Here is a 288358-nt window from a genome sequence, read left to right as displayed (position 1 = left end):
AAACAAAAGGCCACGCAGTTAATATGTCTCTCCATCCTTAGAAAACATTTTAATCCCCACGTTGTTATTTGAGCTTGCCTTTGCAATCTTTGGCACTCAAGTGACTTATCAAAAGCTTCTTCCAAACATGCTCAATGCTCTCCACAAGAGGAACCTTCCCACCATCTGCTAAGATTACAAAATAGTCATCATATCATTTTATTGATATATGTATAACTTGATCACTTTGCTGTACTCCTGAAACTAACACAACACTGTAAATCAATTATACTTCAATTAAAAAATTAAATAAATAAAATAATTTTTTTAAAAACCTAAAAAAATAAAAGACTTGGTCTTACAATACTGGGTAGGGGAAGCATTCCTGGCCAGACGTAACATCCATTCCCACAAAACACAGAGGCAACATTGTCATAACCTCTTCACATAACATCATCTCAAACTTTCCAAAAGTTATTGTCCTATTAACCCTTGTACTTTTATGTTTTCTCAGTCTAATTGTAGCCCGTGTCAGGGTTCCACCAATGGGTTTTGGTACCACAGCTCATGGAATTCTCACATCAAGGAGTCCCAGAAACTTCTCTCCATCCCCTAGCCATTTTACCCATTCCTGTGTAAGATTTCTTGGGTCTCCGGTGAGGGGTTGAGCCAAGGGGATCCAGGCCCTTTTGTCAATTGGGCAGAAAATCTGCATTTCTAACAAGGTTCCAGAGCATGCTGATGCTGGTTTGGAGATTGCTCTGGAGCAGCAAGGATTGAAGAACTTTGTCAAATTCTTAGACCAGCCCTCAAGGTCCTTTGAAATCTAGACTTATTTTCCCTTGACCTATATGAACACTCCAATCTAGTTCATACTTACTGAATACCTTTTGAGTGTTTTAACTTCAGTCTCTTTATTCATTCCCTCTGCCCCTCTTTGCTTCTTTGCAATTAAATGTCTACTTTTTTTTTTTTTTCAATAACAAACTTAAATCTCGACTTCTCCATGCAGACTTTCTTGTGATCAAATATAAAATGATTGTTCTTTCCTCTGATCATCTCTATAACTCCTTGGGAGCTAATTAAGTCTATGTAAAAACTGTTTATTGGACAGAAGAACAAAACAAATGTATGAGTAAACAACATAGCAGCAGAGAGAATGAGGTACAATAAGTTACAGAAGGAAATAGAAACAAATTTCTGTGGAAAATCTCAGAATTAATAGGAGATTTTCATCCTTTTCTTTTACTACATCTAATGATGACAATATGTCTAGGCCCATTGCAGAAAACAAAGACTGGAAAGTTGTGGATTGTCATGGGTCAAGGGTCATCAAATTTTTTCTTAAAGTTCCAAATAGTAAGTAATTTAGACTTTGTGGTCTCTATGACAACTACTCAATTCTGCCACTGTAGCAGGAAAGCAGGCATTGACAACATACAAATAAATGGACATGGTAGTGTTCAATGATACTTTATTTATAAAAAAAAAAGGCACCAGAGGGCTTCCCTGGTGGCGCAGTCATTAAGAATCCGCCTGCCAATGTAGGGGACACGGGTTCGAGCCCTGGTCCGAGAAGATCCCACATGCTGCGGAGCAAATAAGCCCGTGTGCCACAACTACTGAGCCTGTGCTCTGGAGCCCATAAGCCACAACTACTGAAGCCCGCTCACCTAGATCCCGTGGTCCGCAGCAAGAGAAGCCACCGCAATGAGAAGCCCACGGACCGCAATGAAGAGTAGCCCCTGCTCTCTGCAACTAAAGAAAGCCCTAGAACAGCAACGAAGACCCAACACAGCCAAAAATAAATAAATTAAATAAATAAATTTAAAAAAAAAGGTCCCAGACAAATTTGGCATGCCTATAGTAGTTTTCCAATCCTTATCATAGATGGTAATGAGAAGCCCGCGCACCGCAATGAAGAGTAGCCCCTGCTCTCCGCAACTAAAGAAAGCCCTAGAACAGCAACGAAGACCCAACACAGCCAAAAATAAAATTAAATAAATAAAATTTTTAAAAAAAAGGTCCCAGACAAATTTGGCATGCCTATAGTAGTTTTCCAATCCTTATCATAGATGGTGCCCAAATATTATATTCTTTTTATTTATTTATTTATTTTAACATCTTTATTGGAGTATAATTGCTTTACAATGGTGTGCTAGTTTCTGCTTTATAACAAAGTGAATCAGTTATACATATACATATGTTCCCATATCTCTTCCCTCTTGCATCTCCCTCTCTCCCACCCTCCCTATCCCACCCCTCTAGGTGGTCACAAAGCACAGAGCTGATCTCCCTGTGCTATGCGGTTGCTTCCCACTAGCTATCTATTTTACGTTTGGTAGTGTATATATGTCCATGCCACTCTCTCACTTTGTCACATCTTACCCTTCCCCCTCCCCATATCCTCAAGTCCATTCTCTAGTAGGTCTGTGTCTTTATTCCCATCTTGCCACTAAGTTCTTCATGACCTTTTTTTTTTTTCCCTTAGATTCCATATATATGTGTTAGCATGCTGTATTTGTTTTTCTCTTTCTGACTTACTTCACTCTGCATGACAGACTCTAACTCCACCCACCTCACTACAAATAACTCCATTTCGTTTCTTTTTATGGCTGAGTAATATTCCATTGTATATATGTGCCACATCTTCTTTATCCATTCATCTGTTGATGGACACTTAGGTTGCTTCCAGGTCCTGGCTATTGTAAATAGAGCTGCAATGAACATTGTGGTATATGACTCTTTTTGAATTATGGTTTTCTCAGGGTATATGCCTAGTAGTGGGATTGCTGGGTCATATGGTAGTTCTATTTTTAGTTTTTTAAGGAACCTCCATACCGTTCTCCATAGTGGCTCTATCAATTTACATTCCCACCAACAGTGCAAGAGGGTTCCCTTTTCTCCACACCCTATCCAGCATTTATTGTTGGTAGATATTTTGATGATGGCCATTCTGACTGGTGTCACTATAGTTTTGATTTGCATTTCTCTAATGATTAGTGATGTTGAGCATTCTTTCATGTGTTTGTTGGCAATCTATATATCTTCTGTGGAGAAATGGCTATTTAGGTCTTCTGCCCATTTTTGGATTGGGTTGTTTGCTTTTTGATATTGAGCTGCATGAGCTTCTTGTAAATTCTGGAGATTAGTCCTTTGTCAGTTGCTTCATTTTGCAAATATTTTCTCCCATTCTGAGGGTTGTCTTTTCGTCTTGTTTATGGTGTCCTTTGCTGTGCAAAAGCTTTTAAGTTTCATTAGGTCCCATTTGTTTATTCTTGTCTTTATTTCCCTTTCTCAATGAAGTGGCTTAAAAACTATCTTGCTGTGACTTATGTCATAGAATGTTCTGCCTATGTTTTCCTCTAAGAGTTTGATAGTGTCTGGACTTACATTTAGGCCTTTAATCCATTTTGAGTTTATTTTTGTGTATGGTGTTAAGGAGTGTTCTAATTTCATTCTTTTACATGTAGCTGTCCAATTTTCCCATCACCACTTATTGAAGACACTGTCTTTTCTCCATTGTACATCCTTGCCTCCTTTGTCATAGATTAGTTGACCATAGGTGTGTGGGTTTATCTCTGGGCTTTCTATCCTGTTCCATTGATCTATACTTTTGTTTTTGTGCCAGTACCATACTGTCTTGATTACTGTAGCTTTGTAGCATAGTCTGAAGTCAGGGAGCCTGATTCCTCCAGCTCCGGTTTTCTTTCTCAAGATTGCTTTGGCTCTTTGGGGTTTTTTCAGTTTCCATACGAATTGTGAAATTTTTTGTTCTACTTCTGTGAAAAATGCCATTGGTAATTTGATCAGGATTGCACTGAATCTGTACATTGCTTTGGGTAGTATAGTCATTTTCACAATGTTCATTCTTCCGATCTGAGAACATGGTATATCTCTCCATCTGTTTGTATCATCTTTAATTTCTTTCATCAGTGTCATATTGTTTTCTGCATACAGGTCTTTTGTCTCCTTAGGTAGGTTTATTCCTGGGTATTTTATTCTTGTTGTTGCAATGGTAAATGGGAGTGTTTCCTTAATTTCTATTTCAGATTTTCATCATTATTGTATAGGAATGCAAGTGATTTCTGTGCATTAATTTTGTATCTTTCTACCTTACCAAATTCATTGATTAGGTCTAGTAGTTTTCTGGTAGCATCTTTAGGATTCTCTATGTATAATATCATGTCATCTGAAAACACTGAGAGTTTTAGTTTTTCTTTTCCAATTTGGATTTCTTTTATTTCTTTTTCTTTTCTGTTTGCTGTGGCTAAAGATTCCAAAATTACGTTGAATAATAGTGGTGAGAGTGGGCAACCTTGTCTTGTTCCTGATCTTAGTGGAAATGGTTTCAGTTGTTCACCATTGAGAACGATGTTGGCTGTGGGTTTGTCATATATGGACTTTATTGTGTTGAGGCAACTTCCCTCTATGCCTACTTTCTGGAGGGTTTTTATCATAAATGGGTGTTGAATTTTGTGAAAAGCTTTTTCGGCATCTATTGAGATGATCATATGGTTTTTCTCCTTCAATTTGTTACTATGGTTTATGGCATTGATTGCTTTGCGTATATTGAAGAATCCTTGCATTCCTGGGATAAACCCCACTTGATCATGGTGTATGATCCTTTTAATGTGCTGTTGGATTCTGTTTGCTAGTATTTTGTTGAGGAATTTTTGCATCTTTGTTCATCAGTGATATTGCCCTCAAGTTTTCTTTCTTTGTGACATCTTTGTCTGGTTCTAGTATCAGCGTGATGGTGGCCTTGTAGAATGAGTTTGGGAGTGTTCCTCTCTCTGCTATATTTTGGAAGAGTTTGAGAAGGATAGGTGTTAGCTCTTCTCTAAATGTTTGATAAAATTCGGCTGTGAAACCACCTGATCCTGGGCTTTTGTTTGTTGGAAGATTTTTACTCACAGTTTCAATTTCAATGCTTGTGATTGGTCAGTTTATATTTCTATATTCTCCTGGTTCAGTCTCAGAAGGTTGTGCTTTTCTAAGAATTTGTTCATATCTTCTAGGTTGTCCATTTTATTGGCATATAGTTACTTGTAGTAATCTCTCATGATCCTTTGTATTTCTGAAGTGTCAGTTGTTACTTCTCCTTTTTCATTTCTAATTCTATTGACTTAAGTCTTCTCCCTTTTCTTCTTGATGAGTCTGGCTAATGGTTTATCAATTTTGTTTAACTTCTCAAAGAACCAGCTTTTAGTTTTATTGATCTTTGCTATCATTTCTTTCATTTCTTTTCATTTATTTCTGATCTGATCTTTATGATTTCCTTCCTTCTGCTAACTTTGGGGTATTTTTGTTCTTCTTTCTCTAATTGCTTTAGGTGTAAGGTTAGGTTGTTTATTTGAGATGTTTCTTGTTTCTTGAGGTAGGATTGTATTGCTATAAACTTCTCTCTTAGAACTGCTTCTGCTGCATCCCATAGGTTTTGAGTCATCGTGTTTTCATTGTCATTTGTTTCTAGGTATTTTTTGATTTCCTCTTTGATGTCTTCAGTGATCTCTTGGTTATTTAGTAGTGTATTGTTTAGCCTCCAGGTGTTTGTATTTTTTACAGATTTTTTTCCTGTAATTGATATCTAGTCTCATAGCATTGTGGTCAGAAAGATACTTGATATGATTTCAATTTTCTTAAATTTACCAAGGCTTGATTTGTTACCCAAAATATGATCTATCCTGGAGAATGTTCCATGAGCACTTGAGAAAAAAGTCTATTCTGTTGGTTTTGGATGCAATGTCCTATAAATATCAATTTAGGACCACAGACCTAAATGGACCAAAAGTCCATCTTGTTTAATGTATCATTTAAAGTTGGTGTTTCCTTATTTATCTTCATTTTGGATGATCTGTCCATTGGTGAAAGTGGGGTGTTAAAGTCCCCTACTATTATTGTGTTACTGTCAATTTCCCCTTTTATGGCTGCTAGTACTTGCCTTATGTATTGAGTTGCTCCTCTGTTGGGTGCATAAATATTTACAATTGTTATATCTTCTTCTTGGATTGATCCCTTGATCATTATGTAGTGTCCTTCTTTGTCTCTTGTAATAGTCTTTGTTTTAAAGTCTATTTTGTTTTATATGAGAATTGCTACTCCAACTTCTTTTGATTTCCATTTGCATGGAATATCTTTTTCCATCCCCTCACTTTCAGTCTGTAGGTGTCCCTAGGTCTGAAGTGGGTCTCTTGTAGACAGCATATATGTGGGTCTTGTTTTTGTATCCATTCAGCCAGTCTATGTCTTTTGGTTGGAGCATTTAATCCATTTACATTTAAGGTAGTTATCGATATGCATGTTCCTATTACCATTTTCTTAATCGTTTTGGATTTGTTATTGTAGGTCTTTTCCTTCTCTGTGTTTCCTGCCTAGAAAAGTTCCTTTAGCATTTGTGTTAAGGTTGGTTGGTAGTGCTGAATTCTCTTAGTTTTTGCTTGTCTGATGAATATAACTATAATTCTTATGACTTTTTGTCTGAAATATTACTGGCTTTTTAATCTTTGCTTTCCAGGTATAAGGAAAGCTTGTATCTTAAGCTAATTATGATTTACAGCAATTTCTTAAATTATATCTTTGTATCAGTATTGAACAATTTACTGTTTTCTCCCTACCTAATCACTCCAGAATTTGGAAACCCTTAGAGAGTATTCTGATTTTCATGGCAATATAGTTTTACATTAGTTCACTGAGGATCTGTTCTCCTTATAACAGGACACAATTGGAAATATCAGTTATATTACCAAGGCTTTGATTAGAATATCGTATTTGAGAAGGTGTATCAAATCAGATATGACCAGATAGCTGTAAAGATCTAAGACTGACTTTATGGAGCCATGAAGCCCCTTGGAAAAACAGACTGGTGCCTTGCTTACAGGGTTTCCAGCAGCCTTACCAGGTGAGTAAGGAAGGCCACTTCCTGGCAGGTTCAGGAACCTCAGGATATTTTGGGGCCCTCAAGAAGAGAGGTGTTCACCCAAATCTATAGATATTATAAGCAAGTCTGATGGCACTTTTTTGGCTTGGCTTCTTGGTCTCAAGAGGCATTTAAAAATTCAATCTGGAGATTCCTTATGAAAAGTTTCAGCAAAGCAGACTTAAAAGAGCTTATATAGTCAACCTCTATTCTTGTTGGACTTATGTAAATAAATAATCAAGCTAATTTTGAAACTAAACTTATTTTGTGAACAAGTTAGCCTTATTTTGGCTATTTTTGATAAAAATGAGGATGATTTTAGAGAGAAAAATTATGTTTCAATAGAAACTATTATACACAGTTGTGGATATTAGATTCTAGTTCTGTTGACTGTCTTTGAAGTTTTTTTCTCCACCTGTGAACTGGACTAGATCCTGAATTCTTATGGGTTTCTTCAAATATTTGGCTACAACTCTCCAAACTAACATTTCCAGTTTTTCTCCCACTTTTGACTTGGGATCATATGGAACTAAAGCTGCTCTTTTCCTGAAGCCCTCCAAATGGAAGCTGAACAACTTGTTATAAACTTGAGACATCACTACAATAGCCCATGTTTACAGAATCCTCATGTCTTTTGCTGTGTGAGCCACTCAGAAAGTTTACCTGATCACTTGATGACATCATCAGAGATATTCAAACTACAGACCAAGAAAATTCATCAGATTGTAACTACTTGCCCTCAGTCCATCTGAAGATGCTTTGAACCTGACACCCAGAAATATTCTTGACTGGCAGCTCTCAGGACACAGACACTGGGTTTCTAGTTTACTCCAACCATTAACCTTTGTTTTCCTTTACCTCCATAGAAATACCTCTTATCAAATACCTGATTGCTTGTACCTTATAAGCCTAACTTTGTGAGCCCACCTGCATCACTGCCTCCTGAAAAGAGTTAACTGAACTACCTGTTGTCAGGAGTAAGAGACAGACTCAATGAGACACAAAGTGATCTACTAACTCAGCTTCTGGATTGCAAAAGGCAGGATTATATGTTGGCAAAATTTGTCACCCCAGGAAGTCTTTTTTTTTTTTTTTCTTTTACTTCTCCCTTAGCTGCCTATAGAATTTGATAAAAGAACCTGTTCCCAGAATTGAGCTATCACCAGAGATATCTTCAGAGAATATGGGCTAAGTGCGGTGGAGGAAACTCGGCAGAGTCTCGAGATCAGAGTCCACTCTGTGTCCCACTCTCTCTGCATAGCCAAGCAAACATTTGTTTACCAAACATTTGCTTTTCTGTCTCCATGTGAATTGCCTTCCTCTCCTTTGAAGTCCCAAACCACTATCCCCAACATCCTCTTTTGTCTTTAGCTGAAGATGGCATTTAAGGTGAGGGCTTCAGACATTTTGGCAAGTTACTCAGTTTTCCTGTGTATCTTCTATATATACATGTTCTTAAACTTTTGTTTGATTTTCTCCTGTTAACTGGTCTCATGCCAATTAAATTCTTGGACCAGCCAGAAGAACCTAGAAGGGTAGAGGGAAATTTCTTCCTCCGTCCCCATCAGTGGTATTTTAAACCCAAAGTTACAAGAAGAATACAAAAAAAAAAACAACTTTATATGTAAAAGTATTTACCAGTAATGGATACCTTCTTAGTATTAGCATTATATTGCATTTTTCTTAATATACTTTTATTAATACGTTAAACTATAAGACAAGGTCATACCGAAAGAGAGTGACAACGAAAGAGAGAAAGATTGAAAAAAAATCTAACAAAAACCCAGTGGTAGCAAAGAAATCCAAGAAATTCCAGTGGAACTGTTAAAAAGTTGTAAAATGGATTGTTTTTTTAATTAACACTCCTTTGGGACAGCTGCTCTCTTGCTGATTAGAATATTGTAGCAAAAGTCATATGGCCTTAGAAAGAAAAGTCCTCATGCCTCACTCAAAACTAGCTATAACATCAGCATTGCTAAAGGCATGAAATTATTTTTAAAGGCATGAGCCCTGATATTTTTACTCTCAAAGAAAACTTTAATATACTATGTTGTCTAGTGACCAACTTGGGAAGTACTTATAATGTGTCATTCTTTAGTTTTCAAAACACTTTTTTATTATAAAATTTCCTCCATTCCACAGTAGGTGTCTATAGCCATTTTTTCCAGATAAATACAGAGTATCTATTTGAATTGATTGAATTCAACAGATCCACTTCATGATCTTTTATTTCTGTCTTCCCACATTTAAAATAAATAAGGTTAAGTACTGATAGAACAAGTTTGTGTGGGTCTTAAAAGGATCTATTTTTTCATCACACCTCTTTTATTCCATCTTGCTTAGCAAATCAGATGCTAGATATATTTTGATTAGTTTGTACTTTAATGGATCATGTATGGAGGGTCCACCTTTCACATTGGGGCCATTAATTTTTCTTGAGTCTGATGGAAAAAACAGGTAGAGCTTTTTGTGTGTGTGCTGATTGAAAAGTGATGGATTATTTTCATGTGGTAAGAAACACAATGTTTTCTTTAGCACAGCAGGATATAATGTTTGCAAGGTCTAACAGTGAAATATTATGCATATTTGCCGCTGGCCAGCTGCCAGAAATGGAACAGCAAAATCAGAGGAGATTTTGAATTTGAATCTTAAAACCGGTGCAGCCTACAAAGAAACTAATGAGCCATTCTAAGCAGAAAAAGCATTTGTACTAATAGATGATTCCTGCCATACATGCCAGCATGTAACAAAATGGTAAATAATTATTCATTTAAATGTTACCTTGAACTTTATTTCAAGGGAAAAAAGAAAAGATGCTTATTCTGAGTGTAATTTCGAATAGGTACCACTGCAAAGATTTTTTTTCCCCCCAATTCAGAGGCCCATGACATTTCCTTCCCTATGAAAGCAGAGTCATTTTCTATATAGTATTTTTTTCTCATGTGGCTGAAAAATTGATTCACAGAAAATTTTTCATTTCACTGTTATTTAGTATTCAAAACTGGTGTTTTCAAATCAGTACACAGCATCCTGAAAAAGCTTTGAAGTGCTATAGAAATAAAGACATAAACACGATTATAAAAGGCAGGGGAGAAGATATTTTGGGTTTGCTGAATGTCTTGAGTTCCTTTGTTTCCGAAGTCAAGGACCTGGCAATGGGCATCCTTTCTACACTTAACATCCTATATATTTTTGGTAAACTATTGGCATAAGGAAATAAAATTTGTATGTTCATTTACATCCAACTTTTCAAGATACTGTTTTCTAAGAAATATTTGACATCTTAGAAAATTGGAGGCTTCTTTTCTGGGCTTTTAAATTTTATTGTATTTGATCTCATTTTAGGGCCAGGAAATTTCATTTAGTAGGCATTAAAAGAAATTTGGGTCTAGCGGAAAACACTTGCTCAGTTTTGCATGGGGAAGCTACACAATCTCATGGAAAATACACTTCATATTACTGTCCGCCTTGTAAATAGAGAAATATAATGGGAGGAGACATTTGTTACATCTTGATGCCTTATGTATTTTATATTACTGTATTTCAATCTCCATTTTAAAGGTGGAATTATGACTTTAAATTATAGGCTTTCACTTTTAAGACCATCATAATCTCCCAGTGCTACAACACTGCAGGCAGGGGCACCAATGCTCAGTCCCCTAGAAATAGAGGATGGGAAGGCAGAGGGGAAAAGTTCGGCTGCACTGTTGTATCGCGCTCTTTAAGAATCACGATTGAGACATGCTTGTGACAGATTCAATCAGGCCATCCTCCTGCCTGAGTTACTGGCCAGGTGTTCCGTTTTGCTGGAAGCTGCATTAACCCTTCTGGGCCCCTGGGGTCCTGCAGAGTAATTTACTGCTACATCACCCCAAACGGTGCTCCTGCAGCCCAAGGCCTGGTCTATCTCCAAATCGACACAAAACCTCAAAGACCTGCTAGAGGTGGCTTATAAATTAGGAAAATATGGTTTATCTTCTAGATACTATTTTTCAAATGTCACAAATTACAGTCACTTTTGATTTGTTTAGTAAGTATAAATAATAGATTATTTTAAAGAGCTTAGAGACTGCATAGTCCATGTATTAACCTGACAAGTCCCCAAAATCTTAATTTAAAATAAAAAAAATGAAAATCTACGATGCATGCAAAATAATAAAATTATAAATTTAAATGTTTCTTTTGAAGTTGGCTACTCAGTAGTCATACATGCTAGGAAATGCACTCTTGATATTTAAAATATCATTTTTACAAGGGCTACCCAGATATTTGAATTGTTTGAATTGAATCTGCTTTGTCCAGATGGTTTAAAACTCATTAAAAATTAGGAATGAAAGAAAAGTTCAGAGAGCCTTAAAGAACATATTAGTAGAATGCTTCAGTACATATATTTCTAAGCAAAAAATAGATAGTCAATGCTTAAAATATATGAACTTTAAAGAAATTGTGAGTTGTGCTAGATTCTGTCCAACAAAACGAGTAGATGGTGTTTAGGCTACACTGAAACTAGAAGATAATATTCAGAATTTAGAAGTATAAGGGAAAAATAAACTTGTCTATGTTTTATTTTTACTGGAAAATTCTAAAAGATAGAAAAACAGGAAGGAAGGAAGGAAGGAAGGAAGGAAAGAAACTTCACTAGTACTGTTAAAATGTTAAGTGACAGTGTGATGCTTCCATCATAATTAAATTAAGATTATGGCATCTATTTGTTCAAGACAATTAAAAAACATACAATATATAATAAATATTTGTATATGTGTAATTATTGTATACATAATATATAATTAATATGACTAAACAACTATAATGTTTGTGTTTTTTACATAAGTTTATGATTTTCTTTTCCCTGATCTCCATTTTCCCCGAGTTTTGCTCATGACAGCAGTCAGGTTCCTATATTCTTGATGATGTTATTTAGTGATTAGCATGTCCTTCTGGCTCATCTCACTTAGCCTATAAATTCCAAGTGGTGCCCCATCAGTTGCACCCTGTTGAATTCTCCCTTGGCTTTCACCTTGGCCTCTGAAAACGCCTAATAGAGTCAATTTATTAAAGAAGAGTAACCAGCCTTTCATTTAATATTTAAGGGGGTAAAGATTTAACTTCAGGGCACAACAAATATACCAACTATCTAACTAGAGATATTATTATTTAAATGTTCGATTGAAATTTAACATGCACTTTAGAACTTTTCTAATCTCTCCAAGACTATAATTTTTTTATCCTAAGTAGCTAAAGACTGAGCATAAGAAAGGATTCACAAGTACAGACTTTACATTGAAAACCTCCACTGAATGTTGCTCAAGCTTGTGAAGTGAAAAGTATAGTGGTTGACTAGTCACACACATATTTTTAATAATTGAACATCAAGCATATTTTGTTGTTATATAATCAGATGCCTTAGGTAGGTCAAATGTACTTTCTTCCCAAGACTAAAAGTAAGAATTTGGAAGTAAGAAAAAAAGCAATTACAGTTCAATTACATGCCTGTGATTATAAAACACTAAAACAAGTCAGATTTCTTCTTGTAATATCAGATTTGAATTTACCATATTTTCCTTAAGAACAATTTTCTATTAGAAATCACAATTGCCCCTCCGTGAGTAAAAGTAATTGAGGATACACTCGGTAAAGTTTTCCTGAAAATGTTCTTGGCATGCTCACTTTTACTGAAACATTCTATAAGAAACAGAAGTTGAATCTGTCTTTAAGATAGTCACTTCCCTCCCGTAGATTCTAGAAACTCACAGTGTGTGCTGGATTGAAAAAATCACTTGTGCTTTTGAAACCTTAGTAGGACTAAGGGTTTTCAATCCATAAAAATGTTAACAAACAAAATCCATTCTAACCTCTTAAAACCTTTAAAGTGGTTTTATTTATTTATTTTTATTTATTTACTTGTATTTCACTGTCACAAAACAGAGCCATAGTGCAATTTTAACTGATAAATTTGAAAATGCTTTCTCTTTTAAGGATTGCAGAGTTTCAAATGCTTCGATACTAAAAACCAACTGACAGATCTTTTACGAATATTTGGAAAATCATCCTTAGCTCTTTTGTAACCCAGCAAAGATGCAAAAAGAATCATAATATGCATTTTGGAAAGCTGTGTGGTGATATAAAAGACTCCCATGCTAAGAGCAGACGGAAAATGGTAGTTATTATTAATTTAGGAAAACAAAAGAGCAGCCCAGCATTTTCAGTAATGTGGCAAGTTGTGTGCTCTTGAAGGAGAGGGGCGTTTATAATTGGATTTTAGAGTAATTTAGAAGACGAGCTAAGATGTAATGGTTGTGTATTAGAGGTTAGAACTGCAACAGAAGCCCATAATGTACGGGTTCATTGCACTGGGAGAAAACAGAACAAAGAAAAGCAGCATCAACCGAAAATGGCCTGAGCGGGAAGCAACAAGGTGAAGCCGGCTGGGGAGACCCGGGGCTGGAATGTTCTCGCTTGGAGCCAGCAGTACTGCAGGCTGCAGCTCCTTCTACGGCAGACAGTGAGGAACACGGGCTTCCTTCAAAATATTTTTTCTGTAGTGACCTTGTCACCCTCCCGCCTCCCTCCTCCTCCCTACGGGCAAGTTCAGCTTGGCGAGTCTTTCTCTCCAGCTGCCCAGCAGTTTATCACTGACTCTCGTCCACCCAGGCCACGCCTCTTGAGCAGCCGTCCCTGGCCTCACCTGCTGGACCTCAGGTTTTCTCAGGGGAGGTTATGGCGATTCTGTCCATAGGCTCCCTCCACACCACAGACACACACACGCACACACACCCAACATATGTATTCACACACTCACATACACACACCTCACATACACACACTCACATACACATACCACACACATACCCCACCTCCAACCCATGTATACACACACTCATACACACACACTCACACATACACGCATTCACATACACACACTCACATACACACACTCACATACATACACACTCACTCACATACACACTCACATACATACACACACACTCACATACACACACACACTCAGATACCACACACATATCCCACCTCCAACCCATGTATTCACACACTCATACACACACACTCACATACACACACATGCACATACACACATGCACATACATACACACACACTCACATACACACTCACATACCCCACCTCCAACCCATGTATTCACACACTCACATACACACACACTCACATACACACACTCACATACACACACGCTCACATACACACACACACTCACATACCACACACATACCCCACCTCCAACCCATGTATTCACACACTCACATACACACACACATGCACACTCACATACACACACTCACATACACACACTCACATACACACACGCTCACATACACACTCACATACACACACTCACATACCACACACATACCCCACCTCCAACCCATGTATTCACACACTCACATACACACACACATACACACTCACATACACACACTCACATACACACACGCTAACATACACACACTCGCATGCACACACACTCACACACACACACACCACACACACACACACACACACACACACACACACTCTGACCTGACTTCTTGGTCTCTCTCCATCCTTCCTCAGGGAGCTCTGGGCTTCTGCCCTCTGGGAGAGAAGGAGAAAGAGTCAAAAGGAAAAGTCAAACCTGCCTCCCCATCCACCAATTTTCATCCCAAGCCTCAGGCAGCTCAAGGCACCCTCTCACCCCTTTACTGGGATCCTGTTTGCCAGAACCTGTCGCAGAGGTCCGAGCTCTGGAGCGAAGGCCTCGGGTGAGCGGCCCCTTATGGAGTAAATAACCGAAGCCCGGGCAAGTAGCACCAGCTTCTAGACTCCCGGGGCTGCGCTGCTGGCTGACGGAAGGGTCCTGTGAGCGGAATTCCTTCCCAGTCGCCGGAGCTCGGCTACCCACTGCTGGGCGGGAAGCTCCGGCCTTGAGACTCACGCCACTCTGCTCAGGGTCAAGTCTCCTTCCAGGGCCTTAGACGGGATCCACTCCTTTCCTGTCAAATTGTTATCCCACGTTCCCCACGTGAAGCTGGCGTGTGAAGTTCCCTTCCAATCCCCAGGAGGTGTTCAAGACATTTTTTCCCCCAAGCCCTCTGGATGCCAGTTTAAGCAGAACAAATCTATTTATTTTTTGTGAAGATCGGTTTATTAAAAGCACACACATAACTCAGATTGTATAGGGAAATGACGTTAGGCTTTGTTGAGCGTGAAAAGTGAGCTTGCTCAAGCCCCATTGCCAATCCTTCAGTGCATCGTTTTCTGCCGCAGCAGAACGTGGGCTATGTTAAGAGGACATCAGCCCCGAGGCCTAAAATCTAGCCTAACTAACTTCCAAGCTCTCCCCAGCCCTCTCCTCCTCACAACCCCCTTTAGGCCCCTCTCAAGAAAACCCCAGCTCCATGACGTAGGAAACTTTGGCAAAATATAAGTGGATGGAAACCAATTTTTAACTGGATCAAGTTTTCATACACAGATTAACACATTTTAATTGTCCTACAAACTATTCTTGTAGTCACTGTTAACAAAATCCAGACTGAAGGAAATTCACTGCCGTCACTATAATGTGTATACACTACTAAGACAGTTATGAAACCTCAGACACATTTGGAAGACATGGCTTAAAAGCGCCTTTAATACAAAGTAAAATAAAGTAAAATACAAATAAAAAGAGATTAGTGTTCTGAGCTGTAACATAGCTACAGTTGTAGACAGAAACGGCGGAAACATGTAAACAGAGGGTGCTTTTAGTGACTCTGACCCAAATGTCTTTCTCAGGCTCACACAGTTCTAATTCTGACACACTTTTTCACTGCATTTAGTTTGCAGACCATGCAGAAAAGAAACGGACATTCGGATTAAGTAAACAGGGGCTTTATATACAGCCACTAGACTGCCAGAGAGACAACTTCCGTTTACATGGAATGCACAGATAAAGACACAATGTTAAAATGGCACCTCTTCCTGCATTTACTGGTGTGAAGTGAAAACCCAAATATATTCACCAGCAAACGAATAAGGGATGAATGGGCTTCTAGCCTTGCATGGTGTGTTAGAGTGTCAGAACTCTTGAAGTCCACATCATACCACAGCCTCAGACATAAACATAAACATTTCTCTCTGTCAGAAGGGGGTAAACATATTAGGATTTGGCTAAATCCTCCAGTTGTTTGGGTCCTATGTTGTGGTCTAGACGCATCTTGATGCTATTTCCGGCTGAAGTCAGTCCTGCTCGATGCCTTAAGCAAATGAGAGGAGAGATGAGGTTGACCATGAAAGGAAGGACTGACTTGAGATTTTACTTTCCTTTTCATCAGCAGAATAGCCAGAGAGTGAGAATGCAGTACACAAGTACATGAACAACTGGTTTCCCCAAATCCCACACTCTGAATCTATTTTTTTCTTGATGACCCATGTTTCAATTACTGCTCTCAGGATGCAGTCTCAGAATAGTCCTGTTCAGAGAGTTTACTGAGGTGGTAGGGATTACGGGATGGGAGGGGGGGAGGCGGTGGTGGGGGAGGGTAGACACCAAGCAAAGAGATAAGCCTATCCCAGATGTAGGAGGCTCTTACTTACTGTGAATTCAAGTAACCCTGCCCCCCTCACAGAGCTGAAGAAGCATGTCAGCCTTTCCACCAAATTCTGCCAAAAGACATTCAGTGGTCAGCAAATTGAGAAATTTCCCTTCTCCAGCCCTTGTTCTCTGGTGATTCCAACCCCTTTCTTATTTGAGCCACTTCCTCTTTCCATTTTGCTTGAACTTCAAGTCAAATCAGCCCTATTTGTTCTTAAACACTTCTTTACAATTAACTAATCAAACACCCAAGAGAGATTTGTGGGTCTTTCTTGTGTTCAGTATTGTACACTGAGCTGTGGAGGATACAAAATAAATGAAAGAGACTGCCATTAACCTAAAGTATGTTATATGATTAGAAAAACCACATTAAACTAATAATACACAATGGAATATAAGCAAAAGTTAAATAGTAAGATAAAGGTTGTCAAAAATGAAGTACTTCAAAGAAGAGAAAAATAGTGGGACAAGAAAATATTTATACAGCTTCAACAAAGAGATAAAACCTGAGTAACGAGCTATCACCTTGATTGTGGTGGTGGTATCATGGGTGTATGCATATGTCCAAACGCATCAAAATATATACATTAAATACACGTAATTTTTTGTATATCAATTTTACCTCATAAAGCTGTTAAAAAAAACTGAATGAATCTAATAATAGAAAACATTATTTGAGTGATTATTCTCTGTCAGGCAGATAAAGACTGTAATTCTAAATACTTTTATGTGTTTTATCCCCTTTGACCCTCTTAACAACCCTAAGAGGTAAACATTATTATCTCCATCTTAGAGGTGAAAAAAATTGAGGCCTGGAAAAGTTAGACTCACACAGCTTGCAAGTGGTGGGGCTAAGATTTGACCTCTAACACAGGACTTGTAAAACTATGCTACTGTAATAGAATGAGAGAATGAGTTTAAAAAAAAAAAAAATTGGAACAGCCAAGGAACATTGCAAGCCAGCCTTCTCTTTTGAACTGGGTGGGTTTCATTGTCCTACAGCTTTGGAGTCACATTTGCCAACATTGTTAACCAAAAGACTGTGACCGCTCCATATTCCAGACAGTTCAGTATTGCATAGGCCAATAAACATATTAAAAGTCTTAAAAAAAAACCCCAGGTTGCATATGAAAGAGACAAGTGTGTCTAGTGAAGAAGAGTCAAATAACACTGGAAAGAAATGTAGGCAGCAGCAAAAGAACTGTCCAAGTAAAAAGTAGTAACTGCCCTTGATCATTTTTTCATTGGAAGTTTATGCTCAGAATGATCTAGATGAGGGGTAAAGGAGGGTTACAAATGTGGGTGCCCACTGACAGGAACACTTCTAACAATTTGGGGGTCTGCAGCAAGAATACAAATAGTGGCCCACATACTGTATCTTTATGTTTAAAAATATATATAATCAAGGTAACAAACTATTACAGTAAAATGTGTTCTATTTTTTTTACATTAATTAACAACCTGGAAGGCCAGTATTGAATTTAGATTTCTTGGATTACTGGAATTCTGTGTTAGAATATGGTAATGTGTATAGAGTGGCTCACGGCCTATGATCCCAATCCCAGCGTCAATCCTGTGACTCCCCCTTCTTTTTGCACCTTGGGCTCTGTTCTTCACTTCAAGGGCCTCACATCTAAGTTGTGTTCACAGACCTGCACCCTAAGTTCCCCCATGGATCTCTCAGACCTTGGGGTGTCACACTGGCAACACAGTTTGTCTCCAGGAGGGGATACCCAGGGAAGAGGGCGAGCAGGTGTGGTGTCATTTGCTCAGGGAATTCTGGGAGCCTGGTGCCTGGAACATGATGTAGACCCTTGCTACTCACAGCACCAGGGAATTATTAGAAATGCCGACCCTCAGACCCACTCCAGGACTACTGAATTAGAACCTGCATTTTAACAACATCCCCAGGTGTTGCATAAGCACATTAAATTTAGAAAAGTGCAGGGCTACAAGGAAGGGTGACTTCTTGCAGGCAGGTCCACTTGTCCCAAGAAGTCCTTACCCTGTGGGGGAAGGGATGGCTGAACAAGGGCCCAGAGGGATCCCACTAAAGAGTAGACTAGGACAGGATCTTGCCTCGGTCTGAAGGCCAACAAAGCCCAGGCATATTATAAAAATGATTGAGTAGGCCTAGTGTAAAGGACATGTGCCGTGATCTATGAGGGGGATGTTGAGGGTATCAGCCCCGCCCAACAGAGTCATCCAGTTAAGGAACCGTTTACTGAAACCACACTCCCTGGCCAGGAATGATGGTAACCGCTTGCCTGACTTATCTCACGACAGGAGTTCCCTATAAGGAACACAGTGCTGCAGCCGAAAACTAACTGGGAGGATTCGGGAGGGGCCCAAAGAGGGAGGAGACATATGCGTTTGTATATTAAAAAACAAAACAAAACAAATCAGAAAAAGAGGTCTTTTTGATAGCCTAAAACCTCCCTACCTTCTGCCTCCACCCCCATCATGTTATAAATTGTTTCAGACAACAAAATACAGTCATTTACATTGATTGTCACGATTAGGGCCTGGGGTTGTGCTTGCAAGAGGCTGATGACCTGCTTTATCCTTTCCCTGTCATTCTCTTGTCACAGGTATACACATGAAGAAAGGTCTGCTCTCCATCCCTACTTGTCAAGTGAAACCAAACTGGACATGTGGTGGAATTACAAGAGAAGAGAGTTCCTGGACCCTTTGGTCCCTGAATGAATCTCTTCAGGAAGTGCATCTTGCCCTGCGCATCTGGGTTTTATCAAAAAGAAGCATTCTGGCTTTGAATAGTTATATTCTTCAAAGTAGGTGAAAGACAAAAAAAAAAAAAGAAAAGTTGGATAAATCAAAGGGAAGGTAATATAATTATTGAAGAATCCCAAGACAATCACTTCTGTTCCTTTATCCATATTTCTACATGTGTATTATTGCACAAACAATATCGAAGGCATAATTCAAAAATAATTTACGTTTGACATTGGAATGCAATGCTCCTTTTTCCTTTAACAAATGTTTATTGAGAACACACTCCGTACTAGGCACTTTCACATACATTATTTCATTTAATCCTTACAGTAACTCTTTGAGGGAAGCATATAAGCAATTTGAGACACAGAGAGGATAAATGACCTGCCCAGATCATTTATCAGCAAGCTAGTGGGAGAGCGTCTCCAACTCCCCCAGTGTTCTTTCCATAATGATGGGTTTTTTACTTAGTTAGCTGGCACTGCTGGGAACGTGTATCCCACAAATAGGATGTCTCATTATAGAAGCTTAGGCTATAGAGCCAACAAAGTCTAAAAATTTGAACATTTTTGAGGAAAGACCTTTCAACATACATCATCAACCCCCCTGCCTTCTAAATAAAGGTAATGAACATCAATTAAGCTTTTGTTAACTATTCAGAGCCATCATCATGAAATTTTTGATTATGTCGTGAAGTAGTACAAATAGGTTTATACTTTCCAAATTTTCTCTCCCTTTCCTTCTCATCTCTTATATGTCAAAAATAAGCATTAGGAAGGAGAGTACAAGGGGTAAAGTGCATGGAATCAGTGTAAGGGCTTTGTGACTATTTTATGGGCTGGAAGACTCTTTTGACTTCCAAATCTTGGTATAAGTTTGCTGGTGAACTGTCTTCTAAATAAGTTAGGAAGTAGCATTTGAAGTTCTGGGGTAATAGATTCACTTATCTGAATCACTCTCTCTTAAGAAATTTCTGAGCCACACAAATAATTAGACATAGCTCCTACCACGTTGAACAATAGAAAAGAGAGCAGAGTGTGAGGTGAGAGCACGGACTCTGCAGCTAGACTGAGATCTTCTGTCTATGTCATTTACTAGCAGTGTGACCTTGAGCAAGTTATATGGCTTCTCTGTACATCATTTTTCTTACCTGTTCGTAAGAGTTCTTATGAGGATAAAATAGGTAATTTATATCCATAAAGCTCTTCGAACAGTGCCTAGCATGTAAGAATTGCTTTTAGCTCATAAAACAATATAGACAGAAGCCAAATTCTGATGGGAAATAAAAGTCACAGATAATCCTGAAAATGTATAATCAAGGATCAACGACATAACTAGAATGACTCTAGATTTGAGGCTCCCCCTCCCTGCCATTCTGTATGTGATGCCTATTAAAAGGGCCCCTCAGAAGTAAGTTGGTTCTTTCTAGTGAACTCCATGGCTTGCAGTAACATGATCCATCACGAGATGCTGCAACAGGCTGACATTTTCCACATGTAAATCCTTCACTTTGTAATGTAAGAGCAATTACTTTTATGAACAAAATCTTTCCAATCCACCATTTCAAATCCTTGTCTTGCCATGTCATAGTCAAAACATCTGTCCATTAAAACCAATGTAAAATATATTAAACCAAGTGTGTTTGGTTTGGGACATCTGCTTCTTTCTACTGGAATGAGAACTATTCTAAGTTCAATGGGTTCAGTCTGTAGGGCTTTCATGAAAACTTCTCAGTCATATTCATGGGGATTATCAAATAGCCCACAGTTTTGATTACCGTTTCAGGTTCAAATAGAATTCAGAGTTCAACAAGGGACTCAATCAAAATAACGGCAATAATAACAACTATAATGCAAAGAATAAAAATCTTTGCATGAAGCTTTTACACAAAGAGTTTCATATATTGATGTTAAGTATTATATGAACATGATATAATGGCTTGTGCTATAATGAACACTCTAAAAATATCAATATTTTTCCCTCATTTTTCATTTTACATTCTTGCTGAAAATAGTCACAGTTTTAATACCAAACTTGAAGGAGGAAAAGAATGAACAGAAATTGAATTCAGGAGACCATTATAGGCACAGATATCAGATCATGCCTGACTCAGATCATATCTTTACATTTTCCCCTCTGTCTACTATGTCTGCTTCTTAGCTGAAGCTGAAACTATGTGAAAGTTTGGATATAATTCCAAGAAATCATTTACTGAAAAATATATGTCTAGAGCTCTGTTATAAAATTGCTCCAGATGTAGTTAAATTTTGGAGAAAGATACCTAAAAAACGCAGTCAAGAAAATATTCTTCTTTCATTGTTTTCCACCAACCTTTGGCTCACAAACAAAGAGGTGCAGTTTTCTAATATAGCAAAGCCAGGTAAGATTCCCTGGCCCTGGCATTTTCACTGATCACCTTCCATATTTCATTTTCTTTCCAATCTATCAGCACTTATTTATAGTAGAAAGAATAAAGAAATTGGAGTCAGAAAAACTCTGTTCAAGTCCTAAATGATTACTTATTGACTGTATGAATTTGGGCAACTAACACACCATTTCTTCTTAGTTTCTTCAACTCGCAGAGTTAATATGTGCTGCCTATCTATTAGGGTTGAATGTTGATGAAAGTTGCCACATGTAAGATGTAATACATTCATCTAGTACCCACTATGTGCCAAGCTTTATTTGAGATGTGGTTGATGGTTTAAAATGGCCTACAGTGAATCAAGCCTCCCTGGTCCATGCCAATTGCAAAGTCATTTTGCTGTTCCTCCCATAAAGCGGTGGAGTCTATTTCCCCATTCCTTGAAGCTGAGTTGCACTGGTGACTTGCTTTGACCAATAGAAAGTAGAAGAAATGGCTTTCTGGGACTTCCATGCCGAGATCAGCTTTCACTCTTGGAATCCCACTGTCATGCTAAGAAGTCCAGTCTATCCCATGGGGTAGAGAGACCATGTGGGGAGAGGAAGAGAGTACATATGGAGGATGAGAAAGCACGTGGAGGGAGAGGCCACATGTACAAGCACTGAGCCACTGGCCAACATCATGAAGAACAGAGGTGAGCAGACCCCCATGAGCCCTGCCCAAATTCCTGACCCATGTGATCATGAGAAATAACATGGTGGTTGTGTTAAGTTACTAAGGTTTGGCATGATTTGCTACATATCAGTATATAACTGACATACAAGATAATTTTCACTCTATGGTCAATCTTCAGAACAACCTTCTAAAGTAGGCATTGTCCATTTCACATGTAAGGAAACTGTGGATCAGAATACATAGATACTGAGGGTTAAGGCTACTCCACAAAGCCCTTAACTGACAAGGCAATCGTAACTGGCCACAAAACCATCCAACTCTCTCTCCTCATGAAGGAGTACGCTGAAGAGAAGCTTTCTATAAAAAGATTGTTCTACTGCCTGCAATGATTCAGAAACCCCCAAATGTTCCCAATAAATCTCTGTCATTTCCCAATTAGCCTACAAGCCTATTGCTAGGTCTCGAAGACTGCAGACTCCAGCCTAACGGAAGTTCTGGGAAGACCAAAACATTTTTGTAGTCTAACAAAATTTTCAATTTCTCACATTAATGGAAACTAGACTCAAATTTTATATTAAGCATTATACAGTGGCCTCTTGATTGAGTTGGACTATCTCATAAAATTTTTGAGCTGAAAGGAAGCTCAGAGGTCATCTGGTCAACCCCTCAAATATTTTTGACTAAAAAGGTAAGATCCAAGAAACTTGCTCATATCCACCAGTCAGCACAAAGAAGCAGGGCCAAGCCAGGTACCTAATTCCCAGTCCACTGAGCACTGCCTTTCAGATGCAGCCCCACGGTCTCTGAGCTCTTGTTGTAGGCATCTAGTGTAAGGATGCCCACTTGAGAATCTCACGAAGGATAACTAACTGCATTTCTCCTTACATCATATCCCTTTCTATTTTCCTTAAATTTCATTATGTTGCCATTTAAGACTAGCTCTAAAATCTTTCACAAAAGAGAGCACCTACTTTACTTATTTTTTAAAAACAGCAGCAGGATGACTTTTAAAGTAGCATAAAGAAAAGTGCACAAAAAGCCTGAATGGCATTTGATCTGCTGAAAGAACTATTTAATTGGGCAATAGGAGCTCGAATCTGAATTCATTACTTATGATGCTTGTTGACATTTGAAGTGAGTCACCACTATTATCTTCTTAGCATAAAATAAGTGATTTGGAGGAAACACCATGCAAGCAGCAGAACTTCTTCAGAATGGATCACATGGTAGCAGAAAAAATATATATAACATCTTATCATAAACTAGCTTTGTTTTCATTATGTTCATTTGGCTTCATTTGTGCATCTCAAAGCAGCAGAAGTTAAAAACAAAGGTTGCATTCCTAAAGCTAATTTTGTTAAAATATATTATCCTGTTCTTTGATGAAGGACTCCTGAGAAATGAAAAACATACAAACAACAACAAAAACAGCTTTGTTGGTTCAAGGACTGGGGTTGGCCCATGGAAAAAGACTGGAGTTATTTATCCGAGTGCTGTGATGCATATGTACGTACTGCCTTGGGCTATACCTTGTACAACTGAAATGGTGCTGCCTGCTTCAAATGTTTACGTCTCATCTCCTGAACTAGATCATGTTCCATGAACGTGGATGCTGTAACTTAAATATCTTCCTCCGCAAGGTCTACCAAATTCCACACTGACAGAAGGAGAAAATTTGCTCAGAGAATATAATCAATGTTTAAAGCTTGTTGTTTTCTTTCCCAAGGAAATCCTTCTATGCTGTACTAATCGAAGCCCTTCTCTCAAGAAGGAACTAAGGAAATATACACTTCAAGTCAAAGAATCTGGAATTAGAATGAAACCAGTCCCAGTGGTCTCAACATTTTAACAAGGAGCCATGTTAGATATTGAGCCATTATAATCCATAAAGGGATTTAAAGGCAAATTGTAATTTAGATACTTAAGTTTTTAACTTGGGAAGGAGGGGTATTACCTTACTGTAGCTGTGCTTTGTGATGTGAGCGCAGAAGGAGACATTTTTAGGTTGGGAGCGATGAGGGAGCATGGCAATGAATAGTCTTGAATTACAAGGTGACAGCCAATTTTACATCATGGGTACTACCAAATCTGCCATAGATCCTTGACTACCCGTACATGACCCAGGAAGGAGAAAAGAGAGAAAGAAAAGAGAGGCGTCTACATGAATTAGCTAAATCTCACACACACACACACACACACACACACACACACACACACACACAGATTCACAAATGGTCCATTCTCTCTCCCCTCAAGGGTGTGCCAGGAATGCCTCCTGTCTGCCTCTGTCTTTTTTTTTTTTTTAAGTTAGATATTTTTCCTTCTACAGAAAGCCTTTCTATTGACAAAGTACCAGGAGAGTAAATTTGAACTTGAAGTTTTTTTCCATAAAGCAGGTGTCTTTTCTTGTGAGAACTGGCAGATTTTTACCCTCAGAATGATCTCCTTTCATATGCCTGATTAAATTTTAGAGGTCCCTGCTTAAATAAAGATTTATTAGCTGTTACAGTTGTGGCGTGATTCTTCTGCCACCTCCATGCTTTCCTTGAGCATATTTACAAGAAGACTCGCTTATCCACTCTAAAAATATGGCTGCTTTAATGCTGTTATGTTATTGGTGTCAATTACCAAAATTCAGCTTTGCAGTAGAGCTTTCTGAATATCCTGTGACTTGACTTTCAGACTGTCCATGTGCTTGAAGTAAACGGGTTTGTGCATTTCAGCTATGAAGTGTTTGAAAGTAGTTAAGTTTATGCAGGTAAATCAGCAGAACTGGAACCCCAAGTGCAGGGCCCATGCAAGGTTACAAGCTGTTCCTTATACCAACACGGTCACATCGATAAAAAGTCTTCTCCACGTGGGTGAAGGCATGGATATTGACATTCACGTGTGTGTTTAGCGGACGCACAAAACTCATAGAAAGTCTGTGGTCATGTTTAGAAAAATACCTTCTGCAAACCCACAGCCTCAACACCTTCCATTTTCCTTCTGGGAGTTTTAGCTGTAACTTTGCCAACCCTAAGTTTTGGCAACGTTCCTAAAATATTCAAAATTAAATTAAATTTGGCAACATTTGCAAGCTTCGGAAGTCTTGCTCAATGAGGACATTTCTAAGCCTGGATTGCATTGTGCCTATGTCTCAGTGGAGTAAATCAATCTAATCAGACCTTCTGATTCAATGAAAGTCCCCACTGACCTCAGAGCTGAAACCTCCCTTGCAGACAAAGTCACTCTGGTCTGAGTAGGGACCATGGGTAGAAACAAAGAGTGGGTTTAGTTATTTAATAAACTGAAATACTTTGAAAGACACAACTTCCATTTTCTAATTTACAGGAAAGGAGAAACTTTTTCAAGCTTCATTTCTTAAAGCCTCAAGCTTTTGCTTCAGATGCCTCCTAGGCATGACCAAAATGTATAGATTATGTTCAGTGAAAGTTGAAGGTCAGCGGACTGGCATTCTAATAATAATTTTTAAAAAGGATGACAGAATTTGAGAGTTTTATAATTAAAATGGCCTTTTTGGATACTGTGGTACTACAATTCAAGGACTGTGAAGAAAAGTCCTTTGAAATAATTTTCATAAAAATATCTCCCCTGTATTTCCTTCCATTATAAAAGCATTCCAGTTTTTGAGTAGCAATTTTATGTTACCTTGTTACTTCACTATAGGTTTACTAAATACAACTTCTTGCACCTTTGGAGTTCATGTAAATTGGAGGTTTTGTCGCATTGTGTTTATTTAATTACAATAACACATAAAGGAAACATTTTTTTGTGTGTCTGCCTTAGCCAGTTGGGAACACAAGTGCTTTTACTTTCAGAGTGACATTAATACACCTACCACTTCCATCTTCACTGACTCATTTGGAGGTCGGAGTATTTCACAGGGTAACACATGGGTTAACAAAAATTAGCCCTAAAAAATTAAAACCATTGAGAATGAGTAAACATGACTTTCTCTTTTCTTTTTCTTGTCTTTCATGGCAACACGCAGTGACTTGACACTCCAAGTAACACACAAGTGTTGGAGTTTTCCAGACTAGAAAGGCAGGAGAGATTAACTCAGACCTCATGAAACTACTGGACAATTATGGGCTGTCCCCGCTGGGATTTAAAACCCCATTAGGATTTTAGCGTGTTTCTTCCTTTAAATATCATTTTAAGACTCTAAATAAAAAGCAGCATCTATGAAATAAACATATTTACTTGTTTACATTTCTTTGATTTTTATTGTCAACTGGTTTTTCTATTACTATGAATGGCACAGGGAAAGGGAGAGGGGAACCCAGTCTGAAACACAAGATGCGTCTTCCAATCCATCAAGAGGTGAATTGTTAATACTGCATCTCATGGACAGAAAAACAATGCACAGTGTGTGAACATGCATGTGAATGTACATAATTTTTTAAGTTTCATTTAACCATTTTATTGCAATATATTTTGAATCATAACAAATAGAGCTATTTTAAAACTCCTACTAAGCAGTAAACTCTTTATTTGGATAGTTAGTCTTTTAGACTTATAAACATCTACATGTTTGATTTGGGGAATACAGTTACCACAGAGAGTTTAATTTTATAATTTTTAACACTGGTGTACATAATAAATTACCACATTCTATTGGAACCACTTCACTAACTTAATTTGCTTGATTAATAATAGGAACAGACAATAGGAAAATAATATATTTCTATAATACTCAGGATTAAATCATCTATATTTAACAGCCTAATAATTTATTATACTCTGTATGATTATTTTAAAATATAGGGCACTGATTACATGGAATTATTTAATGTGAGCTATTAAAATGGAAGTTCATTTAGAACATGAAATATGTCTTTCCTATACTCTTGCAAGTATAACCTGGGTTTCCCTTATGAGGTTGATCTGTTAAAATTAAGTTTGAAACCATAACAAAATGTATTTTGTGGACTCTGTCCCCACTCAGCAGTGAAAGAAATCCAGGTGTATGTTAAAGTCACATTTCTCATCCACCCTCTCTCTGCCACACACACAATTTTGGGAAGGCTCCTGAGGGTGTCTCTTATGAGCGCTTGGTTTTTCATCTGGCCGCCAACATTTTCCTCCTCTTCTGTTCTGGATCTCTCTGAAAATGTCTCCTTTGGTTGCCTTCAGGTGGCGGGCCATTGCCATTAAGACTCCACCATCAGTGCCCATTGAAAGGTCTTGTGATGTTGTTGCCAAAAACAAGTTCATGTGCCTGATGCACAGTGAGACCAAACAATACCAAGACATCAGAATCTGGAGCAGAGAAAGGGCCATGCAAGGAGAACCACTGGCTCATCCTCCAAAAACCCCAAACTCCGCAAAGGGTTTCAGCAAAGCATTTTTTTTTTTCTTAATGTGTACTTTCTGCATCTGTAATTGTCCTTATTATTATTTTTTTTTAACTTTGGGGTTTTTTTTAAAATTAATTAATTAATTAATTTTATTTTTTTGGCTGTGTTGGGTCTTCGTTTCTGTGCGAGGGCTTTCTCTAGTTGCGGCGAGCAGGGGCCACTCTTCATCACGGTGCGTGGGCCTCTCACCATCGCGGCCTCTCTTGTTGCGGAGCACAGGCTCCAGACGCGCAGGCTCAGTAATTGTGGCTCACGGGCCTAGTTGCTCCGCAGCATGTGGGATCTTCCCAGACCAGGGCTCGAGCCCGTGTGCCCTGCATTGGCAGGCAGATTCTCAACCACTGCGCCACCAGGGAAGCCCCTCAGCAAAGCATTTTTAAAGGCAAGGTGACAGAGGGTCGTGGTTGGATGCTGCAATCTTCTTGGTGTTGGAATCCTTTGCTCTTGCAGCTGTCCACATAGGTCAGGTCCCAGCGCTCCTGTAAACCTCCAGCAAGACAAATGTTATTCTCTGTTCTGCAACTTTTTATCTCTGTATGAATGGAAAAGTGTTATACCCTTAAAGGTCAGAGCCTGGAGAATGGGCTATCCTGTATATTTCAGACTATAGGCAACATTCTTAATTCAAAGCAAAAGCAGTAGAACACAAAGGTTAAAGTAAAAGAAACAGATCTAATATGGAGTCAGATTTGTTTTTCCTTATTACAACGCCAGTATAATGTCACTGATGCCCTCCAAGTGAGACAGGCTGAGACCTGGGACCCTTTACTGGAGTACTTGCACCTGGAACAGAATGCAAAGAAACTAAAAGGGACTAAAAATACTACACACATGCAGTCAGGACAATTATGAACAATAAGATGCAAAAAGGCCAAAACTCAACTGCTACTTCTGAGGTGCCAGGAGCAAAAGCATGATCCCTGCACACAGCACCCCAAAGGGGTGGGCAGAGTACCTAAGCCACACCTCCGGCCCCACTGATCTGTCCCTACACTCACCCCATTTAAGGAACCAGCTCCCCCCGACCCCACCTCAGGGAGAGAGCAAGGGAAACTGTTACTTGTTTTTTTCACTCGTGCTGCCCCACTAGCCCCAATAAAGCCTTGCCTGAGTTTCTCATCTGGCCTTTTATAATTTCTATTGATTAAAGAGTCCAAGGACCCCGGTTGGTATCACAAGTAGGTCTCCGTCTTTGTTGCTGCCTGTGACACAAATGATGCATGAGGGCTGCCCCAGGTTTTTCTTTGTTTGAGCTGCAGTTTATTCTGCTCTTGCTTAGGCCCTGGTATTTGCACTTGAATGTGCTTTAACTTTGTCAGAACTTCTAGCCCTCTTGTGCTATACTCTCTTATATAAGCAGTAGCTCCTTAGATTTGCCAAAAAGCAGATCCTTCTGAATTCATTTTTATTTTGTTTCTATTTGCTCAGTCCCTTCTGCCCAGAACTTAAGTATAAATCCATGTGGGATGGTCTGGAGGCTATCTTTTCTCTCCCAAGCCTGGTGCCGTTGGATAAAACTTCTATGCCTTAACATTCAGTTTTTCCTAAGAGATGCCTCCATTCCTAATGCACAGACTCCTTTCTGTGCATCCACATGTCCTGCAAATTTGCCCAGAAAAGTTTCAAATCTTCAGTGAACATGTATGAGGTCAAGATAAGACCTCCTTTTGACATGTGTATTCTAAACAATTCTCTAGACCTTCTTCTTTTAAAAATGGAATTATATTGATGTTGAGTTATTAGAATTTCTTGCACTTAGTGAACAACAAATTATACCTCAAAATATCCTAGTCCTCTTTATAATACAATGCCAAGGCATAGCAAGAAGCACCTAGGTATGAGCTTGCATTCTCTTCAGCTTTAAGATATCTGATTTGGGGGAGTTTTTGTTTGTTTTTTAATACTTTGACATTCCTAAGAGCAGGGTGTTTCTTACAAACGATGGAGGTTTATCTTTTTTTTTCCTAAAAAGATTTGAGGATGAAAAAAATACAGCAAAATAAAACAAAACAAAAAATTGAGAATGGTCACTTCAAAGGATCACTTTGAATCAAGGAATCACAATATATCAGGTTTTGACTAATTTGGCTTGTTTTTGCTTGGAAACTATGTTTGGCCTGAGATGTATCCAAGCACACACATGTTAACAAACAGTAATACACTATGGTTCAACTGAATAATTGAGGTGGTAATTTTTGACCTAGGTTTCAATAAACATGACTAAATAAATCTAATCAACTTGGTATAAAATGTTTTAACTGCTAAAGACTGCCTGGCAGGAGGTGTGGGATGTGTAACTACAAAAGCATTGTTCAGATCCTTGATGTGTATTGTGGTATATTTCATATTTTCATGAGTCTGCACAGAACATACATTATCCTTAGAGTGAGCCAATAAATATTTTGCATGTGTGAACATGACTGTAATATATGTTGGTTGTTTAGGGGGCAGTGCTAAGTTATCAACATCACGTGTGTGATTCCAAGGTGGACCAGTCATCTTTGTCCTGTTACTTGGCTATGGGTTGTACCGACATCCATCCCCTGTCTCTCAACTTTGCACTATTATCTTTAATGGATTCCTAGTAAAAGAGTGTGGATAAATTGGTATAAACGAATCCCCAGTATGGAGAAACAAAAGATATTCTTCCAGAACATTTCATAAGCAGATTCTTCCTGATTTGGAACTGAGGATAGTAAATTGGCTCTTATGCTTCAAACTACAGAGTGATATAGACAGACTGTTCTCTCAGTTCCTCATCAGCCTCAGCACCTTTGCAACCTATTCCTTTAGTCACAGATCCCTTTTGGTCAACAGTGCTCACCTCTCCCTAACCTGGTGACCACGATGATGAAGTATGCGAATTGAACCATATCGATGGTGCTTCTGATTTGTTGATTATTGAACAGAGTATCCGACTGCACTCCAAAGGGTGTCATTGACAGAGGACACAATGAGAGTGTATTCCCTGAAGATTTAGAACGTGGTGCTGGGAATACTGAACTCATTCTGTGCCAGATGTTACCCAAAAACTCTGCTGCCCATACCACATCCAGTCTAAACTCTTCCGTCTTGACTTTTCTAGCTTAATTACAGACCTCTCCAAATTGCCAGGTCTCCTTCTAACTTGTCGTAAGTTCCCAAGAGCACCAAGTTTTCTACTTGCAACTTTTTATCTCATCAGGTCACCTTGGTCTTTGAAAAATATGTATCATTAAGTGTAATGATTACTAAATAACAGTTCCTGAAGCAGCTGCATCAAAACCAGTTGGGACACTAGTTCAAAATATAGATGCCTATTCCCACACCCAGGACCTACTCAGCCCAAATATTCAGAGGCAATGCTCATACCAAAAGCAACCCTGGTTAAGAACTACTGCTTTAGGGAGACATCCAGCAATATACTTTATAGCACTTGTTGAGTAGGTTAGCAATTTACTCATGTTCCTAACAGTAGTACATAGGAGTACAAGCTGCTTTCCTTGAGTAACCTAGACACACTCACAAGGACCCACTTCACAGTCACTATTATCCTCAACATTTGCTTCATAGGGGCAAATAAGATTCCAATACAAACAGGACCTCACAGTTAAAACTTTGCTAAAAACAGACAGATGTCAAAGACTCATCATTCAGAAGCCAGACTCATTGGAAAGAAACCATCTGATGTTTTATTACCAGCCCTTTGCTCAGCCTCTGGTTAAAAAGCTGTTCTTTGCAGCAACCCACGTTTAGCTCTCCCCAGGGCTCTGGCTCACAACAAAGTTTGACATTATTTTTTTTTTGGAAGTCAAAGGGGCACTCCTAGCATAGAAGTATCAGACAAGACTCCTGGTCAGGAGCACTGAAACCCATTTATTTTTCACTGAACAAGTTATTACCCTCTTCTTTTTCTGCCCAAATTGCTGTCCCCAGAGGCCATTCCCATGGGCAGCCTCTACCATCACAATGCTCCACTCCTGAAATCAATAGGTCCATGTGCCAAGCAGCCTGAGGAGAAACATGGTTTGATATCCTATGGAGCAATTTCTCTCCTTGGGGAAGGGCAGGCTTCCATTGCCCTGCCTTGTCTCTCATTAATGTGCCCAGCTAGGTCTCTTTACTGCTCTATTTAACTACATCCACTCCATTATTGATCCTATTGTGTGTAATGGTACATTTGTTGAGGAAAATGATGATTATGCTATGAAGAGAGGGCAATGGATGGGATCTTGTGTCTATACAGTTTAGCAATGTAATGGAGTTTGCCAGAAATAAATGAATTGGAGATGTATTCTGGATAAATATGATAGGAACAAAACAAGTTCCTGAGGTTAAGACAATCTAAAGTTTCTGTCTACATTGTAAGCCAGGACCACTCCAAAGCAGTTGCTTTATGTTTTGGCCCAAAGTGTTTAACATGAGAGGACTTTTGTAATCTCCAAGCGGATACTCTGTTATTTTGACATGGGACAACGTGCCTGCATTGTCACCTTTTTGCATTTTCAGTCTTTCTAATCACCCCTTTATTTGGTACAGGGTAAAGTTAAGGTTTTGGTACATTCTTGCTTCGTTCTTTATACTGAAAATTACGTGGGATTATAATCTTTTGTAATTCATGACTGCATCTTCTGAAAGCTGATAATTGCTTCAATTATATTTTACTATATTCTACTACTTCTACTATTGCAAATTCTTCCTTGTCCAGCACACTTTTTGCATTTAATTCAATCAGTCATGATAATAAAGGAAATCATTTACTTCTTGTATAAATTGTTGGGTTGAAGATGGGAGGATCACTGAATCACCCGGGTTCCAATCAGAAGACAGAAATCACACAATCATTTGAACAAGAAAAGCTTAATGAAAACGATGATTAACTGCAAGAGGAGATAACATACAAGGAGTAAGGTAAGATTTACAGAAATAGCAGATATAAGGAACGGTCTGCTACCTCTAGGGCAGAGACAGGGGACCCAGTGAAGTCTCTCCTCCTTCACAGGCTTAGAGTTGGTCCCCCTTGGAGAGTGCGTGATCACCTCCCACTGCCTGGTGGAGAAATCTGCTGCATTGTTGGAACTCAATGCAAAGCTGCCCTCTTGGGTGCTGGGAGAAGCTGCACAAAGGGGTAATGTTGATGAAACTTGCTGGTGCTGAACACCTTTGGTGCCCTGTGAGCTCCTGCCCATCGTACTATGCAGGAACAAGCAGAGAACACACTGGTACCAGGAAGGAAAACACTTTCTAGTGTCCCTGCAGTGCCCTCTGCTATTTTAACATTGTGCAAGCTGGCAAAGGAGAAATGTTCCATTATCAAAAGCAGGAAAAGGAAGGGTGGATTGGAAGCTGAGAGCCAATAGTCTAATAACTGACACAGTTCTTCCCCTTTGGCTACTCAGCTTCTATATGTACCCTTCTGCACACGACTGAACTTCTTTACAACAACAAAACAAGCCTATGTTTCCACCTAACATATATGGGTATCCTTTATTCAAATGAAATTCTTAACCTTTCCCCCAAATGAAGCAACACGTGGTGTCAACAGTCATTTTACCCATCACTACCTATATTAATTACTCCTCAAATCCACTCATAGTTCCTCTGAATATTCTGTTACATCAAGACCAAATGTATTGACAAGTGACACAACCATCAAGAAAATGGAACCCTAATGTGTTGTAAAGATATCCCCTCCAACCACTACGTCTTCAGCTATATAATATTTTCATGGCCATCAATCCTTTTCCTCCCAAGCCCTCACCTTTTTTTCTCTGCCCAGTCTGAGGTGACATGATCCAGTGATGTCCCCCTCCTCCTGTGTTTCTTCTGCCACTTCCTACCCTCATCACTGCTGGGGTTTAGTGGCCAATACCTCGTAGATAAGGCCTTAAGACGCCCATGTAGTAGGATATAGATACTATGGGACATGGACGGCAGAGAAAATTACGCAAGTAATTATTACATTTTATTTTGGCCAATAAGTTCCATCTCCTTTCCCAAATAGGGAAATTGGCCAATTTGTGTGTAACTCGTGTCCCTCCCATCTCTGCCCTGTTAATGAGAACTAAGCGGCCTGAAGTCAACGAGGAGAGGGATAAAGAGAAGCAGCCTCAATCATTAGCCCATGAAAAGCTAAGACTTCACTATACAACGTGCCTTTTCTTTATTCTAGTGTTTTTCTTCAATTGTTGCAAATCTGTGATTTGTTATACTTGACCGAGTGGAAGTCCAGCAAGTCACACCGACCTATTAATAGAAACTCAGCTCCTAACAACCAAAAACCAGAGCTCAGGCCTGCTTTATTTCTCTACTTGTACCTCAATAGCAGCAGTGACCTTTGTCTATCAGACACCAACAGTGTGGAGCGCATCATATTTCTACTGACATCTCTGTTTGGAGTATAAAGTTATTTCCAAAAAGCTTCATTTATTTAATCCTTCAGCTGTCTAAAAATCTTTATGGGTAACCATTTTTAGCTTGCCCTTTACCCTTTGCTTTCTGAACTCAGCCAGGTCCTTGCTGGAGGCTCCCAAAGGTCTAAGACCAGTAGGAGAAGAAAGTGGAAACCGAATGGCTAATGATAGAAGTCAGCAGGTAAAGTTCCATAAAATTACTTTGGGGAGATGCTGGTAGGAGAGATGCCACTGTGTTTTTATTTCGACTATCACAACACAAAATAATTAATGGGTAAAAAATACTTTTTGTTTAATAATTGCTGTTCTTCATTAGTGTGAACCAAGGGCACAGTCTATCTAAGACAATAACATCTGCACCCCATATTTCATTATCACCAAACTTCACATTTCACACAAAAGCATTGCTAGCACAGCATTACAGCTTTAATTAGTTTCTGCCATAGCTGTGAAGGTCAGCCAATTATTGTGTGTGAAATTTCAATACGAAGTGGCTGAATTGAAGACAACATTGCAACAGTGTGGGGACTTCTGCAGGGTTATAAATCTAGGATTTTGGAACCAGTTTTTAAAACACTAGATAATGTAAAGTCATCATCAGGTCTGTACCGTAACAAAGCTTATTGGTTAATTTAACATGTGCTTTGTGGGGAAAAAAAAAAGCACATAATTTCTGATTGCTTTTTAAATTCCCTCTTATGACATTGTCATTATTTATGACACCATTGTTAAGGCTGAATCTATGTTTTTATGGTTAACTTCTTTTAACTCACTTAGAACTCTCCTGGAACATTTGATCTAGGAATAAAATCTAGATTTACTGAATTCTACATAATGGAAAGTTAAAAATACGCACACATACCCTCTCTCTCTCTCCCTCTCTCTCTCTCACACACACAGATGCACACATCTATTTCTTGTAAATATATACATACATATGTTTAAACACCATGTTTGATCCATGAAACTATAGATGCATATTAATGAATTAGGTCAACTCAGTAATGTCATTTTACTTAAAAACCTGATAAATTAAAAAAAGTTTTATTAGGGATTCAATTTTATGAACCCCTAATATTTAGGATCATAAAAATTTGGAGTTAGAAAGAATCTTGATACTCATTCGCTCTACAGTCTTTGATTTTACAGAGGAGGAAATGTGCCCAAGAATGATACTGGATGTAGTGAGGACACAGAGCTCCTTAAACTCAAGCTCCTATGGCCTCTGCATGAGGCTTCCCACATGTCTGTTTTACCATGATGGAAAATTTTAGATAAGATATGTCACATGACATAGAAAATTTTGCTCAAGGATTTTTTCTGAGGCTTGAGGGCTGTTTGTTTTGTTTTGTTTTACACATAGACATATGTATGGTTTAATCCTAATTTAAGCAAACAAGTATTTATTGAGCCATCCTCTAAACAAGACACCCTGCAAGGTATTCCAGGTGTCTAGGATGATTAAAATGCTCTTGGTGAGTTTACAAACCAGCAGGCTAGATAAGACAAAGAGAAAGAGGAAGAGGAGACTGCAGAATTCATGGAACTAGATCAGTCAGGTTGGAGGTGGATAAAGACAAGGCAGAGCCAAGGAAAGAGGCCAAAGAATGAGAGAAAAGGCAGAGGATTATAGGATGCTTCCACCTATTAGATACCAGCAGCACCTCCCTGTCTCAATCATAACAAAAATGGTCTCTGGACATTGCCAAGTATCCCCAGGTGGGAGTTAAGGTTAGCAAGTTCCTTTGAGAGCCACTGATCTAGATTCTAGACTGCAGCCAGCCATTGATCTAGATTCTAGACTACAGTGTATTGTAGATCTTAGAAAACTTCTCAGTTCCAAATAGAGAATCTGCTTCAGCCTCATTGCGATGCCTGACCCCTTGATCCTTCCCTCATTTCCCAAGTTACGGCTGGGAAGGTAGTGATGCCGAAAACTCTGCCTCTGTACACCAGTACCGAATCAAACCTCGGAGACAGAGTTTTGGGTGAAGTAGAAAAGAATAGCTTTGTTGCTTTGCCAGGCAAAGGGGGACACAGCAGGCTCATGCCCTCAAAAACTGTGTGTTCCAACCTGGGGGGAATTTGGTGAGGAGTTTTATAACAATGGTTCAAGGGTGGGGTTGCTGATAAAGATCAGATGTGTGCAGAGCCTGCATTCCTTTAATCTGGCCTCAGATGGTCTCCTGATGAGCTGTGGTTCCTGAGGTTATCAAACTGTGATCTTCTCTCTGGAATGAAGAATGCTTCATCAAGTAGTTTATCTCCCATTTGTTGGGGGTTTTAGTTCTACAGAAGAACTCAAAGACATTGTTATGTGTTTCCCTTGAGGCACTATTATTTTTTGACTGCTCTTCCCTTGTCTCTGCATCCCCTCCCTTCCCTGATTAGCAACTGTTTGAATCTGCCCTTTGGAACTGAGGGAAGGTCATGGAGGCTGGAGCCTATTCCCTACAAACAAGAAATGGGGGACATGGAAAGGCTTCCGTGCCCAGGAGCCCCACAGGGTCCTGCTCAGTTTCAGTAACATCGCTCCAAGCAGAGAGGCTTAGGAAGCTAATGGAGGACTGAAGTCATTTGATTTGATGATTTGATGACTAATGGGAGGAAGTTAGATTGGAGTGGATTAAGGAATAAGTGCATGTGATTGAGCAGTGAGCAGGTAGAGCAGCAGATGTGCACGAATCTTCTAAGAAGCTACAAAGTAAAATAGAGAGCAGAAGTGATGTAGTATCTCTGAGAATTGTAGGGTTGCACACCATCAACCTGAGTAACTGTTGACATCTGGAACCAAATAAGTCTTTGTTTGTGGGGATAAGGGGTGCTGGAGGTGGGGGGAGATTATCCTGTGGTTTTTTAGGATGTTTTGCATCATTCTTGGTTTCTACCCACTAGATACCAGTGGCACCCATCTCCTCACCTGGGACAACCAAAAGTGTCTCAGGGTATTGTTAATGTTCACTGGGGGTTAAATCTCTCCTGATTGAGAACTACTGGATTAGGGAGAGGGATTTGTGTTTTTTAATTTAAGGTGGAGAAATCTAAGCAAGTTTTCAGAAACAGAAAATAGGCCAAGTAGAATGGGAAAAACTGAAGATGCAAGTGAGGACAAGAAAACTTGGAGAGGAGGCCAAAATATGAAGGAGTTAACAAGAAAGAAGAACAAGAGTGCCCTGAAGTGGAGGATGGATTTTCCTTCAGAGCAAATAAAGAAAGAGAAGGTCCCTAATGAGGAGACAGATGTTAAGAGCAGTCAAACCAGAGAGTCTTGATCTTTTAAATAAAGTTATAGGTGAGCTTCATGTGACTAAGTGATCTGAGAGTGGAGAATTCATTAGAAAGTTCAGAAACAAGCTGTAAGTTACTGCTTTGCTGAAACGGGGAGTGAACCTTTATAGCAGAACCAGGGAAAAGTATACCTAAGGTGCCATATTTGCATCTTATTCAATTGACTTTTACCTAATTGAAAACAGGAGCAGAGCGTGGACACTTCCTATGACTAGGAATTATCAAGAGAGAAACAGCAGAAGGACAAGTAATGAAGGGAGATGGGGATGGGGTAGGAAATCTGTGTGAGTGTACATGATGCACAGGCTAAGGTAAGAGGCAAGGGAAGTCAAGAAAAAGGCCATAGCTTGAGAAAACAGGAAAGACTCAAGGGATCATACATCCCAATGAAGCTAAAGCAGATTCTTTGTTTTAGAATTGGGAAGCCTTTCTAAGGTCCATAACACTTTATAGTCTAGAATCTAGACTCTAGATCAATGGTTCGCAAATGAACTTGCCACCCACACCCCACCCCACCCCACCTGGGGATAATTGGCAATGTCTGGAGACAATTTTTATTGTCATGATTGGGGCAAGGGGCACTAATGGCATCTCGTGGGTAGAGGCCAGGGATGCTGCTAGACATCTGACAATGCACTGTATAGCCCCCAGAATAAAGAAGTGTCTGGTCCACGATGTCAATAGTGTCTCTGTGGAGAAACCCTATTCTGGATTAAAACCAAATATCTAGTAAGTTGTTTAATGGAAACTCTTGGGAAGTTTTTAAAGAAAATTAAACTGCTGAAAGTTCTTTTTTTACAATCCTATTATATCTTAGCATCAATTTTTATAGCCTCTTGGAAAGAAAGGCCCTTCAATTGCTTTTATTCATTCATTCATTTTTAAAATTTCATCCAAAATAAGTAATTGCGTTTTATTATGGGGACCATATTAATCATTGGGAGTATAAAAATAAGGTGCACAGAGACAGCATTAAGTCAGATAAAAGTATTGCTATGGACTGAATTGTGCCCCCTCCAGATTCATATGTTGAAGCCCCAAAGTGACTGTGTTTGGAGATAGGGCCTATAAGGAGGTAATAATGATTAAATGAGGTCATAAGGATGGGGCCTTCATCCTATAGGATTAGTGTCCTTATAAGAAGAGAAACCAGGGAGCTTGCTCTATCTCTCTTTGTCTCTTTCTCTCTCTCCCTCTCTCCAATTGCACACAGTTCAGGTGAGCACGCAGAGAGGTGGCATCCACCTACAAGCCAAGAAGAGAAGCAACACCAGAAACTGATCATGGCATCACCCTGATCTTGAACTTCTAGGCTCTAGAACTGGGAGAAAATAAATGTCTGTTGTTTAAGCCACTAGTCTATGGTATTTTGTTATAGCAGCCAAAGCAGACTAAGAGAAACATATTCTTTCGTTTGTTTATTTCTGTTTTTATGCCAAGACCTGTCCTAAGCAAATGCCAGTTTTGCCTTTAGAGCTTTCCTACTCCAACCTAATCCCTTTTCTTACACTCTACCCTTCCCCTACCTGGAACAGTGTAAGAAAGAGATTGAACTTTGAAATTAGGTAAACTTGATTCTAAATTCCATTTACAGATGAATGGATAAAGAAGATGTGGCACATATATACAATGGAATATTACTCAGCCATGAAAAGAAACAAAATTGAGTTATTTGTAGTGAGGTGGATGGACATAGAGTCTGTCATACAGAGTGAAGTAAGTCAGAAAGAGAAAAACAAATACCGTATGCTAACACATATATATGGAATGTAAAAAAAAAAAAAAGTGGTCATTAAGAACCTAGGGGCAGGACGGGAATAAAGACGCAGACCTACTACAGAATGGACTTGAGGACACGGGGAGGGGGAAGGGTAAGCTGGGACAAAGTGAGAGAGTGGCATGGACATATATACACTACCAAATGTAAAATAGATAGCTAGTGGGAAGCAGCCACATAGCACAGGGAGATCAGCTCGGTGCTTTGTGACCACTTAGAGGGGTGGGATAGGGAGGGTGGGAGGCAGGGAGATGCAAGAGGGAAGAGATATGGGGATATATGTATATGTATAACTGATTCACTTTGTTATAAAGCAGAAACTAACACACCATTGTAAAGCAATTATACTCCAATAAAGATGTTAAAATAAATAAATAAATAAATTCTAGCACCTAACCATAGAATACTAAAGATTAGGACCTGAGATATCTGAGTTATAATACCCTCATTTATTAAAATATCCTCATTTATTTATTATGTTTATTAAAACATAACCACGTTTATTTGCAGGGATGCTATATGACTTAAATGAAAGATTAGGTGAGAATGCCTAACATAGTTCTTATATATGGCAGTCTCTCAGGAGAAAACAGTTTCCATTTTCCTTCTTGGATCACAGTTGTATTCAAAGTCTGTTTTCAGGAATTATGTGGTTTGTTCTTCCCAACTATTTCATTAGGTGTTCATCTGAAGAAAGATAAGAGGTTTTCCCTATCCAAAGAATATTCTGCCCCAAAATTTGAAAACAGGAAAATTTCCATTCTCTAACAATCAAATCTCCAGTGATGAATTTCTGGCTTCATGACAAGTGGAGGAAACAATGGTATTTTGAAATGTGAGTACCTGGCTAATATCATGAAATGAAATAAATATGCGGTTTCAATTTAAAACAAACAAATAGGGCTTCCCTGGTGGTGCAGTGGTTGAGAATCTGTCTGCCAATGCAGGGGACACGGGTTCGAGCCCTGGTCTGGGAAGATCCCACATGCCGCGGAGCAGCTAGGCCCGTGAGCCACAGTTACTGAGCCTGCGCGTTTGGAGCCTGTGCTCCGCAACAAGAGAGGCCGCGATAGTGAGAGGCCCGCGCACTGCGATGAAGAGTGGCCCCCGCTTGCCGCAACTAGAGAAAGCCCTCGCGCAGAAACGAAGACCTAACACAGCCATAAATAAAGAAATAAAATTTTAAAAAACTGCATTCTTAGAGCTGAAAGCCCTCACAAAAAATTGATGAGATTAAATGAGTACTTTCTAAAAATAAATAAATAAATAAATAAATAAATAAATAAAACAGATAAAATAAAGCCTATTTATTTCCAGCATATTAAATTACTCGAGCATTTTTTTTGTGGCATCAGATGATACAGGAATGTATCTACAGTCGACATATCTATCAATTCCTATGATTCACGATCTTTATGTGCCAAGTATTGTGCTAAGCTTGTACACTGCTAACTCACTTAATCCTCACAGAAGGTCTTGCTTCACTAGCATGTCTCCTGAATTATGAAATGAGGGACATGAATATCCCTATCAAATATCCACTTGATATTTATGACAATCCCTTTCTTTGTGTGACAAGCGAAGCTGTAGAATGCCAACTCTTCTCACGAGGATAAGCAGAGTTGTAATGACTCCTGGACATGCTGCATGGCATCCGAATCAAAGAATCTGGGCCAGTTTCATTTGGCAGAAGATTATCATGAGTTTCACATCGATTTTCCAGGAGATTTCTCCAAACCGTGTCTAGAACCATCTTATCCCCACCCTCTTCTGAATATCAACAAAGGAGACAAAGGCTCTTTTCATGAGGAATTTTTCATAGCTCTGCAGTTGTTTAAAAGTCTTCTCTCCGGCTCATCATCTGTTACCATGGAGAGCCCTGTGGTTAGGGGGAGTAAGGGGGGGGCGTGCAGTGCCCTCTCCTAACAAACAGGAAATGTGGCTCCAATTGCTCTGTGACCCGGTCAGAAGGACACCTGATCTCTCACTCTGCCCCTCTAACAGAGATTAGAAAAGAGATCGTGGGACCGGAGAGTTGGGTGACAGGTACCCGTTAGAGCATGCCCTACCCTTTGCCTTCCAGGCTCCAGTTTAGAAACATAAACTTTCTCCTGTTAGACAACACAAATTAGAAGCTAAAACCCTGCCTAAATTACCAGGCAGGGACCTATCTTGGCTTTTGCTAAGACAGTCTATCACCTTCAGCTTTCCAAGACAGCAGGCACCATCCTGGCAGAGACTCACAAAGTCTTCGAAGACTACTAGACACATCGTTTATTCTCTAGGTTCCATGATGAAAGCTGCATGAGGGCAGGGACCTTGTCTGTCTTTGTCACTGCCATATTACCTACCACTCATAGCAACGTTCAAGCTCATCATAGACACTCAGGAGGTTATTGTTACCAGGAGGAAGGGGGGAAAGGAAGAGGGGTGGAAGGGAGGGAGGAAGAAAGAAGTTACCCTATATCCTAAACAACATGGAGGAACCCAAACAATGTAGTACACTAGAATTGCTCTTGGTATCAACATCCAATGCTCAAGTTGGAAGGAATCTCATAAATATTACTGAGCTCAGCCCTCATTTACTGAGATTCAGAGGGTTAACTGGTTTACCCTAGTCGCACACAAGTCTGTAACAAAGGTTCCCAGGCCTTTGGTCCCTTATACCTTGTGGCCTCTCTGGTGAGTCCTTCTGGCCTCTGTGTCAACATTCTCTATGTTTTTAAAAGGCAGAGTGTACTTCATTTAGAGCCATTAAGAAATATGTGATCTACTTATTTATTTATTTATTTAATGTAGTAGTTTGACCTAATCAGTTTTAGTCACTAACGGAGCATTTCCTGTTTCCGGTGTGTGTATGCATGGATTTGCGCGTGTGTATGTGTGTGTTTTCCCTTGCCTTTTAAAGAACAGAGCAAGAGGTCATGTCTAGGGGTCTTTATTCATCAAAGGAGAGTGATTTTAAAGGAATTCAAGGATTCGATTTCTCAACAGTGTTCTCTTGTTAAAGAAAATGCTTCTAAGGTTTTGGAATTCATACAGCAGTGATATTTAATGAAATGTTCTTGAGATTGCAAATCCTGAAGTGTGCTGCATGCACACTGAATATTGTGACTTTGAAGAAATAATCTTATAATTCCCAAGTTTAATGCCAATGCCTGTAAATTAGGAAGTTAGACCAATTGGAGTTTCTGAGGAGACAGCAAGTAGGTAACTGCCAGCCTGGGAAAAGAAAGATGTGAGGCCAAAGAAGAAAAAAGACTTCAATGGTAAGGGAGATGCAGCTTCAAACATGGACCAAAAGAGCCCACAGCCAGCCCTCTACAACCTCACCTCATCCCTCAGCCAGAAGTGAGAGCTGTTTCAGGAGTAATTTCCAAAAGAGCACAACACCAAGAGTTTCAAATGTAAATGATGTCTTACATTACACAGCACTTTTAACTTCTCTAAATTACCGTCCTCTGGTTGATTAGCATAACACCCTCTGCCCCACCACAGGACTAGAATAAACTATTTTGTGTCGATTTTTTTTTAAAACATCTTTATTGGAGTATAATTGCTTTACATTGGTGTGTTTGTTTCTGCTTTATTACAAAGTGAATCAGCTATACATATACATACATCCCCATATCTCCTCCCTCTTGCTTGTGTCTGTTTTTTAGATAAGGAAACTGAGAATTGAGAAGTTAGATAATCTCCGAGCCAAGAGTAGAAGTCTGTTTCCTGGAAACCAGTTCTATAGTCTTTCTATAGTCTTTCTACCTTGCTGAGAAATTTTTGGAGGGAGAACTTTTTCATGGAAGGGAGTGTTATGTTAGAAATTGAAGGGTAAGCTGGGACAAACTGAGAGAGTGGCATGGACATATATACACTACCAAATGTAAAATAGATAACTAGTGGGAAGCAGCTGCATAGCACAGGGAGATCAGCTTGGTGCTTTGTGACCACCTAGAGGGGTGGGAGAGGGAGGGTGGGAGGGAGACGCAAGAGGGAGGAGATGTGGAGATATATGTATATGTATAGCTGGTTCACTTTGTTATAGAGCAGAAACTAACACACCACTGTAAAGCAATTATACTCCAATAAAGATGTTAAAAAAAATTAAAAGATATAAGCAAACCTAATGGGAGAAATGAAAAACTGTATTCTGGTCACCTATTCTTGATTATCTACCACTGTAAATATGGGCAAGGATAGTGGGATAAATAAAATCCACAAGTACACAAGACCACCATGTTAGAAAGATAAAGGCAGTCTCTCACAAAGCAGTTTAAAGAAGTAGCGTAGCTAATATGCTGTTAATTTTTAGCTGATTTGAGTTACATGTCTTCTGCCTTCCTCAGCAATCCTTTAGATGGTAGCCCATCTAAAGGACTGTGGTGTGGTGAAATGGACACAAGGATCAAAGAGGCACAGATCTGGAATAATTGGCCCCCAGGTAATTGAGAGCTGGCTGTCCTGTGATCTGACTAATGAGTTCCTTCCACCAAGCAATAAACTACTTTCTGGAAGTCATTTTTCCATCACTTGGAAAAACATCTTTCAAGGATCTCTCTAATACAGTGTGTTAGCCCCTGGGATTCAATATTTCAAGAAATACCTTTAAGCCAACTAAACCTCTAGAGAGTTTTCTGTTTTCACTCAACTCTTGTTTCAGTTCCAATATTTCTAGGAAAACATTGATTGATTTACTGTGGTAAATTATGAGATGTTTTTAACGTTGGATGCAATATATCTGATTTGTGATCTCCAGGCCTCAGATGTTTTATAACAGGAGCTAAAAATGTGCACCATAGCCTGGAACAAATAGGCTCACCTGTAAGCCGGTAAAAGCTTCCGCCTAATGTGTTACTTCTTTTCTCACACCTTCTGACTCCACTTTCCCTGATTCATTCATGATCCACATCAGTAACTTAGTGATGCCTAATTTCAAATGGTTGATTTCAGACTAGTCATGAAGCAATCTAAGCATCATGCTGAAAGGTACAGATGCCAATGACTTGAGGAGGCTGGTTATACATGATTGCAGGCATCATAGAGACAAAAAGGTATGCTTGATGAATCTGACAAAAGCAAAAACATCTAAGCATCAGAGTTTAATAGTTGACTCTTGTTGTCTTTCCTGCCAAACTGCAAGATCTGTGAGGTTTGTGTCTGCTCTATTCACCATTGACTATCTGGTACCCATCCCTGTGCCCAGCAGATGGGAGATATATAGCACATATTTGTGGAAGGGATGAATAAGAGGATGACCAAATGAGTCCTGAGGAGGGAGAAGCACAAATTCAATTTGAATTATCCAAGTTGAAAGCTGTATTTGTCAACTGCTTTCCTCTTTCCTGTTTAGTACTATTTGCAAATTTCCGTTAAACTCAGTGTCAGTTTTTATACAGTTGAGCTGAACTGCACCATTATCAACTGTTGCCTGTTGGCTCTGTTTCTGAAGATGACAGGTCTCAGGTTTAAAGTTCATGTGGATCAGTTATTGCCCTTCTGCTCTATGGCCAGAGACCGAAATTATAACTGGTAGGCCCTTTTGCTGGCTGTGTTAGTTTTCTAATGTCCCACCATCTGCAAAGAAAAAGTACTTTCTATCTTAACCCTCCCTGTCACAGTTTGAACCCATCTCTATTCTGCTCTGCGTGCACTTAGAAGACAACTGTTCCCTAACTTTCACACGCCATTCTTCATTCCTCTCTGAATCACTTAGCTTTTGTTATATAACAAACCACCATCCTTCCTAGCTTAAAAAACAATCATTTTATTTAGCTCATGGTTCTGTGTATTATCAATTTGTGCTGGGCTTAGCCAGGTGGTTCTTCAGAACTGATTTGGGCTCACCTGTTCTTGACTGGGCTTGTGCACATATCTGGGGGACTCAGATGGATGGCTGGTGTCTCTCTTTGCAAGGTCTCTCATTCTTCAGGGGGCTCAGCCAGCCTTGTTCATATGGTGGCAGAGGGGAACAGAAGCAGTGAAGCCTCTGAATGTTAGTTTAGAGCTCATATATCATTTCTCCACATTCTGTTGGTCAAAGCAAGTCATCAGGCCAGCCCAAATTTAAAGGGTAAGGAAATAGATTTCCCTTCCTGATAGGAAGAACTTATAACCATTTTTGCAATCTACTAAACCATTCTAGACTCATTGCCATTTCTTTAGCCTCGTTTTTTCCCAAAATAAGTCCTTTTTCTGTTTATCTTGGATCCAACCTCCAGACTCCATGTATCTCACTCATTCATTTGATAAATTGAAAAAATATATTTATTGAGCATCTACTACACATCAAGATCTATGCTAGGCTCAAGATCCACCAAAGTATGGTTCTTACATTTAAGGAGCTTAAAACTAGAATATCAAGCAAATAGTGAAGAACTAGGTGATGAAGAACAGAATAAAGTATCCTAGGAACCACAAGGGCAGGAGGCAAGGCCATTAAACTCAAGTCCTGAATGGTGAGCTGGAAAAGGTTCCTGGGAAAAAGGGCACCTGAATGAGCAAGAATCTTTTACATCAGTGCTACTCAAAGTATGGTCTCTGGATTAGGGGCAGTCTTCAAGCTTCAAACTGTTTGTTACTGCTCTGGAATGAGATAAGAATAAGAGTTTGGGAGTTTTTATAGCAATTTGGTATTGCTGTGAAGTCCAAGCATGTGATTTTGAAAAAATATTGGTGTTCAATGATATTTTGAAAAACTATTGGTATTCAACAACAAATTCAAATTTTGAATTTATTCAAAAAATAAAAGAAGACCCTCTATCAGAGGTAGTCCAAGAAGCACTGACCAGGTGACAAAGGGTGGAAGATTGTTCCAGGAGAGGGTATGGTAGACTGAATACTGGCCCCCCAAAAGAGAGCCAGGTCCTAATCCCTAGAACCTGTAAATGTTATCTTATATAGAAAAAAGGGTTTTTGCAGATGTGATTAAGTTAAGGATCTTGAGATGGGAAGATTATCCTGGATTATCTGGGACAGTGCTAAATGCTAAATGTGCTAAAGGTGCTAAATCACAAATGTCCTTTTAAAAGGGGGACCGAGGAAGATTTGACACTGATGGAAGACGAAAAGGCAATGTGATCACAGAGGCAGAGATTAGAGGGATGTGGTCACAAGCCAAGGAATGCTGGCAGCCACCAAAAACTGGAGGAGGCCTGGAACAGGTTCTCCCCAAGAGCCTCAAGAGAGAGCGTGAACCTGCTGACCCTTGATTTCAGACTTCTGGTTTCCAGAATTGTGAAAGAATACATTTCTGCTGTTTAAACCACCAAGTTTGTTGTCATTTGTTACAGCATCTATAGGAAATTAATACATGTGTGAAGGCAAAGAGGCCTGAAGCAATATAATATATTCAGGGATCTGTAAGAAGCTAGAAAAGGACTTCAGGAAATGACATATGTAGGGAGGAGTGGTAGAGATAAGGAGAAAGAGAGAGGCAAGGACTGCGAAGACCAAGGACCCCAACTTCATCCCATACTGACATTCAAAGTATTAACGAGAAAGACTTGAGAAACCACTTCCCAGTTGGCAAAGTGTGGCTGTTTTCTACGTGGACTAAAATACAGAGGAATAGTGTTTTTTGAACTTAATTCAGGAAAAAAGAGTAGACCTTGCTTGAGTCTATAAATTCAAAATTTGTTGCAGTAATTAATGTGCACCCTAAGCTTGATTTTCTCAAGAGAGGAGAGCTAGCCAAATATGGTGAGAAAAGTGAGGAATTCAGATTACCTGGTTCATAAGGAGTAGATGCTATAAACAAGCTACTGAACTAGTAAAAACAAATCTCCCAATCTGTCTAGCCAGAAACATACATGCATAAATGTACGTGTGCGTGCGCGTATACACACACACAATCAGAAAACCAGCCTACCACACTAACCCAAAGGAAAAGGGAAAATCATTAAGGAAAGAGCGGGGAGAGACTAAGGCCTGACAATTGCTAGTGATATGTTTACTAAATATGCTTTAAAACATTAAACATAACATTGGAAAGCAGAGGAGCCAAATGGTTGGAGAAGCCCACTGATTACAATTCAGGTTAAGTCTGATGTGCTTTCTCGACACTTGGCTTCGCAACTGGAGCTCAGCCAAATGAATCTGCATCTCTGGAGTCTCCAGGCAACTCCCAACTTGGCATTTCTGACACAGGAGAGCTAGCCAGGAAACCCCTCCAAAGAGGGGGAACCATTGGCCAGACTCACTCCATCAACATCCAGACATCGTAGTTAATTACAAACACGCAGGACCAACCCGACAGCCAGCTCTGCAAGTAGCAGACACCAGCCTTCCCCCGGGAACTGGCTTGGCTCCAGCGAGCACTCCCAGTGACAACAAGAACTCTTTTAAGCAAGACACTCCCAGGGCTTGCAAGATTGCAACAGGTTTTGTATTGCCATGTAAAGACATTCTTCCACCACCACCACTTCATAAGAAATTACCAGATTTCTATTCAGGGATAGTGAATGGAAATCCCTGGCAATAAGATTATCTCCAACATTAAAAAAATACAGATGAGTTCTGAATCACATCCCTTCTTTCCCTCCACCTGGCACTAAACTCTTAGACGGGAGCCTAGGAAAAATCTTAGAAAGGAAATGGGTAAAACCTTCACCCATGACTCAGGTGTGTGGAAGGAAATAGTTTGACTCAGAAGTCTATGATGTCTCCCCCTTTTTGGATACTTTTTAACAAGAATTTATTCAATAGGAAGACTGGAAATTTGGCCACAAATGTTAAGATCTAGGCAATGAAGTAGTCAAATGCTTTTATGGAGAACCCATTTGTACTTGAGAGTAATTGGGTTGTCTGCTGGAAGGCTAGACTTCTTGGAAAAATTGGGACCAGGAGAACAGAGTGCTATGCAACCAGATGCCAATTGACTAAAGCAACTTGAGAAATGTACCCTGCTTCACCTCCAACCATCGGTGTGATGTTGGCACTTGTACTTGTGACAGGAGAGTCAAAATGACTGATAAGTGGCAGAATTAATCACATTACTCCAAGAGCCCAACAACCTATGTGAAGTTTTTACATCCCTAAGACAATTCTCCATAATGTGGAGCTTGGCTCTTAGGAAGAGTTTATTAAAGCCGATTTTCCCCCCACTTAAGCACATTTGTTTTGCATCCCTTCAGCAACTTACTGTGCATTCAACTAGGTAAGCGCTTTATGCTTTGATCCTGGTGAGATGGTGGAGAACTTCTCTAAATCATTCTTCCTCAGACAGAGCCACATGTGGGCTTCTAACTTCCATTTTCAGAGGAAGAAATGTGTGTTTCTGTATAAGAGAAAGATTCTTTATCCAGAAACCATGACACCGTCACATTCCAGTAATGCTTGGTGTGTCTGACTTGGAAAGATTTCTCAAGTAACATTTTTCCATTTATATTCCATTGTCCTTTTACATGCTGCCCCTTTGAAGCTTAGATCCTTAAACTGTGTGCACATCTGTCACTCATAACCCTTCCCCTTAAGCATTCCAAAGGTCTGTGACAGAATACCAAGTCCTCCTTCCCAGGTCCAGGAGGAAATCTGTGCCCAGAAAGAGAATTGTCCTAATAGAATGACCTTTACTGAGGCTTGACATCTGCTACCTTGTAAGCTTCTTACACACTCAGCCTAATCCACCTGGAGGCTTTTCCACTTGATGGAAAGTGATAAAAAAGCTGTTAGGCTGGAAGCCTTGTCTTACATTCAAAGAATGTAGGTTGCTTGAAATTCCAAGGATTAGGGCAGAGAGAGGGGGAAATATTTCTTAGTTCAGGTGCAATTCTCAAGATGCTTATTAGGATGAACTCTAGTCTAAGAACAACTTTATTGGTATGAAAGTCAAGGCAAGGCTTGTAATAGGAAGGAGGCTCCCAGCTTCCCAACATTTCAGAGGAGTAATGTAATGGTGATCATAAAACTTGCCTCGTCGACAAGAACCATGAAGCCTAACTCCAGAAATTTACAATCCACAGAGGATCAACAGCTTGTATTCTGGATATCTGAAAGGTGAATGCTCTCAAGCACCCAACCATCTGTAGCGATGAAAACCTGGACACCCAGGGTTGTAAATAATCCAGTCTGTTTCTTACAGCAACAAAGGCTAAGGCCTAAATTCCAAATTGAGCTGGCTCCTTGATTTATACCCTTGGCCAAGAGAAGAGAGTTCAGCGACAGAGCTTCTGAGAATAACAGAGGCATGTCTCCCAGGAGAAAGGGAGACTTTGAGATAAGTTACTGACGAGAAGCTCCTCTGAGTAATAGGATCATTGCTTCTCAGAATCACAAAGTGAAATGAAAATTTGAACTATTTTGGAAGAACTTAAAAAAGGTGAAGATGTTATTGTATTAGGAAAGATTTCTTTTTCCCCAAAGCAAGAGGAAAGATTCCTAATGCTCAGCAAACTCACTCTGAAGGGGAATTATTTATAGCCTGCATGGAAAGAAAAGCTTGCTTCATTTTAATAAATTTTTGGTGTTGAAGAATTTAGTATGTTGGAAAGTATTTGTCCTTTGATAAACTATTTCCGATTTTTCTCTCTCATATATTCTTGGTTAGAGTATAGAAATATTTCATGTATATGTATACGCATACGTATACGTAAATCTCACCATTGATTTTACAGCAGGTATGAGATAAATAGGTCTTATCATTGTTGATATCACCAATTCTGTGCCCTTTGATATATACACATAAGAGAATCTTAGAACGTTAAGAAAACCCTTCTTTCAGGGAGAGGAGTGGGTAATATACATACATACATATACAGTAATAATAAAATCTCCATCAGCCGTCACAACAGATGGAGGATTATTTTAACATCATCTCATAGAAGAAGAAAATGTGAGAAGGAGACTTACACAAGGTCACACAGCTAGTAAGGCCTGGAGCTGGTACTCCAGATTCCTAATCTTGTGCTTTCTCTAGTACAATACTCTACCTTTTGTCTGAGCCCTAAACGGACTACATTTCAAAAAAAGCTAATAATATCTGTAAATGTCATTATGGGTAAGTGATTTATTTTACCCAATTTCCATTCTTCCTGAAAGAGATGTCTGTATTTGCCAGGAGCCAAAACAGTTGTTGTTCTACCCACCTAGCAGGAACAACACTCCCCTGAGTTGCTAAGTTTAGGCATATTAGATAAAGTGGAGGAAGGTAGAGTTACACTGATTTCATATCTCCCAGTTGAGATAATGCTACTGAGAACCACTCAGGGAGTTGAACAAATTTGAACAAACACAGTTTTGATTAATTTCAAAGAATAAAAATGTATATTTTTTCCTGAATCAAAAAAATAAAATCAATTGGAGCAAAATGAAGATCCTATTCTAAGATATACTCAAGTTGATATTTATCTGCTGAATTTCCATAGTCGGCATGTAAAATAATTTGAGACATCTAAGCATATGAATGATTCTTGTACTGGAAAGATTCACAGGTAAAACACCTAAGCAACTGGAACTATTTAAAACATATATGCAATGCATGTGATGTTGTGTAATTCGCATGTAATGCAAATGTATCTATTGTAATAGCTTTGGCTAACATCCTTCCAGGCTTACCATGTGCCGGGCCTTGTGAGAAGTGAGCATTACCTCATTTCATCTCCACGACAACCCTATCAGGAAAGAACTAACATCATCTCCGGTTGCAAAGAAACTGAAGTTCCCTGAAGTTCAGTGCTTGCTCGAGACCCCTAAGGTAGGAAGAAGCAGAGCTGGGAGTTGAAAGCCCCATGTTTTATCACTGCCTTCTCTTTGCATTTTGACCTAGTACTCTATCCATCCACACCAATTTGAGGAGGAAAATAAGTTGAGTTTAGTTTTTTAAAGTTATTTTTAAAACAATTGGCTAACAATGAGTTATGCAACTAGTTTTAACTTTGCAGACCACCAGTATGATCCTTACCCACAATCAGCAAGGCCAGCCCCAGCAATGGGGGTATGGGACCTTGTCTCTCTCCCCTCCTCCCCCCAGATCCTGTGTTTCAACTCTAACTCAACTTACCCCACTTTGGAACCAGACCAAAGAATGTCATGAGTGTGGCCTAGGGTGTTAGAAGCTGAGGTGGAGTGGACCCAGCAGAAAAAGAGATACTGTGAAGGGGCAGACAAGGTGCCAAACATCTACATAACTATCCCATCACCAGTGCCCAAGACAAACCTTGCTGCCTTTCCTCAAACAAGTTTTCTCCTCTCAATTGACTCTGTCTATCTGCACTTTATCCAAATGCAGATGATATTTACCTTGACCCATTCCTCTTTCAATCATTCGTTTGTGTCCATATTTGAGTTTCTGGCACCATGCTAGGTGTGAAGGATGCAAAAGTGAATGAGATGCTGTCCCCTGTTGTCAAAGGCTTCTCAGACCAGGAAGAGCGACGTATGATCTGAGAGTCCACTGCGAGGAGCAAGGAAGAAGGAACGAAGCAGAGAGGACTCTGGGAACCTGGAGAAGAGGCAGCAACCCAGCCTGGGCTGGGGGAGAGGGATGGTCGGAGAAAACCTTCTGGAGCAAGTGGTTCATGAGGTGATTAGGGTTCTACGTTAGTGGAGGAAAGGAGGTGAATGGGAAGACTAAGTTTTGGGCAGAATGGACCTCATAATCCAGAAATAGCCTGGTGTGTCTAGTGATTCACCATATGTAATCTAAGTGAAAGGTCCAACATGAGGTAGCTATTTTAATCCCCAAGACCCCTAGAAAATAAGGAGGTTAGAGGTTAAATGGGAGAAGCTTCATGCTAACTCTCCCCATTTCACTCTTGGATTTACCCAAGTCCCTCCATTGCTTTCATCCCATTCTCTAGTGTGGATATGGCCACTCAGCTGTGGCAGCACCGGATTAATAAAGCAGCGCTTTGGGTCCAAGTTCCAGACTCTATAAATGAGCACAGGTGCCAGCTGATCAGGCTTGATATGCCTCTGCTTCTCCCTCTTCCAAGTCTTTGCCTTCACGGGGAGCACATTCCTTCCTGAAAGAGCAAAGAAACCACATAAGTCCAAAAGAAGTTTACGCTTTCCGACAAACACAAGCCTGTCCTCTACCATATGGAACAGCAATAACGACAGCTCCAGCAACTGTGATGTACTGAGAGCTTCCTATGGGCCAGGCCACCAACAGCTCCCACCTGGACCACTCAGTGGCCTCCTAACCGATCTACTTGTATTCTCCCTCTGGTCCACTTTGATGCCTTCCCCATATAGCATCCAGGGTGGCCTTTGTAAAGTTGATTTACAAAATTGATTCTCTCTCTATCCTCATCCCCCTACTTCACACATGCAAGCCCTAACGTACACTGTGTTTCAATGGTTTTCCATTGCACTTAGGATGAAAAAAAACCCCTTCATTTGACCCACAGAGCCCTTTCATGGCCTGCCTCCCCTCTCTCCATTCTTTTCTCACACCACACGCCCCCAAATTCTACTCAAAACTAGGAGACCTTATTCCACTTTCTTGAGCCTACAATGCTCACTATTGTTCCCACTCTTCTCCACCTAGTTAACTTCTAAAGATCCTCCAAGTGGTAGCTCAATTATCACCTCCTCAGGGAATACTTCCTGATCACCCTGAAAAGGTCAAAGTCTCATATTATAACCTTTTCAAATAGTATGCATCTTCATTCACTAACCAAAATCATGATTTTTCATTTATTGAGTATTTTATCAGTTCCTGTCATTATCTAGTAAAGGAGATGTGACAATGGGCACATGAACATGGGAGCACAGGGTCCACTGGAGCTGCCATATATGGCATCAGTGGAAACTGCTAAACTGATACAACATTGGAATGTCCTATTAAAGTTTCCACTAGGGTGCTGGGTCAGGGTTCACAACCTACAGGGTCAGGGTGCTCTTTTCCAGGATGAAGTAAATGCAAAAAACCTACACGTGACAAATAGTGCTGTGCCCCTAGTAGCTAGAATACACAGGCCCTTGATCTCCCAGGGACCCACCTATTGGATTTGTATGTTCTATTGCCACCACTTGAGGTTCTGTTGAATTAGAGGCACTGGGTCCTAGCAGGGGTGAGGTGGGACTTTGAGGACTGTTTTCACATGGGGACACAGGAAGGAGTTGTCCAAACTTAAAGCTATGATTACTGCCTGGTCATATTGGGCTCCTCAGGCCAGTGATCCAGCAGGCAACAAAAGGTGTTACCCTAATGGCAAAGGTCATTGACCAGATTCCACATGAGGAGCTGGAGTTGCTGCTTCATAATGTGGGCAGTGAGGAGTGTGTATGGGGCTCGGAAGACTCACAGCTGCCGTCATGGCTGGGAGAAGAGTTAAAGGGCAATTGTAGCGACAATAACCTGGCAAAGGTAAGGTGACCAAGGGCTAGACCCTTCAGAGAGGAAGACGTGGCACCTCCAGCAAGCCAGCTAACCACTTGGCTGAGAGCAGGGAAAACCTAGAGTGAGCAGGGGAGGAGGGAGGTAATGAATAACATCCATGAGCTGGGACCAGCTGCAGCAGAGGGGACAGTCTTAAGTCTTCTAAAGAGTTGAGGACAGAGTGGACTTACCATGGGGTAGAGCTGTCTCTGAGTGGGGTCGACTCACCTCTGGTCTCAACTGCAGCTCTGATGAGTACTTACCTCTATGCACATGAGCAGTACCCCACCTTGAGTTCCCATCAGCATCCTCTTACTTTTCTGCCTCTAGAATTTTTTCTAAGCCAAGGTATCTCTATCGACCTGAATTTTGATGTCGAGTTTACTTATCAAGCTGCTTTGTTTAATTTACAAAATGGTATGCTTGTATATGATCCTGCATACATCAGGAGAAAACCATAATTCGAAAAGATACATGCACCCCAATGTTCATCGCAGCACTATGTACAGTAGCCAAGACATGGAAGCAACGTAAATGTCCATCAACAGATGAATGGATAAAGAAGATGTGGTATGTGCATATATATGCATACATACATATATACACACACACACAATAGAATATTACTCAGCAATAGAAAGGAATGAAATAATGTCATTTGCAGCAACATGATGGACTTAGAGATTATCATACTAAGTGAAGTAAGTCAGGCAGAGAAAGACAAATATCATATACCACTTATATATGGAATCTAAAAAAAGGATACAAATGAATTTATTTACAAAACAGAAATAGGCTCACAGACATAGAAAACAAACTTATGGTTACCAAAGGGGAGGGGGAAGTAGGATAAATTAGGAATTTGGGATTAAAATATACACACTACTATATATAAAATAGATAACCAACAAGGACCTACCGTATAGCATATGGGACTATACTAAATATCCTGCAATAACCTATAATGGAAGAGAAAGTAAAAAAGAGGACATACATATTTATATATATATATGTATAACTAAATCATTTTACTGTACACCTGAAACTAACACAACATTGTAAATCAACTATATTTCAAAAAAATTAAAAAAAAATAAAAAATGGTATACTTTTAACTGAAATAAGAAAAAGTATGTTTCACAATTGTAATTTTTTCTTCTTCTTTGGTACACATTTCTGTCATGTCATTGAAGGGAGGAATAATGGTCTAAGATTTACAGTTTCGCTATAGATTACTGAGATCCTTGTTTTAAAAAGGAGAAAAAGGTGACTAAAAAGAAATCCTGCTGGCAACCAGTTTTATACACACTTATTTTGTACCTTGATAAACTGAATGTGTTGAGATAAAATATAAAGTGTCTGCAGGCTACATTGTTTCTGAATACTCCAAAATCTTAGAGACATATATTAGTATTACAAATATACTGTGAAAACAGTTGGGGTAATCATGTTTGGTCTAGATTTGTGCTGACTAGTACAGTAGTCACTAGCTAGTCTGAATTGAGATGTATTGAACACATTGGATTTCAAAGAAATAATATGAAAAAAATGTAAAATATCTCAGTAATTTTTTGTATGATTAAATGTTGAAATTATATAATGGATGTATTGGATTAAATAAAATGTATTATTAAAATTATTTTCACTCCCTTCTTACTTTTTTAATATGGATACTAGAGAATTTTAATTTGTCTATATGGCTCATGTTACATTTCTCTTGGACAATGCTGGTCTGGAGCTTTACAAGCCAATTTCCATCTAATGAAGGAAATAAAAAACAATTTACGAAAGCAAGCCCAATCAGATAAGAAAATTCAAATACACTTGTAGAAAGCGTACTATTATCCCATACTTCTGATGATATTCAACTGACTTCATATCCTAAATACCAAGGAAAGGAATAGCCCAATAACTCAGCATCTGCCTATTAAACATTAGGACTAAAAGCCTAAATATCCACTCCTCTTCCTTTTAAAATAGTCTTAAAATAGTCCAACAGTTAGTAAATAGTCCCTCCCTGACCCCATATACTCACACCTCCAAAGGGCACATGACTTGAAAAATATCTGTTGATCTAGCAAAAATAACAAGAGACTACCTTGCAAATAGTCGAGTTCACCAAGAATTGACTTCATGTAATACCACATGACATAATTTGATCTCTTTAATCTCAGCAAGGATAAAAAGGCCAGCCACAAGGAGACATGACAAAACCCATGGAGCACGGCAGAGGAACCCGACAGCTGCCCAGGGAAGAGCATTTCATTTAGATCAACACCCCCAGCCAAGAGGAAAGGAGTGAGACTGGTCCCTGAGGTATGAACTCCTCATCCTGATGCCCTGATCTAGGTCCAAAGTACCTCTATCCAGACCTAGTCCTGAGCAGAACAACTTGGGAGACCAGTTGTCTTGTCTGTGAAATTGTCATTAAACCATGAGTAATTTGGCGCTATTTTCTGCATGATTTGTCTTCTCTGAAAATGAGCAGACTCGGGCTTGTGAAAATGGAAATTAATTAACTTTCTATTCTTCTTGAGCTTATCTATTTCAGTCTACTTCTTCTGAAGTAGATGTGCTAGGGATGGATGTGCTAGGAGACCACACTGCTTTCAAGTTGTGGAAATGTCTTTTAACAAAACAACTGAAGGAGACTTGGAATGAGAATGTGCTTGGCTGATTGGTTTCCCATCCGGTACTACATCTCTTACTAAGCAGGGAGAATCAAGCCATTGTCTACTTGGCTGGGCTGGATCTACTCTGTTCTATATATCTTGCCTGTTTAAGATAGCATATACATTTTTTAATATTTCTGTAAACAATATTAAGCAGAAATGTCACAATTAGATGCTAAATTACAATGATGATTGTTCAAAGGTGAATTGCAGAGCTTTGGCCCACTTTTAGGGAAATGTTATTAATATTGCTGTCAGCGTCTACTGGCAAGCCAGCACCACAAACTAACCATTGGATTTCATCATAAAGTGCCATTGTGATCCACCAAAGCAACACTACCCTTTTAGGTGCTGGATTAGAATCCAGGCAAGTTCACAATGTAGTCTTTACACATCATCAACTTCCACACAGGACATAAATTGCACTAATATAGTAATACACTGAAATCTCAGACCAACTTTTTGTCATCGGATTAGAATGTGATGACACAAAATAAAGATGTGAGATGGAATCTGTGCTGAGGTCCAAATTCACATTGGAAGTCTGGAAAGAAAAGACTGTTTATAAAATTATAGCCCAGGAATTGCTGCCAAAGTCAGCCTTTGGTGCAGCTGTAAGTCAGATGGAATCCACCTCCCTGACATCAGACCCACCCACTGGAATGTGGCTTCTCTGCCTGGAGCTTCCCTGAGTGGAAACTCCATGTCACATTACAAAGCAGGAGCTGTCGTGCCAGTGCTGTTGGCCTTTTTGGATCGTTATGGTGGGTTAGTTATTTACCCTTCTTCCACCCAGCAAAAAGAAGGCCATCAGAGCCGTTGTGGTTTTAGGATTCATATTTGTCATACCCAGGTTTTGAGTTTTGCTCAAAACTTCCAGATTTCATGAATCCTACCCTCTAGGACCTCCACCTTTTTTAAAATAATTAATTAATTTATTTATTTATTTTTGGCTGTGTTGGGTCTTCGTTTCTGCGCGAGGGCTTTCTCCAGTTGCGGCGAGCGGGGGCCACTCTTCATCGCGGTGCGCGGGCCTCTCACTATCGCGGCCTCTCTTATTGCGGAGCACGGGCTCCAGACGCGCAGGCTCAGTAATTGTGGCTCACGGGCCTAGCTGCTCCGTGGCACGTGGGATCCTCCCAGACCAGGGCTCAAACCCGTGTCCCCTGCATTGGCAGGCAGATTCTCAACCACTGCGCCACCAGGGAAGCCCCTATAAATTATTATAATAAAAAAATGCCACAGTGATCTTTACTTTTGTTTCTTTCCCTGGAATTAACCATGGGCTCAAGATCTTGCTCAAAATGCGATTGCCCCTTATAATTCTACTCTTCTTCTCAAGCTTCAGATGCTGGAATAAATACCCATGATTTGTGGATTTGGAAAATCCCAAACAGTTATTGCATGCCCTCTGTGTGTTTGTAACATGTGCCTTTCTAGAACTTCTCTTTAAACAAATAGCTATCCCCTCACATCACATTTTTGTCACACTTCTTTCCAATATTATTACTCAGAAATCTAAAGGGCTGCAATTTTGGTGCCTTGCCTTCACTGTTTCAGTTATCCTTTGCTATATAACAAACTACCTCCAAATTTAATGACTTTAAACTACAATCATTTTATTTGCTCATAATTCTGCGGGTCAATAGGGCAGTTCTGTTCCATATGGTGTCCATATAGCTGGGGTTAGAATGTCCAAGATGCCTACCATGTGACTGCATCCAGCTGGTAGCTGAGATGGGCTGGAGAACCCAAGAACTCTTCACTCATATGCCTGGTGTCTCAGGGCATTTCTGTATAATAATCTCTTCTCCACGTAGCTACTAGCTTGGGCATGGTGGACTGATATCTTACATGGTAGCTAGCTTCCACAGGGAGTGAACGTAGAAGATGTAGATCTCTTTAGCCCCAGCCTCTGAAGTTACACGGTGTCACTTCTGCCACATTCTATTGGTCAAAACCAGTGACAGGCTGGGACAGCCCAGATTCACGGAGGTGGAGAAATAGACTCCTCCTCCAGATGAGAAGAGGGATGAAAGGAATCCGGAGCCGTGTTTTGTGGTCAGCCATACTCACCAACCTAGAGTGTCATCGTTCATCAGAGCAACCCTATAGCACCAAGTTTAACCCCCCCCTTCTTATGTTTGCACCATCTTCTCTGACTTCCAAGATCCCTGAAACCTGAAATCCAAACAGTTTAATGATACCAAATGTTTCAAATTAGTGTCTGTCTGGTTGTTGCTGGTAGTTGGGGAGGGGATCAATATTAATGAAGAGAGAAGCAGTAAACATTGCTAATGAGGCTGAAGCAGGAGAGACCCAGCTATCACGGGGATGTGTTTCAGCACGCAGTGAGTGAAAGGACACTTGGTATGAAAGCCTGCATCTCTAATGAGCCCACAATAACAACACCACCAAAGTTAGCACTATGGATAAATCTTAATAGATGATGTCTTACAAAAAGCTCTTTGCTTGAAATGCAGCCCAAAGACTAAATTAGAGTCAAAGCCCCAGTCAGTTAACTGTGCTACAACATGTGAAGAATTGATTTTCTTATTTTCAGCTGTCAGACCTGCTGCAAAGAATGAGTTTTAATTCTGGGGATGTTATTAAACTCCTTGCTTAACTGGCAGAAAAATGGAACTGCTAGCCGAGTGACGGTGGAGCTGCTGTCGGATTGAATGACATCTGTCAGATTATGATGAATGACCCTCTCTTCCCCACAATCCCCTGTTCTGTCACTCAGGTGAGGCCCATTAATCTTCATCCTGGGCCTGTCAGGCTAGGCACCCATGACGACAAAACGTCTTGAAGCATTTACCCCCAAGATGCACGGAACAATACGATCTTCTCATTGTCAGAGCCACATCGAATTAGCATAATTTATTATGACTCCCCTCCCCCCAACTCCCTACCTCTATCACCACCCCCCCAAAAAGCAAGTGGGGGCTAGATGGGATTAGACAGATGGAGTGTAGGACCAGACTGCCAACAACCAAGCCCCCTGCAGTGCCTGATTGTGGGGTGGGGGGGAGCATCTCTACAAACCAATCAAAAAGCTGGCAGTTCAATTACAGAGTAATAAAGGGACATTCATCATTCAATTAGGCACCTGTCATGGTTTCACAAAAGGGAAAACTTCTAACCTGAGACTCCGGGGAGAAGATGCTACAACGAGGAGACAGGAAAATAAATGAAAAAGGGGACAAAGTCAATTACTGACCAACCAGACCAAAGGATATGTTAAAAAATAAGGGGAAAGTTTTCCCTAGGCAAAAATCAGGAAAGTTCGATGACCTTCCTCTGATTAAAAGGGGTTAATATTAAAAGTAGCACGGTGTCCTCTTCTATGGTACATCTCATGATTGAATTTTCCCTCTAGAAGCTGCCCAGGAAACTGAATTTTGTGAGAAAAAATATCAAGAGGGAAGAGTAACTCTGTTTCTCAAAACCAGTGTTCCTTAAATGGCTAAGACGTGAAGGCTAAGAGAAGAAAGCCTGGGCGGACATTCAACTTGATGCTTCACCATATTGAGGTAGAATGATTACAAATGGCATTTTGAGAATATGATGCTCTGCTAGCAGTTGGAAATCAGAGTTGACAAATTTGATTTCTTAGCAAGTGTATGTGCTGGTAATGGAGGCCAGAATAGAATTTTCAATGGAAATAAATTTCACATTCTTTTTCTTTGACTCACACTTGTTCTTATGATCTAATGGTTCTTTCCTACCTTCATTCATGATAAATATTCCAGAAAGGTCCTATTATGCAAGATAAGCAAATGAACCACAGAATGTTAAAGCTGAAAGAAATGACAGCAATGAGCTTAGCCCCTCCCTCTCCTCCAAACACACACACACAGTTTAGGACCCGCAGACCCAGGACTGCCCACCCTGGGCAATGGTTCTGTAAGTTACCTTATAAATCCCTGTTAGGGATTGAAAGTCACCCCCCCGCGTCTCTCCTCCCCTGTTCACTGCTCAGCCCTGCTCCCCATATGCTTTAAAGTATTTTCTCAAAGATTTTTAAAACAACAAAATATTTTTAAGAAAAAAAAATAACAAAGCTTCTCATGTTATAGAGTTGAGAAAAATAAGGTATTTCTATTTTGAATGGAAATTTGCACATAATCATTTTTTACAGAATTGGTTATTCGTTCTAATCTTTCTCTGCAGATTGTTTAGAGGAAGATTTGTTATAGATAAATGGGTAGATAAATAGATAGATAGATGCTGATTATAGTGATTATATTATAGTGATTTAGGCCATAGGTTTCCGTGCCATATCCATCATGTGTCCAGGCACCAGGCTTTCAGATGTGGTTTGGAAAGACCATTATATCATGCCCCCTCTATTTGATTCCAGTGAAGAGAGTTTCTTCTTTTTCGCTCTTTCTCGTCTTCTTTGTGTTTTTCTTCTTAAGTTCTTTTTTCCTTTCATTTTTTTATCTGAAAAAATACTTGACACTTGCCCTAGATAAACTACATAACCAAGATGAAAGTATTTTTTAGAACAACTATCCAAGGAAATGTAAGGTTCTATCTAGAGAAGGGAGATGCTTAACCCAGGCTTTGGTGGGGCTACCAGACAACGGTCTTCTTCTTAGACTTTAAGATCCCTTAAGGGGGAATAAAAATCTATGTCATGTTAAATTCATAGGTGTGTATGTCTGTGTGTACACACACATGTTATGCCACAGACACTCACAAATGTACAGGCACAGACCAAACACTGTAAATAAATTCCTTTCAATTTTCCTTATGAAGCCTCATTTGCAGTCAAACATTAAAAAAAAGAAAAAGGCAAGGTTGACCTCTATTTGTTGTGTTCTATGATATATTGACAGGCCCTCTCTGCTCTTTTTCATAAGCCCTTAAATGTCATATCCTAAAATCAGTAAGGTGGGTCATTCCATCCAGAATGTATTTATCGGGTTAATAGGCCTCCGTAAAATACATTGTCAATTGCATTGGAGGGAGTACAGCAGGGAGGGGAGGAAATGACTTTCGGTTACCTCCCCTCCTATCTCTGTTCTCTTGGTGAGAGTCATGTTGATACATTTTTAATTCCAAGAGAGATTGTAGCATTTTTCCAGGCTGACTTTTTTCATTGGAAAAATAGAAACAGGCTTAGAGGGTGAAGGGTAAAAATCACCACGTTTATAATCACTTAGAAGTAAAAACTTCTGGGACAGAAGAGTCTTCTTTTAAACCCATGATGAAGTCCCTAACCAGTGACAAATCTTAATAAATGTTCATCAGTTCTGAGAAGACAAAGATTTAGAATAATTGAATCTAATAAAGTTTTACACGTAACCAACACACACAAAAAGTTCCTCATGTTGTTTATGTGGACATTTTCCTTGCAAGACGCATGTATGTGACAGTGGCAGGACACCCAGCCAGGGCCAGGAGGCCTAATCACTGCCACGAATCAGCTGTGAGATCCCAAGTGCCCGTTTCATTTGGGCTTTAGATGACTCACTTGTAAAATGAACGAATTGAACTAAATAATTTCAAGTTCTTTTCTACATATAATTATTTGATTTTCTGATTTGCATCCGAAAGTTGTATTTTCAGAAGGACCCACTTTGTTTTGAGAAAGGGGTCAGTGGTAGTTGGAAGCCAGCGTCAAATTTTGCCTCCCCAAATAAGAAAGGTTGTATCCTTTTTAATCACATGCAGTCAGTGTGGAGTGTGTAATATATTGTAAATATCACAGAAAGGTCCCATTCCCCCCAAGTGCTTCCCACTGCCCCCAGGGGAACGACAATGCTGGATCCAGTACCCATTGCTTATGTACATGCCTGAGCTTGACGTGCTTCACGGACCCACAGTTCAACCCTATCTTTAGTATGTAAAGCTAAGCTGAAATTACATAGATGGAAGTTAATATACAACAAAGAGTAAATTAATCCCAGGTCTGCTCTTTTTAAATACAAGCAACACCTCCATTCTAATAATTTTAAAGTTTTTCAGTTGAACTGAAATTATTTCTTTAATGAGAAAGCTTGAATGAGAAAGAACTAAAAATCCAGGAGCTTAAAGCCATGTTTTCCATTTGGTTCATACCATGGCACACACAGAAAATGGTTAGAAGCTAAAGTCTAGCCACTGAAAGAGACACCATTATTTTAGACACCACTAAAAATGAAAAAAATTATTTCTCCTACCTGTAATTGTCGAGCTTGGCTTCTGATGGGCTACGTCTATTGACGAGCATCGGGTATCTTCCTTTCCTCAGACTCAGAAAGCATTGATGATTCATCTCTCCTATGACGTATTTTGCTTCATCAACATTTACATCCACTTTTCTATTTCCATGCCTTTCTGTGCACACAATAACTTTTTTACTCCACGGCTGAATCAATGTATTTTATTGAAGACCCTTTAAGGGAAACTCTACTCAGTGCAAGCGGTACAGAAATGTACATCGCTCAGTGGAAGTTAGGACCATATGAACAGCTGCAAGCAAGTTTAGTCAGACCATGACAACTACCTCATTAAGTCCGTGTGCAGACTATGGCAACCACCTTATCACAGTCATCAGGCCAAAAGCATTTGTAAAATATTGGTGTGGAAACACATTCAGATTTCAGCCATGTTAAATGAGGACGGAAAATGTCCATCACTGTATCTATGGAATAAGGAAAAATGGATAAGCCTTCTCTTATCCAGGGCAACCAGTCTGAGGGTCACAGCAACCCCAGCCCAACCAGGTCCCCCAAAGAAGAAGAAGAACAAAGCTTGAGCACATTTATAATTTATTCTCAGCCTGGCACACTGATAAGAAGAGGTCTACTGAGAGAATTTCCAGATACTATTTCTCTAAATATGACTCTGTAGTATTGTGACTAGTTGATATGTAACAAATTAACATCATTTGACTGAAGTCACTACTTGCCTTTGGCTTTACAGCCAAAGCTGAGGCAAGAAATGTCTTCTCATTCATTTTTACTCTTTCAGAGAATTTGGATCCTTGCTCTTTTATCTAGTATTTGTGTTTTTGTGTTTTGGTTTGGTTTTGCAGCAGAAAGCCATTGCAGATTCTCCAGGGAGCTGTGACACGACGAAAGTGGTGTTTGGGAAGGTTCCTTTGGTGGCAGAATGTAGACACATGGCAGAGAGTGTGGCTTAGGTAGGGAGGCAGGGTCTTAGCTGCAAGCTGGCCTGGGTATTTTGAATAGTTTTAACTGGTTGAGGCTATCGCTAGGGGGTGGAATGTCACAACATTTCCTCACACCCATCTCCGTCTTTCCTTGCTTTGTCAGTCTGCCTTTAGAGTAGTACCACCCCTTCTGTCCATCATCCTACCCATCCAGGACAAAAGGGAAGAATTTACAGTCCTCTCCCATTCTTCTCACTACGTAAGGTAATGACTTTGGTCAACATCACAGCCGCCAACCACTTCCTGAGGAATGGAAACTGGCTTCCTTGGTTTCCTGCTGACTGTGAGTGAGTGAACCAAATAACAGAATCTGGGGATAAGTCCCAGCCCTTGGCTTCTGTCCCCCTTCAAACCTCCCTCCCAACCTCATTGGTCTTTCTCCTGAAAGCTTATTGAAAGCCTCCTCCCAATTGTCTAGTCATCTAGACCTTGACAGTCCATCCTAGTGACACACAATCTGTTCCTAGAATCACGTCCAAATTTAATAAGTTATTTCTTAAAAAATAAATCAATAGGCATATGTAAAACTGAGTACCAGACAAACTTGGGCACTTTGCCTGCAGACACATCTTCACCTGCAGGACTCAGATTGTAAATGCACAATTCTGTTTTGTTTGGTTTTGTTTATTTTCCTGTGAAACATGCAGGCTGTGCTCAGGCCTCCATCTCACAGTCTGCCTGACTATAAATAGACAGGGCTGAACATTAGGCATGAGTGAGTACGCCTAATTCATCCATCCGTTCATTCGTTTACCCATTCATTCACTCATTTACTCATTTAATAAGTGTCTGTTTTGCGTCAGGCATTACGTTGGGAATGAAAATACAAAAATAAATAAAACTTAAGCTTTGTTCTCTAGGAATTCACAGTCCAGTGGGGGAAAAGTCACACACAAATAGATAATTATAACACAATGTGATGAGAACACTGTCGAAACTAGGCTCTGAGTATTAGGGAAGCAGAGTCAGGTGTGCCCTGACTTCCTGAAATTCAGAAGTTAGACTCCCCTCTAGCAGATTTCCATCATCATGTGTGAGATCCTGGCTGAGTACTGAGAAGAGATGGTGTTTGAGCAGAAGAATAGGAATATTAAGAATAATAAGAATAGGAATATAGGATAGGGAACTATAGAACAGAAGGCTTTGTGTACATTCCAGGTAAGGAAATGGAGGGTTAAAAAAAGTAATCTCACCAACGCGAAAAGAGGAGGAAGATAGCAAAGTATCAGGAATGCAGCTGGATGAATAATTGATGAGCTGGTGGCCTAACAGAGAGTCTCATTAATATGATCCTGCAGGTTCATTAAGTACCGTTCCAGGCTTGTCTAGGAGGGGGCCTCCTGAGTCTTGATTAGGAATGATGTGGCTTTCACTTTGACATCAGAATTTTGGATCTTGGGTTTTGAGGACTGCTTCCTAAGCTCCTATCCTTTTACCCCCGGCACATTTGAGAAGTTCTTCTGGATCCCCCTCTCACTAATCACGGGCCCCTAACCATGACAGTCAGTCCTAGTAAATAATATATCAAGATAAATGATAATTGTTCTGTTTTAAGTGTCTCCTAATGAGCATCATAAATTAAAAATTAATATTGCAAAGACTGTATGAATAGCATCAAATCCATAAACAAAGCAGCGGGTATCACGTTGGCAAATGAAAGCTAAACACCTCTCTTGTCCTCTTTTCCCTTCCCCACCTCTTTCTACCCTCCCCCGATTCCTTCCCCACCTCCATCCTCGTTCTATGGATCTGAGATTCAAGCTACCAAGAATCACATTGCAAATAACAATACCAGCATTTTTTTCCCACAGATCACTTCTGGCCTGCTAGTGACTTATCTGGCTTAGTGTTATTTGAAGACCTGATCCAGAGATTTTATTTCCCATGATTTCTTTTCATTAGCCAGAGATGGAGAAGGCAGAATTGAATTATGAAAAACTTTTCTGTGGGGCAGACGAACTAGGTCAGGGTCCAAACAAAGGGTGAATATAGAGTCATTTTTACTGGCATCAAATAAGTTCTGCCCTTCCATTTTAAAGAATTATATTTCAAACGGAACCACATTTTAAGGAAGATGATATACCAGAATATCAACAAAAGGTTTTTTGTCTGTGTAGATTGTACTTATTCTTTTAGCTTTTTTGCTGCATTCCTGAATTTCCCAAATTTCTATAATTTCTGCCAATTTCCACAGTCATTATTGTCACCTGTGTCATAGAAGAAAGAAAGAAAATATCATTCAAAAGGGAAGAAGAGTACTTAGACGCAAAAGCCCTGTCACAAAGGTTAAAATAACTATCATTTTATTAACGTTTTTATAATGCACCAGATGCTGTGCTAGGTGTGTATAATCTCTGTCCTTAACAGCAACGTTGAAAGATAGATGATATTCTTCCCAGCATCCAATTGCTGTTTAGAAGAAAGCAGGCTTAGCCAACAGGCGAGGAGCATTTCAATTCCTCTTTTTGAGGTGGACACACAGACTGCCTCGGCCCTATGGCATTAAATACTCCACTCATGTAAACTTGTTGGAATCCCAGCATCACCCAGCAGCCTGCTAGTTGTCATTTGGGTTCTCCTGCAGGCTGCTACTGGTGAGAGTACACACAGGTCATGGTCACATAAATATTCCAGACTATATGGTACTGTAAATAAATACATTGGCTTTATTCTCTATAAAATCGAGTTGACGAAAAACTTCAGTTCAGTTGCTTTTGGACTGAGAGGATAAAGATTTCCTCAGCCCTCTCTGACTGCTGAACTCTCTATACCAAATCCATATGAGCTCCCTAAATGCTATCTCTCTGTCGATTCCCTTATTTTACTAATCCAAGCACTCATATGTTCACAGAGCCATATATGGAGAAAACGTAAAAAGAGTTCACCTTTTTGGCAAGTGAGCTACATAACCAATAAAGGTAGCTTCACTTCAGCCCATTACCCAGATCACTCTTACTAAACTTAGCTGAAATGCCATCCCATGCCTCTGAAGAATGCATATAATATGCATCGAACATGGCATAGCTGCCACTGTCATTCCATCGCACAACTAGAGACACTGTAGCCGTACTATGACAGTAAAAATCTAGACCTCTCTCTCCCTGGGATGCCCTAAACCCAGCAATGTTTAAGCCTCCCAAAAACCAGAGTGCACATAAGTACCCAGTGCTTTCGCTAATTAAATCCACTGTAGAACCAGACGAATTCCAAGAACAGCAGTAACACATTTTTATTTTATAAAAATGCCCCCATTGAAACAACAGATCTGAATGCAAATGTAAAACTAGGCCTTCGATAATGCTCTCTTCACATCTGTCAACATTTTAGAGAAACTTCAACTGGAATGCATTTGTGGTTCTAGAAATTCTTACTTTATGCCTAGAATACATTTGAGGTGACTTTGTTTTCACTGGTATCCAGGTTTCAAATAAAAAATATCGAGGAATTACAGACCTTTGAAGCTGGAAGGGATCAGGAGAGTCATGTAGACCTACCCCCTCGTTTAACATATGTGATGAAAGTTCAGAGAGGTTGAGGCAAGGCTCAAGGTTGCTCACAGGATTAGATTTCAGGAACTCTAAACGCTAAAGAGAAATTGGGGGCAGATTTACCATTGTACCCTTAGCATTTGAATGGCAAATGACTCCATCTGAGATCAAGGGCCGAGCCAGACAAAATTCACCAGCCACCTGACCTTTTCGTACTTTTACAAGCAAAATTAAATCGGGAATTGAAACATTTGCCCAAATTGCTTTGGTTACTTTATTGAGCTTTGTTTAGCATTTTAAAAAATTTTAAAAAGAAATAGGAGAGAATAGGCTGTGTGACACATCTTGTAGTATTTAAATATTAATAAAGTCACATTTGATGTAAAATTTGTTGTTTTTATTATGTCATACAAGGGTATTATTTCAAGAAACTTTTCATGTTTCAAATATGTATATATATATATATATATGTATATACAGATACACACACATATGCTAGGCTATAATGTATTTCCTTCTGTGAGTCATACTAAAAAGATGGAAATTCACTTCAGTAGGAATTTCACTTTGGGCCCCGCTCAACCTTCTTTAAAACAAACAAAACAACACCATGAAATACAAAATAGCACCTTCTCATAAAAATTTTGGGAACTTTTCATTAAATATTCACTTTTTTAAATCACTGCAACCTAAAATGCTCTTTCTAGCCTAGGCTTAGAATAATGTTCTATAGACTACTAATATGGAAAAACTCAATGTAAGAAGCCAGGGAAAAGAACAGATACATTACAGGTGAATAAGGAAAGAGAACTTCCTTTACAGTTTTAAGATACATTTTTTTTCTTTCCTAAAATTAAAGTTTGAAGTAAATAACAAATTTAATTTACTCAGTTCCTGGTACAGAGTAAATGTTTAATAATATGTGTTGAACGAATGCTGAAGAGAGAAGGGCAGGCTTTAATTCAGCTATTAACTTGTTGTGCAAAGATAGACAAAGGTCTTAACTTCTCTGAGCTTCAACTTTCTCAACAGTAAAAAGAGACAACTGAGCGAGAGCAGTGTTTCCTTCAGGGACATCTGCAGTACCCTTTCCATGGAATGTTAATAGCTGACCCATGAAAATCATCTATAACTGACAGGTCAACGGGTGGTCCCTTTACCAGATTTCTGTGTCCTCCGTCCTCATCTATGTATCTATGATCATCCAATGAATCTTGCTTTCCTGGCTCTGAAACTCTAAAGAAGAAGAAAAAACAATTTCGAAGAAGATAAAATATCACTCCTTATTTCTTTAATAGAAAAAAAAATGTATAGCCAACTATATAGATTCCATTAAGTCCCTCCAACTAAGGAACAATAGTTTGGGCTGTGAATTTAGTGACCTCTCTTTTCATTTTCCATGCGTCCTTTATTTTCATACATCTGACTTTTCACAAAAAGAAGGCATTTTTTGGTTCAAATCAATATCTTGACCAAAAGACAGCACAGCAGCAGGCATTGTGCATGATACAATGATACATTAGCATAGACACATTCTGCTGTGATGTAAAATGCATGAGAAAGACACTGGGGAATGGATACACATTGAATTGGAAGCTTGTGCTGCCTTCATGGCCCACTATGTTCATTTTACTCTAGCAAATGGCTTGGAAGAGTTGGATAAAACCAACTGGTCACCCCTAGATGATTAGCAGGTCTTACACTTAATGGGTTAAATAGGTAGTGAGAGAATCATCCATTTTTCAGGAGACATCCTCTTGCCATAGATTTCCATTCTTTGTTTAAAATTGCAGTACACTTTGGACCACAGATCTCTGTATTTTGCAGCCCTTCTGTCATCCTGAGGCTTGTATTTGTCAACAAACACTCTTAGTTATCATTATTAAGCACTGATATTTCCCACTGTGGTCTCTTCTCATCTGTTTGTGGTCAAAGATGGCCTCCATTCCCCTGGTGGGTATTACTGCCAGTCTTTTATCTCAGGGAAGTGGAGACAGAAACGTGGAGAGAAGCAGCAGCTTGTCCAAAGGGCCCACAGTCTGCAGAAGTTACTGGACCAGTAGAGCCTTAAATGTGGCGATCAGCCAGATGGCCACGCCGGCCCTTCAACCATCCCACCCAGCAAATAAATACAAATCAGGTTCACACTCACTCATCTTCCTGAGCTACTCTAGCCGTGAGCGCAAGCCCCAATTCTTGCAGGTGTCTGTACTGCAGAAATGGTTGACAGGCTGACGCAGGGTATATTTGGGGAGGAAAATAAGAGCAAAGACTTAATTAAAGGATATTCTGAAGAAGGCAAAAGAAATTACCCAACCTATCTGCAAACCACACATGGGAAATGAATGGGTTCTTTAGTGTTTGGGACATTTTAGTGTTATAAAAATGTAGACTATAGAGCTATTATATCAAGTAATTTATGGGATGAATATTGTAATTCATTGAATGTCACGACTTATCTTTTATTCATATAGTTACTATTCCATTACCAGCGAGGGAGGTTTGTCAAAGGTTAATTATTTTAAATTGCTCCGGCAAATTTATTTTGATTTGTACAATTTTTTTTGAATAATCATAAGTCTATATATTCATACATCTTTATGAGGCTTCTTTTTAAAAAATAATGTTCTTTGATGAGGCTGTTAAAGTTAGATAAATGCTTTAGTGATGTCTTTAAAATATATTCCCTTTAACTCTGGATGTAGATCTACAAAGAATTATTATATTATTATTATTATTGATACTACCAGCCTTTGTTAGAACTTTCTACTTTTCCAAGAAAAATTCCAATAAAAAATGGCCAGGAAATTGAACTTAGACTTTCTCAAGGGGTTGGTCATGGTTCCTAGTACCTTTTAGCTCGGGGTCATTATTTGGAATGCCCTTCTGAATGGTGGATCAGGAAAGCTGTTGACATCTGTACTCTGTTGTGTACCCAACTCTGTTTCACGTGAGGCTGCCCCGTGGCCAGGGGTACACCTCCTCAGGCATGAAAACTGGTCCTTGTGGAACAAAAAATGATAGAAGGTAGGTATAAAATATCTTCCAAGTTGGAAAAATTATCTGGAATTATTAAACCTAAATCAGAAAGGAAACCAGAAGCCAAAAGAGGAATTAGGAAGGCTACAATGCATACAATATATACAATATATGCTTTAACCCAGTTCCATCTCCTTCAAAACTTATTGCCTCTCTCAGGAAGCCTTTCTGATTATGCTTATTTTCTTTATTTTTCTCAGATGCTTATTATCAAGTCTATATTTCATCAATATGGTCTTGTTACGTAGCTTTTTAATTATTCATAAATCATTTGAGAGTTAGAGAGATACAGTGGGAAAATGTTCAATTTGGAGGCAGGAGACCTAGGCTCGCATTTACGCTCTGCAGTATATGGTCTGTGTGGGTTTAGGTGGGTTGGCCTATTTCTCTGAGACTCAGTTTCTTTTATGTCAAAGAAGAATAGGAAAACCTACCTATGTGCTGGGTGGAGTTGGCAATATGTCACCTAATAACTGCACCCTACTTCAGGTTTATAAAATCTTGCATATATATCTTATTTAATCCCCAAACAGCAGTATAGATGAACACTATTACCAATCCTCTTCTATGAGAATTACACAAAAATACTGTTTTTAACACCATAAGTTATTATTATTTTCAATCTGTAGATTTTATATCATCAATTTAATATTAACAGCCCTAGGATCCAGCCCATATCTATCTTTTATTTCTTTTTTATTTTATTCTTCCCTCATATTCATTTCTTTTAAGTGACTTGATGAATAGATTCAGAAGATATATTTTTCCAGTACAGATAACAAAGTGCTTTGCAAAATAAATGCTTAGTAAGGTTGTGTCTGTATCTTGCCAGAGTAACTGATGAATTTCACTTGATGTCAAGAAGAAAATAACCATCTACCATTTGATCAATATTTTTACTTTGTAAACATTTGTACTGATCTTGTGCATATGGTAAAATGTTCTTGGAGAGCATAGCAGTTCCGGAAGCACGGAAATAGAATATACATCTGCTCTATAATACTGCTGCTAAAACAAAAGCCTCAGTACATGATTCTGGAAAGCATAAACGGTAGCTCAGGTACAGAGACTGCAAGGTATTTCGCAATTACTTACCTTACTAGAAGGCAAACTCCATCCAAGAGAGGCCCTTGTCTGTCTTATTCACACTCAGTATTTTGGGTGCCTGGTTTGTAGTTGGTGCACAATAAATATTAGCTAAGCATAAAGTCTCTCATTACAAATCAGACCCTTAGAAGACTATGAAATTTTGCAGTTAAAGAACTTGGAATTTTGAAACGGATTCAGAAAAGAGAAACATTGTTGGAGATGAGACTCATGAAAGTTAAAGAATCTTTAAAAATGATACAAATGAACATATTTACAAAACAGAAATAGACTCACAGACATAGAAAACAAACTTATGGTTACCAAAGGGGAAAGGTGGTGGAGGGAGGGATAAATCAGGAGTTTCAATTAGCAGATACACACTACTATATATAGAATAGATAATCAACCTACTGCATAGCACAGGGAACTATGTACACTTGTAATAATCTGTAATGGAAAAGAATCTGAAAAATACATGTATGTATAACTAAATCACTTTGCTGTACAGCTGAAACTAACACAACATTGTAAATCAACTATGCTTCAATTAAAAACAGAATTTACTACTCAAAAAGAAAGAAAAGGGGAGATTTTGAGCATCATATAAGGTATCTATAATGGAACAGAATATGTTGGCAAGGGGTTTCCAACCTCTGCTGTGAATAGAAGCAGGGGAAATATGTTCATCTGTGGTACAAAAGATGTGCGTTAGTAAAAGTAAATAAATATGCAGATACATACATGTGAACACACATAAAATAAATCCTCATTGAGAAGTGGTAGAAAGTGAATAGGAAAATTACAGCATTAGCTCACCATTGCTGAGTTTTGCTATGTGTCAGGACCATATGCTGTGTGCCTAAGTACTGGACTTACATTGTCTCATTAAACAAGTTCTCTGTGGTCAATGTTATCATAGATGAGGAAACAGAGTCTAGGAGTACTTCAATGACTTGTCCAAAGTCACATGCTAGTTGTCAGAAGAGCCTAGAATTAATGCACATCTGGGCCTTTTGGATCGAAGTGGTCATTTGAGACACCCACCACATTCAACCTCAACATTGACCAGCTCTACAGTTTTTCCTCCATGGAGCCTAGAGGATCCTACAACTGGCCTCCATGTTTACTTAATAGACTTCATGAGAGTGAAAGCTGATTGATGGCTGTGATCATGCAAAACCTATACTAATGCTGCTACAGAGTTATTTGTTTAAAAAAGATATAATACCTATGCCAATATTTTACTCTTACTAAATCTTCCTTACCCAGATTTCACAGTAAAATTACATCCCAGTAGGTTAGAATCACTGAATCCAGCAAACAGAGAGATTTCACTCTCAAAACAGAATCTGTGGCCCTAAACAATTTTATTTTCCTGTCATATAGCTATACAACAATAAGAGGGTCTTTTCAAGGAATTATTCTGGACTGTTGTGTAAACTCAATCAATTAGGTACATAGTCATCAAACATCCGCTTACTTTTGAATTATCAAACCTATTGTCTCAGGTAGAATTTATGGGTGAGGAGATACTGGGCCATGGTATGAGCAGTACTGGCAGCAATTTTGTGACTGCAACTGCCCAAGGTATTGCTGGAAATCATCAAGACGGCGGAGTGAAAAGCAGGCCCCAGAGAATGTCATGGCGACACTGAGCCCACCTGCTTCCCAGTTCTATCAAGCACCACCAGAGAAAAGTGTTCTGCATCCAGTGTCTTATACCAGAACAATCTGATTCCTGTGGATTGGGATATTTCTATTTTTAATTCTCCTTAACAAAGGCCTCTAAGTCCAGAAGCTTCCCGACAGGACTGTGAAACGCTATTCTGATCACCCCTTCATGTTTCCAAGCTGCTCTGGGATAATGTTGGGGAGGGAAGGCCCCCAGGGGAACAGCTGATTGGATTCTGGCAGGAAGGACCAAACATCTGCTTCAAACAAAAGACATCTGCATATTTCACATTTATTTTTCATAATTTACAGATGCGACCTGCCAAAATTCAGCAAGGGAGAATCCACTAGCACGTAATTAGCTTAAAGTTTGCTTGCTTTAGAAGTGTGAGCATGAAGCCCAGGAGCTCACCTGGGAGGACAAGGAACAGTGGAACTGCAATTTGATTTCTGGAAATTCAGTTTTAGACCTCCTATGCCAGGGCAGAAGACCCAGTCCTGCTAGGCTTGGAAGGGAGAAGTAAATGTGCCAGAGGTGATGCTAGGATGTTCTTTTGTCCTCACGTCAAATAAAAAGCGTTCCCACCAAAGGGGTGGCTTAAGGTGCTATCATTTATTAAATAAGATTTGATTAGGCAGAAGGTGTTTGCTTCTACCCCCTAACGCTGCAGGACCCAGGTTAGATATTGGTGCAATGCTCCATGACTTATAACTTAAAATGCATATAGAAAAATACACAAAATAGCATGGTGAGAAATCATGTGCGGGGTGTTACATCATTTTTCAAAGCATCTGAAAGTTGTTACTTACCAAAAAATAGTATGTTTGGAATATGTGATGAAAACATAAAGAGAACAAGATAATGGGTGATAATGATCAGTCTTAATACATCTTGGTGGAAGGGATGCAACAAATGATTTGCCTTCTATGAGCTACATCTTCCCAGTTGAATTTCAAACTTCACAAGGTTATTATTGTGTTAAATAACTAAAAATTGCTTAATAGAGAATAGAAGTGGAAGAAGGATTTTTATGAGAAAGAGAGAGAAAGAAGATTTCTTTTCCTTTCCAGCAAAAGAATTTCAACCCCATGTCAAAAACACTAGTTCTGATACCTGGGGGTATTTCCCCTGATCTTAACTCCAAGGAGAAAGCATACTTAAAGTTAAGTCTGCAAAGTATCAGGTGCTGTTGTTTTAAATATTTAAAACACAGGCCACTGGTGGGAAGAGGGAGTAGTATTTTGGTTTTGCTGACTGTCTATTATCTTCCAGTCTTAGTCATTGTTTTATAGAAGCAGTTGTGTTCCTGATTTAGTTGTAGACACAGTGCTGACCCTATACAAAGCTCTACAATAATAGCATAGCAGTTCCAAAGAATTTAGCATCTTAAGATATGTGTACATTGTAGAGGCAAGGTGTGCAATCCAGGCACAAATTCCTTGGTGACTCCTAGCTAGTTCTAAGGAGTGACTTGGTTGTGGTCATTCCAAATATCACCCAGTGTGTGGTTTTGATATCTGATTTAGCACTTTATGACATGTACATGCCAAACTGGTTTGAAACATGAAATCTCAATTCAAAGAGCAGCTCACTTGAAAACAATGATTTGTAATTGTGCACCCACCTACTGTTCGAGATTTGCTAGTTATTCTTAAATACACATTTTTTTAAAAATTTCATTGTACTTAAATTTCAAACCAGTATGTTATACACATGAATCTTTCCTGTAATTATAAATTCTCTTCTCCCCTTTGCAGTGAGCTCACCACAGAGGGATAGCTTGTTATAAATAAACAGACGCTGGTCTTGATTTGAATTAGATCTAGATTTCAGTCCTGTTTCAACCATCTATAAGCTGGGTGACCTTGGGAAAATTATTTAAACTCACTGGGTCTCAATTATCTCTCCTGTCTACTGGGGTTGGTATTTTTCCTGTACAAGTTAAATGAGGTAGCCTGTGTAATCTGCACCTAAACTGGCACTCTGATTTGCCAAAGATTTGAACTTGCTTGAACTTAGATGTCTTACCTACCATAGAGCTTGTTGAAAGGAAACTGTCATCCCAGAAGAAGAGGGAGTCAGGCAGAAGACAAATTTTGAAAACAAACCTTGAAGTTAATTGAGAGGAATAATGCTAGCATATCGGTGTTTGTCATTCTATGATCTTAAGTGAGAGCTACAAATAACTAAAAGTAAAACTCAAAGGGCTGTTTCTCTAAATTTTCTACAACATGCTGGGGCACAATTTGTACTTTTTGGAGATCTGTTTTCCTCAATTCCAGAGTGGCACTGTGGGGAAGTGTCAGTAGCAGTGGCCTCGCCTGGTGGAAGCAGTGGCTTATGATGAGAGTTGTCAGCGGTACCCGGAAGAAGCAGTGGTATAGGAGAATGGGATGTCCCCAGTGGAGGTAGGGGCCATCCTCGGAGAAAGAGCATTCCCCCAAAAATACCCAGTGGGAGAAGCGGGAACCAGCAAAAGTGCCCAGGAAACACCAACTTGTGCTGCACTGCCCAATATGGTACCGATAGCCATGTGTGGCTATTTAAATCAAAATGAATTAAAATTGAAAATTTAGTTCCTCAGTCTCAGTAACAGATCCCTCATTGTAGACAATTCTGTTGAACAACACTTGACTAGCAGATCACCAGTTTTTTTTCCAAAGCACATGTGAAAGATTTCCTAGAAATCTCCGAAGTACTTGAAGACTGAGGCAGTGGGGGAGGGGAAGGGATGAGGTCCTGAAACAGCGGTTAGCATAAGAGTGGGCAACATAGGAGTTATTCTCCTCAAGATGATCTCTTTTTACCCAAGGCAAAAGGTGGGGAAGTGCAATGTATGTACAAAAAAACACCCAGCACATTGCGTTGAACACAATAGGCTTCAGCAAGTATAAACCCCCTTCTGCTTAAGGTTCTTGTGTTGGTGTTAGTAATTTCTAATATAGCTGTCATTCTGTTGCTAGAATGATCTTCCTACCACCTATATTAGATCATTAACCTCTTCAAAAGCTGCCAAAGACTCTACATCGAATAAAGACCATGGTACAAAGTCCCAAGACTCATATCTTGCCAATGTGAGCACAGACACTGGAGCTGGAAAGCCTGAGTGTGAATCCCAGCTCTGGCACTTGCTGGCTGTGGATCTCACATCATTAGTTAACCTCTCTCTAAGCCTCGGGTTTCTCATCTGTAAAATGAGGATCATATTAGCACGGACTTCATTAAGTTGTTATGAGTGCCTGGCACATCATCAGCCCGAGGAAAGTGTTTGTTAAGTGAATTTTGTATTCTTCAACAATCTGCTCCCTAATCACATTTCAAGTTGGTTTTCCACTATGACCCCTTCCCCTCTCTACATTTCAAATGTGCCATATTCCCCCAACTTGACTTACATACCTTTCCCTCTTTTTATATACATTGAAATCCTATATATACATCCTTCGAAATGCATCTTTCTAGAAGAATTTTTCCTAGAAGATTAGTCCTATGTCAACATGTCCATACCTTATTCAATAACTTTTATTTCATTCCATTCTGCCTTGTTCTTTATAGCTTGGTCTTTACTTGTCTGGACTCACCCTGGACTGTAAATTCCCCCCCCCCAAAATTATTCATGCTTGTCGCCCCCCAAACACATGCCTAAATTAAGTGCTCAATAAACACTCATAAGAGGGTGAGAGGAGGGGAGGGTGGGTGTGCCTTTCAGACCAATTCTATGAAATACCCACTTTGAGTGCTGCATTTTAGAATCTGTGCATAAGTGGCTTTTCAAGTTGTCTAAACACAATATCAGACACAATATCCTTTGGATGATGAGTGCAAAAATTTGTAAATTTGCATTACATGTTCTACTTCATGCCAAATAGCTAGGTTTTTTAGAACATGGCAGCATGAAAGGACAACCACAACCTGAGAGGACTGAAGTCAGTGACACTAGATCCAAACACACAGTACAGCCAGTCTATTTATCTCCTTGATAATTTCCTGTGCAAATTAATTCTGAAGCACCCTCTGGATGCATCCCAAGGACTCCCCACCGAGGAGAGTTAGCCCCAAGCCCAAATGCTCCTCTGTGGATACTGCACTAGCTGGAAAATGACAGACTCAGAGTAGCTCTGCTTGTGGCCAAGTGGACCTGTTTTTGTAATAGGCTGTTGAGTTCTAAGAATTAAAATGAAAATTGACTTTATTTATACAGAAATAATGACATCACATAGGAAAATGATGAAATGCTAGATCATGAACAGATATTTTCTAAACGATCTCCCAAAGTAAATCTTTGACCAGAAAGGATGGTGTGCAATACAACAGTACATCTTGGTTGTGTCCCAGGAAATCATATCACTGAACCAAGGATGAACCAGTGAGATGCACAGAATGGGTATACCTGGACCAACCATACATTGGATATCACACCATATGCACATATCTTGGCCAGGGCTGTTGGGGTCCGTAAGGTGAAATCCCTCCTCAGAGCCCCTCACTATCCTTATATTTATATATAACTCTTAATAAGCAAAAAAGACCTCACCTCTTCTTAGCCTCCAAACTTTCCCGGATAATTTTATTTCTTTGTTAGGAATATAAAATGTAGCTTTACAAGTCTTTAAAAGTCTAAAGAAAATAGCTACTAATGTTATCTTTTTATTGCCCACAATTCATCCTGCTGAAAAAGGCAGTTATGTTCTTAGAGTTGATTATTGCTCAGTCTTAAATTTTCTAATTGTTCTAGATTTTTAACTTATTTTAGACATTTTCACTTTGCCCCCTAGAGTAAATTAAGATGAAAGGTAAATTAAAATAGAGGAATTCAACATAAAAAGAATAAATAAATAAAACACAGATTGCAAAGCAGGAATGAAAACAAGGTCTTCCAACCCAATCTGTTAAAGGAATGCTACAAATGTGAAGTGTTTACTATTTTAAACATTAATCATGTACTCACTCTGTTTATTTAGCTATCAATGTTTTTCCTGTAACTCTGACTTGAAAATGTGTAAGCTGTTTAGAATTAGGGCTCACACCGAAGCCAAATGATATTTTGATTATTTATATTGCATAGTTTGTCTTGAAACTTCAGAGTTGCAGCCTTTTCATTTCAATTCACACCTTTTTAAAAAGTCATTATTATTTTGTATAATGTGACATCTCGAATAACTTTTACTGCCACCCACTACCATACACCCAAGTCACAGCCATTAAAGAGAGGGAGCCTGAGTCCTCCATCAAAGGGCCTATTCAGAAGATCGCAGCCATCTTGCTTTTACCTAGAAACTATGCAACAACCCAAAAACACTGCATTAGAGGACTGCTTAGTAATCAGAATTAGGAGTCCCAAAGAACTGTAAGTTTCTGAAGTTTCTGGCAGTATTTTCTTGAGAGGTATTCATTATTTTAATAAAATTTAACAATTTGGATCTGATAATGAGATATAGCCACAAAAGCTACTTTATACTCATCATGAACAAGAGCTTCTCATAGAATCTCATAAAATTACAACTCCTGTGGAGGACAGATCTGATCACATTAGTTTGATTTATTATTTCTGCCCATTAAGAAGGGTAAGCTGGGACAAAGTGAGAGAGTGGCATGGACATATATACACTACCAAATGTAAAATAGATAGCTAGTGGGAAGCAGCCACATAGCACAGGGAGATCAGCTCGGTGCTTTGTGACCACCTAGAGGGGTGGGATAGGGAGGGCGGGAGGGAGACGCAAGAGGGAGGAGATATGAGGATATATGTATACGTATAGCTGATTCACTTTGTTATAAAGCAGAAACTAACATACCATTGTAAAGCAATTATACTCCAGTAGAGATGTTAAATTAATTAATTAATTATTTATTTTTTTTAAAAAAAGAAAGATAGGAAAGCATAATAGTTTTCTCCTAGAATAAAGTTATGGAAAAATCCTCCCCATTAGAACCCTTAGACAAGGGCATGAACAAGCTCCCCCAAAATATATTTTTTCTTTGAAAATTGTTGTAACTGTCATAAAATTATTCAGGTGTTCTGGAAAACTGTAACATCTTTATTTTCTACAGCTGACCTAAACTTCCTCCACTGCCCCACCCCAGTTCTTCTAATGTGAACAGTTCAACCTCCTGTGACAGCTGTTTCTTCCCACGCTCGTCCCCTTCCCTAACTGGTGTGGGAGCGTAGTGCCTCACGGGGGCTCTCCATCTGGACCTTGGTCTGTTGTCTGCTACAGGGTCTCATTCGGTGCTTGATGGGTGCTGGCTGATTCTAACATATTTCATATTCAATGTTCTAAGGATACCCATCCTCTCACGCTGGCAAGCCAGCTGGTGCCTTGCCTGACACTCTGCCCCATCCTTCTTTAGGAAACTCAGACTAGCAACCTACCAACCTCTGTCCTTCTCTCCACAGTCTCTGAGAACCAGAGGGGCTTCCCTCCTGCTCTATCTCATCATCCTTCCAAGAGTGATATTTGCCTTCCCCTTTTCTCTATGGCTATGATATCAGACTAGCTGTTGAGGGTAGGACATTCTTTACGCGAGGAAATATGAAAGCTTCATCAATTTCCTAGTTTCTAATTTGCATCCCATTAGAGTCAGGTAGAGGGCCCACTTCGGGGATGGCAGGACCTGCACACTTTCAGTTTCTCCTTTTTGTGTCCTTTACAGCCCACCATCCTTCAATGGTAATTCTACCCCTGCCCTCTAGGTGCCCGGTGCCCTCACAAGCTACTCACATCCTTCAAACTAAACATTTCTAACAAACTGGCTCACAGACACTCAATGTCTGATGTGACTTCAGATATCACCTCTCTTAGGGGAATTCCAGAGGACTAACACAAGCCAGATGAATCACCACAAATGGAATTCTGGGCATTAGCGGTTGAAGAAGACCATTAAAGGCAGAAAAGAAGTCTGCCAGATTCCACCGAAATAATACCTTGTAGATGACATGACCTCTCGGGATTTTTCTACTTATATGTTCAACCAGAGACGTACACACATGCACATATGCACACACACACACAAACACACTTCAAATTGAAATATCAAAACATGTCAACAGGAGACTGACAAATATGAAAGAACCTTTAAAACTAATAAATATATTATAAATATATGGTGCTAATGTGTGTCAACGCATTGGACACAGACCTCCTTAAATAAAGAAATAAAGCATCACAGAAAAAAGAATTACATAATGACATAAACTAGCCCAGACGAATCCCAAATAACTCAGTTGGCTCCAGAATCACCCAAAGAGCTTTTAACATAGTGTTTTTACCTAATGACAGAAATGGCCACAGGCATCTTGCTGTGACTAATCATTCACAACAATATGAACTGCCCTGTTTGGTAAAGCATGTAATTTCAGGCAAACCTAAGCACGTTTACAAATGCTGATTCTTGGGTTTTTTTTAAAATTTTGTTTTACATTCATAGGCAATAGGAGTCTGAATTAGTGGTGTTTTTAGTTACTGCAGCAAAATTAATTTCCAGTATTTTTAATACACAATGATTCTTAGAGACTATTTTCTTTTCTTTTATAATGGTTTTTTTTTTTTTTTTTTTTTTTTATCATTTTGCTATTTTCCTGGAACTTCTGGCAAGAGAAAACTGTTTGCAGCATTTGGCGATGTGCCTCACCTTGACTTGGCAGCTCTGTTTATGATAAAATTTTGAAGAATAAATCTGAATTTGCCTGGGTATCTCTTCATGATCTTTGTTTCTGGACCCATCTAAACAAACTTCAGAGATGGTTTCATTACATTTGTTGCTTCCTGGAAGGACCAATTATCTTTTCAAAATTTGGTTTGAAACTTCAGCCAAATCCCTTGTCTCCATCGCTAAAATGTTCACAAGTATCCATGAGAGAATGTGGCAACCATGTTGCTCTGAAGTGCAAAAGCTTCCAGCCTTGGGTGGTGGTTGGCTTTCCTGGGTAGATTTTCACCTTTAGGAAGGATCACTACCACATTGCTACTCAACTTTCCTTTCTTTATAGCCCAAAGTGTACGTGTTCATTATGGCACTAACGTTGCAGGAGGTTACCGCATATCAGGGATGCCTAAGGGCATGGCCAGGTTTGTAGTGCATCTGCCCCCATGCTTTCAAGGCAATAGAGCATCTACACTTCACTTAAGTCTCTGGTTGAAAAAATAATGGCAATGTAGGAACCTACCTCCCACCATGAAAAGCAGCATCTCCTCCCAAGGAAATGTGATTGTCTACTACTGCAGAAATCATTTATTATTTCCTGAGTTCAATTTGGGTAGTCGCTCAACAGCCAATACTTTAAAATTAAGTTTGTATATTATAATAATAGTTACTCCATTTGGGGTGCCTATTATCTGCTTGATTCTACTGTTTTGTCTTTTAGTTAAATTATGTCCAAACTTCAATCATCCTCAGTTTTTGAGGAAACGTAAGCTCAGAGAAGGAATTTGTCCAAGTTCACGCAGTCAGTAATGGAGCAGAGTGGGATTACAAACCCAATAATTCTGAGTCTCTGCCTGGTGTTGGATTTTATACTTAACAATTTGGGGTACCACTCTCTATGCTTTCAGCACGTCCTTTACCTCAGCCACAGTGGTGACAGCCAGTCTTACACAGGGATAAAATGCAGGGTCTCCCTCAGCTGTGTGGCATATGCCCTAGAGGTCCTCTGACACTGTGACACTAGGTTGACACACATGCAAGTATCCTCTATGGGCCTTGGAAGTGTCAGAAATGGCTACAGCCTTTCCCCTTTCATTCTTTGGGACAATTCTGGAACGTGTCTGCACAGCTCCTTGGATTGTGCCAGCAGGATCAAACTTGTTAACTACACTGGTGGCTTGCTCAATAATGCACCCTTGAATTATTTTACCCTCCCAGTCCCATTTCTTGTTCCTTGGAACCACTTCCAAAAACAAAAGTCTGTCTCAGGCTCTATTCTCCAGAGGAAACCCAGGGTAAAACAAGAACATTTTGGCACACTCTAAAAGTACCAGCAAGATATATCAAATAGGGGAATAATTTGCTTTTATCTGGGAAAACTCTTTAATGGGCTCTTTTGGTTTTCAAAGGCAAGGCTTAAGCCTAGTCTAGAAGTAAAGCCATCAGCAATGGGTCATAGCAAACAGTGTAAAGGGAAAGTAGTCCAGGCTGTGGGGAGGAGCTAAGTGTATAGACAAGAAAAGAGAGAAAAGGGGAAAGGAGATTCTGGCACGGTGAGGGCATGAGTCCCAGATACGGGACAGAAGACCTAGGTCTAAGCAGAGAACTGGCCAACAGGGGATCATCTGTGATGGAGCGTGATACGGACCAGCAGTGTTTGTTCCAGAGCTGCCTGTGTTGTGTGGCTCTTGTGATTTCCCCAAATCGTCAGCAAAGTTGCTTAACCGTGGCAACCTAATGTGACTCTTATGCAGTATGGGCACTAGATATAGAGGCTATGTCTACACTCAGGGAGGAGAGAGGAAGGACAAAGGCCATGGCCACAACTGGCGCTGTCTGGGGAGCCAGTGGCAACAACAGAGCAGTTTGGGGGTAGCAGCCCAAGACGGGGAGTGACAGACGATGAATGGGACATCTAAGCACCTACCAAGAATTAGCAAAGTAATTCAGGGGCAGGGTTTCCTACAGTTACATGGAAAATAAGTTTGAGTTATTTTATTTAGTTATTTAAGATAAAAACAGAACTTGGGAATATTTGGGCAACCTACACAAATATGGAGTTAAAGAAATATGTAGAAAGCATGTCGTTCATACGTTTCATAGAAAACCCTGAATATTCATTTGTTCCTTGAAGATTATATGCCAGGTACTGATCTAGACACAGTGGGGGAGGAAGGGGGGGTAGGTAGTGAACAAAATTTAAAAAAATAATTATATTCTACTGGAGTGGGATAGAAAAAAATAGTAAAAATATAGTCTTTTGGACAATAATAAGTTCTATAAAGAAAATTTTAAAAGAAGGGGGAATAGAAATGTTTGGAAAGGAGAGCAATAGGAAATTTTGGCACTATTTTTATGTTTCTTGCAAAAGAGCAAGTTTTGGGGAGTAAGACCACCCAAGCCATGTATCTAGGCCTAATCAAGCACTTATTTAATGAATGTCCAATGTTACTTGATTGCTTACTATGGGCAAGGTGCTGAGCTGGGAAACATGGTGAAGACAAAGATGAACAAGAAATGTTTTCAAGGATCTTTCAGGCTAACAAAGCAGCCTCTCACCATCGAGGTCCCACAAGAGAATTAAGGCCTAATGCCTTGAGGCATCCATTTTAAGTAATGAATTACCCTCTCCCCTATGCATCCAGAATGTTATTAGCTATGAACCATCCTTGGGATAATTGAGAAAATAGTTACTCAAATCATTTTCTGTTTTCTATGGTAGAGATGAGGAACCCCAGTTGAGAAAGGCAGAGGGAGGTATGGATAAAAAACAGATCCTAACTCTATTTTGCTTTGTTTTATTTTTGGTGGTAGTTGTTTACTTTTGAAGACACTCAAACCACCTATATTGGTGGCTGTTGTTATGGGATAAATATGCTAAGAAACAGCAAGACAATTTGGCCTCTACAGTTTGTTTGGTTTTAACTAAATATTTATCCTCAAAGCATTATGTGTGCAACATTCATAAAAATAAATATAGCTGTCGCCTTGTTACTTTCCTTGGCGTTTACTTGAGGTTTGAATGAGACTGAAACTACCAGGATATCAATAGAAGAAACAGCAAGAAGCGTAAAGATGAAAGCCATTCTGTACTTGAGCCTTTATTTTCATTGAGTTATTTTATTTTGAGTCTTTGGTTGATCCACCAGACTGGAGATTTTCTTATTGTTTAGCACTGGTAAATATGTTTATAAAATATACTTGAGGATGTTGAAGATATTTTACAAGCTTGTCCATTTGAATTATTTTATTCACTTGCTATGTACTGTTGTACTGTCCCTGTCTGGTACCCTTGGTTATTTCTCAGGAGTGGTGATCCACCTCACTTTCTCCTTTTAGCTGGAAAAGTCTCATTCAGAAAGATTTTTGTACTCCCTAAGGAAATAATGGATCAAGGTTTGCCAAGCAGAAATAGAGACACAGACGTAGAGAAAAATGTGTGGATACCAAGGGGGAAAAGGGTGGGGTGGGAGGAATTGGGAGATTGAGATTAACATATATACACTATTGATACTATATATAAAATAGACAACTGATGGGAACATACTGTTTGTATAGCACAGGGAACTCTACCTAATGCACTGTGGTAACCTAAATGGGAGGGAAATCCAAAAGGGAGGGGATATATGTATATGCATGGCTAATTCATTTTGCTGTGCAGTAGAAGCTAACACAACGTTGTAAAGCAACTATACTCCAATAAAAATTTAAAAAAAAACAAAAAACACGTAGCCTTCATCCATTGCTGCCAAAAGCATTAGGTAAAATGTGAATGGGAAATATTATAATGGATGGGTCAGGTTGATGTTACCTGGTAGGCACTGATTGATCAACCAGATATTATATGCTTATGGATATGATGCAATAAGAACGACACAGCAATGCCTATGAATTCTTTCTTACCACAAATTTCATTCATAATCTAATCTAATGTCTAGCTCTCATTAGTGTACAGGAAATACAGGTAATAGAGAAACCAGCTAAATGACACCATGAAGAAGCAATCAACCAAATCCATTCCTCTGAATAAAAAATAACTGGTTCCCCAGATTAAAAGTGGGGGAGGGGAGATATTATAGAATAAAAGAAAATTAAGATAAATAATAATCAAATACAATCGTGCTGTAGGTTCCACCCAAAGTGAACATTTCAGACATTGCAGTGGCCACAAATCTGTATGCCTTCCCAAGCAAAGCTTCTTAGCACATTTTCTTCACCAGGAGACATGTCTTATCTAGTTCTGTTTAGAATTCTTCTGCTTGTTCTCCTCTCTTGATTTCTCTTAACTAAAACTCTGATTGTCATTGGCTGATGACTTAATCTTTGTTATTAAAACAGCTTCTTGTGACTAATAAAATAAGCATGGACAATAGCATATTTCAATGCTTCAAACTTGGAGAAAATGCTGTAGAACTTGCCTGATAACACAGTTTCCAAGAAAACCCCAAAATGCCTCAAAGCATTTTTAAACCTTGGCAACTAGATTAGGACTTTAGATATTTTAATCACAGATCCCACATCACAACTCATTCCAGCTCCCATGTCCAGAAGCTTAGCTTGGGGTTGGCATCGGAAACTTGACTTGCCGCCTAACCATGCCAAGATCATCCATGTTAGGGATTAGTAATTAGCCACTGGACTTTGAGGGGCAGCATTTTGACTTTCTACATATGGATTTGATCATTTCCTTCCAAACCCGAGAAACTTGAAATATTAGTGGTATTTCACAAAAAATTATACTCTGGACATGGCTGCTTTCAGCCTGCAATTTGTGCTAAGTTGTCTGGGACAGAAATGTATCAGCAAAGATACATTTATGCATAGCTTAAAATGATTGATTCAAGACTAAATCAGAAACACTAATTTTTTGCAATGCTACTTACATATGGTGACATTAATATTCCCTTTTCAGAAATCCAGCTGAGAATCATTATTTAATGAAAGGCTTACAAATTGCATCCTATTTAATGGCTTTCATTGCAGATTCCTTTGTAGAAATGCAGAAAACATGTAAGTGACCATGTAAATTCTATACAACATTTGCAATGAGTTCGGAAATTTTATTTATATGCAAATGAAATATATATGTACGTATGTATGCATATAATACATAGGTAGTCATATATTATAGATATATCTATACATATATAATAGGACATGGATATATAACATAATATATATATTATATATAATATAATACATAGTATATATGTAATATAATATATGATACATATACGCAATATTTATATATAACATATAAAGTATCAAGATATAATTCTCATCTGTAATTTCTAAATTCACGAATTCCAATAATGGCTTGTGAAAGACACATTAGAATTTGAGTTTTCATATTAAACTGCCTTAGGTTTGAACACCAGGTATATCATTCATTAAGTGTACATCCTTAATCAATTTTACTCCCTAGTATTTCGTTTCCTCGTCTTTAAAATAACAATGATAATATCTACTCTCAAGAGTGTTGTTAGAAAGATGAAAGAATTCAAGCAAACACTTTACACAGTATCTCACATGCATTAGCTCTCTTTCTAATGTAAAACTAACAAAAGAAGGAATCATAGTTTATTACAGAATAAACTGCAGGGTTGGTGGATTTTTAGTTACTGAAGAGTTGAACCTAAGTAGGAAGATGAAACAAAGATAGGTGGGTAGTCCAGAGATAGACTGTAAAAGGTAAAAAGTTTGTGGAGAAATTCGTAGTTAAGCAATAATGTTTTGGAGTTTTTCTCTCAGACTAAGATAAGCCACCTAATCCTTATGTAATATGTATACATATTATAATATCATATCACATATTAGTCATACATATAGTAATATGTTTTTGCTACTTTGTTAACTAAATAAGACTAACTTTGTTAGTCTTAGTTAACTAACTAATAAGCTTTCAGGTACAGCATTGTGATTTGAATAATTCCAGATTTGTTGCACTTGAAAGATTAACAGAAAAAAATAAAGGGATTATTTAGAGCCTCACCCACCCGGCTCTGTCAACTTGGCTTTTCTCTCATTAGGAGACAGACACAAGGAATTTTGCACACGCAGGATCACATACTTAACTGTTTGGGGGTAAATATTTTTCAAAGTAATCACAGAAAGGAATAGTCCAAGACTAAACCAGTAAATACCTCTGGACAGGATATCAGGAGGCAAAGCCCCCATGCACTCAGTCCAGAATGTAATCACCCATTTCTCTGTAAGATTTCCAAATGGAACCACAGTCAGAGAAATTCCATGTAGTGGAATCCTTATTAATATGAAAATTGTGGCTGTCTTGACAGCTGGCTACTTCATTAAATATTTTGACTCAATTAAAGCAGATTTTTTTTTTTTAAGAGAAGAGAGTTGAGATGTCCCTACCCCAAAACCTCCTCTCTGTAGAATTGCTTACATGTTGTGAACATGCCTTCTTCATATGTTAGGTATTTTTCAATCACAAGTGAGACCATGGCAGGCTTTCTTTCTTCAAAAAGAAAAAAAAGAGAGTGGTTTACAATATTCTAGATCCAGGGGAAGAATGTGCCCCACAGAAATACCCCAACTGTTTCAAATACATGCTCAATGGACCCTAAATGAGCAGAATCCAGAAAAATCATCAAGCAATTGAAAAAAATTAATGAGCTCTCCATCTAAACCAAGGAGTCTAGTGTCTACCTCTGCTGTCAGAAATTTGAAGAATATTCACATTTTCCATGTGCTTTATCAATAGCTACTTCAATATTTCTAAACTATCTGTCACTATAGTGCCTAGGTAATTATGTAGTGGTGCTCAGGCAGTGTATTATTTGAACATCATTTCCATGGAACAAAAGCAGATTGTAACATTGGTCATTATTTGATGGGCTTCTTACCACTTAAATAACTAAAGGGAAAAATTACAATTTCCTCTAAATTCATTTATAGTTACTTTCACAAATAAGCTTTGGCCACAGTCATCATACTGAACATTGGCTATGTGTCAAGTAAATCCTTAGAGATTATTTTAGCGTAATTGATGACCCTAATTAATTTCCCAAAGGCTGTTCTGAGAACTTTTTTCTTTTCACCAAGTATTTCTTTTTAATGTTGGAAATCACTTCCAAATACACTTATTCTGTTGGCTCTCGTTTGCTAAGAAACCAACTGACATTGTGTTATCTTTGATTGCATTATCTCTGATGTAAATCAAGAGAAAAAGACGCTTAGGTGATCTTAAACCATTGTGATTAGGTTTTGGGATCTGGATTTTTGTATAGCCACTAGATAAGGAAATATGGAGAACAATTTTGGTGTGTTTAATCTATGGCAGGGGTTGGAAAATTACAAATCTAGGTCACCAAATGGTTTTATAAATAAAACTATTCTCAGCATGCTCATTACATATTGTCTATGACCACTTTCGCCCTATAAAGGCAGAGTCAAGTAGTTGGGACAGAGACCATATGGTTCATAAAGCTTAAATATTTAAATATTTACTAACTGGTCCTTTAAAAGAAAGTTTGCAGACTTCTGATCTAGAAGGAAATTTAGCTCCTGGCAATAGCTTAAAAAACTTAAAAATAAAAAGGCTTATTTGACATGATCTTTTTTTAGCCAGAAATCCAATATTTCCTCTCATCTCAGGACTCATGATTGATGGTCACGGTGATGTCCATGAAACACTGAAAAGCCTTGAAGTACCTTCTGAATCAGCAAAGATTAACTCTTACTCACTGTGGGTCTCTGCTGTCCAGATTCATAGTCTCAAAACTGTAAGGGAGTTTCAAGATCATCTTTCATGAAAAAGCAGAAACCTCTTCAGCTCTATGCTTTACATATGGTCTCTAGTCTCTAATTACAAGAAAGGGGGCATATGACTTCACATGACACCCATACTATTTTGTGTTGGCTCTGACTCTTACTCTTGTAAAATTAGTTCTTTCCCCCACCCTGAGTTGATCCCTATTTCCTTGCTACTTACTTGCCCTATTCTAATATTTGAACTGTGAGTAAATTATGAATGATATAGCTGTAACATTTTATTAACCAGAAAACTGATTAAACAAAGCACTACATCCTTCTACTCTGCTATATCACAGTAGATAAAGTAGGTTTATAGTAACAAGCCCAGGTTTTGAATTCAGATAGACCTGTGTTCTACTTCTGATCTCACCACTTAAAAATGGTGTGACCACAGGCAAATTAACTTCTCAGAGCATCCATTTCCTCATTTACAAAACATGAGAATTTGAAAGGAAGTATATAGAGAGTCCAGCATGGTGCCTGACACAAAAGGAGCTATTAGTAGTAGTAGAAAGTAGCAGGCATTTTATTCTTATTTATTTATCTATTTTAACATCTTTATTGGAGTATAATTGCTTTACAATGGTGTGTTACTTTCTGCTTTATAACAAAGTGAATCAGCTATACATATACATATATCCCCATACCTCCTCTCCTCTTGAGTCTCTCCTCCCTAGGTGGTCACAATGCACCTAACTGATCTCCCCGTGTGATGCAGCCGCTTCCCACGAGCTATCTATTTTACAATTGGTAGTGTGTATATGTCCATGCCACTCTCTCACTTCGTCCCAGCTTACCCTTCCCCCTCCCCGTGTCCTCAAGTCCATTCTCTACATCTGCGTCTTTATTACTGTCCTGCCCCAATGTTCTTCAGAACCTTTTTTTTTTTTTAAGATTCCATTTATATGTGTTTGCATACAGTATTCGTTTTTCTCTTTCTGACTTACTTCACTCTGTATGACAGACTCTAGGTCCATCCAACTACTACAAATAACTCAATTTAGTTTCTTTTTATGGCTGGGTAATATTCCATTGTATATATGTGCCACATCTTCTTTATCCATTCATCTGTCGATGGACACTTAGGTTGCTTCCATTACCTGGCTATTGTAAATAGAGCTGTAATGAACATTGTGGTACATGACTCTTTTTGAATTATTGTTTTCTCAGGGTATATGCCCAGTAGTGGGATTGCTGGGTCATATGGTAGTTCTATTTTTAGTTTTTTAAGGAACCTCCATACTGTTCTCCATAGTGGCTGTATCAATTTACATTCCCACCAACAGTGCAAGAGGGTTCCCTTTTCTCCACACCCTCTCCAGCATTTATTGTTTCTAGATTTTTTGATGATGGCCATTCTGACCAGCGTAAGGTGATACCTCATTGTAGTTTTGATTTGCATTTCTCTAATGATTAGTGATGTTGAGAATCCTTTCATGTGTTTGTTGGCAATCTGAATATCTTCTTTGGAGAAATGTCTATTTAGGTCTTCTGCCTGTTTTTGGATTGGGCTGTTTGTTTTTTTGATATTGAGCTGCATGAGCTGCTCGTAAATTTTGGAGATTAATCCTTTGTCAGTTGCTTCGTTTGCAAATATTTTCTCTCATTCTGAGGGTTGTCTTTTCATCTTGTTTATGGTCTCCTTTGCTGTGCAAAAGCTTTTGAGTTTCATTAGGTCCCATTTGTTTATTTTTGTTTTTATTTCCATTTCTCTAGGAGGTGGGTCAAAAAGGATCTCGCTGTGATTTATGTCATAGAGTGTTCTGCCTATGTTTTCCTCTAAGAGTATGATAGTGTCTGGCCTTACATTTAGGTCTTTAATCCATTTTGAGTTTATTTTTGTGTATGGTGTTAGGGAGTGTTCTAATTTCATTCTTTTACATGTAGCTGTCCAGTTTTCCCAGCACCACTTATTGAAGAGACTGTCTTTTCTCCACTGTATATTCTTGCCTCCTTTATCAAAAATAAGGTGACCATATGTGCATGGGTTTACCTCTGAGCTTTCTATCTTGTTCCATTGATCTATGTTTCTCTTTTTGTTCCAGTACCATACTGTCTTGATTACTGTAGCTTTGTAGTATAGTCTGAAGTCCAGGAGCCTGATTCCTCCAGCTCCATTTTTCTTTCTCAAGATTGCTTTGGCTATTCGGGTCTTTTGTGTTTCCATACAAATTGTGCAATTTTTTGTTCTAGTTCTGTGAAAAATGCCAGTGGTAGTTTGATAGGGATTGCATTGAATCTATAGATTGCTTTGGGTAGTATAGTCATTTTCACAATGTTGATTCTTCCAATCCAAGAACATGGTATATCTCTCCATCTGTTTTTATCATCTTTAATTTCTTTCATCAGTGTCTTATAGTTCTCTGCATACAGGTCTTTTGTCTCCCTAGGTAGGTTTATTCCTAGGTGTTTTATTCTTTTTCTTGAAATGGTAAATGGGAGTATTTCCTTAATTTCTCTTTCAGATTTTTCATCATTAGTGTATAGGAATGCAAGAGATTTCTGTGCATTAATTTTGTATCCTGCTACTTTACTAAATTCATTAATTAGCTCTAGTAGTTTTCTGGTAGCATCTTTAGGATTCTCTACATATAGTATCACGTCATCTGCAAACAGTGACAGCTTTACTTCTTTTCCAATTTGGATTTCTTTTATTTCTTTTTCTTCTCTGATTGCTGTGACTAAGACTTCCAAAACTATGTTGAATAATAGTGGTGAGAGTGGACAACCTTGTCTTTTTCCTGATCTTAGAGGGAATGTTTTCAGTTTTTCACCATTGAGAACGATGTTGGCTGTGAGTTTGTCATATATGGCCTTTATTATGTTGAGGTAAGTTCCCTCTATGCCTACTTTCTGGAGGGTTTTTATCGTAAACTGGTGTTGAATTTTGTCAAAAGCTTTTTCGGCATCTATTGAGATTATCATATGGTTTTTCTCCTTCGATTTGTTAATATGGTTTATCACATTGATTGATTTGTGTATATCGAAGAATCCTTGCATTCCTGGAATAAACTGCACTTGATAATGGTGTATGATCCTTTTAATGTGCTGTTGGATTCTGTTTGTTAGTATTTTGTTGAGGATTTTTGCATCTATGTTCATCAGTGATATTGGCCTGTAGTTTTCTTTCTTTGTGACATCTTTTTCTGGTTTTGGTATCAGGGTGATGGTGGCCTCGTAGAATGAGTTTGGGAGTGTTCCTCCCTCTGCTATATTTTGGAAGAGTTTGAGAAGTATAGGTGTTAGCTCTTCTTTAAATATTTGATAGAATTCGCCTGTGAAGCCATCTGGTCCTGGACTTTTGTTTGTTGGAATATTTTTAATCACAGTCTCAATTTCAATGCTTGTGATTGGTCTCTTTATATTTTCTATTTCTTCCTGGCTCAGTCTTGGAAGGTTGTGTTTTTCTAAGAATTTGTCCATTTCTTCCAGGTTGTCCATTTTATTGGCATACAGTTGCTTGTAGTAATCTCTTATGATCTTTTCTATTTCAGCAGTATCAGTTGTTACTTCTCCTTTTTCATTTCTAATTCTACTGGTTTGAGTCTTCTCCCTTTTTTTCTTGATAGGTCTGGCTAATTTAAATGTGCTATGGGCAAATGTCAAGTTCCAGAGCATTCTGAGGTCCCAAGCTGGAGGCAGCACTGGGAGCATCTCAGCAATGAAAGATCATCATATATTTAAGACTTCCATTAAAAAGGCTAACATTACCTCATGTAGTATGTCATAAATATGCCAGGACAAGCATTAATCTGTCTAATTCTTTACATGCCACTATGCAGAAATAGGGACTTAGTGCTTGATTTTAGCTCGTGAAGATCCCCAAAGAGTAAGTGGTGTAAACATCAGACATTCTAAATGTATTCAAAGGGATATTTGAAGAAGTATATTCAACTTTTCAATTCAAAAAAATAAATGATGCAAATGAAGGAAATTGCTAACCCCAAAAGGGCCAGATTATAAGAGTGCTTGTCTCTCTTACTCGGAATTATTGTGAGAGCCAACCACATGTGTAGTATCTGATTTTAATATGGCAATTCTCTCCTAGTCTTGGTTTTTCTGTTTAAGACAACATATTGAATCTCTCGTGAGAAACTCATCCTGTATCTGCTTGATGTAAAACATGAGCATGTGCATTCTGAGCCACATATGCTCAGGTGCGAGTTTCCACGGAAACAAGGGACTGCTCATCTATCTGTAAAGATGAACTGATGAATCACTCTCAGTCTGTTACAAACTTTGATTCAGAGTCAAATTCAAGTGTAGAGTCTAAAAAATGTCAATGTTTTGTCATTTCTCCCTAGCAAGCCCTGATGCTGTGGAGGCTGGCAGTTGGGCAGATATTAGCTGACTTATCTCACTGTTGTTTTCCCCTGAACTGTTAGTGAAATACTGTCAGTGACAGCCAGCTCCACACTGCACCTGTGTGTAAGTGGCCTTCCATCATTTCTGTCAGTATAACTAAAAGAGGGCCATGAGCATTTAGGATGTGCTGGGCCACCATGTGGTCCTCCCAGCTCCACCTGTGACTGCTAGCTCTCAGGTTCACACGCACACTAGATCAAGCAAAGAGTAATGGGACACCCTACCTCCAAACTTTCATTGGCATTAGAATCCTAGTGGTTGATAGCATTTCTCAAATTCTTGAATATTGAGACTTCCTGACCATCCTTTAGCATTTACTGATCAAAGTACTTTACTTGTATTGCTTTGTTTAATAATCACAACAAACCTTGAGGTAGGTACCAGTATAACCTTCATTCTCTAGAAAGTGAGACACAGAGAGATTAAGTAGTTTTCCCCAAGGCCACACATTTGTAACTGATAAAGCTGGGATTTGAACCCAAGATGTGTCCTATCAAATTCATATCCTTAACATGTTATCCATCTTCTGTAAGACAAGCCATTCTGTTTTTTCTGCGTTTCAAATGAGCATGCCTGTTCATTTGTTCATTCACCCCCGTATTCAGTAAATATGTCCCAGGCACTTATGCTAGGCCCTGTGGATGTAGTAGCAGACAAGAGAGATAAAGTTCCTCATGAAGCTCACATTTTGTGGAGAAGACAGACAATAAATAAGTAGGCAAACAAACAAGATAGAGATGGTAATAGAATGGCAACACAGGAAATCAACACTGAGGTTTGAGAAGGTGAATTGGAAAAGACCATGGTGTACTCAAGGTACAGAAAGGAGACAAGATAAAGCAGAGGTAGAGAAAAGCCAGATCATCCTGGACCTCAGAGAGCAAACTGGATTTTATTATAAGTGAAGTGATAAGTCATTGAAGAGTTTTCATCATATTTGAGGTAGAACTGTCCTTTGCTTCTATTGTGAAGGAACTACATAGAGAGCTGTGAAATACACCTGTATATCAGAAAGAGAAAAATGCATCCATCTCCCAGCCCCAATTATATTTTTTTAGAGTGGCTTTAATTACATACATTTATAGCATTTCAATTATCTTAAAAGACTAAAATTAGCTTATTTATTTATTTATTGTTAAGGAGAAAGTACACTGAGTAAGAAAATACGGTAATATGCAGGAACGGTACTGCACAAAAGGGGGGAAAAATTTAAAAGGACCTGTCAAATAGGTGAGTACCCATGAGTGGACTAAGTATGACCCTTCAGCCTATCATCACACTCAGAACTCCTCCAAGGAAACTGACCCACCTCTATGGAAAATCCCTGGTGCCCAGACTCCATGGGAGTGGGTCTTGCTTTGTTTCCCTTCTGTATGTACTTGGCACAATATCTTGTTTAGCGTAGGACCGCCATGATATTTGTAGAAGATGGGACATAAGGAAGAAAGGAAGAAGACAGGGAAAAAGAGAGGGAGAGAAGAAAGGAGGAAGGGAAGATGGAAACAGCACTCTTGGTGTGTGGCTGATATTTTTACCTCTTGGTTTTGCATCTTCTTGGCTGTTTCTTTATTCTCAGCCTTCCCTAACCCATCTTCCTGGGATAAAGAAAACCCATCCAACAAGACACTTCCAAAAGATTAATATTTTCATTTCAACATTTCTGAAAGTATTTCAATGAAATTGCTTTCAAATGGTTTATTTTATATTAGATCATTGAGAGATAGATTAATGTCATAAACGTAGGTACTAGCAAGCAATATTTTTGTCTCCTATGTGCACATACTGTATATTTCATAACCTCTGATAACTTAAAGTCACTAATTTAAGTCAAATTAGGGAAAGGGCAGTATAATAATTGCTATATTTCTGCTCCTTCTTGATAACAAATGAGGCTTTTTTTCCTTCCACCAGTGTATAATAGTGTGCTTTTTCTTTGGCTAAGATATAATAGCACTGCTCTACACGAACAAAAATATTTTTACTGGCTATGTTATTACTGAGAAATGCATTGGGAAAATGTAAAAATATTTCACCTTTATGTTGAAGAAAATAAACACAGTGGATTAAATAAAATTTTCACAGCTCTTGACACATGCCATATGTAACGCTTGGTGAACGTCAAAGAGGCTTTGCTTCTTCTGAGAATCATTGACTAAAACTGGAGGAGACCTTGAGTATTTATTGATCCACTACCCCCATCCTCAGCACATTGGACAAATGAGACCTGAAAATGTTGAAGGACAATCCAACAGGACTTCCAGGACTGAAAACCTTGTTATCCATGATCCAACCCCGCATTAATCCCACTACAAAGTTCTGCCTTCCTAATGCTTCATTGCATAGAATTGAAAATCAGCGTTAGTAACAAGGAGCTGGGGCTCTGGAATCAGGCTGACTGGACTTCAGGTCCTGACTTGGACTCCGACTACCCCTGTGAGTCTGGACAACATATTCTCTCCTAGGCAAGCCTCAGGTTTTCCTATAAAAAGGAGATTTAATCGTGCCAACCTCAAACATGTGTTTGAATATCAAACAAAATAAAGTACTGGCACATCATAAGTGCTACATCAACGTCACCTATTACAACTATTATTATTAGCTTTATTATTATTACTATTATTATTCAAACATGTATCACACACGAAACTCAATTTTGCTAACTTTTGAATACACGTATTAGCTAAAACGGAACTTCTAAGTTCTTATATACATACATATAAAACTCTGCTCAGAAAGCTTTTAAATGAATTGTCTGACTCTAATGATCTAAATATTAAGTATGCTTTTTGACAATTTTGCAAACCTAAATAATTCAAAAAGATGTTACCAAGGCAATCAATACACTGTAAAGGATGAACAGGAGTTGGCCCCTGCCTTCAGAGACCTTAACATCTAATGGGGAAAGACATGAATAGCCATGAAGCTTATAAAAGACAGAATGTGGTGTATATGCTATAAGAGAAGTGACAAAGAGGGGCTTTGGGAGCAGAGCAGGAGGAAGAAATTCAGGTTAAGAAAAGCAAGAAAGGCTACATGGAAGAAATAGCATTTGAGCTGAGCCTTGAAGTGATGTGGAGATTAAAGGAAATGACATGGACAGAGACCCAAGCTTCAGATCCACTCTGTTCTGGGAATCTCCAAGCTGTGTGTCCCAGGATTGTACAAAAGCCCATATTCCTCAGAAATATGGGGGATATTGGCAAATGCTGAAGAGCACCAAGTGGCTGAGTCACAGTGTGTGTCTGGGAGATAGAAAGACTGGAGGTGAGTGAAAGATGAGGCTGGAAAGGTAGGTGTGAGCCAGGAGAACATCACAGTGAGACTTGTACTCTGGAATTGTGGGACCACATGAATCCCAGATCTACCTCTTTAGGGACATGTGGGCTTGGTAAATTACTTAATCTCTCAGTGCTTCAGTTTCCTCATTTATAACATGGGAATAATAGTAGTGCCTACCTGATAGGGTGGTTGTGAGAATTTAATGAGTTACTACCTGTAAAGCACCTAAACAAGCATCTGGGATACAGTTAGAGTTCAGTCATTGTTAACTATCATCATCATCATCATCATGACCATTGGGGATATTTAGATACCATATTAGAGACTGAAGATCTACAGAGAAACAGTCATCTAAAGATGCCTATTGGCCAAAGCACTACTTTACGAAGATGACTTTGGCTACATACACTTAATGATTTGACATCAGAAATGTATATGACTCTTAATTGTTATTAGAAGTATGGGAGATCTAGGTTACAGAAAAAGAACGATCATTTTTCCTGGTAAATTAAAGACCTACGTTACAGTCCAGTACAAATTTTGTTTGTATTTTTAAATTTTTAACCATATAAGCAGTAGATAAATGCATTTGGGTTGTAAAAGTACAGCCATTACTGAAACAAAGAAAGTAAAAAGTTAAAGTTCCTCATAAACCCATTGTCTCCTAGCTCCCAGGATCACCCTTATCTCATTCATTAAGGATTTAGACTAATGTTCCAAGATTACTTCTATACATTTATAATTACAAATATGTATAACTTTTAAGCTTTTTAAAACTATACACTTTTTTGTAGCGAGCTTCAACATCTGTAATTTTTAAAAATTTTTGAATAGTTCTTGAATAGCTAGAAGAGTAGAATTTATGTTTCTAATTCGAACAAAAGAATTATTAGGATGTGCCTGAATTTAGTGCAGCCAACATTATTATATGAGATCACATATATTACAAGTTTTGTGTGTGTATATATATATATATATATATATATATACTCATATACATAAAATTGTAGAATATATTTCATTATTTAAATTAGCCTTGTCCAAATAAAGGATTTTTGTCACTTTTACATTTTAATTCTACATTTTTATCTCTGACTCTTTTGTAGCTTTTCTTTCTTCTTCTACTTTCAACCTCTTGAACCTACAATGATTCCCTATCTCTCCATCTGCAACCCTTTATAACATTTTTCTAACTGACCCCTAAGGTCTCCAAATAACCTAACACAACTTCATTTCCAAACCGATTTTCCATTGTTCCCAGCATATCACAGTTAAGGCTATCTTATCCATCCTTCTCAGCCTTCCAGCCCCTTTAGCACATAGGAGTTTTCTCTTGTCAACTCCCATTTCCCATTGATTCCCACTCACACAGTTAGCTAATTGCTTCATAGGCTTTCATTTTCTTGTTTGTTTTGCTTTTTTTGAGATTCACATAATTCATCCTTTTAAAGTGTGCTACTTAGTGCTTTTTACTCTATTCACAAAGTTGTGCAACCATCATCACTATTTAATTCCAGAACATTTCCATCATTCCAAAAAGAAACCTCATACCTATTAGCAGTCACTCCCCATTCCTCCCTCCTTCTAGCCCCTGAAAACCACTAAACTACTTTCTGCTTCTAGGGATTTGCCTATTCGGGACATTTCATATGAAAGGAACGGTCCCCTCTTGTGTCTGCCTTCCTTTACTTGGCAGAATGGTTTCAAGGTTCATCTTTGTTATAATATGAATCAGTACTTCATTCCTTTTTATGGCTGAATAATAGTCCATTGTATAGAAATACCATATTTTGTTTATCCATTCATCAGTGGGTTGTTTCCACTTTTTGTCTAATATGAATAATGCTGCTATGAACATTCACATACAAGATTTTGTATGAACATATTTCAATTACTTTTGGCATTTACCTAGGGGTGGAATTGATGGATTATATGGTAACTCCATGTTTAAGCTTCTCAGGAACTACCAAAACTGTTTTCCAAAGAGGTTGCACCATTTTACATTCCCACCAGCAATGTATGAAGATTCCAGTTTCTTCACATACTGCCAACACATATTCATGTCTTTCTTCTTAAAGCTGTTTTAGTGGGTATGAAGTAGTATTTCATTGTGGTTTTGATTTTCATTTCCTTAATGACTAATCCTGTTGAGCATCTTTCAATATGCTTATTTGGACATTTGCATCACACCTTGGAGAAATGTTTACTCAAATCCTTTGCCCATTTTTAAATTGGGTTAAATTTTTTTATTGTTCAGCTGTAAGGGTTCTTTATGTATTCGGTATACTAAACCCTTATCAGATATATGATTTACAAATATTTTCTCCAATTCTGTGGGTTGTATTTTCAATTTCTTGATAGTGTACTTTGAAAAGTTTTTAATTTGAGAAGTGCCATTTATCCATTTTTTCTTTGGTTGCTTATGCTTTTAGTGTTTTGTCTAAGAAACAATGGCTTAATCCAGGGTCACAAATATTTATACCTATATTTTTTTAAGAGTTTCATAGTTTTAGCTGTTACATTTAGGTCTCGATTTATTTTGAACTAATTATTATATATGGTGTGAGGTTGGGGTCCAGCTTCATTTTTTTGCTTGTGGATACAGTTGTCCCAGTACCATTTGTTAAAAAGACTATTTTTCTCACATTAAACTGTTTTGTCATCCTTGGATCTATATGTTTGATTGATCTATATGTTTATTCTTATACCACACAGTCTTTATTATTGTAAGCTTTGCACTAAGTTTTTCAATTGCAAGTGTGAGTCCTCCAACTTTGTATTTTTCAAGATTTTTTTGGCTATCCTGGGTTTCTTATATTTCCATATGAATTTTAAGGTCAGTCCATCAATTTCTTCAAAAAAGCCAACTGGGATTTTGATAGGAATTGAATCTGTAGATCAATTTGGGGAGTATTGCTGTGTTATTAATGTCTCATAATCCATATACATGGATGCCTTCCCATTTACTCAGGTCCTCTTTAATTTCTTTCAACAATGTTTCATAGTTTTCAATATACAAGTCTTACACTTCTTTATTTTTTTAATTGCTATGGGCTTTAGTTTTGAACCTGTAATTCAAATTTAAGCTTCTCCATGGAGAGTACCATGTCTTATATCCCTTCTAAACCCACTGTGAAAACATTAGTTCCTACAATGATTTTTTAAAATTCAGAATAAATACATTCCATCAAAATTAACTCTTCTTTCTAAAATATAGTTTCCCATGAACATCTTATTCATACCCTGTTTCCATGTATTTGCACACTTTTCTATTTAAAATGACTTGTCTCCTCAGCTCTGCTGGCAGAATCCTTCAGATTTCTAACATCTAGTTAATAAAATACTTCCAACATTTCCTCTCCCTCTCAATATTTTTTTCATTCTTCAAATACAGCTAATTGCATTAGACCTGTGATAGTTACTTGGGTGTGTCTACCATTGCTACTCCCAGATTATGAGCAAATTTTAGGGCTGTTTTTAGTCACCTTTTTAGTCCCATATATCTCAGTCTATTACTTACAAGTTAAAAGTGTTCAACTTGTGTCTATTGCATAAATCTGAATATGATCTTAGTGTCTGCATCGCTGAAATCAGTAAATCTGTTAAAAGAAAAGTCTTAACTTTCATTTTAATTTATGCAAGTTATTTAAAAAATAGATTGAAAGCCTGTTAACTATAATTTTAAACTTGCTTTTTTTTTTGCCCAGAACAAGTCTATGTACAGGATAGTTTATACCAGAGGTTGGCAAATTTTTTCTGTAAATGGCCAGATAGTAAATCTTTTAGCCTTTGTGGGCTATGCGATCGTTTTTGTATCTACACAACTCTGTCATAGTTGTACAAAAGTAGACCTAGGCAGTATGTAAGTGAATGTTTGTACCTATGTTTCAACAAAACTTTATTTACAAAAGCAGGCAATAAGCCATATTTGGGACTGTAGTTTGTCAACCTCTGGGTTAGACCATGAAGAACTGTGCCCCAGCACATTTACTGACTTGTATTATGACTTACATATAACTGTGTTATTAATGCATTATTTCCTCCTGTAGAGTGATGAGAATAATTATAAATCCTGCCATGGAAAAAATATTCAAGTCAAATTTCATGTAATTATTTTTATTTAAAAAAAACAGGACAGAGACGTTATAGAACATAACAGCAAATTAAAATGCTTAAATTGCTTATTAGACCAAATGTGTTCCATTTGGGATATAAACCAGGAACATAGAAAGGAAGAATGAGAGCTCTAAGCTCTGTTTCCATTTGGCAAAACAATACAAATTCTTCAGCCAGTATGTCAGCAGTGTTGTAGCTTGCTTTACTAAGGTCTTCCCCCTTCTTTGGAAAGAAAAATTAATACCAAGAGTTCATTTTCATATCAATTTTTATAAATTGATATCAAAAATTATTCTAAGGTGTTGTGATGTTTTATTGCTTTGTTTTGTGTTTTTTAAGAGTGTGGGTTTTTTTGATTTGAGGGGAGGGTTTGTTTTTTTTTTTTTCAAAATGGCACTTGCCAAGTCCCCAAATGATGAATGCCAGATAAGTTTTCACCAGTTCACAGGATTAGGTGGCTAAGGGTGAGACAAACAAGCTGATTCCAGCAGACATAGGACACTGGAGAGGAAATCTGTGAAATGATTGGCAGCCCCTAAACCAATGATTCTGATAGGTAAATGCTTCACAGCAAACTCAACAAGACTACATCCCTCAAGGGTGGGGCCCACAGCTAAGTCATTCGTGTCCCCATGACTAGCACAGCTCCTGTTACATAAGAAGCACCCATATCTGTTTGGTAAACTGGACCAAACCCCAGCTTTTTACATTTAGCATGTTAACACAAATTAAAGTTCTCCTGCATGAAAAGCTCTATTCAAGACAAGGTGAAAAAATTAAAAAGGAAATGTCCCCAGTCAAAGGAAATTACAATCCAACGGTACCGAAAAGAACAACACAGGAGAATCCTTCTCACTGCTAGATAAATGTGTTGGTTTTCCTAATAACAATCAAAAACAGTGACTGATTGGACTTTCCTGGCAGTCCAGTGGTTAAGACTTCACCTTGCAATGCAGGGGATGTGGGTTTGATCCCTGGTCCGAGAGCTAAGATACCACATGTCTCGTGGCCAAAAAACCAAAACATAAAATGGAAGTAATATTGTAACAAATTCAATAAAGACTTTAGAAAAAAAAGAAACTGAGTGATTCTTCTGTAGATTTTAAGGCACTGGTGCATACAGTTCTTGTCTATGTTTCCAAGAAACAATAAAGAAGGTCTGATATTATTGAATCCATGGGACACATTAATTCCAGAACTAGGATAAGAATTTGCATGCTTTTTTTTTCTTTCTATGTCGTTACTTCTTTTATGGTGGCTGATCTTTGGTTAACTACTGCAAGTTCTGCTCATTTGAAATAGTCAAGACTTAAACTTTATCCACATGAACAAATGCTCTCTAATGTTGCCTGTGTTCTAGTTGAAATAATTATTCTATTCTTTGACACATCGTCTAGATCTAGGAGTAGGGGGTATACAGGAGAGATTGCAGGAATGTCTTCAGACTATCTTCTAGATGGTGTACCAGACTCCTTGCTCAGAAAGCCCTCCATTCTCCATCAAATTAAGTCACCTCACATTTACCTACTATCACAAATTCATCTAGACTAAAAGATAGACCTTGTTTTTGCATAGAATACATTTGAACCCTGGATCCTAATCAATAATAATAAATCATCAAATCCATTGTCTCCTATTCTGCTTGCCTTCAAATTGTTATTTTGATAATATACATCTTGGATAATTTTTGATGCAACTGAAAGATGCTCATTAACTCCAAGATGTAATACAGCATAACAGTTATAAACATGAATTCAGGAGCCAGACCAGCTGAGTTTGAATCCTGGTGCCAGCACTTACTAGCTATGTGACTGGTCAAGTTTCTTGAACTCTTGGCTTCAGATTCTTCATCTGTAAAATGAAGATAACAATAATACCAACCTCGCAGAAGTATGGTGAGCATTAAACAAGTTACTGTATGTAAAGTGCTTAAAATAATACATGGCATAGAATCAATTTGTTCTATATTTTTATTATTATTGGTAATTCTATATTTACTTGCCAGTCATGTTTTATGAGACCTCATCAAATTTTTGAGATGAATCAGTAACAAGTTCATCCTCACTACCTGTACCAAGAACCACAAGTAAGTTTAAGTTCTCACTAAGGAAATAACATATTCAAAATTTCATGCAAGGATTGAAATTCTAATATACAACTTTTGCTCTTAAATATAAACATTCACAACATATATAATTTTCCATTTCCCCTTCAGGTTCACAAATCTGTCACATATATTTTAAGATTTAATTTTAAGTTCCTTAAAATACAATCATCGGGAATACAATTGGAGAAGTGTGTTGAGCTATGATGCTTCCACAATCGTCCTTCCCTAATTTTTTTACTTTTGCCTTTTTTTCTTTTTGCTCCTGGGAAGACCTTACATGAATATAGATTTGGGGAAATTAACCGAGTCCATCTCTATTTGCAATTCTTTTTCATTTCTGTTAGCTGAATTTATACAGCAATTTTTGTTAGTAAATATCTTCTTTCTTAATTTTTCCATTTACGCTCACTGTGTACTGGGAGCATTAGCAATATTTTTCTTTAGAATCTTTTTCTTTTTTCAGGATAGAGCTGAATCACATGATGAAGGGAATGGGATAATGCCACAGAAAATACAGATGGCTTGCACCAGTTTGGCAGTATTTTAATTAGTACCTCTCCAATTACAAGACAATCTTTCATTTTCTTGTGAAGATGTTACTAGTTTAAAGGAACGTTGGAGAAAAATCTCGGTTCCTTTATTAAAATTTTCATCCCACCCCTTTAGATGTGCATGGTAAAATTTTATATTATTTATAATAAAACACATGATATACTTTCTTTTCTAGACATGTTACTCAATCTGGTGTCAGCCAGCTTCAGCATGACTTAATTTTTGATGTCAAAGCTTATGGGAAATACTAGCAATTTTCAGTGACCTGATAATACCAAAGAAAACAGTATAAATGCATGTCTCAGAGATAAGTGGATGCTGGTATAGGCCTTGTAAGTTAAAAGCAACATTTTATAATCTCAGTAAGATGTAATGGGTAGTCAAAGTAATGAAGCCAACCCAGGCGTAATGATTAATCTCTGTGTGAGTCACGACCCCGGCAGCTGCATTCTAAATGACCTGCAATCTATATAATGCATTCTCAGGAAGACCAGACAACAAGATGTTGCATTAGTCCACAGTGCAGATGGTCAGACTGCATGTAGAAACATACTCAGCTCTGGCCTAAAAGACCAGAGGGCTGGTTTCAGCAATATTCATAAAAGGATGCTGAGATACCATGGATATTTATCAAAACAGAGTGTAACATTAACCCTTACCTGCTTCGACTAACTAGCTGTGAGCTGGGATACTTAATAAAGGCCCTATGGGGGAGGTAAAACTGAGCAGGACCTGGTGAGTTGGCTGGGTAGGAGCAGAAAGGCCATTCCAGGTAAGAGACGCAACATGAACAAAGCTATCGCGGTGGAAATAACAAGGTGCGTTTGAGGTCAAGTGACTATCCCTGACAAGTGGAAGAATAGAATTGATGTTGAGAATGATGGATGATAAACATGTGAGGTGTGGCCCATGAGCAACACATTTTAACAGTCCTCTTTGAGAAAGGCCGGCAAGGCCTGTTGTAACTAACCAGTGGTATGATGATTGGCATTATCTCTTGGAGGGGGCTGGTGTTGGCAAATGAACGCTACCATTTTGGCAGACAGTTTTCAGGATACACAGATGAATAATCTAGAGAATGGTTCAGGAGACTTAAAAGAGGGGATATTTTTCAGATGGAAAATCGTAAGAAGGGCCTCCTAATAATGGCTCGATTGAATCTGTTTTGTAATAAAGACTGAAAGTTAGCATGGTGTCACGGAATGCGCATGGCACAGGATGACAAGGGATGTGAAAGTTAGTCCTGGCGCTACCAATACTTGGCTACAGGGCTCACTTTGCTGGGCTACAGTTGTCTATAAAAGGAAAACATTGGGCCAGGTGATCCCTCAGAATCCACCTTTGAGGACTATTTCTACACGATACTTTACTAAAAGGACTTAAATGATTGTGTGTGTTGTTGGCCAGGTCTTCACCGTGGTCAGGGACAATTATTCCAATAAACACACAGGTGAAAAATGCTCTCATTGTCTCTCTACGTTCATACACTTTCATTTTCTAACTACCTATGACTGCAAAAATAACAAGCAGTCTCAGCATGAAGTCTCACAGCCTACTAGAGAAGGTGCATATGGTGGTCGTAACCAAGGACTTTATCCTTCCCATCTTACAGATGAAGAAGTAGAGGCACAGAGAGGTTCTATAATTTGCCTAAAGTTGCACAGCTAATTAATGACAGAGCTGGGATTTGAAGGTAGGCAGTGGGTTCTGGGGCCTGCCCTCTTATACCCCTCTGCGTGGATGGCCTCTCCAAAGAGAAGTCCATCACTGTCACCTGATGTGGATGGCACACACGGTGGAGCTGTGCCTGGACAAGCATGAGAGCCCAGAGGGAAGGTCTTGGATGAGCCACTCTCTTCAAGGGAACTGGTGATAAGAGGCTATGGTCCCATGAGGTATCATCTAGAAGTTGTTCAAGGCCATGTAGAAATGTGTTTTTCTATAAACTGCCTCATTTTCATTTAGAACCATATTATCGCCAGACCCACTAGTCTCTTTATATTTTCCCTTTTGGCCCCTCCAGGTATGAATGGCCCATATCGACAGACGCATCTATCTCTTTATTTCCCACCTTCACCCCCTCCCTTAATATCTGCCCCGGCTCAGCTTGGGAAGGGAAGGGAATAAGTATATGCAGCTAGGCTGCCTGCTAAAATCAAACCTGACACATCTGGGTTTTGCTTTCACTGAAAAGCCAAGAACTCCTTGATGCCTTTCACCTTGAAGATCCAAGAAAGAAGAATCAAGAATGACTCATCAGGGATCATAATCTCAACCAAGGGCCCATCCCCCAAATATTAACTCATTCTCTCTAATGTTTACATGACAATCTAAATTCACTCCTAAAACACGTAGTTGCTCCTCAAGCTGATTGAGGTCTGCGTCTTCAGAGACTCTGGTTAAAAGCCCCAAGTACTTCTCACTCCGACCAGCGTGTCAACGGTAAAAAGTCCTTGAGGGTTTTCTCTGCTGATACATCTAAGCCCCTCCACACCCAACACACCCTCCAGATGGCAGGTTGTCTGCCTTTAAGTCACCGTTAAAAGATGTTCGAATGCTTATTGCAAAGACGACACACTTTCCTTGCAGCTCATTTTACCAAATTAAAAACATTAAACATATGTGTCTCTTGAGGTGCTTTTTCCCCCTCAAAAATTATTTCCCTGAATTAAAATGTGTTTATAAAATTTCAGATCAGAATGAAACAATCCCTTCTTTTTTCACCTGCCAGTGGATGTGTGAGTACACAGAGCCTTTCTGAGAGCAGGAGGTCCCCAGGGTTACTAGTGTAATTCTTTTTACTCTGGGGTGCTCAAGCACAGAATTGCCTACAATCAATTTGCTTTCACATCCTGGCATTAAACTCACTGTATGTAAAAGTATCACAAGTATTTTCAATATAATTCTAAGTAGCAGTGATTTAAAAGGCTTTTTATTGTAATGAAAAAAATTACAAGGCATAGTAAAAGCTGCACAGCCTATTTAACTGAATCCAATCAAATACATGTAAAATTCCCCATAACCTCAAAATGGGTAAAAATGGCTTAAAAATTAAGGAGGACAATTGATAAGAATCATTTTGATGTCTGAAAGATGAAGCAATATACCTGAACAATATTTTGACCTTCTGATTCTAAAAATATAGGATGAATCATGATTTAACTCAGTGCTATGGGAAAACAGTTTCTTTTCAAAGATGTGGCTATAAATATAAAAATATAGGTATTGATATAACATAATCTTCTAAGTATACAGCTATCTTTAAAGGTGAAATGAAAAGACTTCCAATAAAATATGCATCATTAGTTATCACAAGTACTCTTGATGTCTATTATCGATGTTTGATTAGACGGAAAGAAGCATGATTTAGGCATCTACAGCCATTGCTATTCAAAATGATCACCATTAAAATCCAGGTACACACAGTACCCTTGGACCTGAACATAAGTATAATATAAATATAGAAATATTCTTAAACTGTCACGCAGTTTCCGACACATAGTAGGCCTTCAATAAATATTTGTCAAATGAATGAAACAATAAATAATGAATAAATGAATAACATATCCAAAGGTAGTCTGCTTTCCTATACTATTTTAATGAAGTCATTTTCACTTTTGCCTTTACACAGAATGAGTAAAGCAAATCAGAAAATTTAATTACAATCTGTGGCTTCATAGCCTAATATCCTTAGCCTTTCCAGATTATCAAAACCATCTCTTCCGACTTAGTTCTCAATCTCTGGTTCAAAGGTCTCCCAGTGTTTATGCAAAAGCAAACCACCCTTCCACCACCACCAAATGGCATAGTATTGAGTCCCAGAAGAGTTAATGGAAGGCGCGCTGAGTTTACTTTATTCACTAATAAGGTGGAAGAAATAGAGTTGTCAGATGAAATACAGGAAGTCCAATTAAATTGAATTTTGATACACCATGAATAATCTTGTAGTATAAGTATGTCCCAAATATTGCACGAGACATACTTATCCTAAAAATTATTCATGGTTTATCTGAAGAAACTCTAATTTAACTGGGTGCCATGTATTTTTCTTTGCAACCTCAGAAGGAAAGCAGATGTTCTGACTAAATACCAAGTGTTTCTATGTAGGCAGACTCTGGGAGAGCAGACAAACCTTTGGGTAAGAGGTCATAGCAGAATTATCTTGATGCAGTATTCAGTGACAGACAACTTTCCATAGTTCGCTAAAATGACATCTTCAGAGAAGCTTGATCTTACAGGCAAGCTGCATGTTGAATGCCTCTAAAGACAATGAGAATATTACACGCAGACAAAGAAAGATTATGAAAAGTGAAGAAAGCAAAGAACCTGGAGATATCGAGAGACAGAATAAACATTTTTTGACATTAACAGTCCCTCTTAAGAGGATATTGGCATGCCTATATGTTTCTATAGACATATACTCAGATCAAAGATAAATATGACCCCTCGAAAAGTCTTAAATTTCGATAAAATGTCAGCTGTGTTTTTATACTGTGAAAAATTTAGTGCTTATGAAAGGTGTCATATTGATTGATTGAATAATTATTAATATTTATTGCATACCAGCAAGAAGCTAGAGGCTATTTGAACACGCAGGCCAGGTCCCCGTAGCCTCAGGAGGAAGTGGCCTGTCTTGGAGCAGTGGGTGACAAGGTCTCAAAGGGTAGGATGACATATGTGGTTGCCAAGATATTTGTTCAAATGAGATCTGACAATCCACAGAAGACAGCTAGAAAATTCTTAAAATCCACCGTATTCATAATCTAAAAACTGAAACTGTACCTTATTTCAAGTGTCCCCTTGATATCCAATGATCAAGCAAAGCTCTGACAAGGGTAAGTTTCTCCTTGTTCAGAGTCTGGGGCCCAGCAGGAGTGGTTAAAGGGCTTCCTGTTATACAAACACTCGAGCTTGATCAGGACCCCAGAATTATTATCTGATAAAGTGCCAGATTCTGAAAGTGGGACTTTCAAAGCCTTTCTAAAGGAGAATGGGGGACATTTTCAATCAAGTCTATTATAAATGCAATCAAAAGGAGGAGACAAGAGGGTAATATTTCTTTAGGTCACACCCTCTGCTAAGTGTTATATAAATGTTATTCGTTTTAGTTCTCATAGCAACAATATATGATTGGCATTACTTTTTCTCATTTTACCAATGATAATCTGCTGACCCTGAGTACTTAACTAGTTACTCAAGATTACAGAACCGTATATTGGTGAATCTAAGATTCTAATTCAGACCTATCTGACTAACATTGCAACAGAATACTTCCAAATCTGAAACAATCTCCTTCACCATTAGATAAAATACCAGAATCTTGCTCTAGTCTAAGGAAAAGCTGTATTTAAAGGGAAGACAAACAAGATAATTGAATGTTTTTGCTTTCAATAATGACATTTTCTTAGATGAATTATGAAATGGTGATTCCAAGGCAAAAAAAAGTTGTTTACTATCATGAAACTCTCTCAATTTATTTTTGGTGTTTGGCATATCTGAAAATAAAGTATGAGAAACAAAAAGCTTAAAGTTACATTATTCACTTAACACCAAAATTAAAAGCAGAAAGTTAATCAGGGGAAAAAAAAAATAACTTCTGTTTTAACTTTAGTTTCAAATCCTAAAAGTTACTGCTAAATAAAAGGAAACTATAAAATAGAAACTTTAGGTCGCAACACACAATACACTTCAAATCAGATAGGCAGAGGCTATAAAAGCTTGGTTTCTGGCGTTATGTAGCCCAGATTAGAATCACAACCTTGCCTCTTATGAGCTGTGTGATTTCGGCAAATTACACACCAGCTCTTCGCCTTGGTCTCCTCGTCTATAAAATAAATATAATAATAGAACCCACCTCATAGGGTTGTCATGAAGACTAAATAAGATGTTCAGTGTGACCTGCTTAGCCTAGAGCCTAGCACATACAAGCAGTCTTATTTTTATCATTAAAATGTTTTCTTCAAAATGGAAATGCTGATATAAAATGAGGGATTTGCATTGATCTATGCATTTTTCAAAGCTAAGACTACTGGACACCAAACCCCCCAAATGATGTCCTCTAAATCAATATCAAAATATTCCTGGCAAAAGCTGCCTTTTTTTTTTTTTTAAACAAATAGTCCCAACTCACTAGCTTTTCTTTCTTTTTTTTTTTTTTTTTTAGATCTTTATTGGAGTATAATTGCTTCACAATACTGTGTTAGTTTCTGTTGTACAACAAAGTGAATCAGTCATATCCATACATATATCCCCATATCCCCTCCCTCTCGAGCCTCCCTCCCACCCTCCCTACCCCATGTCTCTAGGTCATCGCAAAGCACGGAGCTGATCTCCCTGTGCTATGCGGCTGCTTCCCACTAGCTATATTGCACTCAGTAGTGTATATATGTCGATGTTACTCTCACTTCGCCCCAGTTCCCCCCCTCCCCCGCCCCCATGTCCTCAAGTTGCTGCCTTTTAAATAACTCATTTTCTGAAACTGAAGCACAGAACTCAAAATCCCAGGTTGAGCCCATTTACACTGCTCTGTTTTGTGTGTCTCTGCACACAAAAGAAGTCATTTGGCTTACACACAGCCCACTGGAGAAGGGAATCCTCAAACCCTTTGTCACCTGATAGCCCCCATAGCCACAGAGTTGAGTTTAAACCACTCAGGGTTTATCGATGTTGATCTGAAATGGAATCTACAAGCATGATGTGTGTGTATGTGTGTGTGTGTGTGCTTTCAGGGAGACTGATACAATCTAGAGAGGTAGAGGAAACATTACAATGCCTAAGGCTGGATACATCAACACCCATTTGCAGTTGGGTGAGTTGTGCTTTTGCCTCAAACACAGGTGCTCTTGTCACCTGGTACAGCTTCTAGGGATCCCACAAAGTGAGCCTCAAAGAGCAAAAGCCAGGCACACTGCATTTTTTCCCCCCTAAAGAAATTTACAGGCTATTTTCTCACCCTTCCTGCTGAGCTAGCATACTGAGATTAAAATGTACCTACAGAGTTAAGCAACATATTTGGTATTAAGGATCCATCATATGTGTATGTCTTCTGAGCATAACAGTTCCTTTGGAGCTATTATAGATACACCGTGAATAGATATTAGGAATAATACACAAGGAGTGGTTGAAGGAGATCCCATATTAACTACTGTCAGACTTTTAACAGTATTTGAAACTAGGCTTTTTTTTTTTTTTTTTTTTTTAATTCCTGGGGTTTAATACCTCTATACTTTGTAAACTGAGCGCTTTTCAAAGAGAGCTCCAAATTCCTACAGAGCTGTCTTTAGGTGAGCTTTGATCTTTGCAGAGCACCTATCTTGTGTTTCTATAATTGCTCTGGTTTAACAAGGCTCCCTAGCACGTGAAAGGGGAAAATCCTTTTATTAAGGCTATAAACCTAACTGGCCACAGTGATGGAATGTGCAGCTTGGGGGTAGCCCTTAGCTCCCCAGGAAAGAAAAAAAATGGGGAGCCGAGGAAAGTCTTCATGTTCAAACAAAATGAAATATTTATTAAACATGTTTCTGGTGTCCCAGGTGGTAAGAGGCTGCCCTGTGGTCCGCTGAAAGGTTTGATCTTTGTTAAGTATTGTGAACGCTGATTTCAATAATGGGGTGAAAGCTGAGGAAGTTATGGCTGAAATTTTGGCTAAAGATGACAGCTCTGGGTTTCAAGTTGCACAAAGCAGTCTGAGGGATTAAACCAACAAAGCCTGCTCCAAAGTATCGAGTTTCCAGAAGTGTAATCTTCGTATCGGTGATTCACACTCCTAGGACGGGGAGGACTCCTCATTTATTTTGACTTTGCCATATTAATCTTACTTTACAAATACACGCGGTGATTTAGATCATGTTTAATTAACTGATTGAGGGCTCCAGCGGTAAAAATGGCATCGCATTAAGCTCTGTCCGTATGGCAAATTCGAATCACATCTTTAGTCTTGCAAGAACAAAATATCCCGAGAGTCACTGATGACAGGATGTAGGAATTGAAATCAGGTCCCTCCTGTTGTTTAAGAATCCAGGGAGGGTGCCTGCCATATGCCCGTCACTTCCAGGGGGGGAAATGACAGGATAAAAGAAAGGAAGGCTCTAGTTCTTCCAATATGTTCAAATCTCAGATGAAAATGATCGTGCAGCAGTGCTGTACAGAGGCCAAGATTCACACGAAAGTACATCCCGAACTTTGAAGAGAGCTTCATGAGAGGGTTGTGTAGTGTTGGGATATGTGTTATTTCGTTTCGTTTTTTTCTGAAATGGCTGCTCAGGGTTTCTGAGAACTGATAGATGAAAATGCTGTGGTCTGGAGCTGAATTTAATGAGCAGGGAAATAAAAAAAATAATAAAAGAGGGAATTCTTAGCTACCGAAATATATGTGCACTCTGATTCAGTAAAAAGCAAATTAGGTTTGACTGCTAAAAACCACACATTGGGATACCAGTTTCAAAGTTTGCATTTTTGGAAGTGGGAGTTGTCTAATTTTTCTCCTCAAAAATCTGTGGTGATTATTTATGACATCTCAAGAAAAAAAGTGTAAATTGACTACTGATTTCTTTTAAATAATTTCTTTGAAATTTTAAAACGCATTTTAAATTATCCTTAGTAAGAGAGCATAGCAGAATTTTGAAAAGAGGGCAAAAAATCAGTTTCACTCCTTAACGTGATGATTAACATTATTGTGCATCCCCTTTTAGTGTTTTATTATTTGCACGTCTGAAAATCATTATAATCGTATTATACCATAATCTGTATCCTGACTTTTTTCACTTAATATTTTATTACACGTTTCCCGTACTGCTATATGCCCCAAATTTTTATTGATTGCATAATATTTTATCAAATGAATGTTATCATTTGTCTAACCACACTTCCATTGTTAGATATTAAAACACCTTCCAATGTTTGTTATCATAAATAACATTATAAACACAACTTTTATGCATATGGCTTTTTCCACATTTTGAATTTTTTCCTTAAGAGAGATTCCTTTACCTTACATGGTGTATAAGTACAGAAATTTTTCTTCCAAGGGCCAGTGGAAAGTAAAACATTCTGTGAGGTATCCCTACATAGAAAAACTGACCTCTATGTGGAATATTTTAAAAAGTCAAACTCATAGAAACAGAGAGTTGAAAAGTGGTTGCCAGGGTCTGGGGGCAGTGGGGGGATGGAGGAAATAGGGAGAGATTGGTAAAAAGTTACAAACTTTCTGCTATAAGATGAATACGGTCCGTGGATCTAATGTAAAACATGGTGACCATAGTTGATAATACTACATGTTTAACTCAGATTTGCTAAGCAAGTAGAACTTAAATGTTCTTACACACAGACACACACAGACACACACACACACACACACACACACACAAAGACAAATATGTGAGGTGATAGATGTGTTAATTAAGTGGATGGGGGAATCCTTTCACAATATATACATATATCAAATCTCCATGATGTGCACTTTAAATATCTTACAATTTTATTTGTGAGGTATACTTTAATAAAGCTGAAATTAAAAAAAAAAAAAGAAATGAAATTCTTACCTGAATTTAACATATAAGCCAAGGGTGATGGCTTCACTCTTTTAGTAAAGTACTGGCAACATGAGAAAAGTATTTTGTTTTCATCGTTGTGGCCTTCCCTGCTCTCTTTAAATGAAGCATACCATAACAGTGAAATAAAATCAGAATTTCCTACCTCATTTTACTCATCGTTTGTCATTTCTCTCCAGAAAAGAAAAAAAAAAAGGTGTCCCTTTGAGTATAATTAAAGTTTCAAAAATGTGCAACAGTTTCCTAGACAGTATTGCACACACAGTTCACTTTCTAAAGTAACCGTGATTTTAGTTATCCCTGAAGTGTGGTCCTAATAATTAATAAACCAGATGTTTTCATGGCATTAATTCAGAATATGATGAATTGGGTAAGTTAGGCAATATATTTTAACTAAAACCACTTTGGATTTGACAAGGAATTCAAACTTTTCAACTGTGGTCTGTAACTGCACAGGCAGCTTGTAAAAAGAATAATCACTTCAACTTTTTCAACTTCCTGAAATCACTCAAAATAGAGTGGTTCAGGATTGTTTCATTTGGAAGAAATAAGTCCTAAAACACAGTGTGCTGCAGTATATTTTAATTATTGGTTTCAATTCCCAAAGTTCTAGATTTTCTTAAGCATTCTTTATGCATTTATTGTCAAAATATGCATGATCTTAAAGTTGTTATTTGCAACTTTTAACAAGAAATTATCTGATTTATTTATGTTGGTCTGTGATTTCATGAAACACCCTCAAATTCGGTTCAAGTCTATATTAGGGTTCAAATGACATATTTTTAACAATTTTGGAGGCCAGAAGTGCATTTCTCTTTAGATGGTTTTTTCCAGTCGATGTTATTATTGGACTGAGATAACATAACATCTTTTGTTTTCCGAGTCTACTCCTTTCAGTGAAATCTATTTCTTTTGCACAGTTTTAAAACAAAAGATAAACATGCCCTATGAGACACTGGAAGGAGAGGCAATTAATGTGAATTTAATGAAACATAATGTACTGGACAGATAGTAAAAAGGCTATGCTTGTTGACTAGTTTTGTATTTAAATAATGGTCTTCTTTTGGCACTTAATGTATATTTGTTCACAATAAACATAATTTATGAATATTTTAACACATGTGTACTCAGTGGGGTGGATTATCATACTGATATAAATAGAATTAATGAGCAGTCAACCTGCCACATGTCATGACATATGACTGTGTAGCTAGAGCACAGAAATCATTCTCGTAGTTTCATGATAAAGCTTTTTTTCTCAGTTTAACTTTTTAAAACTACTAACGGTCTTTATTTTCCCTTTATTTTGGAGTATTTGGTTCACCAAATGGGACGCAGTATTCAGGTTTTCCTACAAGAGTCTCCTTTTTGACATTCAAAAACTATTTTCTTGCCTTCCTTAAGACTAAATAAATGTATTTGAACAAAAAACCCCATGAGACCAAATTTCAGAGAATTGGTCATAGATAATAATTTTACTTATTTCTGCCAGAAAAAAATCGGTAGATTTCTTCTTTTCATTTTGTGGCAAGTGTATGATCATGCCCAACGGCTGCTAGCAGAACAAAAACTTTCTAAATGCCTCTAAATTCTAAAACAAATCTTCTGACCATATCGCCTGGATAAAATTATCCTGAAGTAAACATCTTCTTAGCCAGTTATTTGCTTTTCTTGCACACAAAACAACAATCTGTTAAGCGTGCCTAGTAAGATTTTTATTTTTAAGGAATAAACCCAGGGGTCTAAAGCCACCTCTTCAAACAGTAGATACGGGGGATGAACACGGGCATGCAAAATCTCCAGTTCGGCCAGACTTCATTTGGCTAAGAATTATTTTCATGAGAATGCAAATTGAAATTTAAGACTCACCTTTGTTTCCTTTTATTATTTTTATAGCTTGATTATGGGTCAAAACTGGAAAACAATTAAACTAACACATAGACTGCATTGCCCGGATGATCTGGCGGGAGGAAAACCTTGGCAAAGATATTGTACCATGACTCCTTAGAGACACAGATGGCAGGGTTGCAGCCTTTATTCATTCCTCTTATCTTTTATTTTCCAGGGGAATATTCCAAGCTTTTTGCTACCACCAACCCTCCACTCCTACCTTCACATTTAAAAACACTGTCTCCCCAAACTAAAGCTGTGTCCTAAAACAGGCAAGCCCCGGGATGCTTTAGGAAAATGACAGAACGTGACACCATGCTCCTGGTCATCTGTTAGAGGAGGCGAAGGCACTAGATGGAGATGGGGGCTGATGAACTTCCCTGGAGTGACTCCCTTGGGGAAATCCAGCACTTTCACCGGCAAAGAAAATGGGCACCACCTAGTGCTTTTTTGATGCAAAGGCTGTTTGTGCTGGTGTGGCGTACGTTGGGTGGCTGACCTTTACAAATGGAAAAGAAAGGAGTCAGTTGGCTTCAACCTCTAGGCCAAAACAAATAAATAAAGAAAACGGAGAAAAGTAAAAAAGCAAGCAATAATCTTAAGACAAATTAATTCAGTGCTTCCAAATCACGGATTTCCTTGGGGTTATTTTCTTTTTGCTTTTTTTTTTTTTTAAACAACTGTTGGTCTGTTCATGAGAAATAACACTTTTACTTACTAAGATGCTAATGCTAATTTCCCCTGTATCATTTTTTGCCTCTTCATTTGGTCCACAACTAACTTGTACAAATTTCTAAGAATTTTCATTTCATCCCAAGTGACGAAGCAGAGCAAGCCGTTCCCCCCTCCCCAAACCTATTCTAAGAAGGAGCCTGTCTGGAGTTCGCCTAACACAACAAATAGCATTTATGAAAAATGGTTTGTAGCACAAAACCTTTTGCAATGCAATAAGATCAAGTGAACCCTCATGCCTCTAGGAAAAAGCCTAGGAAGTTTTATCTGATTGGCAAAATGGGCCCAGATATGAGTTCAAGGATTGAGTACACTTTGATGAAATTTCACAGCAATGAAGTCTGATTATCTGAATGATTGCTTAAGCCCTTTAAAAAATAACTCAGAGAAGCACTAGATATTTTTTGTTCGGAAAACAGATGGTCCTGTAAGGAACAGGAGAATACCTATTCCATACTGTTTGCTTTTTCTATAATGCTTTACTTAGAATTACTCTTACCACTGTTGGCTTTAAGAAATAACAGTAATGATTCCTCTGTTGCTAAAAGGTGGAATGTTCTGCCTTTCTGATAAAATTAGAAACCTAAGTGTAGGTAGGGTGGAGGGTAGGAACAGGGAAAATGAGTAACCTGTGACACGTAACCAGATTAACAAGGGCCTGCTACACATCCAGGAACTAACTAGCTGACTTTGAACTCATTAGGGATCTGCTTATTCAATATGCTGTCCAACAGATACCAGACATAAAACAGACTTCAAAGAAACGGATAAAAATGATTATAACTCCTCTCAGTTAACAGCTCACTGTCTGTGCTAAGCAACCTGGATAGAAAGAAATGAAGAATGCAAACCTCAAGATACTGAACTTTTCTCCTTTGCCTACAGCAAAATTCTCCCCTTAGAAGATGCTGATAGCACTACTTAGGTCCAGCACTTGACAACTGTATTGTGAACTAACTTAAAAAGTCTAAAGCACACTCATATCTTTAGCCATTCTGTTGCCGAAGTTTAGGTTATTAGATGTGATTTACCTAAACAAATTTAAAAATGTATACTAAAGAGGGGGAAAAAAGTCTTAAAATGGGTTTCTTCTACAAGCAGCAAGAAAAAATAAAATGAACTGATCTCTTTAGGATTTCACTGGTACAAAATATACATCCTTAGGTTTATAACTAAATAGGAGATCTTGTCTTGACAGGTTTAAGATGCACATGAATTGATTAACTTAAGCCATGGGGTGTGTCTGAGCCTGTGCTTTGCCAAATATGTACCCACAGGATAATGGAAGGAAGTGGCTATCTTAATCACCTCTTAAATGAAAGCAGTACTAGGTTCTACATTCAAAATGAATTCTTCAACCCAATATCACCACCATTCTTGTCAGCCTCTTAAAAAAAAACACTTGCTTTTTTTCCCTCCCTCTTTCACCATCTGTCCCACCAGCCCCCCCTACACCCCCTCCCCCCCTGCTTCCTTTTCCCTCCTGCCTGCTTTCCCTGAATGCTATAGTTCACAGTGAAACCCTCTGGTAATGACAGCCCTGAAGTGATAATGTACTTTCCTGCCTTCCCGTTAACAGTAGCACTTGATCCCGCCATGGGTGCCAGCTCAGTGGCAGAAAGACCCTTTCATATTTCCAAGAGGGAAAAGGGACCAGTTCGATTTACTGCCTTGACTAACTCAGCAGTTTCACTAAGTTCTGGCACAAAAATTGATGTTTTATTAAAGAAGAAGAAAAGAAAAGAGGAGTAGGAGGAGGGGAAAAAAGAGGAAGAGAAAAAGAAAAGAAGGGGAAGGGAGGAGAATCAGTCTCTGTTTTTGCTCAATACTGTGTCAGTGAAACCAAATAATAGGTTTTTTTTTCCTTCTCCCTGGGACTCACGGGAGCATCCCACACAGTAAATAAGGAGTTAAGGTGAGTAAGAGCAAACAAAACCATGAGGGAAGACAAAGGATGTCTTCCTGTGGTAATGTGGGCTCTCTGTGGAACAAGGGATGGTCACTGTGTGATAATACATGATCCTCTCACTCACCTCTGATGGGAGGGGGCGGTGGACCCAAGAGTGGCCTTGGCGCACGTGGCCCAGTGGCATCTGAGTGCTGCGTCAGTCCAGCTGTTCAGCGCACCAGGGTGGCCCACTGTCCTCACTCCCATTTCTAATGGATGGCGCATCATTGTGCGGAGGTAACCAAACTAAAAACAGTCCTAACCAAATACCCGTTATTTTAAGAATAAGAGCAGGGTGGTTTCTTAACTGTGAGGAACCCAGGAGACACTATATGTTGTAGTTTAAATAAAACTGATTTTCATTGCCTCAGGACCGAGATCACTCAATGTGCTCCTAGTGTGTCTAGCTTGGGTAAATGTACAATACAGGAAACAGTCATATCTGTTCATCTGAAGACACTTTGTTTGCTAATGTCAGTTTCTTAAGTTCAAGTCCCCTGGGGAAAGGGAGGCAGGAGCCTGTGGACAGAGGCAGGAAAGAAGGGACATTGTTTTGAGTGCCTATTATGTCATAGGCATAGTTCCATGCATTTTTCCATATAACAAGCCAGTGAGTTAGGTATTTGAAGCCAAGCTTGTCTTGCCTATGTTTTTCCATTGTACCAATGACCAAAACTCAGTGAGAAATACATTTTGTGATGTAACCCGATACACACATACATTACTAAAACAAAGTTTCATGAAACAATATTTACCTTTATACATGCAATTGACTCTGATTTTATTCATCCTGTTCTATTATAGTTCAATTCTTGAAAATTCTGTGGCAACTCCACTCAGTTGGTCTCACCACCTAGTAGTGTTGCATGAGCTACTATGTGATAAATGTTGCACTACACCGTGCTGTCCTTCAAAAATTTTAATTTTGAAATGTTTGAATTGGTATGAGTATGGTGACCAAACATGTACTTGCAGGTAATGTACAGAAAGTTCCATCAATATGATTCAAGTTTTCAAGTTTTTCATCTAAAAACTGAGAGTTATAATATTTATCCCCTAAAACTCTTATGAAGTTTAATTTGTTGGTAGTATTCATTTGCTTCTCAAAGAGTCTATTACTTAGTATAAAAACAATTCAAAATTGAGATGGTAAGTTTTTTTGGCAAGAAAATCCATAAAAAGGAATTATTATTATTATCATTGCTATGGTTAATAATCAGTGTAAATTCACTACCTGCCAACCATTGCTCCATGAGCTTTAAAGATGGCAACTCATTTAATTCTATCACTTTTATGAAGTAAATACTATTACTTCCACTTTATAGCCAGAATTCCTTTATCTTCTTTATCACAAATTTGTCTTTCTAAAATGTTACTATATATCTCAGAAGACGAATGAGATTGTAACTATGACTCAAGGAATCTTCATTTCTATGGTTTGTTTAGATGAAATATAAAAGCCTATATCATCTGGTTGGCTTGATGAATGATTGGCCTTTTGCTTGTTTGTTTTTCTTTTTTTATTGGCTTTTTAATAATAAATCATGGAATTAAAAAAAAATTTGCAGAAAACTTCCAGACTATATGATAATTGATTAAAATGTATTTGCCTTTACGTAACACAGAGTCTCTGTCATAGGATCTGTAATATCTGAAAGTCCAAGGGCAATTCCATTTCCAAGGCTGCTTGGTTCAGCAGCTCATCACTGTCAATGAGGATGCAGAGTCTTCCCAACTTCCCACCCTCCCACCCTCCCATCCCTCACCAGATTTGCCTTTACATAGCTGCACAGTTCCAGGTGTCATATCCAGACTCCACAGTGATGAAATGAAAGGTCTCTTTCTCAGGAGTGAATTACATGCTCCTTATATCCTAATCAGCACTTCTCTTTAGTGCTAAAGCTAAAAATAAGCTTCACGTGGATTCCTAAACCAGTCACTGGCAAGGGAAATGGGATCACTATGATGGGATTAGGAAAGCTCTGCTCTCTGGAAGTAGAGGTGAGGTTGCCTGTCCTGAACCACATGGGTCTGTGGACAAGGAAGGTGGTATCTTGTGAAAAATATATACTGAGTAGGTAGTTCTGATGTAAAGATAAAAAAATGTTTAGAAAGAAAGATTTGGCAAAATATAAAGTAGAACCATTCCCCATTATCTAACATATTTAATGTTTCATAAAAATTAGCAAATTTAAGAACAAGGAAACATATTTATAAAGAATCCACTATATATTTCTGTTTGCTCTTAAATTAACAGAACCTGATGTTTTCACTACCAGGAAGAAGAAAACTAGGTAGGCTAATAAAACAAACCTCTGAAAAGTATTAGTGCCCGTGAAAATAAATGAATACTCTCCTATTTGGTACAATGAGGGCAAGTTGGCATTTGCCAACAACTACAAGGCAAAATGTTACTACTTTCTGGTTGGATTTGTTCTAATTATTTAACATCATTTCCTATGTGAAAATTTAGTTGTGTTTTTTTAAAAAGGTTATACTTCATTTACAGGTATTATAAAATATTGGCTATATTCCCTGTGTTGTACAATATATCCATGCAGATTATTTTGTACATAATAGTTTGTACCTCTTTACCCCTTACCTTTACACTGCTCCTCCCCCCCTTCCCTCTCCCCACTGGTAACCACTAGTTTATTCTCTATATTTGTGAGTCTGCTTCTTTTTTTGTTATATTCACTAGTTTGTTGTATTTTTTAGATTCCACATATAAGTGATACCATGGTCAGAAGAACTGAATAGACATTTTTCCAAGGAAAAATGCAGATGGCCAACAAGCACATGAAAAGATGTTCAACATTGCTAAGCATCAGGGAAATGCAAATCAAAACCACAGTGAGATGTCACCTCACACCATTCAGAATGGCTATCATAAAAAAGAACACAAATAACAAATGTTGGCAAGGATGTGGAGAAAAGGGAGTCCTTGTATACTGTTGGTGGGAATGTAAACTGGCGCAGTCACTATGGAAAACAATATGGAGGTTGCTCAAAAAACTAAAAATAGAACTACCATATGATCCAGCAATTCCACTCTTGGGTACGTAACTGAAAAAAACAAAAACACTAATTCGAAAAGATACATGCACCCCAATGTTCATAGCAGAACTATTTATAATAGCCAAGATATGGAAGCAACCCAAGTGTCCATCAACAGATGAATGGATAAAGATGATGTGACACATATATACACACACACACACAATGGAATACTACTCAGCCATAGAAAAGAATGAAATTTTGCCATTTGCAGCAACATGGATGGACTTGGAGGGCATTACACTAAGTGAAATAAGTCAGACAGAGTTGGTTGTGGTTTTAAAAACCATTCATGTGAAAATATATAGACTAATAATGTTTTACTAAGTTTTAATAGGACCTGCAGTTTCCCATGTTTAGGTTGGGTTTTTCTTGCTATCCTTTTGCTTCTGGGCAATCTGTTCCCCTGTCAAAAAGAGACAAATTGTTTTTTATTCTTTTAACTTTTTATTTTGACATAATTTCAGACTCACAGAAAAGAAATGCAAGATTGGCTCAAAGAATTCTTGTATAACGTTCATCCACATTCCCCAAATGTTAGTGTTTTACCACATTTGCTTTATCTCTGTTGTGGCTGCATACAGACACGTGTCCAGGTACACACACATATGTATATGCCTTACATGTACATATATGTGATGTGTGTGTATGCACACAAATGTGTTTTCTGGATCATTTGAGAATAAGTTACATATGTGATCCTCCTTGAGCCCTAAATACCATTTGTGTATACATAATAAAGAAGGGCATCCTCCCACAAAACTATATGCAGTTATCAAAATCAGAAAATTAACATTAATAAAATACTATTATCTAATTTATAGATTTGATTCAGATTTTACTAAGTATCCCAATAATGTTTTTATGACCAAAAAAATCATAGATCATGCACTGCATCCAGGTGTTTTCTCCTTTATTCCGAAAGAGTTCCTTAGTCTTTCCTTGGCAAATTGCCTTTACTATTGGTCTGTAGCAAAATATAATTAAGAGAGCAAACATCATTCCGAAGCCAATGGATTTGTATGGATGGTCGCTTGGGATTTGTGCTGCCTTTGCAGCCTTCCTTTAGCAGGGGTGGTTAGTGCGAGTATATTTTCACTGTTCTCTTAGAAATCTGGACCTGCACCACAGAATCTAAAGGACAAACTAGGGAACCACGTGATCCATTACCTTGTAACTAATCAATTCACCTGTTGCCCCAGAATAGCTACAAGAGTATCCCAAAACACCTAAAACTTTCCTAATTTTTTAAAAAGAAAAAAACCTGAAAACACTATATGAAAAAAACAAAAAAAAACTTTACCAAAACATTCATTTCAATAATTGCATGCCTGGGTGCAATGCATAGAAGTTCTTCAGTCTAAATAATTACAATAGAGGTGTTTATAGTTGGTTAAAAGTTCATTATTTCTGAGCTAATGTGCAGAATTTGGTTTATGAGTATAGGAATAAAGGCATTCAGATCAATTCTCTTACCTTTTTATTAACACTTGAATTAGCATACAAAAAATTCACGTATTTAAAAGTCCACTAAAGCCTAAGAAGCTCATTTTCTTACACAGTGCACGTCAATGGTTTAAATTTTTCAGTCTCTGAGACTGTATCTATATAGCAGCAAGCAGATACTTTAGGAATAATTGATTCCGAAACAGCATGGGCAAGAGTGTCTTACATATTTCTTTTTTTCTGGAAGGCTGCAGTGAAATATTTCCTGAATTTTTTTCAAACCAAAGTATTCTATTACACGAAAGAGAAGTTACTTGCCAACATGACTATTTGCCGTCATGTTTTAGCCAAATATCTAACTGATCCTCTTCTTTCCTGTCTTATGAAAAAGAAGGAAGAAGTCACAGTGAGGAAGAGAATATTCCCAAACAGGCTGGGTGAGGGCATCTTAATCTCCAGCTGGGGCTACAAAGCTCTTTGCTTCATTCAAAAACCACTTACTCCAGTTGATTTTTTTATATCTATCTTAAAAATAGGGCAGTGTCCCTGAAGTAGGATTAGTAGCAACAAACTCTTACCCTGTTCTCAGCAGTGAAAACAAATTATAAGCCTTTTTTTTTTTTCCACCACAGAGTTGTGATACAACAGCAGGAAGGAATCATTTGTTCACTTGAGTTCAAGATTATACTCAAGTCTGATTGCAAAAGCCCATTCATATGAAAGAAGGGACAAAAGACTTAGTACTCTCTGGGTAGAGTGTCAGAGGCTCAATGTTTACAAGAAGAAATTGAAGGGAAGATTAGAGAATAATTTTCTCCTAGGGATGATGATAGCTTAGGGGTCTTTTGCAGGGAAAGTCCTTTGCTAGGATTAAAGACGGGATTATTGGCAGGGAGTTGAGAAAATGAAATGGAGAGCCTCTTAAAATGGCCATTTAGTAAGAATATCCAGGGAGTTCGTGAAATGTGAATTCTAAGGAAATGGGTAGTACTTAAGAAGAAAAGAATAAACTCAGACTCACTTTTTCAAGTGATGATATTATAAGTGGGTCACAAAATGATGGAACTGCCAATGCCTGCCAAGGAAATACAAGAGACCAATAGTATAGTTACTGGGGTCAGCTTTTAAGCAGAGGCACATGTTCAAGAAAATCCTAATGAGGAAAAAATCAATCTAATCTACAGATTAAGTTATGGCTATATCAGAGCTAAAGAAGAATAATAATTAGAAACTGAACTAATGTTATGTTACTCTTTTTTTAGAGAAAAAAATCATTTATTTTTTAAAAAATTTTATTGCATATTGGAGCAGAGTTGATTCACAATGTTGTGTTAATTTTAGATGTACAGCAAAGTGATTCAGTCATACATATACATTTATCTATTCTTTTTCAGATTCTTTTCCCATATAGGTCATAACAGAATATCGAGTAGAGTTCCCTATGCTATACAGTAAGTCCTTGTTGATTATTTTATGTATAGTAGTGTGTATATGTTAATCCTAAACTCTTAATTTATCTCTCCCTCCCCCACCTTTCCCCTTTGGTAACCATAAGTTTGTTTTCTAACAAACTTTTCTATTACTCTTTTAATCTAATTTCAAAAATTTGGTGTTAGCTTAAGTCACACTTTTAGCAGTACTGTTATGTATAAAAATGTTTGAGCTTGGCAGCTTATGCTAAATTCAATACTTGTAAATTTGAAGTATACGAAATGAAAATTTCATTTGGAAGCAATAACTATTGAGTAATTCTGAACTTGACACTCACTATTCCTAAGATTACATTGGTTTCCCAATTACCTACAAAATAAAAATCAAATTTCTTATCTTGATATATCAACTAGACTTTTAGCAGGAAAGAGCTGGGAATTTAAAGATAATTCATTAAAGGGACTATTTATGGAGGTGTGGACAATTAGGGACCTCTGAGTGAGTCTGAAACACTCAGTAACTAGCAACAACTAGAAGCCTGAAGGGGCTTCTAGACCTGAAGGGGCAAGTAGTGGGGGAAATAAAGTTATCATAACATTTGAAGAGTTGTAGCCATGGAAGAGGATCTAGGCAAAGATCCATCCATTGTTCCCAACTGTGGCAGCACATTGGAGTTTTAAGAATTACTGACACCTGGGTCCCATCCCCAGAGTTTGTGATTTAATGTATCTGGATATAGCCAGGGCATTAGGTTTTCAAAAACCTCATAGGTAATTCTAATATATAACCAAAGTAGAGAACCACTGTCAAAGAGGGGTGGATGCAGCCAGTGCCAGAATGGAGGGACCTGGAAAGAGAGAGAGTAAGAAAAAATACTCTAAACCCTGCCACTTACAGAGTGGTCTTCATAGCATCTGTAGAAATCACCCAGGAGTTTGGTAGGAATGCAGAATTATAGACTCCACCTCAGACCTAGTGAATCAGAAATTGCATTTCAAAAAGATCCCCAGGTAATTTGTATGCATATTAAAGTTTGACAAGCTCTGCTCTAACCTATTTCTTTTTTTGTTTTTCATTATCCTATTGGTGCCTTACATTAACCTAACCCCAATGGAAGCCAGAGGGCCAGGGAGCCTACATGATTCAATCATATGGGTTAGTTTCCCAAGGACACAGAACAGGGCAAAAAAGTGCAGAGAGATTGAATCTGGGGAAAAAAACAGAATTTGATCTGGCCAAAATATTTTTTTCTTTATCCCACAGCTTACTCCACATGTTTTCTTATAGGAGTTTTATGATTTCAGGTTTTATGTTCAAATCTTTAATCCATTTTGAGTTGATTTTTGTGTATGGTGTAAGATAGGGGCCCAGTTTCATTCTTTTGCATGAGGATATACTGTTTTCCCAGCACCTTTTATTAAAGAGAGTATCTTTTCCTCAGCATATATTTTTTGCTCCTTTGTCATAACTTAATTAACCATATATGCATGGGTTTATTTCTGGGCTCTCTATTCTGTTCCATTGAACTATGTATCTGTTTTTATGCCAATACCATACTGGTTTGACTACTATAGCTTTGCAATATAGTTTGAAATCAAGAAGTATTGTGCCTTCAGCTTTGTTTTTCTTTCTCAAAAGTTCTATATGTTGATTGTGGTAGTGATTACATGAGTCTATACGTTTGTCAAAATTCATAGAACTATACACCATAAACAGTGAATTTTACTCTACGTAAATATAAAAATAAATGAAGAAAAATGTTGGAAATAAAATACTAGACCACAATAACATCATCTTCATTTCCTATAGCTGCTGTAGCAAATTAGCACAAAGTTGGTGACTTAAAACAACACAAATATACTCTCTTATAGTTCTGGAAGCCAAAAGTCCAAAATCAGTCTTACAGGGCTAAAATCAAGGCATAGGCAGGACCACACTCCCTCTGGAGATTAGAGGAGAACCTGTTCCTTGCCTCTTCCCACTACTGGCACTGCTTGTTTGCTTGACCTGTGGCTGCATCACTCCAATTTCTACCTCCACGGTCACATTGCCTTCTCTTCTTCTGTCTGTGTGAAGTCTCACTTTATCATAACCCTTGTTTTATTTAATTTTTATTGAAGTACAGTTGATTTTATCATAATACTTGTGATTGCATTTGGGCCCACGTAAATAATCTGAAATAATCTCCCTATCTCAAGTTCCTTAAATTAATCTCATCTGCAAAATCTTTGCCATATAAAGTAATATTCACTGATTCCAGGGATTAGGATGTTGACATTTTGGGGAGGGGAGCCATTATGCAGCTTCCCACAACCATATGGAATGGGAGTGGTCTACACAGGAAACTTTTAATTTACTTATAGTGTTCATTTTCTTAAGTTAAGTGATCAAAACATTGGTGTTTAGCTTTTGAGTGGCAGAAAACGAGAAGAAATGAGGCCACTTCCAGCTTAGTGAGTAGTCTGGAGAAGTAGGAAAGTATATGGCAAATTCAGATTGTGGTGAATAGACCCAAATGGTTAGAATATGGATTGGTTGGAGCATATTGTGATAAAGCTTTAAAAGATAGGTTGTAGCTGAATAAGTGAGCACCTTTAATCCCTTACATCATTTTTAAGGTCTTAGGGAGCCAATGATTGTCTTTGAGCCCATGGGAACCAAACCAGTGTATTTATTACAAAAACATACAAAGTATGATAACATTTATTATGTGTCAAGAATGACTTAAGTACTTTAAATATTTGAAACATTTTATCCTTCTAACAACCCTATGTGATGGATACCTCTATTATCACTATTTTACAAATGAGAAAACTGAGGCACAGAAATGTCAAGTAATTTCCCAAGGTCATCTAGCTAGTGAGTCACAGAATCAGGGCTTGAAGCCAGGAAGACAGGCTCCAGAGTCCTTACTTTAACTATTTACTCTTACTAAGGGAGAGAACGTGTGAAAGAGAGAGAGAGAATTCAGGCAGACAAGCAAACCAAGATGAAGAATGAAGAACAGAAAGCTAGAAGCAATACTCTGAAGTATTGGTGGATTAAAAATGGTGGAATAAAGGAGCTCAAGTTGTCAAATGAAGCCACAAATGTCCCATGCACTCCCTTCCATTAGACTCTGTGCATGAGGCAGAGAGTAAATCCTGATGCCATCACTCAGAGTAGATCTACTGATGCCTTGGGTTCTAAAAATCCCCATCTTTCTTGGCAAAATATCTATGCTTCAAATTATTCCACAGGCCAAAGAACAATGTCACGTTAGGCTCTCCCATAAATACATAAACAAGCACATCCACTTCACATAGACCCTGTAACATTTCTGAGAACTGTAGACTTTCTTTAGAGCTGCAATAGAGTAATGTAATAAATTCATTGCTTGATTTTTTTTTTTTTTACTTTTTTATATATGACTCCTGAGATTAGAATTGTGGCCTTTTTCTATAAAATTAGGCAGTTTTCACCATTTCAAATATATTATTTTATATCATTGTGGTATCAAATGTTTATTTTTACTATTTCAGAGTAAAAGCAATGAGCTAAATTGGGAAACAAAAATGTATGATTCTTTATGCCTTCCAAACTGCAAACCTAGATGACTTCTTTGGATGGCAGTATTGACTGGAACTTTCCCCAGGATACTGCATTTCGGTTCCAGCTCACTGCTAATTACGTACTCAGAGTGAAAGTGTCACACAGCTCTCCTTTCAGCACTTTGTTGGCCAAGTGTCTCTGGCAATAATCTCTCAACACATAAGCACCGTTTCCTTTCATCACATTATTTAATCAATAAAGTAATGCCCTCACACTGGCCAGGCCCAGAGCCATCTTGTCACAAGTGCTAAATAAATGAAACAAACACCAGTCCTATTTCTACAGCCTCGCCATTAATAAACATGAATGAAGATGGCTTTAATACGAAATCCATTCTCTCGAACATTTAAAACTGCACACATATGCACGTTTGTGAGACTGGAAGAGGAATCTTTTATATGATGGTGAAATTAGGCCAAGTCCCACTCACAACTGGGTGGAGTTATTTTGATTCAAACTGGGAAAGATGCCCATTCCATGCTCTCTCTGGACTGTTTGTTCACCAGGGGGCATGGAATCTATTTCCTTATCTACTTCCTGTCTGCATGAAGCAAGCTCACCTGGCAAGCTCTTCCTCCCTGAGGAAAAGGAAGGGTTCCCTCTGCAGCAAAGTCTACAAGGGATTGATAGGTGGGCTTTGAGATGCTCCATTCCCATTTTTCTCTACCAGGGTCCCTGCTCTTTGGAAGAATGGGCTTCCAAGTAAAAAGTATGGATCCCAGTTCATCTTCTCCTGGCTATTTCTCATTGGTTAGAAAGCCACAGAAAAGAAGGGTGAGTATTCTCAGCCTTAGATTCTTGAAGTCTTAGAGGACAGTGGTAGTGTTTCCTTTTCATATCTCCATAGACTAACAGATCCTGGCACATGCTAGGCATGCCATAGATGTTAAGTGGATAGATGACTTCTTTGTATGGCATCAAGAATCCCCTCCTATGGAAGCTAGCATTTGTTAAGCACTTATCATATGTCAGGCACTCTTCTAAATAGGTAACTTTTTTTTTTTTTAAGAATTTTCACTTTATTTATTTATTTATTTTTAATTTTGGCTGTGTTGGGTCTTCGTTTCTGTGTGAGGGCTTTCTCTAGTTGCGGCAAGTGGGGGCCACTCTTCATCGTGGTGCGTGGGCCTCTCACTATCGCGGCCTCTCTTGTTGCGGAGCACAGGCTCCAGACGCGCAGGCTCAGTAGTTGTGGCACACGGGCTTTGTTACTCCGCGGCATGTGGGATCTTCCCAGACCAGGGCTCGAACCCGTGTCCCCTGCATTGGCAGGCAGATTCTCAACCACTGCGCCACCAGGGAAGCCCCTAAATAGGTAACTTATTTAATCCTCTTATTTTATAGTAAAGATACTGAGGCTCAGGAAGGATGATTCATTTATCCTGAGTCACAGAAAGTGAAAGACAGAACCAGGATATTAACCCACCCAGTTTGACTCCAGAGTCTGTGCTATTAACCTCTTCGCTATTCTGCTATTCTCCTCTCAAGCTTTATCTGACACACCATGACATCTACAAGCTTTCTCTTGTAGAGTTACGTGGCTTATTATAACATGACATACCCAAGAAAAGTACAAAATAAAAATAATTTGCATTGGAAGCCATTATTAATATGTTCAGCCAATGGTAACCCCAATAACTGAGGTTACATTCTGCATAGAGCCCTTTGTTGAAAGCTATTGAGAATGCAAAGCAAATGCTAAGATATAGTCTGATCTTTTGGCCACAAGCCACTAAAGTTCTCAAAAGAATGCAACTATTCTTACTGTATAGAATATGATTTGACCTAATAAGTTTTCCTACAGCTGAAAATGGCTTGAAAAAGAAGTGCCAATTAGACAGGAAAATGTTAATATTGGAATGACATTTATGTTGGAATACAATGTGTTCATGTCCCGTTTTGAAAAGTCTGTTATTTCCAACTCAAATCCTAGAAGTTTCAAGGTCTTTTTTTTCCTGGGCTTCCTGCAGTGAATAGATTCTCATGAGCAGGTGACATTGCTATCAATGTTTCAGGTGTAAGTTCCCTGGCATTCAGCAACTAGAAACCATGTTTTTATAAATAAAATCACTCTGTCACCATTTTGCTTTCTGTGAGGAGACTAGCTCCTCCACAGTACTTCCACAGGTTCCCCGAGGGCTTCCTCTATTCAAGTCCTTCTGAAATCGAAATCATCCTTTGCCATCTCACTTCCAGGTGAAATCTTCCCCCACCCCCACTCATCACAAGCACAGGAGAGAGTTTGTATGGTCAGACCATCCAAGATGGCTGTTCTCTTGCTCTCTGTACATCCCCTGCTCAACCAGTGCCTGATTTACCTATACCCTACTCACTTGACTGACCTTCCTACATACTTGCCCCAGGTCCCAGCTAATGATTGGTCTAGCTTTAGATTAGAACATCTCTGCTATGTTTGTCAAAGGAGTTCTGAGGGGTGTGCCCCTCTGCTGGTTTCCCTGGTAACCGATGAGCCAACCTGATGTCAATTCCCCCTATAACTGGTAACCTCCCCCTGCCCGCAGCAGCAAAGACTGCCACGATGTCCTGCTCTACCATCCACCACAGGTGGTGGGGTGTCCCTCCAGGACCTTGCTTCAGACGTGTAAGATACCCCATCCATTAAACCACTGATGTCTCTGTTGCTGACTCTGGACTCTTTCTTGGTCTTGAAGCTGGGCAAGCAAAGGCCTTGCAGGCCTGTGGGGTGCAAACCAACAGAGTTCCTCTTCCTTCTTTACCAAAAGCATCATTAAATAAGAGCTGTTGTGTAAAACTGGCTTTTGTTGAGGATTCTAAAAGGAAATTAGATTACATCACAGATCAAAAACCACCTTCAAGTGGAATCTTTTATATCATAAAAATATTCAGCCATTCTGCCAACCCTCTTACCAACCCTCTTTCCCCCTTCAGTCCTAAACTTGGGCCATGTTATCTTCCTACTAAAAGACCCTTTAATTCCATCCCTCCTCATCTCTGAATACTGCTCAAACCCTAAAACAACTTCTTGAGTTACCAGGAGACAATTGCCAAATTCTCTTTGCTTGATTATGTAAAGCACTTTCCCCAATCTAGATTAGTTTGGGGTGTCACTCACTTTTCGTAACCAAAGAGCCTAAAAAAGGATTTTCTTTACAAAAAGAAATCTTCTTGTTTGAAATTATTTACCTTAAAGGGCAGCCACCTTTTAACATGTTTTTCTCAATATCCAATTTTTAGAGTTCTAGGAGGAGATGAATAGAGCTTTGCCTAAGCAGTTAAAGCTCTCAGCAGTGTGGATAACTATTCTTACCTTAAAACAGTGCTTTACTTAAGAAGCCTAGAGGAAGTACATCCTAGTTAAGTATTATTTTTCTCAATAAAACATAAATAGCTCTGCCTAAATGATTTGATAAGCTCGTGTCATTTAGGATGGGTGTTGCACTCTTACCATTGTTCAATAAATATTTGCTAAATAAATTGGTAATTGCAGTCACTTCCCAAAGGAAAGGAAACAAAAGGTGTAGGTAAAGTAAAATTATTTTATTTTCACTTTGAGAGCAAAAACTTTAATCATTGCCCTGAGTCTGTTTTAGTAGAAATTAGGCACTTGGTTTTCATTAGGAAAGGCATTCAGAGATATTTCTCCTAATGAAAATCTAAAACCAGCCCTTTAAAATGGCTTAGTGATAGTGATGATTCTTCAGAGAGCTCACTGGTTTCACAGCCCTGTGGGACATGTTGATCATTCATTTTATAGGTCAAGCGCAAGTGCGTTTATTAATGTATGCTCTGATCTAACCCACACTGCAGGATTAGCTTCACAGTGCTTGATCAATGGTACCCAAGTTAATGGATTCAACAGTGCTGCCTATTGAGACACCCTCGTCATTTATATTGCATTTCTTCCAACTCATGATTAGGCATGTAATCTGTGCAGTCTCTAAGTGGACTCTTGAAAAGAAACCTACAGCAAGAGAAAATGCAAATATTTTTATTATCTTGAAGACTTTGATTCATCAGTTACCTCTGGTCTATTGCATCATTGCTCCTACATCTTGACGGGCATCTTCTCCCATGCTGAATTTGTCCCTATCCTTATAAATCTTTTACTCTAAAATTATATTCTATATCACACTTTTTCTTTGCCCACAAAATTTCTGTTCCTACTACTCCATTGAAACAACTCTTTTAAAGTCTTCAACAGTCTTCTAACCACCAAATTTAATTGCCTTTCATAGAACCTGTAGCATCTGATATCACTGACCATGCATTCTTACTGGAAAATTTTTCATATACTGGACCCTGAGACATTGCCTTTCCAGATCCTCTTCCTGTTGCTCTGGTCAGAACTTCTCTGTATCTTTGTGAATCTCTTTCCACATGCTTGTTAAACCTTCTTCTAAATACTGCTCTCATTTCTCAGCTTTTTTTCTCTGATTCCTGTCAATCTACTCCATTAGCTTCTATGATCACATCTATGTCCATAATTTCCATACCTAAGCTCTAATCTAACCCTTAAAGCCCTAAAGAGAAAATCATGAGGAGTATAAAATAATGTGGAAGAAATAAATCCCCAAATGCCATTTATAAAAGCAAATATAAAAGAAGTGTATTCTTCAATTATTCATTTACAATGGAATATTATTTAGCTATAAAAAAGAAGGAAATCTTGCCATTTATGACAACATGGATGGACATTGAGGGCATTATGCTAAGTGAAATAAGTCAGACAGAGAAAGACAAATACCACATGATCTATCCTGTGGTGGAATCTAAAAATACAAAACAAAACAAAACAAACTCATAGATATAGACAACAGATCAGTGGTTGCTGGGGAATGGTGGTGGCAGGACTAGGTGAAGGAAGTCAAACGGTCCAAACTTCAGTTACAAAATAAATAAATCCTTGAGATGTAATGTATAGTATGATAACTATAGTTAATAATACTGTATTGTATATTTGAAAGTTGCTAAGAGAATAAACTTTAAAAGTTCTCATCCCAGGAAAATAAAATATGTAACAATGTGTGGTAAATGGTGAATGGTGATGTCAACTAGACTTATTGTGGTGACCATTTTGTAATATATACAAATAGCAAATCACTATGTTGTAAACCTGAAACTAATATAATGTTATACATAAATTATATCTCAATTAAGAAAAAGATTTTCAGTGACGGTAAGAACAAATTGATTATAAAACCAAAGACTGAATAAACAAAGAAATTCACCTAGGTTTAAAACAGAAACACTCAAAATACAAAGAAACAGTAAAGTTGAAAGTAAAGGGAAAAAAGATTCCTGCCCCACCCTCCCCAAAAAAAAACAAAGCAAAACTTTAGTCATTATATTAATAGCAGGCAAAATGCAACTAAGTCCAAAATGTGTTTTGAAATAAATACGGAAGGTCATTATATATTGAAAACATTAACAATTTACCAAGAAAATATAAAAATTACAACCTTGTATGGACCTAACAAAATAGCCTCAAGATATATAAAGTAAAAATCAATTGAAAGTCAAGAATAAATTGATAATGCCATAATAATAGTGAGAGATTTTAATCACCTTTCCTTACTAATGGATAAATCAAAGATAAAATATCTATATGTGTTGTATCAGATTTTGTATATAAGACTGTATGTACCAATTAAAGAATAAACACTTTTCTCAAGCCCATATAGAAGATTTACAAAATTTGACCATCTGCTAGAAAACAAAGCAGATCTCAACAAATATCAGAGAATCTCTATCATTCATACCACCATCTCTGGATAAATGCAATAAGACTAGTAGTCAAAGACAAAAATATGACCTTATATATTTGGAAATAAAAAAACACAAGTTAAATAATTCATAGATTCTAATTCTAATGGTGGTTTCAAAATATTTATAATATTTATATATATTTATATATTTTATAATTTATTTTATAAATACTTAATTTTATTTATGTATATATTTTATAAGATTTACAATTAAACATTAATGAAAATTTTACATATCAAAAGTTGTGGGATACAGCTACAGCAATACTCAGAAGAAAATTTATACTCTTAACTGTATATACTTTTTTTAGAAAAAGAGTGAAAATCAATAACTAAACTTTTCAACTCAAGAAATTAGAAGGAGAGTAACAAGAAGAAATACAGATTATAAGAAATAAAATAATAAAAATAAAAGCAGATATTATTATGTTTAACAACAACAACAAATATAAAGAGAATCAATAAAAGCAAAAGCTGGTTTGAAAACAAAATCTAATTAGACAAATCACTAGTCAAAATGATAAAGAAGACAAAAAGCGAAGGTAAATAAATAATAAAGTGGGGAAAAAGGATATAACTACAGAAATAGTAGAATTTTTTTTTAATCAAACAGAATACTAAGGCCAAACATGCTATTAAGTTTGAAACCAAAAATAAAAAGGATAACGTCTTTGAAATATATACCTTATCAGGTCCATCTCAAAAATAAAATTAAAAAATAAAAATCCTAAATACATGTATCACCTTTAGAGCCGAGATAATTAACCCCTAGTTAAAATTTACACACCTTACTCTCCAAAAACAAAACAAAGTTAATTTCTTCAATCCTTTCATACAGAGAGAACCATATCTAGAATCATGGACTGTTTAGAACTGGATGGATTGTAGAAAGCATCTGGTCCAACCCTTTCTTGCAGGTAAGGGAACTGAACTTCAGAGAGGTGCAAATAACAACAGCCACTCATGTTAACGGAGTCCGCATTATGAGTCAGTTACTATGTTAAACACTTGGTGTGCATTATTCCATCTAATATCAGTAAGCCTGTATGAGCACAGGCTTACTGGTATTACTTTACTTTGCATATGAGCACATTACAGCTTATAAAATTTAAACACCTCGCCTAAGGTCACTTAGCTAACAAGGGAAGTTGGGATTCAAACCCAGTTTTGTCTGCCTCCCCCCCTGTGTTCCTAGCCACAGCAGTTGGGATCAGGGTGCATACAGCAAAAGCATGGTCCATGCTCATTCCCCATACCTTCCTCCCAAGAATACCTTTCCCTACCACACTCTCTCATCAAGGGCAAGTTGTTGAGAAATACTAAGGATTATAATACTAACATACCTTAAAGAAGTTGCTGCCCTTGAATTCTACAATAAAAAGAAAAGAAAAAACTATTTTACTGGCAAAAAAGAAATCTCATCTTTACAAGGCAGCACTGATGACAAAACAAGGCTGGTGAAAGATATGTCAGTGTTATCAAATTCTTCCCCACGGAGAACATAGATACAGTAAAGTCAGAGTATTCAACTCCCAGCTGGCAGCTTCTACTTCCCTTTATGCAGCCTCCTGTGGTAAGTAGAATAATGGCTCCCACAAAGACGTCTACATCCCAGTCCCCGGGACCTGTGTCTACTTTATGTCACATAGCAAAGGGAAATTAAGGTTGCAGATTGAATTAAGGTTGTTCGCTGAACCTAAAATCATTCTGGATTGTATAGATAGGCTAAATGTAATCTTATAATGGGAAAAGGGAGGCAGAGGAGGGAGAACCAGAGATACAGTACAGCAGCATGAGACAGATTTGGCTTAAAGTTGTTGGCTTTGAAGATGGAGAAATGGGGCCATAAGCCAGGGAACACAGACAGCCTCTAGAAGCTGGAAAAAACATGGGAACAGATTCTCCCCTAGACCCTCCAGAGGGAACACAGCCCTGCAAACCCTTTGATTTTAGAGCAGTTAGACCTGTGTAGGACTTCTGACCTCCCAAACTGGAAGATAATAAATTTGTTTATTTATTTTAAACCACTAATTTTGGGTAATTTATGGGAGCAGAGGGAATCTAATATACCTCCACATAAAACAATACAAAGTATCCTGATTAGAGGCATGGCCTATGGTGACCCAGCTCTGCCTATATGAGGGTCATGCAGAAGGGAGGTGTCCAGAGATCTGGCTCTTCAGATTACTCAAATATAAAAATTCCAAAAGGTAAACTAGAACATACTCTGAGCAATACTTACGTATTTTTTAAATGGCAGTCTTCATAAAAATAGTCAAAAAGTGATCAAATGAGGTATTTCATGTAAAGTACTAAACAGTAGTATATATCAATAAATATTAGCTGTGTTGTGTTTGTTTTTATCACTAGTCACTATTTCTTGATTACCTGAAGTGCTTATATATTCTCTCTAAACCTTATAACAACCTTATTGACCCAGGGTCAATATTATCTTCATTTTACAGATGAGAAAATGAAAGTTTAGAAAGATTGAGAAATTTGTCCAAGGCTACCCAGCTCAAAAATCAGTTTTGGATTTAATGTAAAATTTCTTAACATGATTCTAGGAAGTGAAAAAACTCATTTGAATGTGTAAATTCTAGCTCTTTTTTAAAAGAAACATCAATCACATATGTTCCAGATTTCAAAGAATTCAAACTACCAAGTGAACATATTTTCTGAATCATCAAAGAGAGATTGCAGAAGTAAAAACAAAAAAATCTGCCTCCTAGACTCTGCTTTAACCCTGCCTCATTGTGAGGTCTTGAACAAGTCTGTGGATTTCAATCTCCTTGTCTAGAAAAATGAATGAGGGAATGAAAAACTCACCATGGTCTCTTGCAGCTCTTATATTCATGCTTTTAAAATAAGTACGTTCCTCCAGATACTAATGCCAGAACCATCAGTAATTTACTTATTAATGTTACCAAGGCTGTTGCCCCAGAATCATACCCCAGCCTCTCACTAGAATAGAAATCAATTACTCTTACTTAAGTTTCAGGAAGAAGCTGTAAAGGGAAAAAAACAAGAACTGGTTAGAACCAATTTGGCCCAAGATGGTGGAAGATTTGACTTCCAGTAGACATTGAGCTTCATTATATGCTCATTGTAATACATGAGCATGCTAAATGACACATCCATCAGCACCATGACAGTGGATGATTGCCATGACAACAACCAGAAAAGCCCATACAAAGACTGAAAAGGAGAGTTGTGTCAGTTCCAGGTACAAACCACACCCCTGTTTTCGGATAACTCATGAATATTCATTCCTCCCACTCTTTCCAAATCCCTCCCTTTCACCTAGACCCTCCTATATATTTGATGTCTGACCAAATTGGGTTGAGAAGTTGGTTTGCAAACAAAGGTTCCCGCTTCTCCATTCTTTGGCCATTGAATAAAGCTTCTGATGTTCCAGTCTCAGCATCAGTTTCATTATTGATTGTGCAAATCCGACTGGAAAAAGAACCTCCCTGGCCAAGACAAGGAGTCTCAGGCCAGGCTAAGACCCCAGCCCAGGTCCAATTGTTCAATTAGGTAACATAATGGCATTAGGCATCCTCTTCTCCACTCCATTCTTCTTCCCTGCTCCATCTTGCCAACACTTTTCATCCTTGAGTCCCAGAAAAGCAAACTCTCTGATTCTCCTTCCCCAACTTTTTCTCTTTTTATTTTGCATATGTCATTTCCCTGCTCAGTTCTTTAACTGATCAGGAGTCCTACACTCCCACTTTGTGGAAAAAATGTAAGAAGAAATTAAAAATAGGTACTCATACATGTTGATGACTTATTGTGCCGGGAATGAAAAGATCTAGTAGATATTTTGCAACTTTATAGAAATTTTTGAAAACCAAATTTAAAGAAAAGATTGAGGCTCATACCTTTTGAAGCCCTTGTTCTCTTTTTTTTATATTACTAACTTGTGAATATTAACTAAAACACACACACATGCACACACATATGCACACACACACATATGCACACACACTATGATCCAAGTTTTACAGCCGTAGAACAAAAATTCAAAATGTTCAGAGAAAAAATTCTGACTGGTATACCAAAAAGACTCTTTGTCACCCAGGGAGGTTTCCAGTCCCATCAGCTGTCAATCCCACACTACACATGAGTCTTACAAAGATGCATTTTCACACAAACATGTAATATTAAAATAAAAATACATATCTGCAGATGAGATAATCATATTTTACATTATGGGCTGTAATTTTAATTAAAGTTGGCATATTTCTGCTGCTATGATTTACAAGATTAACTAAGCTGGACAAGGTCTCAGATCTTTAACTACACCCAACCTGTTTGTGATTTTTGGCACTCTGCGTTTTAGGTGTGTTATGAAGATGATAATGTGCCAGTCATCCAAGCTGTCAAATGCCTGCTTAAATCTGTTCAGAACCAAACTCATTTGCACTAGGATGAATACCTGCAAGAGGCAATCACTTATAAATACCTACAGATTCAGGTGCCACTCATGGCTAGTAAAACAAATTTTACAAGCACCCCAGGATGATTTTTCCAAAAGAGCTGAAATAACTCCATAGAATAAACCAGGGTAAAGAATTATGGGAGTGATTAGGACTATAATTATAGTATATCAAACATTCACAGAATAAAGCATTGAGGTTGGACTTGTATGCAATTATATAGTTTAAACATTCTTCTGAAAATTTGGTTAACATTATTTTGAAATACAATATTAAAAATGTATCCTTCATTAGGCAGGAAGAACACTTTTGCACACTGTTAGTGGGAATTTAAGTCAATACAAACTTCTGACAAATAATTTAAGGATATATATCAAAATGTTTTAATGTTTGTATGCTTTGATCCATTTATCCCAGAAGTCAAGCCAACCCATAAAAAGAAAGGGAGTGAGGATAGCTGAAGAGTCTTTAGGCAGGGAGAACCTCATATGCAAAGTCTAAAGATCTTTTCCAGAACTGTTAATACAGAAATTCTCTGGCACTCAGGAGCCAGTCTTCACAGTTTGGGCTCTTCCAAACAGCCACAAACATGACATGGAATAGTCTGGAATGTTGCTGAGAGATGACTGTATCTGAATGGCTGGGAGGCTTGAGAACCTCTCTTTGCCAGTGAGTGTGCCAATGGTTGTGTCTCATGCAGTATCCCTCAGTAGGAATTTGTGGAGTTATTTATATTTTTGGTTATACTTTGCTATATTTCTGTGGGGAAACATTCTATGCTATCATGGTGTAAAGGAGCAAGACTCGATGGGGCCTTCCCAGGACAGACCTCCCCATGTCTTCCTCCTGCCTCTTGTCTGTAGAAAAACTTTAGCCAAAGAATAAATTTAATCAGAAAAATGAGAAAATGCAGAGACAAAGGAAAACAATCAAACAAGAAAAAATAATGATAGCTTACCCATTAAGCAAAATCAAGGACCTTTAGTTTCTCCTTAAGGGCTATAGATAATATTCTGAGCCATATCCTTTGAGGTGTTTTGCAGATACTGAAACCCCCCACCAGTAGAAGTTAGCTACATGATGACCAGACTGCAGCCATGACATAAGCTGCCACAATTTCAAGAACTGGCCTTAAGGAAATGGGAACAAACTGGCCCTGGAAGATTAACTGTACCTAAAACAATCAAGATGATGCTATTCAGATCACTGAATGACTGATTTCAAGATGACTGTCAGAGCTAACTGTGCTGTTCTGCATGTAGCACCCTCCCCAGCCTGTGCACCCCAGAAAATCTCTTGCCCCCGATCAGCAAAAGGGAGTTTTTTCTTTGGGACATGAGTCCACCTTCTCCGCAGGATTGACAGCTTCCTCAATAAAGCTATCTTTCCTTTTACCCAACACTTGTCTCTCAGAATTGGATTCTTGAGTGACGAGCAGGTGAACCTGAGTTCAGTAACAGTGATATTTGAACCTTGAGGGTCCATGGTGGTCTTCAGGAGTGGGAAGGGTCTGGAATACTTTGATATGACAGTAGCCATAGAGGTGTGTGAGGAGGTGATGAGAAAAACAGGCAGAAGCCAGTTCATGAACAGCATGGTTAAGTTCTGCTAGGAAGCTGAAACAGGGGAGGTTGTGTAGGGACCTTTCAAGCCAGAGTTAAGAGAAGCTGTTGTGGAGAATGGGAGCAGATGGAGGTTCTTGACAAGAACTGCCAAGCACTGCCGTGGGTCAATCTGAGGTAAGAGCAGGGGTTAGCTCTTAATTCGTTATTGGCCTGTTTTTATAAACTCCCAAGCTAAGAATTTTACATTTGTAAAGTAACATGCAAGAAAGAAAACAATAACATAAAAGAAAATGGTGTGTGGCCCCAAAAGTCTAAAATATTTACTACATGACCCTTTAAGGAAAATGGGTCAGAAAATAGGAATATACAGCACTGCTTCTCCATGGTTACTTGAACTTCTCCAGCTGTGTTCAACAGCCTGCAGCCCACAAGTTACAGGGATTGATTAACCCACATGGGAGCTAAAGGTTTAAGAGGCAAGGAAAAATTAATTGTTGTGTTGGATTGTGGGGTCAGAAAAAGAAGCACAGACAGAAAAGAGCTGGTATATTTATTTGAGAAAGTGGCGGAATAAGTGGATTGGAGCTTTGAAATATTGGTATGATGAGAGTAAGAGAGAAATGAGCTGAGAATATTGTAGTTTGAACTCAGGGTAGGGGATTTGGGTCTAATATTTCAGAGACAAATTGGTTCCAAATTTTGTCAAAGGGAATAGGATCTTGGGAGTGAATGGCAGAAATGGAATGCAAGAAGATGGCTGGAATTGGAGAGGTTAAGGAGGTTTAGGTGAAAATTCTGGATGAAAATTATCCATATGATTATATATACGGTTATGAAATTTTAAACATAATAAGCTAGTGTGCTTTATTCCCTCTGTAAAGCAGCCACCATGGCTGAAGTCACTGAAGCTGGGAAGAAATACATCATCTCTTCTCAGGAGGCAGTGGGAGCAGCCAACAATACACCCCTGAGAGAGAGAGTGAATAATAGCTCAAGAACAAAGAGGATGTGATGTTCAAGAGGGTTAACCAAACAGAAAAAATAATAAGAATATCCATCTAGTTCTGGGACCATAAAAACAAGAAATGGAAACTAAAGAAGAGGTCAGAATCTATGTTATATTCCAAACATTAGCCCTTATTCAGAAACACTCTTAAATGATGATTTATAGGCCAAGGAGCTCTTTTGGAGAGTGGATACTTCTTCATTTTCTTAGGAAGATATGGAATTGATCTGTATTATCAGGATTGTTTCTGAAGCTTGGAGCTGCAACTTTAATTTCCAAACCAAGTACGAGAAGACTCTGACCATTCCAGAAATGGTTTAATATTTTGTTAGAGGACACCTCCTTCTCAGTCCCTGAAATAACAACAAGTCGTCTTGGGAGAGGACTAGAAATAGCAGATGACCCAAGAGGCTGGCATTTAGGGCACAGCTAAGGCCAACTGAAAAAAGGTATAATGGGATGGCATCATTGTTAATTTTTTTGTTTCAATAAGGTTCCCATTTGAGGCAGGTAATAGAAAACCATAGCTACAAAAGGAAAACTCTCTCTTTGTATGCTCCTTTATCTTGAAGAACTTAAATGTGCTTGGATGTTCAAAAATTGGGAAACATACACACAAACACAAACTCACCAGCTTAAACCATCTTGGAGAAAAAATAAAGGACCTTACAGATAAAACGTGTTGTTTGAGGGGCGCTGGGCTGGGGAGGAGGGTAATCTCTGTTTCTTAATACATCCATCATTACATGCTAAATTGTGCTGAGAGAATCAACAACCAGAAAATATCAGCAGCTTAAAACCATAGTCTATTGCCCATTTCCATCATGTCTCCGCAACCACAGAAGCAGGAAAAATGTAGTGAGCCACTCATTGGGTTTTAAAGCTTTTGAATGGAATTAACACATGATTCGTCCATTCATGTCTCATTGGCCAGAGAAAGTTTCTTGGCCACTTCTCAATTCAAAGGAGTGGAGTGGTTCATTCTCCTACAGGGCCTGAATATTTGTAAAAAAAAATTATATAGACTACCATTTTCAGTATGTTGAAAATTTTATTTCACTGCTTTTAAAAAAGTCAGTGCATTTTGGCCTAACATGGTTATATCTCCCGATGGTTCAAAGGGACTCCAAAGTAGACCTGAAAGACCGAAAGTAGTTGTGAGACTTAGGGGGAAAAAAATGACTGAGCCGGGGTCAGTATTATTGATGAAGGTGGATATATGGACCAGAGATTCAGTTAATGACAACGACCAGTAGGGTAGATGGTTAGCATCTGAAGAGAGTAAGGCTTAAAACAGGACTATGTGTTACAATAAGGTAAGAATAAGTAGGCATAGGAGTTAGATTCATTCCACTTTTCCCCCTGCTGTTCCCCTGATCATGTGAGGAGGTCTAGTGGAAGCAACAGCACATTTGGGGGAGATCTGATTTTATTTCAGAGGTGAGGGTGTCTATGGTGAGCTGAAGACTAAGGGGAGAGCTTGCTTACTATGGAGCAGGGGCTTCAGTGGGTCTGCAGAGTGCACCGTGCTGGGAAGAAGCAATAACAGAAGGATGGGCAGAGAGAACACGCAGAGTCTAGGGAGAGTACTAGAAATAGCAGATGACCCAAGAGGCCGGCATTTAGGGCACAGCTAAGGCCAATTGAAAAGAGCGGTTTGCAGCAATTAGTTAGTCCCAGGGGTCCAAGTGAAATCCCTGGGACAAAGTGGTTCCTAGTCCTGCATAGACTGAGATTGCAGGTGATCTCATAAGTCTGGGGGTGCTGGGAGCTGCTAAGCCCAACACAGACTAGACTTCAAGACTGATGTGGGTCACGTGATGTTTTCCTACTCATTGCGCAAACTGGGGTTTCAGCCCAGCACTCACTAAACAGCTGGGCAAAGCAAAGCCCTCACCAAGCAAAACTGTTCCTCAATATTTTACTTTCCTTTGCCCTTTCATACTAACTCAAAGATGTACATAATCTCTGCAAAAGAATATTCTAAAAGCTTCTAAGAGCTTCCTAGTAAAAGAGAATATAAGCCAAGAATTGGGCAAAAAGAAAAAGCTAGTTTGTAAAAGAAAAGCAATTTCAATGTCAGGGACCATGGCAGAGGAAAGGATAGAAATAAAGTAAGAAAAAAAAATATAAAAAGGAATGGATTTGTAAGTCTGGTCAAAGAGTTAAATAGAGGAGGGAGAAAATTTTTTTAATTGTGATAATAGTCAAAACAGTTGCAGAAACTTCAAGGAAAGGAACAGTGTGACTCATTGAAGATAAAGCTGAAAATTGCTATCAAAAGCTACTTTATTTCTCTTTTTTTTTTAATCAATGGAGAATTAAGGATATTATTCTGTGGATTGTTCCCCTTTTTCATTTAGTTTTTAAACTATGATTTCTTTGAACAAAACATCTCCCTCCCAATTGCATTGGCTGGTGAAATGCAACTAGACATTTCCTTTAGCACACTGATGAATGATATCCCTTGAATAACTCCATGGCTCTCAGTGCCATAAACCAGCAGCCCAAACAAACACCCCTTCATACCACTCCTCACCAGGATCAGTCACACTTTCCCAGAAGAAAGAAACTCTCTTTGTATTACAGAAAACTATACTGGTGCTTGATCTCTGACTGCTAAGTCAGTTGATAGAAATTTGGGCATCTGATTACAGTAATATAACATTAAGGAAGTAGCCTCCAAATGATAATACTGTATAAATAGCATCTATGGATCAAGAATTCCTTCCTAGTTGATTAAAATTCCAGAATCTAGGGGTTTTTTAAAATTCTGGTTTAATTTTCTTTAGTTACATGATTTTTGGCAAGGCATGAAATAGAGAATTAAAAGAATTTCTGAACTACACAAATAAATTTAGCTCCATTCATAAAATAGTAAAAATGTACAAACAAGATGTTTTTCTTCTGATACATTAGCAAAAAGTGAAAAAACAAAAATACATAATGCTTGTTAAGGTGCAGCAAAATGGGTACTTTCACACACAGCTAGGTTGTTCTAATTCTTTTCAAAAGCAATTTTGTTAACATCAAATATAATATATTTATAAAATGTAAAGTAAAAATAAGTATTTATAAATGCATATATATACTCTAACTCAATAGTTATGTTTTTGGGAATTTATCACCAAAGCCTATACATAAGATATTCTACACAACATTATTTATAATAGTGAAAATTTGAAGGTTTGAGAGGACCTAAACGTTTCCAAAGAGGGAAGTGTGTAACTTAATTATATTATAATCAGCCACTATGCAAAGCATATATGTTCACAAATGTGGTTTCTGTCTATGAGAGTGTATGCAGACACAAGTTCACACAGACACATGCAAACGCACATAACTCTTTTTATCATTTTGGCTGGAGGAATCAGAAAACCCAATGAAAACTGGCTTGTAAACAATAAAGACATTGTATAAGTCAAGATTCTATCAAGAAACAAACAGCACACTCAAATTAAAAATAGTTTTAATTTGATGAGGGCTTATTGGGAAAGGAACTGGTTACCTAAGTGTGAATAGGATGTAAAAGAACCACAGGGGATAATGCAAGAATCTTGGTCTAGAGGCAAGAAAGATGTTATCACCCATAGATCCTAACAGAAGGAAGAGCGGGTAAAGCAAAGAAAATAATAGACAACTGACCAGCAAATGTGATTTGAGGTTATGATAAGCAAATGTCCCAACTGAGACCTACTTACAAAGACCTTGTGGACAATTTTTCAGTACCCAGTAGGATAGGAGGAGCAAACCAAAAGAGCATAGAAAAAGAATCCATCACGGGTTCACTACACCAATAAAAGCTGATGTGATATAGTGCTTGAGGGGGACAGTACCATGACATCATAATAACAAAAGCTCATCCTAATTTGTGGGAACAAATGGCTCTGTGAACATTCAAAACCACACATCACAAATCTTTGAACCCCAAAGGACTTCTCTAACTTTACCAGACCAAAAATAGTAACCTTAAAAACTGAGATGTGTTATATCTGGGAGGTCTCAGAGTAACTTTTGATCTACTGCTTTAAATTCACAAGGAAGAAACAGTGTGATATAACCATTGTCAGGATGCAAGAAGCTTCATTGTTTGAAGCAAAATTTGTAAAATAAGAACAAAAGGCAGCAGTGACATAGTCTGCCTTTGAAAGCAGATTAAATTATAGCTATAATACTGGTCAGGATGGTAGCAGTTACCAACATGTACAGTTTTAGAAATGCTGTGTCTAGAAGTAAATGTATAATTTCCTGGTTTTTATCATTATACTGAGGTTATCTAAGAATATGTCCTTGTTTGGGGAAATACACAGAAATATTTAGGGCTAAAGGGGCATATGTCTGCAACTTCCTTTCAAATGGTTTGGGAAAAATAATATTTGTGTATATACATATACATATAGAATGGAAGAATGATAAAACAAGGGTAAAATGTTAACATTTAGGGAATCTGAGTGATGGATATATGGGAATTCTTTGTACTATTTTTACTTTCCTGTAAGTTTGAAATTATTTCAAAGTAAATATTAATGTATAACGTATAAAATTTCAAGGAATACATTCCTAGAAATTGAATACCTCTCCTCGGCCAAAAAATTAGAGCTATAGAAATGATTATTGAAAATAGCAGTGTTGAGGCAAGAGTAGATGATGGAGACTTACTTGTTTATGACCAAGTATTTATTCAATATTCTGTACCCTACCAAAAACAGACATATTTTCATTTTATATTGTTTATTGATTGACTGACTTTTATTTTTTTATTAAAATATTGTTGATTTACAATATTATATGAGTTTTAGGTATACAACATAGTAATACAATATTTTATAGATTATACTCCATTTAAAGTTATAAAATATTGGCTGTATTCCCTGTGCTGTATAGTATATCCTTGTAGCTTATTTATATTATACATAGCAGTTTGTACCTCTTAATCCCCTACTCCTCTCTTGCCCCTCCCCCTTCCTCTCACCACTAGTAACCACTAGTTTGTTCTCTATGTCTGTGAGTCTGCTACTGTTTTGTTATATTCATTCATTTGTTGAATTTTTCAGGTTCCACATATAAGTGATAACATACAGTATCTGTCTTTCTCTGTCTGACTTATTTCACTAAACATAATGCCCTCCAGGTTCATCCACCATTTTATATTGTTAAAGACACTCTCAGTACAGAATATGACACACTTTAAGATAGAACCTGAACCATCTGATGAACTGAGGCATTGAAATCAGTGACGGAAGAATAGAATTCGTTCAAATTATAATACCAGATTTGTAACTGGATGGACTAGGGTAGAACTGGCATCACATACACAAACAGAAGATTAAAAGTGAACTAAATGATTATATACTTGATATTGAAAGCAAAGCTATATTTAGTTGTTTTTATCTTCTGGTAAAACTTAATATTCAGGCAAGAAACTATACATTTATTTGTCAAATAGCATAAAGTAATTCCTTTATGATCCAGAAACAATTTTATATCTGAAAAATGTTAAAAAACTGTAGGCTTTCAATCATGTAGTCAATATTAGCTTAACAGACACTTAGAAACCACCTACTATGTGTCAGACACTGTTGTGGGCACTGGAAATACAAGGTAGAGAACAAAACCCCCAACTTCTTTGTGCTTACATTGTAGTGAGGGTAACAAAAAATAAACAAGATAAAAAAGTAAAATATATAGTGTTACAGATACTAGCTAAAGTAAAATTATGTTTTTACCTTAGCATCAGTAACACTATATATTTTCTTTATTTATTTAGAAAGAAAGAAGGAAAGAGAGATGAGAAATGTTCAGTGAGGGGGTGAAATTTTAGATGGGGATCCCTGGGAAGATATCATGGAGAAGATCTTTTGAATAAAGCCCTGAAGGAAATAAAAGAATAAGCCATGTCCATATCCAAAGGAAGAGCATGCCAGAGAGGGAATAGAGAGTGCAAAGCCCCTGAGTCAGGAGCTTACCTGGTGGGTTGATAAGCAGCTTCTTTGGCTGGAACAGAGACAAACGAGGGAGAGAATAGAAGATGAGGCCAGAAAAGTACCTGGGACTTAGATCTCATGAGGTCTTATAAAAGTAAGCACTGTGTCTTCTACTCTGAGTGAGATGGGAAACAATTAGCAGAAGCATACATTATGTGTCTCATGTTTTTCAGGCTCTCTCTGAGTTTTGTATTGAGCATAATCTGCAGGAGAACAAAGCCAAAAGCAAAAAAAAGAAAAAAAAACAGTTAAGGGATTATAGCCATAATCTAGCAAGAGGGGATGGTGGTTCGGATCAGAGTGGCTGCAATGGTAGGGGCTGAATGTTTTTTATATCCAAACAGTCCTTGCTTTGAATAAACTGCAGAACTGTAAATACGTCTATGCAAAGTGAAACCATGCATCTTAGTAATCAAAAGGAAAAATTACAATTATCCCGGCAAACTTTAGAAATTTTTCTCAAAACATTAAAAACTCTCCACTGTCAGTTATAAACATATAAAAAATTTTTAATGATAAACTATTATTTATTTAGGACACTATAATTAAAAAGCAAGTAAAACATGTTTTACATTGAAATTTAGTATTTTATTTCTGTGTAAAAAACTTATCAAGAGTAATTTAAACAGAACTTGCTTTTTAATTCTTGTCGTATAATGAGTAAGCATATTTCCTATGCCTGGTGAATTGTTATACTCCTTTCTAAGTCTGGGTCAGCTTGCAGCATTTTATCCTGTGCACTTTCAAAGTCTTGGAATACCTCTGAGAGTTCCTTTAATGTGAAGTTATTTGTTGCATTATGTCCTCTAGGGCATCTTCATCCTTTTCATCACAACCATTTTCTTCATTTATGTTGATAAGTCTACCTTAACTAAGTCCCTCTGACTACAAATCCAGAATCTCGTGAAGTATGGCTGTGCCAACATTCCTATGGACACATATGTCTTCTATAATTCCTTTTATGTTCAATATGAATTTCATTTCCAGCCTTGTCATTTTTTCACTTTACTGCGTTTTCACCTTTGTGGGTCAATTTCTTCTTTTGATTATCTATTTTTGAACAAGGTCATGTGGGTTTACCGCTAAAAGACAAGGAGGCAACATAATTATACACTTTGCTGTCTGTGCCTGAACCAAATAACAGATGCACAGTGACCAACCACTGACAGGCTTTAAAAGAAGGGACATAATTGACCATTGATTAGGATATGTATTTGTTATTTAGGTAGGGATTTGTGAACTGAAGAACTAGTTGGTACTTTATGTAATTATTCATAGTTAATATACTGTGGTAACTGAAATTTGAACCATGTTGTTGGCGATCTGTTATTATGAAACTATATCATGGTAACTGAAACTTATGCCTATCACAACCACAAAGTGGTTTTGAAAGCAGAGACAATAGGATATTTTTAGAAGATGGAATGTGGGCTACGAAAAAGAGTTTCTCCTTCTCAGCACCTGTCACAGGGGCAATTTTATATTTGTTAGTGATATTGATTATCTGATTACTGACTATCCCTCTTGACAGCCAGCTCCACACGGGCAAGGAACACACTTGTCTCTGTTTACCATTATACAGTTGATGTTGCACTTTCTCAAATAGTATCTCTTTAAGTCTTACAACAACCCCATGAGGTAGGTGTCACTAATCGCATTTTGCAGATGAGGAAACTGAAGCTCAGAGCAGTTAAGTAGTAATTTACTCTAGTTTCACACAACTAGTAACTGACAGACCAGGACTCAAATTCATGTCTCCTGAATTCAAGTCCAGTACTATCTCCTTTGAATGATCTTATCCTCCCAAACAGAAGTAGAACAGAGTCCTATATAGCCTTGCTTTGGAAACCATAGCACCATGTTTTCTATGCCATAATGTATTACCATATGGATCTATAGAATGTAAGGGAGAGAAGAAATAAAACAAGAATATAAGGAAGAGCAGAAATAAAACAAGTGTGGCATGTTTGAATCTCCTGTCTATATAAATACCCTACAAGTTTCCATTTAAATTCTGGTCTTAACCTCCATGACAAGGCTTTATAAAATATTTAAGGACTTCTTTGTTATCACAGCAATAAGACTAGTAGTGCCTAATTCACCTTTTCCAGACTTCTAATTACTTATGAAAATCCATAAAAAGATAAAACTGGCAATTACACTGACTGAAAGCAAAAGAACATATCCTAGACTTAAGAGGAATTTCCACTATCTCTGTAAACAGCAAGGATGAATTAAGAAATGCATTCCTGAATTGCTCAAATTCTAATCTGTGAATCAGAACATTAAGGAAAGGTACCTAGAAGATAGAAAAGGCTTCAACGCATATCACTGACCACACCTAACTCAAAGGTAGGTTTCCAGTGGCATTTACCAGAAACCCACCTCTCTTCCCCAAAGGAATTATCTTCTAATCCAGCAACATCTCTCCCCTCCTTCACCACTTGCCAAATGTGCTCTTTTTCCATTTGCATTCAGATACCCTTCTTCTCAGGATGCAACAGGATGGGGCAATTTAAGGCAGATTTGTTGATCCCAATATAATCACCAATAAGAATACTGTCCTGGCTGTTTTAACATCTAAAGTAGTCTGTCAGAATGTAAATTTTTTTTTCTTCCTTGCATATTATTATTTTAGCAAGTAAGATGCTTAGCAGACATAACTCAACCATTCCAGTTAAGAGAGACTTTCACCTTCTACTTTTTCATTTTTGATATGACATGAATTTCTTACAAGAATATATTACTTTTAGAACTAACAGTGATAATTTTTAAGTGTTACAACTGAGTTAACCTCTAAGGATGTGTCAATAGCCCCTAAATCATTATTATACAAGAGCTTAAAGTTTCCAATCAAATGTATGTATAATATTGAATACTAAAAGAACTGATAAAAAAAAATACTTGAGAATATCCTGCATAATCGGAAGATGAGAATAGGACTACATAACATACCATAAATACCCCTTCTCTTACAGCCATTTTATAATAAATACTAAATCAAAATTAAAACTGTATGTGAAAAGAAACAAACATAACACCATTGACTGAAGACAAAAGAAGATACTTTCCACTTGAAGGACATTTCCCTATTTATATCAACAGTGGGGATAAACTAAGAAATGTATTCCTGAATGGCTCAAACTCTGCATTGGGAATCAAAATCAAGAAAGCCATCAAAAGCAGAGAGTTCCTTTACATTTTCCAGTGGAAAAATATGAACTATCACTAAGCTGAAAAATGTATGTACATAGTATTTAAAATTAAATGAGTGTGACTATAGTTATTTTAAGAGAGAAAAATGAGAGAATTTGATATGCATATCATGCAGGATACAAGTGATTTCTCAGAGAATGAGCATACATTTTGCTTAGAATAGTTCTGAAGAAAGCCTGTGATAGAGTTGACATATGGTTCTAGGTTCCATGCAGTTTTCTTCTGGACAACACCTAACACCCATTTTTATCTTCAACATGTGTACCAACCCCAGCTCACCCCAAACCTCCCTCATCCTCAGACTTAACCTCTCCACACCTCATGACTTCTCTAGGAGTTGGCATGATCTGGTCTAGGGTAAAGATGTCTATTCCAAACATCACTTAACAGTTTTGCTTATAAACTGAAAATGTAGTTGTTTCTTTGTTTATGCAACATTAAAAATTTCGGCAGGCAAAATATCTATGTGGCTTATGTAGGTAAAAGTGGCAGATCCAATATATGCCTCTCATTTTTCTCCCTTCCATTAAAATATCAATAAAGGAATTTTAGCTTTATTTAAATTGAAGTATAGTTGATTTACAAATTTGTGTTAGTTTCAGATGTACAGCATAGTGATTCAGTATTTTTGCAGATATATCAATTATAGGTTATTACAAGATAATGGGTAAAATTCCCTGTGCTCTTACAGTATAACATTGCTGCTTATCACTTTTATATTAATACATAGTAGTTTGTATCTGTTACTTCCCTATCCCTAATTTGTCCCTCCTCTCTCTCCCCTCCCATTTGGAAATCCCAAGTAGGGATAGAACAGGAGAGGATACAACTTCCACAACATTTAGAAAAGGGAAAGCAGATGGAGGAGTGATAACTAACTTAGAAGACTAGGAGGAGTTTCAAGATGGCGGAAGAGTAAGACGTGGAGATCACCTTCCTCCCCACAAATACATCAGAAATACATCTACATGTGGAAGAACTCCTACAGAACACCTACTGAACGCTGGCAGAAGACCTCAGACCTCCCAAAAGGCAAGAAACTCCCCACGTACCTGGGTAGGGCAAAAGAAAAAAAAAAAACAGAGACAAAAGAATAGGGATGGGACCTGCACCAGTGGGAGGGAGCTGAGAAGGAGGAAAGGTCTCCACACAGTAGGAGCCCCTTTGCCGGCAGAGACTGCAGGAGGCAGAGGGGGGAGCTTCGGAGCCACGGAGGAGAGCCCAGCAACAGGGGTGCGGAGGGCAAAGCAGAGAGATTCCCGCACAGAGGATCGGCGCCAAGCAGCACTCACCAGCCCAAGAGGCTTGTCTGCTCCCGCCGGGGCAGGCGGGGGCTGGGAGCTGAGGCTCGGGCTTCGGTCGGATCGCAGGGAGAGGACTGGGGTTGGCGGCGTGAACACAGCCTGAAGGGGTTAGCGCACCACGGCTAGCAGGGAGGGAGGCCAGGAAAAAGTCTGCAGCTGCTGAAGAGGCAAGAGACTTTTTCTTGCCTCTTTGTTTCCTGGTGCGCGAGGAGACGGGATTCCGAGCGCCGCCTAAGCTAGCTCCAGAGACAGGCGCGAGCCGCGGCTTTCAGCATGGACCCCAGAGGCGGGCATGAGACGCAAAGGCTGCTGCTTCAGCCACCAAGAAGCCTGTGTGCGAGCACAGGTCACTATCCACACCGCCTCTCCCAGGAGCCTGTGCAGCCCACCACCGCCAGGGTCCCGTGATCCAGGGACAACTTTCCCGGGAAAACTCACCGCGCACCTCAGGCTGCTGCAAATTCCCGCCAGCCTCTGCCGCCGCAGGCTTGCCCCACATCCGTACTCCTCCTTCCCCCCGGCCGGAGTGAGCCACAGCCCCCGAAGCAGCTGCTCCTTTAACCCCGTTCTGTGTGAGCAAAGAACAGACGCCCTCAGGCAACCTACACTCAGAGGCGGGGCCAAATCCAAAACTGAACCCCGGGAGCTGTGCGAACAAAGAAGAGAAAGGGAAATCTCTCCCAGCAGCCTCAGGAGCAGCGGATTAAATCCCCACGATCAACTTGATGTACCCTGAATATCTGAAATACCTGAATAGACAACGAATCATCCCAAATTGAGGAGGTGGACTTTGGGAGCAACGATATATATATTTTTTTCCCTTTCTCTCTTTTGTGAGTGTGTATGTGTATGCTTATGTGTGAGATTTTGTCTGTATAGCATTGCTTTTACCATTTGTCATAGGGTTCTGTCTGTCCATTTATTGGCTTTGGTTTTTGTTTTTTTAGTGTAGTTTTTAGCACTTATTATCATTGGTGGATTTGTTTTTTGGTTTGGTTGCTCTCTTCTTTGTTTCTTTCTTTTTTTTTCATTACTTAAAAAAATTATTTTTAATAATAATTTTTTGATTTTAATAAACTTATTTTATTTTATTTTATTTATCTTCTCCTTTCTTTCTTTCTTTCTATTTTTTCTCCCTTTTATTCTGAGCCATGTGGAGGACAGGCTCTTGGTGCTCCAGCCAGGCGTCAGAGCTGTGCCTCTGAAATGGGAGAGGCCAGTTCAGGACATTGGTCCACAAGAGACCTCCCAGCTCCACGTAATATCAAATGGTGAAAATCTCCCAGAGATCTCCATCTCAACGCCAAGACACAGCTCCACTCAACAACCAGCAAGCTACAGTGCTGGACACCCTATGCCAAACAACTAGCAAGACAGGAACACAACTCCATCCATTAACACAGAGGCTGCCTAAAATCATAATAAGGCCACAGACACCCCAAAACACACGACCAGATGTGGACCTGCCCACCAGAAAGACAAGATCCAGCCTCATCCACCAAAACAAAGGCACTAGTCCCCTCCACCAGGAAGCCTACACAACCCACTGAACCAACCTTAGCCACTGGGGACAGACACCAAAAACAGCAGGAACTACGAACCTGCAGCCTGCAAAAAGGAGACCCCAAACACAGTAAGATAAGCAAAATGAGAAGACAGAGAAACACACAGCAGATGAAGGAGCAGGGTAAAAAGCCACCAGACCTAACAAATGAAGAGGAAATAGGTAGTCAAACTGAAAAAGAAATCAGAATAATGATAGTAAAGATGATCCAAAATCTTGCAAATAGACTGGAGAAAATAAAAGAAACGTTTGACAAGGACTTAGAAGAACTAAACAGCAAACAGTGATGAACAAAACAATAAATAAAATTAAAAATTCTTTAGAAGGGACCAATAGCAGAATAACTGAGGCAGAAGAACGGATAAGTGACCTGGAAGATAAAATAGTGGAAATAACTACGGCAGAGCAGAATAAAGAAAAAAGAACGAAAAGAATTGAGGGCAGTCTCAGAGACCTCTGGGACAAAAAAAATGCACCAATATTCGAATTATAGGGGTCCCAGAAGAAGAAGAGAAAAAGAAAAGGACTGAGAAAGTATTTGAAGAGGTTGTAGTTGAAAACTTCCCTAATATGGGAAAGGAAATAGTTAATCAAGTCCAGGAAGCACAGACAGTCCCATACAGAATAAATGCAAGGAGAAACAGGCCAAGATACCTATTAATCAAACTATCAAGAATTAAATACAGAGAAAAAATATTAAAAGCAGCAAGGGAAAAACAGCAAATAACACACAAGGGAATTCCCATAAGGTTAATAGCTGATCTTTCAGCAGAAACTCTGCAAGCCAGAAGGGAGTGGCAGGACATATTTAAAGTGATGAGGAGAAAAACCTACAACCAAGATTACTCTATCCAGCAAGGATATCATTCAGATTTGACAGAGAAATTAAAACTTTTACAGACAAGCAAAAGCTAAGAGAATTCAGCACGTCCAAACCAGCTTTACAACAAATGCTAAAGGAACTTCTCTAGGCAGGAAACACAATAGAAGGAAAAGACCTACAATAACAAACCCAAAACAATTAAGAAAATGCTAATAGGAACATACATATCGATAATTACCTTAAATGTAACTGGATTAAATGTTCCAACAATAAGACATAGACTGGCTGAATGGATACAAAAACAAGACCCATATATATGCTGTCTACAAGAGACCCACTTCAGACCTAGGGACACATAAAAAATGAAAGTGAGGGGATGGAAAAAGATATTCCATGCAAATGGAAATCAAAAGAAAGCTGGAGTAGCAATTCTCATATCAGACAAAATAGACTTTAAAACAAAGATTATTACAAGAGACAAAGGAAGACACTACATAATGATCAAGGGATAAATCCAAGAAGAAGATATAACAATTGTAAATATTTATGCACCCAACATAGGAGTGCCTCAATACATAAGGCAAATACTAACGGCCATGAAAGGGGAAATCGAAAGTAACACTATCATAGCAGGGGACTTTAATACCCCACTTTCACCAATGGCGAGATCATCCAAAATGAAAATAAATAAGGAAACACAAGCTTTAAATGATACATTAAAAAAGATGGACTTAATTGATATTTATAGGACATTCCATCCAAAACCAACAGAATACACTTTCTTCTCAAGTGCTCATGGAACATTCTCAAGGATCATATCTTGGGTCACAAATCAAGCCTTGGTAAATTTAAGAAAATTGAAATTGTATCAAGTACCTTCTCCAACCACAACTCTATGAGACTAGCTATCAATTACAGGAAAAAATCAGTAAAAATTACAAACACATGGAGGCTAAACAATACACTACTTAATAACCAAGATATCACTGAAGAAATCAAAGAGGAAATCAAAAAATACCTAGAAACAAATGACAGTGAAAACACGACGACCCAAAACCTATGGGATACAGCAAAAGCAGTTCTAAGAGGGAAGTTCATAGCAATACATTCCTACCTTAAGAAACAAGAAACATCTCAAATAAACAACGTAAACTTACACCTAAAGCAATTAGAGAAAGAAGAACAAGAAAACCCCAAAGTTAGCAGTAGGAAAGAAATCATAAAGATCAGAGCAGAAATAAATGAAAAAGAAATGAAGGAAACAATAGCAAAGATCAATAAAACTAAAAGCTGGTTCTTTGAGAAGATAAACAAAATTGATAAACCATTAGCCAGACTCATCAAGAAAAAAAGGGAGAAGACTCAAACCAATAAAATTAGAAGTGAAAAAGAGAAGTAACAACTGACACTGCAGAAATACGAAGGATCATGAGAGATTACTACAAGCAACTATATGGCAATAAAATGGACAACCTGGAAGAAATGGACAAATTCTTAGAAACGCACAACCTTCTAAGACTGAACCAGGAAGAAATAGAAAATATGAACAGACCAATCACAAGCACTGAAATTGAAACTGTGATTAAAAATCTTCCAACAAACAAAAACCCAGGACCAGATGGCTTCACAGGTGACTTCTGTCAAACATTTAGTGAAGAGCTAACACCTATCCTTCTCAAACTCTTCCAAAATATAGCAGAGGGAGGAACACTCCCAAAGTCATTCTACGAGGCCACCATCACCCTGATACCAAAACCAGAAAAAGATGTCACAAAGAAAGAAAACTACAGGCCAATATCACTGATGAACATAGATGCAAAAGTCCTCAACAAAATGCTAGCAAACAGAATCCAACAGTACATTAAAAGGATCATACACTGTGATAAGTGAGGATTATCCCAGGAATGCAAGAAGTCTTCAATATACGAAAATCAGTCAACGTGATACACCATATTAACAAATTAAAGGAGAAAAACTATAGGATTATCTCAATAGATGCACAGAAAGCTTTTGACAAAATTCAACACCCATTTATCATAAAAACCTTCCAGAAAGTAGGCATAGAGGGAACTTTCCTCAACATAATAAAGACCATATATGACAAACCCACAGCCAACATCGTCCTCAGTGGTGAAAAACTGAAACCATTTGCACTAAGATCAGGAAGAAGACAAGTTTTCCCACTCTCACCACTATTATTCAACATAGTTTTGGAAGTTTTAGCCACAACAATCAGAGAAGAAAAAGAAATAAAAGGAATCCAAATCAGAAGAGAAGAAGTAAAGCTGTCACTGTTTGCAGATGACATGATACTATACATAGAGAATCCTAAAGATGCTACCAGAAAACTACTAGAGCTAATCAATGAATTTGGTAAATCTGCAGGATACAAAATTAAGGCACAGAAATCTCTTGCATTCCTATACACTAATGATGAAAAATCTGGAAGAGAAATTAAGGAAACACTCCCATTTACCACTGCAACAAAAAGGATAAAATACCTAGGAATAAACCTACCTAAGGAGATAAAAGACCTGTATGCAGAAATTTATAAGACACTGATGAAAGAAATTAAAGATGATACAAATAGATGGAGAGATATACCATGTTCTTGGATTGGAAGAATCAACATTGTAAAAATGACTACACTACCCAAAGCAATCTACAGATTCAATGCAATCCCTATCAAACTACCACTGGCATTTTTCACAGAACTAAAACAAAAAATTTCACAATTTGTATGGAAACACAAAAGACCCAAATAGCCAAAGCAATCTTGAGACAGAACAACGGAGCTGGAGGAATCAGGCTCCTGGACTTCAGACTATACTACAAAGCTACAGTAATAAAGACAGTATGGTACTGGCACAAAAACAGAAATATAGATCAATGGAACAGGATAGAAAGCCCAGAGATAAATCCACGCACATATGGTCACCTTATTTTTGATAAAGGAGGCAAGAATATACAATGGAGAAAAGACAGTCTCTTCATTAAGTGGTGCTGGGAAAACTGGACAGCTACATATAAAAGAATGAAATTAGAACATTCCCTAACACCATACACAAAAATAAACTCAAAATGGATTAAAAACCTAAATGTAAGGCCAGACACTATCAAACTCTTAGCGGAAAACATAGGCAGAACACTCTATGGCATAAATCACAACAAGATCCTTTTTGACCCACCTCCGAGAGAAATGGAAATTAAAACAAAAATAAACAAATGCGACCTAATGAAATCTAAAAGCTTTTGCACAGCAAAGGAACCCATAAACAAGACAAAAAGACAACCCTCAGAATGGGAGAAAATATTTGCAAATGAAGCAACTGACAAAGGATTAATCTCCAAAATTTACAAGCAGCTCATGCAGCTCAACATCAAAAAACCAAACAATCCAATCCAAAAACGGGCAGAAGACCTAAATAGACATTTCTCCAAAGAAGATATACAGATTGCCAACAAACACATGAAAGAATGCTCAACATCATTAATCATTAGAGAAATGCAAATGAAAACTACAATGAGATATCATCTCACACTGGTCAGAATGGCCATCATCAAAAAATCTACAAACAATAATTGCTGGAGAGGGTGTGGAGAAAAGGGAACCCTCTTGCACTGTTGGTGGTAATGTAAATTGACACAGCCACTATGGAGAACAGTATGGAGGTTCCTTTAAAAACCAGAAATAGAGCTACCATAACACCCAGCAATCCCACTACTGGGCATATACCCTGAGAAAATCATAATTCAGAAAGAGTCATATACCACAATGTTCATTGCAGCTCTATTTACAATAGCCAGGTAATGGAAGCAACCTAAGTGTCTTTCGACAGATGAATGGATAAAGAAGATGTGGCACATATATACAATGGAATATTACTCAGCCATAAAAAGAAACGAAAGTGGGTTATTTGTAGTGAGGTGGATGGACCTAGAGTCTGTCATACAGAGTGAAGTAAGTCAGAAAGAGAAAAACAAATACCGTATGCTAACACATGTATATGGAATCTAAGGGGGAAAAAAAGGTCATGAAGAACCTAGGGGCAAGACAGGAATATAGACACAGACTTACTAGAGAATGGACTTGAGGATACGGGGAGGGGGAAGGGTAAGCTGGGACAAAGTGAGAGAGTGTTATGGACATATATACACTACCAAGTGTAAAATAGATAGCTAGTGGGAAGCAGCTGCATAGCACAGGGAGATCAGCTCGGTGCTTTGTAACCACCTAGAGAGGTGGGATAGGCAGGGTGGGAGGGAGAGAGATGCAAGAGGGAAGAGATATGGGGATATAGGTATATGTATAACAGATTCACTTTGTTATAAAGCAGAAACTAACACCCCATTGTAAAGCAATTATACTCCAATAAAGATTTTTTTAAAAAAAAAAGACTAGAAGAAGATGAATCCAAATCTGTCAAATGAGGAAAGCCTGAATGTATACATAGACTCCTCCAAAGGCTCAGGTATTAGAAAGGCTAAGTACTTCCAGAAATGGGGTGTTAATATAATGAAACTTGGTGAAGAGCAGCTTAAGAAGCTGGGCAAATTCTCCCCAATCACCAGACGGAAGACCAGCAATTTATTCTCTGCGGATATATCTTAGTCTTATACTCTTCAACATAAGTGGGCTAAGAAGATTTCCAGACAGTTGAGGAAACCTTACAATAGGAATAACTGAGATCAAGCAAACAGAAATAAAGCACTTGGAGGAAACCTTCTATAGGGAAAAGAAAGCTTGAGAAAAACTCAATAATCCTAGAGAGAGAAGAGCAGTTAGTAACACACTAAAAAAAAAAAAACTTTCAAGGAACAAAAGAAAGGTCATGAAATTTAAAATATGAGCGTATAATTTTTTTAAAAAACTAAATAGATTTGTTAGGAAGTTAAATTTAGGAGAACTTCAGGAAATCTCCCAGAAAGAGGAGGAAAAATAAAATAGAAAGGAGGAAAAAAATAAGAAAGCTTGTGTGTTTGGTTTAAATATTGTCTTGTTTTCATCAATAAATAAATGTACAGGTTTTAAAAAGTCAAATTGTACTAAAAGTTTTATACCAACAACAAAAAAAATTATCAGTTCCCTTACCCACTTTTTCCTCCTCCCTACTTGGTGATTTCCCTTTGACTCTTTCAGCTGTTTCTTGTTGGCATTTACCTAACTTTCTGTGCTTAAATAATATGCATATTTTGCTGTGTTTAGATACATCAATTTGGGACATAATCTAATTACTTTCTTATTATGGTAGTGGGGCATTTTATTCTTATATTCCCATCCTCTCTGCTTCTCCTGCTCCATGATTCCAATGTAGTTGTATTCATTTTTTAGATTAAATCGATACCCAGTTATGTCTATGTAAATATTACTCACAGCTGAGCACTGTACAATGAATATATTTCCTTTCTTATATTTTTCTGAAGTTAATTATCACCATGTTTTTTTTTACTGAGGTACAACTTACACACCATAATATGCACCCATCATTACAATTCAACATACAACTCAATGAATTTTAGTAAATTTATAGGGTTGTGCAACTATCACCACAGTCTAGCTTTGGAACATTTCCATCACCCCAGAAAACTCTTTCGCGTCTGTTTACAGTCAGACCCTGCTCCCACTCCCAGCCCCAGGCATCCACTCATCTGTTTTCTGTCTCTATAAATTTGCCTTTTTTGGAAACTTCATATAAATGAAATCATGCAACATGTAGTCTTTTGTATCTGGCTTCTTTCACTTAGCGTAATATTTTGAGATTCATTATGTTGTAGCCTGTATCTGTAGTTCGTTCCTTTTTATTGATGAATAGTATTCTATTTTATGCATATACAACACTTTGTTAATCCACTCACCAGCTGATGGATATTTGGATTGTTTCCACTTTTTGGCTACTATAAATAATGCTGCTGTTAACATATGCGTGCAAGCCTTGTATGACTTGTGTTTTCATTTCCCTTGGATAAATACCTAGGCACGGATTTCTGAATTATATAGTAAGTTTACATTTAATGTTTTAAGAAACCGCCAATCTGTTTTCCAAAGTAACTGTCTAATTTTACACTCACACAAGCAACGTATGAGTGTTCCAGTTACTCCATATACTCACCTACACTCGAAATTGTCAGTCTTTTTGTTTAAAGCCATTTTAATGGGTGTATAGCAGTATCTCATTTTAATTCATATTTCTCTAATGACTCATTATTTTGAGCCTCTTATCCTGGGCTTATGAGCTCATGGTCTTTTTGATGAAATGTCTATGCAAATCTGTTGCCTACTGTATTAGTTTTTCATTGCTGCCATAATAAATTACTGCAAATGTGGCCGCTTAAAATATTACATTTATTATCTCACAGTCTCTGTAGGTGAGAAGTCCATTCTGGCTCAGCTGGGTCTCCTGCTTAGGGTCTCACAAGGCTGTAATTAAATTATCAACAGGACAACAGGATGTGTCCCTTACTGCATGCTCTAGGAAAGAATCCTCTTTCATGCTCACTCAGCTTGCTGGCCAAATTCAGTTCTTAGTGGTTGTAAGACCAAGGTCTCTGTTTCCTTGTTAACTGTCATCCACGGACCAGTCTTTGCTTCTAAATGCTGCCTGAATTCCTTTTATTCTTTCTCTGTGGCCCCTGACAGCAACAAGGAGTTTCTTTCCCCTCACACTTCAAATCTCTCTGCCTCTATCTTTTCTTTCTAGCTCATCTTTTTTTTTTTTTTTTTAGAACATACCAAATGCATAAACTTTTATTCGCTAAACAATTTCAGTGCCTGAATTTTTGCGATAGTTTTTTTTTTAACATATTTATTGGAGTATAATTGCTTTACAATGGTGTGTTAGTTTCTGCTTTATAACAAAGTGAATCAGTTATACATATACATATGTCCCCATATCTCTTCCCTCTTGTGTCTCCCTCCCTCCCACCCTCCCTATCCCACCCCTCTAGGTGGTCACATAGCACCGAGCTGATCTCCCTGTGCTATGCGGCTGATTTCCACTAGCTAGCTATTTTATGTTTGGTAGTATATATATGTCCATGCCACTCTCTCACTTTCTCCAGGTTTCCCCTTCCCCTTCCCCGAATCCTCAACCTCATTCTCTAGTAGGTCTGTGTCTTTAGTCCCGTCTTGCCCCTAGGTTCTTCATGACCTTTTTTTTTAGATTCCATATAAATGTGTTAGCATACAGTATTTGTTTTTCCCTTTCTGACTTACTTCACTTTGTATGACAGATTCTACGTCCATCCACCTCACTACAAATAAATCAATTTCGTTTCTTTTTATGTCTGAGTAATATTCCATTGTATATATGTGCCACATCTTTATCCATTCATCTGTCGATGGACACTTAGGTTGCTTCTATGTCCTGGCTATTGTAAATAGAGCTGCAATGAACATTGTGGTACATGACTCTTTTTGAATTATGGTTTGCTCAGGGTATATGCCCAGTAGTGGGATTGCTGGGTCGTATGGTAGTTCTATTTCTAGTTTTTTAAGGAACCTTCATACTGTTCTCCATAGTGGCTGTGTCAATTTACATTACCACCAACATTGCCAGAGAGTTCCCTTTTCTCCACACCCTCTCCAGCAATTATTGTTTGTAGATTTTTTGACGATGGCCATTCTGACCAGTATGAGATGATATCTCATTGTAGTTTTGATTTGCATTTCTCTAATGATTAATGATGTTGAGCATTCTTTCACATGTTTGTTGGCAATCTGTATATCTTCTTTGGAGAAATGCCTATTTAGGGCTTCTGCCCATTTTTGGATTGGGCTATTTGTTTTTTTTGATATCGAGCTGCATGAGCTGCTTGTAAATTTTGGAGATTAATCCTTTGTCAGTTGCTTCATTTGCAAATATTTTCTCCCATTCTCAGGGTTGTCTTTTTGTCTTGGTTATGGTTTCCTTTGCTATGCAAAAGCTTTTAGGTTTCATTAGGTCGCATTTGTTTATTTTTGTTTTTATTTCCATTTCTCTAGGAGGGGGGGGTCAAAAAGGATCTTGCTGTGACTTATGTCATAGAGTGTTCTGCCTATGTTTTCCACTAAGAGTTTGATAGTGTCAGGCCTTATATTTAGGTCTTTAATCCATTTTGAGTTTACTTTTGTGTATGGTGTTAGAGAGTGTTCTAATTTCATTCTTTTACATGTAGCTGTCCAGTTTTCCCAGCACCACTCATTGAAGAGGCTTTCTTTCCTCCACTGTATATTCTTGCCTCCTTTATCAAAGATAAGGTGACCATATGTGTGTGGGTTTATCTCTGGGCTTTCTATCCTGTTCCATTGATCTATATTTCTGTTTTTGTGCCAGTACCTTCCTGTCTTGATTATTGTAGCTTTGTAGTATAGTCTGAAGTCAGGGAGCCTGATTCTTCCAGCTCTGTTTTTCTTTCTCAAGATTGTTGTGGCTATTCGGGGTCATTTGTGTTTCCACACAAATTGTGCAATTTTTTGTTCTAGTTCTGTGAAAAATGCCAGTGGTAGTTTGATAGTGATTGCATTGAATCTGTAGATTGTTTTGGGTAGTGTAGTCATTTTCACAGTATTGATTCTTCCAATCCAAGAACATGGTATATCTCTCCATCTATTTGTATCATCTTTAATTTCTTTCATCAGTGTCTTATAATTTTCTGCATACAGGTCTTTTGTCTCCTTAGGTAGGTTTATTCCTAGATATTTTATTCTTTTTGTTGCAATGGTAAATGGGAGTGTTTTCTTAATTTCACTTTCAGATTTTTCATCATTAGTGTATAGGAATGCAAGAGATTTCTGTGCCTTAATTTTGTATCCTGCAGATTTACCAAATTCATTGATTAGCTCTAGTAGTTTTCTGGTAACACCTTTAGGATTCTCTATGTATAGTATCATGTCATCTGCAAACAGTGACAGCTTTACTTCTTCTTTTCTGATTTGGATTCCTTTTATTTCTTTTTCTTCTCTGATTGCTGTGACTAAAACTTCGAAAACTATCTTGAATAATAGTGGTGAGAGTGGGCAAACTTGTCTAGTTCCTAATCTTAGTGGAAATGATTTCAGTTTTTCACCACTGAGGATGATGTTGGCTGTGAGTTTGTCATATGTGGCCTTTATTATGTTGAGGAAAGTTCCCTCTATACCTACTTTCTGGAGGGTTTTTATGATAAATGGGTATTGAATTTTGTCAAAAGCTTTCTCTGCATCTATTGAGATGATCATATGGTTTTCCTCCTTCAGTTTCTTAATATGGTGTATCACACCGATTGATTTGCGTATACTGAAGAATCCTTGCATTCCTGGGATAAACCCCACTTGGTCATGGTGTATGATCCTTTTAATGTGCTGTTGGATTCTGTTTGCTAGTATTTTGTTGAGGACTTTTGCTTCTATGTTCATCAGTGATATTGGCCTGTAGTTTTCTTTCCTTGTGACATCTTTGTCTGGTTGTGATATCAGGGTGATGGTGGCCTCGTAGAATGAGTTTGGGAGTGTTCCTCCCTCTGCTATATTTTGGAAGAGTTTGAGAAGGTTAGGTGTCAGCTCTTCTATAAATGTTTGATGGAATTCGCCAATGAAGCCATCTGGTCCTGGGCTTTTTTTTGTTGGAAGATTTTTAAACACAGTTTCAATTTCAGTGCTTGTGATTTGTCTGTTCATGTTTTCTATTTCTTCCTGGTTCAGTCTCAGAAGGTTGTGCATTTCTAAGAATTTGTCCATTTCTTCCAGGTTGTCCATTTTATTGCCATATAGTTGCTTGTAGTAATCTCTCATGATCCTTTGTATTTCTGCAGTGTCGCTTGTTACTTCTCCTTTTTCACTTCTAATTCTATTGGTTTGAGTCTTCTCCCTTTTTTTCTTGATGAGTGTGGCTAATGATTTATCAATTTTGTTTATCTTCTCAAAGAACCAGCTTTTAGTTTTATTGATCTTTGCTATTGTTTCCTTCATTTCTTTTTCATTTATTTCTGCTCTGATCTTTATGATTTCTTTCCTACTGCTAACTTTGGGGTTTTCTTGTTCTTCTTTCTCTAATTGCTTTAGGTGTAAGTTTACGTTGTTTATTTGAGATGTTTCTTGTTTCTTAAGGTAGGAATGTATTGCTATGAACTTCCCTCTTAGAACTGCTTTTGCTGTATCCCATAGGTTTTGGGTCGTCGTGTTTTCACTGTCATTTGTTTCTAGGTATTTTTTGATTTCCTCTTTGATTTCTTCAGTGATATCTTGGTTATTAAGTAGTGTATTGTTTAGCCTCCATGTGTTTGTAATTTTTACTGATTTTTTCCTGTAATTGATAGCTAGTCTCATAGAGTTGTGGTTGGAGAAGGTACTTGATACAATTTCAATTTTCTTAAATTTACCAAGGCTTGATTTGTGACCCAAGATATGATCCTTGAGAATGTTCCATGAGCACTTGAGAAGAAAGTGTATTCTGTTGGTTTTGGATGGAATGTCCTATAAATATCAATTAAGTCCATCTTTTTTAATGTATCATTTAAAGCTTGTGTTTCCTTATTTATTTTCATTTTGGATGATCTCGCCATTGGTGAAAGTGGGGTATTAAAGTCCCCTGCTATGATAGTGTTACTTTCGATTTCCCCTTTCATGGCCGTTAGTATTTGCCTTATGTATTGAGGCGCTCCTATGTTGGGTGCATAAATATTTACAATTGTTATATCTTCTTCTTGGATTTATCCCTTGATCATTATGTAGTGTCTTTCTTTGTCTCTTGTAATAATCTTTGTTTTAAAGTCTATTTTGTCTGATATGAGAATTGCTATTCCAGCTTTCTTTTGATTTCCATTTGCATGGAATATCTTTTTCCATCCCCTTACTTACATTCTGTATGTTTCCTTAGGTCTGAAGTGGGTCTCTTTTAGACAGCATATATACGGGTCTTGTTTTTGTATTCATTCAGCCAGTCTTTGTCTTTTGGTTGGAGCATTTAATCCATTTACAATTAAGGTGATTATCGATATGTATATTCCTATTAGCATTTTCTTAATTGTTTTGGGTTTGTTATTGTAGGTCTTTTCCTTCTCTTGTGTTTCCTGCCTAGAGAAGTTCCTTTAGCATTTGTTGTAAAGCTGGTTTGGTGGTGCTAAATTCTCTTAGCTTTTGCTTGTCTGTAAAGTTTTTAATTTCTCTGTCAAATCTGAATGAGATCCTTGCTGCGTAGAGTAATCTTGGTTGTAGGTTTTTCTCCTTCATCACTTTAAATATGTCCTGTCACTCCCTTCTGGCTTGCAGAGTTTCTGCTGAAAGATCAGCTATTAACCTTATGGGGATTCCCTTGTGTGTTATTTGTTGTTTTTCCCTTGCTCCTTTTAATATTTTTTCTTTGTATTTAATTTTTGATAGTTTGATTAATATGTGTTTTGGCATGTTTCTCCTTGGATTTATCCTGTATGGGACTCTCTGTGCTTCCTGGACTTGATTGACTATTTCCTTTCCCATATTAGGGAAGTTTTCAAGTATAATCTCTTCAAATATTTTCTCAGTCTCTTTCTTTTTCTCTTCTTCTTCTGGGACCCCTATAATTCGAATGTTGGTGCGTTTAATGTTGTCCCAGAGGTCTCTGAGACTGTCCTCAATTCTTTTCATTCTGTTTTCTTTATTCTGCTCTGCAGTAGTTATTTCCACTATTTTATCTTCCAGGTCACTTATCCGTTCTTCTGCCTCATTTATTTTGCTACTGATCCCTTCTAGTGAAATTTTAATTTCATTTATTGTGTTGTTCTTCACTGTTTGTTTGCTCTTTAGTTCTTCTTTGTCCTTGTTAAACGTTTTTTGTATTTTCTCCATTCTATTTGCTAGATTTTGGATCATCTTTACTATCATAACTCTGAATTCTTTTTCAGGTAGACTGCCTATTTCCTCTTCATTTGTTAGGTCTGGTGAGTTTTTGCCTTGTTTCTTCATCTCCTGTGTGTTTCTCTGTCTTCTCATTTTGCTTAACTTACTGTGTTTGGGGACTTCTTTTCACAGGCTGCAGGTTCGTAGTTCCCGTTGTTTTTGGTGTCTGCCCCCAGTGGCTAAGGTTGCTTCAGTGGGTTTTGTAGGCTTCCCGGTGGAGGGGACTAGTGCCTGTGTTCTGGTGGATGAGGCTGGATCTTGTCTTTCTGGTGGGCAGGTCCATGTCTGGTAGTGTGTTTTGGGGTATCTGTGGCCTTATGATTTTATGCAGCCTCTCTGCTAACGGGTGGGTTTGTGTTCCTGTCTTGCTAGTTGTTTGGCATAGGGTGTCCAGCACTGTAACTTGCTGGTCGTTGAGTGGAGCTGGGTGTTGGTGTTGGGATGGAGATCTCTGGGAGATTTTCACCGTTTGATATTATGTGGAGCTGAGAGGTCACTTGTGGACCAGTGTTCTGAACTTGGCTTTCTCAGTTCAGAGGCACAGCCCTGACACCTGGCTGGAGCACCAAGAGCCAGTCATCCACACAGCTCAAAATAAAAGGGAAGAAAGAAAGAAAGAAAGAAAGAAAGAAAGAAAGAAAGAAAGAAAGAAAGAAAGAAAGAAAGAAAGGAAGAAAAAGGAAGGAAGGGAGGGAAGGAGGGAGGGAGAAAGAAAGAAAGAAAGAAAGAAAGAAAAAATAAAATAAAATAAAATAAAGTTATTAAAATAAAAACTAAAAAATAATTATTAAAAAAAATTTTAAGTAATAAAAAAAAAGACAGAAAGAAAGAAGAGAGCAACCAAACCAAAAAAACAAATCCACCAATGATAACAAGTGCTAAAAACTATACTAAAACAAAAAAAAACTGGACAGAGAGAACCCTAGGACAAATGGTGAAAGCAAAGCTATACAGACAAAATCACACACAGAAGCATACACATACACACTCACAAAAAGAGAAAAAGGGAAAAAATATATATATATATATATATCATTGCTCCCAAAGTCCACCTCCTCAATTTGGGATTCTTCAGTCTATTCAGGTATTCTACAGATGCAGGGTACATCTAGTTGATTGTGGAGCTTTAATCCGCTGCTCCTGAGGCTGCTGGGAGAAATTTCGCTTTCTCTTCTTTGTTCACAAAGTTCCCGGGGTTTAGCGTTGGATTTGGCCCCGCCTCTGCATGAAGGTCATCTGAGGGCCTCTGTTCCCACCCAGACAGGACGGGGTTAAAGGAGCAGCTGCTTCGGGGGCTCTGGCTCACTCAGGCTGGGGGGAGGGAGGGTACAGAGGAGGCGGGGCAAGCCTGTGGCGGCAGAGGCCGGCATGACATTGCAGCAGCCTGAGGTGCGCCGTGCGTTCTCCTGGGGAAGTTGTCCCTGGATCACGGGACCCTGGCAGTGGCAGGCCGCACAGGCTCCCGGGAGGGGCAGTGTGGATAGTGAGCTGTGCTCGCACACAGGTTTCTTGGTGGCGGCAGCAGCAGCCTTAGCGTCACATGCCCGTCTCTGGGGTCCATGCTGATAGCCACAGCTCACGCCCATCTCTGGAGCTCATTTGGGCGGCGCTCTGAATCCCCTCTCCTTGTGCACCAGAGAACAAAGAGGCAAGAAAACGTCTCTTGCCTCTTCGGCAGCTGCAGACCTTTTCCCAGACTCCCTCCTGGCTAGCTGTGGCGCACTAGCCCCTTCAGGCTGTGTTCACGCGCCAACCCCAGTCCTCTCCCTGCGATCCGACCGAAGTCCGAGCCTCAGCCCCCAGCCCCCGTCCGCCCTGGCAGGTGAGCAGACAAGCTTCTCGGGCTGGTGAGTGCTGGTCGGCACCAATCCTCTGTGCGGGAATCTCTCCGTTTTGCCCTCTGCACCCCTGTTGCTGCGCTCTCCTCCGTGGCTCCGAAGCTCCCCCCTCCACCACCCGCTGTTTCCACCCACGAAGGGGCTTCCTAGTGTGTGGAAACCTTTCCTTCTTCACAGCTCCCTCCCACTGGTGCAGGTCCCTTCCCTATTCTTTGTCTCTATTTTTTCTTTCTTCTTTTGCCCTACCCAGTTATGTGGGGAGTTTCTTGCCTTTTGGGAAGTCTGAGGTCTTCTGCCAGCGTTCAGTAGGTGTTCTGTAGGAGCTGTTCCACATGTAGATGTATTTCTAATGTATTTGTGGGAAGGAAGGTGATCTCCACTTCTTACTCTTCTGCCGTCTTGAAGCTCCCCCAGCTCATCTTTTTGATGCTAGCTTTTATGGGCTAGTATGATTAGATTGGGACCACCCAGGTAATCTAGCATAATATCCCTGTATTATAGTCTGTAACCTTAATTACATCAGCAAAATCCCTTATACCAAGTACTATAACATATTCACAAATTTCAGGGATTGGAGCATGGATATAGTGGGGAGGGGTGTTGCCTAAATCATCCACTTTTAAATGGCTTGTTAGTCTTATTAATGAGTTGTAAAAGTGCTTATATATTCTGGATTCAAGTCTGTTAGCAGAAATTCACAAACTTTTTTTGTACATGGAAAGATAGTAAATATTTTATGTTTTGTATGTCATATAGGATCGCTTTTGCATATTCTTCTTTTTTAAACAACACTTTAAAAATATAAAAACCATTCTTAGCTCATGGGTCTTACAAAAACAGGCTGCAGGCCATAGTTTGCCAACCCCTGAGATGTGATTTGCAAATATTTTCTCCAAGTTGGTGGCTTGTCTTTTTAAATTTTCTTACTGTTGTCTTCGGAAGAGTGTAGTAGACAGACTTAAAATGGCCCTCATAACCCCTGCCTCCTGTTATTGGTGTTTTGGTTAAATCCCTCCCCTTGAATATGGTGGGACCTGTGACTTGCTTCTCACCGATGAGATGTGGCAAAGGTGGTTCCATGTACACAGTTGAAGAGTATAGCACCTATTTTGCCAGACCTTTCTTTCTCCTGCTAGAGCCCCTCTCTCTCTCTCTCTCTCTCTCTTTCTCTCTCGTTCTCTCTCTCCTTCCTGGCTTTGAAGGAGCAAGATGCCATGAATCCTTTAGTCCTCAGGTACTGGATACTGTCAACAGTCCTCCAAGTTGGGAAAGAGACCTTCCCTAGTTGACTTTCAGATGCAACCTCAGCCTTGGCTGACACCTTGATCACAGTCTTGTAAGATCCTAAGCAAAAGACCCAACTGAACTATGTCCTGATTTCTGACTTAGAGAAGTTGTGGACTAATAAGTATATGTTTTAAGCCACTAATGTTGCAGTAATTTGTTACACAGTATGGAATACTAATACAAAAAACAAATGTCCTTAAGTCTACTGTATCGCTTTTTTTCTCTTGATAGCATAACTAAGAGAACTTTACCTAACTCAAAGTCACAAAGATTTCCTGCAGTGTTTTCTTCTAGGTGTTTTAGAGTTTTAGTTCCTACATTTAGATGTATCAACTATTTAGAGTTAACTTATATGTATGCTGTGAGATAAGGGTCTAAGATCATTTTTTTAAACATGTGGGTAACTAGTTCTCCAAGCATCATTTGTTGCAAAGAATCTCCTTTCCTTCATTAAACTGCTTTAGAACCTTTGCTGAAAGTCAATTAATTATAAATGTAAGGGTTTATTTCTGAACTCTCATTCTGTTTTGTTGATCCATAAGTTTATCCTTACCCAAATACTCCATTGTCTTGATTACCATAGATTTATAGTGAGTTTCATAATCAGGTATTCCAACTCCTCCAAATTTAGTCTTCCTTTTCAAAATTTCATTGGTTAGTTCTTTGTGTTTCCATATAATTTTAGAAGCACCTTGTCAATTTCTACCCAAAATAAATAAATAAATAAAGCCTCGTGGGATTTTGATAAAGATTTTCTTGAATCTAAGAATTGCCAGCTTAACAATATTGAGTCATTCAGTCTAGAACATAAAATGTCTCTCAATTTTCATTTCTGTCAGCATTTATTTCAATTTTCATTTCTGTCAGCAGTGCCTTGTGATTTTCTGTGAATAAGACTTGTTCTTTTGTTGCATTTATTCTAAATGTTTTATTCTTTTTGATGCTATCAGGAATGAAATTTCATGTTCCAATTCTTCATTGCCAGAATATATTAAAAAAATTCATCTTTGCCTATTTATCTTGTATCCTGTGACCTTGAACTCACTTACTAGTCCTAATATTTTATTTTAATATTCCTTAGGCGTTTCTACATTCAGGATCATGTTGTCTTCAAAAAAGGCAGTTTTACTTCCTCCTTTTGCTTTTCTATATGCTTTTAATTTCTTTGTCTTGTCTTATTGTACTGCCTAGAGTCTGCAGCACAATGTTGAATAGAACAGGTGAGAGTGGATATCTTTGCCTTTGCCCTAATCTTAGAGACAAAACACTAAGTCTTTCACAATTTAGTATAATGTTAGCCAAAGGTTTTTGTACATGTCCTTTTTCACATTGAGAAAGTTCCCTGCTATTCCCAATTTGTTGAATATAGATGAAAATTTCTCAAAAAACCCCACAAAAACCTAGCAAATGAAATCCAACAACATATAAAAAAGGGATACTATGACTAACTGGGATTTATTTATCACAGAAATAACCTTATATTTTCATCTATATTCAAGTTAGATATTGATCTGTAGTTTTCTTTTCCTGAGATATTTTATGTGTCTTTGGTATAAGGATAAAACTAGCCTCATAACATTGGGAAGTATCCCCTTTTCCTCTACTTTCTGGATATCTATTTTCTGGCAGAATTTGTGAAGTGTTGGTATTATTTCTTATTTAAATGTTTAACACATTTTACCAGAGAAGATATCTGGGCCTGAGCTTTTCTTTGTGGATTTTTGATTACTAATTCAATTTCTTTACCTGTTGTTCTGTTCAGATTTTCTACAGCTTCTTAAGTTTGTTTCAGTAGTTTGTGTCTTTCTAGGAAATTATCTGCTTCATCTAAGTTTCCTTACAATTCTTTTAATTTGTGTCATCTCTATTTATCTTGGTCAAACTGGCTCAGGGGTCAACATAGTATGTATAGCTTAGTGGTCAGCCAGTGATTGGCCTCAAACGAGTCAGTCAGGCTCACACCCTGATCAGTGACCTGTTTTGGGGTTAGGAGCAAATCCACATTTCAGGCAGCTGGAATCTTTGATCTTGACATTACACTCTGTCATTCACTTTCAGGTCTTCTCTGTATAGGCACATGGCCTCAGAGTCAGCCATTGATGTCTGAGGACCTTCACTAGCTCTTCTAGAGCTGTCTAATTTTTTGGAATCCACTTGCTAAATTTCTGGTTAGATTATAGGTCTGCCACTCACTCCAACCAGGATTACAACCTCAGGCTTACATTGCAGGGTCATGGCCCATATCATTTTCTTCCTATCAGGGTTACTACTATTGCTGGCAATACTACTTTGTGTGAGTTTTGCTGCCCTCCCCTCCAAATCAAGTCAGCCCCTTTAGCAGTCCCTTCTGGTTTTATAGCTAGCCTCACCCTGTACAAATACCATGCCAAATGAGCTGAAGGACTGGATGGGAATAGCTCCAGGAAAGGATGGCACAGACTTCTACTGCTCTTACCTGAAATTCAGAAATTTTTTTTTTACTAATAAATATTATACTTCTCAATTTATTGTTTGCCTTTGTTTGATTCCCAGAGCCCTGAATTATTTTTTTTTGAAAAAAAAATTTGTAAGTTTTATACTTATTTTGGGGAAGATAGGATTTACCAACCTTATTATTTTGCCATAATTGGACATTCCTGCCCAGGCCACCTGGCATCCCAGATACCTCTCTGTTTTCATTTCTTTTGTTTTTCCTTATATGTATTGCTAATTGTCCATACATTGCCAATAGTTGGAATAATTTTTCACCAGAAAGCAATCTCTCTCTTTTAATGTTTTATTTTTGGAGTCTTCCATTCTGAGAATTTCCATTCTACTTTTATCTACAGAAAAAATTAATTGCACCATTAATATCACTTTTTAATTATCTTAGGAATTCCCTATACTCATCTCCTGATTTAGATTGCTCCTGAATCTTAAGACTTTCTCTTTTTTGGTTTATTCTCTTGTTTTGGTGGAGCACAATGTCCAGTAGAGCTTTTTTTTTTTTTTTTCCTGTTAAAAATAATGCTCTTTCAGAAAGAATGGTGATGGCAATCCTCAACATGCCATCTTTTGTAATCACTCTGCTCTAAGCTATGACTTCCTCAGACTGTTGTTTGGCTGGATGGAATTTTTGTTGCTGTTTTGCTAAGTGGGCAATGCAATTTGAAATAAATAGCCTAACTGTTAGTGAAAACAGAGTGAGGAGAGAGAAGAAAAAGACCCAGAAATAAAGTCTTTCTTTGTCAGTGATTTTTAAAACTAGAGTTCCATTCTTTTGTATATATATATTTTAAAAATTGCTGATTCCGGCCTCGAGTGGTTTCAAGACCAAAGCACAGAGTACCCAAGGAAACACATACATTCTCATTAGAGAAACGTGAGAATTATAAGATTAAACCAAAAATTTACAACAGTCCATCATAACAACACATCAGTATAGATCTTTGCCTAAGAAGGAAGTTCAAGATACCAAGAGTAGAACTTTACCAAGACTTAGATTAGTTCTAACATAGCATGCTTGTCAGCAGCATTCTCCAAATTTGCCTAACTCAAATCCAGACAAAGGAAAAGAAGATTCTCATAGCTATGGAGGCCATAAGTAGAGCCATGTGCCCTGAAAATGATAGGACTGGTTATGTCTTGGAGAAGGGGAAAAAGATGAGGCAGTGCCTTTGGCAAATAATTTTATCCACTCCAGAATTGCTGGAGAATGCTTCAGAATTGCTTCTAACATTTCAAAGCAGGACAGGGATGAATTGACAGTTATTCTCTTTATATTCAGGATGTAATTTGAACCTGAAATGTCTCGGCAGCCATCTCCTGGTTTTTATCCAGAATATCCACACTGATGTCACTCAAGAAAAATTCCTAGTTTATGAACATCTTTTGAAAACTCTAACAGCTACCAGCAGCTTTGAAATGGTAAAGAAGTTTATTTGCTGAACAAAACTTCAATTGGATGGACCATCTGGGTACCTAAGGTGCAGATGGAGTTCCTGCAATGATTAACCACACATTTATTTTTACTTCTACAGTGAAGATGGAAGCTGTACACACAGTATTGAGGCTCATTATGTGCTCCGCTGGACTACATTGGCACCAAGGTGCTGTCTACATCCTATATGAAGATTGTCTTCTGCAATGAAAATCATTTTATCAATGCCAGGGATAAATTTACTACCTTTTCAAGAGGTTTTGTCAAGAACTGAAGGTATAACGTTAAGTTCTTTTTTTTTTTTTTATAACAAAGCAGGATTTATTTTTTAAACTTATTTTGACTAGATTCCAATTCGACTTTTATTGAGCACCTAGTATTTGCCAGGCACTTCCCTGTGCGTTTTCACATGTATCATGCCATTTAATTCTCACAACCCTACCATATCTTCATTGTTCTCATTTTATAGAAAATAAACTGGTACAAAGAATGATTAAGTGATTTGCCCAAAGTCACAATGTTCAATGGAGCAACGTTCAGAGAGGATTCTGATTCTGACTTCAAGTCATTATGTCAGGTACTTTTCCCACAGGAAGGCATGTAGGGTTTCATGTCACCATAAACTGCTTTTGCTGTCTCTTTTGGGTTCAATCATTTTTCTGGGTCCTAAAATGTTTCTTCATGCCCTTACTTTTTTTTTTTTTTTTGGCTGCGTTGGGTCTTTGTTGCTGTGCGCGGGTTTTCTCCAGTTGTGGCGAGCCGGGGCTACTCTTCGCTGTGGCACGCGGGCTTCTCATTGCCGTGGGCCTCTGTTGTTGCCAAGCACGGGCTCTAGGCGCGCGGGCTTCAGTAGTTGTGGCTCCCGGGCTCCAGAACGCAGGCTCAGTAGTTGTGGCGCACGGGTCTAGTTGCTCCGCGGCACGTGGGATCCTCCCAGACCAGGGCTCGAACCCGCGTCGCCTTCATTGGCAGGCAGACTCCCAACCACTGCGCCACCAGGGAAGCCGCCCCTACCTATTTATTTTAAAACACTGTTTGTTGCACTACCGAAAACTCTCCAGGTGAGTGTTTTTTCCCGCCCACTATGAAACAGTTGGCAAAGTAACAAGGGTAGAGCCCTAAAATCAAAGAAACAACTTAAAATTTCAACCTGAAATAATAGTGTACTGGACAAAACTTTAAATGTTTACTATTCTCTGTATTCCAGTTAGCAAAGTTGCCCAAATTACAATTTGAGGTATTTGTTCTCCTTATTTACCAATACATCAATTACTGTTCCATTAAAATAAGTAAATAGGGACTTCCCTGGCAGTCCAGTGGTTAAGACTCTGCGCTTCCACTTCAGGGGGCACAGGTTTGATCCCTGGTTAGGGAACTAAGATCCCATATGAGAACTTGGCGATGTACCAGGTCACCGCGTAGTTCTCCTCGCACCAGTCCAGCGTGGAGGTCGTGGGGCCCCAGTAGCCCTCGCGGTCTCCGGCCGGAGCCATAGCGTGCGCTGCTGCCCAGGCGCTCCACTCGTTGCGCTCGGTTCCGCGGATTCCCAGGCTGGGTCTAATATTAAGTTCTTAATTACACAAAAGTTCATTAGATTTCACAGAAAAGTCTTAAAATACTTTTTTTGAAGGCTGGACACATTTTTGTTGTTGATAATGGAGTATCTGTTTGCCTTTGTTTACATTTTAAAGCGAAGAACACTCCCAGAACCATCTAAAGGGAGATTTATTTTGGCCTGGCTCACTTCAAAGATAACTTGGGTCCATATAGATGAGGTAAACCCTTCCCTTCAAGACAGTAGTCAGTATGTTCAGCTATGAAGTCTTAACCAACCTGCAAAGTCAACAGAGCCCATAACACCCAAATGTTTACAAAGTCTTGGACTAAGCAATAAGATAGACAATGAAGGGGCCAAGGCCTACTTGGCCTCCATGTGTAAGTCAACTTTTTCCATCTTATTCACTCTTTTAATACTATGTACCTCTTCTTCATAATACTTACCATGATTGTAACTTTACATTTTTAATGGTCCTTTTGATGGGCCAACTTAGCTATAGTCTACAGTTATTCAATGTCAGTGCTGTTGTGGATATATTTTGTAGATGTGATTCAAGTTCATAATCAGTTGACTTGAAGTAGGGAGATTATCCTAGATGATCTGAGTGGATCTGATTCACGGAGCTGAAAGGCCTGAAAAGCAAAGCTAAGGTTTCCCTAAAGAAGAAGAAATTTCTGTGTGTGGATAGCAGCTTCAGCCCATGCCTGAGACTGTCCAGCCTGTCCTTTCTGATAGCCTGCCCTACAAATTTCAGACTCGCCTAACTAGCCCACACAATCAAGTAAGCCAACTCCTTGCAAGAAACTTCTTAATATATACCTTCTACTGGTTCTATCTCTCTGGTCAAACCCTGACTCTTATAACACTGTTGTGTGATTCTTTGGTAAATACATGTTTTACTTTCTGGACTGTAAAATTCAAGAAGGCAGAGACAGTACTATTTTTATTTATGTATTTATTATTTGCCAACTACGGTATTCCATGGTATGGAATAATGCCCAAGTTACAAAACTCACTCAAAAAAAAAATGTTTGCTGAATGAGTAATTACAGATTGATAGATTTCTGTATTTTTAACTAAACTATAACCCCTAAATAGAAATGAAAACAGGATTATATCTTCCAAATCTCTGGAACAAATACAAATGAAAAAGTACATAGTTCATCCAGTAAAAGGTAGATAATAAGAAAAAGAACAAGAAGCATAACCTTAGAAAAATATAAAAATTTCAAAAGTAGATAAAAAAAGATTAATTATAACAATTAATGGATATTGATTTAAAAATCCTTATTAAGAAAAAGAAAATGCTGGGACTTCCCTGGTGGCACAGTGGTTAAGAATCCTCCTGCCAATTAAGATGACACAGGTTTGATCCCTGGTCTGGGAAGATCCCACATACCACAGAGCAACTAAGCCCACAAGCCACAGCTACTGAGCCTGCATGCCACAACTACTGAAGCCCACGTGCCTAGAGCCCGTGCTCCACAACAAGAGAAGCCACTGCAATGAGAAACCCGCACAATGCAACAAAGAGTAGCCCTCATTTGCTGCAGCTAGAGAAAGCCTGTACGCAGCAACGAAGATCAAACACAGCCAAAAATAAATAAATTTTTAATAAAAAGAGAAAGAAAAAAAATGCTTAGATTTAGTTTTATAAAAATCCAACTGTTGCTTGTAAGAAAAATATCTACAACAAAAATTTTAAGAGCTTTAAGAGAATGAGATGGTCAGCAATATTTCCAAAAAATGTTAAAAAAGCAGAAGCAGTGATATTAATATCGACAAGGAAATACCCAGAAAGAAAAAGTAAAGCATATATGGGATAAAGAGGATGCATTTATAAGATTAAAAAGAGATATAAGAATTAGGAATTATGTGTCAGTTTATAAAAATATTAAAAGTTCATATTGATAAAAATAGAAGACATGGACAGAAATATGACTTTAGTTGAGATCCTTTATAAACCATTATTATAAGTTTATAAAACATCAAATAAATTTAATGATGAAAAATTAATTAAGAAGGATAGATTATATGACATATATTTTGATCTATGACAAACATACAATACTTTCTTTAAAGTGTCTGAAAAATATAATTTCTTCATTTTCTAGAAATAAAGAGTATCTCAGTAAACCTCAAAAAATGGATATTTTACTGGCCACTTTCTTTGATCATAATGAAATAAAATAAAGCATAACAAAAAAAACCACTAAAAATTAATAGTAAAAAATCAGACAAATATTTCTAATCCTTTGGGAATTAAAATAATTTCTCCCAAATAACCACTGGCTAAAAATAAAGTGAAATGCAAAATGAAATAGCATATAAAAAGGTAAGGCATTCAACCAAAATCTATATTTAAAAATAGAATCAAAAGTTTGCATTAATTTTTTCAATTAGCAAAATAAATAGAGAAAATGCACTAATCATTTACCTTAACATATTAGAAAAGGAACAACTACAATAATATTCTAAGGAAAATAGAGGGTAGAAAGTAATGATGGCTATGTTAAGATAGTAAATTAGAAAACAGGAAAAACAAGATAGATAAAGCCATGGTCTACTTCTCTGAGAAAAACTTAATGCAATTATAATTCTTTAATAAATCTAATAAAAAGAGATTGTGAAGAATATCGAGATAATTTACATCTGTGTAATTGTGTTCAATTCTACATAAATAAAATTAACAATCTTGGGACTTCCCTGGTGGTCCAGTGGTTAAGACTCTGCACTTCCAATACAGGGGGCCCAGGTTCAATCCCTGGTCGGGGAACTAGATTCCACATGCCGCAACTAAGAGTTCGCATGCTGCAACTAAAGATCCTGCATGCCGCAATGAAGATCCTGCATGCCCCTGCAACTAAGACCCGATGCAGCCAAATAAATAAATAAATATTTTAATATAAATAAATAAATAAAATTAACAATCTCGATGACAAGGAAGAAATTGAAAATCTAAGCTTTAAGGAAAATTTTAAGTTATCATTAAATAACTTCCCCCAAAGACTATAGACTCAGATAATGGAAATCTCAGTTTACTTTATGGATAAATTATTTTAATCTTCTAAGAAATTAATAATTCCCACACAATGTAAATTATTCTACAACATAACAAAATATGGAAGGATTCCCCATGTACCAAATAAATTAAGAATTAGTCTGTGGAATAAGAGGCTTAGAATTTCCTAGATAGGTGACATTTGATGACCCTCTCAAACCCAGGTTCCTATAAAATGAAAACAGTAACAGTACAAACTTCATAAAATGTCTGTGCAATTTAAATTGGATAATTCTTGTAAACCACAACTTAGTAGATTCCCAGGGACACAGTGTAAACTCTGTAATGTTTTTTCAGCTAGAATAACCCTGATATAAAAACTTGTTAAATATAATGCTGAAGTCAACAACACACCAATTTAGTTAATGAGAAATGATGGACAAATCTAAATAAAATATATGCAATCAAATTTAATAGCCTATTAGAGAATAATCAAGCATAAATGCAATGACAATTTAGTATTAGGCCATGTGCTCATGCAATGAGTTCAGCTACATTGATGTACCAAATAAGGAAAACATTATCACATAAAGAGCCTATGCCTGATAGCATCTTATAAGTGAGGAAGGAAAGTAAGATATCTCTCTAATATGATAAGTCAACAACTTCTTAATGATGAAACACTAGAAACATGGCCACTGAAATTACAAGGAACACACAAATGGCTGCCATATCCAGTTTCGTTCAGGATAAAAGTGTAGCTAGTCAAAAAAAAAATCTACATGTCCAAATTGCTATTACAGGTAAAGATGGCCACGTGACACAGTTCTAGCTGGTAACCTGTAAACAGAAATCCCTAGGTGAAGCTTGAGGGAAGGGGGTGAAGAGCGAGTAGTGGAGGGGAGATATAGGTGGAGCCTATTCCTCCTCCTCCCAGGGAACACGGAACAGTCACAGGAATATGAAGCCCCAATCTAAGGACTGAGGAGCAAAAAAATTCAAGGAGCCTGAGTTTCCAAGGTATTACACAACCAAGGAGCCAGGCCTGGGTGGCTTAGCTCTAGACAGGCCTTCAGTTCCTTACCATCAATATCCATCAAACCTTTACTCCTTTAAACCAGTCATTCTGAGTGTGGTTCCTAGACCAGCAGCATCAGTATCATCTGTGAACTTGTTAGAAATCCAAATTCTTGGACACTACCCCAGACCTACTGAATCAAAAACTCTGGAGGAGAAGCCCAACAATCTAGGTTTTAATAAGCCCTCCAGGGGATTTAAGCCACTATCCTTCAGGGCTCTCCAAAAGCCAAATTCAATTCTACCTAAAAATATATTCTGCTGATGAACATGCTGAGAAAATTCACTAGTCTCTCAGGAAAAAAAAAATTAAGTTAGATATTTACCTTATACAGGAAATTGAATTTCACATGGATTCAAGATTATATACATATGCAGATATGTGTATACACACATTATATATATATATATATATATATATATATATATATATATATATATATATATATATACCTGAAAGGTAATTTTTTTGGTTCTTTTTGTCTTTGAGTTGTGGAAAGATATTATAAGCATAAAGGAAAGAAAGCAAATCTGAATAAAAGTATCAATAAATTTAACCAACTAAACTTTTAGAATAAATTTTAAAGCAAGAACACACATTCATACGCAGCTTTTGGCAGGAAAGAGCTCTCTGCAGGAGGCCCTTTTTTCTAGACACTAACCTTAAATCAGGCACCCCCATGCTCTACTCTTCTCTGCCCCAAGCACACCGTTCAAATCTTCTAATCACACAATACCTTGCCTAATGTGTTGGTTCTTTCCATAGATCAAAGTAGTAGAAATGAAGAGTAAGTAATTAACAGACGACCAGATCGCTTCCCTAGCTTCCCCTTCAGTAATCTCCTGAACAAACTGTGTGAACAAGATAACATCTAAAGAGAAATCAGAAGTCCACAAGCCTGCACACAGTGGCAGATGGCGACAACTCTGACCCCCCTATCTCAATGATTAACTGAGATCACTTCCCTTTTTCCCTTTAAAAGCTTTCATGGCTGAGCAGAATCTTCAGAGATGGTTTTTGGGGGACCCTGAGTCCACTATCTCCCCAGATTGCTGGCATTCTGATGAAAAGCAACTTTCCTTTCTACCAACATTTCTCTCTCTTTCTCATTTATTTTTGAGCAGAAAGCAGTGGGACCTAAGTTCAGTAATGCAAACACAGTCATCTTTAAAAGGCAACTGGCACACATAAATTTTTTTAGAAAATACAACAAAGGACTGCCATTCTTTCTATACAAACAATAGCATAAACAAGTAAAAATTTTAAGAATAAATGAAAAGGCCCATAATATAATGTAGTATCAAATGAAAGCAATCCATATATGCTAATATATACTATGCACATATGTGAGTATATGTATTTATATCAGTATATATATTACACATACATACACCTGTATCCACAAGGAAATAGTCTAATATTAACAGTAGTTATCTCTGAATTATGACATTAACTAAATTTTTAATTTTTCTATAACTTCCAAATTTTCTACAATGAACATGAATTGTCTTTAATATCAGAAAAATATATGCATGAAACATTGTATGTCATGAATGTGAACAACAGGCTTGAGAATAGATAGCATGTTAGGACTGAAGGGCTTAATTGCTAAGAATGGGTCTCCAAGACATAGTACATAAAATTGCAGAATAGAATAAGAGGTTTGCTATGTTTTTAATAATTACTGTACTTAAAAAATTACACCCTGAAATGGCAATTTTTTCTCTCCAGTTTCCTCGAGTTGGAAGCTTACCTAACCAAATTTCACTCTTGACCTCACCAAAGCTCCTAAACTCACAGGTCCCTCCTCCACTGTGTAGCTTGGTACCTTTAGGAATGTATCCAGAACAATGAGTATTCTGGGGTCTCCTTTTCTGAGTGAAATCAGGAACAATCTCATACCTTATCTCATTCTCTCTGGCTGTCGAGTTTCCCATCCTGCCTTGTTCTCTGTCCCTTTTCGAGTGTCTGCCTCCTGTTTAAGTCACTGTTCACTCTACCCTTTTGTCTTTCAGTCTTCAAGCTTCACTTCTCTGGCTTTAATCCCTACTGATTTGGCATTTCCATGGACTAACAGTGCAACAGTGGCCAAGCCCTGAATTTTCCATGCAAGTGGTGTTCTGGTAAATGGTTAACAACTAGCTCCCTCCGAAAAAAAAAAAAAAAAAACTGATACAGATACAGCCAGAAGGCACACACACACATTTATTATAAATTACTACTGATATGAAGGATACTTCATATCACATAATTTCCAAATAATAATAAAATATACAATACTCTTTATCATGTATTCAAGATAGTTAATTAAATCTCACAGAATGCTTTTGTAGATTTTTGTTAAACTCTTGTATTCATAGCCAGGCTTTGATTGAGGAGCAAGAGGGTAGTTCCTCCATGAATGATGGTTGATATATTCCTTTAAGTTAATGAGAAAATAGAACACTGAAGATCTATGTAGGAAGTTCAATAGTTTCTCAAAGATCTGAGTGACTTATTTACTCAATCAGAGAATTTTCTTTGAATTCTGGGAGAATATTCCCTCAATTTTTTGTGTTATTCACACCTTACTTGTTATTGTCAAAGCATTCTTTGAAGTGTAATCTGCGTTTTTCTCCATCACTTTCTAAGATCTAGACAATCAACAAACAGTAAATCAAGCCTTGATCTGTAGTGTTTTATCAGGTTCTATGGGGTGAGTTTTCCCATCATGGCTGATTTCATGCTGCTATGGTAGCATCACTGAATGTGGAGTTGAAAAGAGAGGAGTAATGACAGTAATGACCATGGTGTTTCCACCGTGTAGACACAATGGGTACAGATAAGCTCAAAAGCATAGATTATAGCTAAATAATTACCGATGGTAAGTTCTGAATATTTATTAACTTTGTTTTTAATATAATTTAGTAGATGTTTACATAAATTAATTTTTAATAATGGCTTTCAAAATTCCTGAAATGTTGTTTTCAACATTTCAGGGCCCCAGCTCCCCTGTGTTTCCCCAGAAAAGTGTTTTTCATCATTTGTATATTAATAAAGGGGACTGTGGAATATATACATTCATAAGTAGCCTGAATATCTTCCATCTTGCTAATGTGTTCTTCCAAGAAGAAGACAAATACTGCAGAGCATCTGGGAAACGTATTGGAAATTTGGATCATTGGCTGCATAAGCCTTAATCTATTCAAGCAGTAGGCTCATTTGAGAAGCTCAGGCCCTGGCCCTCATATTCAGCCTACACATTTGTAAGAGGATAGTGCTCATGAAGGGGGTCCATGGCAGGAGGTTACTGAAGGGTCACTGAAATTCAAGCTGGGTTGTCTTGGAAAGCCAATGGATGTGTGGAGTAAGAAGCCAAAAAGACTCCTTTCTACTTTGACTGTGGCTGTACTGTTATTCTTACACATAAGTTTAGATTCTGGTCAAGTAGGGACAATAAGAAAGAATAATAATTATTTAGAGAGTACTTGTTCTGTGCTAAACACCATGCTAAATGCTATACATACATCATTTTTATAGTTCTTAAAATGACCTTGCGTGGTAAGGATTATTATTCCCACTTACAGCCAGAAAACTGAGAGACAGAGCAATTAGGGGATTTGCCCAGGATCACCCACAGAGCAAGCGATAAACTAGGATGTGAAACTGCTGGGTTACCTCCAAAGCCAATGCTTTGCTATACCACCTCCTTCTCAGTCTGGAGATGCAGGGCTTTTGAGACCCATTAATAAAAACGTGGACGGTGTCCATTCATTCTTCAACATTCGTCATTAATCCATTAACCAAATATCCTTAGTATACTCCTGTTTTCAGCTGAAATTGTTCATAGTATCCCTTTTCACTATCAGAGGTGTCGTAGTTTGAGTGTTAAATTAAACGATCCCTCTACATTTAGAAGGACATGTTCTGTGTGTAAACAGAAACAGAGGCAAGTTTTGTCTCTGCCCTGACTGCAGTGGGTCCAAGATGGCAGCAGCACAAAACCAGCCTCTACTCTGTTCTTCTCCACCTTACTAGATCAAGTCTGCACAGCTTGCAAGTCTGCACCTCTCCAGGGGCCCTACACTTTCATGTGCATGGGTAAAGGGGAAGAACGAAATTTTCCAAACACAATTTCAGTAGTAATTAGAATGTGTGGGTATGACCTTTGACCTCTGAGATCACCTTCACTGAATCCCACTACCTACTACTACATCATCCTACTACTACATCATCCTACTACTACATCATCCTACTACTACTTGCTCAACTTGAATGAGTGATTCCCCCCCACCCCACCTGACTTCCTGTGGAGATCTAGTCCTGACAGTCACAAGCAACTTTCTCCATGTCACACTGGAAAAGCACAAGTTTTCCCTCCTACAAAACCCAGGGGATACCTGTAAAAGGGGAAGCCCCTCAAAAAGATCAAGATTATCTAACGCTTCTGAGATGTGACGTCAACCATGCTCATTTTACAGCAGTATTCTTAGATTATTAAATATAACTCCAGAGAAGAGAAAAGATAAAATAAAATTTGCAAAACTTTCCATGGAAACATTAAAAAAAAATATTGTGGAGAACTAGAAAAAAATAAAGGTGTCTTAATTGATTATTTGTAGATTAGCTGTTAACTATTCTTAAAGCATGTGTAAATTGAAGCCTTTCTTCCTGTGACTCTATCAAGTGAACCCTAAGCTTAAAAAGATATCAACACAAATAATCCACTTTTAAATCTTGAAAATTATACAATCTCTTTCTCTGTAGATGAACATTATATTAAGAAAAATTATTTATCATATTAATAGCAAATGTTTTCACAACTTTAAATATGTTCTGTGTAGTCATAATTAAATTAAGATCTTCAAACACAGGCTAGTTCTTTTGATTTGAATGAAAGAAACAATCTATGGGCTATATAAGACTAATATTTTTTGTCCTTTACCACCAGGAAAACATCTGGTTTTCTGGTCTTAAAATAAACTTCTTACTGGTTTTCTTATAAGGGTCAAGAAAAAATCCAGAAAACATCAGCCTAAACAGAAAAACCATCTCTCCTGACATTGCCTAGAGCAGTAACACAAGTAAACATGCGTGTGCGCGTGCGTGTGTGAAATATATGTGTGATGTTGCTGCTTTTCCTGGAATGTTTTCTCATTCCTCTCTTGCTAATACAGTTTTAATTCTTAAATATTAATGCAATCAAGGAACTAATCCCTATGGATTATACCTTAAATACAAGGGATGGCTCATAGTGATATTAAGTTGAAATCTAACACTTAGAGACTAAAGAATAATACTGTGGTCAAGTCACAAAATAGATATTGCCATAAAAATGTTTAAACTAACTACCATGGCATATTACATTTATTCTTTTCTGCTATTGATAGCTACTTGTATTGGGCTGGAATAAATGACCACATTTCTTCACCAGTATGGTCTTAATGAAAAATTATAGATTATGATTATATTCTTTTGCCAAGTGAGGACTCATGGTTTACTTTTTATGTCTTGACATCAATAGGAAAAGAAAAACTAGGTTTTTCAAATAAAAAAGTTTATTTGAAATCTCCTATTCTTATTAATAGCTTCTTTCTAAATTATGAAATATATCTTTTTATTGATATTAGGATAATTTTTCATAACTTTTCCTAAACCTTACCTCAAAATGTTTTAGAACATGAGGCAGACTGGAATATGAAATAACTTTAACAAATCGTTGAATAATAGAGACTGATTGCAAAACTCCATAAGAGTTAGCACCGTACCAAGAGCCCAGGATACAATTCTGGCTCTGCCATCTAGGACAGGGGTGGGCAAGCTGCTGCCTATGGACCAAATACAGCCTGGGGCTTGTTTTTGCAGGGCTCTCTACCTAGGATGGTTTTCAAAGAGTAAACAAGTCCCAAAAGAATATACAACTAAGATAGTATACGGCCTACAAAGCCTAAGATATTTACCATGTGACCTTTTACAGAATTTCCCCTGGTCTAGAAGGTCACAATTTTGTCAGGGAAATGATATTTGCCTATGTCCAATAATTAGTGAGAAACAGAAATTATATAGAATAAACTGAAGGTAAGGTGGGAATTTAGAGAAGAGACATTAATCATTGTGTACCAAAATTACTAGGGAAATTACTAGGTGCAGAGAGTCACCTCTCAAACTTTCTCGTGATCATGAATGACCTGGGGATCTTGTAACCATGCAGATTCTGATTCAGCAAGTCTGGGACAGATTCTGCATTTCTAACAAGCTCCCTGGTGATACCCCGGTTGCTCTTCCACATACTATATTTTAAATAATGAGCATTTAGAGGACAGTGAGGGTTTGGAAATGCCAAGAGTAGCAGGTAAAAGGGCCTGCCTGTTGCTGCACTTAGAAGCCATGGTAACAGCCTTAAGAAAATAGTTCAACAGCAGAATAAATGTACCTGTGTTTTCCATATGTTTCTTGCCAATGAGATGACAACCTCCAGGGCCCACTTTTCCCCAACACTGTTACCCGGATTATTGATACTAGACCAAAGCCACATTCATATGAAATATACCAATCATTTTTTCCAGAAGTCTGAAAGACAGGAAAAACCCTGTTGAAAGGAAAAAATTCTTACCCTGGGAACTGAATCGACATGAGTAGAGTTAGTTTTGTAATATAGACTTTGCAATTTAACTACCTTCTTGTCTATCCTTTTACATTCAAACTAATCTAAAATGTTATTTATAACTTTAATATGTTTTCAATGCTGTAATTTCATTCCTAATCAAAAGCCATTTTCGGCTCTGACCAGAAGATTCTGTATAAATAAGCATTCACAAAAGGAAACATTTGCATGTAGGACACTTCAAGCACCCCTAAGCATGCATTTGGCTAGGCTAACTAAAACACTATTAACAGTAGTAAAAATATTAAGAAGACTTTATTTTTACAGTAAATAAAGAAATTTGTAATAGTCTCAGATACAGTGTAAGAGTGTTTTAAAATTATGGTGGCAGAGTGAACGATGTGAATCCTGTTGCTTGAAGAAGAGTCAAGGGCAGTCTTTAAAATCAGGCCATCTTCCTGGTGTTCATAACCGCAAAGACACGTGGATGATGACCGAATTCCATTACAGCCAGGGAAAAGAAAGTTATTAACTTTGAATAAGACATTTTGGGGCTGTTCAGATTATTTTCCCCCAAGGTTTCACTTAAAGCAGTAGAGAAAAGTATCTTTTTAAATTACCTCCATGACACCCACAGACATTATTCCTGGGTAGATACAGGCCCAATGGGGGTTGGTGCCTGAAATGATCAGTGGGGTTGAATTCAGTTAGTGGCACTGCTAAGTGGTGCTTGCGGAAACCACGGTGTGCAAAATATATGCCCCACTCCAGAATCTGAGTAACTTGCTCTGCTTTCTCCTAACAACATCCCCAGACTGAACTCCCGATTGTCACTCAGTTAGAAAGGGTCCCTTCCTCCAGTGAAGCTCCCTTTCCCAGCAACTTTCTGACTTCTCAGCCTTAGTAAGTTGTCCCAGGCTTTCTTTTCCTGTAACATTTACAGCTTGGCTTCATTTTTAAACCTGTAACCTATATATAGTGTAGGACTCTCTGAGTCCAATTCTGAGTGCAATCACTGAATTGGGAGGCTTAAAATTGATGAAAGGTTTGAAAAATAGGTAAGATGAGGAAATGCTGAAGGAAATGAGGTTACTTAAACTGGAGAAAAGAGCATGAGACCTAAGAAAATCAGTGGTATGCTATAGCCAACTCATCCTAGCTATTAAATTTTTAGGAATTTTGTGAGCTGATTGTTAAACACAACCATTAATCACAGGTAAATTATATAAACATATATTACAAACAAAAGTAATACAAAGGAGCACAGGAAATTTTTGGGGGTGATGGTTATGTGTATTATCTTTATTGTGGTGAAGATTTCAGGAAGTATGTTGAGTACCGTAGAGTGATTGCTAGAACGTTGTAAATCTTATTTATTCCATTGTAAAATTTTATGTAAGATTTATCATAAGCCCATTGTTAGTAATTAAACCCTCCATTTCTCTTATGGTATCTATTCTTTCATAGAAAGTGGTAGAAATTTGGAATCTCTATTTTGGAGTGGGGAAGCATGCATTCTCCTAATCAATGAGATTTGTCACTTTATCATGTGACATTGAAAGCTCCTGGTGATCACAGGTTCATGGTGGCACAGTTGGGAACCTCTCCAACAAACTCAATAACTCAGGGGTAGGAGCTAAGAAAGCTAGTGGCATGACTGATCCAAAGTTTGAGGCCAGCAAGGAAAACGTACTGGCAGGTTGAGAGGTGAGGAAATTGAGGAAACATAAAACAGGTTATTCCGGAGAACGGGCTGGAAAGACAAACAAATACGGTCCATAGTTTCTATGAATGTTTTCCTTTTAGGTATTTATAAAATAGTGAGCTGTAAAAAAAATAATAATAATAAAATAAAATAAAATAGTGAGCCAAGAAAAGTTTTTAAAAAATGATTTGAAACAACAGCTGGTGCCCACTATAATTTGTCTCAGGTTCAAATGAATCACTAAAATATTTTAGCTCCCAACTCCATCTTTCAATGGGATTCTGTTACATTCTATTTTGAACTTTTTGAAATAATATTCCTTTAACTTATTATTTTTAAAAAACTGCTCAAATCATTTATAATTAAGCATGATTTTGCCAAAGTTCATAGCAACCTTCTTGTCCTTAAGAATGGTTTTGGTATCACGCTTTGCAAACAGCAATTAAAATAAAAGCATTCTGCAGCGGGTATTTCTCTGTTCCCAATTTGTGCCTTCTAATAAAAATTGAGAAACAATTAGACCATAACCCTTAAGCCAAAGCTTTGTTTTAGTTCAGCTTTTGTGGCTATAAGGAATACAGACTTACTGGCATTAGCTAGCTCAAGGAAAGGAAGTTTACTGTAAGGGCTCTCATTGAAAAAGAAAAGGAAATGATTGGAATTACAATAGCACCTGGTCTTAGGGACCCTGGAGCTGAATGGTTGTTCAGTTTGCAGTATCTGAAATCTACAAATATTCATCCCAATGATCCTGACACTGCTTCTTTTGGTTCCACTATTAGAAGGTTTCCTCGGAGTTTCTGCCCCCCCCCCCACCCTCCATGTTTTTGCGCAGGGCCCTCTAGCAAATTCTTACTTCAAACCTCCAAGAGGAAATATGATTGTCTCAGTGTATCTTTTTGTAACAGTCAGAGGTGGAGAGTCAACCTATGGATTGGCTCCCAAAGTCAAGAGCCCATCTCTACTCCAATCAGGGTTCACCTGGGCAGCAAGGGCTCTCCATGGAGTAGCTCCCCCAGAAGAGGGATAGACATGGTAGGTGATTTTAATTACAATTGCCAGCAGCAAGGAACTACTGTATAGCACAGGGAGCTATATTCAATATCTTGTGATAACCTATAATGGAAAAGAATCTAAAAACTGAAACTAACACATTGTAAATCAACTATACTTCAATGAAAAAATTTACTAGTTAGTTAATTAATTTTAAAAAGTTGCCAGTAGGTCAGGGCTGAGGAAAAATGGGCCCAGTGCTTACCCAAGTGCATTCTGGGGTATATTTAAGAAACACAGTAACAATACTATTAAAAAAATTCTCTAGTCATTTTGTTGCCTATTCAGATTCTGTCAATTGCATCCTGATAGATTTGGAGCTGGGGTAGAGCTCTGTACACAAAGTGTGCTATGTAATAGGACATTATGATTTTAATTATTTTTTTTCTTGAAACAAAGACCTCTTAGAATTGGCCATTGATCCGGAAGATAATATTATTATAATATAAGTGACAAGGCAATCACTCCACAAAAAAGCTCCTTAGAAAGGCTCTCAATGTCTCAAATTTTTGCTTAATAATCACTGTTAAACTTATGGATAATTTCTGCAGGTAAAACAAGTCAGAGTTTAACTCTGGTTTATTAAAAAGTTTTTAGTTGTACTAAAACTTACTTATATGTACATGTTGTTCAAATGCCTAGAAACGTTATTTTGGCGTTTTGAATCATATTGCATTCAGATGTCTACAAGACTTATCTTTTGTTTATTAAAACATTTTATTCAGAAGTTAAATGTACTGTATTCATTTCAGGAGTTATATTCAGGAAGAACGTTTAATTTGAACTATGTTTAGAACTGTAACAGATTGTGTGAATTAAGTAATTTTAAAACTAAAACTTATGATAGTTTCCTACCACATAATGATTACAGATTACAGCCATCCTGGGGGTGCTAAGGTAACAACACATGTCTATTTTTTGAGCTCGAGTTGTTCCTTTTTACAAGGGTTACCTGGGCACTATAGAATTTGGATAGTTAGGGGAAATTATTCATTGCTATTTTATTTGCAATATTAATATGCTTTAAAGGATTACTACATGGTTATTACTCCTATAAGCATTATTAAATTCTTCAAACTCTAAGTGTGAGTTAGACGTTTTTAGGATAAATTCGGTCTTAGATAGCTATGATGCCATTTATTTAAGAAAGTTTTGTAGTAGACATTTGAGGTTTTTTATTCTGCTTCTGGAATTCTTGGTCAGTTGAGAGGTAGGAGAGATCCCAGAGAAAAATTACAGTATTCCTATTAATTTAGACAATTAGAGGCTCGAGAAGTTAATTTGAATTTTAAGAGATGTGACCTCCCAAGCAGTCATATCCAGTTATAAATGTATAAAACCAAATAATGGTTTTAAAATATGTAGATTAAAAACAATCAGACAGGAAGGAAGGGGATAGGGCACAACCATTAAAAGAATGACATAAGATACTACAAAAACTGGTTAGACCCAACTAGGCCCAAGGTGGCAGAAGATTTGACTTCCAGTAGACCTTGAACCTCACTGAAATACATTAGCTAAAGGACACACCCACCAGCACCATGACAGGTGCCATGACAGTTCCGAGGCCTACCATAAAAGACCAAAAAGTGGGCTGTGGCCCAATTCCTGGAAATCCCTGCTCCTTCCCCAAAATAGTTAGAATATTCCTTCCATTCATTAGCCTGTGAAATTACCTAGCCCATAAAAACTAACCATCTCCACACCTTAGGGCACTCCCACTTTCTGAGATGGTCTGCATTCTGCCTAGGGAATGTGTATCTCTCTAAATAAACTTGCTTTCATTTTACTTTGGCTCTTGAATGTTTTCCTGCGCAAAGGACCCTCAATTGTTGGCCCATCCCAGGAACTTGCTTGAGACCTGGGACATGACCTTTCTCTCCCTCCCTCTTCTCCTACAACAATGGCAAGAGAAATATTAGTAGAAAGTCAAGTGCTGAGGAAAAAGAAAATAATTATTTGATCACGATGTTTTACATAACTGCTAGAACCTCAAATTTAGGTCTAGGATTCCTGTCAGCCAGACTAAAGAATAAAAACAGAGTAAATTACAAAAAAGCAATATAAATCAGTTCTTCAGTAGAAACAAAGATTTTTCCTTACATTAAAATTTTAGAACATTTTTATTGATAAATATAACATGTATACAGGAAAGTAAACAAAATGACATGTTCAGCTCAATAAATTATCACAAAACCAGCAACTAGAACAAGACAATGAACAAAACCAACACATCAGATACTTCCCCTCCCTCTTGGCTTCTAATCATTGCCTCTTCTCCCTTCCCCAAAGTAACCATTATCCTGACTTTTATGGTAATCACTTTCTTGATTGTTCTTTATAATTTTGTCACTTAAGCTTACATCCCTATACAATATAGTTTAATTTTGCCTATTGGAATTTATGTAAATGGAGTTATATAGTATTCTTGCAGAGGAAGGAGTAGGGGAGTCTGGCTTCTTTTGCTCAAGTTTATGTTTATGAGATTTTTTTCCTTGTTGTTGAAAGGAGCTGTAGTTTTTCATTTTCATTACTATGTAGCATTTTGTTGAGCAAATATAGCTCAATATATTTACCCACTCTACTGCTGAAGGGTATTGGGTTGGCTTCCAGTTTAGGGTAATTTTGAATTTACCTGCTAAAACCATTTTTATAAAACGTATCTTGATGCACAAGTCCATGAATTTCCATTGGTTATAGCCCTAGGAATGGAACTGCTTAATCAAAACCCGTTTTCCAAATTGTTGGACCAAGTCATACCCTCACCAGCAGTTCCGTGACAGTTCCCATTGATTGGGGCCTCTGGCTCTGTGTTAGCTGTGGCTGTGGTTTCATCACTGTTTTACTTACTTGATACCCACCCTTATTGTCAGTCTTTTTAATTTTAGCTATTCTGATGGGTGTAAAAGAGTATCATATTGTGGTTTTAATTTTCATTTTCCTCATTACAAATGAGGTTGAGCAAGTTTTGAGCAAACAAACTTTAGACAAGTTTATTGATCACTTTGATTTTCTTTTGCAGAGACTGCTAAAGCATTATATCTGACCCATTTTTCTTAACAGTGGTCAATCATTTCCTCAGTGATTTACATCTGTTCTTCATATATTTTATATATGGGCCCTTAATTTTGCATATTGTAAATATCTTCTCCCAATTTGTGCCTTGCCTTTCATTCTCTTTAATGTCTTTGGACAGACAGAAGTTCTTAAGTTATGTATTTAATGTAGTCACATTTATAATTATTTTCTTTATAGTTGGTGACTTTCTGTTCCATTTAAAATTCATTTTCTGTAATGAAGACAATTTATGCCACACTGTCTTAACTAACTGGTAGAGATCCAACTTTATTGTTTTTCAGGAGATCTTCAAGAGTTCCTTGGATATTTTTAGCCTTTTGCATTTCCATGTTCATTTTAAAATAAACTTGCCATATTACACACATAGATACACACACCTACTGCCATTTTGAATGGATTTGCATTGAATCTACAGATAAATTTGGGAAGAACATCATAACAATATTGAGTCTTGCAACCTATGAACATAGTATAATTCTCCATTTATTAGGTCTTCAATTTCTTTCAAAAATATTTCATAATTCTCTCTGTAGGGGTGTTGCAATCTGCTTAAATCTATTCCTAGTTAATTGATACCTTGTATGCTACTATAAATCATATTTTTTTAAAAAGTCAATGTTACATTTATTATTAATCTATTGAAACATGATTGATCTTCGAATATTGACTTCATATCAGCAACTCTGTTAATTTATGAATTTAATAACTTTTCCTACATGTTTTGATTTTCTATGCACATATCCTCCATGAAAGAAGTTTCATGCCTTCCTTCCTAATCTATACCTTGTATTTCCTCTTCTTCGAAATATTAAACCCCACAAGAACCTGAATCCGAGTAAACTCAATACAAAGATGCCAGTGGATTCTTCCCACATCGCTTGCTCTCACTCTCAGCTATGGTGGCCAGACGGCTGCCCCTTACAACCAGTTCCTATCCTGACGAATCCGAGCAGAGCAGAGCAGGTTCGCGATGCGGGCTTCCGAAGCGCCCGCTCGCACCCTGGCCGCCCCGCCCCTCGTCCGGACGCAGCCAATCAGAACCCGCCTCTTACGAGCGTCCCACCGGCCAAAATGGCGGCGGCCGTTGGTGCGGGGTCTCGCTTGTAGTTCCGTTGCTCTACTCCTCCCGTTGCAAAATGTGAAAGGAGGAGCGGCTGGTGGAGGGCGTCCTACGCAATGAGTCGGCGAAGGAAATATGGGGACAGCCCTGGCCTGAAGAACACGCCGCGCAAAGCGGCGGCGACTGAGGAATGCAGCTCGGTGGTCGAAACGGGGAAGAGGCGGCTGAGGTCGGCCCGCGGTTCAGGGCCCTGTGGGGCTGGAGAGAGGCCTCCCCGGCCCCTGCCGCAGCAAGAGCAGCCTCCAGTAGCCGCTTCGTGCAGTAAAAGTAACCCCGAGGGTGAGACGTGGGCAGCGGGGCCTCCCTGGGCTTCGGCGCCGCAGCTTCAGAAGCCAGCTCGTGACCGGGAAACCCCGGGTGCAGGTGGGAGTGGAGTCTGAAGTTGTGTTTTCTTTCCCTGGGCTTCTCCCTCGTGAGTCCAAACTTAACGCGACACCACTCCCCCAGGGCTTTCATCCCCGAGTGTGAGCACTGCCCCGTTAGGCGTGACAACCCACTTGTCGCTCCTGCCACAGGAATAGATTGGGGGGTTTACCTGTTGGAGGGAGGAAGGCTAATTTGTAGGCTCTTCTCCAGGCATCAACAGTGGCAGAGCGAGGAGATATAATATCTTGTGCCTTCTGCTTATTCCTACGGCAGTTATTTCCCCTTAAACTTTTTGCCCTGATCTGACTTAGAGAAGGGGCCGTGTGGAATATATAGCTATCTCTATCCTCAAAGCCTTGGTGATGTCTCAACTCGTTATAAATAAACCGGAAGTTCCTTTGTATAATGTCCCTCATAGTAGGAAACCCAGGGCCCCTGAGTATTTCATTGTGATCACTTTTTGGTGTTCAATTTTTTTCTAATAAATCCTGGTAGGAATTGAAACTCATATAAGAGCTCTTTCCTAGAGGATGTTCTTAAAATACAGCTTTTTTTACCTTGTTTTTAGTTTGACAAAGCAGTTGCAGAATAAACAAAAACAAAAAGTGATACTAGGCAAAACTTAACCAAGAAATGGCTCACTGAAGCTTTTTAAAGTAATTAGTGTAGTTGGATAGAGTTGGCAAAAGAAAGCTAAACACAGACTTTTTCTGAAGTTTCTGTTGAAATGCTTTTGATTTTTGAAATGTGTCTGTAAATTACAGGTGGTTCCCAAAACCTCCTAGTTCCAGGGGTAATGAATGGAATGACTAAGTTATACAGTATTGTACATTTATAGAGCTATTAGATGGTCTTAAAATACTTGCTATTTACAATGTCAAACTTATGAAGTACTACAGGGATTTTATGTGAAACATTTCAATTGTGGTTAAAGTAATATAATCATCTCTGGGAAAGAAATTTATAATTGGACTCTAAAAAAAATTTAGTCTAAGCTGGTATTTAACGTCGGGGTATTATGAAGTAAAGTAATGCTTTAAAATGCAACAATTGTTATTTTAATCTTTTTTTATGTAGAAATGTATGAAACACCAAAGAGAATGCTGCAAATGGATTTATTGTCATCTACCTTCAGTTCTCCTAATGATCCAGATGGACAGAGTGATATCTTTTGGGATCAGAATTCTCCAATGACAAAACAGTTAGGTAAGTTGTTAAAACATTTTTATCTGGGTGAATATTTGATTAATGATTAGGATTTAACTGTAGAATCTCAGTCGGATATCCACATCAGGAACTTTTATACAGCAAATGTTTTTCGAGAATATTAAGTGATCATGTTGCTGTGATATGCCTGTAATGTCAGAATGCATAGTGATCTAAGCCATGCTAATTAAAATTGTGTTCTAAGACGTGACCACTATTTTTAAAAATTAGTTTTTTGTTTTTAATTTATAGAAATGTCTTTGTTTCTTTAGGTAAAGGAAGAAAAAAGCAGATTTACACCACAGATAGTGATGAAATCTCACATATTGTTAAGCGTATTGCTCCTCAGGTAAATATCAGTATTTTATAGTTTATTTTAAAACAGTGAAAATATGCCACTAAGTTTTTTTTTAATAGTTCATTTATGTGAAAAATATTTCATCTTATTCAATTCTCTTTTCTAAAAACAGAGCAGCAAAGATTATTTTTACCTTTTCTACCACTGGAATGCATGTTTTGAAAAAAGGACCATAATTTAAAATTGGTAATATATATTTTCCTAAGCATATATATATACTTTTTTAGAATGATGATTTTTAACTAGAGCTTTGTGTTTATTTTGTTTTTAATGTTATTTAACAATATATGGTATCATTTTTCAAGTTACTAAAAGAGTAGAATCAGACAATAAAAGTTTAAACTTCTAAGTTTTTTGTGATGGGTATTTTTTTTTCCTGTCTGTAGCACACCTTTTCCTCATTGAAACTGCTTTTATTAATACTTGTTGGCTTATAATATCATCAAGAAACATAAAAATGGAAAAAACATTGGATTTGGAGTTAGTTCTCAGTCTGCCTCCTATGCTGGCTGACCCTAAGCAAGTCACTTAAACTCTCAGAACTTTAGTTCATTCAGCCATTAAAATAGAATTATTACTTGTATTGCTCTCTTTCTTGGATTATTATGATGACTGAATTGGATAAAAATTCTATGTAAACTACAGAGCACTACAAATACTAGGTTAAAGTTAATTATGATAGTTAAATTATTTGCTATAAAAGAACTGTATTCAAAAATTTCTTCTTTATTTCAGCTCTTGTAATGCTTGAGTGTAAGAGAAGTATAAGTTTAGGTCAACCTCTGTTCTGGACCTCTTTCCTTTCTCTTTTTCTTATTTAGCAACATTTAAATCCAGAAAACATCCAGTTTTTGCTTAGTGTCTTCTCCATAGGAAGTTTAGTATTTTTCCTTGAAATGCCCTTGGATAGTGACTATATGTTGACCATAAACAAGAGATGACACTGGCCCAAACTGTGGTTGCAAGGATCACCATCATCCAGGTGGAGGAGACAGGAAATAAAGTTTTTCTTAGCAACTATAAAACATCCAGAATTACAACTAACACAGTCAAAACAACTCTGTTGCTACTAGCTCTACATTCCATGTTTGACATGTCATAGAAATGCATTTTACATACAGTTCATTAGTTAAATAGCCTTTATACCATACACTGCTTGCTTCATAAGTTAACAATAGATCTTCATTAATTGTGGGTTTCACATGAAAGAAGCATAATAAAATGTGTTTGGGCTGGCCAGCCTCAATAGTGATAAAAAGAGAGTTGAGTAAATTATTGGACTCTTTACCTAAGTGGGCTGGAAATAATAGCTCACATAAAGAAATGGCAACAGTATGCAAGTGGTAACTTGTGTATAAGAAAAAGTACAGTGAAATTAGTTGCTTTTAAATATTACCATTTTCACCTGAGCACTTTTAAAGCACATAAATCTTTGGTAATATCAAGGTCTTCTTAAGAACTTGTCATTTTCTCAGAATGACATATTCATGTTGTTTATTTTTAGGTGAGTTACCCTCCTCAAATAATTATTTAAGTCACCTTAATAGTTCCAGAGATGACATTTTTTAAAATTTGTACTTTTAATTGGTCAGTCATTTTGCTTTCTTCAGGGATACTTTTTGTACAATGTTGTTCTTTGAAGATGGTGTATATTTTTCCATCATTTTTACAACTCTGCACAGTATACTCTAGGATATGTGCTTAGATACCTTTTACAGTACCTGGATTGTAATTATTGTAATTGTGTAAGTATTGATGAGGAAATTTTAAAAATATAACATTTACAAATACTATAAAAAATATATAGGACCCATGTATATATATAACTAGATGTATAAAGTTATCATACTTTTATATTCTAAAAATGGAATGAATTTAAAATTACTTGGTAAATGGACCAAAAAAAAAAATCCATAATTAAATCATTAAGAATGTTATTTTTCCCTAAATTCAAGATTGTTGAAACAAAAGGGAAAATATGTATTGTGTCTAAAATCAAAATTATTGCTTTCCTTGGGTATTTTGCAAAGCTAAAATCTACTAGGTTCAACTGGACATCTAAGAAAACTGCTTGTTGATTGAGGATTTTGAAGTACCAAGTTGTAGGTATCTTTTCACCTAACTTTCTAGTGAATAAACATGAACTGGCATCTTTATGCTCAGCATTTTGCTAGATGCTGAACTATCAGGAATAGTCCTTGCCTTCAAGTAATCTATAATCTAGTGATAAGATTATTTTAATTTGTGTGATAGTTGCTTGTTTATGCTCATTCTAGGCACTATAAAAATAGAGTAGAAAATGATTAACTTGTTTAATTTATTGGTTTGGTTTGTAACTAATACACAAATTTATTCTCTAATTTTATGCATGATCAAGTGACTGAAGGGTATAGCAGAAAGATCCAGGACTAAAATGGCTTTTTTCTAGCCTTAATACTGGTTAAACTTCTTTACCTGCTTTCTCTACTTACTTTTTGTTCTTATCCTTCATTCACAGCATCAGTTCTAACCTTGCACTTATCTCTAACTTGGTCCTGATTTAATTCTAAGTTGTCTTAATTCTACCTAAGTGTTGTCAGTTAAGGTCAACATGGATTGTCCCAGCTTTAGATAAGCATTATAATGGGGATAGGGAAAATTTGGAGAATCAGGTGATACAGAAAATACTCCATATGTATCTCTCTTTATTCAGAATTCTAATGATTCCTGCTACATGGTTTATTTCTGATACTAATGTTTATTTTATGAATATCTTATGACAACTGAAATAAGTTGTTCGGTTTTCTTTTGATGAAAACATGTGCTTTTACTATTGAATATGCATTTCCTAATTAATTAAATTCTTAAAAACAAAATTTTTGTGAAAATAAGGAATTCCCAATTCTGAGTGTTTTCATTCCCAGAAACATAAATAGATCACTTCTTGCAGCTTGTTAGTGCTGTCCTCCATCTTCTCATTGTTTTGGAGTTTGTTTAGTAGCCATCACCTTACCAGAAATTACTGCTTTAAGAAAATAATTCAGCATAATTAAAGTGGATTTTTGTTTGGTTGGTTTTGGTACTTTTACACCTCTTTTTTTTCCCCTTCTGCCAAAGGATGAGAAACCAACAACAGACTCCATGCTGGGCGTGTGGATTGGTGCAACTGCTATTCCTTGCACTCCTAGTGTAGCAAAAGGAAAATCAAGAGCAAAACTCAGCTGCGCAAAGTAAGTTCAAACTTTGCAGTTTTTCTAACATTCAGTGAAGTAAATATTTTTAATATTCTGTTTTGGTTTTGTGAATATGTCAAAATGGTTATAAATTATTTTCCTAAATTTTGACATGTAAAATTTTGACTTAAAATAATTATAATATCAGTATGTGTTAAAACTTTTGAGTTTTAACATTAAAATATGTTAAATAACAACTGAATATTTATGACTTTTAGAACTTTACTTAGTTGTAATTTTTAAAATGTTTGTTTAATAGGTTAAAATCACAAAATCAGGAGGAGGAACTTATGAAATTGGCTAAGCAATTTGATAAAAATATGGAAGAGCTAGATGTGATTCAAGAGCAAAACAAGAGAAATCATGATCTTATCCAGATGATTTCAGAAGCAGAGACTTTAAATAATTACAGAGATAGTGTACAGACGCAGTTGCTACATGATATAGTTCCTGAAATCGATAATGCTATGATAAAGAAGCCAGTGAAAGAAAACAGGATATTTGTAGTAAATGATCAAAATAGCAGTCAGAAGCCATTTGACCAAAACGCTGAAGCAGCCTTTATCGCCATTTTTGATGGTTCTACTCAGAAATGTAGTGGACGGTTAAGCCAAGATCTGTCAGATGCTTTCTTGAACACCAGTAATACTACCTTTGGAAAGAAAAACGCTTTGAAAGAGGAGAACATCATTACTAATGAAACTCTGGTCACTGAAAAACTGCCAAATAAAACCAAAGGATCACTTTCTCGTCAAGTAGATAATCCTGGAATGACAAAATCACATGTGACTGCCTGTACTAAGGAACCAGGAGCTTTTAATAAGCACATTGATACATTTACTACCAGTGACTTTGAGGATGATTGGGAAAACTTACTAAATAATGAACCTTTTGTTATGCAAAATATTGAAATGTCTGAACTTTTCGCTGCCCCTGAAACAGCCCAGATTACTGATCAAAAGGAAATTTGTACCTTTAACAGTAAAAATGGTAAAAGTAAGTCAGGAATGAATACAAGTCTAGATACCAGGTTAAGAGATTCAAAAATTTTACAACATCTTCCTTCAAAGACATGGAACAGTGAATTAACAGATGCTGCAAAATACAGATTTTCACCAAAGCCGAATGATAGACCAAATAAATTATCATCCACTGGAAATAAATTGGAGAAATCTTTTAATACAATTGTTGTTCAAGACAAAATTCAAGACTGTGCAGTTGCATCTAATCTGGCAAAAGTAAATGAAGATACTCATATTAAATTTACTTCTAATGTAAATGCTTCTGAAAAAAAGTCTACTTTGAACCCAGGATGTTCTAATGAACAAAAAAATAAGTCCATTTTTAATCAGTCTTTTAAGGCACCTACTAATGTCGAGCCTTTAGGCTCTGCAACTTTGGGCAATAAAACCAGTGTTTGTAACCCAAATCAGACTAATGCGTCAAAGCTTAGTTCTTTCTTTGATGATTGGAATGATACATCATTTACCAATGAAATTGTTAAAGCCTGTCATCACTTAGAGAATACCTGGGAAGCAGATGATGTAGATGATGATTTATTATACCAAGCATGTGATGATATTGAAAGACTAACTCAGGAACAAGACATTAGAGTGGACAGCAAGACATCAGAAAGTGTACTTGGGATCAATAGTAGTTCTAAACATGGAGCCAAAAATGTGTTTACTACACCTAAACAAGGAAGTCAGTTGGTGCAATCAAAGCATTTGAATCTGAACAGCGTTTCAGTGCAAACATCTTCATTGACAGATAGCTTACAAATAAATAAATCAATGAAGATGGAGAAAAGGGAAATTTGTGGAAATTCTCCCGGATTTTTAGGTGCCACGACAAATTTGACTATATATTCTAAGAACTCAAATTGTCAGATCAATAATCTGCATGTCTCTTGGAATAACACTGATGTTCCAAAACAAGTGAATAGTTCCAAATCGGTTCTTACAGGAAGTTCAAGTTTGAATGTGAGTTCAGATCATATGAGTACAGAAATTGCTGCTAATAAGAAGAAATTGAGTACTCCACATCTATCGCATAGCACCGTAACAGATGAAGCTCAGAGTGACCTTAACAGAACAGTGAGATTTTCTAAGTACACGTTTATAAAGATGAAAAATTCTCAGATTCTTTCTCAGTTTAATAACAATTGTATAACAGGAAGTATTTCTGGTACCAAAATCACACAGGGTTTGCAGAAAAATAAAACTGTCAACCCATTATGTGGGAAGGCTGTTCAACAGCAGTCTTTGGTGAAATTTTCTGAATCTTTGAAACAAACTTCAAAAGGTATGTATGAAATAATTTTCTTTGAAAAGTAACCAAACTAGTTATTTGTTGTATTGAATTTGCATAACATACAAGTTAAAAACTATGATGTTTAACTAGAAGTCTTAAAGTGATTCTTAAAAATAATGCTGGAAAAAAAATAATGCTGGAATATACAAACACTGGGTGATTTATGCTTTTAAAAGACTGCATCGAATTCTTTGCCAACATTTAATACAGTGACTGGTGTATAGTAGGCACTCGATAAGTATGTGTTGAATGTTTTCTGAATCATTTCCTGGAAAATTTCACTTATAGATTCTTGTATTATTGTGTGAAGATTCCTTGTGTTCACTAAATATCTCATTGTTTTAAAATTTGAATAATCTTACTCCTGTGTTTAGCAGAATATTGAGGTGAACAATATTTGAAGATTTAGAGCATTCTAATTAAATGCCTTTGCTAGAATACCATCTGATATAAAACTGTTAGTTATGATGGTTAGAATTGTTATTTACTTACTCAGTACATCCTGTGATCTTTGATTCTTTCCAGTTCTTTTCCCCAGTTCTCCTTTCTATCAAGTTCCATTGTTTCTACCTCAAAAAATATATCTGAAAACTGTACACTTTTCTCACTGTCTCCTGCTACCACCCTTATCCAAGCCAACGTTTCCTGACTGGACTGCTACAGTTCTTTTACCTGTTCCCTGTCAATTCTAGTCTCCAAACAGCAGAATCATCTTTTAAAACAAGATAAAAAATAAAAACAAATATGGCATTTGTCTGCTTAAAGACAACCTTCAGCCACTGTCCATCCTATTTCAAATAAATCCAGACTTTACCCTGTGATCTACAAGGCCCTGGATTATCTCTCCTTAACCTTTTTGTCCTCTTTTTTTGCCTTACCTATTAGGCTTCAGCTATGTCAGCTGTATTTCAGTTCCTCAAACAGAATAGGTTCTTTTCTAGTTCAGGAGCTTTGACTGCTAGGCCCAGTTAACACTGCTTCCCAGCATGTGACCCCCACCCCTCCTTTGGCTGGTGCTTTTTTTTTTAAAATAAATTTATTTATTTATTTATTTGTGGCTGCGTTGGGTCTTCATTGTTGCACGTGGTCTTTCTCCAGTTGCGGCGAGCAGGGGCTACTTTTTGTTGCAGAGCATGGGCTTCTCATTGTGGTGGCTTCTCTTGTTGCAGAGCATGGGCTCTAGGCACGTGAGCGTCGGTAGTTGTGGTGTGTGGGCTCAGTAGTTGTGGCTTGCGGGCTCTAGAGCGCAGGCTCAGTAGTTGTGGTGCGTGGGCTTAGTTGCTCCATGGCATGTGGGATCTTCCCGGACCAGGGCTTGAACCCATGTCCCCTGCACTGGCAGGTGGATTCTTAACCACTGCGCCACTAGGGAAGTCCAGTTGGTGCTTTTTTATCCTTAGGTCTCAGTTTCAGTATTGATATTACTATCTCACAGAAGCCTTCCTTCAACAGTCTATAAATGCTTTCCTTGTTATTTTCAGTCATCTCTCTTATTTCCTTCATTTCTTTTATCACAGTTTGCAATCAAATATTGATAACTGTCTGTCTCATCAGTGAATACCTAGGCCTACCACAGCAGCTGCCAGTTAGATGTTTAATAAATATTTGAATGAACATCATGCAATATAATGTGAAAAGTCTGTCATTCACTGATACTGTAGTAGTTTTTAAAAGGGAATATTTCTGGCATAACTACATGTGCTTCTTAATGCCCAGGGCTCTTCACCAGAAACCTAGTGCCCCCACATGCATACGCCAAATCTGCTGGCTCTTTTCTGTTTATCCTTTAAAACTCAGTGCATTTCTAACCACGCAGAGTGATTAAGATTCGCTTTCTCTGGGTTTCTCCAATACCCAGTGCTAACTTCTGTTACAGCATTTACTATGCTAGCTTGTAATGATAGATTTCCTTAATCAGTCTCCCTCACTTGGGGCTAAACATTAGGATTCTTACCTATTATGTAGATCAATGCTACTATGGTAAGGGAGTTTTTAGTTTCTTTTAACATGATTGTTGTCTGTTTAGATGATGCTTTTGTTGGCATTATTGCTACAACTTTCCTATTTAAGTGATCCTTCCCTTTAAAAAAAATTGTAACAGTAATATGTAGTTTTATAAAAATAAAGAAAACAGTATAGATTAATTTGAAGTAAAAAGGTAAGTCCTCTATTTCTCCTTTCCTCCAACCATTCCTCAGGGAAATTATATAGTATACACTATCTGGCAACTTGGTTTTGCTTTCACTTAATACATTGTAACTATCTTTTCCTGTTAGTACATATAGATTTGCTTTAGTCCTTTGAGTGACTATATAGTATGTCATTATATGGATGTACCATAATTTATTTAACTGTTTCTCTGTTGATGGAGGTTTAGTTTGATTGCAGTTTTTTGCATTATAAACAACAGTACAGTCCTCCAGTGAATATTCTTCTACATAAATTTACACACACTTGTGTGATTGTATGTTAATTACTGAAAATTTATGTAAGGTTCAGAATGTTTTAAATTTTGATGGATATCTCCAAATCGTCCCCCCAATCGCATCAATTTATATTCTTATCAACACTGACAATGAATACTTCTCTACATTGTCACCGAAACTAGAAACGTTGAAGCTTTAAAATTGTTGTCAGTCTATAATAGTCTAAACGTTTAAGTTTATGTTTAAATAAGTGTAATTAATTGAAGCATGTTTCCAATATGAATTTATTTACTTATAGTTGTAATTCCATTAAAAACTAAATCTCTCTGGAATATTTGAGTTTTTCCAAAACTCCTGTCTTATCTGCACTTTTTTATGGATGGATAATCTGCCTTTCAGTTTACTTTACAATTTTTCTGTTAAGTTTATTGATAGTGCCTGATATTCTAATTAATATTAGCGTTGTTGATATTTTCTGTTGTTTCTATTTCCTCTTACTTTGGTATAGCAAGCTGCTCTCCAGGAAATATCTTTGAAACAAAACTCTTCTAACCACCTCATTGCTTTAAGCTAGGTTTGGCTAACTGTGGCCTGTCCAAATCCAGCCTGTATAGCCTGTTTTTGTACAGCCAGCAAACTAAGATGAGTTTCACATTTTATTTGTTTATTTATTTTTGGCCGCATTGGTTCTTCATTGCTGCGAGCGGGCTTTCTCTAGTTGTGGCGAGCAGGGGCTACTCTAAGTTGCGGTGCGTGGGCTTCTCATTGCGATTGGCTTCTGTTATTGCAGAGCACGGGCTCTAGACGTGCGGGCTTCAGTAGTTGCAGGACGCAGGCTCAGTAGTTGCGGCACACGGGCTCTAGGGCATGTGGACTTAAGTACTTGTGGCGCGTGGGCTCAGTAGTTGGGACTCGCAGGCTCTAGAGCATAGTCTCAGTAGTTGTGGCGCATGGGCTTAGTTGCTCCGCAGCATGTGGGATCTTCCCGGACCAGGGATCGAACCCATGTTCGTTGCATTGGCAAGCGGATTCTTAACCACTGCACCACCAGGGAAGTCCCACTTTCACATTTTAAGTGGTTGAAAAAAATCAAAAGAAGAATAATACTTCATGACTTTTGAAAACTATATGGAATTCATACTTTATTGTCCATAAACAAAGTTTTATTTGAACACAGCCACATCATTTACTTATATGTATCGTCCATTGCTGTTTTCATGCTACAAGGACAGAACTGAACAGTTGCAACAAGAAATCACATGCCTCTTAAAGGTTAACATACTTTCTGGCCTTTTACAGAAGAAAAAAGTTTCCTGACCCCTGCTTTGGGATTAAGATTAAAAAGAGCCACTCTTGCTTTGTACCTCGCAATAGTTTGAGACCTTGCTATGTGTTTTTATTGCAGATTGTGTTAAAGGAAGTGCTGATGGGAGAAATGAATGACTCTGTTGAAATCAAATTTGCCTAATGAGACTTTATTAATATCACAAAACCAGCTGTAAGGCCAGTTTTAGGGAGCTATGTTCTTTTCTGCCATCATGGATTATTAACCTATTTTCCTTCCAAATTTATGGTCAACTGAATGTAAATTGTGTGTGTGTATTCTGAGTTTCTTGTGTTTCTCAGCTTTCAGGCTAAAATAATAGATAAATTAGTCAAGCAAATTTTAAAGTACATTTGAGTATTATTCTCTAAGAAAAAATAGGTACAGTCTGTGAGATAATTGATTTAGAAAATAAAAGGCAACAGAATCATCCAGGGAGTTTGAGATATATGTCTCTTACCCTGAACACCTTCTCTCATTTCTGATTATACTGAGGAAGGAAGGGGAGACAGATGGTATATTTTGAGTAAATATATACCTTAGTTAACAAGAGAAATGTCATAACAACTAAATTCTGAACCTCTGTCTAGATGTCGGTGTAAATAATATTTCTCTGCTGACAGTGCTGCAAATTCTTATTTACTTCTCTGAAAGGTAGATTTTACAACATAAACAGTTTTACCAATACACGGTCACTTAAATATGTATTAGGATGATGGGCTTGATTTTAAAACATTATTTAAATGAGAAAATAGGTTTGATAATTTTAAAGTTTGATTTTTATAGCATTACATAGATAATCTAATATTTTAGCCCAGAGTGACTTAACTGTGGAATTAATTTTATTAGAACTCAGAATTTTGGTAGAGGCAGAATTGGATGTGTTATTAAAATAGAACTTTCTCATTTTCATTTATCTAATTTAAAACATTGTTTATTTTATAGTAGGCTTATCTGAAGTATACACTAAAGTGTGTTGCATAAGAATATATCAGAATGATTCATATTTTATATATTAAAAGACATTCATATTGAAAATTTTATTCAGATATCCTGCTTCTTGAAATAGTTTTCCAATGTTTGTAGAAAATATATCTTCCGAATAAAAATATAATATCTGACAGTGAGTTACATGTTTATTGACAATGATAGATTTCACTCTATTACTCCAAAATATTTTTCCTGGATAGCTGAAATGAAAATCTTGGAGTTCTATAGAGGAAAAAAAGTAGGAGTAGGAATATTAACATAGGATATCTTATAGTAAAAATATACTCTTTGAAGTGTTGGTATCTAATTTAATGCATTATATTTTGACTACTTTTCTATTACAATTTATATAACGTTTAAAATTCCAATTTGTTTTTAAAATATATTAATTTATTGGTTATATAAATTAGATGTCATTGTTTACAAAAATTATTTGCTGGGTAGTCAAAATGTACAGGTTTTAATCAAATGGATTTTATCTCACTGTGAAAAGAGTGCATCAAACAGATTGATCAGTGCTTGATTTTATTTTGGCCTAGAGCCTTGTACTGTACTGTATCTGTACTTGTAGTCTTATATTTAGTAAAGTATAGTTTAATAACGAAACCAATGTAGCAAATCTGGGTAATAAAAAAGTAAAAATTAAAACTTATTCAGAACAACTATATAGTCTGTAAAGCTAATATCTATATTTGGTTTCATTTTTAGAGGAAGAAGAGAAAAATAGAAAGTATTCTCCTGAAGAAATTCAGAGAAAAAGACAAGAAGCACTGGTTCGAAGAATGGCCAAAGCACAGGCATCATCTGTAAAGAAAGACAGCTCCCACTTAACTTGATTTCTTTAATGAAATGTTACTTCGGAGGTAACAAAGACAGTTGATAACTATCTATGATAGGAAATATTTTTTCTTGATTTCTCTATGAGAAATTTAATGCTGAGTTATAAAGCATGGACTTCTACTTTATTTAATAAATCAGTGTTTACAATGGTCAATGAAACCTTTCCTTGGAGATGTATGTGAAAGTAATTGCATGTAAGTTTTGGAAATTCAGGAAAGTTAGCAATTATGTAGTAGAATCATACAGAGGAAACTAGTTTTATTTTTAAATACTGTGATTGCAGAAGATCATCAAAAAATAGATAATCCACTTAATTTTTATTGTAATAAGTCTTTTCCTAATACAAAGCTTCAACTTACTAATAGAGACTATTTCTTCATAGCTTTATTTTCAATAACTGTTCCTTAAGGTTTTTATACGTTTCTGAATTTTAATTAATACTTCCATATTCTTAGGAACATGTTTGGTAGGAAATAAAGGACTTCATAAGAAAATTACTATTTTCAATTCCTAGTTTGTAATAGATGTGAATTTAAAATTTTCTAAAATGTAGTACATTTTGGAAACTTCCCACCATTTTTAGGGAAAATGCTGATTTAAGAAGTTTAGTTTTGAAAGAAGAATGTGGATTAGCTATATAAGTAGTGTACCATCAGTAACATTTAGAACTGTCAGAAACTTTAGATATCATCTGGTCCAGCTTCTGCACTGTATAGGTGAGAAATGAATACTGTTATTCCAAAAGTCAGAAGGCAAGTTGGAGCTGTGCTAGGATTAGAATGATGTCTTTCATTCTAGTGTATACCTAGGCAAATGGTACCATTTGCTTCAGAGTATTAATTAGTACCTAAAATAACTTGTTTGTGGGCGCATTAATTACTTTATAGTATAAAACTTAAAAAAAGTAACTAAAATACATTAAGCGACTGATAATAATGCTTATTGTTTCTTGTATTAAAGAATTAACCATTCCAGGATATAAAAAATGAGAATCTTTTTTCAATTTTCCTATAACTATGTAATTTTCCCTTGATTAATTTACTGACTTTGCTAATTTGTTCTTCTCTGTTACTCTCTTTTTAATTTTTGCTTGTTTGGAATTTGCGAAGCCAGAAGTAAAAATCTTAGCTGAGGGCATAAGGACGGTAAGAATGCTTTATTTATCCCAAATGGCTTTAGGAGACCTGACGAAACTTATAAATGTGAAACACCTATGAGGGTGTTCACCACTATTCAGGTATCTTAGAGCTATGATAATATCAAAGTAATTAAATGCATTTTAAGGTATTGCTCTATAGAGATACATAATTTTGAAAATTGTATTTTCATATAAACAGTGGAGTAACACATTCTAGGTAATGTTTATTATTTGCCTAAGAATATATAAAAAAGTATCTAAATAAATATAGGTAGTTTTTCTATGTAAGAAAATGAAGAGCTGAGAATCTATTTATCTTTTTCTAAACTGGCTTCACTGTGTTCTTACTACTCTTTGGATATCTCTACTTTTGCTTAAGCTCCCCCCTGCCTACCACTTGATCTCTCTAGAATGGCTTTAGCCTATTCTGTCCAATCATTAAGACTCAGCCCAATAAATTTCAGTTGCTGTGACAATTGTACCCGACCATCCTTACTGGAATTGATTTCTTTTCTCTTATCATTGTGGTACTTATGTCTTATATCTTTTGTTGGACAATTCTATAATGCCTTATATGTTATTCAGTTGTATATGTATTCTAGTAATATTTCTAAAAGTTCTTTGTTTGAATCTCTTTCATAATTTTGTCATATTCTCAATACAGCCTATGCTACTATTTACTTAACAGTTTTCTTTAAAGTGACCCCTTTTCTCTTTAAAGGCTGACTTATAGTACTTAGGGATGGGGGTGGAAGAGTGGCCCAGCAAATCTGAGCCTGAACACGCTCTTCACAGTTGCCTTTTCTATCCTGATTCCTTTTCTTTTTTTTTTTTTTAGATTCTCAGAATTTATTCATAACTGAAAGTATGTACCTTTTGACCAACATCGGTGGGTTGATTTTAATTGACACCTAGGACAACAAGTTGTTCTAACTGAGAATTCCCACGGCAAGGACAGTGAGCTAGCATTTGTTCGGAAAGGCCTCACTCTGGCTGTTCATCTATATTATCTCTGATCTACACTTGAGGCTTTGCTAATTTGTATAATGAACATTTAAAATGTCTTTTCAGTTGCAGAATTAGTGCTTGTTATTAGCTTGTGAATGTTACAAGTGGGCTTTCAATGGTCAGATTACTGGGGTTCAGGATATACACCAACTGAAGTATTTAGGGAAATCCCTGCACTGGCATGGATTAAACTGCAGCCAGCCTATCCTGAGGGATGGCTCAGACAGACATGTATTTACACCTCTGTGTCATAGAGTAAGTACATATCCTTAATGTCATTAGATAATGCCAAGCTGTTTCCTATAAATGTGCACCTTTTACAGTTCCATCACACTTTAAAATGCTTGACAATCTGTTGGCTGTGTACTAACATCTTATTGTGGTTTTAATTGGCAATTTCCCTACTACTAGTAAAATAGGGCCCTTTTTCATATGTTTATATACCATCTGAATTTGCTCAATTATGAGTTGCTTGTATAGACACTTTTCTGTTGGGTTGCCCGTTTTTGTTTTTTGTTTTTTTCACACACACACACTGTATTTTTACAAGAAATAAATAAACTGACACCAAGCATTGTAAATGGATGACCACAACAAAAGCAACAATGATTGCAATTACCAAACACTAAACACACTCATACTATGTCATAATATTGACATTCAGTCCAGTAATCCACCACTGTAACAGCTCCTTTACTTTGCAGTGAAAATTGATTTGTATATTTTTTGCCTCTGAGTCCTTGTGGAATTTTTTTTTTTTTTTTTTTTTATTCAAACAGAAAGTCACAAAAATTATAATCATCCTCATCAGGTCACTCAGTCCCATGTAATTAATTTTTTTTCATCTTGATCTTTTGTTAGCACTTTTATGAATTCATCCGTTTTCCATTAGAGTTCTGAAAATGCTTATTCATTCAGTTCAGCAGTATAGTCAGTTACCAGAAACCTGTACTTGTCAGAATCTTTTCCATGAATTCCTTGAAGATGAAACCCTTTTATAGGAACATTTTTGCGAAAGCATCAGAGTACACCCAGAACTGTCTGTAAATGACAAAAGACTTAAAAACGACCACGGCTAAAGGATTGATGCAAGTTCATAATAATGCAATTGACAAGGAAATATAGTTATTTCTGGGATATACATTTTAAAGTAATAACTAGAATTATGACTTATAACATTATACCAGAACATATAAGATTTTTAGAAATTTCATGTAATGTCTGAAACATTTATATTAACATATTTCCATACAAATAACCCAAAGAAAGTTTAGTATTAGTTGTTTCTTTTGTTTGTTTGTGTTTTTTATACTGCAGGTTCTTATTAGTCATCAATTTTATGCACATCAGTGTATACATGTCAATCCCAATCGCCCAATTCAGCACACCACCATCCCCAACCCACCGCAGTTTTCCCCCCTTGGTGGCCATACATTTGTTCTCTACATCTGTGTCTCAACTTCTGCCCTGCAAACCGGTTCATCTGTACCATTTTTCTAGGTTCCACATACATGCGTTAATATACGATATTTGTTTTTCTCTTTCTGACTTAATTCACTCTGTATGACAGTCTCTAGATCCATCCACATCTCAACAAATGACTCAGTTTTGTTCCTTTTTATGGCTGAGTAATATTCCATTGTATATATGTACCACATCTTCTTTATCCATTCATCTGTCGATGGGCATTTAGGTTGCTTCCATGACCTGGCTATTGTAAATAGTGCTGCAGTGAACATCGGGGTGCATGTGTCTTTTTTTTTTAAAGATTTATTGATTTATTGATCGATTGATTGCTATGTTGGGTCTTCGTTTCTGTGCTAGGGCTTTCTCTAGTTGCGGCAAGCGGGGGCCACTCTTCATCACGGTGCGCGGGCCTCTCACTATCGTGGCCTCTCTTGTTGCGGAGCACAGGCTCCAGACGCGCAGGCTCAGTAGCTGTGGCTCAAGGGCCTAGTTGCTCCGTGGCATGTGGGATCTTCCCAGACCAGGGCGCGAACCCGTGTCCCCTGCATTAGCAGGCAGATTCTCAACCACTGCGCCACCAGGGAAGACCCGCATGTGTCTTTTTGAATTATGGTTTTCTCTGGGTATATGCCCAGCAGTGGGATTGCTGGATCATATGGTAATTCTATTTTTAGTTTTTTAAGGAACCTCCATGCTGTTCTCTATAGTGGCTGTATCAGTTTACATTCCCACCAACAGTGCAAGAGGGTTCCCGTTTCTCCACACCCTCTCCAGCAATTTGTTGTTTGTAGATTTTCTGATGATGCCCATTCTAACTGGTGTGAGGTGATACCTCATTGTAGTTTAGATTTGCATTTCTCTAATAATTAGTGATGTTGAGCAGCTTTTCATGTGCTTCTTGGCCATCTGTATGTCTTCTTTGGAGAAATGTCTATTTAGGTCTTCTGCCCATTTTTGGATTGGGTTGTTAGTTTCTTTAATATTGAGCTGCATGAGCTGTTTATATATTTTGGAGATTAATCCTTTGTCTGTTGCTTTGTTTCCAAATATTTTCTCCCATTCTGAGGGTTGTCTTTTCGTCTTGTTTATGGTTTCTTTTGCTGTGGAAAAGCTTTGAAGTTTCATTAGGTCCCATTTGTTTATTTTTGTTTTTGTTTCCATTACTCTAGGAGGTGGATCAAAAGAGATATTGCTGTGACTTATGTCAAAGAGTGTTCTTCCTATGTTTTCCTCTGAGAGTTTTATAGTGTCCAGTCTGATATTTAGCTCTCGAATCCATTTTGAGTTTATTTTGGTGTATGGTGTTAGGGAGTGTTCTAATTTCATTCTTTTACGTGGCGCTGTCCAGTTTTCCCAGCACCACTTATTGAGGAGACAGTCTTTTCTCCATTGTATATCTTTGCCTCCTTTGTCATAGATTAGTTGACCATAGGTGCGTGGGTTTATCTCTGGGCTTTCTATCTTGTTCCATTGATCTATGTTTCTGTTTTTGTGCCAGTACCATATTGTCTTGATTACTGTAGCTTTGTAGTATAGTGTAAAGTCAGGGAGTCTGATTCCTCCAGCTCCGTTTTTTTCCCTCAAGACTGCTCTTGCTATTCGGGGTCTTTTGTGTCTCCATACAAATTTTACGATGATTTGTGATAGTTCTGTAAAAAATGCCATTGTTAATTTGATAGGGATTGCATTGAATCTGTAGATTGCTTTGGGTAGTATGGTCATTTTCACAATATTGCTTCTTCCAATCTAAGAACATGGTATATCTCTCCATCTGTTGGTATCATCTTTAATTTCTTTCATCAGTGTCTTATAGTTTTCTGCATACAGGTCTTTTGTCTCCCTAGGTAGGTTTATTCCTTGGTATTTTATTCTTTTTGTTGCAGTGGTAAATGGGAGTGTTTCCATAATTTCTCTTTCAGATTTTTCATCATTAGTGTATAGGAATGCAAGAAATTTCTGTGCATTAATTTTGTATCCTGCAACTTTACCAAATTCATTGATTAGCTCTAGTAGTTTTCTGGTGGCATTTTTAGGATTCTCAATGTATAGTATCATGTCATCTGCAAACAGTGATAGCTTTACTTCTTCTTTTCTGATTTGTATTCCTTTTATTTCTTTTTCTTCTCTGATTGCCGTGGCTAGGACTTCCAAAACTATGTTGAATAATAGTGGTGAGAGTGGACATCCTTGTCTCGTTCCTAATCTTAGAGGAAATGCTTTCAGTTTTTCACCATTGAGAATGATATTTGCTGTGGGTTTGTCGTATATGGCCTTTATTATGTTGAGGTAGGTTCCCTCTATGCCCACTTTCTGGAGAGTTTTTATCATAAATGGGTGTTGAATTTTGTCAGAAGAGTTTTCTGCATCTATTGAGATGATCATATGGTTTCTCTTCTTCAGTTTGTTAATATGGTGTATCACATTGATTGATTTGCGTATATTAAAGAATCCTTGCATCCCTGGGATAAATCCCACTTGATCATGGTGTATGATCCTTTTAATGTGTTGTTGGGTTCTGTTTGTTACTATTTTGTTGAGGATTTTTGCATCTATATTCATCAGTGATATTGGTCTCTAATTTTCTTTTTTTGTAGTGTCTTTGTCTGGTTTTGCTATCAGGGTGATGGTGGCCTCATAGAATGAGTTTGGGAGTGTTCCTTCCTCTACAATTTTTTGGAAGAGTTTGAGAAGGATGGGTGTTAGCTCTTCTCTAAATGTTTGGTAGAATTCACCTGTGAAGCCATCTGGTCCTGGACTTCTGTTTGTTGGAAGATTTTTAATCACAATTTCAATTTCATTACTTGTGATTGGTCTGTTCATATTTTCCGTTTCTTCCTGGTTCCATCTTGGAAGGTTATACCTTTCTAAGAATTTGTCCATTTCCTCCAGGTTGTCCATTTTATTGGCATAGAGTTGCTTGTAGTAGACTCTTAGGATGCTTTGTATTTCTGTGGTGTCTGTTGTAACTTCTCCTTTTTCATTTTAATTTTATTGATTTGAGTCCTCTCCCTCTTTTTCTTGATGAGTCCTGCTAATGGTTTATCAATTTTGTTTATCTTCTCAAAGAACCAGCTTTTAGTTTTACTGATCTTTGCTATTGTTTTCTTTGTTTCCATTTCATTTTTTTCTGCTCTGATCTTTATGGTTTCTTTCCTTCTGCTAACTTTGGGTTTTGTTTGTCCTTCTTTCTCTAGTTCCTTTAGGTGTAAGGTTAGATTGTTTACTTGAGATTTTTCTTGTTTCTTGAGGTAGGCTTGTATAGTTATAAACTTCCCTCTTAGAACTGCTTTTGCTGTATCCCATAGGTTGTGGATTGTCATGTTTTCATTGTCATTTGTCTAGGTATTTTTTGATTTCCTCTTTGATTTCTTCAGTGATCTCTTGGTTGTTTAGTAACGTATTGTTTAGCTTCCATGTGTTTGTGTTTTTTACGTTTTTTCCCCTGTAATTCATTTTTAATCTCATAACGTTGTGGTCAGAAAAGATGCTTGATATGATTTCAATTTTCTTAAATTTACTGAGGCTTGATTTGTGACCCAAGATGTGATCCATCCTGGAGAATGTTCCGTACGCACTTGAGAAGAAAGTGTAATCTGCTGTTTTTGGATGGAATGTCCTATAGATATCAATTAAATCTATCTGGTCTATTGTGTCACTTAGAGCTTCTGTTTCCTTATTTATTTTCATTTTGGATGATCTGTCCATTGGTGTAAGTGAGGTGTTAAAGTCCCCCACTATTACTGTGTTACTGTCGATTTCCTCTTTATAGCTGTTAGCAGTTGCCTTATGTATTGAGGTGCTCCTATGTTGGGTGCATATGTATTTAAAATTGTTATATCTTCTTCTTGGATTGATCCCTTGATCATTATGTAGTGTCCTTCCTTGTCTCTTGTAACATTCTTTATTTTAAAGTCTATTTTATCTGATATGAGTATAGCTACTCCAGCTTTCTTTTGATTTCCATTTGCATGGAATATCTTTTTCCATCCCCTCACTTTCAGTCTGTATGTGTCCCTAGGTCTGAAGTGGGTCTCTTGCAGACAGCATATATATTGGTCTTGTTTTTGTATCCATTCAGCAAGCCTGTGTCTTTTCGTTGGCGCATTTAATCCATTCACGTTTAAGGTAATTATCGATATGTATGTTCTTATGACCATTTTCTTAATTGTTTTGTGTTTGTTGTTGTAGATCCTTTTCTTCTCTTGTGTTTCCCACTTAGAGAAGTTCCTGTAGCATTTGTTGTGGAGGTGGTTTGGTGGTGCTGATTTCTCTTAGCTTTTGCTTGTGTGTAAAGCTTTTGATTTCTCCATCGAATCTGAACGAGATCCTTGCCAGGTAATCTTGGTTGTAGGTTCTTCCCTTTCATCACTTTAAGTATATCATGCCACTCCCTTCTGGCTTGTAGAGTTTCTGCTGAGAAATCAGCTGTTAACCTTATGGGAGTTCACTTGTATGTTATTTTTCGTTTTTCCCTTGTTGATTTCAGTAATTTTTCTTTGTCTTTAATTTTTGCCAATTTGATTACTATGTGTCTCGGCGTGTTTCTCCTTGGATCTATCCTGTATGGGACTCGCTGCGCTTACTGGACTTGGGTGGCTATTTCCTTTCCCATGTTAGGGAAGTTTTCGACTATAATCTCTTCAAATATTTTCTCTGGTCCTTTCTCTCTCCCTTCTCCTTCTGGTACCCCTATAATGCGAATGTTGTTGTGTTCATTGTTGTCCCAGAGGTCTCTTAGGCTGTCTTCATTTCTTTTCATTCTTTTTTTTTTTTATTCTGTTCCACAGCAGTGAATTCCACCATTCTGTCTTCCAGGTCACTTGTCCGTTCTTCTGCCTCAGTTATTCTGCTATTGATTCCTTCTAGTGTAGTTTTCATTTCAGTTATTATATTGTTCATCTATGTTTGTTCTTTAATTCTTCTAGGTCTTTGTTAAACATTTCTTGCATCTTCTCGATCTTTGCCTCCATTCTTTTTCCGAGGTCCTGGATCATCTTCACTATCATTATTCTGAGTTCTTTTTCTGGACGGTTGCCTATCTCCACTTCATTTAGTTGTTTTTCTGGGGTTTTATCTTGTTCCTTCATCTGGTACATAGCCCTCTGCTTTTTCATCTTGTCTATCTTTCTGTGAATGTGGTTTTTGTTCCACAGGCTGCAGGATCGTAATTCTTCTTGCTTCTGCTGTCTGCCCTCTGGTGGATGAGGCTATCTAAGAGGCTTATGCAGGTTTCCTGATGGGAGGGACTGGTGGTGGGTAGAGCTGACTGTTGCACTGGTGGGCGGAGCTCAGTAAAACTTTAATCCACTTGACTGCTGATGGGTGGGGCTGGGTTCCCTCCCTGTTGGTTGTTTTTCCTGAGGCAACCCAACACTGGAGCCTACCTGGGCTCTTTGGTGGGGCTAATGACAGACTCTGGGAGGGCTCATGCCAAGGAGTACTTCCCAGAACTTATGCTGTCAGTGTCCTTCTCCCCACGGTGAGCCACAGCCACCCCCCGCCTCCACAGGAGACCCTCCAACACTAGCAGGTAGGTCTGTTTCCGTCTCCCCTGGGGTCACTGCTCCTTCCCCTTGGTTCCGATGTGCACACTACTTTGTGTGTGCCCTCCAAAGTGGAGTCTCTTTTTCCCCCAGTCCTGTCAAAGTCCTGCACTCAATTCCCCCTAGGCTTCAAAGTCTGATTCTCTAGGAATTCCTTCTCCTGTTGCCGGACCCCCAGGTTGGGAAGCCTGACATGGGTCTCAGAACCTTCACTACAGTGGGTGGAGTTCTGTGGTATAAGTGCTGGCCAGTCTGTGAGTCACCCACCCAACAGTTATGGGATTTGATTTTACTGTGCTTGAGCCCCTCCTATCGTCTCATTGTGGCTTCTCCTTTGTCTTTGGATGTGGGGTGTCTTTTTTGGTGAGTTCCAGTGTCTTCCTGTTGATGATTGTGCAGCAGCTAGTTGTGATTCTGGTGTTCTCGCAAGAGGGAGTGACAGCACATCCTTCTACTCCACCATCTTGTTTCCTCGGGTTGCCCGTCTGATTCCTCTTTTTTAGCTGTTGTTGGAAACAGTAGGGGTTGAGTAGCCCATTAATGAACACAGAAGACTGCTTAGATAATGTGTCTAGCTTGGCTTTTTCCAATCTCTAGGGAATCTGTTTTCAAACAGGAAGGGACAGCAGCTGGTAGGTCTGGCAGTTCTATTCCATCTCAAGCTCTGCTGCTGTTCATGCATCTAAAGGTTGGCTGCAGATAAACTGATGATAATAATGCCATTATTGCAGGAAAGCCTACAGAATAGAGCCTATCATTACTCTTTCTTGCTGCAAACAGTCAATTGTGATCCCAGGAAAACTTGGATTGCTTATTACAGACAGTGATATGCATGCATGTACCACGCCTTGGGAAACACTGCTTATATCATTATACTGTGTTATCACTAATTTTTAAGTTCCTGAGAACAGAGGCACCTTACTCATCTCTGTCTATCCAATGCTGATATTCAGTGGTTACTTATTAAATGTCAGATGAATTTAAATAGATTCTGGTGGCAGAGAGTCTGCCTTGCCTGACTTGAAGCATTTTGAGTCTGATTCCCTGAACTTTAGAGTTGGAAAATGTTTCTAGAAACAATTTAACACTGATTCTTGTAAGTGATAATTTATGTAGAATATAAGCATGGTTTTCATTTTTTGCTGGGGTGTAGTGATCAGAATCACTTGTGGGACTCAAGAACAAAACAACAAACATGTCTTTATGCTTTCCCTTAGACTTCATAAATGAGTACATTAGAGGTAGATTTCTGTGTGTATATTTTTAAAGTCCATGGGCTAAAGCCAACAGGGTTGAGAAGAAATTATAATTACTAAACTTACATAACAGTTGCTAAATGTTTTATTTACCATGCATAGTTTTAAGAAATTCACCTTTAACTAAAGGCCATGTAAATAACACTTTTTACCACCATTTGACAAATAGAGAAACTGAAGTAAGCACATTAAGTGACTTTCTCAAGGTCACACAATTAGAAAGATATTGGAGCTGGAGTTTGCATTCAAGCAGTGTTATTCCAAATATTATCTTAACCACTGTCATTCATGGAAACTATTCATAAAAACCAGTGGTTTGTGGAAATTATCTGTATGCACAGAAAGAATTGTAGCATTTCAAGCATGTGTGCCAAAAAACTCACTAGAATTCTATAGCTTAATTTTATAGCACAGGAGAATTTTCTTCCAATCTCGATTGCTATTACAGATGACTTCGGTACTTTATGTGTATGCGAGCGGGTGGGTTGGTATTGATTATATGAATACACAGAGGTCACTTTTTTTTTTTCCACTCAACTATTAAACAAAAGAATAGAGAAATTCATAAAATGTATAGCTATTTTAAATGTCTTCATTTTACTTCACTATTTTAGTAACTTCTGGGTGTTCTGGCTTTAAATCTACTGGGGAAAACTTAATTGCCAAGATGTAATGGCATACTCCAAGCTTCTAGTAAAACTCTGATCCAGGTAGTAAAATTAAGGTTTCTGGTTAGGTACACACTATATAGAATAGTGGTATTCTGCATTTAATTTGTTATAATACATTGTTATGGTTGAAGTATATGAACAAAGTCCCATATCACACAAATATGTAGTTGGGCAAAGAAGCACTGAAATAATCTTTTCATGTCATTGTAGATACTCTCTTTTGATATTACACAAAAACTTGAGAAGTGGTAGTTTCTTAAAAGTTAGGTGTAATTTCTGTTTCTAGCCATGATGGAGAACAAGGACTGCATGTTCCTTCCTGCTGAAACAACCAAATAAAAAACAGAGAAACTACATGGAAAAGTGAACTTCAAGACACTAGGCCTCAGACAGTGAGGAAAATTGGCAAACAAACAAATGGAGCCTTACAATTTTCCCAGCTTACTGACTTGAGGGAACTTCCAGGTCATGAGGCAAGGAAGCGGAATGGAGGAAGAGCCAAGTAGACTCCTTGAGTTGAGGAAATGGAGCTAAGAGTCTAGGAAAACCAAGATAGCTAGAGTTCACAGGGCAGAGAACCAGTGAGGAGAGAACACAGATCTCCAGATATCTGTAGATGGTCCCTTTGAGAATTAAATGCAGTCCAGATCAGCATGTGTATGTGAGGAAGCAGGCTGGAGAAAGAGCCATCTGAAAGGGTTAGAGGGCTCATGTGGGTCTAGTAACAATGCCCATTCTTAGCAGCCACTGTTTACTGGGTAGTACTTGCCTCAGTAGTAGGGAATAATTAGCCCTAGACTGCACTGCTCTGGCTCCACCCCAACAAATCATGAAACTAAGATTCAAAAGGATCAAACTATTCTCAAGTAGCAACTGTGTCCCAGAACAAAGCTCAAAAGTATTTATAGCAATACTTTTATAGAAATACAAAAATGCCCAACATCTATGAGATAAAATTCACAATGGCTGTCATCTATTAAAGATCAGTAGGCATGCAAAGAAGCAAGAAAACACAACCCATAAGAAGGAGAATAATCAATTGAAACTAGCCTAGGTCTTATACAGATGTTAGAATTAGCAGGTAAGGATATTAAAAAGTTAAAATTGTTATGTACAAAAAGTTTAGAAATTTTGGAGGGTATTAAAAAGACCGAAATCAAACTTCTAGAGTTGAAAACTATAATTTCCGAGGTGAAAAATACACTAGATGGGATGAATGGCAAATTAGACATTGCAGAAGAAAAGATTAGTGAACTTGACATATCAATAGGAACTATCCAAAATGAAATGGAAGAAAAAAAAAAAATGAGTGAATTGTGGAACAACTTCAGGTAGCCTGGTATACGGTTGATTAAAGTCCCTGCAGGAGGGAGGGGTGGAGAGTATAAAAAATATTTGAGTAAATCATGGCCTAAAAAATTTCAAACCTTTTGAAAACTATTAACCCACAAATCTAAGAATTCAGTGAACCCCAAGCACAAGAAATATGAAGAAAACTATACCAAACTACGTAACCAGTGTAAAATCATAAAAGCAGATAAAGGAAGAAAAAGAGCAGAGGACCAAAGATGAGTATAACATCAGAATTCTCATCAGAAACAATCTGAGAACAATGGAGAAACACGTTTAAAGTACCAACATTTTTTTAAAGTGTATATAGAATTATATAACTAGCAAAATGTCTTTCAAAAGCAAAGATGAGACTAAGTTTTCAGACATAAAAAGCCTGAAAGAATGCATCACTGCATTCACTACAAGAAATACTGAAGTCTTTCAGGCAGACAAAATGATATTAGATGAAAATGTGGATTTACATGAAGGAATGATGAACACTGGAAGTGATAAACACATGGGTTAATATATAAGAATTTTTAAAATTTATTTAAATCTCTTTAAAAGATAATTACTTAAAAATAACAGTGTTGAGGGTTTTTTAATGTGTAAAAATTAAAATATGACAATAGTATAAAGGCCAGGAGAAAAAAGAAAGATTAGGCAGCCCTAGTTTTGCACATTTTTGACATATATGGGGTTCAGTTAGATGACACCAATTCCCTAACAACACAGTTGAAATTTTTGTGAACACAGTATATTTGCTGTGAATACTTTCATAAAAGTCCAAACTTTACAGTTAGCTTAGTCCACATATCACTACTTAAATAGCAGATGTGGATCATGATGCGTGACCTGGCTTTCAAAGTATGTTAGTGATTTGTCACCACACACGGGATTCGGTTCATATGCGATGAGCAATGCTTGTAGTTTTGCCTCCTTGTGTCCTAGTGATAGCCCATGTGACATTTTACAAAAATGGGTAATTGAAAGAAATTAACCAACAAAGATGAAAATGCAGCAAATAAAAAATAATATTGGAAGTGAAATTCAAATCAAATGTAAATTGAGTTATAGAATAAATATCTGTTCATGGGAATGTTGGCACTACCACCTTTCAGGAGTTCCCAAATATGCAGCCAGAAACACAGAATGAAGGCAAGCTTAACATAAATTAAGAGAAATTAACATGATTAAAAGAATGAAGATGTCCCTGAGGAAGTGATGCTGGCCAAAAAACAAAAAAAAACCCAACTTTGTATTATGGGAACTCTCAGGGCCATCTTATAACATTAAAAGTACAAAGTTTAAAACGTCAGAAGTTAATCATTCAAATTTAGAAGCAGTAAGATAATTCACCAAGGCATAGAAAAGATCCTCATAACCTATGTGAGAGGAAGAAAACAAACACATTTTCTATGCTTTTAATTATAGTGTACTAAAAACAATTTTTTTCTATTTTTAAAATTTTCGTAGATGTTTACAACTAACACTGAGATCTTTTAGTTTTTTAATAAACATTTTTGAAGGTCATGAGACAATTGTAAATTTTCCCATTGATTATTAAGATTGCTTTCCATGGGTTTCAACATTCACAGTCATTGTTATGGTCCTGCATTATGTGCAAAGCATCAACTGCCTATATACTGTGGTATAGTTCTTATACCGTACGTGAAGTGGTATAGTATCACATGAAGGTAAACTGTGATAAAGATGTATACTATAAACCTTAAAGCAATTATTAAAATAACAAAGTGAAGTCAACACAGAAGATAAAATGGAATAGTTAAAAAAAAAAAACTAAAGGCAGAAAAAGTAGAAAAGACATGGAACAATGCATAATGTAATAGCATTATGACAAACTGAAATCTAACCATATTAATAATCACGTAAAATGTAAATTGCCTAAACACTAATTAAAAGGCAGAGATGGTCAGATTGGATTAAAAAAAAAAAAGACACAACTCTATGCTCCCTACAAGAAATACATTTAAATGAATATAGTGACACAAATAGGTTAAATGTAAAAAAGATGGCACATTTTTATTATGCTAACACTAGTCAAAAGAAATCTTGGGCTTCTCTGGTGGCACAGTGGTTGAGAATCTGCCTGCCAATACAGGGGACACAGGTTCGAGCCCTGGTCTTGGAATATCCCACATGCCACGGAGCAACTGGGTCCATGAGCCACAATTACTGAGCCTGCGTGTCTGGAGCCTGTGCTCTGCAACAAGAGAGGCCACAATAGTGAGAGGCCCGCGCACCGCGATGAAGAGTGGCCCCCACTTGCCACAACTAGAGAGCCCTCGCACAGAAACAAAGACCCAACACAGCCAAAAATAAATAAATTTTTAAAAATTAAATAATAATAATAAAAATAGTGAAAATAAACAGGTGATGTAATAATGTAAAAAAAGAAATCTTGACTAGCTATATTAATATCAAAGAAAATTTTATAGCAAAGAACATTACCATTGATGAAGGTCATGTCATAATAAAAAGTGATCAATCAAGAGGACATACCTATCCCAAATGTTTGTGGACCTAGTAACAGCTTTAAAACTCATGGAATAGAAACTGATAGAACTGCAAGGAGAAATGGATAAATCCACAATTACTGTCTGAGATTTGAATACCCCCTCATTAATTGACAGAATCAATAGAAAAATGGGCAAGAATGGAATAGACTTAAGCAAAACTATCAACCAAGTTGACCTGATTAATGTTTATGGAACACTCCACACCCAATAGTAGTAGAATACACATTCTCATGAACACATGCACAACGTATCAGGATATGACATATTCTGGACCATATAAGTCTCAGTTTAAAAGTATTCTAGTCAAAGTATTAGTATCTCTGATATTAATAGAATTAAATTAGAAGTAAATTACAAAAGGATCCCTAGAAAATCCTCAAATATTTGGAAACAACATGTCTCTAAATCACCCAATAACTTAAAAAAGGGGGGTGGATTATAAAACATTTTGAAATGAATGAAAATGAAAACACGACATACAATATGATATGCTGCTAAAGAAGTACTTAGGGATGCTAAACATGTTAAAAAACAAGAAAGATTTCAAATCAATTACCTCAGCCTCCTGCCTAAGAGACTAGAAAAAGAAAAGCAAATTAAAACCAAAATAAGCAGAATAAAGGAAATAAAGACCAAAGCAGATTCAATAAAGTATTTTTAAAAAGCTAGAAAAAATGAAATAAAATAATCAGTTCTTTGAGAAGATCAATAAAATTGATAGATTTTTAGTAAAACTGATCAGAGAAAAGAGAGGACACAAATTACCAATATCAGGAATGAGAGGTGATGTAACTACAGATTCTACTGGTAGTAAAAGGATGATAAGGGAATATTATGAACAACTTTATGCCAATAGATTTGACAGCATAGATGAAATGGACAAATTCCTTAGAAGTCACAAATTACCAAAGCTCATTTAAGAAGAAATAGATAACCCAACAGCTCTATATTTATTAAATTGATATTGTAGTTTAAAACCTTAGAGAAAGGTTTCTTTCTTTAAGAAAACTCCAGGCCAGTTGGCTTCACTACTATATTTTACCAAACATTCAGGACAAAAATAAGACCAATTCTACACAAACTCTTCCAGAGAACTGAAGAGGATGGACTGTTTCCCAACTCATTCTATGAGGTGAGCATTATCCAAATATTAAAACTTGAAGAAGACAATAATAGAAAACTAAAGACCAATATATTTAATGAACATAATTACAAAAATTCTAAACAAAATTTTAGCAAAGCAAATCCAACATTATGTAAAAAGAATGATGCATCATGACCAAATGGCAGCATTTACCCCAAGAATGCAGGGTTGGTTCAGCATTTGAAAGCAAACAATGAAATTCACTATATTAACAACTGTAAAAGAAAAATAATACGATGAATAGATTGGAAGGAAGTTTACTCAACCTGATTAAGGGCATCTACAAAAAAGTACAAGTAACATGATAATGGTGAAAATCTGAATGTTTTTCTGCTAAGATTGGGAATAAAAAATGTCTCCTTTTACCATGTCTATTCAGTGTTGTACTGGAGGTTCTTATTAAGGCAAGAGAAAGAAATGAAAATCACCAAGATTGAGAAGAAGATACATAACTTTTTATTTGCAGAAAATATGATCATCTATTCAGAAAGTCAATGTAATCTAAAAAAAAAAATGCTGCTAGAAATAATGTTTACCAAACATTATATAGGATATATATATCCTATATAACAGGATATAACATCAATATGCAGAAGTAGATTACATTTCTATATACTAGCAACAAATGAAATTGAAAGTTAAAAATATTACTCACAAATGCTTTTAAAAATGTGAAGTACTTAGGGATAAATCTAACAAAAGATACGAAAGACCTGTACACTGAAAACTATAAAAAAATGGCTAAAAGAAATTAAAGACCTAAATAAATGAAGAGATAGATGTACCATGTTCATGATTCAGAAGACAGTTCTCCCCAAAGTAAGCTATAGATTAATCCCAATCATAATATTATGATATCAACACAAACCCAATCATATCAACAGCCAATTTTTTGTAGAAACTGACTTTAAAATTCATATGGAAATGCAAAGGACCTAGAATTGCCAAAAGCGACCTTGTAAAAGAATAAAATTGGAACACTCGCATTACCTGATTTCAAGATTTGTAAATAAAGCTACAGAAATCAAGACAGTGTGGTAGTGGCCTAAAGATAGACAAATAGACCAATAAAATAGAATAGATAGTTTGTAAGTAGACTCACACTTATGTGGAAAATTGAATTTTGACAAAGGTACAAAAGCAACTCAGTAGAGAAAGAATAATCTTCAATAAATTATGCTGTAACAATTGAACATATGCCAAAAAAAAAACCCACTTTCAATTCATACCTCATGCTATACAAAAATTAGTTCAAAATGCATCATAAACCTAAATATAAAACTTAGAACTATAAACCTCCTATAAGAAAACAGAAGAAACTGTGTGACCTTGGATTACCCAAAGTTGTTTTAGATATGACACCAAAAACAATCCATAAAAGAACAAATTGATAAATAGGATTTTATCAAAATTAAGGTACTTCTGCTCTTCAAAAGACACTTAATATTTTCATCAAGGGGGAAAATACTATTTAATGGGGAAAGAATAATCAGATGATGCTAGGACAACTGAATATTGACATGCAAAAGAATTAAATTTGACTACTACCTCACACCATATAAAAAAATTACTCAGAATGGATCACCAACCTAAATGTAAGAGCTAAAACTATAAAACTTTTAGAAGAAAACATAGGAGTGAATCTTGAGGTAATAGTTTCTTAGATATGGCACAAAAATCACATGACAAAAAATAGATAATTTACATCAAAATTTTAAAATTTTGTGCTTCAAAAAATACCATCAAAAAAGAAAAAAGGACAACCCACAACTAGGAGAAAAATCTTTGCAAATCACATACTGATTAAGGACTTGTATCCAGAATATATAAATTACTCTAAGAACTCAACCTTAAAAAAAAACTCAATAAAAAAGGGAGGGGAGAGCAAAGATTTGAACAGCTAATTCATCAAGATATACAGATGGCATATAAGCACATGAAAAGATCTTCATCATCAACAGTCATTAGGGAAATGAAAATTAAAACTTTAGTGAGATACCACCATACACATATCAGAATGATTAAAATTAAAAACACTATGTCAAGTATTGGTAACATCTGGAGAGACTGGAACTCTCATATGCTTCTGATGGCAATGTAAACTGATAAAAACCATTTAGAAAACAGTTTTATGATTTATATGAAACTCTAGTAAAAGAAAACTACCATATTGTGGCAGAAAGCAGATAGTAATTGCTTGGGGATGAGATCAGAGAAGAATGGATGGAAGGGATTAAAAAGAGAATTTTGGGGGATGATGAATATGTTTACTATTTGATTTTGGTGACCTTGTCATGACTGTATATGTATTATACTTCAAAACTGATTAAATTATACAATTTAAGTATGTGCAGTTTACTGTATGCCAATTATACCTCAAAGCTGTTTATTAAAAATAAAATTAGTTGTATCTGTACACTCATGTTCGTAGCAGTATTATTCACAATAGCTAAAACATGGAAGCAACCCAGGTGTCCATCAATGGGTGAATGGATAACCAAAATGTGCTATATACATACAATGGAGTATTATCCAGCCTCAAAAAGGAAGGAAATTCTGACATATGCTTCAACATGAATGATCCTGAAGATCATTATGCTAAGTGAAACAAGTCACAAAAAGACAAATACTGTATGATTCCGTTTATATGAAATACTTAGATTAGTCAAAATCATTGAGACAGCCCTGATTGCAAACTATACTATGAAGCTACAGTAATCAAAACAGTATGATACTGACACAGAAACAGACACAAAGATCATTGGAACAGAACAGAGAACCCCAAAATAAACCCACACTTATATGGTCAATCTACAACAAAGGAGGTAAGAATAGACAATGAGGAAAAGACAATGTCTTTAATAAATGGTATTGGGAAAACTGGACAGCTACATGCAAAAGAATCAAACTGGATTACTTCCTCTCGCCGTATACAAAAATAAACTCAAAATGGATTAAAGACTTAAATGTAAGGCCTGAAATAATAGAACTCCTAAAAGAAAACATAGGCAGTACACCCTTTGACATTAGTCTTAGCAATATTTTTTTTTGATATGTCTCTGCAAACAAAGGAAACAAAACCAAAGTAAACAAATGGGACTACATCAAACTAAAAAGCTTTTGCACAGTGAAGGAAACTGTCAACATAATGAAAAGTCAGCCTACTGAAGGAGAGAAGATATTTGTAAACAATATATCTGATCAGGGATTAATATCCAAAATATATAAAGAACTCATACATTCAACATCAAAAAAACAAAGGACCTGATTTTAAAAATGGGTGGAGGACCTGAGTAGACATTTTTCCAAAGAAGATGTATAGATGGCCAAGGGACACATGAAAAGATGCTCAACATCATTAATCATCAGAGAAATGCAAATCAAAACCACAATGAGATATCACCTCATACCTGTCAGAATGGCAGACATCAAAAAGACCACAAATAACAAATGTTGGCAAGGATGTGGAGAAAAGGGAACCCTCATGCACTATGGGTGAGAATGTAAATTGGTGTAGCCACTATGGAAAACAGTATGGAGACTCCCCAAAAAATTAAAACTAGAACTACCACACAATTTGGCAATTTCACTCCTGGGTGTTTATTGGAAGAAAATAAAAACACTAATTCAAAAAGGTATGTGCACTCCAATGTTCATTGCAGTATTTTTTTACAATAGCCTAGATATGGGAGCAACCTAAGTGCCCATCAATACATGAACGGGTAAAGACAATGTGGTATCTCTATAGATATAGAATATTATATATATATATATATATATTCTACTGTGTGTATATATATGTATACACACATATATATGCACACACACACACAATGGAATATTAGCCCACAAAAATGAAATCTTGCCATTTGTGACAACATGTATGGATCTGTGGGATCTTGTGCTAAGTAAAATAAGTCAGACAGAGAAAAATATATTGAACTTTCACTCATGTGTGATTCCACATCCAATATAAAAACCAAAACAAACAAAAACAGACACATAGATACAGAAAACAAACAGGTGTTTGCCAGAAGAAAGAAGGGTGAGGGGGTGGGTGAAATAGGTGAAGGGGATTAGGAGGTACAAACTTCCAGTTATGTAATAAATAAGTCACGGGGATGTAATACACAGCATAAGGAATATGGTCACTAATATTGTAGTAAGTTTGTATGGGGACACATGGTTACTAGACTTATCATTGTGATCATAATGTATGCAGATGTCAAATCATTATGTAACTAACGTAACTGAAACTAACATAATATGGTCCGTCAACTATATTTCAATTTTTAACAAAACAATAGAGACAGAAAGTAGAATGGTGGTTGCCAAGGACTGGGAGTAGGAAGGAATGGATAGTTATTGTTTAATGGGTTTAGAGTTGCAGTTTTACAAGATGATAAAAGTTTTGGAGATGGCTGGTAGTTGTGATGAGAGAACAGCTATTTTGAGTTGTTGCCTGGTCATTTAACGGTATGACAACTCTGCTCACATCCAGAGTCTGGATATTTAGATAAGGACCTGAGCTTAGAATTCTTACCACAAGTTCCCAGTTTGCTTTCCCCTGGGCACCTTTTAAAATAACCACTTAGAGTTGATCCAGCAAAAAGTTAGTGACCTCCACCCCCACCACCTTATAGTAATGGTGCTTGCTACCCTGCTCTCTTATCTCCTGCTCACTCGTGAGCGGGGACAGAGGACTTCCCTTCCCCTGGCTCTTTGCACCCAGCCGCCCTTTTTCTGGGATCTGTAAGTAATAAATCTTGTGACCTTACTTCCTTTGTGTGAATGTATTGAAACTGAGCCTTCAGTCAAAGGACCCTGGGGTTTTTACTTCCCCAAAGTGGGAGCTGGGATGCTGAGTGAGCCACCTGCCAACCCTGTGTGGGTGGCTTGTGTCTTCTTCATTCAGGTCATAATCTGCATATCCTTAACTGGCTGCACAATGTTACGAATGCATTTTATACCACTGAGCTTACCACTTAAAATGGTTAAGATGATAGATTTTAAGTTATGTATAATTTACTGCAATAAAAAAGTGGAAATAAGTAAATAAAATTAGTTGTGATGTAGAATCTGAAGCCAAATCAATTAATTTTCTATACTCTGGTATATTAAAATCAATTGGTCTATATTGTACTTTAAAGAGATCTTTTATACATGTGTAGTATATCATCACACAATGGTCACTTGGAAAACACTGGTTCACTGAGGTATGCCGAACATCAAAATGCTGACATGTCATATACAACCACCTTTCTGTACTATTGCCACTAATCTCAGGAAATGTCTTCCATGTGTCAAAAAGCTGTCAAACTCATGGTGACTGATACAAGTTTTCCAAGATTCTAAATTTTGCTTGAAAGCTTGAATTTTATCATTGACAACAAAAATAATGTCCATTGTTTTCCTTGAAGTAACAGGCTACCTTTTTCTTTTTTGAGACAGTGTCTGCTAAATACCTAAATCTGAATAACCATACTGTGCCATTCATCCAAGTAAAAATGGTATTCCTTGTAAAAAATAAGCTTATCCAGCTTGTACCACTGATTGAGGCAACATTACACACCGGTATGTGGCCACAAGGCTTCCTGTATACTTCCCATTTGGTCTCCCAGAATGTTAAAAAGGCATACACTCAAGGGTTGAAATTTGTTAAAATTGATAATTATTGCTTCATTGCAGGCATTAAGTGAAATGCCTTTTGTCTTTAACTGCAAGTGTATGGCAGTGACAAATACAATGAGTACTAGTACACTTTGTGGCTCCTCTTTTGATATTTACTACAGTGCTAGTAGTTTTACCCACCTTTGCTTTCAAACCCCTAGTGTAAATACAAACACAGTGAAAAAGGAAATAATGTCTTACAACTATTATGAAAACAGTTTTGACTTCACATACACTCTGAAAAAATCTCTTGAGGACTCCATGGGATCTGAAGACCACATTTTGAGAACCATTGCTACAGAGTATATACCATGCCAAAATTAGAAGCAACAGACCAGAATTCCATTTGGCAATATGAATAAGCATTAATGGTTCTAGGAGGTGGGGGGAGTAGATAAATATCTATTATATGATACTTTATGGAAACATTAAAAATATATACACATAATACATGTTTAAAAGAACATTAAAGGATACATATCAAACACATTAGAGAGGCTACTGTGGGGTTGAGAAACATTGTTTTCAGCAACAGCAATTGCTAGGCCAATTTTTATGTTTTGTAACATCTCAGGCCAATTTTGGGTTTTTGCATTACTGTCTAAGGAGTATTGAAATAGTTGCAGTAGTTCCTAAATATTGATGAAAATCTGGCAATGGAAAGGAACACTTAAGAACAAAAAAAAGGAAGAGTTAAGAAAGGAGCTATGGGAATATGAGTCAAAATGCAAAATCCTAACTACATACTTATTTTCTTCCTCTCCTCTTGGGTAGTACCAGTAATGAAATCTAATGGTTTTTATTCTTTTTGTTGTTGATGTTACATGTTTTCAAATATGAGAGACATTTGTGCTCAGTTCATTCTTTTGAGTACAGCCCCAGAGTCTGTTGCTTTATAGCACCCACCCAAACTTCCTTTTTTGAGGAGAAATTTTTTTGTCTATTGACAGCTTATCTGAACTGTGATTCTTTGTCACATAATGAGAGCCTGAGTGGCAGAACTCTAGAACTCTTTACTTGATAACGTAGCTTATATTTGGACCAAACTGATTGATGGTGAGTGAAGGATTATTTCTTTTTCTCACTACTGTCATCAATCTGCATTTAGAGAAAGGGAATGCTCAGAGATCCCGGAAGTTCCTAACAGCTAATACGAAGCTTTCAAAGAAGATGCTCTTTATAACTACCTGATGATTGAAGAAATCCTTACCTCTAATCCTTTCTCTAGTAAGAAGTCTTACTCCATAATTGTTTTACCCATACATAGTTCCATTTTCTAATATTTTTGCATCTATTTTACTTCCCTGAACCCTCTTGCAATGTTAAGTCCTTCCAGATGGAGCACACCAGGTGGAACTAACATCAATCATAAATATTAATGTACTAGGTACAGAAGGCAGACTTAGTACACTGGCAGGAGTGGGGAACATTTGAGTCATTACTGGTTTTCAGATAGTTTTGCTACGTGCTTTGCAAGTTCAATGTCATTTAATTGTCACAACTGCACAGTGGCGTTATTCCCAGGTCAGAGATGAGACAATAGGGACTCAGTTTTACTTCCTGAGCTATACTCAGTTTTAAGACCAGTTCAGGTTGAGTCCAGATCTCATGCTCCATCCACAGTAATTATTTTCTACTTCATATTTTCCACAGTCACCATTATTATTCTTTTAATATTCAGCCATTCTTTTGCTGTGATTTGTTTATGGTGTTGGACAGGCCTTCTACTTTTTTTCAATACAACTAGACTATTATATTAAAAGGATGAACATTTTAAATGTTTAATAGAAAACATTTCCTTCTTTGGTATGAAAAAATTAGTAGTATCTTCTAAATGCAAATATAGACAACATTGTTTAAGTGCTAAAGATATCCTGGACCATTTATTACATCTCCAAGTCTGGGAATACTCTCTGTAGGGCAGAGTGAAACAGATGGACAAAACTCCTTGACACTGTTTAGTTACCTCAGATTTCTTTGTGTTTTAGTGTAATTTTAGCTCCCAAAAGACATGCAAGGAATACAAAATTCTAAGGAAGGAATAATTAAAATGAGGTTTAAAATAGGCTGTTTTCATTTGACAAGACATTTAAGAATATTTAAAAATAAAATTTACTCTTAAAAATACCACCTAATTACTTGCCTGACTCCCTAGCATTATAGTTGCTTTTGTTTTCATTAAGCAGTATTTAAAATACATTCAGGGAAAGGAAATAAGGGACCTAGTAAATATGTGAAGTATTTGAGTAAAGTATATTAAATTTAGAGAAAAATATGCATTTTAATATGCATTTTACAGCTTTAAGATATGAGACATGCAAATCATTGTCTCTATATCCCAATATACAGAGAAGGAAATTTAAGCCCTGGGGTCACTAGTGCTTTAAACTCCTCGGAAGAGAAACTCCACATCTCTAAGCAGTAATTATTACCAAAACTGTTGAAATGTCATTTCTAGTAGTTGGCAATGGTTTGTTCAGAAAGAGAACCATAGTTCTAGGCTCTCTAGACAGTTTCAGCACTTGTGAGTATATCCTTTACTGATAAACTTGTTCAAATAATTCATCAAGCTGTGAATCCTCTGCTTTGAATTTCAGTTGGCAATGATATTTTTCCACAATGTGTGGTAGTGCACTTAAAAACACAAAAGATTTATGCTAATAATTACATCTTTTAATTAGTTCTGCCATTGCACTTTTTGTGTTATCAGTGGCATAGGAAAAAAAAATACATTTTTGAGGGGTGGAACGCTGAGACAGTATAGCTTACTTTTATTTATAACAAGATGTTTGTAGAGAAAAAAAATTTCAGGTAGAAGCACTCGACTAGTTATTTAACTATTTCCAAGTAGTATTTTAAAATCAAAATTAAGTAAATAGATAAAATATTAACTGATTTTTTAATGTCTTAAATTTTATTTTTGTGAATTGTCACCTATACATGAAACAAAATCTATTTTTTTATTATTTCTGCTTCCATTACTGACTTATTCTGTTTTCTTAGGCATACCCTTAGTATTTTCCTGCCTCAGAGTTCTGATATACACAAAGGGAATTATATTTATTATTTTTTAATATATTTATTTTATTTATTATTCACTTTCATTTGTACCTCACATTGCAGGGTCATTTTTTAAAACAGCTAATTGCTAACACTAATTGGGCACTGGCATATGCATTTTACATGTATTATTTCATTTAATTCAGTGAAGAAGATATTGTCGCATTTTTTAGATAAGGAAATACATAAACATAAGGAAACATGAAGTGGTTAACTAGTTCAAGGTCACATAGCTTACACATGAGAGAGCCAGAATTCGAACCAGTCTGGCACAAGTGTTCGCTCTCTTAACCACTACTCTATTATTTACAATGGAAAATGTGACGTCCACATCTTATATATGAGAAAATTGAGACTCAAATGAGGTTTAGTGACTCAGTCAAGGTTATATTCAAGGCTAGAACCAGTACTAGAACCCGGACCTTCCCAATATCATCCTACTTAATTTTGTACTAGATCATGCTGTTGGTCTGAACCTCTTTTCTGTTTAGAGTTAAGAAATTTAAAAATTGCTTATACATCTATAATCTCAAATCTTCACCTGCTCAAGAGTCTATTTTTTAAATATATTTGATTAAAATATTCAATAAATAATATAAATAATTTGGCTATAGTCAAAAGCCTGAAATATAACTTCCATGTTCCAAAACGCTATCTAAAATAATATTTTATGGATTTATTTTTACTCTTGATTTTATATTTTAAAAAATTATGTTACTTTTAGTAAACCCATGACTAAAATTTTTTCCTCAGTTTTTCACAGCAATTCTATTGGCATACTTTTTTCAATAAAGTTTCCTATCAATACCTAAAATTGTTCATAAATATGTAATAAAAACTCAAGACAACAAAATGTTTTCAGAATTATATTTTCAGCATTATTTTTAAAATCAGCAAACATTTATTAAGAACTTTGTGTTCTTATTTGGGGTGTTTTGACTTTGATCTTCAGCAGTTTGACTATGATATCTGTAGGCTTGATTTTATTCATATTTATCTTGTTTCAGATTCACTGAGGTGCTTGGATAGTAAATTTTTGTCTTTCAGCAAATTTGGAAAGTTTTCGCTCATTACTTCTTTATATGTTTTTCTTCTTCATTTTCTTTCTCTCTTTTTCTTCTGGAACTCCAATTACCCTTTTGATACTGTACTACAAGTACTTGAGGCTCTTTATACTTTATTTCCACCTTTTTTCCTCTCTCTTCTTCAGATTGAATATTTTTTATCGATCTTCAAGTTAACTGAATATTTTTACTGTTATCTTCATGTAGCTATTTAATCCATCACATAAATTTTTAAAATTGCACTTCTTAGTTCTAAAATTTCCATTTGTTTCTTTTTTTTATAATTTCTTTGCTAATTTTCCTATCATTTTATTCACTACAAGCACATTTTCATTTATATATTTGAGCATGGTTTTAATAGCCACTTTAAAATCCTTGTTTGATTATGGTAACGTACTGACCATCTTACAATTGGTCCCTGTGGATTATCTTTTCTCTGGAGATTAAGATACATTTCCTGGCTCTTCATATGTCAAATAATTTTGGATTGTATCCTAGAAAGTGTGTTGGTTATGTTGCAGAGACTGAATTTGGTTATATTCCTCTGAATAGTCTTGATGTTTTTGTTTTAGCAGGCAGTTAGTTTGGTTAGACTCAGACAGCAACCTCTGCCTTGCCTGTGGTGGGTTGCAGCTCAGATCTGTCTCAATTTACACTCCTTTCAATCAGCTCAGCACATGTGTGGTTCTAGGGACAGCCAGAGATTTGGGCAGAGTTTATACACAGAATTTTGGATTTGCCCTATCTGGCTTCCTCCTTTCTGATATTCTCTTTCTGGCAACTATGCTTACCTTGTCTCCTTCTCTTGGTTCCTCTCTACAGGAAAATGGCAGACATTTTCTCAGGATTTTAGCCACTTTTCACTGTGCCACAACTGTGTTTGACCTCAGAGTGAAGTCTCAAATAGAGAAAATTCATCTTCTGAAGATTATTGCCTCCAATTCTTAGTTTCCCTCTAAAATCTGTCTGCTTTTGTCAACTCAACTCTTTAGAACCTTTAGGTGGTTGAACTTTTAATTTTGTCCAGAGTTTTTAGTTGTTACCTAATGGGGAGCAAGGAGAGGATCTGTTTGATAGAAGCTTTCTTTATATTAGAGGAAGAACTGCCAATTTTATTTATTTTGAATAGAAGGCAATAGTATATAGATTTTGCTCATGATAAGCTCTCAATCTGGGCATAAATTTATCATATTTCACAAGACCCAAAACAACACCAAACATCTAGATACAGAAGTCCATATTTTAACATCTAAACTAGCTAGGAGACGCAAGTTCTGCTCCTAATCTTGTCATTACCTAATTGCCTAAATAAATTTCTGTGGACATCTGTTTATTCACTATGAAAACAAAGAGTTTATATTAGATATCTAAGATATGCTCAAGGTTCTATGATTCTAAAAGAAGTAGGCTCATTTGAGGCCTTATGTTTATGTGTTACTATTTCTAATATATTTTGAAAATTATAATGCTTCAATTCAATACCAAAATTTTAATTAGAAGGTTTTAATTGTATAACTTCATATAATAGATGGTTCCTGGAAAGATTATATAAATTAATATCAAATAATATTACCAGTACATAATGGATGACTGTCATTTATAGGAATTGTATGGATTATTTTTTTGTAAAGATCATTTTTGTTAAAATAATCACTTCCTAATTTAGCTTTTGTTTAAATGTAAATTCCCACAAAAAGACTGGTTACTGACACCTGCTTTATGTTAGAAATTTCCATATAATTTATTGCCATGATTTGAGGTACCAATAACCTGTAAGCTTTGTTGTATAGAATTATTGGCTTTTACCAACAGATTATTTTTGTTGAATAAAGTACCTGTATAATATTAATTAATACATATATTAAAAAAACTTTAAAATTTTAAAACATTTTCAGTCTTTTACTTAGCTAAAAATAGTTTATATAGACATTGCTAATCATTTAAAATACATTTTAAATTAAATTATGACTTATTTCATTATTGCTTAATTCATTAATATTTTGTTATGCTCTCATTTTCAAATCTATGCTGACTTTACAATTTCTTGCTATGCGCAAAGTAGTCACTGATTTACTTCAACGTAATATAAATTCCCTCTTTATACAAATTCAGTCCGTTTCAATATGTAGATTTTTATTTATCTCATAGTGGAGATTTTTGTTTTATTTTTGTTGCTGTCAACTACTCCAATATGTTATCAAATTTGGCTTCTTTTCTTTTTTCAGTGAGTAAATAAAAAGTTCTTTTAGTGTCAAGATAGTTGTAGCAGGGTATGGTAGCTGATAGAAATGTTTTTTTATGTGTCTTTTTTGTAATTGATTTGTTATATATAATCTTGTTTGGTTTATATTCATTGTTTTAACACCACCTATGATTAGTCCCTTAGTTTTTTTTTCTCATAAATCATCTAAGAAATACATGTGAAAGCTGAAGTCCTAAAAATTTAACAATCAACTTTAAAAGAGGTTTTGTTTCCAAACTTTAGAATTATCTAAACCTACTAAGATTAACACATTCATTATTCAGTTTTCCACTCAATTTTGTAAAATATGGGCACAATATTTTAAAATATCCAAATAACTGCACAAACGCCATTTTATAAGGATGGTAATGCTAAGAAAACAGAACAGTAGGCTTTTATAAGGTGCATAAATTTAATTCCAATGAATGTGGCATACAAAAAGCGGTATAAGGACTACTGATATGTGATATTTCAAATTTTAGCTTTATAGCTGTATTCTGCAAATAGGTTTGTTTCCAAAATAGTTGAAAATAGTTTAATGAAATTAACCATTTTACCCTATTATGTAAACTCTCTTAGTCTTTTCATGCTTTAGGTATAGCTTGATCCAAGTGCTTAAATGTTGTCTTGTGGTCAGTCTGTCACTCTGTCTCTATCTCTGTGTTCCTCTCTGTGTTCCTGTCTGTTGACTTCATATTCAGCCAAGCTCTCTCTACATAGTAAGAAAAATGGATCCTAACATTTCTACTTTTACATGCCTTTTCATCTCAACCTCTAGGAGGAGACCCCCCACACACAATTTCCATCTCAATCACAGAACTGGAGCTCTGGTTATCCCTGCTTGGTCACATGCAAACTTTGGGGTAGGGAAGTGGCCCCTTATTGACAACCCTACCAGAATCATGTGACATACAAGAGGGGCAATTTCCAAAAAGGAGAAATGTGGGGCAGACAGAAAAGTAACAATTTTTTCTTGAGTTGGCCCTTGTCCATCCCCCTAAAATGTTGTTTATCGTTATTGTAGACTTACTGTCCTTTGTTTTCTGAGATAGCAAGAAATAATACAGTTCCTTTCAACACTAGGCAACTATATTATGTTGCAAACACATTTGCCTCTTTTTAAAACGTTGGATGTAGTATTTATATTTGAGAGAAGACAGAATGCTGCTGATGAAAGGGGTGGATTACTTTAGGAAAGTACTATTGAAATCTCACATAACTCTCATATTTTTTATTCCAAGTTGGGTATATTCCACATCAAAGAGAGCCAACTACTTTAAGCAAGTTATGGGATATAACATAGGAACAGTAATATGTGTCTGGAAAAAGCTCTAAAATTGATGAGTTAAGCTTAAAATAACAATGAATAATCAATTCAAATGGTATCATATGACATACAGAAAATATTTAAATGTGCCCACAAATTTCCCAATGAATGTTTACATATAGAACATATAAATTTTTCCTGCCATGTCAACCTTGGTTATCCATCTATATACCATTTTCATTTCTCTGATGCTGGGCTCCTGATCAAGCTTCTACTCCTGCACTGTGTCTGGAACTATAAATGCATGAGTCATAATACTACTTTGTGATACAAGTTGAAAAAGTCAATCTAAAAGCTTAACCACAGAAATCATGGGTTTGAAACATATCCATCAATTAGGTAAAGAGGACAAACTAAATATTGTTCTTCTTTAGGTAACCATGTTAAAGAGGGAATTTGTGAGCAAAATTCTCCAAAGACCTACAGCTAAGGTTTACCCAATATTGAAAATGTTTCTCCAAATAATTAAAGATTACTTAATATTAGAATCTTACACTAGAATTGTTAACTAAGTGATTTAAAGTAGACTTTTAATTACTCTAGAGAGTAAAAAGCTGCCTAATCAACCCATGTAGTCATGAGAGATGATAAATGTTTTTATTTTAAGTCCATAATTTTTAGGTGTGTGTTGTATACATCAATAGATAACCAAAACAATTGATAAGTTCTTTTCATTCTTTACAAATTTGATTTCTCTCATTTATGTATTTTTATTTGTAATGTCTAGTAACTGCAAGAGAACTGTTGAATAACTGTGGTCATTGTGAGTATCCTATCTTGTGTTTTTTGCTGAATATGTCTCAGGGCTTTAGAATGAGCTACATATCCTGCTAATAGTTTTTATTATATTTATCCTATTATTTACCTCATTTTTTAAAAAATCAAGGATTTCTGGGTTTTTAAAAAATGTTTTATAATCATCATTAATGGAGATGACTGTGGTGGACACTACTTGATATCCTCCAATATCTATTCTCCCTTTCTTTGTTTATTAATAAAATTTCTAATTTTAGTTAGAAAATTGGGGTCCATAAGCTTCCCAACACTAGGGTGCCACTATATCGTTTCTGCACTGTTTACACTCAATCTATTTCAGTAGAGAGAAGTAAAATTTTATTTTGTTTAAGCTACTGTTACTTGGAGTGTTTTTACAGCAAATAAACTTGTTGCCTAATTAATAAAATGATTATGTGAGTTTTGTCTCTTGTTTTTCTGGTTTCAATTTTATATTTATATTGGTAGGTTTCCTCATACTAAGCCATCCTTGCAGTACTAGAGTAATCCAACCCACTCAGTCATATTCTTGTACTGTTCTTGGAATGTACTGACGGATTCTATGTGCTAATATTTTGTTTGGGATTTGTTTAGAGACATTGGTTTTCTTTCTTTTGTATGTGAAATCTATTTTGTACATTGGTATCAATGACATGGCCACATTATAAAAAGGATGTAGAATACTTCCTTCTTTTACTATACTCTAGAATAATCTAAATAATATAAGATTATCTATTTCTTATAGAATTAATTTTTGAAGCCTTCACAGTCTTATACTTTTGGAGGAATAGCTATTTGACTATTTTATTTATCCTATGGTAATTGGTCATTCAGATTTTCTATCTCTTTTCAGGTAATTTTAGGAAAATTCATGAAAAGATAATTGTCTCAAGTGAAATAGTAACAAGGTATTGTGAGGATTATGAAATATGTGGAATTAAAATATAATTCAACAATTATATAAAGTATCAAAGGAAGGAACTCTAAGTATACTGTTGTAAGTTTTTTCAATATACACAAGTGAAACCAAGTTATTTAGGTAAAATGTGATGTTAAAGATATATACTGCAAAATCTCGAGTAACAGCTAAAAATTAAAAAAGGAAAACTAAGAAGCCAATAGTGGAAGTACATTAACATCATTTAAATATTTGGGTAATCCAAAAGAAGGCAAGTAAGGAAAAAAAAAAAGAAAGAATAGATGACACAAATAGTGCACAATTAGCAAGATGTTGTCTTACCTGGTTTTATGGAAGCCATCTCATCTCATTCTCTGTCAAAGGTGAAGCAGTTTGTGTGTTCTGTCTCTCCTTAGAGGAACTTGTCACTTTTTAAAAAATTTTATCAATTTTTTAATTGAAGTACAGTTGATTTACAACGTTGTGTTAATTTCTACTGTACAGCAAAAGTGATTCAGTTATACATGTATATACATTCTTTTTTTAAAATTCTTTTCCATTATGATTTATCATAGGATATTGAATATAGTTCTCTATGCTATACAGTAGGACCTTGTTGTTTATCCATTCTACATATAAAAATTTACATCTGCTAAGCCCAACCTCCCACTCCATCCCTCCCCAACCCACTTCCTCTTGGCAACCACCAGTCTGTTCTCTATGTCTGTGATTCTGTTTCTATTTCATAGATAGGTTCATTTGTGTCACATTTTAGATTCCACATATAAGTGATATCATATGGCATTTGTCTTTCTCTTTCTGACTTACTCCACTTAGTATGATAACCTCTAGGTCCATCCATGTTGCTGCAAATGACATTATTTTGGTCTTTTTTATGGCTAAGTAGTATTTCATTGTATATATGTACCATATCTTCTTTATCCATTCATTATTGATGGACATTTAGGTTGCTTACATGTCTTGGCTATTGTGAATAGTGCTGCTATGAACATAGGGGGGCATGTATCTTTTGGAATTATAGTTTTGTCTGGATATATGCTCAGGAGTGGGATTTTTGGATCATATGGTAATTCTATTTTTAGTTTTCTGAGGAACCTCCATACTGTTTTCCATGGCTGCACCAACTTACATTCCCACCAACAGTGTAGGAGGGAGGAGCTTGTCACTTTTAAAAATTCAGTTCCTAGGTTGCCTTGTAACCTCAGCTCTCTAATAGGTTCCAGAAAACAATATATTTTTCTGTCTGTGTTTTATTTTATTTTTTTTAGATTATCCAGCTCTATCTAAGTTTTAAGATGAGAAAAACGTTCTCTTGTGACTTCCTATATCTTAAACAGGTGTGGAAATACTTTTCAATAGTTTCTGTCTTTTGACTAATGTACCCAAGTTATTTGGTATACAAATTTATAACTATTATATTTTATTTTTGAATTTTACCATATGGTTTTATAAAGTAAACTTTGTCTCATTTAGTGATTTGAAGCCTGAGTTTCATCTTGCATGATATTAAAATTGTGAATTTTGCTTTTTGTTTCTTTGTATTTGCTTGATAAACTTTTGCCCAACCTTCTATTTTCCTTTATTTCAGGTGTGGTTTTTTACACAGTATAGAGCTGGGTTTCACTTTATCTTAATGGGTGAGTTAACTTATTTATATTTACTATGATGATAAATATATTTGGTCTTAGTTGTCATACTTTGTTTCTCTTTTTGTTTTTATACCTGTTAAAAACCTTTCAGATGTAGCCTTTTCCCCTCCCATGTGTATGTTTATTCATTTTTTTCTGTTAATTAGGAAATTTATATTTTTGTTCTCATGAATACCTTTATAATAAGAACATTTCTTAATCCTCTATTTCGCCATTTCTTTAAATATACCTAAGTTGTTATCATAAGCAATAATAAATTTACTATAGTTCCTTTTTTTTCTTCTCCATTCCTTCACATCTAGCATTCAATTTTTGTTGATTATATTATCTTTCATGTTATTAACCTCTATACATATATTAATGATTTGTTAGCTTTTAGCAATGTGCTTTGATCTTCAGCTATTAAAGAGGAGGAAATTGGAAAACTTAAATTACTTCTCTCTTTCTTTGCTCCTGCCCTTTCCACCTTTTATTAGTTTTATTATATCTACTTTCCTAGGGCATGCAGCATTTATACTCTTTTGTACCTGTAATCCTACATCTTTTTAAATTCTTCAGCATTCATAGAATCAATGCTCAACGTCAGCCATTTTTTCTATACTTTTTCTTATTCTAGTAGATTAGTTAGGATGGACCCATGGGAATAATATTTTCTAAGTTCTCAGAGTTTTAGTATTTCCTGTGTTCTTATGCATTGGTTTATTTTTTAAATCATAGTTTGGCTAGGTATAAAATTCTTAGAGTCCCCTTCACCCCCACGACTTTCTTTTCTTAACGATGTTGTAGAATTCCTCTGCAATCTGTAACATTGAATTTTTATATGGAAAAGTCTGAGACCAGCTTGATCCCACACCCACACCCCGTACCTTAAAAGTAACCTACACTTTGCCTGGTTACCCAAATACTCTTTTCTTTTTCATTGAAATCCTGTAAATTTGCTAAGATATGTCTTATTTATTATTTTGAATACATACTGCTTTGAAGAGTGGTTCTTTCACTATGCAAATCCAAATATTTTATTTCAGAGAAATAGACTTGAACTATATTGTAAATTACTTGTTCTTTTTCACTTTTTTTTTTCTTTTAGAACTCTATGCAGATTTGGAGTCAATCTGCCTCTATTCCATTTTACCCCTTTATTTCAATTTTATTTTTCTTACTTTTCTTATATCTGTCTTCTATTTATCTTTATTGTTTTCTGCAATCTTTTATTTATTGTGCTTCCTATTTTGCCTTTATTTTTGTGATGGTTTTGTTATTTTTTTCTTTCACTTTATACGTGAACTTATATTTTCTCTCTTCCTATTATCTTATGATTTCTTCCTTAAGCTCATAAATATAGCTTTACACTCTTTCCTCGTAAAGGGTATTGCTTGATTGAGCTATTTAAATTTCTGTTGAGAAACTGGTCCCAGTTTATCTGCTACAGTAGAAAAACAAAGCATATACCTAATATGCTTTGTTTTTAAGATATTCTGAATTGTTTCCCCTTGTTTGTTTTCTTTTTTTTCCCTTGTAGTGTATTTCTGTAACTCTGGTGACACTTTCTTTTTTCATTACTCATTACTCATCTTTAAAGCAGATGAGTTACTCCAGGATCAATTATTTTTAGGAGCTTTGTGTATGGAAAGGTTCATGACAATATTCCAGTTTAGCTGGAATTATTATCTTGAGGACGCAGAATTTTGTGTATGAGTTTGTCTAGTCTTTAATTTTCACAAGTCAATGAGGATAGCCATTATGGAGGTTTTTCACAATGGCAAATCTCTACTCTCACTTTCTGTGAGAAAGACTTCTACAAATATAGCTAATTTTTACGATTCCTTGTTTGTTGACATCCTTCTGATTCTCAGAAGTAAACCAGGTCCAGAGGAGTTCCTGCCTCCAGCACATGCATCCTATTTCCATTGTTGCACACAAGGCATTTGGATTTTGCATCTCAGAGAGTGACCCTTATTTTTATTTTTTTAAACATCTTTAGTGGAGTAAAATTGCTTTACAATGGTGTGTTAATTTCTGCTGTATAACAAAGTGAATCAGCTATATGTATACATATATCCCCATATCCCCTCCCTCTTGCATCTCCCTCCCACCCTCCGTATCCCACTCCTCTAGGTGAACACAAAGCACTGAGCTGATCTCCCTGTGCTATGTGGCTGCTTCCCACTAGCTATCTATTTTACATTTGGTAGTGTATATATGTCCATGCCACTCTCTCACTTCATCCCAGCTTACCCTTCCCCCTCCCCATGTCCTCAAGTCCATTCTCTACGTCTGCGTCTTTATTCCTGTCCTGCCCCTAGGTTCTTCAGAACGATTTTATTATTTTTTTTAGATTCCATATATATGTGTTAGCATACGGTATTTGTTTTTATCTTTCTGACATACTGAGTGACCCTTATATTTAAGAAGTGTGTTTTGCTGACTCTTTCTGAGATCTGAAGCTACAATGTTATTTCCCTTGTTCCTTTTGCATACATCCTTGCCTGACCTCCCCTCTTATGGGAAGCCTACACTTATATTTTTAGTTTATTGCTTTAGTATTTGTTTTGCAAAAAAGAAGTTCGTATTATTATCTCTTCCTCCGTGTTGCTTTGGGTGACTTCCAGGAAGAAAATGGGGAAATTCTAACTTTAGCATCATCTTCATTTTTGATGCCATTCATTTGAGACATTGTATTCAACACCATAGACCTTATCTCCATTGACTTGTTCCAATTTACAGAGATTATTAAAGTATATTTCAGAAAATACAGTTTTCAAACACATCTGCATTTGAGTTTCTGTTTGTTTTTGCCTGTTTAAGAAACTCTCAGTTATATCTCAGACTTCTCACTATTTAAGTCACAATTGTTTCATCTTAGTTTTCTTAACCAGTCAGATGTTTAGACCTAAAATATATAATACACGAATTTAGGTAACATGGTAGCTATGTTATTGTAGCCAGTTATATTTCAGCTATTTTTTGGAAAGAGCTCTTTGGAGGGTGCAGATTTAAAATCTGTACTTTCATGTATTTTACATCAATATTCCTAGAACTCTATTGGCTCAGATTTCAATTCATCAGTTCAATGGACAATTAAAACACCTGCTTTCTGGACCTGTTTTCAGCCTACAGTTTTATTTTGACTGCATTGCTATTTTATGTGGCAGTGTTTGGACCATTATATAAACAATTTAGTGCATTTTGTTCTATTTTATAAAATCTCGTGGGAAGAAAAGGAATGAAATTGCTAAACTATGATTTTAGAGGAAACATATAAAGTCCCTTTTTAGAAATTAAGCTTTCTGTAACTTGCAACCAAAAAAATCTGGCCTAACATAAGAGGAAAATGAGACCCAGTTTGACATGAAACCAGGATTAAGGTTAGGATGAAAAATGTATGCTGTAAGTCTGGTTCATTTTCAGCCAGTGGGTAGAAATTTGGCTTTTAAGCTTTTTCGCATGAAGGAGATTTTCTGGATTTCTTTTTTTATATAGTGGCAGGGGAGAAGGTTCTGGGTCAGTTCTGCTTTGGGCTGCTATTAGCACTATTATGCCCTCTAAAATTCTGCATTATTTCATCTATTAATCAGGAATACCAATGATAATCAGAATTTCTATTTTGTCTTCAAATGTTTTAATTTTACCCTCCCTCAGTTTACTTTTAACAGTCATGAATTTTTTATTTGTTAGTCTGATCCGTTTATGCTGGACATGCAGAAGAATTCCAGAAATATCCTTGGTGCCAAGATGTTCAGCAGGCTTAGTTCTGTCTTGATCTCTTTCAGGGCCCATCGGTGCACATTTTATGTTGTAAGATGCTGATTAAGTCTGGTGTAGGTCCCTTTACATTTTACTTTACAAAAAAAATGTAAAGGATGTGCACCACATTTGAGAATCATTGTCCTAAATTTTAGCCACTGACTTGAATTAGTTAACGTTTTCAGAAGAGCCTTTGCTACCACAGAAGTGTTTTATTTTTAAGAGGTAAATGAGCTCACTACTTACTTCTTAGGGGATAGAAATTAGAGTGGCAGAAGAACTAAGGTTAACACCATGAAATAAGCAATGGAAAACAGCTGATACTTCTAACCAGGTAGTAAAGAATCTCTTTTCCTTGTGACATCTCAATCCACAGAAGCCATGTCTTTGAAATGCTCTTTCATATCAGAAAGGCTTTTTACTCCATCCTTTTCAGGATTGTGAACTGTGGTTGGGCAAAGGGGGAGGGTAGTGGGGAACCTTTGGAAGCAGAACTGGTAGGGAATTTTAAAACCTCATGGACAATGTGAAAGAGGGAAAGAGATTATTTTTTTAATAGATCTTTATTGGAGTATAATTGCTTCACAATACTGTGTGAGTTTCTGTTGTACACCAAAGTGAATCAGCCATGTGCATACATATGTCCCCATATCCCCTCCCTCCTGAGCCTCCCTCCCATCCTCCCTATCCCACCCCTCTAGGTCATCGCAAATCACTGAGCTGATCTCCCTGCGCTATGCTGCTGCTTCCCACTAGCTAACTACGTTTGGTAGTGTATATATGTTGATGCTACTCTCACTTTGCCCCAGCTTCCCCCACCACCCTGTGTCCTCAAGGCCATTCTCTATGTCTACATCTTTATTCCTGCCCTGCAACTAGGTTCATCAGTACCTTTTTTTTTTTTTTTTTTTTTTTAGATTCCGTATATATGCATTAGCATATGGTATTTGTTTTTCTCTTTCTAACTTACTTCACTCTGTATGACAGACTCTAGGTCCATCCACCTCACTACAAATAACTCAGTTTCATTTCTTTTTATTTCTGTTTTTGTGCCAGTACCATAACTGTCTTGATTACTGTAGCTTTGTGGTATAGTTTGAAGTTGGGGAGTCTGATTCCTCCAACTCCATTTTTTTTCCATTGTATATATGTGCCACATCTTCTTTATCCATTCATCTGTCAATGGACATTTAGGTTGGTTCCATGTCCTGGCTATTGTAAATAGTGCTGCAATGAACATTGTGGTACATGACTCTTTTTGAATTATGGTTTTCTCAGGGTATATGCCCAGTAGTAGGATTCCTGGGTCATATATTACTTCTATTTTTAATTTTTTAAGGAACCTCTATACTGTTTTCCACAGTGGTTGTATCAATTTACATTCCCACCAACAGTGCAAGAGGGTTCCCTTTTCACCACACCCTTTCCAGCATTTATTGTTTCTAGATTTTTTGATAATGGCCATTCTGACTGGCGTGAGGTGATACCTCATTGTAGTTTTGATTTGCATTTCTCTAATGATTAGTGATGTTAAGCATCTTTTTATGTGCCTCTTGGCCATCTGTATATCTTCTTTGGAGAAATGTCTATTTAGGTCTTCCGCCCATTTTTTAATTGGATTGTTTGTTTTTCTGATATTGACATCCATGAGCTCTTTGTATATTTTGGAGATTAATCCTTTGTCTGTTGTTTCATTTGCAAATGTTTTCTCCCATTCTGAGGGTTGTCTTTTCATCTTATTTATGGTTTCCTTTGCTGTGCAAAATTTTTAAGTTTAATTAAGTCCCACTTGTTTATTTTTGTTTTTATTTCCATTACTCTAGGAGGTGGGTCAAAAAAGATCTTGCTGTGGTTTATGTCAAACAGTGTTTTCCTTATGTTTTCCCCTAAGAGTTTTATAATATCTGGTCTTACATTTAGGTCTTTAATCCATTTTGAGTTTATTTTTGTGTACGGTGTTAGGGAGTGTTCTGATTTCCTTCTTTTACATGTAGGTGTCCAATTTTCCCAGCACTACTTATTGAAGAGGCTGTATTTTCTCCTTTGTATGTCCTTGCCTCCTTTGTCATAAATTAGGTGACCATATGTGTGTGGGTTTATCTCTGGGCATTCTATCCTGTGCCATTGATCTATATTTCTGTTTTTGTGCCAGTACCATACTGCCTTGATTACTGTAGCTTTGTGGCATAGTTTGAAGTTGGGGAGGCTGATTCCTCCAACTCTGTTTTTTTTTTTCTCAAGGTTGCTTTGGCTATTCGGAGGCTTTTGTGTTTCCATATGAATTGTAAAATTTTTTGTTCTAATTCTGTGAAAAATGCCATTGGTAGTTTGATAGGGATTTCACTGAATCTGTAGATTGCTTTGGGTAGTACAGTCATTTTCACAATACTGATTCTTCCAATCCAAGAACATGGTATATCTCTCCATCTGTTTGTATCATCTTTAATTTCTTTCATCATTGTTTTATAGTTTTTTGAGTGCAAGTCTTTCGCCTCCTTAGGCAGGTTTATTCCTAGGTATTTTATTATTTTTTGTTGCAATGGTAAATGGGAGTGTTTCCTTAATTTTTCTGAGGGGAAGAGATTTAAGGACTTCAAATGAAATAGACGTTTCCTTTCCTGACAGATCCTAAAGAGCTGTATTGAAAGTGATCTTCAAACTATCAATTTTAATTTTATCTATTGGATATAATTTTATACTTGCAGTTATAGCCATTTCAGTTGATTTTCATGACTCTTGGGCAATTTTTATTAGTTATAGTTAGTGATTTGATCTTTCTATTAGATGGCATAATAATTGTACATTTTGGAAAAGTAATTATGCATATTTCTACTTCTGACTGAGTATGAAGTAAAAACTATATCTCTGAAAGAACTAGATTGACTAATGGGGTTTTGAATACTTAATCAGTGTCCCAATTCTTTTAATGAAGAGAACTGAATTAATAATAGCAAATGAAAAAAATAAATAAATAAAATAATAGCAAATGTTTTGTTTGGCAGAATTATAGGATAATGAACAAAAAACCATCATTCAGAATAGGCTCCTCTTAATCTATGGACCAAGGCAGGAAGTATCCTAAGCCACTGACTGCCCATTGGAATAACCTGGGAAGCATTTAAATAAATACCAGTGTCCATCTGAGGATATCATCTATGCATCAATATTTTTAAAAAGCTCCTCAGGCAATTTTAATCAGCATCCAGTGTTCAGAACCACTAAGTTATCCTCAGTTAGACTCATCCCAATATTTACTAAGCCCAATACTGCTAAAATTGAGACTAGAATTATGAAACAAAATATATTGAGTCTTAGTTACGGCCCTTAAAGCTTCATTGCAGTGGGAGAATTATTTTAAATGAAACAAAAAATTTCAAAAACAGCATTATTAAGAGCCAAGTATGGTAGAGAATTTGTTCTAAAGGTGTTCTGAGAAGAAAGAAATCATAAAGGAGTGGTGATTAGAGAAAACTTCTGGGAGAAACTAAGACTCAGTCTGTAACCAAGCAGGACCCTATGGGACCTTCCCAGAACACACACCCCCACATGTCCTCTGCCTGCCTCTTGTTTGTAGAAAAATTTAGCCTCCTAGGCCTTCCCTGAGTTCCAAAGAACAAATTTAATCAGAGAAGTGAGAAAAGGCAGAAACAAAGGACAGCAATCAAACAAGACAAAATAATAATAGTTTAGCCATTAAACAAAGCCAAGGACCTTTAGTTTCTCCTCAAGGCCCATGATAATATTCTGAGCCATATCCTTTGAGCTGTTTTGCAGACACTGAAACCCCTACCAGGTAAAAGAAGTTAAAATGAATGCTGACCGTAAGCATGTAGACTCCAGACCGGTTGGAACCAGAAGGTTGATTATGTTGATTCCCAATTACCTCACCACCAACCAATCAGAAGAATGTCTGTGAGCTGATCATGCATCCTACAACCCTCTCCATCACCCTATCTTTAAAAAACCTTTCCCTGAAAGCCACCAGGGAGTTCAGGTGTTTTGAGCATTAACAGCCCAGACTCCTTGTTTTGTGCCTACAATTAACTCTGCACTTTCCTTCACCACAATCCAGTATGAGCATATCCAAATCTGGTTCAGTAACAAGTCTGGGCTTCTAAGTGTGATAGCTCTAGTGGATAGCCAGCCTCCAAGATGACTCCCAATAATCCCCACTCCTGGTATTCACATCCTTGTGGCTTTCATATTTTTCTCCTTTTTCCCCTCTCACAACTTTGGAGGAAGCCAGTAGTGATGACATGCAAGCAGCTTATGGAGAGGCCTGTGTGGGAAGGAATGGAGGCATTGGCTAGCAGACAACAGCCATGTGAGTGAGTTTGTAAGTGGATTCTTTAACACCAGCCAAGTCTTGAGATGACTGCAGCATCTGCTGACACCTGGACTGCCACCTGGTGAGAGACCTTGAGACAGAAAAATTCAGGCCAAGAATAGAAGATGAGGCATTGGGAAGAACATAATGAGCAAAGGAATGAAGTGCGACTGAAATGGTATTGCTGCAATATTCTGGCTGGAGACACAGGTATGTTGCCTATGGGTGTGTGTTGGGGGGGCAAAAATTATTGAGGATATTGAAAGATTTACTAAATACTAGATGTGAGAGGGAATAAGAAGCCATTGGGCTTTTGTTTTATTTCTCCTCTCAAAATTTTGGAAACATATTTTAAAAAACATAATAATTCAAATGCAGAAGGGAAAATATTTTGTTGTTTGTAAATTAGCAAAAGAAAAATATATATGTTTTATATAAAGAAAGATGAGAACCACTCATAAAAAATGTTTTTGTGTAAAGGGTTTGAGTAGAACAGATTTGATATAGGAGGGGAGATGCATCAATCACTAGTAAACACTGAAACTAACAACAAATTTATATACCATAGATCAGTAGCCTGGCCTTTAATCTAAAAACATCTAACTATGTTTTAGAGAGACAACAAAATCCTTTTCTTCACTAAGACTTGCTTTCCAAAATTGATTCCAATCGACTTCAAATATATTTACTAAAGGTCATCACATTAACAAACATTAATTGAGTGTCTTATACATTTTTCACACAGCCACTTATTTCCTACAAGCATATGCATACTAAATTGAAAGTTCAAGGGCAGCAACTTTTAATTTTTTCATGATGTTATGACAGGAGCAGGAAAGAATTTTATGAATGAAAACTCACCTGGTTTAAGTACAGGCTGACAACCTTCTTTTAGCAGTTGGAATGTTTTCCTAAAGAGTTTTGCCTTAGGCAAGTCTCTGCTTTTAGAATAAATCAGATCAAGTTCAATTTTATCAGTGTTTTACTTTTGGCTCACTGTTTATTTTGCAAGTAAAACTCAAAATCAACAGTTGGGTTTAGGGTGAACATTAAGGAAATTGTGCCCACACTGCAGGGTCTGCATGAACCACCCTTGGGGAGTAATTTATTTGCTATTTTCCACATTATTTTGGAAAAGCAGATAGAACATCTTGCCTCCTAAATTAAAAGAATTTTTTTTCCATTTTAAAACAATGCACATTTACTACATAAATTTCTGAAAATCAGAAAAATAGAAGGAATTGTTTTTAATGTACATTGTAATACCACAAGCAGAAGATATCACTATTCTATTCTTCTTTCTTCCCTTCTGACATTGTTTTTCTTATATATATATATTTGGATGGTATTATATAATTATGATTATTCAGGATTCACAATTTTTATCCTGTTTCTCCCCCAACTTGGAATTCATCATTTTATTCATTCAACAAATATTCATTGAGCAATGCAGCATACATTTGTACTTTAATTTTATACACATAATTTTTAATAGCTGCATAAAATCCCATAAAATACTTTTACCATAGCTTATTTAACCAACTTTCTATTATTGGATGTTAAGTTTCCTGTTACTTTTTTTTTTTTTTTTTTTTTAAATTTATGGCTGTTTTGGGTCTTCGTTTCTGTGCGAGGGCTTTCTCCAGTTGCGGCAAGCGGAGGCCACTCTTCATCGCGGCGCGCGGGCCTCTCACTATCGCGGCCTCTCTTGTTGCGGAGCACAGGCTCCAGACGCGCAGGCTCAGTAATTGTGGCTCACGGGCCTAGTCCCTCCGCGGCATGTGGGATCCTCCCAGACCAGGGTTCAAACCCGTGTCCCCTGCATTAGCAGGCAGATTCTCAACCACTGCGTCACCAGGGAAGCCCCCTATTACTTTTTGACCAGAAAATTTTCTTTTTTCTTTTGATTCTTAGTTTCTTTTAATTGGAAAAATAATACATACAAATCATAAATCCAAACAGTAAAAAAGGTTTTATATGACCTCCCGTCCATACCTCCAAATTCCTAGTGTTTTTCTTATTATCTGTTTCACATCTCCTTCTTTCAAAACAGTCTACATATATACAAACTGCCTTTTTATCCTATACAAATAGAAGCATGCTATATACAATGTTTTCAATGCTTTATACCTTATTTTTCATTTTTATCTCAACTACATGGAATTAGTCCCTTATCTGCAGAAGACTCTTGATATTATAGGGAGAAATGATTAAGTATCATTTACTTAATCAGTTCTCTATTGATGTATACCTAGATTATTTACAATTTTTTTCTAGGTCTCTAGCCTGTTGCATTGGTTAGTTAGTATGGCTTGAACAATGTTAATTTGTTCCTCACTTTAATAGGGAAGTATCTAGTTATCCAACATTAAGCACGATCCTGGCTTTTGGGTTCAGATAGAAAATCTTGTTAAGGAATTATCCATCTATTATTATATTAATGTTATAAAAATCAAGAATGGATGTATTTTTGGTATCTATGGCAATGAATGCAATTTTCTCCATTGATCTATTAATTGGTGGAAGTATCTTAAAATTTTTCTTAGAATCAAGTCATCTCTATATTCCTAGGAATTTAGGCAATATTTAGAGTTCCAATCATACTGTATATACAATTTGAATCATTTATTTTTACCTTAGCATAACAAAATCTTTTATGATTTTATTTTAAATCCTTTATAAATATTATTTTATTGACTGCATAATTTTCTATCTAGCAGATTCATTATTATTTTCTTCTTTTTCTATTGTTGAGTATTTAATTTTCCATTTCAAGCTATTCTAAACAATGGGGAACAGATTAAACAATTTTCTGACAAATGCAGTATAACTCAGATGTATGCCTCAGTCTTCTAGCCATAAGGGTTTTAACATTTGAATTCAAATAATTTGAGTGTCCATCTCACTGTGGTGGAAAATCTTGTGTGTACCCCAATGTGTATCTTTGAGGATCACCTGGGACTTGCTTCTAACCATCACATCTACTTCAGATTTTTGGCTTCTGCTGAATTTTGATCTCATTTATCTCTGAATTCTTAAGGAATTTCCCTTTTCTTTCTTTTGTTGACTCAACAAAGATCAGAACCCTTTTTAAAAATTCTCCAAAGCACAATCCAAACAAGGCAGTTTTCGAAGACAGTTTTGTATAATAAACTTTTATTGTTGATATAGTGAGTACTTACCCTGAGTTATAGTACAGTTGATGAGATTAATATTAGACATTCATGTTCTTAAAAGTTCTTTGGCCATTTGTGCTATTGAGAACTAGTCATTTTGTGACTTTTCCTTGAACGTTATTTTCCTCCTTCTCCTTTCACCTCTGTACTGTCCAGAGATGAGCTGTCCCTCTCTCATGCCTGTCCTTAAAAATTGAAAATTCTTCCTATTTATTATGCAGAGCAATTCAGTGCTCTCTTTATTTACCCTTATCTCACAACCAGTCACATCCCAAGACCTATCTTCCACAACTGAAATGATCCTTCAATTTTTTTCTTTTTTCTAATCAAAAGACATTTCTCTCCTAGGAAGAATTGCCCCTCCAGATCTTAACCCACTCCCGCAGCCCCATTCCAACCCTCTCCAGGACTGCTGATCAGTTTAGAACATAGTCCTGAGTCTTTAACAGGATGAGCTGGATAATGCTGCACTAGCACTTGTGTGGCATTCCTTCCTGTATTTTTTAAGCCTTCTGATAATGTGGTAATTATCTGCCTTCTCTGTTGATGGAAGAATTAGATTGTTGGGATCCTAACATGATGTATCTGTCAGCAGCATTGATTCATCATCACTGAATGCCAAGGTTTTCTCTGATTTGAAAGACTGGAGGATTAATTGATTGGCATCTTTCACCTCCTCCCTCTCCCCAGTTTTTAATTCCCTCTGCATTCTTGCCTGTGTTTCTCTGCCTGTTTTATTCACTAAGAGACATATCATGGTATAGGGGGTGGGAGTTGGGAAGGTTGGACATAGTGCATTCATTATTTCCTTTAGGCACTAATCTAACTTGTATTTTGTTTAGAAATCTTCTGAGCAGTGCGTAATGGGTTAGGAATTTTTTTCTCCTATTTTGTCCTATAAACCCTCCAGCCAAGCATTCCTCTGTGGCTTCCACTGGCCTCTCAGAACTGTCTCTGGTTAGGTTATGTTTGTCCTCTTTATATACAAGAGATTGGACTTATATTTAGTGTGTTGATATAGGAATTATGATCCCTATGTATCGTGTGTGAGTTACATATATTCAGCTGAGCACAGAATAGTGAATGCTCTCTATCTACAAACAGTAACAGTTCAATGATCAGAATCTGAGTGTTGATTCGTCTCACAAGACTTTCCTTAAATATCTTAACTAGGACTTTGGATCTGGCTTGCTTCCCCTTATGGCTAGAAATTGTCATGGTCGTCAGCATCCTCAATCACCTCTCTCCACTCTGCTTTCTAAAGTTGCACTCCTCCTACTGTCTCTTTCCTGCCTATAACCAGTGGACAAGAAATGCCACGCAGAGCTCTAAGAGAGGTCAAGGGCACAGAGGGTGTCAGGAATGGCCAGGTGGTGAGAAATGAAGTCACAGAAGCAGATGACATTAGGAGTAAGTGTGAAGAAAGGAGAGTCATGAGTCAAGGGTGTGTGTATTGCTGAATGGGAGGAGGAAAGCCCTAGAAGTATCAGAAAGGAACAATCCAGTTAAGCATGATTCATGCTAACAGTGTGCTTCCAACACTAATTACTCATGGGGGAAAAACTGCACACAGAGCACTCCTCTCTGAAGTTATTCATTTAATATAGATAATTGATATATGACTAAATCTCTTATTTATATTGATCGGAGACAAAATCCAAGCATAATCCTCAAACGTTATTTACATTTATAATTCCAACACACCTGCACTACCTTTTTCCAGCACAAAAAAGGCAAATGAATGGTCAGTACTTGTCTTAATTCTTCCAAGTCTAGGGTGAGGATACAAATTGCAGTGAACTGATCACCATTTGATTCAACTTGAGGACAAAAAGAAAAACTGGTAAAAAGGATCTTAACAACTCAAATGTGGAGTGATAGGTTCCCAAAATATGATTTTTTGATGTCTCACTGAGGTGACTCTGGGTTCAGAGTCCTTGCATTTCATTTCTGATGCCACCACTTACATACAGGTCCTTGGAAGTGAGGCAGTTAACCTCACTGAGCCTTACTTTCCTCATCTCTTAGAGATGTTGATAAGAATAAATGAGATAATATGTATAATTCACATACTTGGCCCACAGTAAGCACTGAATAAAGGCAAGCCATTACTATGACCCAGACGGTGATTAAATAAATGCTAGCGACCACAGTATTCTCAGGTGCTCAAGCTCAAGACCTGGGAGGCATCCTAATCCTACCCTGTCTCACTGCCTCATCAAATCTTTGACAAAGTCCTGCTTTCTTACTTTCAGTGTAAGTCCTAAATCCCTGCTCTTGTCCCCACTTCCACTGTGAGCACTCACGCCCAAGCCACCACCATCACTCATGCCCAAGTCACCTCCATCCACCTCCTCACGGGTCCCGCACTTCTACCCTTGTCTTCTTCAGTTCGTTCCCCAAACTGTAGCCAGAGTAGACTTGTAAAACTACAAAACCTATTGTTATTGGGGGCATTTATAAACTGTCTGCTACTTCTCTCCATTCTTAGAATAAACCCAAACTCAGCGTCATGGCCTGTGGGGCCTGGCTGAATTTGGCTCCTGTTACTTTTCCCAGCTCCATCTTGTTCCACTGTCCTACTCACTCTCTGACGTTCAGCCAATGACCACATTTCAGTTCCTTGTCGACATCAAGCCCTTTCTCCAGCACTTGCTCTTCTCTCAGCTTGCCCTGCTCCTTCTCCCTTTCTCTGAATGGTTGGCTCATTATCATTCAGACCTCAGCTTAGGTGTTGCCTTATAGGAAAGCCTTCTCCATCAGTCCAGTCCAAGGTAGCCGCCTCCAGTAACTGTTAGCTCATCACCTGGCTTTTTTCTCAATGGCATTCATCACAACCTGGAATAATAATCTGCATTTTTTGTTGTCTTACTGAGTCTCTGTACCTTGCACTAGAATGTCAGCCCCATGAGGGCAGAGATGACTCTTGTTTTTTGTTGTATCTCTAGGGCTTGGCACTTAGTAGATGATCAATAAGTATTTGTTAAAATATTGAATAAGTAAGTAAGTTGTGCTTCTAGGGGTGAAACACATGTGTATAAACTACACCCTAAGCTTAAGATGTGAATATGTGTACATGTCAGAGTGCGTGTGTGTGAACATGTGTATGTGTATGTGATTGTGTGAGTGTAAGGGTGCACTATTGCATATGAATATGCATGGGAAGGTGTGAATGTACGTGAGTGTATGCCTGTGAATACATGTATGAGTGAGGGTGTGTTACTGCCTGTGTATGTGTGTGAGAATGTATCACTGTGTGTGAATATGTGTGTGTTTGTATATTTGAAGGACATTAGAGAAACTTGATTTCTCTGATTTGACTTGAATTAAATACTTTAATTAAATACTTAACAATTAAGGTTTAATCAATCCCTTTAATTAAAATAATCCCATGATGACAAACTAGTGTTAGAACAAAGGAATATTTTATAGTCCTCTACATTAAGAGATTGACCTCATGAAACTAATCACCAAAATGGGATATGTTGAGTAAGAACTGTGGGATTTTTGTTAAATCCTATGGGAGCACAAGGCTTTCTCTATTTATCTCCTCTTCAAGGAGACAACGCTGTGATGTGCAGGGATTTGCTGGGTAAATGCATACCTTTCCTGCCTAGCACCCATGCCATTCCTGCTACCTGGCATTTTCTGGTCTCGCCTCTTTGCTTGGCTGAGGTCAACTCATCTCCCAGGTCTCAGTTCAAATGTTTGATCCCCAGAGACTCCTTCCCCAACCCACTCTCCTGATCCCACACTAGGATAGATACCCTTCTTATTTGTTCCCAAAGAACCCTGTACTTCTCTTTGGATGCAAGCACATAATCAGTTACCCTTGTGATACTTAGGAATTCACTGCCTGTCTTCTTCTGTAAGCTCCAGCAGTGCAGAGACCTCCCCTTTCTTGTTCATTATCACATCCTAGCATCTAACATAACATCTGACATAAGTAAGTGCTCAATAAAAGCTTATGGAATAAATAAAAAGGAAAGCCATTTCCATATATATATGTATATAATTATATATATACATAATTAAAATATTTAAAATAAATTTACCACATCGATACATCTAACAAATGATTACCTTTCCCAAGGAATGGCAGGACTTGCTTGGTGTGTGACACACACACATAGATACTCAATAAATAGATGTCAATCAATTGAACCTCAAACTCATACTACCTTGTGTCTACGAACAATGACATTTTGAGGTCAGACCACCTGATTGGAATCCAAGTTCTGTCGCTTATTAGCTATACGGACCTTGGGAAATTTACGTGGCCTCTCTGAGGCTCAATTTGCTTCTCTGTAAAATGGAGTTTCTAATGGTATCTTCCTCAAAATAATGCTGTAAGAATTAAATAAACACTTTGCACCATACCTGGCATAGAATGAGTGCTCAATAAATATTGAAAAGAAAAGACTACCAGAAATTATCATTCAAACATTTAACATTTCAACATTTTAGCATTCCAGCCTTTAGAATGGGGTATATAAAAATATGTTTTTAACCTAATAGTGGGAAAGGATTTCTTAAGCAAAATTTCTAAAGTGTGAAAGATGAGGCAGAAAATCAGTGCATCTGATTACATCAGAATTAAGGATTTCTGTTCAATTAAGGTCGTCATGGAAAGAGTAAGTAGATAAATGGCAGAATATGAGAAGACACTTGTAATTTCTAACTGATAAGGGATTATTAGCTTATAAAATAAAAGGAACTCCTACAAATCAACAAGAAAAACACAACTGTGTAACTGTGGACAAGAGATATGAACAAAACAATTTATAGACAATAAAATCTCCCCCAAAATTATTATGAGCATAATAATTACTTAAATTAATTTTTATCTGGGAAACACAAATAAATAAACAATGAATTATGCATTTATACCAATTACTCTCACCAGAATTAGAAGCTGGAAAATGCCAAATGTTGGCAGGGATGGGGCATATAGGGAGTATAAACTGGGGCAGCCATCCTGGAGAGCTGTGTAAGTACTTAGTCAAGTTAGATATATACATGCCAATTCTGCTCCTGAGTATCTACCCCAGGTGGATTCTCATACAGTGTCTTAGAAGATATATCTATCAGGATAAGCTCAGTTTAGCTGTGAGACATAGAATCCCAAAATCTCAGTGGTTGAAACAGTTCAAGTTCATTTCTTGTTCTTACTGTATGTCCATCACACATTGGCAGAGACCTCTTTACTCACCTAGTCTCTTCGAGACCCATGTTGATAAAGCCATCCTGTTTTGAACATTGCTCATCCCTGTACCAGAGGGAAAAAGCATGTTTTGGGGATTCCTGAATGGGCAATTAAATGCTCTAGCCCACAAGTGACACATGTCACTCTTCATACAATTCATTGGCCAGAACTAGGTATATGGTCCATCTGACTACAAGGAGGTCAGGAATTACAACCTACCTTGTGCTACCATAGAGGACTAATCTGCCATCACAAGGGACATATGCAAGAGTACCCACTGGAAGGATTAGGCGATGGGAGCAACAGATTAGATACATAAGTCAACTTTATTTAGTTGACTAAAAAAAAAAAAAAATAGAATGAGATCAACGCCATTTATGTAAAAATACATGCATATAAAATATACATTTCCATGGCTTCACCCTTTAGACCTAAGGCTCTGCCCTCTGAGTCATTCTTCCTTTATCTTGAAGGGTAGCACATGTTTGCACCTCAGTAGTTTTATCATTCTGTTTCTTACTTGTAGCATTTGGGGAGTCCAATTAGCCTTACTTAATTTTATTTATCCTTTCTTTGCCCCTTTTGGTCTAAACTGGCAGTGTCTGCAACAACTGTCAGTTTTGGTATAACACTTTCAAAAACTTTTTGAGTCTCCCATATATATTACAAAATTCACACCATTAGACAGACTAGTCTTCCAAATACCTTTTCTGGAATCACCCCATCTCTATCCTCACTTCTACTGACATGGCTGAGGGTATCCATGAGTCACACACACCTAATCACTTCCTCAAAAGCTTCTCCAGCTATACCCTTGGCCTTCTTTCCAGAGCACATTTTCCTAACAGTGAATCTCCTAATTCTGATGTTTTTGCAGTCTGGATAGGCTAAGAGTTTCCAAAATCATCAAGTCCTGGTTCCCTTTTACTTAACAGATTTTCCCTCAGTTTATCTCGTTTCACTCATTTTACTACAAACAGCAAGAAGAAACCAGGCTGAACTTTCAACATTTTGCTTGGAAATCTCAGCTAAGCAAGTTCTCTTTTTCATACAACCTTGTAGAATACAATTCAGCTAGATTTCCTGCCTGCCACTATATAGCAAGAATCCCCTTTCCTCTACTTTCCTTCTGAGCCCTCACCAGCAGCAACTTTAACATTCATAATTCTGCCAACAATTTCTTTATGACACTACATGGATTCTCTAAAACAATATAGGTTTTCTCTATCATGCTCATCTCTTCCTTCTCAGCCCTCACCAGCAGCATATTTAATACCCATTTTTCTACCAACAGTTTATTTAAGGCAATCTAGGCTTTTTCTGTCATACATCTCAAAATTCTTCCAGCCTGTACTCATTCCTCAATTCCAAAGCCACTTCCACATTTTTATGCATGTGTTAACAGCAGCATCCCATTCTCGGTACCAAAGCTGTATTGGTTTCCTGTGCCTGCTGTAACAGATTACCAGAAACTTAGTGACTTAAAAAAACAGAAATTTATTCTGTACAGTTCTGGAGGCCAGAAGTCCAAAAGCATTTTCACTAGAACCACAATCAAGATATCTACAGGCTCACGTTCCTGCGAAATCTCTAGGGGAGAATCCATTCCTTGTCTCTTCTAGCTTCCGGTGGCTAGTGGCATTCCTTGGCTTTTGGCTTCATCATTCTAATCTGTCTCCATGGTCACATTGCCTGAATTTCCTTTGGGGAGACATTATTCAGTCTATAACAAACATTTATAGATATACTCATATGATCTTTCATATATAATGAAATCTTTCATATATAATTTCATTTAAGAAATTATATTACTCTGTTTCCTCGTGTTCAACCATCCTTGCATTCTGGAAAAAACTCTACATAATAATCACTTTATGCTTTTGAAGCCTTTACAGTATTCCATTTTATAACTCTTCCATACTTTATTTAACCAAACTTCACTGATAAACATTAAGGTTATTTTCTTTCTGTATTATTTCATTATTATAAAATCCCTACATACATACACACAATCTTTGTGTACTTGGTCAGTTATTTCGTTGGAATATATTCCTAGGAATAAAATTGCTGAGGCAAAAAATGTATACATTTAAAATTTTTATTTATCTTATTAAATTGTCCCTAGAAATTTTCCAATTTAAAATCTCATCTCACTTAAGAGAGTTCACTATTTCCCCCACACCCTGCTCAGTTCAGGTTACTAACAGTTGATTATTATGAGAGGCAAAACATATTATTTTATTATTTCACTTTGCATTGCTTTGATTAGTATTTGAAAATCTGTTTTGTCTCTATCACTTTTTCATTTTCTCTCCCAATTATCAATCTGTTGATTTGCAAGAGCTTCTATATATTAAGATAATAGCCTTTTATATTAAGATAATAACTTTCTGTACAGGTTTAAACTGTATTTTAGCATTTTGTCATTTTTCTCTCTGTTAATATTGCCTTTGGTTATACAACAGTTTAACATTTTTAGGAAATAGAATATGCATCCCTCTCATAAAAGTTTCTGGGTGTAATATTGTTTAAGAAAGGCCTTTCTAACTCCAAGAATATTGGCCATTTCTGTTAATGTGACCTTACCTGCCATTGCAGAATGGCTTAGGGCATTCAGGTTTCATTTGTTATTTTCTAGATACTTCTGGGCCTTCTCGAGGGTTCTTTTTAATAGAATCCAAGTCTGCCTCTTGAATGCCAAGGCTAGTGTAGAAATATTCTGAAGAGATGTCCTGATCAACTTTTTACATCAAAAGAGTGTTTCCTTTAGCTATTGTTCATTTTTATTCTGGATTTATAAAGTTTGAGCACTTTTTCCTCTTCTGTTCTCCTTCACTCAAAGCTGAAATCACTGTGATCCAGATACAAATGACTTAAATAAGAGAGGGCGCAAGCACCTGAAGGATCTCACACAGGTCTAATCTCAAAGGTTATGTTGGGGCTGATTCTGAGAGTCATAAAGTGTGGTGTATGACAGCCAAAATGTGGTGTCTGAACAGCAGCTATGACAAACTCCTTAGGTCTTGTCATTTCATGTAATATTTTAATCCCAAGGATACACAAAGAAAAATAACTTGCCTGATGTTAAAACTTAGAGATAAAGTCTACTGAGAGCCTGTATTCACATGCCAGTTCCAGACAATACAGGTGTGCATTTTTTTCCCCTAAGTGTTCATTCAGGGTCATGAAAAGTCCAGATAAAGAACAATTTTAAAAGATGTACCTTCATAAGAGTTTATTTTTCTCCCTCTGAATTCTTAATCAGGTCCCTATTTGGACTGTTGGCGTTCATCTTAATCACTTCTCAGAACCCTTTCTTTCCAGTTTTAACTAATATCAGGGAATGGATGAGAGATATCAATTAAATTTTGCTCATGCTGGGCTCTCTTGGGGATTTGATGCTTCCATTTTTAGTGGTTATAAATGCAGATCCCTTCAGGGAATCCACCCTTGCAAGGCCTGTCATCCTTGCTTCCCTCAATGAGGTCATCACAACACACCTAGTTTTTGTGCTTTTCTTCTATAATTAATTTCTTTGAATCACTGAATAACTTTATCTACCTTCTGCCGTACACTTCTTATTTTCTCTGATATCCTTATTTGTAATAAGTCAACCAGAATTGAGCACAACATGGCTTTTCCCTTCAGTGATGCTGAAATAATTTCTGTGACTCATGGCTCTGTGCACTGAGCGGTGACTGGGCAGCCTGTGATTGTTTGCTTGTTTAAGCACTTGTTTGCTAGATTATTTAACTGCTGGTTTAATTGTGCCTCACTGAGAGTTCTGCTCTTTGTTAATCCTTGTTATCATTTGAGTGCTATTCACTAAATACATCTTTCTCTTAATCTAAGTGGTTCGAGTCAAATATTTACCTTATTTCCTCGATTTTAAGATTACTTCCCCACCCTCACATTTTCACATTTCTGCAACTAGAATATGTTCTCAATTTATCATGCACATTTCATGTGGTGTTTTTCCCCCAAAAGACTGTTACTAAATCTTCCTTTGTCCTTTGTCTTACAAAGAATAGCTTCTTAGAATCCTGGAGGTACAATGAGTCACAGGTACATGAGATTTTGTTATGAGTTTGAGACACTAATGAATACTGGAACTCCTTTCTTTTTTAACTTTACTCCTCAGATAGCAAAGTCTTAGGGTTAAAATATATATGTATTTGCCTTTTGTGGATTTAGGCCTGAGGTTTTATAGTTTGGTATTTTTGACTCTCTTTCCTCTTTGCCAATTATTTCTACTGGATCAGTATTGGAAAGTAACTAATCCTGGAGACCCTCTCTGCTTCGCCTACATCTATCATCTCCTTTTCACTTACACACACATATGCTTTATCATAAGCTCCTGGCCATTTGGTTTTTTCCCTAAATTCTTTGCCCTCAAGTCTATGCACAAAGTCTTACCTGTTGCACTTTATCAAAAGCTTTGTTGAGGTCAAGGGTGGATTATGTGTAAACTCTATTTTCTCTGTCTTGGCTCTTCCTCATAAATTTTCATGGAATTTTAACTGCTGAATCCCTTTAACTCCAAAAAGAGAGTAGGTAAAATGCCAAGTTTGAACACTGAAGTTCTATGTTTGCTCAGCTTTCAAAAATCTAAAGACATCTTTAGTAGCTATCAGCTTTTAAATATTTTTTTAATCAGTGTGTGTACTGGATGCAAACATATTTTCAGATATCAAATGGAAGTTTGATAGGAAGATGGAAAATAAGTATAAGTATACATTTGTAACTATTAAAAATATGAGTGATTTTGCTTAAAATCTAAATAATTACTAGCATATTCATTGCTATAGACATATACACAATTAGATATGTGACTACGGATTACATAAAATTGACCTCTATGATTGCATATGTGTATATAAACATGTGTAAATTTAAGCATATGTTTATAAACATACATAATCCATTTAGTGGGGTACAATAGAAACAAGGTTCAGATTCTAGCTCTACCATTTTCTTACTTTGTGAAACTAGGTCATTTAAATATTGTAATCCTCAGCTTTTACATCTGTAAAATGACTATAAAACAATAATGCCTGCCTTACATACCAAAGAGGGCTATACCAAGAATCATTCAAAAAACATTTAAGCTACAAAATACTTTATAAATATTGATAATACTTGATGATATTTATACAGATATTCCTCTTTACTTACAAAAAAATCCCATCTTCTTCAAATTGTATATTTTGTCAATAATTAAGCATAGATTTTTAAATTTATAACCAATATGTAACACAAAAGAATTGAAACTTTCTCTTCTAAAAATCAGCAAATTGTTTTTAGATATATTGTATGTCAATATATAATATATATACATATAATTCATTGTATATATTTATTGTATTGTATATAGTTGTATATGGTTTTAGAGAACATAAATTTATAGTATAAATTTACAACAGATGTTGACTTATTTTCAATGCTTTAGCTCAGAAAACCCATAAAAAAAGGCAAAATTTACTTTTAAAAGTGTCATTTATTCCCTAGCTTCTTAGCTTTAGCATATCCAAAATGCAATTTGTTGAAATAATGGTATGTTTTAAGTTAATCTACAGTCAGTATGGTCTGTGAGACATTATTATACTGGAGTTTCTGGACACCAAAGCCACCCTAGAAATGTCTCAGGAGAAGGCCCTGGGTCTCACTGAGTCAAATATCTAGAACCAACCCCTATAATACATGCTTGTTGAGACTTGCATTTATATTTTCTTTGTTACAGCTTTTAAATGTAAAGAAACTTTCACAGCAGCCATGCCCAAGAATCTTCAGGAACTTAACTGCAAAACCAACTAGGTGGAGTCAGTTTGGACAAACTCTTTATCCTGGAGGCTCCAGTCTCGTGTTAAAAGTACTTTTTCTTTTCTACCAGGGTAAAGAGCCTTCTAGCCTATGTTGGCTACTCTCAGGTAGAAAGAATAGACAGGGACAAGCAACACCCAGTGATGTACAACTAGGCTTACGTTTCCCAAGGAGATATTAGAAAGTAAACTACTGTATCTCTCTTCTCCCCACTCCCACATTCATAAATGTGCCTGTACCCATCTCCTGAATTTACCACTCTCCCATTAAGCGGTGGAGTATAATTCCTCTCTCCTTGAATCTGGGGAAGGCTTGAGAATTGGTTTGTAACCAATTGAATATGTCAGAAGTGACACTGCATGACTTCTGAGGCTAGGTAATAAAAGGAGACATAGCTTATGCCTTGTACACTGGGACACCAGCCTTCAAATCTCATAACTTCCATGGAAGAAATCCGCTTATTCTGTCATGCTGTGAGAGAGCCTAGCCCACATGGAGAAACCACGTGCTGCATTCCAGCCAACAGCTCCAGCTGCAGTCCTAGTTGACAACCGACATCACTGTCAAACATAAGTAAAGATGCCTTCACATGATTTCAGTCCCTGGCATTTGTATCTTACCAACTGAGGCACCAGACATCAAGCGGCAGAGGCAAGCCAACCCTACTGTGCCCTCTCTGAACTCTTGACCCAGAGAAACTGTAAGGATAATAAAATGGTAATTTTATGTAGCTAAGTTTGGGGGTAGTTTGTTTCATAGCAATAGTAACTGGAATACCTCCCCTTTGGATCTAGCTGGCCTCTTGACTTGCTTTAGTCAACAGAATGACGAGAAAGTGACAGTGTGCCTGTTTTGAACATAGGATTCAAGAGGACTTTCCTGTTTCCATTTCTGTGCCTCAGCTGTCACGATGAGAACATGTCTAGAGTCACCTGCTGGTGGATGAGAGACATGTGGAACGTACTTGAGTCATCCCAGCTGAGGCCAGCCTAGATCAGCCTACAGCCATCCCAAATCCAGACGTGAAGCCAAGCCACCTACCTCACCGCTCCAGACAGAGAAGCAAAAATATGTGTTTTGTCGAATGCCACTAAGGTTGTAGGGTTGTTTGTTGAGCAGCATTATTGTGGCAGGGGATGACGGGTACGCCACTTTAAAAAGCCAAAGCAAAAAGTATTAATGCACCCTCTCTTGATCTCATAGTCCTCTTTCTTAACTGCCTTATATCAGCACTTTCCTTCGAAGCAAAACTCTTTAGTCTAGTTACCTACTTACTTAATTTCCACTTCCTTACCTCCTAGTCTCTCCTCAGCCCTAATCATTCTGACTTCTGCCCCCACCACTACACTGAAATCACTCTCTTCAACATCTGCAGTTACTCTCGTGATGCCAAATCTGACATACTTGTTGCTTCATTATCTTCCTGGACCCTTCAGCGGCATTCACCTTGTTTGACCATAGGTACTCCTTTTTCAAACACCTTTTTTCTTTTAGCTTCTGAGACACCTCCACATTTTCTTCTTACTTCTTTGGCTGCTCCCTTTTATCTCTTTTGCTGGTTCATTCTTTTATTCATTTATTTAAAAAAAAATCTATTGAGCACCTACTATGTGTCAAGCATTTTGGAGTGTGTTGTGGTCACAGCAGTGAAAGCAGACAAAATGCTTGCCCTTGTAGGGCTTAGGTTTTAGTGAGAGGAGACAGAAAATGAGCAAATGAATATGTAGACATATATGCCACATGGTGATAAGTTCTATGGAGAAAAATAAAGCAGAGGAAGAGGGAGAGATAGTGATAAGGATGGGATCGGTGTTAATGTTTTAGATAAGGTGGTCAGTGAAGTCCTCACTGAATGGGTGACATTTGCACAGACGCCAGAAGAACATGAGGGCGTGAGCCAGATGGCTCTCTGAGGGCGGAGGGTCCCAGACCAAAGGAACGGCAACTGCAAATGTCCTCATTCAGGACTGTGGTTACCATGTCCCTAGGCCTCTTTTTCTTCTTTCCTTTTATTATACTCATTTTCAAATCAATTGCTTAGCTTTTTATATTAAAAGTTTAATTTAAGAAAAAAAAAAAAAACAAGAACAAAAACCCAATCCTTCACAAATATCTCAGTTTGGCACAGTTTATTAGGGTATGAGGAAAGAAATTGACCTGTCATCTTGGATCATTTGCTCAAGTCTTCTGGAATGTGGTCTCTGACCCCTACACAGAAGGCCACTTACTGCCTATCTTCTAAATGTTGATTCTGCAAGGTTCGGGTTTAGCCCCTCTTTTCTCTTTACATTTGTGCCTAGGGTGAGCGCACCCATTTACAAAGTTTTAAATGCCATCAATGCTCAAGTTGACATTTTAGTCAAGACCTTACTTCTGAGCTTCGGATTTAAATATCCAACTGTACCCTTGACATCTCCACTTGGGCATCTCAAACTTACCATGTTCAACGAGAACACTTTATTACACCAATACCCCGAAAACTCAACTGTACCTCCCCAATATGTGCTATCTTTGGAAACAGCCATCCAATTTCTCAAGCCATAAGTCTGGTATCCTTGATTCCTCTATTTTACTTATATCCCAAATTTAGTTCATTAAACTTTTAGACTTGACCCCCATAATATCTCTCAAATCCATGAACCTTTTTCCATCTCCACTTCTCCCAAGCTGTGCCAAGGCACCAGCATTGAACACTAAGTTCGTGATATTCATGGCCAGTAATAGCTACATGATTCAAGATAGAGTGTATCTACACCATATCATCACATAAACCTTTTTAACTGAATTCAATTTAAGATAAAGCAAACCTTCTAAAAGTCTGACTATACATATATGAATATAATGGCAAGTTTGATGTTTCCAACAGTAGTTTGGCACTTAGCTTATGGAACTGTATTTATGATAACTGGTGTATTCCTACATGAGTTTCAAAGTAAAAAGAAGCAAATTTTAGGTTGGAAAATATTCCGAAGAGTGGAAACATTGTTTTTTCCAAAGTCACTTTCATGTCCACAATTTTATGAATTTTATGTGTTCTAAGATGAGGTTGACAACTCTGGCCTATCCTTACTCTAGACTAGTTTATTAAATTATTGGACTTCTGGTTTTTACAGTGTGAAAAGAGACTTTTTATGAACACGAATAACTATTATTTTAATAATAACTCATTGTGCCAAAATTTGGCATTTAAATTTATAAATAAGATCACAGCTGCTGACCTCTTTCAGTGAAGAAAAGAACAAAAGGAGTTAGCAACTCATTCTGAGAGTCCACCTAAATCAATTAGGATGTTAAATCCATGCATAAAATAATGTTTAATAAAAAAGCTTTAAAGGGAAAATCGTCTCATTTTAAATTGAATGAATGAATACAAAAGATGACATGAGGTTCCCGGATTACTGCTATGAGGCCCGAAGACACCAGACTCAGGCATTGCTAATAGTTCAACAGTAATTGGAATATTAATAGGATGTGTCATTCTGATTATATAGAATATGCATCAAAGTACTTTACCTAACACTTCTGGATTGATTGGAGAGTGGCAGAGAATAATCTGATTGTCGCTCCTCTCTGTTTAAGAGCCCCATTTCAGAATGCTTTACTCGCAGACTCTATTTGAGGACGTATTCAAAATAAAATCAATGCATTTATAACCTAATTAGCTGATCTCTATTGATTCATGTTCCAGATATTCAGTTTGCATAGCATTACTGTTTTTACTAACTACATGTAAATATATCCTGGGTGGCATGTTGGGTTAATGCATTTGTCTTTCTCCCTGAGGGAGCTAAACTACCAGCTACTGTAAGTCATCACTGAAGTACTATGTTTTCCAGTTTTCTCTTAGTCAGTCCATGTTAATAAGACTTCATATGTTTATTTAGCACTAATCTCAGCCAAGTCCTGGGCTCTGTGTGTAACATTGGATTAGAAATGGTTCTGGGGACTTCCCTGGTGGCGCAGTGGTTGAAAATCCGCCTGCCAATGCAGGGGACATGTGTTTGAGCCCTGGTCCGGGAAGATCCCACATGCCACGGAGCAACTAAGCCCATGTGCCACAACTACTGAGCCTGCGCTCTAGAGCCGGCGAGCCACAACTACTGAAGCCCACGTGCCTAGAGCCTGTGCTCCACAACAAGAGAGGCCACCGCAATGAGAAGCCCACGCACCACAACAAAGACACAACATAGCCAAAAATAAATAAAATAAAATAAATTTGTTTTAAAAAGCAGTCAGTTAAAAAAGTAAATAAATAAAATGGACTTTCCTAGAGAATTCCTTGGTGGTCCAGTGGTTAGGACTCCGCACTGCCACTGCATGGGGCACAGGTTCGATCCCTGGTCGGGGAATTACATCCCGCAAGCCGCGAGGCGCGGCCAAAATAAATAAAATTAAAAAAAAAAAAAAAGAAATGGTTCTGATGTAATGGGTTTACTGTCTAAAAGTAAAGGGGACTTTGACCTTTGAACAGTTGGCTGCTTCCGCTCCAGGGTATAAGTGAGAAGTCAGGGGTTCACTGGAACCGCATCATACAAGCGTAACCCCTTCAGGGATGTGGACCCAGTCACCTGTTCTCATCATGCTTGGCCTGAGAAAGGGCACATGACTTTCAACTTTGTTTGCCACAAATTTACCCACAAGTTGTCATATAAAAAGGAAAAAGAAGTCAGGCCATATGTTATTTCGGCCTTCTCCTGACTTAAAAAATATTGGAGTCCATGTTATGTGTTCAAGAATGGTCAGACCTCTCTAATTACGTCAAGCGAATTGATGAACTTTGCTCTCAAAACATGCAAATATTCCTTAAACTGTGGTGAAGTGGCAAAGCTCAACCTGGGGCACTGATGCAAACAGAGGCTTAAAGATGTTAGTGGCTTTCAGACTTGGATCTCTGGCTCTCTGGACTTGCTTAGGATGTCATTGATTTACTCCTTCCACAGAGGTGGAGAGAGAGAACCACGGGAGATAGGTTTAATTAATCTTAAATATCTCTGCAATTTAAGAATTGTAGGCCTGGAACAGTTCCTGTACTAACATGATTAGCAAATATTGACTTTCGAATACAATAATAATGTGTCATCTGAAACCCTTGATAAGTAACTTAAGTACTTCCTTAGCTTGCATCTTATTAAATTAGATGAGGTATGGTTGAGGAGCATTACACAAAGACATTGAAATGAAAAATCAGACCTAAGTGTTTTAACATTGATTTTAAGAGAGCTAAAAGTCACAAAGAAAACATATATGCTTCAGTTCTGCAACCTATGAATGTAAGCTATTTTCTCTGGATGGATTCCTTAAAAGTGTATAATAATTTTCGTGGTGCAACTGTAGTAAACATTCACAATTTGTGACCTTTTTGACAGCTGTAATCAATCATCAGATTATGTATGATGACCATATAATTTTAGTTTTATGGAAGGTTAACTTACACAGATTATGAGCTTTTGATGTTAAAATATGGAAGAAAGAGCCGGGGTGCACTAGGGTGCCCGTGAATATGGTAAGGATAATCCACCCAACTCCCTTCATAAGGTTTAACTTAAAAACGTGTACAACAAGTCAGCTAAAAATAGTTTAAAGACGTGATACTAGTCAGCTGCACCCTGACGATTCTTACTGTATTGATTAGTTTTCAAAGGCTGCACGGCATGTGTATTCTACTTACAATAGAATTGGAATGAGGGGAGAAAAGCCTCCAAATGTCATCAAAGCAAATGGTCTGTGAATGTCGCTTCAAAGCTCATCGTTGTTAGTTGCTAGGGTATTTGGCCACAAAGCTTGTAAAGAGGTTTCTCTAGAGGGGAGGGTATGACAAAATGCACATCTTGGCCAGAAGACTTCTGCTCAAATAACAGGACACATTAATTCTTGCTTGATACATAAAATTAATTAACATTCCTTACGAAATTTTGCCCACTTTTTATCCTTTTCTTTAAAAGAAAAAAACAAGAATAGACCCCAGGCCTTTTCTGTTCTCTAATGAAATTGCAAATTGACTTGTGTTCAAATGGTGCTTGAGTAAAATGAACAATTAAAAATGTATTGCTAACAATGAGATCTATCAGCCGATCTCTTTAAGGACTAATTAGTTGCAGGAAGAATCTTTCTTTTACAACATACCAAGGAGAATAGAGCCGTGGTGGGTGGGCAGGGAGGTGTCAAGGAATAAGTTTTTAACACACGCATGAGCACACATGTATGTGCATATCCATATACACATGTGTAGGACAAGAATGCAGAAATATATGTAAGCATCTTTACGAGTTTAAACCATAAAAATTAGCTGCAGCTTCCTTGGAGGTATTTATTCCACCTTAGCTAGGATGATTGGACTGTTGCTGATTAGCTATCCATTAGTTAGCTTGAAGGCAGACAACAGATTTTACTGATCATAATTTATCATTAAAGCAGAGAAATGCTTTAGGTATTTAAATAATGTATGCAGATAAATTCACTCTTATTTTTTTTAATTACCCACCTGTACTAACCTTGTAAGAATCTTTGCCCCCTATCAGAAGTTTGCTCCCTGAGGAAATTTTCAAAGTTAACCAAAAAAGAAAAGCCCTTCTTCCTGGTTTATCAGTTCTGCATTTCAACCCACGCCTTCACAGAATATCTGATATGTTTCAGGTTACATTTGCAGTCCTTAAAAAACCTGAAATTATCTCCATGTGCGCAACTGCAGACTGAGGGCTTACCTTGCAAAATCTGATACCTCTGTCATTTCTTTAGCAAAGATTTCAGATACAGTAGGGGTAAACTGGAGCCCCCAAAGCCCACTGCAAAACTCTGGAGGAAAATGGACATAGTTTTCTTCTTCAAGACCTGTCATTTTTCTTAGGCTGCCCTAAAGTCAGATCTTCTCCCTGCCTCACTATTGTGCCAAGGCAGCCTAAAAGGGCATATTTAGCATTGAGGCATTTGGTAAATACTGCTTTCTTGTGCTTCGTCTTCCCTACAGGGCGTTCCAAGAGATGAATAAGTGTGAACAGGAAGAACAAGTTTCCAGTCCTGTCAAGTTAATCAGACTCGTGTAGAATGAAGTGAGGCTTGCCGTTAGGTAAGTTGAAAACACGTAAAGAAAATCATTCAAGCAATCTGAAAGGGTTTTAGGAGAGCAAAACGTCCCCATGCATTTTCGTGTATTTGTGTGAGAGATATGTAGATAATTGTGTAAATGTATATCATATTTGAATGGCGAATAAGCCATGTGTTTATAGAACATATACAACATATGTAAAAACATACATGGCAGCCCAGCTGGAAAAAAAAAGCAGCAATTCAAATACCGCCTGTTGAATTAAAACAAACAGACAAACAAACAAACATGAATAGACCTGACCCTTTTACTTACAGGAGCAAACCCTGGTTCAGTACTAAGAACCGTATGAGGTGAGCTTATGAGGAAATTGGGAGCGATGCAATTTGGCTGTTGTTTTACCAGATTCCAGTTGGGTGCTTTGAGCCACATACCTTATGTAGGCAAAGATGCAGGAAAGGGAGAGTTACACTTGAGGGCAAGTGGGCCTTTTGGGCAAATTTTAAATGACCTTTGAAAATACATTTCCATATACTCCACTCTATTCTGGAAAATCAATTTTGGTAACTGAAGTAATCAATTTGTATATCTTTAGAGCACTAACTTCTTTGTACCACCTCCACAAAGCAGGCTGGACAAGATTCCAGGATGCAAAACCATGTTTTCATATTGAGGTCCAAAAGGGATGGCTACAGCCACCCTATTCATCCTAGTCAAGAGAGGTAGTTTATCCCCACAATCAAGAGACCCACATTCACTGCATTAGTTTAAATCTTACTAGACCAAAGTATTTCCCAAATCACATAAAGGTTGGTATGTGATTTCCTTTTCTCAAAGGACATGAGGTCCTGAAACTATGTTTTCATATATCTAACCTTTCCTCGTCCTTTTTTTAAAACCTTTTCGGTCACCTCACCATCTTTAACTTCACTTTTCCTGGCCTATTTCTAGTTCCCTTTCCCCACAACCTAGCATTAATCAACACGGATGGACCACATTTTAGGACCTCTTCTGGCAAAAGGAAGAGAATCTATAATTGTCAATGATCTTTCTTCTCTGCTGCTTAATATCCTATCCTGCTGGCTCTTGGGTAGAACTCAACAGCCAATTCCAAGTAGGGAACTCTTCCCTACCATCAAGTTGTTTTCCCAATTGACACCCCCATTTCATTTTTTTTTTTTTCATTCACAGGGTAGAGAAAGGCAGAACTACTCTCCTTCTGAGTCAGAAGGCTGGGATTGCTTTCTCAGGTAACTGATGCAAAACGATGACGGTAAAAGACATCTGAGTATTTGTTTTGGCAGGTGACACCAGGATAACTCCAAGGTATCTCTGCCTTTTGCATGTCAAAAGGTCTGTTTTAACCACCCACCTTTGTTTTCGGGGAGACTCAACTGTCCTTCAGCCTTCCAATTGAAAGAAATCCATGCCCATGATGAGTAACATTCCAATTAAAATTCATCACGAATAGCAGGCTTTATATCTTTCTTGGATAACGTGAATCATTTTTGGTGCCGGGAAATGGACTTCGTAAACCTCCATTGTCGTAGAACGTCTACTTCCACGCGAAACTGTTTTATATTCGTAAATAAAACATCAACTGACATTTTTGTCACTTATGTCTGGGTGCTGACGAAAATAATGGGAATGCTCAGATGTTATGGGACATTGTTTATCAAGGAATGTAGGTGACGCCACAAAGTATAAGTAACGCTGTACAGCGTGGGATGATTGATCCCTGCTGCATATTTTAAAGCTCCTCTCATTGCTTATCGAAACCTTTTAGGTAATGCGCTGCTCTCAGATATCATTTTATGTTTGAAAAGCTTTATAATTCATGATGAAAAGTTGCTTAGTTACCCCAAGTGAATCCATAGCTTCAATTATTCTCTGTGCAAATGGTTGGACTCCATTTTGACCAATGTTTATGGTGTTTGGCAATTTCTCAGTAGCTACTTTGCTCTGATATGATTAATTTCTTGCATAATTCCCTGCTTTGCATGTGGAGAGCTGAAATAATCTTAGTAGGTAGAAAGGAAATGAAAGACCTGTGTGTTTCAGTTTTGGAAACATCTGAAACATAACATCACTGTGGAAGAATGCCAAAAACAATACCAGTTAGGCTAGATAAAGACAACCACAAGAGACATGAATGTGCTGATGAGACCCAGCCCTGGGACAGCCAGTCTTTGCCTTGTTCTATGGCCAGCTTGCCCTGCCTTCAGACATCGAGGCAGGAAAGAGGAGAAGCCCCAGAATTTACCAAACTGGAGTCAATTGCCAGAAAAATACTGGCATTTTTTGCATTGATGTCTTTTCCTAAGGTTATCGTGGGTCTCTTTCTTTGACAACATGACATAAAACAAATCTTCTTGCTTATTAAGTGGCTACATATGAAGCTGCTGCCCTCGTGCAAAAGAGGAGGGACATACATAGCTGTTGAGTGAATGAATTCATTCATTCAGGAACCATCTGTTTGGTGACGAATTGGCCCTCCGAGCTGGGGAAAGTGTTGATCTCCCCCTGTCCTTAGATGATTTCTGTCGCCTGACACTCTGGAATTCTTGTGTTCTCCGACATTTCTGATACTGTCTCTATTTCCTTCAACCCCGTGCCTTCTCTCTATGGACTGTTGGTGTATAGTTGTGAAATGATGCCTGTGACAGGAAACATGGGGAGATAGATGGAAAGCGCATGGGTCTTGAAGTCACACCAACCCAGGTTAAAATTTGGCAAATTTCTGGCTGGCAGCCTTGGGAGAATTACTTAACCTCACATAGCCTCAGTTTCCCCACCTGAAAAATGGGACTAACGATAGAGATAATCTGTGTATACATTCTAGGAATGCTCATGTATCGTATGTAATGCTTTGGTGGCACTTTCTGCAGTATATGTCAGGTACTGCTCTAAGCATTCACTGTACCAATAAAGTAGCTGCTATCCCCATTTTACAGCGGAAGTAACTGAAGCACAAAAGGGCCAGTGTCACACTGCTAGTAAGTGAAAGAGCCAGGATTAAAGCCTAGTCGGGCTAGCTATAGAATCTGTGCTCTCAACTACTATTCAAAGCTGCCTTCTGTCATGTAGCTGCCATTATTATTATTATTATCATTATCATTGCCATCGTTGCTCTTATTATCATTATTACTACAACCCAAAGCACATGAAAGGCCTGGTGTCAAGTGAAGATAAGTGGCCCATATGGTACTAGTTAGAGCAGTATTACTGAGCGAGGCCAGCCCTTCGCTTTCAGTCTTAAAGCCTGTGGACATACATCGTCCCCATTGAGCAGCCCAAAGCTGATGCCACAGCACAGCCTCCTCAGTTTTGTAAAGTGATAAGTGTTCACGTAGCCCAAGGGCTCAAGGCAGCTGTAAGCCATCGAATTTTCTTTTCTTCATTTCAAATACACATGATGTAATGTTATATAATGTTATAATATATATAATATATATATTATATAATGTTAAATAAATATAATATATATATTTGATATAATGATATAATGTTAAATATAATATATATATAAAATGTTAAAATATATAATGTTAAAATATAATATAATTGATATAATGTTATATATAACATTGATATGTTCTATATAACATTATAATATAATGATATAATATCCACTCTTGATATATGATGTTAAAATATCATATAATGTTAAATATAATGTTAAAATGTCCACTCTTGTTAAGATCATCACCATTCCATGCGTGTCTAGGGCATCTTTTATTGAAAAATTAATTTTACAGAGGAAAAACACCTTTTTATTAAAAGATAGCTCTTTTTGAAGTCCTTCATTATGTAGGTGGCAATAACAAATTTTCTCTCCTTTTCAAAATGGAAATTGGCTGAGCTTCTCTCAAAGAGGATGGCAACTTTTTCCCTTCTTGGAAGTGAGAAGATAATGTAAAATTATCACTGAAAGAGAGAGAGAAATAGAGAGACCTGCTAGAGTCATCAGCTAAGGTTATTTGAAAGAGATCCTGGCTTTGTCAACTTTGCCTTCCCCAACAGATGTCCCTGAAATCAGTGGGAACCAGGATTTCAAAGAACATGGAAGTAAGTGTTTAGCTCAGTCAGATGAATAGGAGATGGAAGAGAAAAGGGAAGGCATCTCAGATCAAAGCCTGTTGTTCAACATAGAAAACAAAGACTTATACTTACAATCACAGCTGATTTTGATCTAATTCTTGGTGAAACAATGTAAACCCATATAGACTACCTCTTCATTTTCTAAAGACTGATCAGAAAGAATAATTCAGTTAAAATTTCTATGATTGTCACCATGATTAATTTCTTATCAAGAGCTACACATATCTAGAGAATTTGGAAAATCAGTTAAAAATGGCAAAATCTTCCTGAAAGTTGGACATGGATATTTGTTCCTGCCTATGTACAGTATTTATAGATGACCACATCCATATCCAGAGTGGTTGGATGTTTTTATCCTCCAATCTGGAAGTATGTGAAAGTGAAGGCATCATGTAACCTCTGCAGAGGAATCCATCCTTTCATGGACTTACATTTGAGACTAAATAAAATGTCTCTGGCAAGTTTCATGAAATTCTTCAAACACAAGGCACACTTATGTTTGAATCTCAATGAAAGGAATGGAATGTGGTTGCATGATCAAAATTTTAATATCTCCTTTTAATAATACTGGATTACATGAGGCAAGCAATAGCATTTGGTTATCAAACAGTAAGAAAAAAATTAAGAAGGAAAGGTAGGAAAAAGATTTTTTAAAGTTGAAATCCCGAAAGGAGTCTCTGCCACATAGATTTCGGCATCAGAAAAGACTTTTCACATCTGAAATGCTGGCCACTTTCCAAATACAAGAAAGAATGCTATGTACACATATTAATAACTCCCTTCACTCGAGTTTTTCTGTTTCTCCTTCCTCTATTTCTAAAATAAGCTATTTTTAAAAGCCTAATGTTGCCAGCCTGGGAAAAGAAAAAGACACATGTATTGATAATCTGAGATTGATGATTTTTTTTAAAGATTTGGTATGTCAAAAGCATATGCTATGCCTCATGGCCAATATGGAAATGTCAGGGGTTTAATTGGCAGCTGTGAATAGCAGCACCTGCAAACAGCTCAGGGCTTGTTCCTGTGATCTGGCAACATTCTTACTTTATGCTTTAAATAAAGGCTTACTCACTGGGACAGAAATAACTGACAACGGATGATTGATGATTGCCCATCACGCAAGGGCTGACATCTACCATTCACCAGGTCCATTTACGAGTGCTTGTCCAGATTTCATTAACAGGGGCATGACATCTAGGAGCAGGCCTGCTGCAGATGGCTAGTCAGTAACCTATTCAGAACACCTAGAAGAGACCTACTTTTGTTAACCTGGAAAAACAGAGCCCTGGGATTTCAGTGTGCCTTGGGAAGATGGTTTTCAAAATTCTCTTCTTTTTTCTGCTTGCTGTGATGCTTTTGTTTTGTGAGACTGTGTTTGGTTTCATGTCCAGTATCAGGTTGCCTTTAACATTTCTCTGATTCTTATTCTAAACTTGCTTGACATTTGAAGGATGTGCTCTGAGGAAAAGCCATCCTAAAGGAGTTATATTTCTAAGTATTAACGTATAAGACTCTGATGTCCGGGGTTATTTAAGTTTTGAGTACAGTAATGCTTACTACTTCAATTAAGAGGGACAAAGAAAGTGCAAAGAAATCAATCCACTGTGCAAACAAATGGCTAACGTGCTTTTCCACACCAGGACATCCATCACCCACAGTGGGTGGCCTCTGGGTACAGCCAAAAACACACCAGCAAACGCGGTATATTGGAAAGAGCACTGGTGTAGCAAACGTTTCAAAATAAACACTGCTAAATTAAAGTAGCCGTGCACTGTTCAATAAAACCCAGAGCACCTCCGGGCGGGTCTGTTCTAGCATGAGGCTAACAGTTAGCTTTCCTTTCCCCCTGTTTCTTCTCCCCAAAGCTGCTTTTACCCGGTGATCATCTTTTGCACGTCTGCCTTGAGTACTTTTTCTCTCCAATTAAGGTTTGCTCTTCTCCAATGCACTTATAAATCTTTTCAATTTTTCGTGACTGGACCACGGTGTTTTTTGCTTTAGTCTTTTTTTTTTTTTTTTTTTTTTTTTTTGTGGTCTACCTTTGGGACGGTGACAACCCCTCCGTGTAATTTCAGGAACGTGATGAGTCATTATACTAAGTAATTGGGTCTTCTCTTAGAATTTTTCTTAAGGGCTAGTATTTCTTCTGCAACCACTTATGAATTTATTTCTCCAAATAGTGGTATTATGAGCATTTCATTAGCCAAACAGCCAATTTGTTTTTAGCCCTTTCTGAGCCTCATCATATTCTCCTAAGGAAACAGGGAAGGCTGATGCACTGCCATTTCACAGCTAGAGAAACTGGACCAGGAGAAGCGAAGCAGCTGTTCCCACATCTCACACTTCTAGCAAGCAGAAACCTTGATGAGCATGCAAGACCCCGCTTAGCACCAGGGGATCTTTCCATGGGACTATTTGATGAGTAAGTATGTGGACTGTATCACACGAATCACCTGCTTATTCTGGTCCTTGACCCATGCGAAACAAAAACCAGAGAATGGCTACCCTGTCAACGTCCTAAAATCATTTTGTGAGCACCGGTGAGCAAGGATAGAGTCCCAAGCGTGTCCCAAGCATGTGCAAAAAGGCTATGATAGTTGCCATTCAGTACATTACTGCAAAATGAGGGAGGTCTACCTTTCCTCTGACACTGCCGAATACACACCCATCCAGTTGGCTGTCCAAATCACTTTTTGTTGGCTATAAAATCTGGTGTCTCTCTTTTTGTTTAAGTGCATTCAGTTTTACAGTCTCTCCCAGGAAGAGCAGCTAATTATAATATATTTCAGCAGAGAGAGAAGCAGGTGTTAGCTAAGATATAAGTCCTAGTTTTAGCCTTGACAATTCATGCAGTCCAGCCGGATCTTAGTGTAAAGTCACCAGACAAGGCAAGTGCCATTTCATCATTTTAGGTCTTCCTGGGTTTGCAGGGGACCACATGACTACAGATTTGAACTCTGAGGTTGTACAATGACAATAATAATGGGCAATAAAGGTTGAAATGATTGAGTTGTGGTGTGTACAAAGAAACCTGGTTCATCTGTAAATCCAAATGAATCAGCCATGGAAAATGGCAAAGATCACTTGGATAAGAGGTTGAATGGTATCTATACGTTTGCTAGCTGTGCGACCTTGGGCAAGTCATTTACCTTCTCTGCTTCTGTTTCTGTAGCTGGAAACTGGAGTAATACCAGTATCAACCTGTAGGCTGTAGTGAGGATTAAATAAGATAAGACATGTAAAACACATCACTGTGCCTGTGACAGAGCTAGGTATGCATATTCTTATTTTCAGAGAATAAATGTATTGCAAAAAGCTAAGCTCTCTGGGACAACAGCAGAGATAACAAGGGCAGAAATCAGAGAAATATCCAGAAGCACATCCTCCTCTAATAAATGCTAGCATTTCAGAACATACCTGAAACAAATGCTTGCTCTTGAGATGAGTATATTCCTTCATTAGTGAGATCATCTCAGTTTCCATGAGCATGGCATTTACTGGCCAAATGTCCAGTCATTTCTGTGAAAATACTCCTCAAATTCTACTGATGTGTTTGTGTGCATCTCTGGGTGTGTTTGTGTGTATGTATGAGTTTCTTATAGGTTTGGAGATAGTAAGGGGCAGTGTGATATAGACCAAGCAACTAAATGATTTACTGAATTTCCCTCTTTCCAACTGGGTGTTTTGGCCAGAGCCAGTTCTGGCCCAACTCTGTTGACTGTAATTTCTGGGCTGCCTTCATGGAGCCTCCAGGGGAGTTACCAATTTTTTTTCCAGGAATCTGCCAAGTGCAGTGGTACATGATAGACCCTGACACTTCTCTATCTCTGGGATAAAGTAGACCATGCAGGCAGTGTCTGAGTATTATTTGAAAAATTTGTCATTTCTAGTGATGAAAAGTTAAAAAAAAATTTAAGACTGCCTCTAACACCTGCATCTGTGTATACCACGCTTCCTTAAATGCTGCATTGGGGTTCTTTGCTAAGGGTCAAAGTTATCCATGGTTCACTCTTCCATGCTCTTCTAACTATGATTCCCTGTGTACAAATCATCTTCCTCTTGTGACCCTAGTATGCTACTATTCATATTTTAAGATTCTGCCTAGGTTTACCTCTTCCTTGACCTCTCCAGAAAAAAATTAATCTCTCCATCCTCTGGGCTATTTTTGTTGTTGTTGTTGTTACTCACATCACTCTGTTATTGGTCAAATCAGTCATACAATCAACTGGGTCATTCCATCATTGGATGACTTGAATAATATATATATATATATATATATATATATATTTTTTTTTATACAGCAGGTTCTTATTAGTCATCCATTTTACACACATCAGTGTATACATGTCAATCCCAATCTCCCAATTCATCACACCACCACCACCACCACCCTGCCGCTTTCCCCGCTTGGTGTCCATACGTTTGTTCTCTACATCTGTGTCTCAATTTCTGCCCTGCAGACCAGTTCATCTGTACCATTTTTCTATGTTCCACATATATGCATTAATATACAATATTTGTTTTTCTCTTTCTGACTTACTTCACTCTGTATGACAGTCTCTAGATCTATCCACGTCTCAACAAATGACTCAATTTCGTTCCTTTTTATGGCTGAGTAATATTCCATTGTATATATGTACCACATCTTCTTTATCCATTCATCTGTTGATGGGCATTTAGGTTGCTTCCATGACCTGGCTATTGTAAATAGTGCTGCAGTGAACACTGGGGTGCATGTGCCTTTTTGAATTATGGTTTTCTCTGGGTATATGCCCAGTAGTGGGATTGCTGGGTCATATGGTAATTCTATTTTTAGATTTTTAAGGTACCTCCATACTGTTCTCCATAGTGGCTGTATCAATTTACATTCCCACCAACAGTGCAAGAGGGTTCCCTTTTCTCCACACCCTCTGCAGCATTTATTGTTTCTAGATTTTCTGATGATACCCATTCTAACTGGTGTGAGGTGATACCTCATTGTAGTTTTGATTTGCATTTCTCTAATAATTAGTGATGTTGAGCAGCTTTTCATATGCTTCTTGGACATCTGTATGTCTTCTTTGGAGAAATGTCTATTTAGGTCTTCTGCCCATTTTTGGATTGGGTTGTTTGTTTTTTTCATATTGAGCTGCATGAACTATTTATATATTTTGCAATTTAATCCTTTGTCCGTTGATTCGTTGGCAAATATTTTCTCCCATTCTGAGGGTTGTCTTTTCGTCTTGTTTATGGTTTCCTTTGCTGTGCAAAAGCTTTTAAGTTTCATTAGGTCCCATTTGTTTATTTTTGTTTTTATTTCCATTTCTCTAGGAGGTGGGTCAAAAAGGATCTTGCTGTGATTTATATCATAGAGTGTTCTGCCTATGTTTTCCTCTAAGAGTATGATAGTCTCTGGCCTTACATTTAGGTCTTTAATCCATTTTGAGTTTATTTTTGTGTATGGTGTTAGGGAGTGTTCTACTTTCATTCTTTTACATGTAACTGTCCAGTTTTCCCAGCATCACTTATTGAAGAGGCTGTCTTTTCTCCACTGTATATTCTTGCCTCCTTTATCAAAGATAAGGTGACCATATGTGTGTGGGTTTATCTCTGGGCTTTCTATCCTGTTCCATTAATCTATATTTCTGTTTTTGTGCCAGTATCATACTGTCTTGATTACTGTAGCTTTGTAGTATAGTCTGAAGTCCGGGAGCCTGATTCCTCCAGCTCCATTTTTCTGTCTCAAGATTGCTTTGGTTATTCGGGGTCTTTTGTGTTTCCATACAAATTGTGAAATTTTTTGTTCTAGTTCTGTGAAAAATGCCAGTGGTAGTTCGATAGGGATTGCATTGAATCCGTAGATTGCTTTGGGTAGTGTAGTCATTTTCACAATGTTGATTCTTCCAATCCAAGAACATGGTATATCTCTCCATCTATTTGTATCATCTTTAATTTCTTTCATCAGTGTCTTATAGTTTTCTGCATACAGGTCTTTTGTCTCCCTAGGTAGTTTTATTCCTAGGTATTTTATTCTTTTTGTTGCAGCAGTAAATGAGAGTGTTTCCTTAATTGCGCTTTCAGATTTTTCATCATTAGTGTATAGGAATGCAAGAGATTTCTGTGCATTAATTTTGTATCCTGCAAATTTACCAAGTTCATTGATTAGCTCTAGTAGTTTTCTGGTGGCATCTTTAGGATTCTCTATGTATAGTATCATGTCATCTGCAAACAGTGACAATTTTACTTCTTCTTTTCCAATTTGTATTTCTTTTATTTCTTTTTCTTCTCTGATTGCTGTGGCTAGGACTTCCAAAACTATGTTGAATAATAGTGGCGAGAGTGGACAGCCTTGTCTTGTTCCTGATCTTACAGGAAATGCTTTCAGTTTTTCACCCTTTAGAGTGATGTTTGCTGTGGGTTTGTTGTATATGGCCTTTATTATGTTGAGGTAGGTTCCCTCTATGCCCACTTTCTGGAGAGTTTTTATCATAAATGGGTGTTGAATTTTGTCAAAAGCTTTTTCTGCATCTATTGAGATGATCAGATGGTTTTTATTCTTCAGTTTGTTAATATGGTGTATCACATTGATTGATATGCGTATATTGAAGAATTCTTGCATCCCTGGGATAAATCCCCATTGGTCATGGTGTATGATCCTTTTAATGTGTTGTTGGATTCTGTTTGCTAGTATTTTGTTGAGGATTTTTGCATCTATATTGATCAGTGATATTGGTCTGTAATTTTCTTTTTTGTAGTATCTTTGTCTGGTTTTGGTATCAGGGTGATGGTGACCTCATAGAATGAGTTTGGGAGTGTTCCTTTCTCCGCAGTTTTTTGGAAGAGTTTGAAAAGGATGGGTGTTAGCTCTTCTCTAAATGTTTGATAGAATTCACTGGTGAAGCCATTTGGTCCTGGTCCAGGCTTTTGTTTGTTGGAAGATTTTTAATCACAGTTTCAATTTCATTACTTGTGATTGGTCTGTTCATATTTTCTATTTCTTCCTGGTTCAGTCTTAGAAGGTTATACCTTTCTAAGAATTTGTCCATTTCTTCCAGGTTGTCCATTTTATTGGCATAGAGTTGCTGTAGTAGTCTCTTAAGATGCTTTGTATTTCTGCGTTGTCTGTTGTAACTTCTCCTTTTTCATTTCTAATTTTATTGATTGGAGTCCTCTCCCTCTTTTTCTTGATGAGTCTGGCTAATGTTTTATCAGTTTTGTTTATCTTCTCAAAGAACCAGCTTTTACTTTTATTGATCTTTGCTATTGTTTTCTTTATTTCTATTTCATTTATTCCTGCCCTGATCTTTATGATTTCTTTCCTTCTGCTAACTTTGGGTTTTGTTTGTTCTTCTTTCTCGAGCTCCTTTAGGTGTAAGGTTAGATTGTTTATTTGAGATTTTTCTTGTTTCTTGAGGTAGGCTTGTATAGCTATAAACTTCCCTCTTAGAAATGTTTTTGCTGCATCCCATAGGTTTTGGATCGTCATGTTTTCACTGTCATTTGTTTCTAGGTATTTTTTGATTTCCTCTTTGATTTCTTCAGTGATCTCTTGGTTATTTAGTAACGTATTGTTTAGCCTCCATGTGTTTGTCTTTTTTACGTTTTTTTCCCTGTAATTCATTTCTAATCTCATAGCGTTGTGGTCAGAAAAGATGCTTGATATGATTTCAATTTTCTTAAATTTACTGAGGCTTGATGTGTGACCCAAGCTGTTATCTATCCTGGAGAATGATCTGTGCGCACTTGAGAAGAAAGTGTAATCTACAGTTTTTGGATGGAATGTCCTATAAATATCAATTAAATCTATCTGGTCTATTTTGTCATTTAAAGCTTCTGTTTCCTTATTTATTTTCATTTTGGATGATCTGTCCATTGGTGTAAATGAGATGTTGAAGTCCCTCACTATTATTGTGTTACTGTCAATTTCCTCTTTTATAGCTGTTAGCAGTTGCCTTATGTATTGAGGTGCTCCTATGTTGGGTGCATATATATTTATAATTGTTATATCTTATTCTTGGATTGATCCCCTGATCATTATGTAGTGTCCTTCCTTGTCTCTTGTAACATTCTTTATTTTAAAGTCTATTTTATCTAATATGAGTATTGCTACTCCAGCTTTCTTTTGATTTCCATTTGCATGGAATATCTTTTTCCATCCCCTCACTTTCAGTCTGAATGTGTCCCTAGGTCTGAAGTGGGTCTCTTGTAGACAGCATATAGATGGGTCTTATTTTTGTATCCATTCAGCAGGCCTGTGTCTTTTGGTTGGAGCATTTAATCCATTCACGTTTAGGGTAATTATCGATATGTATGTTCCTATTACCATTTTCTTAATTGCTTTGGGTTTGTTTTTGTAGGTCCTTTTCTTCTCTTGTGTTTCCCACTTAGAGAAGTTCCTTTAGCATTTGTTGTAGAGCTGGTTTGGTGCTGCTGAATTCCCTTAGCTTTTGCTTGTCTGTAAAGCTTTTGATTTCTCCATCAAATCTGAATGAGATCCTTGCCGGGTAGAGTAATCTTGGTTGTAGGTCCTTCCCTTTCATCACTTTAAGTATATCATGCCACTCCCTTCTGGCTTGTAGAGTTTCTGCTGAGAAATCAGCTGTTAACCTTATGGGAGTTCCCTTGTATGTTATTTGTCGTTTTTCCCTTGCTGCTTTCAATAATTTTTCTTTGCCTTTAATTTTTGCCAATTTGATTACTATGTGTCTCAGCATGTTTCTCCTTGGGTTTATTCTGTGTGGAACTGTCTGCACTTCCTGGACTTAGGTGGCTATTTCCTTTCCCATGTTAGGGAAGTTTTCAACTATAATCTCTTCAAATATTTTCTCTGGTCCTTTCTCTCTCTCTTGTCCTTCTGGGACCCCTATAATGCGAATGTTGTTGTGTTTAATGTTGTCCCAGAGGTCTCTTAGGCTGTCTTCATATCTTTTCATTCTTTTCTCTTTATTCTGTTCTGCAGCAGTGAATTCCACCATTCTGTCTTCCAGGTCACTTGTCTGTTCTTCTGCCTCAGTTATTCTGCTATTGATTCCTTCTAGTGTAGTTTTCATTTCAGTTATTGTATTGTTCATCTCTGTTTGTTCTTTAATTCTTCTAGGTCTTTGTTAAACATTTCTTGCATCTTCTCGATCTTTGCCTCCATTCTTTTTCCGAGTTCCTGGATCATCTTCACTATCATTATTCTGAATTCTTTTTCTGGAAGGTTGCCTATCTCCACTTCATTTAGTTGTTTTTCTGGGGTTTTATCTTGTTCCTTCGTCTGGTACATAGCCCTCTGCTTTTTCATCTTGTCTAACTTTCTGTGAATGTGGTTTTTGTTCCACAGGCTGCAGGATTGTAATTCTTCTTGCTTCTGCTGTCTGCCCTCTGGTGGATGAGGCTATCTAAGAGGCTTATGCAAGTTTCCTGATGGGAGGGACTGGTGGTGGGTAGAGCTGACTGTTGTGCTGGTGGATGGAGCTCAGTAAAACTTTAATCCACTTGACTGCTGATGGGTGGGGCTGGGTTCCCTCCCTGTTGGTTGTTTTGCCTGAGGCAACCCAACACTGGAGCCTACCTGGGCTCTTTGGTGGGGCTAATGGCGGACTCTGGGAGGGCTCATGCCAAGGAGTACTTCCCAGAACTTCTGCTGCCAGTGTCCTTGTCCCCACAGTGAGCCACAGCCACCCCCCGCCTCTGCAGGAGAACCCCCAACACTAGCAGGTAGGTCTGGTTCAGTCTCCCCTGGGTTCACTGCTCCTTCCCCTGGGTCCCGATGCGCACACCACTTTGTGTGTGCCCTCCAAGAGTGGACTCTCTGTTTCCCCCAGTTCTGTCGAAGTCCTGCAATCAAATCCCAGTAGCCTTCAAAGTCTGATTCTCTAGGAATTCCTCCTCCCATTGCCGGACCCCCAGGTTGGGAAGCCTGACGTGAGGCTCAGAACCTTCACTCCAGTGGGTGAACTTCTGTGGTATAAGTGTTCTCCAGTCTGTGAGTCACCCACCCAGCAGTTATGGGATTTGATTTTATTGTGATTGTGCCCCTCCTACCATCTCACTTTGGCTTCTCCATTGTCTTTGGATGTGGGGTATCTTTTCTGGTGAGTTCCAGTGTCTTCCTGTCGATGATTGTCCAGCAGCTAGTTGTGATCCTGGTGCTCTCACAAGAGGGAGTGATAGCACGTCCTTCTACTCTGCCATCTTCCTCTGGGCTATTTTTGTACAGATACAAATGAGATTTTATATGTGTTAAGGTGTATGGCATTTCTTTGCTTTATGTCTAGACAGAAGTCTTTTCCAGATAGAAGTCTTTGAAAGCAGGGCCCTTTCATTCATCTTTGAATCTCCAATCATTGTCATGGCCTTTAGACATAAGGAGTAGTGTGAAAAGTGATCTCAGTGGTTCCATAGTTACTCAAGGATTGATCTAAACAAGTATATGTGATCAATAAAATTGTATGGGAATAAAAGTTCTAGCTTGGACAAATGAAGCACTTGAGGAGCATGCCTTAGATTGAAACAATTCTTCACCTGATTCCTCTGACAACACAACCCAAGCAATATTTGCTTACCATCCCCTCAAATTCCATAACTCATCAAATCCTAATTGAATAGCTAGAATATGGCCACTTAATTGGTATGCGTACATGCAAACTTTAAAAATGTTGATAATGACAAAGACTTATAAGCTTTGAGCTTTTTGAGTCTTAAGTGGCTCAGTCCCTAAGGTTTGAAAATCGTTATGGTCCTATTTTTTTCAACAGTATATTTTGTGCAAGTGACTTTCCTCTTAATTTGGAGAGAGGGAGAACACCCAAAACAATAAATAAGGACAGAATACCTAAAATAATTAAGGAGCAAGCTTTGAGGACTGGAGAACAAGCCCAATCATTGCCTCTTGGGATGGATGTTGTTCTTAGGGGGAGGGGGGGTTGAAGGGGATGAGGAGGACCTCCACACCCAATCTCCTCGAGGCTTTTAGAGCAGAAAATTCCTCACAATTTTCATTAAGGACCATTATATCAAGAAGACCATCTTTCAGCTATAACAGATTGCTCTGGGGTGTAATGTTTTTCAACTCGAGAGCAAATGTTTCTTCAATCATTTTTTTAAAGGGAGAAAGTAGTTATTTTGAATGCATGTAAAATGCAAATAGAGTGACTATGGATATTTCTTGAGCTCACACACACTAAGTCCAAAGCAGCTTTGATTTAAAAATTGAAAATTGGCAAGTGATCCATCAACACGGGCCTCTAATTGCTTTTACTGTCTTCACAAAATAAAAATGCTATTTTAATGACAGAGATGTTTTCCTTTGGCAGGTGGCTATGGAGTACGCACAATACCTACAGTGATGTTTTCCTCTGAATACACAATCCTCATCTTCAATTCTGCATGCCTGTTATTGACAGAAGGCATTTTAATTTAAAAAAATGTTTTCCAAAATGCCTAAACACACATTTATGCGTTGATAGTTATTGCATGGTATTAGGTGGAAAACACATAAACTTAAAAAAAAAAATGTTGACTCTGTGCACGGCCACACAATGGAGTATAATGGAAACCAGAAAAGTAGAGGACTTGTGTCATTTCATAGGCAAGGCAAAAAAAAAAAAAAAAAAAAGAAGAAAGGAAAAAAAGAACAATTCAGTCATGTTAAAATTAGGAGACAATACTGACATAAGAAAACACACCTGACGTTAAGGCAGTGGAGTCCTTCATCACAGCGAGTCTAGACAGCTCCCACAGCTGTGTCTGCTCTCTCCCTGAGTGATGTGCGGCCCTAGCTGGAGGGTGGCATAAGCTCAGAAGGGAATGTGAGCGCAGGGTCTTAATTAATTTCCTTCTGCGGCCGGGGGTGTGGTTGTGTGTCACGGTGTGGTTCTGCATTTGCTGGGAGGCAGCTTAGTGGGCGAGCCTTAGGTGCACTACACCTCGGCTCACCAAACCACAGGGCAAAGCCCTCACCCTCCTGAGAGGACACGTGGTCCCTTCCCAGCAGAGTTATCCGAGGCTCTGCCTGCCCTTTGGGACAGAGTTCAGCCTCATGCGCCGCTCTTTCTGGTTCCGAGGGGGCTTCCCCGGCTTGCTTGATATGGTGTGTTTGGTCAAGACTGCTGCTTGTGGTGTGCCTCGATGCAGCCTCAGACGGGTCTGAGGCTGAAAGGCAATGGACCGCGTTCTCCCTGCCTGCTGGCTGTGAGGGTTCTTCAACAGTCAGGAACACACAAAGAATCAGCGCCCCTCCCCATGCCCCTAGGGAATGGAGGTGACAGACACCTGATGGTTCTAAATGCAGGCATCAAAATGCCTGAAAAGAACCTTGCTAATGAGATGCATAGGACATAATCCATCAAGTCAGGTACAACTCTTCACCCATGAGCTTGTCCCCGAATTATATATGGTAAATCATGACACTGCGTCTAATCTAGTCTCTCCTTCAAAGGCAAAGTCTCTTTCTTCTGAACTCCTGTGACATTGATGATCTGTCTACACCCATGGTTCCCAGTTCATCTGGTAGGAGCCTGACTTTGTGATGGCCTTGGGGGAGGGTGACAGGCGGGATCCAGTGTTGCAACACTGTCATCAGCCAAAGGGAGGCGGATTTTGCTGAAAGCTTAGATGATCAATGGCAGTAACAGCCCTGAGAACCACCTTGGGGTTTGGGGGTAGTAGAGTTGAAAAATGACACTTGGGTGGTGAATTGTTTAGGGCAGGACTACCGTTTACTGTAGCCTCACTGAGGGCAGGAACACTTGGTCAGAAACAACATTTTACTACATCTCCATTGAACATCCAGGTAAAGTTGTCCTCCAATTGGGTGACAAATGGAATTATTCAAAAGAAAGCCTCTCATCCTTTCCAGGGGAGCCCTCTGGTCTGAGAGTCTGGAAAGTCAGACTCTTGTTCCAAAGCTGGGCAGCTAAAGAGTTTCCAAACCTTAGTATTTCTTCCTGAAGTTGCTGCAGCATCATTTTTCCCCGCTGCATTGACAGACTAACAGAGACAAGTTTTTTGAAATTACGAAACTCACCTTTACTCCAGTTTATTCATCTGTAAAATGACATCACCAATGTGACAAGATGATGTCTAAGGTTCCTTCTGCCCTAACACAGACCAAGCTATGATTCTGATGATCATTCTCTGTAAGACTTTCTCATTGTTCTCAGATACTCGAAAGAATGTATCTTGTATATTTAGAAGCTGAACGTTTAAAATTCTTTTTAGACAGATGCTTCTTTTAAGTGGTACGCCATTTGCAAATGCCATTTGGAGCAAATTTTTTTTTTCTTATTGGATCTGAGGTGGATCACAGGGCTTTGCCTCCAAATCCCCATTGTACATACAGACCAGCCAAGGTCTGGGAGATTCATAACTTACCTAAATGCATGATTATCATCGTCATCATCATGATCTTCATTTCTTCTTCATTTTTTTTCCCTCCAGATTTAATCTAGTAGGCCACGCTGACCTGGTTTAAGAATTTTCAAATATAAATGGTCTAAATGTTACTCTACTTGGCAAAACAAAGGCAGAGTAAGTACTTTTTCCAAATATCTCTTCAGACATGCCTTATAAGGAAGGTTTTCTTTCTAGGGGGATTTGGACTCTCATTAATCTATTTCTCCTTTCAACAATAAAATGAAAAATGGAATGAGATTATCAAAATGGCTAGTCTGGTGTGGACCCGATAACATGCTTTTGAAAAGTGGTTTACATTCGACATCAGTTAAGCTCCCTGGGCCGGCGCATCTCAGGTCTTCTATGTGGGGACTGACTTCACTCCCAGCTTGGACACAAATACGCTTTATTGGTTTCAAACGCCTCTCAGGATAGTTGGAAGGATGGATGAATTCCTAGGGCAGTAAGTATTAAGTCATCTGCAGAACTATAAATATCCCCTCACCCTATCTTATTCAGTATTTATACAAAGACATTTTTGTGCTGTATGCCTTTTCCTTAACCTGGATATATTTATTTTAAAATTTTATTCTCTTTGTCTTATATACTTTTTGATTCATGGTTCAAAAGGTATGTAGTATAAAGTAAGCAATTTAGATATTTAAAACTTGATGTGTCTTCCTTTGTGCCCTTTGGCACACATAACTATAGAGTCCAACTGCTTCTGAAGTCAGGACAGTCTGAAGGGAGTGGAAAGTCCTGAGTGTCTAGTAATCACAAGAACAATGGCAATTAAAACAGCTAACTTACTACTTAAAAATAATCCTTTCAAAGCAGTATTTCAGAATGTAACTTAAAGAAAAACAACAAGCTGCCAACAACCTACCTTATAATCTTGCTTCACTGGTTGTGATGATTGTGCTTCTAATTAAATGTGTGATTAGCAGAAGTGAGTGAATCCACACTACGGCAGATGTGGCCAAGATAAGGGTGTCATCCCTGTGCCTCACTCAATTGATTAAAATTGCTCGATACCCCTAACACTTTTCACGCCACTCGCTCAGAATCAGGTTTGTGGAGTAAATCATGAAATAAACTGCCCTCTCCTGATGTCCTTTAATGCGTGGAGCCTGGTCCTCCTCAATTCATAAGCCACTGGGAGAGGGTCCGTACTAAGTTAAGAGCGTAGCCCTTATTAAGACTAAAATTCGGGACTTCCCTGGTGGTGCAGTGGATAAGACGCCGCGCTCCCAATGCAGGCGGCCTGGGTTTGATCCCTGGTCAGGGAACTAGATCTCACATGCATGCCGCAACTAAGAGTTCCCATGCCGCAACTAAGAGTTCGCATGCCACAACAAAGGAGCCCGCGAGCCTCAACCTAGGATCCTGCCTGCTGCAACTAAGGAGCCCACGTGCTGCAACTAAGGAGCCCACCTGCCACAACTAAGACCCGGTGCAACCAAATAAATAAATATTAAAAAAAAAATAGACTAAAATCTGATGACTAGCTGGTGGTATTTTCCCAATATGTACAAAGAAACAAAATGTAACCAGGGAGCTGGCGAAAATGTAGATTCCTAAGCTCCATGCCCAGAGATGCTGATTCTGTGGGTCCTGGGTAGGGCCCAGGGCACCGTACATTTAAAAACAGGCTCCTGGTGATGCTGGTGACAATGTCAGGGGCCTGAACTTTGCGAAGCGCTGGAGAAGACCCTGCTGGGGATCCTGAGGTGAAAGGCTTTGCCCTGGATCTACATCATTGTGTTTGAGGTCTGGGAACTCAATGCCTCATACCTCCTACAATGTCCCATGACACACAAGTTTGTTTGAACACATTCTCCTCGTATGGAAAAGTGCTAGAGTCTAGAGAGAAGTGACGTGCTTGAACCCAAGAAACACAAAGGGACAGAGCCAACTGAGGAATCCACACCTCTATACAAAGCACAGACATCTCCCTTTGGCAGGAGGGTCTTGGCACTAAATTCTCCAGTCAAAGGCACACGCTAAATTAATGAGCAAGGTGAAAGGGGACAGGAGGTGTCACCTCGTCAGTCCCTTTCTGTCGCTCTCTTTTCACTCTGTGCTCACTGTTCTTCAGCCCTCAGCCTGGGCTGCCAAAGTCTCTCCTGCTCACCATCTCGTCACCATTTGGTATCTCCTTCTTCAGCAGAGCTGTGACATTCTATTTATCCCTAAAGTCAAACTGTGGTGTTAAGCATCCCTAATGTGGCAGCATTGAGTCAACAAAGGGAAAAACAAGTACCTGAAGGCATTCGCAGCTGCCATCTCAGGTGGGACCTCTCACTAGTTCCTCAGCTTCAGCTGTACAACTTTTACCTTTCATGCTCTGTAAACACAACCCAGCTGGCTCCCCCACTGGCCCCCAATGGATACCCCACAGTCAACTGCTGGCCAGCAGGCTCAGCAGATGCACTGCCTGGAGAGGATTTATTTTTATCCAGTTGGGAGAATTTGGGGAAGGATCCTGGGATTTTTGTCTGCAAGTCGTAGACATCTTATAGTATTTCTGCCCAAGCCCCGTTTTAACCCAGAATGTTAATAAAATAAAGACGATTCAGAAATGATATTCCAGGCTGTGGCTGAGAACCAGGATTTAAAAACTGTTTTAATCTCGTCTAAAAGGCCATTCCAGGACTTCCATGACAGGAAGACGAGAAGATGAAACTATGATATTTTCTACACCTCCATCATTTCTCAGCTGAAATACCCATAGCTCTTTATAAATTCTCAACTATGTTTGTTTGCAAGTGAGAACTCTTCATTTACCCCTATTCCAGGCAATACGTCTTAAGTAAGACTACACTGAAGACTTAGCAATTATTTGGTTAATTAGAAAATTTGGTAACAGTTGTTCATTCCATTTTATAAAATATTCATTATTCAAAATAACCATGGAATTGCCAAATCTCCATCCTACTTTTTGCTTGACAAAGCTTTGCAAAAGAATTTAAAGACTAAGTGTGTGTGTGTGTGTGTGTGTGTGTGTGTACAAGGCTGAACCACCAAAGAGATTTGTCCAAGGTCACATAATAGTTCCCTGCCATTTCCTTTATTGTCTGCCCTCAAATCCTCTTTTTGTAGTAAGCAAAGGAAGGGAAATGACGCTGGCTTCCAAATTTCATTATAAAAGCTTACATTAAAACAAAACGTATTGCATATTATAATTGCAACCAGAACCAGTGAGGGCAGCGGTTTTCAGCCTTGTGAGAACCGTGGGGTGCTCTGAAATACGGTTGACTTCAATGAGCCCCGTCCTCCATCCAGCCTGTGAATCATAGGGCATTTTCAGAAAAATAGTTACGCTGCACAAAACCCAGACGCAGTTCATGTCTAATTTTCTTTTTAGTTACCAAAATGTACGACGTAATTTTCTTAACCAAAAAAGTTATGGTCCTAGTCCTAGTGTTACGATAGTAAAGTGTTCTGTTTTCCCTAAAATCCAAGTTTGAGTTTGCATACGCAAAACTGTTTGGAAAAACAAAAACACAACTGTTCATTAAAACCTGTTTTCCTTTCCTCCCAAACAACAAGCTGCTGAACTCAACTGCTATTTTTGTATGTTGTTGTTGTTATTTCAAACCTGCTTGTGGATGTAAACACAGCTTCTGTCTCTCTTTATAGGTGCAAAGGAGTTCAATGAACTTCGGCTATAACAATGATGGCAACTAACATTTCCTGAATGCTTACCCCTTGCCAAGCCCTTTACAACCAGGAATTTATGTACTCCTGCCTGGAGAGGCAGAAATTATGATCTCCTTTTCACAAGTAAAAAATTAGGCTTAGAAAGATCAAGAATTCGCCCAAGTTCACCCTGGCTGGGCAGTGGAGGAAGCAGTGCATCTCGGCCCCAAGGCCTTTCATTCCAAGCTGCACCACTGCTCGGGCAAGACACTTACTTACCTCTGATCACACTGAGGTTCTGAGTCTCTGAATAGTCTCCCCTGCAACCACTAGTTTAACAAAGGAAATTTGGAAAATACTATTAAAAATATGGATTTTTAAATTAAGTAATTAAAGTCTTTGAACTTTAATTACTCCCAGCACTCTGAGTCTCATGGACAAAGCAAATCATACAATTGAAAGCTAAATAGAAGTTCAGCAGAGGAAAGAGACATCATAGTTTTCTCCCCTCTTCCTCCTTCTTTCCTCTTCATAAGCCCTGCTTTGTCAAACTGAGGCAGAGATCTGTTTCACGTGCAAAGAACAGACAGCAAGGGAGTTGGGGTGGACATCTTTCTGAAAATCTTGTTTTGAGGTCTAGAGTTGAATATCACCATATGCTTTCAGGTTGATGCTTGTGTTCCCAGAGCCGACATCTACGACCAATACCCTAGAAGAGGAACACTGAGTCCCTTCCATGGCAATGACATGATACTCATGTTGGGATAGACCATTCAGCCTTTAGCTTTTCTGTAATGCACTCAGGAGCCAGGCTCTGGGCCTCTGGGATGGACAGGCTCCTTCTATCAACAAGATGGACTTTTGAAGCACCAACAGTCTTGGTGGGAGACAGACAGATCCTGTCTCCTTCAGGAGCTACAAGTAGGGAGTTCTTTCTGTTAGACTAATGAATGGCCCGTCTGGGACTCTGGTTGTTTTCCTAACAACAACAACAAAAAATCCTTTTGTGTATGTAGAATTGGAACATTTTACTTACAATTCCCGTGGCCTGTTTCAAGATCTTTCACAGACTTGCCATACCTAAGACTCTATCTTAGTTTCAAAGATGGGACTAAATATATGGTCCATATTTAACAATCTCACATTTTTGCGCAGTGCTAAGAGATGGGGTCGTTTTCCCCTCATAAGAAGAGGCATACCAACCAGAATTCTTCAATTTCTTTTACTTTTGGATCCAAGTGAAGGAATAATTGAAAGGTGTATTTCAAAATACACCAAATAGGTGCAAGATTTTTCATCAAAGATGAAGTATTTAGTATGATCATGAAAGAATTCGTCAAAATTAAGTTTTGTTTTTAAATTCCATCTTTGGATATCCAAATTGTCCACATATGACCCAATGAAAAACAAAACACAACAAAACAAAACATGACGGAGTTTTGAAAAATTATTTAAAGAAGACAACTGATCTTTTTAGAGTTTTTCCAATACGCATGCAGGCTACCAAAATATATTTACAAGTATATATATAAATATAATTTGGAAGTCTGCGTGCACTTCCATATGTATTTATATAGATATGTCTTCCGCTCAAGTAGCAACAGTGACCTCTAGTGTGTCTTTTTAATTTTCTCACTCTGCAACTTCAACTCATTGTTTCTTTAACCTCTAGGGCATTATTTAAGCAAAATTTTCCAGTTCGTATTTGTATTTGGTCTAATTTCTAATATTGACTCTATATGCTGACAACTGATTCTGAAGAGACCTTCTTTGACCCTGGTAATGCATGATAAAGTAAGTGTGCCTTCATTAATGACTGTAATTACAGTACATAAAGCTGCCATTTACATGAATAATCACCCCCCCCCAAAAAAAAGGCCAGCTTTATTTGCAAGAAGAGTTTAACTTTGGCTTAAATAACTCTCTGAGCTCTAAGCCACCAGCACCCTCACGAAGTCACGTAGTGTTTGCAAGACGGCTCCTTTTTCTTTGATGAGACACCCTAGTTCTTTGTATAAAATGAATTTGAGAGAAATATCAAAGAATCTATCTGACGGGCAAAACATTATTTTGGTAATTGAGTGTTTGGTGTTTTGCCCTCGATGTGATGTGTGCTGATGTCAGGACAGAACCCACAAGAATGAAGGGCCGCAGCTCTGGCAGCCTGTGTCAGCACTTTTACTCCAAGTTCCTCTTTTCAGGAGTTTATAACATTGCAATAAAATTTATTATGGGCTGGGACTTGGCATACGGGAGCCTGGGCTAACACTGTAATGTAGTATGGAGGGCTTTTTTTTCCCAAGCAAGTGTTTGAATCTGTTGTGTCCTGTCTCCCTTTAGGGGAAGTTCAAAATAAAAGTCTGGTCGGATGGACTTGGCTCCCTTTGGTCTGTAAGTCAGAG

At 37.5% G+C, this 288358-nt stretch overlaps 1 protein-coding gene and 2 long non-coding RNA genes across 7 annotated transcripts; all 3 read left to right on the top strand.

Annotated features, from left to right (window-relative positions):
- Window positions 1-88682: 88682 nt before the first annotated feature.
- LOC309643712 lies at window positions 88683-218346 on the top strand. Its single transcript, XR_014254019.1, has 2 exons — window positions 88683-89328; window positions 207191-218346. It is a non-coding gene; the product is annotated as an uncharacterized lncRNA (long non-coding RNA).
- Window positions 176609-205673, top strand: ETAA1 (ETAA1 activator of ATR kinase). 5 transcript variants are annotated; one of them, XR_014253955.1, is made up of 8 exons: window positions 189638-190063; window positions 191144-191272; window positions 191545-191621; window positions 194727-194839; window positions 195102-197146; window positions 202604-202758; window positions 203849-203880; window positions 204712-205673. XR_014253955.1 is itself a non-coding variant. In XM_082426570.1 (7 exons), exons 1-6 carry the CDS (start codon window positions 189757-189759, stop codon window positions 202729-202731), a joined length of 2799 nt encoding a protein of 932 aa, XP_082282696.1. In that variant the 5' UTR covers window positions 189638-189756; the 3' UTR covers window positions 202732-202758; window positions 204712-205673. The 5 variants fall into 5 exon arrangements, 3 of the variants coding, with proteins under 3 accessions (XP_082282697.1, XP_082282696.1, XP_082282695.1); XR_014253956.1 differs by having other exon boundaries at window positions 203845-203880; XM_082426570.1 differs by lacking the exon at window positions 203849-203880.
- Window positions 218347-237507: 19161 nt separating the features above from the next.
- LOC309643715 lies at window positions 237508-266322 on the top strand. The gene is made up of 2 exons (XR_014254022.1): window positions 237508-243820; window positions 264777-266322. It is a non-coding gene; the product is annotated as an uncharacterized lncRNA (long non-coding RNA).
- The last annotated feature ends 22036 nt before the right edge of the window (window positions 266323-288358 follow it).

This window comes from Balaenoptera physalus, assembly GCF_965194825.1.
Source record: "Balaenoptera physalus genome assembly, chromosome: 15".
NCBI classification, from domain to species: Eukaryota; Metazoa; Chordata; class Mammalia; order Artiodactyla; family Balaenopteridae; genus Balaenoptera; species Balaenoptera physalus.
This window is presented reverse-complemented; position numbering and strand designations above follow the sequence as displayed.

Coding starts and splice junctions, on each gene's coding strand:
- ETAA1 (XM_082426570.1), top strand. CDS start 189,757: ATGAGTCGGCGAAGGAAATATGGGGACAGCCCTGGCCTGAAGAACACG. Junction 190,064..191,143: donor CCGGGAAACCCCGGGTGCAG/GTGGGAGTGGAG, acceptor TTTTTTATGTAG/AAATGTATGAAACACCAAAG. Junction 194,840..195,101: donor GCAAAACTCAGCTGCGCAAA/GTAAGTTCAAAC, acceptor TTTGTTTAATAG/GTTAAAATCACAAAATCAGG.